Raw genomic sequence first — 272,514 nt, forward strand, 5'->3', positions numbered from 1 at the left:
CTAAATGAATGTCTAAATTAATCTACACGTGTGTATTTCTAAGTAGATATTTTTAGAATATAATACGATTTATTTCCATTCAATTTTTAAATAATAATATTGGAGATTAATTATTAATTATATAAAATATGCTTAGAAATTTCCAATAAGTTGTAAGTGGTTCAATATAATAATAAAAAAGAACTTAAATAAGACAACAATGAAAGTGCAAATAAATAAATAACATAATTTAATGATAAATTAAAATATATTATTATTTTTTGACGCACAAAAAGAAATATAGAACACTAATTAATAAAAGTAGGATTATTGGTTTTAGCCTGTATATCCCCAATCAAATGATTAAAAAATAAATAAATAAATACATATAGCAACAAAAAAAACATGTATTCAATTATGGCTTTCAACTAAAAATTACAGATGTAAACAAAAAAAAAAAATATATATATATATAGCCATAAATTGTAATTATATTTTGCAATTGGAATATTATTTTGCATTTTGCATTTTTTTCTCCCATAAATAGGAACATTTTAGATTAATATTTCCTTGATTTAACATTTAAAAAATATATATATATATATGATGATATATATTTGTTGTCATTTTCTAATGGCTACATACATGTATTGTCGCCATCGTGGTCCTTGATTAGAAGAAAGAAGAAAGAAACAATGAGGATAACAACGTCTTATAAAACAGTGACGCACAGTCGACGGTTTGTTCTTATGAATCCATTTTTTTTTTTTTTTAACAGAGTCAAAGTTTGAGCTGCAGGGGAAAAAAAACAACAGACAACAGACGGAGAGAAATTAAAAACTCGACTGTTTTTACATCAACAGTGATTGACGCCTCTAATCCCAACGCACGTTCCACATTTCCATATTCATACTCAAATCTGCATTTTCTGACTTCTTGTGCAGTTGGGAGATGAAAGCCAAAGATAGAGCTGCAGGAAACACACACACACACACACACATGATCACACACACACACACAATGCATGGCACCGAGACTTTAAACCAAGAGCTCCAACAGTGACACTGAGTCATGAAACATCTTGTTAATGTACTCGGAGAACCATCAGGAACTCGCTGCTGCTTATGTAGCAGGAATGTTGGTCATAACGATTCATGGGAATTAAATAATTGATATTTAATCTATGAGGGAGACTAAGTGAGTCATTGAGTCGGATCAGATGACACAAATGATTCTCATAAATGGATCAATGAAACTCGTCGTCCAGAAATAATAACCACGGTTCTACGACTGCTTACTTAAGTTAACAACGTGGTGTAAAGTGAAGTAAATCACTGAACATAAAAAAAAAAAAGAAACGAGTCACTAAACACCAGCTGATCTGTTATCAAAACAATAAATCATGGAACATGGATTCGACTCACTTAACACAGCAAAGAATCATACATTTTCTTAAACTGAAAATGACTTGAAACTAAAATAAAATATGAAACAAGATTCACTGAACACAGCAGATAATCCCTGACATGAAATCTGAGTTAATTTGATAACAAATTGATGACTCACTAAGATAGATATAGAGTCATTCAAATCAGCAAATGATCCCTGATTTACAATCTAAATAAAGTTAATGAAGAATCAATGATTCACCAAAGATAGATAACGATTCAATTAAAGAATTGGTAAATAACTTGAAACCCCCCCCAAAGAACAACACAACAATGAATCACGAAAAAAAGACTCACTTGTCACAGCAAAGAATTTCTAACATAAAATGATAATATATTGTTGCTAGAGAATCAATGAGTCACTTAGATACATAACGAGTCACTTAAATGAGTAAGTGAAGAGAATTAAGGATCGTAGAAATGTGAGTTCTTCTATCAGTGCAGGTCAGAATGAGCAAATAATCCCAAAATTAATTGTAGAGATTGATAATGAGTCATTTAAGATGAACGAGAATGACTTGAAACAAAAAAATAACATTGAAAAAAGAAAATTAATGACACAACAATGAATCATTAAATATAAGATTGAGTCACGAAACACAAGACTCACTTTACAAAGCAAAGAATCCCGAAGATGACATAAAATGATTTTTAATAAATAATCTATGACTCACTTAGATAGATAATGAGTCACTTAAGGCAACTGCAAATTAGTTGAAACGAAAAAATAACATTGAAGAAAATAATACCACGATTCAATTTAACGATTCATTAAATATGAGATTGAGTCACGAAACACAAGACTCACTTAACCATGCATTAACATTAACATCATTTTTAATAAAGAATCAAAGACTCGCTAAGATAAAAATGAGTCACTTAATCAGCAAAGAATCCCTGAGAAAAAAATCCCAATTAATTTGAATAAAGAATCAATGAGTCACTAAAATATAAATGAGTCAATTAAATCAGCAAATAATCCCTGACAAAAAAATCCAAATTAATTTGAATAAAGTATCAATGAATCACTAAGATAATGAGTCACTTAAGGAAACTACAAATTACATAAATACCTAAAATAAAATGTTCAATATAATATAATAATATAATGTTTTAATCAAGAATCAACGACTATCAAAGTAACCGAATCACTGATCACGAATCGATTCACGACGGTGAACCTTGAGTCACCGACAATGACGATCATGACAGCGCCTCGAAAAGACTCGTTAAGAAGACTCGTTAAGCGCATTTATCTCAGGTGTCACCGTGAGTCACGTTGTCTATTCAAGATCACAACTTTTTTCTTCCTCCGAACATGATCCGGGGTCGAGTCGTTTGTTTCCTCGTAATCGACTCTTTTGTTTGACTCGATTCTTCCTCCTGCCGTCTGCACGTTTTTTTTGTGTTTGTTTGCAGATTCAACACGGGGCGCCTCGAACCACAATGATAGAGAGAAGACGCACACACACACAGGTACACACGTGACCACACACACACACACACACACACACTGTTGTAAGGTCAGTGTTGTTAGTCAGGGCCTTTGAAAGACTTGTAACGCTGTGTTATGACCATCACCTGCTGCAGACACTTAACCTTTCCACACACAATGCTGCAATGCAGTGATAACATAACAATAGTGTGAGTGTGTGTGTGTGTGTGTGTGTGTGTGTGTGTGTGTGTGTGTGTGTGTGTGTGTGTGTGTGTGTGAGTGTGTGTGTCTTCCCCGGCTCCCCGATGTAGTGGCAGCTACATTCCTGTATTTGCCGGGGCTGTTAAATAGAACCTCTTCATGTGTCTTTTATGATCCCTTATGCCAGCATCTCAAAGTCTTCATCTGTTGCCGGGTCGTAAGTCGAACCTCAGGAACTGTGATTTCCTGGAACAGATGCCGTCCCCGCGTGAGGACCCCGCGTGAGGACCCCCGTGAGTCAGAGTCAGACCCCCCGTCCCCCCGTCCCCCCACACTGAGCCGAGTCCCTGATTCACTTGGATGTACGATGATAAGAAACCGAATCCTCGGATTCAGTTGTACGTGACGAAAAAGAGGGGGGTTGTATTAAACTTTCTGGTTCGCTCGAGACCTTTCCAGGGTTTCCCCCCTGGCCCTTATGACTCACTTGAGACCAGAAATGAGTCATATAAAAACGACAATGCAACGAATAAAAAAATTAATCTTGAATCGTCTATATACTTTGACTTACTTTGAATAGAATTGACAAGGAAGGAATCAAAGTCCAATCGCAACAAGTGTAAAAGTCACAATAAACACAGATTGTGCTGTTAACGTGACTTACAAGGACTCGCTCAGATTTGTAGGATTCACCCGAGTAAGATTCACGTTCAGTTGAGTCATCAGTTTTACTGGTTCAATCAGGAAATGACTCAACGACACGGTTTTAAAGCGAAGCGAGTATTTGTTAGTGTTGGCAATAATCCGGCGATACAATTCAACGAATACACTATATTGCGATACTGTAGTAACAACGATATATTTGTAGTATTGTCGAGTACTTGACTCTGGTGTTGCAGAATCTACAGACCACATGACTCTTGACGAAGTCGTAACTGCTTTTAATTTTTTTGCAACCAAAACATCAGCTTTAAAAGAAGCTGGTGACGACTGTATCCTCTCATCCCCAGTCGACTCCGGGATTTCACGGTTCCTTTAGATGCCTGAAAACGTAATGACCGCTGCCATCTAGCGGACTAAGTTTAATTGCAACACAAAAAATGTATATAACGCACGATATTTAAATAAAAAAATGAAAAATAACATTATAATAAATTATCATTTTTTATCAATATTTCTTTTTACAACGTTAGTATTTAGCCACTAGGGGGAGCTCTCAGTTCCAGCTCGTTTTCATCACTTCCTGTTAAGTGCCTAAAAAAAACCTGTGATCCAAGTTAATTCCTTAATTTAAAGGGAATTATCCTCAAACTATCCGAGCGTCTTCGTAACAGTGAGCCCCCTGGTGGAAGCTAGCATCATCACATGTTGGCGTCACCTGAAGTAAAGGGTTGATTTCCACGCCGCCTCGTTGTCATGGTAACTGAAGTGATTTTTTTAAAATTTTTATCAGTATATATAAAGATAAATGGATGGTAGGGATCCTGCTCGACCTTTCACCCACTAAGGGTTTTCGACCACTGAGCTAATGATGACGGATTGAAAACGTGGTTCATGCTCGTCACGTTTACAACCGTTTACTGACGAGTCAGTGTTTACACACAACAGCTCATCCGACGGGTCCGACCGGTTACACAAACATGACACCCCCCGTCATATTTGCTTACAGTTCGCTCTCAGAGATGATTTTGTACACACTAGATTAAATACACACTGGATTAAATACACACTGGATTAAATCCTGCATCACGTAAACAAGGAATGAAAATAGTTGTCGCCGAGGCGTCGGCCGACGTCCCGCGCTCAGAAGTTTGCGCCAACATTGCTTGAGTAGCCGGCGCTCAAGAGTTTGCAATGTTCTCATCTTGTGTTACCAGAGACATCATCGGTCAGCTGACCTATAAACCCCGAGACCCCCGGGTCACGGATCTGTGTCGACTCCAGATCGAACCGAAGAAAACACTTATGACGAGTCGGCGAAGGTCGGGATCGGACATTTTCTCACTTTATGGACTTTTAAAAATATGTCTTTTCTGCTGAAAACTGACGATAAAACATGACAATGTATGAGTCGTCATGACGACCACAATCTTTGTATACGTATCTTCTGTAAGTGATATTTTTGGGGCTAAATGTTTCACTTCATAACAAAAAATGTATAAGTTATGTTCTGTCAGTAATAATTTATGGATTAATGCTTCACTTCATAACAAAAATTGTCTCTTATGTTCTGTCAGTGATATTTTGGGGCTAAATGTTTCACCTCATAACAGAAATTGTATGTGTTATGTTCTGTCAGTGATATTTTGGGGCTAAATGTTTGACTTCATAACAGAAATTGTATGTGTTATGTTCTGTCAGTGATATTTTAGGGCTAAATGTTTCACTTCATAACAGAACATTTTAATGTTATGTTCTGTCAGTGATATTTTGGGGCTAAATGTTTCACTTCATAAGAATAATTGTTAGTGTTTTGTTCTGTTAGTGATATTTTGGGGCTAAATGTTTCACTTCATAAAAAAAAATTGTCTGTGTTATGTCCTGTCAGTGATATTTTGGGGCTAAATTTTTCACTTCATAACAAAAAATAGTCTGTGTTATGTTCTGTCAGTGATATATTGGGGCTAAGTGTTTCACTTCATAATAAAATATGTCTGTGTTATGTTCTGTCAGTGATATTTTGGGGATAAATGTTTCACTTCATAAGAATAATTGTTAGTGTTATGTTCTGTCAGTGATAGTTTGGGGCTAAATGTTTCACTTCATAAGAATAATTGTTAGTGTTATGTTCTGTCAGTGATATTTTGGGGCTAAATGTTTCACTTCATAAGAATAATTGTTAGTGTTATGTCCTGTCAGTGATATTTTGGGGCTAAATGTTTCACTTCATAAGAATAATTGTTAGTGTTATGTTCTGTCAGTGATATTTTGGGGCTAAATGTTTCACTCCATAACAAAAATAGTTAGTGTTGTGTTCCGTCAGTAATGATTTGGGGCTAAATGTTTCACTTCTACCAAAAATTGTCTGTGTTATGTTCTGTTAAGTAATACTTTGGGGCTAAACTTTTCACTTCACAACAAAAATGGTCTGTGTTAAGTTCTATCAGTGATAATTTGGGGCTAAATGTTTCACTCCATAACAAAAATTGTCCGTGTTATGCTCTGTCAGTGATATTTTGGGGCTAAATGTTTCACTTCATACGAATAATTGTTAGTGTTATGTTCTGTCAGTGATATTTTGGGGCTAAATGTTTCACTTCATAACAAAAAATAGTCTGTGTTATGTTCTATCAGTGATAATTTGGGGCTAAATGTTTCACTCCATAACAAAAATTGTCCGTGTTATGCTCTGTCAGTGATATTTTGGGGCTAAATGTTTCACTTCATAAGAATAATTGTTAGTGTTATGTTCTGTCAGTGATATTTTGGGGCTAAATGTTTCACTTCATAAGAATAATTGTTAGTGTTATGTCCTGTCAGTGATATTTTGGGGCTAAATGTTTCACTTCATAAGAATAATTGTTAGTGTTATGTTCTGTCAGTGATATTTTGGGGCTAAATGTTTCACTCCATAACAAAAATAGTTAGTGTTGTGTTCCGTCAGTAATGATTTGGGGCTAAATGTTTCACTTCTAACAAAAATTGTCCGTGTTATGTTCTGTTAAGTAATACTTTGGGGCTAAACTTTTCACTTCACAACAAAAATGGTCTGTGTTAAGTTCTATCAGTGATAATTTGGGGCTAAATGTTTCACTCCATAACAAAAATTGTCCGTGTTATGCTCTGTCAGTGATATTTTGGGGCTAAATGTTTCACTTCAGAACAAAAAATAGTCTGTGTTATGTTCTATCAGTGATAATTTGGGGCTAAATGTTTCACTCCATAACAAAAATTGTCCGTGTTATGCTCTGTCAGTGATATTTTGGGGCTAAATGTTTCACTTCATAAGAATAATTGTTAGTGTTATGTTCTGTCAGTGATATTTTGGGGCTAAATGTTTCACTTCATAAGAATAATTGTTAGTGTTATGTCCTGTCAGTGATATTTTGGGGCTAAATGTTTCACTTCATAAGAATAATTGTTAGTGTTATGTTCTGTCAGTGATATTTTGGGGCTAAATGTTTCACTCCATAACAAAAATAGTTAGTGTTGTGTTCCGTCAGTAATGATTTGGGGCTAAATGTTTCACTTCTAACAAAAATTGTCCGTGTTATGTTCTGTTAAGTAATACTTTGGGGCTAAACTTTTCACTTCACAACAAAAATGGTCTGTGTTAAGTTCTATCAGTGATAATTTGGGGCTAAATGTTTCACTCCATAACAAAAATTGTCCGTGTTATGCTCTGTCAGTGATATTTTGGGGCTAAATGTTTCACTTCATACGAATAATTGTTAGTGTTATGTTCTGTCAGTGATATTTTGGGGCTAAATGTTTCACTTCATAACAAAAAATAGTCTGTGTTATGTTCTATCAGTGATATTTTGGGGCTAAATGTTTCACTCCATAACAAAAATTGTCCGTGTTATGCTCTGTCAGTGATATTTTGGGGCTAAATGTTTCACTTCATAAGAATAATTGTTAGTGTTATGTTCTGTCAGTGATATTTTGGGGCTAAATGTTTCACTTCACAACAAAAATGGTCTGTGTTAAGTTCTATCAGTGATAATTTGGGGCTGAATGTTTCACTCCATAACAAAAATTGTCCGTGTTATGTTCTGTCAGTGATATTTTGGGGCTAAACCTTTCCCTTGACAACCAAATTTTATGTTTTTGGGTCAGAACCGTTGCCGTCATGGTAAATCTATCAATGCACATCCCTACTTTAACTCAAACACACTGAAGCCGACTGATCCAATGACTTACCTGACTCTCTGACTGTTGAGCGGTCGCCATGGAGATTGTAAAGACGACAGTTTCGGCTGAAAGCAGAAACATGTACATTGTCGGCAGTAATGAGTCGTGTTTAGCAACATCAACAGTGTCGTGAAGAAGTGATGGAGCGTCGGACTCTTCTTCCTTGACTTTGTCACGTCCTCTCCGGGATCTGGGAAGGATGTTCCAGATGAGGGGGGCGAGGACAGATATTGGAACATACTAATCTAGATGGCCGGGCAGCGAGCCAGACAGTCAATGAGAGCGTCCGCCAGCAGGTCACGCAGCCCGGACTCACATCTGTGTCTCGGCTTCACTCCGGCTAATGCCCTCGAACACTGGGACGCCGTTTATAGTGTCAGCGAATATTATGTGTGTGATTCATGTGCTATACATCATTGTTACACCCATTTAAAGTCCATTTAAATCCCAAGTTAAAAGATTTAAAACTCTAAGAATACATTTCCTTTTTTTTTCTGGTCTGTAGTGGATTTTAATCAGGATCACTAATTAAGATGATTAGATTCATTAAGATAATTAAGATTTATAGTCGTCATTAGCAACGACTTTACCTTCATTACTGTTCCAAACAAACAAGGAAGGTTTTTTAAATCTAGAAACAATTTGCAATGAAGCCTCATGTTTGAGTTGAAACTATCTGAGGTTTAGTGTTTACTTCGGATTCAATGTTTATTCAAACAATCAATGAAGAATGAATGTCAATAATTCAAATTAAAAATTTGAGGCAATTTAAAAAGGATAAATAAAAAACAAGATATATATATATATTAAAAAAAAGAGACTATTTCACTTAAAAATATATATATATATATATACAATTAAAAAACAAAATTGTAGTGCGTAACTTAAATAAAAATAAAACCCGGACCCTATCAGGCAGGAAAACTACAATTTTAAAAGGATAAAAACAAAAAACAAATAAATTAAACATCTAAAAAATGACTACAAAAAAAATATATATTCTACAAAAAATATCATTAGAAATGTAGTTAAAAAGTAAGTGCGTAACTAAAATAAAATAATAACTTGGACCCTATCATTCAGGAAAACTACAATATAAAAATGATGAATACAAATACAAGATAAATAGTTGAAAAATTAGAAAAAAATTGAATTCTACAAAAACTATCATAAAAAAGCTACATTTTACTAAAAGGTTAGTGTGTAACCTCAATTACATTAAAAAAAAAATGAATAACTAAGACCCTATCAGGCAGGAAAACTAGTATTTAAAATGATGAATACAAAAACAAGATAAATAGTTGAAGAATGACAAAAAAAATTGAATTCTACAAAAACTATCATAAAAAAACTAAATTTTACTAAAAGGTTAGTGCGTAACTTCAATAACACAAACAATAAATGAATAAATTGGACCCTATCAGGCAGGAAAACTACAATTTAAAAAGGATAAATACAAAAACAAAAGAAATTAAAAAATACTACAAAAAAAAATTCTATAAGTTTATCAAAAAAATAAATGTGTAGCTCAAATAAAAAAGAATAAAACAAAAACCCTACCAGGCAGGAAAAAATGTACAATAGTTTTGGCAAAAACATTATTAAAAAATAAATACGTTGGGAGGTAGAAATAAATTAATTTTGAAGGACAAAAAAATGTCCTTCTGGATTCTAAAAATGATTGATTCCTTGAGTCACAAACTCATTTCCATGACTCAAACGCAAACATTCAACGCTCATGCAAATGTGGGGAACGCTGATATACAAACGTGCAGATGGGAATCAGCAGGGCGTCGTCTCGGGGAATATTCGCTGACCTGTATTTTCAGCGAGTAAAGAGAAAAGCCAGTGGACTCGGGGGCCTATATTTAGATGCTGGATCTAATCTCTGGGAGGAATCTTGAATCAACGGAGCTGATTTATGGCGGCGTTTAATTCCGAGTCGGGAAGATCAACGACGTGCACGAGGGGGTTTCATCGCTCAATCTGCTGGAGGGAAGCAGCGGGAGGTTTGGAATGGTGAAGATCTCTGGCGCAAATTGGCTTTCGGTTTCTCTGCACAGTCGATAGCAGGTCTGACTCTGGTAGATGATTCAGCCATGACCTTTGACCCAGTAACCCAGACCCTCGCTGGGTTCAAGTGCAGCGAGAACACAGATGAAGAAAAAACGGTTACCTTTGAAAGAAGGATGATTACATTCAGGGAAAATAATGAAGAAAAAATAGAAGAGAAAATATGTAAATAAATATAAATACAATTTAAATTAAAAAGAAAAAGAAAAAACATAGAATTTGTTTCACTCGACCGTTAAAAATGTGTTATAACGAAATAGAATAAATCTAAAAAAACAGTTAAATTCAATAATTCAAACAGTTGTTTTATCATTAATAATAATTGAAATAAGGAAAATTAAATGAATATATAAAGAAATATTAAAGAAAAAACATCATCAAATAAAGAATCCACAGAGAAATATAATAAAATGTAACCAATGTTCATCCAAAACTTAAGATTTTAAAAACACTTTAAAATAATAACAAAAATCTAAAAAAGAAAAGGAAAAAATACACAAAAAAATTGTCTGATGAAGCTTCATGAAGCAGTGTCATTATCTTCAGAGTCCACTAGATGGCGGTCTCTGCACTATTTTCCTTTGTTTTGAACAACTGTTCTAATGAAACATCATGTTTAAACTGATGGCGCCACCTACTGACCTCTAAACAACATGACACTGTTTCATGATGCTTCATCACTAAAGGATCGTGAATCAAAAAATAGAAGAGAAACGAAAGAGAAAATAAATATAAATAAAATACTCTAACGGTCATAAAACTGATTAAAACAATAATATAGTAGCTTATATTATAAAAAGACAGCAGAAGAAAATGTTTTAAGAAACGAAAACAACCTAAAAAAAGGCAGAGGACGATATATATAGATACAAAAATAAACTAATAAAAAATAATGTTCATCTGCTACACAATAAGGTCAAGTTGAAGGTCAAGCTACAAGCAGAGCAGCAGGTTACTGCACACGCTCAGTTCACGAGGACACAAATATCTGTGCCAAAGTCTCGGCTCGAACCCACAGATACAGGATCTGCTTTCAGAAGAAATTTCTCGAGTATCATCGGACGATTTATGTCCAGCATCTTACGAGACGGAGTTACATCATAAAACACTTGGCGGGTTCTGAAATAGACTTCCTTAGGAGCCGCTTCAAACGCTGACCCGACTCTTCTGCTATGTCGGCGTGAAAGAAGGAGGCTCGGGCTCCTCGGACAGAGGATTCCAGGAGACAATGAGGTTAGAGAGTCGGAGTGTGTCCGCGGGGGAGTGTGTGTGCGCGACTGTAAACTCCTGTAATTGTGTTAGCGCGGCTGCTCTCCGTGTTCCCGACTCTCTGTACCTGACGGTGTTTGTTCTGGGATGGCTGAGATGTGATGACCAGTGTGTGGGAGTGTGTGAGTGTGTGAGTGTGTGAGCGGAGGAACCGGTCGAGAGCGGCTCCAGACCAGACAGAAAAACATCAAGTGATGCAGTTATGATGCTACTTTTATTAGCGTTTACCTGCAGCTGTATCAGCCCTGAACACACCTGAGCAACATCCTGTCGATGACAACATGATTCCATCGATCATATCATATTGTATTTTCTCAAGAAATGTCTTATTTTTACTTTGATTCAGTTGTTATTTGAGCTTGTTGTTGCTTCACAATTTTAATAATGTTTAAATTCATTAAAATAAATTCTATTGGAACTTGAATTGCTTCCTTTGTTTTACATCTTCTTTTTATTTAATTACACAAAAACAAGAAATTAATCAGGGATTCCATTTTAGTTTAAGTTTTATTTTAAACTAACTTAAACTTTTTTTTTATTTGATATTGTTAAATCGTTTTTTTTTAGCTTGAACCTTTTTTTTAAATATATTTTTTATTAAATTAGATTACAACATAATCAGGCTTTCCATTTTACCTTAGATATTGTTTTGTTTTTATATATTATATAACACGTTTTTTTTGTATTTTACCTTTAGACCTTTATTGTCTTTTTATATTTCAATAAAATATAATTAATGAATAAAAAAAAATGTGCCAGGTTTTTCTATTTCAGTATGCCAAAAGTTGTATTCTTTATATATTTTTTATTAAATTATATTAAAACGTTTATTCAGGCTTTCCATCTATGCTTGATATTGTATTGATATTGATCCCGTTTTAACATATTTTTGTGTAAAACATTTAAATCAGGTTTTTAAGTTTAGCGTGAGACATATTTAAGTTTTTTTCTAAATGTTTTTTAGGTTTAAAAATTTAAATTTTAGCATAGGATTTTGTTTTACACAAATATATATATATAAATTATGTTTTTTTCATTTTTTAGCTTAGAACTATTTTTGTTTAACATTTTTAAATATTATTTTAATCAGGTTTAAAACTTTATCTTGAGACAAGTTTTTTATATTAATTTCAAAAATCCGGATTTCCATATTAGTTTAAGATATTTTTTAGTTTTACATATTTCTTTTAACCAGTTTTTTTCATTTTAGTTTGATACATTTTAAATTTTTGGGATATTTGTATTAGATTTTTTTTTAAATCTTTCAATTTTAACCTGAGATATATTTAATATGTTTATTTTTTATAGATCATTTTTTTTATCTTTCTATTTTAAACTGAGATATATTTAATATGTTTATTTTTTATGCTTCATTTTTTTGGTTTTATATGTTTTCATCAAATTTATCTTTCATTTAATTTAGAAAAATTTTGGAAAATGTTTTGCCACATTTTCATGTGACCAAACATTAGTTTTGCCATAGAGTTATTTTATTTTTTTTAACAAAAAATGTCAACTTAAACCTGTTTTTTTTCCTCTGAAAGCTCCAGCAGCGAAACCAGCTCAGAAGCTCCAGTCGTGTGACGACGTCACTTCAACCCTTTATTCTCTCGCTTCCCTCCTCAGGTTCAGCAGGAGTCCAACTTTCAAAACCCTCGCCCACGATTCAAGATATATATAAATAAACCCTGGAGAACTCCACACGGCCCCGCTACGCTGTCCAAGATAAAAACAACATATTCATCTACAGGCTCTGAGAACGTACGTTTACCGTCGACTCAGCACATGAGCAGCACCTGAGGCTGGGAACAGTGAGTCGGTGCGTCACGTACAAATGAACGGAACCTTCAGTAAAGCGAAGCCTCCTCGACCGGCGCTTCACCTCCTCTCAGCCAATCAGGAGAGAGAATGAGAAGGATGAGAACGAGCAAGAGAGATCAATTATCTATTCTTTATTTTCAGAGTCTGTCCCAGCTACACGGGTCAAGAGGCATCGAGAACATCTCAAAGATACAGTTGAATTACTAGATAATTCTTAAGTGCACGTTCAGCTAGAAGCATTCACTCTGCTAATGGCTACAGTTGAAAAAATATTTATTCTGTCATTTTGGTGATCGAGATATCACAGCTATGAAACTTTAAGATTAAAAAATAAGAATTCATCATATGGATTAGATGTGCGGCCATTTTTTTAAATATTTCAATAGCTTTCAGATAAAAGTGTATCCATTTATGAAGTTGCCACACAATAAGCTTATGTAACTGTTAATTAATCTAGCCATGAATACAGTCCAAAATTCAACACAAATTAGGGCTAAAAATTGCAAAAATTTGGGATGCAGTAATAAGAAAATTAAAGTATAGACAAAACCTTTAAGCTTTAAGTGAAGAAAAGCAGGCGGTTCATATTAGCAGGTGGGTTATTTTTGGCATCATGAACATTTGTATCATCAAAAAAATCCTAACATGAAATGCTAAACTCAAAATGCTAGTATAGCGACGTTTGAATCATGCTGTAGCTTTATGCTAATACACATTGGAAATCCCTCTGACATGCTAATAAAGTTAGCATTCACAAATCTTGAACATCCATATTTCCCAATGAAACAACACATATAAGGTCTCTTGAGATGCAGAAAAAAAGATATTAAACTCAGGAATATATTATGATGTTTATGGTGTAAAAAACTGAATGAAGAAGCAAAAAACCTGCGTTAGCTTCTAGCAGCTAACCGTCAGTACGGCAAACAAGCGAGGACAGAAAAAGTACCAAAATAAGATTAAATCACAGAGTTGTTCGACCTTAACAAGTGGCATTTGTTTAAATACAGTATTAAACTGTCCGTGACACGATGACTCTTGTTTAACAACAAGACCAAACTGCTGCTACTTGACAGCTTTATTGATCATCTGCTTCGACACCGCCGGAGCTGAACGTGCCCCCCCCCCGACCCCCCCTCGATGTCGGCCATGATCAATAAAACACACGACCTCTGTATGAAATAGGTCAACGCCCGGATTGATGGCCACAAACAAGACTTCCTATCATGGGCGTCAATCGCGGATGCTGCGCACTACGTTGTTTTGATTCATAATGTTGATTATTCATGTCTGAATGATGGTTGGTTTTTGCAGCTCAACTGGTGTCTGGTTGATTTTTTTAAGGCGGTCCCGACTCTAAACTTGATTATCCAAACATGTGTAGATCTATCGTGCAGGATCAGAGGCAAATATAGAAGATGTTTGAGATTTAAGTCAGGATTCTTGCTAGCTGAGAAAAAAACTCAACTATTTTCTTAAGACACGGATACAGTCAATTAGATTTCACAGCAGGAAATGGACAGAAGCGTCCTGAGAACCCGAACAAAGACGGATCGCAGATGTTCTCGGGCCGTCGTACGCTGGTGGAGTCACAGATGTGAAAGGTAAGTCGAGGGCGATGAGCAGCAAATGATGCGTGAATTACAGATGTGCTGTTTGTGGCTGGAGCCGAGAAAATTGGGGCACTTAACGTGCAGCAAACCAGCATTGTTAACGTTTATTAGAAAAAAAGAAATCTTCTAAAAAAAAAAAAGAAAACTAGTGCGTCTTAAATAGATGTTGGACTCTATTGTATCATCAGTATGTGTCTGTTTGTACAAAACCCTCTTTTCATTGAAATATTTACATTAGAAAAAGCCCCGCCCACCTCAAGCTTAAATCTTGTTTACCAAAACCACACCTACTCTGCTGCTGTGTGTCGAGGTTTGTCACGCAGCATCATGAATTCAGGAAGTCAAGAGACGTTTGAAGAAGCAGGAGTGAAGACAATTATTACGACATAATGTACTCTCGTAACCTCTCGTTCGCTGAGATCTCAGAAGGGGGAGAACTTTATAAAGTGATAAGTTCCAAACATGGTCATGATGAGAGACTAACTGCATCTTGGAGAGAAATACTTCAACATTTGAAACATGCGAGTGAGTCAGTTTTTACATTAGTTTTCCTTTAATAATGTTTTTTATAATTATTCATTTCAAAGGTTCTGATTGCTGTTTGCTTTTCTCCAACAGGGTTTCTCAAACCCAAGATCATTATTCTTTCCAAACGTTAATAATACCATTCCTTCATTAAGTCGCCCGACAAAGGGGCACTTTCGGAAGAGTTATTATAGCAGGTTATTATAACTGGGAAAGGGGGCACCAGAGGTCAATACTTGTAGAGACTGGGTCAGAGGCTTTGGGGCAATTTTGATTTATATTTTGATGAATGCTTTACGGATTTTTCGGTCCTTTTTCTTCCAATTGGATGTGTTATTTTATTTTAGAAATCTGTTGTGATGGTCTTCATTCCTTAACCCTTACGTGGCTCAAGGTGACCCAGAGATCTTTCACCAACACAAGGGATCCTCAAACACATTTGTTTGGTCACCTTGACCCCAAGGATAACACAAGAGTTGACCTTCTGACATCACACAAAAATGGAATCCCTTGCTCCGCCTGCAGTCATGAGACATGTACAATAAATGGAGCGCAGGAAATCATGTTACGGGAGCCACCGAAGATTGACAAAAAACGTTTTACCTTTAAACAAAATCCTCAAAACTGAACTCTTCTTTATCATCAGAGAGACACACATTCCTACATTGAGCAAATTAAAGTTGTTGCAAGCGTTCAAAATAACGATAAATCATACAAACATGACATAAAATAAACATATTAGAAATAAGGGAGGTACGTTTACATGGATATATATCAACTACATTAAACGTTAGTACAGGGAAATAAGAACACTAAATAAATTTTTGTTTATTTTTTTTATTATTCTGACAGCAGTGAGTCTAAAAGCCACTGTTCTTCGGGCAAAGTCTCCTAAAGTTTGACTAGTTTCCCTGAAGTCACCTTATCCTCGACTATTTCTGCCTAGAAATCATGTCAAAACACGTGATTCCATCCTCAAACTTGGCCTAATCGTCACCTTTGAAAACAACATATGAACAGTTACTGGAGTTCAACATGATGGTAGCTGTTATTACGAGTAGTAACAGGAAAATTAAAAAAAAGTGTTGTCAGAATCACCGCAATGACTTTTAATTGAACCTTCTTATCTTTCAAAGTGAACATCTGATTGTCGTTTTGCTATCGTTGAACAAACACGTTGAAAAAAAAAAGCCCTTTTTTTCTAAACTTCTTTCTAATTAAGCTGTGCCACACTTCAGTCGCATATAGATCATTGTGAATAACTATTTGATTTACACAACATACTCAAATCGGCGCAACTTATTGCCTTAAATGTCTATTTATTAATTCCATGCGTTTGTGTCCTCATCGTTTAGACTATTGTAACAGTTTATTTTTGTGTCTTAACAAGAAGGATCTGTCTCGCCTGTAGTTTATACAAAAATCTGCTGCGAGAATTCTGACCTGCTCTAGTAGAAGAACTCACATTTCTCCGATCCTTAAAACTCTTCACTGGCTGCCAGTTTCTTTCAGGATCAACTTTAAAATTCTGGTTCTTACTTTTAAATCTATTCATGGTCAGACTCCTCCTTACATCAGTGATCTGATCCAGCCTTACACCCCAGCTCGGGCTGTGAGGTCTGTGGATAAGAATCTACTTATGGTTCCTTGCACATGGTTCAGGACCAGAGGAGAGAAATCCTTCCAGACTGTTGCTCCTAAGCTTTGGAACGATCTCTGTGTTTGATGATCTACTGACTCCTTCAAGAAACATCTCAAGACCTTTTTATGCTTTTCCCTGATTTTCTGTGACACTGTGTTTGTCTTAAGTGTCTTGATCTTTTAAAGTATATATTTTAACTGTAAATTGTTTTTAATTGTGACCCTGGTCTACAATGGCGCTCATTACTTTACTTACTTACTTAATTGACGTATTGTTAGCATTAGCATCATCACATCAGATTAGCGCTGCCACACAGTCTACTGTTTATACTCAAACTTTTCAAAAATGTATGTTCCGGTAACACACACAAATCACACAATTTACTAGTTTCTGTAGGCGACAAAAAATCCAATAGTCTGTGTCTCAAAGTTACACAACACAAAGATTGAGGATGAACCGACTGTACGCGAGTTGTTGCAGCAGTTGTGCGTCACTTTGTGCGTCACTTAACTCAGTAATTATTAAACAGTCTCTCACAAACCCTGTTGTTTCACCAGTTTATCCGTCATTGATTACATCTTCTCAACCTGTTGAGCCCGATTTGCGGTCGACAAGTTCAAAAACTATCGCCCCGGTTCATCTCTCGCCCCGGCCCTGGTGTCGTTTGTTCTCTCGTTCTGTCGTTCTTCATCTCTCTCTTCATTATTTCTGCCACTGTGTTAAATCTGGACTGATATGTTTCCCCCTGTGTCCATCTGTCTCTCTTCCCAGTGTGTGTGTGTGGTGAAGACTCACTTACAAACACACACACACACACACACACACACACACACACACACACACACACACACATGGAGGTTAAGCACAATACAAGATAAGTCGCTGCCTGTGTGTGCAGCAGATGGAGGGGAAAAGGAGAGAAGCAACGATGCAGGTATTTTTCCAGGACCATCATTTGTTCTGCACCAAAATCTGAGCAAATATTCAAAAGCCCGTTAAGTCAAGTGTGTGTGAGCTCGTATACATTAACGCGTCATGTGTGTGTGTTTCAGCATCATTTAACCAGATCTGGGTTAATCGATACACACCGTGAGTGAGGAGGTGACGCAACTGGACGGTGAATGGATGATAATCTGTGCGTGTGTGTGTGTGTGTGTGTGTGTGTGTGTGTGTGTGTGTGTGTGTGTGTGTGTGTGTGTGTGTGTGTGTGTGTGTGTGTGTGTGTGTGTGTGTGTGACAGATGTGAGCGCCGACTAATCATTATGTTGAACGTAAACATTCCTCGGCGTGGCAGAGGGGAAACGACATAATCTTCCACTGAGATGATGAGCGCTGCAGCGACGCACACAGACACACACACACACACACAGACACACACACACAACACAGTTTGCGTTTGCATCTCGTCGCGATGTTGACAGTCAACAATCCCAAAATCGCTGCGACGTGCAGAAACGTTAATATTCTCATCACAACGTCCCGACGTCGTTCCGTGAGTTGCAACAGCAGCTGTGTCGTCGTGTGTGTGTGTGTGTGTGTGTGTGTGCCGTGTGTGTTGATTACACGGAGGATTAAATTCAATTTGTGTGCGGCTGCTACTTATTCTGCGCATCTTCTTCATTAAGGAGATGAAGAGCGCCCTCTAGAAGATTTGTTTGTTATTCGTTTAACTAACAAAGCCTTCTTTTTTATTGCAGAAATGTTCTAAAAGTTTACACGACGAACTAAGCTAGCTCGCTAACAGGGCGACCAAGTGTATCAGTTTCATTTATTGTCGTCCAAAATAGCGACTGTCGAGTCAAATATGAAGTTTTCTACCCGTCTGTGGCTCTAAGAAGGGTTCTGTTGAGCAGCTAGCTTCGTAGTGCTAGCTCTGTAGCACTAGCTCCTGAAGCACTATAGTGTGTCCCAAATCTAGCACTTCCGCACTAACACTTAATATTTTGGGTACGCAGGTGAGTCTAGATTGAGCAAAAATGTAGTGTGCTATACGCACTCATTGGCTCACTCAACTAGACAGAAAATTGAGTGTGGATCGATGGACACTTTCCACCCTCAACGACGCCATCTTAGAGACGTAGACGACGCTAAACAGAGCTAAGCTACGTTACTGACGACTCGTCTTCGGAGAAGATACTCGCGTAAATATCTCGAGAATACAATTATTTTACCACAAAACAACACAACAACAATACATGTAAATGAAACACAACTTAATAAATTGTTTCGATTGGCGAAAAGTGCTCTCAAGTGGTGTCAAAAGTAGTAGAAGAAGAAGCTGTCGAGTCATTTCCAGTAAGTGTGTAGCAGGAGTTTGATTTTAGACAGTACTACCCTGTCCGAATTTGAGCTCTTTGCAAGTAAGTGTACTGTCTTCCAGTGTACTGTAAAGCAGTGCACTTTGAGAAGTGTGCGAAAACTAGCCTATAGCTAGCATAGTGATCAATATACTGTAGCATAATAACTAGAGTTGTATACTGGCTAGACTCTGGCAATACCGTGCGTATCCCAATACAGGGGCAATGATACAATATATTGCTGAACAAGTATATATTTGTAGTATTGTCGAGTACTTGGTGTTGCAGAATTTACAGACCACATGACTCTCGACGAAGTCGTAACTGCTTTTCCAAAATATATACAAAAATCAGCTTTGAAAGCTGCAGGAGTCAACTGTATCCTCTCGTCCTCAGTCATCACCTGGATCTCGCGGGGATTTTATTGTGTCCTTGTTTAGACGCGGACATATTCATGAGTGCTGCCATCTAGCGGCCGGAAGTTTAATGGCAACGCATTCTACAGTTTGTTAAAATATATAAGATAAAAAACTATGATAAAAATTCTGTACATTATAAATCAAAACAAAAAAACATAGATACAAAGCAATAGCTTTAAAAAATGTTAATTTTAACAAGGTAAAAAAGTAATTTCATTTGAATGGTGTGAAACTTAACTAACGTTGACAGCAACTTCCAGGCCAGTGAATCAATGAGGTATAGTTTGTGTACAGACTAGTACAAAAGACCTTTGGCTGACATTGATGGTTAAAGACAATTAAAATAAAGTCATTTAAGTATTTTCCTTCGCTCTTTTTGCAAGTTGGTTCCGTGAAACTACACTCTGGCAGCTCTTTACCTTCACACATACACAGCAGGGGCCTCGACATGAGCGACGACACCAAAAAAAAGTTGCGACGGAATTCTGACCAGACATGACTAATCAAACTGAGATTATTACTGTTTACAACTCAAGTAAACTCACTTTCAGACTCACTTTCTTACTCGACTAAAACCCTAGAAGTGACGGTCGGAGGTCAGAACACGACCCGAGCGTCACCTCAACTTTTCAACGTGACAAATATTTGTCACAAAAAAACTAATATCATGATCAAAACACACTTGAACAGATACACAGGAGTAAAGGTATCGATAAAGTTCCACATTGATCTGTGGCACCGACTGAAGGAGGTGAGAGGGTTAAAAAACAACAGTGGTATTTTGATTAGTGACATTTGGAAGGAGAGAGATGGAGGAGAGGAGCGAGTGTTGGCAGGTCATGCAGAGAGAGAGAGAGAGAGAGAGGGGGAGAGAGAGAGACGCCGAGCTCTGATTGGCCGAGAGCCGCTCTTGTATCTGAGTGGAAGCAGTGAGTAAGCGAGTGATGGTCGGCGCTGCCAGCCGACACGTGCTGCGTGATCACATGACTCGACACTTTCTCTCTCCCTCCCTCCCTCCTCGCTCGCTCTCTCTGTCACTGCAGATCTTTCTCTCCTCCAGCTCCCTCCTTCTTTATTCATCCCTCCGTCTGTATTTACTTCCTCCTGACCTCTTCGGACGCAGCATCACATGTTCATTCAACCTTCTGTCCTTCTTTTCTACCTCTTTTTTCATTTATTTACCTTTCCTTTGAAAATATAAAATGTTACTGTTTAAGTTGATGGCGAGTTGAATATAAAAGTAAATATTTCTGTTTTTTTTAATGATTTATTAACCTCAAAATTACATTTTTTTATGTATATTATTTTTATAATCATATTAGTGGAGAGGGTTCAACTAATTAGGAGTTTGTTTTGGAACATGAAACATTATAAATAAATAAAAATAAACATAAAAGTACAATAACATTTACATTTTACAAATTGGATATTTACATGGTTCAGGTGTATTTGTTTTTCTTTCATTTGTATTCAATACGTTTTTTTGTTTATTTGTACTTGATTTTTAACACAAATTTATTTAAATTAATTTACTTCTACATTTCTTTTTAAATATATTTTAAGTTTATTTAGTTCCATTTTTGTGAAGTATTTATTATAGTTTTATTCTTTGTTTTTTTGTTAATGCAAATTTGATTTCACTAATTTTGACAAACTATTTTTCATTTTTTATTCTATTTGTCTGATGATTTTTTCTTTTTGTGATGCATACGTTTTGAAATATATTTGTTGACTTATATTTCTGCACTAATATGTATTTTACAGCTTTTTTCTTCACTTGTTTTTTTGTTTTGCTGTCTTTTGGAATATTGGACATGGGGGGGAGGGGTTACTCTTTCTACAGTTTTATTTCGATTTTTAGTTTTTTTAGTTGAGTAATGTTTTTATTAGATATCAAAAGATGTTTTTCGTGCACAAAGAAGTACTTTTGGAATAAATGTATATTAAACTCTAATACATTTTTGATAGAAAACATCAATTAATTAAAGTAAACAACAGTAAAAATCAGATATTATTTCTGGACGAAGAACGAATCTCGTCTCTCCAGCACTTTCAGAACATCTCGCCTCGGCTGCTTCGTCGCTGAATTCTCTTTCTGGTGTGAAGAGAATGAAAGCAGCGACACGAAAAATACTGGACCTCGGCACTAAAGGTCGTACGGGGACCAGGGGGTCCAGGCATGCCGGGGTCTTGGAGAGGCGAGTGAAGAGGTGTGTTTTGGTTCTGTTTTAAGAATGTCGAGGTGATGTCGGTGTCAAACCTGGTCAGCACTTTGAGCGACTCATGTCAAAAGTCAATGCATGAACTCACTCGGACATGTCGGACTCACTGACTCAATGAGTCAAACTCACATCCATCGCATCAGGTGGACTCTATAACTATTGTTAAACTGATGCTGTGTCTCAAATCGCATACTACTCTTAGTATGCTAGAAGTTAGTATGCATCAGTTTAGTGTACATACTAACTAGTACGCAAATTCTCCACAGATAGTATGTCTCAAATCAAACACTGCTGCTACACACTAACAGGAAATGACGCGACAGCTTCTTCTTCCACTACTATTTAACGATGTTGCAACCAGCTGTTTGAACGCTATCGCCGACACCTGCTGGCAGCACGTATTGCAACTTTGGAAAAAGAAATAAAGAAAAAATATGAGAATCTAAATAATCGCGAGATATTTAAGCTGTATATAATAATATATATGCATTTATATATGAGGTAACTTCCGTTTAAAACGTCACTAAGATGGCGGCTGTTTAGAGTGTTTAGTGTCCATCGAACCATACTCAGTTTTGTGGGCGTGTTAGTATGCCAATTTAGTGTGCATGGCGCACTAAATTTCACATACTAAGAATTGAGACGCACTAACGCACTAAAAATACTAACTTTTAGTACGCTAGTATGCGATTTGAGACACAGCATGAGTCATTTTCTTGAAAGGTAAGTAGTGAGTCATTTAGTCACAAGACTGACTCACACGGGTGGGAACGAGTCTTTCCACGACTCAAACAAATCCTCATTGACGCCACTTGGTCTGACTCACTACTAGTTGGAGTCACTTGGACTAACTCGGAGATCCATGATTCCTCACTCGCGCTGTCGAGGGTCCCGGTAGAATGAGTCTTAAATCGAGAGTCACTGTTGAGTCACTTGATAATTCACAGCAACGACTGATAAGAGACCGGGAACGTCAGCTCTAAAGACTCAAAAACAAGTACGTTTCTGTGACTCAATAGAAGATTATAGACTCACGGGTTAACGTACCGATTCATCGACTCTGAAATGAATCGTCTTATGACGCGTCTCGAAGTGAATCGTTCCTGTTGTGACTCATCAATAAAGGTTAGAGTGACTCAACCGAAGTCGCGGCTCACGGGTTGATCGTCGATGCGCGAGGGGCCGCGGCGGCGATCACGCCCGCGGCGGCGGCGGCGGCGCCGGAGCGTGAAACCGCCGGCGTGGCCTCCGCATGAGTTATGGACGCCGGCGCCGTCGCAGGAACGGACGAGGAAATTAGTCGACAGAACAGCAGGTGAAGCGAGCGGCGCTGATCCATATGTTTGCTCTGTCAACGCTGCCAGATTAGAGGACGTGAGTCGCATCCCGGCGCCGGAGCGCGGCCCGCGAGGAATATTGATCGCGACTCAGGCGCGGATAACAGGAGACGAGTCGTTCGGATGGTTGACGCTTGAAAACACGAAGACGGTCACGTAACGCTGCAGCGACGACGGAGTCCGAAAATACTTCGTCAAACGAGATAGACAGTGACAGAGCCCCCTGGTGGTGGACTTTACAAGTGCGTGGCAATGAGTAGAAACAAAACTTTAATTCACTACACTGCAGTGTGTTGTGTAAGTAAGTGTCGTGTTTGTCTTAGAATGTGTGTGCTAGTAAATGTTGTGTAAGTACGGGTTGTGTGAGCATGTGTATGTGTTGTGTAAGTATATTTGTGAAATTGTTGTGTAAGTATGTGTGTGTGTGTAAGGATTTGTATTATTATGCGTCTGTTAGTAAGTGTTATTGAATATGTTGTGTGTTTATGTGTTGTGTTAGTATATTTGAGAAATCGTTGTGTAAGTATGTGTGTGTAAGAGTTGTCTTATTTTGTGTGTGTAACTATGTTTTGTGTAAGTATGTGCGTGTAAGGATTTGTATTATTATGCGTCTGTTAGTGTTATTGAATATGTTGTGTGTTTATGTGTTGTGTTAGTATATTTCTGAAATCGTTGTGTAAGTATGTGTGTGTAGGAGTTGTGTTATTTTGTATGTGTAACTATGTTTTGTGTAAGTATGTGTGTGTAAGGATTTGTATTATTATGAGTCTGTTAGTAAGTGTTATGGAATATGTACTGTGTGTTGTGTTAGTATATTTCTGAAATTGTTGTGTAAGTATGTGTGTGTAAGGATTTGTATTATTATGAGTCTGTTAGTAAGTGTTATGGAATATGTACTGTGTGTTGTGTTAGTATATTTCTGAAATTGTTGTGTAAGTATGTGTGTGTAAGGATTTGTATTATTATGAGTCTGTTAGTAAGTGTTATGGAATATGTACTGTGTGTTGTGTTAGTATATTTCTGAAATTGTTGTGTAAGTATGTGTGTGTAAGAGTTGTGTTATTTTGTGTGTGTAAGTATGTGGGTGTAAGGATTTGTATTATTATGCGTCTGTTAGTAAGTGTTATGGAATATGTACTGTGTGATTATGTGTTGTGTTCGTATATTTCTGAAAATGTTGTGTAAGTATTTGTGTTGTCATAGAATGTGTGTATGTGTTTTTTTTAGTATGGGTTGTGTTAATATGCGTGTGTTTGTATTTGTGTGCAAGTGTTGCGCTTACTTGTGAGTGTTTATGTGTAAGTGTCATGTTAGTATGTGTGTGTGTGTGTAAGTGTTGTGTTTATACGTGTGTGTAACTGTTGCGTTAGTTTGTGTGCACAAGTGTTGTGTTAGTATGTGCGTGTTAGTACTTGTGTGAAAGTGTTGCGCTAACTTGTGAGTGTCACTATGTGTCTAAGTGTTATGTTAGTATGCGTGTGTGTGTAAGTGTTGTGTTTATACGCGTGTGTAACTGTTGCGTTAGTTTGTGTGCACAAGTGTTGCGTTAGTATGTGTTTGTTAGTACTTGTGTGCAAGTGTTGCGCTAACTTGTGAGTGTAACTATGTGTCCAAGTGTTGTGTTAGTATGCATGTGTGTAAGTGTTGTGTTTATACGTGTGTGTAACTGTTGCGTTGTGTGCACTATGTTGTTGCAAGTGTTGTATTATAATGTACTGTGTTTATGTGTAAGTGTATGTTAGTTTTTTACGAGATAATACACTAATAATGTCATCACTCACTTGTGTAAAAACACAAGTTAACATGTGTTCACTCATGTGTTTGTGCTTCAACTTTCTTCAGACATTCTTCGACGGCCGACGTTTCATCTGAAATATTCTTGTCATCCATTTGGAACGACTAGTTTCTTTGCTTATTAAAAGAGAAAAACCTTAATTTGTTTCTCCGTCGTTACAGCTCAGCGACTTTAATAAAAGCTTTCATCAAATGACTCACAAGACGAATCCACACAGACTTATTTGGCTAAAAGGTTCATTTATTTTGCTAAATTACCTTTTTCTTTTATTTCCACATCGTTTTCCCCGCCGTGATTTATTTGAGCAGCTTTTCTTATTTATAAAATATAATCAAACTTTGTTGTCGCTTCATTGAGAAACTTTTTTTTCTCAGGCGTTTGTCAAATATGCATGAATATATTTTTTTATCTCTAAAGAACTTAAAAAGAAGAATAAAATAAATTGCTTTAAATATATCATAATATGATTGATGTGTAAAAAAAATGTTAGTCATTGAACAAAATAGGTTGGTTTATTAAAAAAAAAAAGTTTTTACAATAAATAAAAAACAATAATTATTTTATTTTATTATTTAAAATCTATTTTAAAATAATATAATAATAATATAATAATTATTTAAATTGAATTAAATATTTCCAATTAATCTATTTGTACAATTTCAAAAGTATATTGTAAAGGTTTATAAATTAATAACGGTTAAAATAATAAAATAAAATACAAATAATTTAATAAAATGTATAATATAAATAATAAAATAAAATTTAAATAAAATAAAATGATCAGCAAGAATAAAAATAATATTTTTTAAATAATATTTTGAAAAGTGATCAACAAACTACAGTAGGGCTCAAACAGATAATTTTAAAATTTAAATTTAAAATTGTTGTATGACACAATTTTAGTAAATACACACAAAAAACTTAATTAAAAAAGTCAAAATATTATTGCTATAAAGTCTAACATAAATCAAAAGGAAGGGCAACTGTGATGAAATTATGATAAATAAAATGTTTTTTATTGATTATATATATAGAAATATTTTTTGCTAAATTTTAACCAAAACTCGAGAGTTCTGGCGTCGGGAGTGGGATGTGCACCGTAGCAGCCAGCTGGTCATAATGTTTTTTTCAACGTCATGATGTTGCTTTTAAAGCTAACAACAAAAAAAAGGTGTGATTTTTCGCCTTTGAGCAGCACATTTATTCCCTGATGTGCAGCAGCTGCTGGTTCAATTCCCGTCATGCTCCCTGGATGTTGCGAGCTGACTCATGCTTGCTCCAACTTCTGCGGAGCATCATCTTCTACATGCTATCGCTCTCCTCCTCCCTCCACAGCTTTATTAGGGTTGAGACAGATAATCCCGTCATCACGTGTCCGGTCGGAGGAGTCGAGTGCTTTCATGAAAAAGCATCAGTCGACACAAAAGACGTTGAATCCCAGAAGAAGAACAGTTTGAAGGAGTTCAAGCCACGATGGTGGGCCACACGGCTGCAGAGATTCATCTGCGAGCGGCGCCGTGGGGGAGGATGTGGAGATGCCAGGCGGGATAAAGGGAGATCAGAGTGGGAGTGGAGATGAAGAGAGAGGGGAGATGAGTCACGAGGGAGTCCGACAACACAAACTATCAAACTCGACACACGTCTGCGGGAGAGACTCGTGACGCCCGGAGGCTCGTCGATCAAACCGTCAGGATACCTGACGTCGTGACGACTTCATCGACGGCGACAAAAGCTCGTCGTTGATGTTACGGGGTGGTCATTTGGGTTTGTGTATTGGTAAGAATCTGGCGATACGTGTCACGATACAGGGGCAACGATACGATATATTGCAATACTGTAGTCACAAGGATATATTTGTAGTATTGTCCGAGTACTTGACTCTGGTGTTGCAGAATGTACAGACCACACGACTCTTGACGAAATATGTCCAAACATCTACTTAGCTACTGCGATCGACTGTATCCTCTCGCCCTCAGTCATCGCCGCGACGTCGCAGGATTTCATCGTTCCTTTAGCTGCGCACTCTAGATGATTGCTGCCATCTAGAGTACAGAGGTTTAATCGCAACACAAAAATGAACAAACGCCTTAAATATTTGCTTGTAAATTTTGCAATTGTATACAAACTTTATATAAATATAAACCATAGAAGAATGATGAAACAAATATATATATTATTTGAAAGACAAAATTAAAAAAAAAAGTATATTTTCCTACACCCCTAGTGTCCATCTTACCAAAGCTACTGTTAGCCACAAGCAAAGCTAGCTAGTTTAGCATTTAAAGGTCTTTTATCATTTTTAATCACTTTACATTAAACTTGAAATAAAAAAAATATATACTGTATATATTTTGGGGCCTTTAAGTCATTTAGATGGTCCACTAAAAAGACAATTACCAGAATCATACTTCCTGTTAAAGATGGAAAATATACATTTTGTTCGGCCCGTGACTTTGTCCGCTTGAACGTTCGGCCCTTGTGTGATTGACACTTCTGAGTTAATGGGTGGTAAGTTAAGTAAATTTGTGTCCAATAACAACAAAAAAAACAAAAAGCCAATTCATTTGATCAAATTGCTTGCTTAAGACCTTGGCTCTTGGCTTGAATCATTTCATTACCTCTCTTTGACCTAAAAAAACAATGTCTATGTAATAGTCATATCATGTAAATGTTACGGGGTGGTGTGTAAATATGCTAAGATAAGATAAGATGTTCATTTATTTGTAGCACAGAGGGGACATTTGTGTTGTTACAGCAGCAAAAATGGACATACATTGTATTTTGAAAAACATGTAGTATAGTATTAAGAGGGTAATTTAATGCTTAAATCTATGAAAATATTTCTATTAATATGTTAATGATTCTTATGTAGGACTTTGAAGAAATGTAACTGTTTATGTTCATTAAAATGTCTAAAACATCTTTATTTACAAAGACACTGAAACATTTTGACTCGTTGTCATTTTTTTCCGGAGCTCACGAAAATCGACCTCAAGTCTCTTCAAATCAAACTCGGAAACGTAAAAAGACACAAAGATAAAGACGGTTTCCCGTTTTTTTTTTGTCGTGGTAATGCTGACTAACGGTCGCGAGCTGTGATTGACAGGTGGGATCAAAAATCCGACAAGGTGGAGTCGCAGGAAGAACCGAAATATATGTCGCTTCCAAACGTGTGTGTGTGCGACGTTCAAGAGCCTGTGATCCAATGGTCCGGATGCTGATATAATAAAGGATGAATGTACGGTGGAGGAAAATGGAGGGAGAATGAAAAACAGGAGGAGGGGGCTATTAAAAAAAAGAGGGAGAGAGGGAAGGGAATAAAAAAGAGCAGCAGGGCGGGCGAGCGACGGCTCCTCAGGCACCTGCCCCTCACTCGCTCCAGTGAGGGAGAAATCTGCCTTAATTACCTCTGAGACGCAGTGGAGCGCACTCACACACACACACACACACACACACACACACACACACACACACACACACACACACACACTCACACACTCACACAGACGCACAAACGCCGGGTCATGTTGTCATCACTTCAGCGGATATCAGATTGACTCATCGATTTCTCGCAGAATCCCTCAAACCTTCGCTCCATCAGTTGCTTCACTGGAAAGACGTTTATTTATTTTCTTTTCCCCCCAAAAGATTTTAGCACCGTAAACACACATGGTCGCACACACACATACACACACACACAAACACAGAACACGGGGGCAAATCCTCAAATAACCCGAGTAAACCTTCCCAGAATGTGCTGCGAGCTGACAACTTGGGCTCTTGTTCACTCATACGAACACACACATGTACACACACACACAAGATGCTGAGAGCAGGGAAACTAAAAAGTGGGTTACGTATAAAAAGACAGGAAGTTGATGCGTCATCAAAAAGTCTCATTAGTCTGCGGCGTCCGGTTCGTCCGTTCAGCGGCGAAATAAGTCGTTGTTTAGTCGCTGCGTCACTTTAATTGTGTTACATTGTGTCTTTTATCTTCTGTTAAAAGTGGAGTATTTTCAAATGTTCCCTCGAAAAGTAACCAACGGTTGTGCGGCGAGTCTGTAAAACTCAATTATGAACTGAATGATCAATTAAAAGCCACTAAATTACCAACCGTTAAAATAAAGTATGGTGGCTTAGAAGAGTCAAAATAACATAAATACTACATTAAACACGACAAAGCAATACAAAGACACAACATGACAACATTTAGACACGACAGCACAACATTAAGAATCAACACAACTGAAAATTCCACAATGCAACAACATACAGTGACAACACAACAACATACAAACACAACACAGCCACAAAGGCCACAACACAACAACATTAAGGCACAACACAACTGCAAATGCCACAACGCAACAACACAACAACATTAAGACACAACACGACACACAGAAAAAAACACAACTGCAAAGGCCACAAGACAACAACATTAAGACACAACAAAGCAAAAGACACAACACAACTGCAAGGCCACAACACAACAACATTAAGACATAAGAGAACATAAAGGCACAACAGAAGTGCAAAGCCCACAACACAGCAATATACAGCGATAATACAACAACATTAGGACACAACACAGCAAAAGACACAACACAACTGCAAAGGCCACAATGCAACAACATACAGCGACAACAAATCAACATGAAGACACAACAGAACTGCAAAGCCCACAACACAAAAATATACAGCGACAATACAACACCATTTGGACACAACACAGCAAAAGACACAACACAACTGCAAAGGCCACAACACGACAACATACAGCAACATCACAACAACATTAAGTCACAACACAAAATAAAGATCCGACAACATGGAGCAACAACACAACATTTAGACACAACGTAAGGCAACAATTTGAAGTATCTACATAGTCACAACACAGGGACATTAAGCCATGAAACAATTTGAAAACACAAGAACATAAAGACACAACACAACACCATAAGACGAAACATAAAGAAACAACTTTAACACAATTGCTGAGTCTACAACACAATAATATAAGGCCACCACACAAGAACATTTAGACACCACGAAATTGCAAAAAACTGTGAAAAAGTCAACAGGACTCTGATGGTATCATATGACGGGGTGACCATGGACTACTATTGCAATAAAGACGTTAAGTGAATGAAGCCCTCTAGTGGAAACCATCAACATTGCATCTCTAAAACTGTCAAAAACATAATGTGTTGGTTACAGACGAGTGAGTTGGTTTAGGAACCAACATATGAATGTGGATAAAGTGTTGCTCAAAGGCATTTGAAGGGAGAAAGTTCTACACAGTATCTTCTCTCTACTTGTTTGTATAATTTCAGATTCGATTTCACAGTTTGCGGCGAGAACGGAGGATCGTGTTTGTTTTGGACGCCGTGTTAACCTGAAATGCATCTGTCACAATGACTGCGGCAGCTTTCCTTTAATCCGGATGAATCAGCGTGGCAGGAAAACAAACTTAATCTTTCCTGTCGAGGTCTTTCTCCGTCGCCATCTCTGCTCCTCGGATATAATTCCTCAATGTGATATTTGCACTTTATTTCTGCCTAGTCTCTGGAGGCGGAACCTTGTGTTTGCAGCGTCATGTGACCCGCTGACTGATCCGCTAAATAATGATGACACATCTCGATGTGTGTCTTACGTCATGGACGCATTTTTTTATTAGCAAAAGTTGCATAACAGACAAAATCTGGAGTCCAATTAGTCAGAGTCATTATGACTTAATGTTTTAGATTATGGTTCATTATTTCATCCGTGGAAGTCAAATGAAGGTTAAAGATGTAAAAGAAAGTCATATTACAGTTCTATTACCACAACTTGAAGCCAGAACACAACAACATTTCGACACAACATAAAGCCAGAACACAACAACATAAAGCCAGAACACAACAACATTTCGACACAACATAAAGCCAGAACACAACATACATTAAGACACAACATAAAGCCAGAACACAACAACATAAAGCCAGAACACAACATACATTAAGACACAACATAAAGCCAGAACACAACAACATAAAGCCAGAACACAACAACATTGAGACACAACATAAAGCCAGAACACAACAACATAAAGCCAGAACACAACATACATTAAGACACAACATAAAGCCAGAACACAACAACATAAAGCCAGAACACAACAACATTTCGACACAACATAAAGCCAGAACACAACATACATTAAGACACAACATAAAGCCAGAACACAACAACATAAAGCCAGAACACAACATACATTAAGACACAACATAAAGCCAGAACACAACAACATAAAGCCAGAACACAACAACATTGAGACACAACATAAAGCCAGAACACAACAACATTGAGACACAACATAAAGCAAGAACACAACAACATTGAACCACAACATAAAGCAAGAACACAACAACATTAATACAACAAAAAATAACAACTTTAAGACACAAAACATTAAGGCAACTTAACAACAAAAAGCCACAACACAACTTGATGAAGACACAACAACACAAAATAAAGACACAACAACATTAAGACACAACACAACTGCAAATGCCACAACGCAACAACATACAGCAACAACACAACAACATTAAGCCACAACACAACTTGATGAAGACACAACAACACAAAATAAAGACACAGCAACATTAAGGCTACACAACAACAAAAAGCCATAACACAACCAACTCAACGCAACAACATTAAGACACAACAACCTTTGGACACGTCAATGACAAAGCCAAAACACAACAACATGAAGACACAAAAACCTCAAGACAACACAACATGAAGCCGGAAAACAATAACATTGAGACACAAAAAAATTGCAAAAACACAACATAACCACTTAAAGCAAGAACACAACAACATTAAAACTACACAACATGAAGACACAATATAACAATACAAAAACATTGAGACAACACAGCAACATAAAGCCACAGCACAACAACATGAAGACGAAATAAAGCAACAAAAGTGGGCGGACTCTGATGTTTTCATATGTCGGGGTGATCAAAATACTGACTTAATGTTTAAATCTTAAGTCAGATCACGGTTCATTATTTCATTCATGGACAAACAATGGTTTAATATTTAACCTCAGCTAATAGAGCCACGACAAAAACAAGGAGTCATAATTCAAGTCGTATCTGCCGACAGAAGTGGTGAGCGTTGATCTCGTGGTCGTGGACAGGAACTGATATCTCACTTTACTGCTGCCATGATAAACCCTGCATCAGGGTCATGTGACCAGCTCAGGTCACAGCACAGGTACGCTGCTATCAGAGCGTCGGACTTGAAAGAAGCCGTGGATTTTATCTGGAGAGTCGTTCGCGGTGTTTATCTTGACTCGTCACAAATCAATCAGAACAAACCAAACGATGGACGAAGAGAAGTTAAATATTAAAATTACTGTTTTTCTTAAAGAGTTTAATTTTTTTCAATATTTTAGTTAATTAGGAGAACTGAGTTTAAATATATGCTTATATTTATTAATATACAGTTTATGATTAAAATGGAATTAAAAAAAAAAATCTAAATAACATGACTATATACATATTTATAATTTAGGGGTGTAAGGATATTTAAATATTTTAATACACTATCAATATTTAACAGCTGTTTTGATTTCTTTTTTAAACTTTTTAAAATGTTATTTAATTGCATTTTTGGGTTGTATTTTGGCTTTCAATTTATATTTTACTCTTTAGCATAGTTCTTTTATGGTTTATATTGCAATAAAGTGTGTGTTAATTAAAACAATAAAAAAATACAATTATTAATATATATTATTACAAATATTCACGCCGGTAGTTTATTTTTTTTGCTGCAAATAAATAAGTATTACGTCCACCGCAGATAAGGAACAATGACATCCCACAAGATCCCGGCGGAGACTGAGGACAAGAGGATACAGTCGACTCCAGCAGCTTTTAAAGCTCATGTTTGGACATACTTTTCGTTATTTGTTCTATTAATTCAAGGAAAATGTAATAGAACAGTCGCCAGATGTCACCAATATTTACTGTCCCCTAAAGTTGATTAAACTGTAACGAAATATATTGTATCGAATTATATCGTGAACTAAATATATCGTACCATAAGATTAGTGTATCGCTACAGCCCTAATATATATAGAGAGAGAAAAGTGTATATATTAACAAACAAATCAAACAAATATTATTATTATTAAAATTGATTGAAATTATTTTTTTAAATGAAATACGGAAAATATTGATTTCTTGTTTCTTAATAAATAGTCGAAAAAAATGGCAAAAAACAGTTGAAAGGCCCCAAATCATTTATAAATTTAAATTACATGTGAATTTAGCAGATTTTTACATTAATACTTGGTTATACTGGTTATGTATCTGGCACTCAATTTCACTAACTTAAAGGTTAATTTAACTTGTCTCGATGGTCAAGAGTCAAAGCATAATGTAACTTCAGATTAAACACTTTTTTTCCATAACCAAATATTTCAGACAGTAATAATCAATAGAAGATCATTTTTTTTCTTGACTTTCTTCTCACTGATTTGTTTTTAATCAAAAGGGGATTAAAATTCCAAACATGGGACGAACTTAAACGACTCTCTGAATTAATAAAGTTTAATCTTTCCCTACATAAACATGGCGTGCAAGATGTCGAGCGGCATGTGTTCGAGAACAAGTCTCCTCTCTGGACCTCCTGCAATAATGAAACGTTTCTCCTCAAAACCTCCTTCATGTCCAACTGTCTTCCATCTTGATTATGTTTTGTAGGTTCAATCATGCAGGGCCGAGTCTCCACAAAGACTGCAGATGAAGGTCGAGCTGATAAATGGAGATAAGTTGTAAACTGGGGGCGAACGTTTCAATGGCGCATGTTTGCTAATAATTAGCTCCATTAGCCTCGGACAGAGTCGGTCGTGCTGAAGGCTGCAGGTCAACAAATAACATATTCAAGAGCAAGAAACAAGTATCAGAGGAAAAAAATAAAATTAGGAAATTATTTACAAAAAAAAAAAAAAAAAAGGGTTGTAATAACAGAGATAACATCACGACATGTGCTCGAGTCGTTCCTCCTGGTTAATAATGTAGGTGTTGATACCTGTACTCTGATCCAGGTGAGTGAACAGATCAGATTTCTTCAATCCTCCAGACAGGACGGAAGTGGAGGACAAACCTGGAAAATGGAGGGCAAATGAAAGCCGTTAGCGTAAATATTTCTGTCAGCATTATTATTGAATGTGTTAGCATACATATTTCTGTTAGCATTATTATTTATGTTAGCATACAACCTTTTACGTTAGCATACATATTTCTGTTAGCGTAAATATTTCTGTTAGCATACATATTTCTGTTGGCATACATTTTTCAATTGGCATACATCCTTTTATGATAGCATACATCTTCATATTAGCATACAACTTTTCTGTTAGCATACACCTTTTTGTTAGCATGCACCTTTCATGTTAGCATACATCTTTCAGTTAGAATATATCCTTCAGTTAGCATACTTATTTCTGTTAGCATACATTCCTCAGTTAGCATCTATCCTTCAGTTAGCATATATCCTTCAGTTAGCATACATATTTCTGTTAGCATACATCCATCAGTTAGCATACATCCTTCAGTTAGCATACATATTTCTGTTAGTATTCATCCTTCGGATAGCATATATCTTTATGTCATGACCATGTTGGTCAGCTACAAAGCCACACCGCGAGTTGCGTTGTATTACTCTGAAAGGCGCTGTTGTATTACTTCGTGAGGCTCTTTAGTATTACTGAGGCCCAGTAGTACTACTCTGCAAGGATCCGTCGCAAGTACTCGTACGTGATAATCTGTAGTATTATCTACCCGAGGTGCCATAGTATTACTTGGCGAGGTTGTGTACTTTGCAAAGTGCTATGTGGGGTGACTCTGCTAGGATCAGAAGTATTACTCCGCAAGTTGCTCTAGATTTACTCTACGAGGCAACGAATAATTACTACACGAGGATACTACTTTGCATGCTGTCTAGTATTCCTCCGTGAGGCTCTGTTGTATTACTCTGTAGTGTTACTGCAAGGTAATACTGTGCGAGGCGCTGTAGAATAACTCTGTGAAGATTCATAATATTACTTGGCATGCTGTGTAGCATTACTCTGCGATACTCTGTAGTGTTACTGCCAATTTATACTGAGCGAGGCAGTGTGAAATTACTCTGTGAGGATTCATAACTATTACAATACTTCTCATGCTTTGTAGTATTCCTTCACTGTAGTATAACTCTGCTAGACTGAAGTAATCCTGCGCGAGGAATTACTCCGGATGCATAAAGTTACTTCACGAGGTTGTGTAGTACGATTTTTTCGCGAGGATCAGCTGTATTACTCTGTTAGGATCCAGCGCTACTGCACGAGAAGCTGTAGTATTACCACGGCGAGGCAGCGTAGTATTACACCGTAAGGCGCTGTAGTATCACTCGTTGAAAGGCAGCCATGCATTTCTGTCACGATAGTCTTGAAGAACCAGAGGTCGGTGTAGAGTCAAGGTCACGGAGAGTAGAAGTAGGTAAACCCTGAAACGTAGTCTAATGGACGTCAACTGTGATGAAGGAAGAGAGGAAACCCTCCTCCTCCTCCTCCTCCTCCTCCTCCTCCTCCTCCTCCTCCAGCACTCTCTTTTCCATCCGTCTATCGGGTTTTAATCTCTCGGGCTGAGAGCACCAGAGGTCAAGCGGGGGACTCTAAGTGAACGGTGGGAAAAGGAACTGTCAGCAGACGCACATCTACTGTAACCAACACAGGGAGTCACCTCCTTCCCATTCATGCTAGTTGGGACTGTAATCGAAAACCTTAAATCTTATCTTGAAAACCCTCCCCCTTAGTTCTCACCTGAGAAACTACTCTTATCTTATCTTTTTTTTTTTTTTTTAAATAAAGTGTCGACAACTTCACGATGTGTGTCACCGATATCCAAGTGGAACACAAATTATATTTAGGGGGGCGACTGTAAATGTGCGCACATGTTGGCAGTATTCAAACGCGATGAAGTTATGCATCACACACATGCCATTCCTCACACCCACACACACACACACACACACACTTCAACAACGCACCCCCCCACAGCCACCATCTCATGTGACTCAAGGACAAGTATCAGTGGCGGAAGGTCGGATGGTTCCACATGAGGGAGCGGCATTCCTGAGCTGGCACACTTGTCCAGTGTGTGCGTGTGTGTGTGTGTGTGTGTGTGTGTGTGTTTCAGTTTGGTAACCTCAAGGTTGGATTTACATTTGAGAACATCATGAACCGGAGTGTGACTTTGAACGGGACACGCGTCGTATTCAGTTACACACACACACACACACACACACACACACACACACACACAAAGACACACACATGTGTGTGCGTTTGTCTGTGCATCTCGTCGCAGGTTCTCATCAGCTATTGATCGGCAGCCGGTATCACACGTGACCGCGGTTCTGCGCATCCCCTGGCGGACGGTGTTGCGAGTCCAATGGAACTGATCGAGGGCCTGCTCAGGTTTCATTGTCCGTGTGTGTGTGTGTGTGTGTGTGTGTGAGCGTGTGTGAGTGTGTGCGTGTGTGTGTGTGTGATGATAATAAGCCCGGCATCTAATCCTGTCGGTGCCAATGCCATCTCAAGGCCACATCACCTTCCCTCGGCAGGAGCGTTTTTCTTATGGATCGATGCTCTCGTTCCAGAAGAGGTAGAAGAGCCCCGGAGACTGGGGTTAGCCTAGCTTAGCTTAGCGCCCGTGTACTCCAATTGATGTCCGGCGGTAAAGCCCAGAGGGTCAGAATAAGTCACTGGTAGTCGATGCCTCTGATCTGAAGGTGAATTATAAGGTTGTTTTTCATTTTATAGACGTGAAGACACCGTCAACCTCACTTTAGAAACAACGTTAGCAGCTACAAACGTTAGCATCTACAAACGTAAGCAGCTACAAACGTTAGCAGCTACAAACGTTAGCAGCTACAAACGTTAGCAGCTACAAACGATAGCAGCTACAAACATTAGCAGCTACAAACGTAAGCAGCTACAAACGTTAGCAGCTACAAACGTTAGCATCTACAAACGTAAGCAGCTACAAACGTTAGCAGCTACAAACATTAGCAGCTACAAACGTTAGCAGCTACAAACTTAAGCAGCTACAAACGTTAGCAGCTACAAACGTCATCTGTTACAAACGTCATCTGCTACAAACGTTAGCAGCTACAAACGTTAGCGCAAACCACTTGTTTTGAACTTGTTTTAATAACTGTAGGCATTTTGTTCACGTATCCGATGTCTGGTTGTGTACACGCACAGTTTGGTGGCGCATAAATACATGTCGTGCCTACACTTCTACAAGATGAGCTTTCCAAGCTTGGTGTACCGAACTTCCTGTCAGACAGGAAGTGGCATGTCATGCCTAGGAAACACTGCGACTACTACAAAGACTCCCCCCAACAAGATTCACCTCCTTCACAACACTGATAATCCATCCAGTTTAAAAACAAACACAATGGGGTTATACTTGTACCTCGTTACCAGAACACTAATTGAAGCATAGAAATACCAAATACATAAAGGCATAGTATAAATACAAAAGCAAAACACATCATGAAAGGTCTGGCACATATTCAATTTAGGGAATCAATTATTTATATCAATTAACACAAATACATATGTAGTTTACACGTTGCACAGATTCTGTGATAATTAAAAACAGATAAAACACTTGTATTGAGGTGACTTTGAACCAACTTGCTTAAACATTCACTTAAAACACAGACACAAATACACATATACCTTAAAAACGCTAAAAGCTTATAAATATAAAATCCCAAAGCTAATTAACAATCAACAGAAATACACAAATGTTATTAAAACAAAACACAAATAAATGCATGGTAAACATATTGTACACTATAAACATAAATATATACTTTATAAACACATATATTAACACAAATACATACTTAATAAGCACAAACTTCGTGAAGAAAAATACATAATCTATAAACATATATACAAATACATACATTATATACACAAATACATACTTTATCAACATAAACATATTTGAATACCTTTAAACATACTATATACAAAAGTATGTACTTTTTGAGTATGAACTGAAATCGATACTGTCTAAACACGAGTACATACTTTATAAACATAAACACACCATGTACTTAATAAACATGAATACAAACACACACAAAATAAAATAAACACAATTACATACTTAATAAACATATACACAAACAGATGCTTTATGAAGATAAACACAATTACATACTTTATAAACATATACCCCACCAGATATTTTATGAAAATAAACACAATGCATACTTTATAAACACATACCCCACCACATATTTTATGAAAAGAAACACAATGCATACTTTAAAAACGTATACAAAAAACATATTTTATGAAAATAAACACAATTACTTACTTTATAAACACATACCCCACCACATATTTTATGAAAAGAAACACAATGCATACTTTAAAAACGTATACAAAAAACATATTTTATGAAAATAAACACAATTACTTACTTTATAAACAAACTCAAACACATATTGTATGAACATAAACACAATTACATACTTTGTAAACAAACACAAAAACACATACTTTATGAAAATAAACACAATTACATACTTTGTAAACAAATACAAAAACACATACTTTATGAAAATAAACACAATGACATACTTTATAAACATATACACAAAAAAATGGGGAAAGTTATTGAACCATCAACAACATCTGTGTTGATGTTTATTTTTCGAGTGACTCGACAGACTTGGTTCTAGTTTAAACCCTTAATTCTGTCCTTAAGCTCCTGAGAGTCGACCTGTGAGTTGAAGATTCGAACGTTCCTGTGACTCGTCCTAAAGCCTCGCCGGAGTCTGGCGTCCAAACGTCCTCGTGCTGGATTGAAAAAGAGCTTAAAAAGAACCTCTCCGGACACTTCATGGAGAGAATAATCCCGGCATCCACATCATTATTTCTGTGGTCGGCCGGCGACCTCGGGGCCGCTCGTCATCAGAGGGGGCCGGAGGGTTGGGGTGGGGGGGGGCGACCTCACGCTGACCCTCGATGGGGAACAATGTGCTAAAACCGAGTCTCTTTGCGGCGTCGGATGGAGTAAAGTGGCGAAGCGGCGGCACCGGAGGCAGCGAGCGGGTCATGTAGGTGACTCTGAAGGGGGGGGGGGGGGGTGATGCTGTAGTGATTCTATTCAACTCGAATCTTCTTTGAGTCGCTTTGGGTCCGATTTAAAATGGCTTCATTATTATTGTCTGTTGAGTCACGAGGACTCGCTTAGATCTGAGCTGAACCAGGAAGTCCAACTTTCCGTTGAGTCACTAGTTCAACTCCTGAGGAGTCGTTGATTCTTGATTAGATTTGGTCTCATCCGATTGTGTGACACCAAAAACTAAAGTAAAAAACAAAATAACTAAAAACAGGTTTTTTTGAGTACTGGTGTGAGAAAATATTGACATGTTTTGTTGTTTTTTAACATAACAGCAGTGTATCCATTTTGTTTGTTATCATAGTTATTTTATTGTTTTTCAATGGAGTGTGTGTAAAATAAAATAATTCGAATTTTTTTTTGGTTTTGTTTGTTTTGCGATTAACAAGAAAGTATTCAAGGGGTTTGTTTATTTTTGTGTTAAAATTGCAGTCATCACAAGCTCCGAACAATAAAATCCCAAAAGACTACTGAGGACGAGAGGATACATTTGACTCCAGCAAATTTTTTGGACATTCTGGAAAAAAATCTGGTGCATTAAATATCATAATCTTTCGTACCATACTGTATCGAAATTCAACATAATATTTATTGATTTATTATTGATTTCACAATTCACATGCATTTTTTATTATTATTATTTATGCATGTGAATTGCATGTGAGAAAGGAATGGGAAAATCTTGCGAGATCCTGGCGGTGACTGAGGACCAGAGGATACAGTGGACTCCAAGAGCTTTTAAAGTTGACGTTTGCACATATTTTGGTTTCAAAACAAATGAAAGCAGTCACGACTTCGTCAAGAGTGGTCTGAAAATTCTGCAACACCAGAGTCAAGTACTCGATAATACCTCAAATATATCCTTGTTACTAGCGTATCATAATCGTATCGTTGTCCCTGTATCGTGATACATATCCACGAACCCATCATTTTCTCGTCATGAGAACTATGAAGTCCACTGATGGAGCGTGGACATCGCTCAGACCGGACGCCGTCCTCCGGCGACACTGAGTGACTCCTCTAGTCGCTCATGCTGTCATGGCAACAGACCGCCACGACGCCGTTAGTTCGGCGCGATCGTAAATCATCCTGTAATTTGGCGACAGGAAGTGTTGCTGTCAGTGGTACTTTTCCTCCCCTCGGACTCACATACGACTTTATTTTGACAGTTGGCCTGGAGGAATTCAAAACAAGATTCCCCCATCGGTAACACACACTTGCACACACACACACACACACACATGCTGGGATGCTCACACAGATGTGCAAAAAGGAACCGACACACACACACACACGCACACAAACTTTCTCGGCCCCCACCTCTTGTGTTTTCATAACGTAGTGTAAAGGTTAAGTCTGGCTTGTTTAATGTGAACACACACAGACACACACTCCACTGATGTGCAGAAAAACAAAAAGTTCTATCACTGCTGAACCCCGGCAGGTGTGTGTGTGGGGGGGGGGGGGGCACCCATGGATGTATGGATGGAGCCCTCGAGCAAACATAGAGGGGAGCTGAAGTATGTGAGGTATGAGAGTTGAGGTCTATGATCACACACACACACACACACACACACACACACACACACACACACACACACACACACACACACACACACACACACACACACACACACACACACACACACACACACACACACACACACACACACACACACGTATGCACACACACCCCCACAAAAACACACACTCACACGTACATGCATACTTTGCGTAAAAACACACACTGACTCACACGGGCACAGACACAAATGCACGTTAATGAAAACACACACTGTCCAACATAATGACACACGTGCACATTCACAATAACATACAAATGTACACACATATGCACACTAACGCATAAACACACACAGACGAGCATTGACACATAGACAAGGGGACACGCACACTGATTTACACTACTTACACTCACACACACAACAAAAAACACATGTGCACACTCATACAGAGACACACAAATATGGTTACTTGTGCATGAACACACATATATTGACACATACATGCAGATTCCCACACACTGACACACATACGCAAACACAATGACACTAACAAAATGACACTAAGATTTTGAGACACAGAAAATGGAAAAAACTCACACAGACTGACGCATGTGCGCACAGAAACACACACACACATTGATACAGTCATACACACAATGTTGCATGTATGCACAGACACACACAATGACACAGACACACACACACTGCCACATGTATGTACAGACATACACACATACACAATGATATAGACATACATACACACTGATGCATGTACGATTACACGAAGACAATAAGACACACACTGACGCATGTACGCTTAGACAGATATACACACACAATGACACAGACACACATAATAATGCATGCATGCAGACAGATATACACACACAATAACACAGACACACATAATAATGCATGCATGCAGACACATATACACACACAATGACACAGACACACATAATAATGCATGCATGCAGACACATATACACACACAATGACACAGACACACATAATAATGCATGCATGCAGACACATTTACACACACAATGACTAGGATACACATAATAATGCATGTATGCAGACACATATACACACATAAAGACACAGACACACATAATAATGCATGCATGCAGACACATTTACACACACAATGACTAGGATACACATAATAATGCATGTATGCAGACACATATACATACATAAAGACACAGACACACATAATAATGCATGTATGCAGACACATATACACACAATGACATAGACACACATAATAATGCATGCATGCAGACAGATATACACACACAATGACACAGACACACATAATAATGCATGCATGCAGACACATATACACACACAATGACACAGACACACATAATAATGCATGCATGCAGACACATATACACACACAATGACACAGACACACATAATAATGCATGCATGCAGACACATATACACACACAATGACACAGACACACATAATAATGCATGCATGCAGACACATATACACACACAATGACACAGACACACATAATAATGCATGCATGCAGACACATTTACACACACAATGACTAGGATACACATAATAATGCATGTATGCAGACACATATACACACATAAAGACACAGACACACATAATAATGCATGTATGCAGACACATATACACACACAATGACATAGACACACATAATAATGCATGCATGCAGACACATACACACACACAATGACAGACACACCGTAATGACACAGACTCACAATGACACAGACAAACAATGACACACTGTCTCTAAAACAGAGACACATAATAGCACAGACACACTAACATGGGCATAAAAACACCATTCATGCAGACTAACACAGACAAGTGCAAAAAACAAAAAAACACAATAACATTAAATACAAAGATAAAGCATATAATATACAATAATAATAATAATAATATAAAAGACACAAATAAACACATAAAACCATACTGTTGAACACACAAATGTTGCTAATCAATAACACAAGTACACGCATGTAACTCTTAATCACAGATGTACAACATTTTAAATGAACTACACACAAATACACACACAACACATTGTTTTTTGCGAAAAACAATGCGAATTCACAGACACACACGCACACACTATACTCGCACAAGTTGCACACAAATACATCTTCAATGCTGAGAGGTCTTGAACACACCACCTCTGACTGTTGGCTGGCTCCGACAGTTGTGTAACTGTAGTTTTGAACATGGGCTGAGGTGTGTGTTGAAAGACAACTTGAACACACTGTGTATTTCGGTGTGAAGCAGCTGCACAAAAAACTGCTTTTGTTTTAGGTTCAAACATGGCTGTGTGTGTGTGTGTGTATGTGGTTGACAATTCTTCTGGGATGTGTTGTGTCTTCAGAGTGTGTTGGAGAATGTGCTCCTGCATTTGTGTGAAGGTCACATGTGTGTGTGTGTGTGTGTGTGTGTGTGTGTGTGTCATTGTGCTCATGTGATAGTCTGTAAATAGCAGCGGAGCACAAAAGAGTGCAGACGCCCGCTATAGTGCTCCCTCCGGTATGATACCTACTTACACACACACACACACACACACACACACACACACACACACACACACACACACACACACACACACACACACACACACACACACACACACACACACACACACACACACACACACACACACACACACACACACACACACACACACACACACACACACACACACACAGGTTGACAGTGCAGCCACCGGGCAGAGAAAGAGACTATTTTTCTTCATATAAAAAATCCCGCGGATGAAAACATGAGTGTGTAAAAGTTGTGTGTCCAGAGCTGGTCTCGGACCAGAATAGATTTGCTCTTTGAATCATTTATCAGCGGCTAATGCTCGGCTCTCGCTCGGACCCTCGCAGGGACTTCAGTGTTGGCTTTATGTTCCGATTAATATTCAATGACCAACAAGGCTTTAACTCGGCAGGAGCGTTCATGACTCAGCACTTCTCAACAGACGGACATCAAATAATTGTGATGCGATATTAAATACTTCACAGGTGCTAGTTATCGTGTAGTATGGGGTGTGTATTGGCAAGAATTATCACTATACTATCACGATACAGGGGCAACGATAAGACATGCTGCTATATTTTGAAATACTGGTAACAAGGATATATTTGTAGTATTGACTAGTACTTGACTCAGCAAAAAAGGAGTCAGCTGTATCCCCTTGCCCTCAGTGATCTGGCAGGATTTCTTTAGCGTCGCAGGACATTTTGACTGCTGCTATCTAGTGGACAAAAGTTGAATTGCAACACAAAAATGAACACTGTGAATATTTGAACGTTAATTAGAAAAAAATGTATTTAACACACACTTCATTGAATTATAAACCAAAGAATAATTATGGTAAAAATAAAATATGACTTGAAAGCCAAAAGAGAGAAAAAACTGTAATTCAATTTTTTTTTAAAAGAGTTTATAAAAAATGGATATATAAAAAATATTTATCCACTTTTGTGGGGAAAAGAAATGCAATATTGTGTTTCTTAATGTAATATTTTGTAAGTTCAATTTATAGCATCAGAAATGAACAGCAGACTGATGCTAATAGTGCTAAATAATAAATGGTGAAATAAATAGACAATAAATAAGAACAATCAAGTCACAATTGTGAGTTTTTCCGCACTAAATCTAATAAATAAAAAATACAATTGAAATGGAGTCAAATATACAAATTCTTTCAAAACTAAAAAAAAAGTAAAAATTCATATTCTATGATAAAGATTGAATTAAATAGCAAATGATTAATAAAAAAAATGACTTACTATTTTTAAGTACGTATTTTTTTGGAAAAAAATAAAAAAGGTCATATACACAAATGTGAGAGATTATATTTAGAAAATTTACAATCTATTAAAAAAAGGAAAAACAATTAAAAACTTATATTTTAAGTTTAAGATGAAATGATAATTTCAAATACAATAAAATATGAAGATAAAATATAACATCTAATTTACCCCTATAAATATCCAATTGTTGGATAATGGGTTTTTTCTTAAATATTAAACTAATTTAAGAGAAAAACTTCTCAAAATCAAAAATGAAAAAGGTTGATGAAAGTATAAAAATGGCTTGAATCAGTAAATTCGAATTAAATAGATAACATTGATGAATTATTTTCCAAATAATGTGAGAAAATGAAAGAAATCTGAAAAATTTTAGAAAGACAATTTAAATTGGAATAAAATAAATATTTCGGAAAGTAAAAAGCAAAGTTTAAAGCAAAAAAAGGACATTTTTTTATTATTTAGTAGAAAAAAAACAACAAATGAAAATAGATATATAATATATAATATAATATAATATATAAGCTAGGAATGAAGTAAGGAGTAAAAACTAAATAAATGTAATAAAAGTTGATGCAATATTTAAAAAAAAGAAGTCAAGATGGAAGAGGTTTGGAAGGAAGTGATGAAACTTATATATGGACAGACTGGACCAGCTAATGAAAGAAGAGAAACACATCCCTCTCTTCTATATCGGCGACTAACGGCCATGATGAAGTTGTTTCCTCGTGAATCCTCATCATACGACATTTAGAGACGCCGTAAGTCTCGTGGATCGTCTCCTCAGGAGCCGTAACGACTCGCGCTGCATCGTAATGATACGATTCCCCGGTTCAGCGACGGTTCACGCCGGCGTCGAGCAGTTTACACGCCTGGCATTAGAGTCGCTCGAGACGCCGCATCTGCTCGCCGACGCTCACGGCGAGGTTAGTCGAGCGAGACGTACATCTCGCGTCTTCGCTTGAAAGGTCACGGGGGTCAATCCCAGCCGTCTTTAGTGACATTACACTAGAATTGTAGAGTTTTATTGGGCACGTTATTGTCGGGATGAGGATCAGGAACGCTTCAATCTTCATGCAAACAACATTGTTCAGCTTGTTAATTAGGAGGAGCTTCATCATCCGTTTGTGTCGCTGTATAGAGCATTTAAAAGTCCTGACTCCCTGTTTTTTAACAATTTAAATAAACATAATTGTACATACACAATTTAGAACTTGATACTTTAGTTATAGTGACTATGTGGTATTAAAAACTAAATATTGGGAACATTAAAAAGCGGCGAAAATACTGTGGAAAGTTGTTTTTTTGAAGGTTAAAAAAAAGTTCATCATAATAATATAAATAAGACTCCATTGAATCCATTGAAAAAAGACATTATTTCCAGTCATTCATAAGAGAGAGAGAGAGTGAAAGAGAGAGGGAAGGGGAGAGAGAAAGAGAGAGTCCGCTGTAGGAGGGAATCACATCAGCGAACAAAAGCCTTCGTTTCATTTTCAAAAGTGATATTTCGGGAGCTAACGTTCAAAGCAACAAAAGTAATGATCTCACTGGCACCGAAAATTTGGACCTGTTGCTGTCAGAGGCGATTACACGGTTACGTGGAGTTGCCATGGCGACTCGGCCTTTTCGCCGGACCACATGGGCCCCTCGTTGGCCGCCTGATTCAATTCGCCACATTTCTTTTTTGTCTCGGTGTCCCAGTTTTCCCCTGCACTCGTTTATTTCCAGCCGTCGCTCCGACCCGACAACGCTAAACTGATAATAAATGAATGTGGACTTTCAAATAAGAACCTGAAGGAAAAAAAGACCCTGAAAGTTTCTCTTCCTCCGTCAGAACCACCAGGTTTCTTCCCTGGAGGTTCTCTTTAAAAACACCTGGACCGAACAAACATCCAACAGAGGGTTAAACAAACAACGGGAAAAAAAAGGTCCGAAACCTTCAAACATGAGAGCGATGGAGAAGCGAGGAAGCCAAGGTCCACCGAGCTAGAAAGTTAATCTGTTATTGTCTGACCTTTGGAGAGCAGTCCGCGGACACAAATGCGAAACCAAAAAAACAGTCCAAAAGTCATGCTCGAGGAATAAATAATGAAAAAAAAAAAACGTGGACAAACACAGTGCATGACACCAAAGTTCAGCGGCGGACTGGCGGTGGGAAGTAAACAACAAAGACTTCCTGTCACAGAGGAAGTGAGAGCGTGGCCTTTGATGAGTCTTAGGAGTACTAGGAAAGACTACTATACAATTACCAACACTCTTGAGGTGCCTTAATAATGCATGTTAAGTCAATGTTGAGGTTGTATCGTGTATGACAAACTTTTGCGCCACAATATAATGAGGCGGTTACAACACTATCAGGGTCTATCAATAGTACAATTCTACTTTGATACTCCGATCCACCAATTTCACTTTTCATTAACTATAGAAACAGCAGCAGTCTTAGGGATGTAAAAAAAAGTTCTGGTGCATTAAATATCATAATCTTGCTCGCTATACTGTATCGAAATTCAACAAAATTGTATTGATTTATTATTCATTTCATGAATAAATGTATTCATTTCATCAATTCCCATGCAAAATTCACGGTGTTTGCACTTCTTTTAATTATATCCTCCGTGACAAAGGAATAGGAAAATCTTGTGAGATCCTGGCGGTGACTGAGGACGAGAGGATACAGTGGACTCCAAGAGCTTTTTAAGTGGATGTTTGGACATATTTCGGTTTCAAAACCAAATAAAAGCAGTCACAACTTCGTCAAAAGTCATGTGGTCTGTAAATTGAGCAAAACCATAGTCAAGTACTCAACAATACTACAAATATATCCTTGTTACTACAGTATTGCAGTATGTATCGTACTGCCAGATTCTTTTCAAGACACATTGCTACTACTATAACCTCTTGAATCATTCCTGATCTTGACTGTACCAGGTCCTCCAAAAAAATCAATTTGATTTGCAAGGCTTAGAAATCTTCAACGCTTATGGTAAGCGTGTGTTACACAAAAAATAAATACGAAAGTAGCTTTTCATCTTCATGTTACTTAAGCTCTTGAGGGCCACACAAATGTTTTAGCAGACCAGATTAGGCCCCTGGGCCTTCAGTTTAAAGTTGAAAAAAGCGTTTTACCTCCTTAGAGGGCGGCTTCAGAAGCAAAAACTAACTGGACTAACTTGATTGTACACCTAAAGGTGACTGCAGCTTGTGGCGTCTGCATGTGCCGTGATACCGTCCAGCACCGGCACCAGCACGGTCTCGGGAGAGGCGAGACGAGAAACCGATCGGCCCGGACTGGAGGGTATCACTCGGGCAGCAGGTCCGGTATCAACTCCCTCGGAGGAACCGAGCGCAGCCGGAGCCAAACTAAAATGTCAGAACGGACTCCACGATGGTGGTCTGGCGCTCACTCCCGGGACTTGTACTCGCAGCGCGACGGCTGGCTTGGCAGTGGGTCGGTGGAGGAACGGCAGACCGGCCAGGACGATCACTAGCATGTCGGCTTGAGAGCTGTGACGAGGTTGTGGAATCTTTCGACATCGCCACAAATCTATAAAACCCTGCAGCGAACACGAGGTTTGACTGGAGAGTCTTTCGCTGCCACCTCCAGAATGTGAACCCCTTCTGCAGCTGTGAGTCACAAGCACAACTCCGGCGTTAATCTCTAGATGACTAATACCTCCATCGCAGCTTTACTGTTCCCTTCTTCAACTCCTCTTCACTCCCTCACCTCCACTCCTCATCACCTGCTTCTGCCTCCCCCTCCTACGCCGGCAGCAGCAAACATAGTTCAAGAGCGATCCTTCCTTCAATGGCGCCGGCGTCCAGATTTAAACCAGTTTTTAAAGAACACAGCTTCAACTTTCAGCCGTTTCACAAAGCGAACACAACTTCAAATGGTCGATCGATTTTAGCCACATTTCGTTCCAGAATGTTATAGAACGAGGTCATGTAGTTTAAGTACTTTTTTTGATTGCGATCAGCGCCCCCTAGTGACTTACTAGACTAGTGGCGGTAAATAATGCTCAACATACGGATACGACAGTGTGATTGTGCCATGACATGATAAAAATACATTAAATTAGTTATATATTTAATAATATATGATATCTATATACATTTAAACCATAAGAAATGATAGAGTAAACCTTTAACAATCAAACTTAATTTGAAAATATATATATTTTATGGGGCGAGAAATATTTACACAATCATAAAACAAACCAATGTATATGATTCATCAAATATTTATTAATTTTTTTATTGATTTCACAATTCACATGCAAATATTCACAGTCCTCCGCGACTAAGGAATGGGGAAATCTTGCGAGATCCTGGTGGTAACTGAGGACGAGAGGATACAGTGGACTCCAAGAGCTTTTAAAGCGGATGTTTGGACATATTTTGTTTTAAAACAAATTAAAGTAGTTACGACTTCGTTCAAAGTCATGTGGTCTCTAAATTCTGCAACACCAGAGTCAAGTACTCGACAATACTACAAATATATCCTTGTTCCTACAGTATTGCAATTTTTATCGTACTGCCAGATTCAATCAAATGTATATGATAGTGTTAAAAACATACAACATCATGTAATAACTATTATTATACATGTACAGTGTCCTTGATTGTTAAGAAATGCAATAATGACTTTTTTCATTTTATTATATCAATATTAATTTGAAAAATATATATAGTTGACACAAACAGCATATCTAAATAAAATAAAAAGAAATTAAAGGTGAAGGTTTATTATTTTTAAGTCGACTGAAAAGCTGATGAAAGCCTACATTCTAAAAAAAACATATTTAATAAATCAACATTTCCGATAATAGCTTGTATTTCACCTTCCTAAATCTCTTATTTTTTATTAACAGTCTGCTCAATCTAAAAGAAGTTTGAGAAAACACTCCCAAACAATCCATTTGTTGCATCCTTTCCTTCCGTCACATCATGTTTAGCGCCCCCTTGAGGAGCAACAAAGAGGCCCAACCGTTGCTCCTAACTCACTTGATGATCCGTTATAATAAAATATGCTCAACACTTTCTTTCTCCTGCCTTTTTATTTCCAGTCAGTGTCAGTCCTGAGTATCACCTCTTCCTTCTTCTTGACAGAACCTCTAACTTCCTGGCTCGCCTCGTTCTCCTGAGAATAATGCAGCAGCTGCTCTGAATCCTTGAACCGCCTCGTCTGTCAAGACTGCGGGTTTTTCGGCCGAAACGCACGCGACAGGTACGCTCACGCCGACTCAAAGTCATGTTCACCAACACAAATAGCTATAAATCTGTCATTTTGTCTCTCCCACGCTTCCGTCAACACACACCCACACCAGTAAAAAGCTGATGGAAGCAGCGCACACACACACACAATCACGTATAGTTTCCCCCCCATAAGAGGAGTCCCATCTATTATTGAGCAGACTTCATCATTCTAGGGCCTGAAGGTCACCGGCATCAATAACGGTGCTGGTCGCCAGGAGACGACCCCGCTATCCACTTGCTCACTTGACAGAAACCATCATCGGCAGGAAAAGCCTCATTCCAGGGGTAGAAAAAAAAAACTAGCTCGGATCCGTGTGAGGATTAAGTCGGTGACACCCGCAGATGATGAACGACGAGGCAGCACCGAACACAAAGACACAACCGCGGCAGCACAACCTGTTAGAGGGTTGGCAACAAGTCCGGCAATATGTTGGGATTAGCCGACGGTGAGTCTGCAGAAGGACACACGGATGAAGAAGTGACCAACACAAATGCAGGTGTGAGCAACACAAATGGAGAATTTAGCAACACAAATGAAGAAGTTAACGACACAAATGAAGACGTTAACGACACAAATGAAGAATTGAACAACACAAATGCAGGTATGAGCAACACAAATGCATAATTTAGCAACACAAAGACAAAAGTTAGCAACACAAATGAAGAAGTGACCAACACAAATGCAGGTGTGAGCAACACAAATGGAGAATTTAGCAACACAAATGAAGAAGTTAACGACACAAATGAAGAAGTTAACGACACAAATGAAGAATTGAACAACACAAATGCAGGTATGAGCAACACAAATGCATAATTTAGCAACACAAAGACAAAAGTTAGCAACACAAATGAAGAAGTGACCAACACAAATGCAGGTATGAGCAACACAAATGAAGAATTTAGCAACACAAAGACAAAAGTTAGCAACACAAATGAAGAAGATAACGACACAAATGAAGAATTGAACAACACAAATGAAGAATTGAACAACACAAATGAAGAATTGAACAACACAAATGCAGATATGAACCACATAGATGGATGTTTGAACAACACAAATGCGAACATTGACAACACAAATGCAAACATAAGCAACATAAATGCCAATATGAGCCACATGAACGCAGACACTAGCAACACAAATGCAGATATGAACCACACGGATAGATGTTTAAACACAAACACAAATGCATCTCGTCTCGTCTCTCGTGAGCAAAAGAAATGCAGCTATAGTAAGTAAATAAGTAAGTAAGTCATTTTTATTCAGAGAGCGCTTTTCTAGACCAGGGATTTAACAATCAAAAGAATACTCAATAAAGTATATACTTTAAAGGTCAAGATAATACTGAGAAAAACACAGGAGTTCCAGAAAATCAAGGAAAATCCTGAACGAATAAAAATGTCTTGAGATGTTTCTTGAAGGAGTCAGTAGATCATCAAACAAAGAGAGAGAGGAAGATCTTTTAAAAAAAAGCTTAGGAGCAACAGTCTGGAAGGATTTCACTCCTCTGGTCCTGAACCGTGTGAAACAATAATGCAGCCGCAAGCAAAGGAATTGCACAAATGAAAAACACAAATGCATGTTAAGCAACACAAATGCAAATATGGACTACATCAATGCATATATGGGCAACACAAATGCATGTTAAGGAACATGACTGCAGATATGAACCACACAAATGCATCTTTGAGCAACACAAATGCAGATATGAGAAACACAAATGAAGATATCAACCACACAAATGCAGATATCAACCACAACCACACAAATGAAGATATCAACCACACAAATGAAGATATCAACCACGCAAATGAAGATATCAACCACGCAAATGAAGATATCAACCACACAAATGAAGATAACAACCACACAAATGAAGATATCAACCACACAAATGAAGATATCAACCACACAAATGAAGATATCAACCACACAAATGAAGATAACAACCACACAAATGAAGATATCAACCACACAAATGAAGATATCAACCACACAAATGAAGATAACAACCACACAAATGCAGATATCAACCACACAAATGAAGATATCAACCACACAAATGAAGATATCAACCACACAAATGAAGATATCAACCGCACAAATGAAGATATCAACCACACAAATGAAGATATCAACCACACAAATGAAGATATCACCACACAAATGAAGATATCAACCACACAAATGAAGATATCACCACACAAATGAAGATATCAACCACACAAATGAAGATATCAACCACACAAATGAAGATATCACCACACAAATGAAGATATCAACCACACAAATGAACATATCAACCAAACAAATTAAGATACCAACCACACAAATGAAGATATCAACCAAACAAATTAAGATATCAACCACACAAATGCATGCATGCAGATATGAGAAACACAAATACATATATGAGCAACACAAATTGCAAGTTTGAGCAAAACACAAACACAGATATGAGCAACGCAAAACGAAAACGCAACACCAATGCAGAGGAAGTCAACACAAAGATAGAATGGGAAGACGGCACAAGTGAACATGTATAAACTAGCAACACAACTTTAGGTGAAGAAACCCAACTAAAGATACAACATTGTGTACATTACAAAAGCCACAAATGCAGACACAAACACAATCCAATGGATGTGTAGGAACAGGAAACACAAATGTAGAAGTAAGCAACACAAATGACGATTTGTGCAGATGAGAGCGACACACACACACACACACACACACACACACACACACACACACACACACACACACACCCCCACACACACACACACACACACACACACACACACACACACACACACACACACACACACACACACACACACACACACACACACACACACACACACACACACACACACACACACACACACACACACACACACACACACACACACACACACACACAGGGCTCTTAGTCTGAGAAACTTTTCAGATTAAACTACTTCACTACTTCAGGGACGTTTGGAGGTCCCAGGAAGCCAGGAGAAGACCCAGGGTAGCTCAGGGTAAAACCTAGATGTGGGCGCAGCCGTTCGGGGAGCACGAGAGCCCACTTAAGCAACCACGTGTGGCTAAAAAGAAGATTCTCCTTATGCTGATTCAAATGCCTTCTAGTTGAACAACCTGCTGCACGTAGTTGTGTACGAGCAAACACGTCTACCACGTATGCAGAGTTTGGGGGCGCATGAGTCTGAACCGACCTTTTAACACACACACGTTATCACACAAGTTAAAAAAAAAAGCATTTTTCCTGCTTCCTCATGTTTTATTCCGCAGCAGACTCGCAACAGCAGGTGGATGATAATCCCAGAACAATAATGATAAAGGAGTGTTGCTACAACGACCCCATTGGCTCCTGACACCTTGTAGCGGACTTATCAGGGGCCGGGAGGTGGAGCCGTTAATGCTTCGCCTTTGAGGGAACAATCTGCTGCGGTAAGCAGGTCGGCTGAGTGACACCGGCGGAGGAAGCGTGAAGGGCGAACTGCAGAGGGAGTCACCAAGGTCGTGGAGGTGTGTGTGTGTGTGTGTGTGTGTGTGTGAGTGTGTGTGAGAGATGCTTACTCATTAACTCCACCTTCAGGTTCACACACCGTTTGTTTAACCTCCGTGACTGACGGAGCAGAAAGTCAGCGTCTCACGAGCTCAACGGACTTTTTTGTTGATGATTGTCGAGCGTCTTCGTCGTTTACCTTTGATCTTATCGTTCACCAGCAGCTCGACCGAAACCCTTGACTAGAACCGTGTCCACCCGTCACATGATGCAGGTGAATACTGTAAGAATACAGTTAGAGGGCGGGCAGGTACATATTCGAAGTACTACGATGTTATCTGATAGAATATACGTTGTGATATGAGAAGGTATAGGGATAAGTATTGAAAGGGATCTGGCAATACGATACGTATCAAGATACAGGGGCGACAATTTGATATAGTGCAATACTGCAGGATATATTTGTAGTATTGTCCAAGTACTTGACTCTGGTGTTGCAGAATTCACAGACCACATGACTCTTGACGAAGTAGTTACCGTTTTTTTTTAAATTAAAATGTGTCCAAACATCAGCCTCAAAAGCGGCTGGAGTCGACTGTATCCTCTCGTTCTCAGTCATCGCCTCAATTTCAAAGGATTTTCATTGTTTTATTGAGCTGCCAAGACGTAATGTCTGCTGCCATCTAGCAGCCGGAAGTGTTATTGGAACACAAAAATGAACAACGGCTGTGAATATTTGGCAGTCAATAAAAAAAAAACTTTATTGGAATCCATTCATTCATTCATTTTCAACTGCTTTATCCCTTATGGGGGTCGGGGGGAGACTGGAGCCTGTCCCAGTTTAATTGGGCGAGAGGCAGGGGACACCCTGGACAGGACGCCAGTCTGTTGCAGGGCACACACAAAGACAGACAACCATTCACACACACACTCATATGTATGGACAATTTCCCCAAGTTCTCAATCAACCTCTGTATTTTTTGGACTGTGGGAGGAAACCGGAGTTCCCGGAGTAAACCCACACAGCACGGGGAGAACATACAAACTCAAGCTAGGAAGCAAACCAACAACCGTGTGCCCCTTTATTGGAATATTAAACATAAAATAACCATGATAGAAATATAACGTGACTTGAAAGTAAAATGTAAATAAAGGTATATATCTTTATTTTATTTTAAATTAGAATCGATACAGTACTGTTGATTATCAATACAGTACTGTAAAAAATATATTGCAATAATTAAGTTTATTAATATTTTCTTACACCCCAACCGTTGACAAATATTATGTTAAAGGACAGGTAGGTAAGTAAGTAAGTAATTAGTATTTATAGAGCGCTTTTCAAGACCAAGGCCACAAAGCACTTAACCTATCAAAAAAAAAAAAGAAGAATACCCAATAAAAATGAATACTTAAAAGTTCAAGACAACACAGAGACAAACACAAGAGTCTCAGGTGTTCCTAAATGAAGTCTATATGTTAAATTACTACCATACATTTACAATGTATGTATATACAATTTTGGTAGAACGTCCGCGGCCAGAATATGTTTTAAGATTCCTCGTTCTGCTCTTTGTCTTCCAGTCGGAGAATGTTTGCGATGTGGACTCAACCAGTCTCACTGTGTGCTCATTTAAACTGTCTGATTGAACATTTACCTGAATTAATTGGGAATATATTTGAGCAGTTTTTTTACGTCTATCCATCATCGAGTCGTACAAGGTGGTTTTGATCGAAGGGTGCTTAAAGCTAACATGTAGCCCCATGGGAAGTGTGCGCTAATGGCTACATTGAAAATAAGTACACAAAAGAATCAATAGCTTTAAATAAAGACATCAAAATGTGAAATTAAAAGAAACAAGTTAAAATTATGCTCTTGACATTTTAATGCATTTTATTTTAAGGTTCTATACAAATAGATAAATATGTGAAGTTTTCTATTTAAGTTTTATATAAGCGATCGGGGAAAATAAAGTGTGAGTATTTATATATACATATATATATTCCATTGTTTTGACCAAAACATTTTCATTTCTTCAACATCATATTTAAAGATAAATAATGCAATTGGATAGAAAATAACAGCATATGAAAAAAATGAAACTAATCAGGTAATAATACACAGAAGGACTTTTATTTTTTAAAAAAGAAAAGAAAAGAAAATCTAAAAGATGAGATCACTCTGACTACGCAAATACAGGCAAGGGGGTCTCATTGGGCCCCAGGGATTGTGTGAAGACTTTAATGTCAAACTTTTAATTTCTGAGGTGAAATATTTTACATTTTAATAAGAACTCTTTAATTAAGAATTCTAAATGTGATTTTTCTAATGAAGCCATGAGCAAAATGATGAGCAATGTTGAGAGTCAAGATATTGGCGGTCATGACGGTGATGGACGACGACACCGAGTCCAACCATCACTAGTGTCCACTCATGTACATTTCGCTTGTGTCGGGTACAAATAAATAAAAAAAAATCTGTGAGCTGCTCGTATGTTTCCACAGACCAAAGTTGTAATTGATCGTGTCCCGGTCGATCATCGCCTCCACCCCCGTGACTCCTCCCCCTGACCCGGCGAGTCGGTTGTAAACAGTCGGGTCATGAATCACTAGGCGGGAACGAGGTTGGGGGGGGCGTGGCCTCGCCTTACTACTCTTACTACAGCAGCACACTCACAAATCTATAGCTCGACACGTTCAATGTGACATCACTCATGTCAGGGTGTGAAGCGGCAGGTGTGTGGTGATGTGGGCGTGTGTGTGTGTGTGTGTGAGTGTGTGTGTGTTGGCCCATTAACAAACTCACAGCACAGTCAGTGTGACATGTGTCACTTGCTCAGGCAAATACTACTTTAGATAACTCGTTTTTTTATGGACATCATTTACAAGCATCGAGCTACATCAAGTCACTTCCTCTTTCCACATATTACAGAATAAGAGAAGTTATTGATTATTAGGAATAAAGAAAGTAAATTGTAGTGCTGGTGTGTATGGCCAGGTTGTTACGACTCTCTCCTCCGATCGAAGGACTGTTGTAGTTGTGTAACAATTCCTCAAGATGCGTTAACTTCATGAAAACCTAAAATAATTTGACATTCAGTAATGTTTAATTAAAGAAAAAAAAGAGTAATACTATGAAACCTTGCAGAGTAATACTATGGAGCCTCGCAGAGTAATACTATGAAGCCTTGCAGAGTAATACTAATGAGCCTCGCAGAGTAATACTATGAAGCCTCGCACAGTAATACTATGAAGCCTCGCAGAGTAATACTATGAAGCCTCGCAGAGTAATAGTATGGAGGCTCGCAGAGTAATACTATGGAGCCTCGCAGAGTATTACTATGGAGGCTCGCAGAGTAATACTATGGAGCCTCGCAGAGTAATAGTGTGGAGGCTCTCAGAGTAATACTATGGAGCCTCGCAGAGTAATACTATGGAGGCTCGCAGAGTAATACTATGGAGCCTCGCAGAGTAAGACTATGGAGCCTCGCAGAGTAATACTATGGAGGCTCGCAGAGTAATACTATAGAGCCTCGCAGGGTAATACTATGGAGCCTCGCAGGGTAATACTATGGAGCCTCGCAGGGTAATATTATGGAGCCTCGCAGGGTAATACTATGGAGCCTCGCAGGGTAATACTATGGAGCCTCGCAGGGTAATACTATGGAGCCTCGCAGAGAAATACTTTGGAGCCTCGCAGAGTAATACTATGGAGCCTCGCAGAGTAATACTATCGAGGTCGCAGAATAATAATATGAGAATCACTGAGTAATACTATAGTAACCTATAGTGGTAGTGGATTCGTGGTGTGGATTCGTAGTTTACCAACATTTCGACAGATTTTCGAGCCCGGTGTACAGTGTATTTACTTTCTATTTGAAGTGGGTGCACAAGAAAAAGAAAAAAATCTTTGTCTGATAACGCTTGGAATGGCTTTGCTGTAATAGGATTAGGAGGGGTTTGAATGGGAATAGAATCATCTTGTGGTTGTTAATAGAAACGTTTACAAGCCTTGACTACACATGTAGAAACAAATAGGAAATGTCTTATTAACAATGACACAAAATCAAAAATATACATGCGATTGTCACAAATAACAATTTAGTACATTTTCACAAAATTTGTCATTTTGTCATGCTAATTATTATTAGCATTCAAATCTTTTTTCATGTGGAAGTAAATTCACAATATACAAAATATAAAGTATATTCCTTTTTTGAGTGCAAACAAGTTTCTTTAATAAAAAGAAAATGTGTTCTTAGAAGACGTATGGACAACTTGGAAGTGCAACAAACCTGTTGTCCGGCATGTTGACAGCACGACTGCCAGGCTGATGATGGCTGACACATTGGAGGTCGGAGGTTATGGAGACTGACAGTTGTGGCCGACCGGGCGTGTGCGAGCGAAGCTGCTGGTGTGACGCCCGTGACAGAGTCGCTGGCGTCACACCAGCAGCTGACGGAGGTGTCGGGCTGATGTCCAGTGACGGTGATGGTTGGTGACCAGGTTTCGTGGGAATATTTAAACTAGCAATTAGCAAGATTAGCATCACTAATAGTTTTAAATTAAGATGCGACATCTTTAATGTTGATAGTAAATAGTTTCATATCCAAACTTCAAGTTAAAAGATCCATATCCATATATCAAATCAGTTTAGAAGCACCTTGGAATCTGCGCTCTACTCCTGTTCTGGCTGGTCATGTATTCTATTTCCATTGGTCCACAAGAAAGGTCAGGGGTCATAGGGTTAGGTATACAGTCATGGTTGAGGTCAGAGGTTGGGGTAAAGGCTCCTATTTGTGCGACATTTCATATTGTCAGAATCTTGTCCAGCATGTCCGGTGCTTGACCATTCCAGCTACATCAGGTGAAAGACAAGGGACACCCTGGACAGTAGGAGTGTGAGACAACATCAATACATTGTGATATTATTTTCAATAGGACAATCTATTGGTATTCAACAGCACTGTGTCACTATCTTTGGGGGTTTTTCAGATGTTTCCTTTTATAGTTTTTATTTTCTGGCTTACAAATCATTTTTTATTGTGTATGATAGTTATTTTATGATTTTTTTTTTCAAGAAAGTGTGCATAAAATAAGATAATAGTTTTTTTAAATTGATATTGACATTATTTTTGTGCATTTTGTTGCAATGAAACTTCCAGCTGTTAAATCGCAGCAGTCATTAAGTTCTACAAATGAACAATGAAGTCTTGCAAGATCCCAGCGATGTCTGAGGACGAGAGGATACAGTCGACTCCAGCGGCTTTTTAAGATGATGTTTGGACATAATTTGGTTTCAAAACCAAATAAAAGCAGTTACGACTTCGTCAAGAGTCATGTGGTCTGTAAATTCTGCAACACCAGAGTCAAGTACTTGAGAATACTACAAATACATCCTTTCTACTAGAGTATGCTGAGATGTGCCATTTTACGACACATGGACAGAACTGTGAAAAAAAAAGTGTAGTATCATCAGCACAATGAGTGAACTCTTTGTTTGATATATGCAATATAAACTAGAATAAATTAGACCGATTAGATGAGCACAGCAGGAGAACCCTTTTGTTCCAGCACATGAGTCATAGTTCTCCGAATATATTAATTATTTTCAGTCACAGGTTTAAACATATTTTCATTCTAGACCTTGGGCAGGAAGGTGAACCCTCTTAGCACTGATCCTGAACTTGTTATGCCACATCAGAAGTCTGAACACACACGAACAAACACGGCTGCCATAACTCATTTTATGAGTCCAGATAGCCTTTTGACACGCCATTATATTCACAGCAGAGTTTGCCTACATATCCTCGCACCCAGCTGCCGTTCCTGACTCACATTTAAGAAAATATTCTGAGCTGTGAGGTTGCTCTAAAAAAAGCAGAAAATATAAATGACGGAAAGTACATTTAAAACCAGAAAATCACACGTAACTCCGCCAAGGAGCTAATTCTCTAACTATTTATTAAAAACAGAAAATCAATGAGACAACTCATATGATTCAAATATTGTGATCACTTATGAAAAAATAACCATGCATAACATTCACCAGTACTAGCTGTTTTAACTAGTAACCCTACAACAATGTTGAGTAACAATTGCAATCATTACACTTTTAAGCGCTTTGTGACCCTGGTCTAGAAAAGCGCTATACAAATAAGAATTACTTACTTACTTACTTACTTGATTCATGAAGTGATCGATTTCTTAAAGACAAAAAAAAGGTATTTATTTATTGGTAATGTGTTTGCTCATTTAAAAGATACAACCCAAGAAAAGCTGATGATATGGTCTACGATGAGACAATAATAGTAACTATCACAGATTATATTAGGCAAGGTCCTCCTTTATGATACCCCTTAATACCAGCGTTCAAGAGTGCGGCTCGTGAAATGTTAAGTATTGAATTCAAAAGCTTCTGGAACAAAGTTAATGGGATTGAATTCTTCTAAGGGTTACTGGTCCTCGTAAACGACACCAATGCTACGCAACAAATTCTCACGCAAGATAATATTTTTGGAAAGCGGTTGCGGGTTTGTTGTGCGCAGGGTTTGTTGTGCGCAAATAAACAAATGACATAGAGTGCAAAGATCTTTGGGTAACACAAAACGAGGGATGGGTACTCAGTAGTACCATTATGATGGTGTAATAATGCTTCTTATTGGTTCAATTTTCCATTTTAAAAACAGATGGTAAAAACGACACTGATGCAGCACAACACAGAAGTCTGTCGCAGTAGAAACACGTTTTGTACTTAGTGTAAATCCTAGAAACATCGCCCTTATTTTGCTTCTGTTTTCCTTTCTTCAAGCACTGCCCCAGGCACCGTTAACTCTCTTATCTCTCCGCACAATCTCAACCACCTTCCCGAAGACACTTCAAGGCCACTGAAGGGTTACCAACTTCTGAAATAAAGTTGCAGACACAAGACAATATCGGGTTACGAACGACAATCTTCATGTCGAATCCTGTCTCGACCCTGATCGCGGTAACTTTCCACGGGTCGACGACGCACGTGTTATTACCAGCGCAGCAGCAGCGTTCCCGGTCGGCATCCAGACCCGGATGGTTCGGATGAGCAATTGACAGGTGGGAAGCGATGGCAGGAGGACAAAAGGTGAGGCGTGTTAACTGCCTGCTCGTAACTGTCCGAGACGGAGACGGGAATAGACAGCAGGACAAGTGCTGGCAAACTTCTTAAGGAAGACTTGGACAGCTGAGAGACGAAAGTGTTTCTTGAAAATACTTTTGTGTACTACATAAAACCTCAAACATCTTCGACAAGCAGGACTACAGTGGACATGACTTAAAGTAGATTATGTCCTGACTTTTGAACGAATTGGACCATTTTTTTCAGCCCCGTCAATAAGACCGTTATCACCCCGTCCATCGAGAAAAAGACAATTCTTAGCTCCACAACTCATAATCCATGCCGGTATGAGACTTATGAATTATTCGTCATGTGTTTTTGTCTATTATTTATGAAGCACAACTGCAAATTCCACATGGGAAAGCAGACGATGGAGAGGTCTCAGTGCATTTCTGACTCCATTTTCTTCCATCTCAACAAAGATAAGCTAGCCAGATGTACCAGGTTCTTCTTAGAGCTAAGGGGAGATCATCCTGAAAAGGTGGTTTGACTTTGCTCTGATCCATCCATCTCCATCCTTCCCTTACTCGTAAACAAGACTATAAGATGCTTGAACCTGATGTTGGGCAGAAGTTCCACTTGACCTTTAGAGATCGTCCTGAAGTTTCTCCAACTTGTCTTCAGTCAACAACTCCTGTGTATAACCCCCTCCCTTGCCGAGCTCAGGGTTGTTTGAGTTTTGTTCCAAATCCTTTACGATGGCTGCTGACACTGTCAACATCTCTGTTTAGTGACAGAGTATAAGTCTTCACCGCTGTTGACATTTAAGCTTCATTACAACCGAAACAGCAGCGGCGGATTTTACAGCCGAGTAAATAGAGCCCGTGTTGACTCTGCACTCCAGCAACACTTAGTTCTACTATTTGACTAATCGATGGCCGATGATGCTCAAGAAATGACTTTACTTGTTTTACTCTTCGCTGCTCACTGACCTGACTTCGGATGGTTAGGCAACTAATCACGACTCTAGTGACTGTTGGGAGTCCTACAGAGGCAAGAGATATAACATGGGAGGGTTAAGGATAGACTTTATGGTCGATGGAATTGATAATACTAAATTACATTCTTGAAATAGATGAGTATAACAAATCTGATAGAGTCCTTGTTATTTAAGAAATAGTAACTTCTACACTTCTATCCGTGAGTCAGTTAAATCATTTTGAATGGCAATATTTAAAGAAAAATAAATAGATTGAGTCCAACAAAGATATACGAGTCATTGGGTTGAGGCCGATATTGACACTTTTATTGTGAATTGTTTATGTCAATTTTTCTTATCATCCTAGACCTATGTTGACGTTTCGGAATAACATGTTGAATCCAACAATGCAATCCATACGTCGTTTGATATAGTATTTTTTTCACTTGAGTTAGTGCCTTCATCTGCAAAATGGAATATGAATCCAACACAAGTAACCGCTGAGTCAAACAAATTCAAGTGAGTCTGTGTGTGTCTGCTGAACGGAAAATTAATCCAACAAAAGTAACCACTGAGCAGAAAGAATGTGAGTCCCTGTGTCGGCTAAAATGAAAATGAATCCAACAAAATGTCACTACTGAGTCAAACAAATTTGAGTGAGTCCCTGTTTACGCCAAATGGAAAATAAATCGAACAAAAGCAACTATTGGGTAAAACAAATCCGAGTGAGTCCCTGCTATACTGCTAAATAAATCCAATGAAAGTAGCAAGGCTGTGTATTGGCAAGAATCTGGTGATGCGTATCACGATACAGGTGCAATGATAATAATAATAAAAATAATAATAATAATAATAATAATGTCTATTTGTATAGCGCCTTTATAGACCAGGGTCACAAAGCGCTTTGACAGTCATTCACACATATATGATGTATTGCAATACTGTAGGAACAACTATGTAAGTGTAGTATTGCCCAAGTGAAACAAAATTATGTCAAAATGTCAGCTTTAAAAGCTGCTGGAGTGGACTGTATCCTCTCGTCCTCAGTCATCGCCGGGATCTGGCAGAATTTCAATGATTATGATTCATATCGATGTTTTTAACACCCCTAAACGAAGGTAACTAAGTCAAAACAAATTGCAGTGAGTCCCTGTATCTGCTGAATGAAAAATGAATCCAACAAAAGAAACCGTTGTGTCAAACAAATTTGTTTTTTTCCCAACAAAAGAAACAATTGAGTTAAACGACTGTTTACCAACACTCGTCACAGGGACTCACTTAAATTCAAAAGTCCAATATCTTTTCAACACAAAGCCAAGAACCCGCTTTTCCCTCGGCTGGACTTGAGTCCTACAGAAATAATGAACAATTCTTGCCCGCATTGATTTTAGGTCTCAGTTAGAAAAACATTTAATCTCCTCCGTCTCTGCGGACTTTCATTCACATTTCTTCTTTTCTTTTTTTTTTGTGAGATGAAAGATTCAATTTCAATTTTCGTGTAAAGCGTTCACTCATCTTCCTCCTCTATCTGTGAGGTCAGACAGATCACAGATTGGTGTGTGTGTGTGTGTGTGTGTGTGTGTGTGTGTGTGTGTGTGTGTGTGTGTGTGTGTGTGTGTGTGTGTGTGTGTGTGTGTGTGTGTGTGTGTGTGTGTGTGTGTGTGTGTGTGTGTGTGTGTGTGTGTGTGTGTGTCTGGCCTCCACCCAGCACAAGCATGCAGCAGCAGCCGCTCAAAAACACTGACTCCAAGGAGCCGGGCTTAACTTTAAACACTTAGACATCCAACTCTGGGATTACAATCGTGCTCGTACACGAGTTCACAGCTTCATCTGCATCGTCGCCAATAAACAAATTCCTCCGTCGAAACTAAGACGGCGGCGAGGAGGCGGAGAAGGAGCCCGAGCGTCCTGAAGACTCCTTATTCGGAAGGTTAAAAGATCCTTTGTGCAGAATATGAGCTTTTCTTTCAAATAAAAAAAAAAAAAGAGTGGTGCTGGGAGAGTGTCGCCCGCTGGAAAAAAGTGCTGACACATCGTCTGGGTTCTGGTCTGATAAGATAGCATTGGATTTAAAGGGTTACAAGTGCATTAGCCACCTGGAGGAGGAGGAGGAGGAAGAAGAGCTGGGTCTCTGATGCTTTCTGGGCACTCGAGTTGCAGAGTTGGTTGGATCAGATTAGCCCCCGAGAACAACACAGACCTCATTTAATCTCAGTGAGAAACTGTTGGACCATTGTGCGTCAGTCTCACCTGTGAGTCAGCGTTTGACTGAGCAGCTAAAAGTTGGAGAAAAGTTCTTTGTTAAAGTTAAGATCACCATGGCAACTGGAGGGCTCCACGTTGAGGACAACTGCAAAGATACTGAACTAAAGTCATCTTGAATTACTTGGGCTTCACAACAGTCACGGTATATAATGTGGGCCCCGAAAGAAACGAGTATACAGGATGGTGTTCCACTGATATGTAGATCTGGATGTGCCCCTAGGCTTCCTCCCAGATGACTAGCTCAAAAGGGAAGCGTCCAAAGTACATGCCGTTCTACTCTGAGTCTCTCTCGAATGACTGAGCTCCTCACCAAACTACGAGGGATCTGAAAAATGAGTGCTAGAGTCTCCATCAAGTGGTCAAACTAACGAACTACACGTTTAATTCAAATGAACTTAATGACCCCAAAAAAGATTTGTTCACGTAAAATGAATGTGAGCTTTAAAAAAACGATTCGATTCGTTCATGGATAGTCCGTACAAACTGGAAGACCCAGAGCGACCTCGACATTAGCCTCTGCTCTCGGGTGATCTATGCAATACAAGCCGGTCTCGATGTTCTAGTCCATCGCGGATATAGAATCCACCTCTGCGTTGAGGGTCAGTGTGCCAAGAACACAAAAAAGGAGCTGTTCCAGGGGGCGACGGTGGGCACCCCTCCAAAATAGATCCCTGACACTTCAAGCGGCCGTAAAGTGCAGCCAGGATATTTAAAAACGTGTCAATGTGACTCCTCGTCACCTCCGGCTTCCTCTCATCTGCGGCCACACAAGCATGTGCGCCGACACACCAACCATGTGACCCCCTTTTGCCGTCCTAACACTTGACATCTTTCTCATAGCTGCCGCATTCTTCCGGCGTCCGGGCCTCTTATGGTCTCAACCTTCGCCCGGACAGAATGAGGGGGACGCCTGGTTTCTCTCACGGGAGGGAAAGACATGACGGGGAGTTGGTCGTCGGAAAGGTGGTTGGTTTGATTACGTGCACATGAATGCCACAGTCCGGCCGCTGACATCACTCTGTTGAAGACTTTTAGAATCCTCCTAAAAATCACCCAAAATCAATTCACTACAGTAACTTATAATAAGGGTCCACGGTCTCGCTCAAATCGGGGTTTTTTTCTTTGCACATGGAACTCCACGTTTAAAAATATTGTTACAAGCTGCAGTCAGGAGCGGAAAAGCTCCTATTTTCGTTTCCCGTTTTCAAAAGATGATTTATTTAACCAGAAGTTACACAACAAAACCACAGTACTAAGTTGCAGAGACTAAGAACCGCACCCACCTGACTTATGGTAGCAATGATACGGTCAACTCCCATGATGCATTTCTAACCACTACTCTACTTAAAGACGATAGATTGGTCGCTACGATACTGTATTTCAATTCTACATCAATGTTGCTATGCAAACGTGACCAGCAGCTGTGATTGGTTGACTGGGCGGCAAAGCATTAAAGGGAGCTGAGAGGGTTGGCACCTCATATGCAAAAGTGCAAATCAACGTAAAATGGTTAAAACTAGTCCATCTGCTTGTCGTATTCTTTGATAAAATCATGTTATTGAAGATATAAAGATTAATGATGGTTTAGGAACGGTTTTCTAAAGTTTACAAGAAGGGATTATGAGATCTCAACATGTATTTGTTGAATAGTGTAAATTATTGTAAAAGGATTACTTTATTTATCACTACTTCATGGAGTTCGGTTAATGGAGGCCTATTGGAGCGTAACCCCTGCAAATAAACGAGGGACCACTGTACTGGACTCGAGGTGGGAACACAAAAGTTACCTAGTACAGGGTATCTGATAAAGGTTGTATAGCAAATTTGTCCAAGACCTTCAGACCAGCATCAAGAAACATATGCTTGGACAGGTTTGGAAAGGAACGGCTTCATGGAGCTATAGTACTAAATCATTGTCTGGCCCAGCAGTCTAAGCCATTAAAGTCAACGCAGTACAACTAGCAACACACACTGAGAGAATACAAGCACTTAAAAGGAACAAACACAATGAGACCGCCCACAAGAAGGGACTTTTTCTAATGGCTAAAGTGAGACTTCACTAAAGGACTGAACCAGTTCAAGGTTCTGGTCAAAGTTCAAGTACTTGACAATCATGCCTGAGGGTCCTCTTAAAGTGGTCACCATGTAGCCCCTGGTCTAGACCTAACATGGCTCTCTCCATGTTCCATACCCACTTAGAAAAACGTCTGACTCCTGGTTCGGCAGCGTTTAACCTCATCGTTGATGGGTCTATGGCAACCAAAGCCTTAAACCCAGAACACAAATTATGATGAAACATTTTCATCAACACGCCATCATCATGGGATGAAGACAAGACACAACGTAAGTCACCAGCATTAACAAGACCAAATGTGTTAAACTATTGCATTTATGTTGAATAAAACAAGTCATTGAGAACATTTTTTGTTTTTAAACACGTTTTCTCTGCAATAGAGCGACATGGGCTAGTAAAGTGCGTTTAATACCGTGGGACAAATGCAATTCACGGCATGAAATGTATGATATCTTAATGAAATCACCTAAATAAACAAATTAAGAGCAAAAAAACTGTGCCTTTTGGGCTGGAGTGCAAACACAATTTAAATATTTGTTTATGAAATAATTATATATTTTAACATTTCAAAAACAAAGTTAATTTCGAAATTTAAATATAAATATTTTAAGGTTTAAATACATATATATTTATATATATTTTTTCTTTCAGAATAAAATCACAATAAAAACAAATCTATCAGAAAAAATAAACAGAAGTAAATGTAAAATATTTAACAAAAAATAAGATGGATAGATCAAAAACACAAATCAAAATAAAGAATTAAATGAAAATGTTATTATTAATAACAATAATTTACATAAATACAGTTTGACAAAAAAAAATAAACTATTAAAAATATAATAAATAATATTCCATAGTAAAAAGAGAAAAGAAAATAAGAAATATTGTTATTTGTTTATATTTTAAATGAACATGATGGTTAAACGAATCACTGTAGTGCAAGAACATCTGGACCAATCAGTGGTCAGTTGACTTAAGAGGATCATAGCACATACTTCTTCTTTTCATCCAATGACAGCTCGTAGGGAAATAATAGCAAAGGAGTAAATCTACTGGATTATAATCCTCATATTAATATCCTGTCGGTCGATTCATAGATGTGAACGATAAAGATTCAGATGAGCGGCGAAGCTAATTCGTCTTTGTCGAGTCAAACGTTGGTATGATTCATGTTGTTTGTGTGATAGAGAGAGGGAGGAAATGGATGTCTGTTTCATTTGTGAGATTACCCAGAGTGCACAGTTTATATTCTCAAACTGCTGTGGTGGCACTGATTTAGCAGTCGCGCAAACACACACACACACACACACACACACACACACACACACACACACACACACACACACACACACACACACACACACACACACACACACACACACACACACACACACACACACACACACACACACACACACACAGCTGGTGTCAGCAGAGCAGACAGATGCAGAGCGACAGAGCTGCGCTGCACTGGCTTAATACACTTTAGTGTACCACATGTCAAACTGCATCATTGAATTCATGAGCATGTCTCTCTCTCTCTCTCTTTCTCCTTCCCTTCTCTGACTCCCTCCATCTTTGTGTCTCTCCCTCCCTCTCCCTTCTTCCTCCCACCGACACAACCAGCTGTCCAGTCAGCCAGACTCATTCACCCGGAAGACTGGCAAACATCAGCCCTTCAGCCACTTCCAGACGTGCCTCAACGTCAAAAAATTAAAAAGTAAAAAGTCTGCCGCGGTCATATGACCCACTTTCTGAACCACCAGGATAAAAAATAATAAAACTACCCTCTTGTCAGTCACAGTATTTGAAGTCGACTTTTTTTGTACAGATCTTCTTTTTCTTTTGTTTCAATAGTGTATAAAAAATAACATCACCAATTGTATTTTTTAAATTACAATTAACACGTTAATATTCATGGGCGTTTGTTCGAGTTTGTGTTGCAATTAAACTTCTGGACACTAGATGGCTAAAGAAGCTAAAGGAACAATAAAATCCAGTGAGATCCGTGGCGATGACTGGGGACGAGAGGATACAGTTGAGATTTTAAAGCCAATGTTTGGACAGATTTTGGTTTTTCAAAACAAATGAAAGTAAAGCCCCAGTCAAGTACTCGACAATACTACAAATATATCCTAAGAATATCACAATATATCGTATTGTGATACCAATACACCAATACCAATGTATTAATGACAGCTTGTGCACCTCTAAATCCTCAAACATCTGTCTCTTAACCAGGTTAAACCATTTACCTGTCTCTCTTTCTGAACCACCAGAAATAAAAATAACAAAACCACCCTCTTGTCAGTCACAGTATTCGAAGTCCACTATTTTTGTACTTTTTTTTTTTTTGGTCTGTGTTTCAATAGTGTATAAAAAAAATAACATAATCCAATGTTATTTTTTAAGTTACAATTGACACGTTAATATTCATGGCCGTTTGTTCGAGTTCGTGTTGCAATTAAACTTCTGGACACTAGATGGCTAAAGAAGCTAAAGGAAAAATAAAATCCAGTGAGATCCGTGGCGATGACTGGGGACGAGAGGATACAGTTGAGATTTTAAAGCCGATGTTTGGACAGATTTTGGTTTTTCAAAACAAATGAAAGTAACGCCCCAGTCAAGTACTCGACAATACTACAAATATATCCTAAGAATATCACAATATATCGTATCGTTCCCCCTGTATCATGATACCAATACACCAATACCAATGTATAAATGACAGCTTGTGCACCTCTAAATCCTCAAACATCTGTCTCTTAATCAGGTTAAACCATTTCCCCGTCTCTCTTTCTGAACCACCAGAAATAAAAATAACAAAACTACCCTCTTGTCAGTCACAGTATTTGAAGTCGACTACATTTGTACTTTTTTTTTTTGGTCTGTGTTTCAATAGTGTATAAAAAATAACATAATCCAATTTTATTTTTTAAATTACAATTAACACATTAATATTCATGGGCATTTGTTCGACTTTGTGTTGCAATTAAACTTCCGGACACTAGATGGCAGCAGTTTTTACGACCTCCGCAGCTAAAGGAGCAACAAAATCCAGTGAGATCCTTTGCGATGACTGGGGACGAGAGGATACAGTTGAGATTTTAAAGCCGATGTTTGGACAGATTTTGGTTTTTAAAACAAATGAAACGTAACTGAAAAAGTAATGCCCCGGTCAAGTACTCGACAATACTACAAATATATCCTAAGAGTATCGCAATATATCGTATCGTTCCCCCTGTATCGTGATACGTAAAATATCGCCAGATTTTTGCCAATACACACCTGTATTAATGACAGCTTGTGCGCCTCTAAATCCTCAAACATCTGTCTCTTAACCAGGTTAAACCATTTCCTCGTCTCTCACGCATCATCCTCTGATCCTCACCCGCCTCCCCCCTCCTCCCCCCTCAGCCATCATGGTCTCTCAGCTTCAGTATTTCTGCATGGAGATGCCGCTGCAGGTGAGAGGGGGAGGTCAGAGGAGATATATATATAGAGGGGGAGAAGGGAGGAGATGGGAGGTGCTGACCTCCAGTTATTGCACCGTTGTCTCCAAGCAGAGTGACGGGTGACGGAGGATAAATCATCGGACTCACCCGGCAGGACGGATCCTAGTCCCGGGGACTCGGTCGGCGGCTGCGGAACCTGCAGAGATGAAAGTTGAACTGAAACAGCAGCAGGAATGGAAGGAACACAGGGTTGGGTTCGTCTTTCTGCCGTTTAGAATGTACAGTAAAAGCAATTTATATTTTTTCATGAAGTTTTTTTCCTAAACACCTTTTAGTGGATATTTGTTATAATATATATATATAAATATGAATATAAAAAGCGTATTACAATAATAATAACAATAATAATAAACATGTTTTACTGTTTCTACAGATTATGGTAATAATTATTTTTTATTCAACATAATACTTTCGCACTCACAGCGTAATAGAACGTCACCATGCCGATTAATACTACGTGTACGAGTAGTACTACAGTGCGTAGGCAACTCGAAGAATTAACAATATGGAGCCTAGTGGAGCAATACTATTTTGCTCGCAGAGTAATACTACGGCCCAAAGCAGAGTAAAACTACTGCCATAAGCAGAGTTATACTACATTGCTCGCAGAGTAATACTACTGCCTCTAGCAGAGTTATACTACGTTGCTCGCCGTGTAATACTAAAGCCCCTGGCAGAGTAATATTACGGCCCCTAGCAGAGTTATACTACGTTGCTCGCTGAGTAATACTACAGCCCCTAGCAGAGTAATACTACGGCCCAAAGCAGAGTAATACTACAGCCCCGGCCTAGCAGAGTAATACTACGTTGCTCGTAGAGTAATACTATGGCCCAAAGCTGAGTAATAGTACAGCCCTTAGCAAAGTGATACTATGGTGCTCACAGAGTAATACTAAAGCCCCTGGCAGAGTAATACTACGGCCCCTAGCAGAGTTATACTATGTTGCTTGCAGAGTAATACTACAGCCCCTAGCAGAGTAATACTTCAGCCCCTAGCAGAGTAATACTATGGCCCCGCCATAGCAGAGTAATACTATGTTGCTCGCAGAGTAATACTACGGCCCAAAGCAGAGTAATAATACAGCCCTTAGCAAAGTGATACTACGGTGCTCACAGAGTAATTCTACAGCCCAAAGCAGAGTAATAATACAGCCCCTAGCAGATTAATACTATGGCAGAGAAGTACTCGCAGAGTAATACCCTGGCGCTCGTGGAGTAATACCACAGCACTTGTGGAAGCACTTGTAACACTACAGTGCTAATGTAGTAATACTACAGAACCTTGTGGAGTAATACTACAGAGCCTCACAGAGTTATACTACAGTACTTGGGGAGCAATACTATGGAGCCTCACGGACTGTACCACATAGAATATGTTCCAGGTCAGTAAGTACAGTCTGAAAAATACGGTAATTTTTAACTTTTTTATTTTCAATCTTCTTCTTGTATTTAAATAAACACTGTAAACGATTAAATCAAACAATCGTTGGGTCTGATCTTCAGCTGTGTCATTATTCGCTCGACAAACTGGCAGATCAAACCACCATCATCTCCCGGGGACTGAGATCCCAGCAGTCGTTCTGCTCCTCGGCGCCAAATCTCACCAAATAATTCTCACGTGGAGCTGTGAAGGCGCTGCTGACACCATTGCAACGTGTTAGTGAAGCAGATGAAGCTTCATGAGGCCTCGGTGTCACAACTCAGTAGGTGGTGGGAGAGCGCCACCTACAGGGAGCATCACTAATATATCCGACCACACAAGATGGCGCTATTTAAAAGACATTGGTCATGGCACCTAAAACAGTTATCTGCATTATTGACAGCGCATATAAACATACGATTAATGTATATTTAGCTAATAATAATTACCAAAATATTTAATATTTTAATATTTTTCATATTGGACCTGATTTTTCAGTGTTGGTACAAAGAGCAGCTGGCAGGTGAAAATGTTACAATAATAATGCTATGATAGAGTTGCTATTAAGTTTTTTTAAAACGTTAAACTAGCATTTTTCTAGTACAAATAATATCTGGTTGAGAAGTAGATAGTTTTACGACCGTAGCATCAATGCTAAGCTAACACCTGAAAGCTAACTTTATGTTTTGACTCACCTGACGAACAATGTTGGTAACCTGAGGACAGTTGGTCATAATGTTTGTGACCATTGCTGCCATTTTTCTTATCTCCGTGACATTGAAGAACATCCTTTATGACAGTTTAGAAACGAAGAGCGGAGTTTGTTTGTTTGTTTGTTTGTGCAGGTTGATCCAAACAAGACTCGATCGATTCATCACAGAGGTCGAGATCCAGTCATGGCAGTGTGATCGTACACCGCCAGAGGTCGCTGTTTCTCATCCCTTAACTACAACTACTATTTTTTTATTTAAGTAATTAGAGACAAAATATTCGTCGTCACCGACTAAGTTAAGTATTTAGAATTAAAAAAAAGGACGTACAAATATCCATACAAACTATATGAACAATTAATTGTGTGTGGAATCCTGCTGTAAATAAACGTAATAAATAATCACAAATGAAATATTATTACATTTCTTCTTTTAAAGTAACATTAAAATGAATACCTTTCAAATTCACAATATAATATCAAGTGTCATCTATTAATTAAACTGATTTAAAGGGTTGTATTCCAAATAAATACATTTTTTTTTACTTTATAGTAAGTTTTAAGTTCATAAACACTGTAATCATTTTAAATACATTTATTTTTTGATTGGAAGTTATTTATGTAAGTCAGAAAAGCAGCTATTAAGTGGTCTATAAGAATAAATAAACACATATACATACACAAAAATATACATAATTATTCAAGTGAATCATATGTTTCGTATTAATCATCTTTTGTTGGACTTATATCATTGTCGTTTTGATGATCGTCGAGTCGTAACGTGAGTTTCTCTGTGATTGCTGCGAGCCAGTAGAACAAACAAGACAACAGACGACTTATTTTGGCAACAAATACCATCAGATCGACAACAAACGTCGGCTCCGACTGCCGAGTTTCCTGGTGGGATTCGCGGCAGCTGCAGCACTTAGCTGCCTAATGAAGAGTGACGCCTATGTCTGTGTGTGTGTGTGTGTGTATGTGTGTGTGTGTGTGTGCATGTGTGTGTTTGTGTGTGTGTGTGTGTCTGCAGCCTAAATATAATCATCACCACATCACACAGATTTGGTCTCTGGAGTGTGTGGGTGAGAGTTTTTGGTTTGAGTACTCCATGTATCAGTTTCTTTGTTTATTTACAACCAACTCCTCCGTCTGCACTTGAACGCATCACACGCACATCACACCAGAGGTTTCTATATTTTCATCTTCCAGCAGAGACACACACACACACACACATACACACACATACACACACACACGGTCACAGGGCTGCTGATGCTAAAAATGAGGTGGCGTCTGAGAGTCACATGTCCGAGTGAGGAGATGAAGTCTGGGGGTCTCGGGGGAGTCGGAGTCGACCCGGAGAAGCTACAGAATAAATGTGTGTCAAAGTGTGTGTACGTGAGACACATGATGATAACCTTACGGTTTACACAGCGGGGAACACACAAGTCATGTGTGTTTTCCTGACACTAATATAATAAAATCTTTATTCTCATATATTTGTTTCAAACACAGCTGACGAAGCATATATATACATAATAGTAATGTTAAATAATAATTCAAATAAATGGAGAAAAACACGTTTTCGAAATACATTACACATATATAACACAATCTAAATATTTGTATTTATTAAGCAACAAATTACATTTTAATATACATTTTTTAACATGTTGACTTGTGTCGATGTGGACATTTTAAAACGTAAAAAGAATTGATAATATTTTATTTAAGCTCTGTACACAATATAGACATTAAGTTGTGTAGTAGACGGACAGTAAGTCAATGAAGAACATCACCCTGACGTTCCCGCCCTGACAGAAGAATGAAAATGTGTAAGAGGGAAGAGACCATGTCAGCTCAGCAGTTGCTGTGTTTCCTCAGGGTTGTTTGGTGTGTGTCTGTGTGTGTGTGTGTGTGTGTGTGTGTGTGTGTGTGTGTGTGTGTGTGTGTGTGTGTGTGTGTGTGTGTGTGTGTGTGTCTGTTTGTGTGTTTGCATCAGCTGTCATCCCAAAACCACACTTCACATGTTGTGTTGTGACAGGGTCGACTGCAGCCTTGAAAACATCTCATCCGTGTTTGTCTCGTTTTCGAAAAAACAATCTCCGTGAAGCTCTGGCAACAACACACAGCTGCGCCAGAGTGGAGTCGAACGACTCGTCTAAAGGATCGGTGTCGAGTCAGAGCGGATCGCTGAAAAAATGATGCTGAATTATGATATTAATAATTAATAAGTTCTTAAATCCTTTTTTCCACGACTATATTTCCAGCATCAAGCTAGCGTAGCATAGCAAAGCGACTGTTATGCTACGCTAACAAAGCAAGCATGAATGCTATCATTCATCATTAGCGGGACACAAATGAACCATTTGATTGTTTTTTGACACACGTTTGGTTTAACCCAGATAAATGTTGTAGGGATTTTTTATAAGTTCTTAAATCGTTTGTTTCCCGACTATATTTCTAGCATCAAGCTAGCATAGCATAGCAATGCGACTGTTATACTACGCTAACAAAGCTAGCATGAATGCTATCATTCATCATTAGCGGGACACAAATGAACCATTTGATTGTTTTTTGACACACTTTTGGTTTATCCCAGATAAATGTTGTAGGGATTTTTTATAAGTTCTTAAATCGTTTGTTCCCCAACTATATTTATAGCATCAAGCTAGCGTAGCATAGCAAAGCGACTTTTATGCTATGCTAACAAAGCTAGCATGAATGCTATCATTCATCATTAGCGGGACACAAATGAACCATTTGATTTGTTTTTGACACACTTTTGGTTTATCCCAGATAAATGCTGTAGGGATTTTTAATACGTTTTTAAATCGTTTGTTTCCCAACTACATTTCTAGCATCAAGCTAGGGTAGGATAGCAAAGCGACTATTATGCTACGCTATCAAAGCTAGGATCAATGCTATCATTTATCATTAGCAGGACACAAATCGACAAATGAACCATTTGATTTGTTTTTGAAACTCTTTTGGTTTATCCCAGAAATATTTTGAAAGGATTTTAAAGATGTTTTGACCTTTCAAAGGTCAGACTTAGAAATATTAGTGAAAAATAAATATGGTTTATTTTTATTAAACTTGTTAAACAAACACAATTTCTAATGAGACCCATGAGTTAATGAATCAAACAAAAACTCTTAAAAAAAGAAAACTTATATACGTTTGAAACCTAAAACATAGTAATAATAAGTAAAAAGTAATAATAATAATAATAATAATAATAATAGTAATAATAGTAGTAATAAGAAATATCTAAAAACTCCTCCTGCAGTGGCGCGACCTCGTCGTCTCGCTGACCTTTGGAGCAAAAAACACGCTCTTTTGGATTCAACTGTGATTGGTCGGAGTCAAATGTGCCGAGTCTGCAGTTGTTGGAGGGCAAATCTCAGCGGATGAACTTTTGCTCTTTAAGGCTCATTTCCATTTAGAAAAAAAAAGTCTCACAATCACCTGACCTGAGTGTTTAAAAAAAGACAAAAAAACCCAAAAAAAACCCAGCTGGTTGCAGTACCTCACTCATCCACTAGCGGGGACTATGCTTCTATTTTTAGCTCAGGGTTGGAGCGCAGAGATATTTATAGCTCGGCTGTGGGCGCACACACACACACACACACACACACACACACACACACACGCACACTTAGATTGAGCGCTCGTGCATCGATGCGTCGCTCCATCAAGGCGAGATGACGTCATCAGCAATTAATTCTCACGCCGTGGGACCGGAAGCACAACTTCATCTGCTCGAGCTGATGATGATGATGATGATGATGATGAAGATGATGATGATGATGATGATTATTATGATGATGATGATGATGATTATTATGATGATGAAGATGATGATGAAGATGAAGATGAAGATGAGGATGATGATGATGATGATGCAGATGAAGATGAAGATGATGATGATGCAGATGAAGATGATGATGATGAAGCTGATGATGATGATGAAGATGAAGATGAGGATGATGATGATGATGATGCAGATGAAGATGAAGATGATGGAGATGATGATGATGAAGCTGATGATGATGATGAAGAAGATGATGATGATGAAGGTGATGATGAAGATGATGATGATGATGATGATGATGATGAAGATGATGATGGAGATGATGATGAAGATGATGAAGATGATAATGATGAAGATGATGAAGATGATGATGAAGATGACGATGATGATGATGATGGAGATGATGATGAAGATGATGAAGATGATGATGAAGATGAAGATGATGATGAAGATGATAAAGAAGATGATAATGAAGAGGATGAAGATGAAGATGATGATGATGTTGCTGTGATGTCTTAGCAAGCTAGTGCTACCTGTGCTAGCATGTTTCAGTGTAAAAAAAAAACGATCGACGGCTCGTTGCTCATAAAACGAGTGACGTCATAACGCTTTTAATTACACAGAATATCTCTATTTATTAAATGCAACTTATGAAATTAACTTATATAAAACAGAAATTCTCTTTGTGGTTTTTTATTTTTGCGTTGATTCTAACCCACTTTTTTTTTAGTTTTCACTCACTGAAACCAGCGTTGATCCTCAATTTCCAGGTAAAAACGTAAAAAAAAGCACAGACGGCGCGAGAGGCAACCGAGCGTCAGCACTTTATAGAAATCAAACATCTGCAGAAGCTGAGAGAGCAAAACAAACGTGTTCCAGCCGAAGAGAAACTGCCGTCGACACAGTTTTCCCACTGACTTCTGGGAAAGGTTTGTTAAAGAGCGAAAAAAAAACACGCTTTCTTTTTAATCACGTGATCAATTGACGAAATGGAGAGACCAGACTTTTTTATTCGTTCTTTGTCATGGACATGGTAGAGATGAAGCTTCATGAAGTGTCGTCAACTTCCTAGTGCAGTAGATGGCGCTCTTCGCTTAGAAAAAAAAAGACATTGAAACATTTGCTCATGAAAGACTATACACTGACATCTAGTGGGCTCTCATAATAAGGTCGAAGCTTCATGAAGCTTCGTCGGTCGATCGCGAGACGAAATTGTCCTCGTTCGTCCATCTAGTGTTAATAAAGTTGACGCGAAATCATCGAAAGACAGACAGGAAGTCAAGGATGGATCTATTTACTTCATTGCACTCGGGGAAATCTCTCGAATGTCCAGATCGTCAAATAAGTTACAAGAAAAGTATAAAACAATAAGTTATAAACAAGAAAAAGCTTGCGGCGACATCAGCCCGTTAAAAAAAAAACAATCACAAATATTAACAGAATGTACAAAACAAAAGATGTTCGCTGGCGGCAGGTAATACTGATGGCGCCCTCTAGTGGTTGACTTCATATACTCCTTTGAGAAAACATTATGACCACTGTCACAGTACTTTCATGAATGCATGATAACGTGTTCCTTCGTTTTTGGGCGGACTGCAGGGGGCGCTAGTGCGCAGGCAGCTGACAAATACTCGACGCTGTGGCCCCGAAAAAATGTGCGTTTAAATGTCGTGACTCGCTCCGAGCTCGAACTTTCAGCAGGTCGGTGTCAGGATTCCTTTATTTCGCTTCTGCTCGACAACCTGAAGCACTTTTGGTATTTCGGAGAATATTAAGTAGCAGCTAGCGCACGAACACACACACTCACACACACACACACCCTCTCCCCCCTGCTGCTCTCCTGTGTCCTGACATTCAAACTGATGAGCAACTCATCTCCAGCTGAGCTGCTCTGGATCTTCGCTGATTCAGCACAAACTTCAAAAAATGGTGGAAAGTTTCTCTCGTTTGTTAAACGAAAATATTCTATATCCTGAATAAAACCTTAAAAGAAACTCCTGAGTGAGGCCTTTTTTCATGTATATAAATCCAATAATAAAGATTATTATAATGAATTCATATTTGAAGAGTTGATAAAGTTAATATTAATCAAATAAAGAGCATGTATTTGTTGTAATTAGAGAAATATAGGTCGTGTTGTTGCACCAGTTCATGTTGTTGAGAGACTTCCATGTCGTTCTGTGACTCCGTGACTGAGATGCTGCTAATTCTGGACCTGATTCCTGGCAGGAGATGATTTTGGCAGCAGGAGGAGAGTGAAGCAGGAGAACACCACTGTGGTTCATCCTCGTGTCTCACACACACACACACTCACATACACACACACCTTCTACAACTAGAAGTTCTCTCTCTCTCTCTCTCAGCTGGCAGACATTTTACATTTACATCACATTACACAGTCGGAGATGATGAGAGCACCGTGTTCCTGTCAGTCCTCATTCTGGAGCTGCAGCCTCCAGGTGAGGATGAGGAGACACACATGTGCACAAACACACACACACACACACACACACACACACACACACACACACTCAGAACCAAATACACATGTGCACAAACACACACACACTCAGAACCAAATACACATGTGCAGAAACACACACACGCAGAACCAAACACACATGTGCAGAAACACACACACAATCAGAACAAAACACACATGTGCAGAAACACACACACGCAGATAAACACACACATATGGACACCCATATGCTTGCATGAATACACAATGCACACGCACACAAGCTGAAACACGCACACACGCAGAAACACACATACACATATACACATCCACATATGTATGCATACAAACACACACACACAATTTCACACACGCACACAGAAACACACGCACATACAACCACACACGTTCACCGACAAATAAACACACGCACGCAGAAACACACACAGACATGCAAATTTGACAAAAACATTGAAGCCAACACACACATTCATACGAAACTGACTAACAAAAACTAAAAAAAGAAACACAAATATTGACACACTATAGACGAACAAAAAAACACACACTTTCTTGTTTACAAACACAATAAGGAACACAGGCGCGGAAATACACAACTGCATGATGGCGAGGAGAAGAGAAAGAACTCCTTACACACAAAACGACAGACAATCTTACACACTATGCTCTTACAAACACACACACACAGTCATTCCCCTGCTCTGGCGATTGATTGATCGATTGATTGATTGATTGATTGATTATCCGCTCGTGACGTCGACCTAGTGCAACATTATTGTCGACCATTAGCTCCGAGTTGGTCTCAGAGACACATTAGTTTTGGCGCATGTGCAAATGAAACTATGAACATCCGGCACCTACTGATGATGTCATCAAGCCGAGACTGTGACTCCGGGGTTAGTTAAAAAAGCATGTTCCTACGAAGACGCGTCAGGGTTCGTCGCATCAGCTGAAGGACCGGAAGCCGACTGGCGCCGGGCTGGCGGGGGCGCTGGCGAGGTAGTTGGACGGCACATAGCCTCGCTGACTCCCTCGCGCTTCCACCAGCGACCACTCGGGGTTCCCGCGCTTGTCGTGAGGCTCCAGGACTCGCACGGGTTCGCCGGCGCGAAGAGAGACTTCGTGGTTTCCTCTCGCCGTGAAGTCGTAGGCGGCGATCACCTGAGAGGAGAGAGAACGCCAGGAGGTTAGGATTAATCATTCTTTTTTTTATTTAAACTCAGTAGTATTCTGGTATCACTTTTTTCCTTTTACATGTTATGATTAGATTTTTTTGGTACAAAATACACAAATATTATCACAATAATACTACAATATACATTATTTTATTTATTTATTTAGGTGAGAAAGGTTTCTTTAAAGGCATGTGATTTACTTTGATTTATTTTGACAAAACGCTCCATAAAAACTACAATAACTAGTTTTTAAAAATGTTTTAATGTTGAATAGATTTAAAAAGGATCAGTGCAAATGTATATTAACAATAAAAATGTAAATAATGCCTTTATTGTTGATTTTTACTGAATTATAATTCAAAAATAAATAAAAAAAAAGGGCACAAAAGAAACTAAAATAACTAATTTATGATGAAAATTTTTAAATAAACTGCAAATAAATAAACTGCAAAAAATAATTAATGTAAAAAAATAATATTTTATTTTTCAAATATATATTGACGGTTCCAGGTGAGCTTGGAATTATATTTAAAAATAATAATAATAATAATAATACATATTTATGAATACATACACATAGAAGTTAAATACACAAATATTATTATTAATAATACTTCAAAATATACATTATTCTATTCATTTATTTAGTTGAGAAAAGTTCCTTTAAAAGCCATGTGATTTACTTTAGTTCATTTTGACAAAATGCATCAGAAAAACTACAAAAACTAGTTTTAAAAAATGTTTTAATGTTGAATAGATTTAATAATGAAATTGAATAATTCATATTTTTTTGTCAAAGCAAATATATATTAACAATGAAAATGTAAATAATGCCTTTATTGTGGATTTTTACTAAATTATAATTTAAAAATAAATGAAACAAAGCACAAAAGAAACTAAAATAACTCATTTATGATGAACAATTGTAAATAAAAATACAAATAAATAAACTGCAAACATTAATTAATGTAAAAAATGTATATTTTAAGGTAAGGTAAAACTTTTTGTAAGGTAAAACTTTATTTAAATTGTTTAAATTGTTTATTTCTCAAATAAATATCGCCGGTTCCAGGTGAGCTTGGAATTATATCTAAAAATCATAATAATTATAATAATAATGTATATTTATAAATACATACACAAAGGAGTTAAAAATGTTCTAACAAAGCGTGTGAAATCATTGTGTTCGTGTCATGAGCTCATGTGGAGGGAGATGGTTTATTACGCCCTGTTGTGTGTTGTTTATGTACCCAGACTCAGGGTCAGGAGGGGGGTGTGGGCGGGGGTTAGAGGTCATCACTCACTTTAAGTGTGCGGCATATATACACATTCTGTACCGCACACCTTCTGCCATGTACACAACATCATAAAGCACCTGTGAATTTACAAGTCACCGAGATGTTCTTATGGTTTAGTAAATCAACCCACGCACTCACACACACACATGCACACGCACAAACATGCACACATGCACACGCACAAACATGCACACATGCACACGCACTGCAGCACACACACAAACACACACACCAGTATCCACCAGCAAAATTAACTCAACCTTTAACACAGTAACCCAGTTACAAGGTTAAAGAGCTAATGATGGACATTTCCATTAATAACTCACACACACATGTACACACACTGAAACACACACACACACACACGGGATGTTCCCTGACTGATAAAAAGATGCATTAAAATAATCTATAGATCAGTGTTGAGACACACACACAGCTTTTTAATTTTCTCCACACACAAAATGCAAATACACAAATGAAAGCACGCAAGATGCATAACAAACATGGAGGAGGACCGATATAAGATACACACATGCAAATACACCCTTATTTAAAAGTAACACACACCTAGCATACAAAATGATCACAAACAATTTCACAACAACATTCACACACATTACCGCGCACACACAGGTACTCCTTAAATGAACACAAGACTACAACACGTCTCACATATTAATGCAGATGCTTTCACAAACACACAACTCAAGACCACACACACACAAAAGATCAGACAAACACAACAAAACACACAAGTTGTTCTCCCCAGTTAGACACAAAAAATACACAAAGGTACCAAGAAACCAGACACACGGAGGCACAAACTCACACATTGATGTCAGCTCTTCCTGACACACACACACATGCACACGCACACACACACACACACACACGCACACGCACACGCACACACACGCACACGCACACACACACACAGAGAAAGACAGACAGAAAGATAACTCTTCCTAACATTCAGACACTCGTGCTCTCACTGATGGATTGATGAGTCGTCAGCATGACACACTGTCGCATTGATCAATCAGCTGTTCACACACGCAACAACACTCGTGCATTTCATTTACTTAATTTACACATGCAGCACTCACACACGCACACAAACACAAACACACACACACACACAAGTTGAAGACTAAGCTATTTGGCGCACAAATAAAAAACAACAAACACGTTTATTAAGATACAAACAAAGAACACACCAATAGGTTGTGATACACAATCGTGCAACACACAGGTACACAATGGCATTTCCTCATGCCCAGAGAGAAGCAGTCACACACACACAACACAAAGCGTAGAAAAAGCAGATGAAAAAAAAAACGCACAAGTACTCAACTTCAGACTGACACACTCGTAATGACACACACAACTTCAGACTGACACACACAGCTTGAGGCAGATATACTCAACTTCAGACTGACACACTCATAATGACACACACAACTTCAGACTGACACACTCATAATGACACACACAACTTTAGACTGACACGCACAACTTCAGACTGACACACTCATAATGACACACACAACTTCAGACTGACACACTCATAATGACACACACAACTTTAGACTGACACGCACAACTTTAGACTGACAGACTCATAATGACACACACAACTTTAGACTGACACACACAACTTGAGGCAGATACAACTTGAGGCAGATACACACACAACTTGAGGTAGATACAACTTCATGCAGGTACTCACAACTTTAGGAAGTCATACAAAACTTCAGACTAATACACAATACCTTGGGCTGATACACACAACTTTAGACTGTCACTCACAACTTCAGACTTCCACACACAACTTCAGACTGTCACACACAACTTCAGACTTCCACACACAACTTCAGACTTCCACACACAACTTCAGAATGTAACACAAAACTTCAGAATTCCACACACAACTTCAGATTGGTACACACAACTTTAGACTGTCACACACAACTTCATATTGGTACACAAAACTTTAGACTGTCACACACAACTTCAGACTTCCACACACAACTTCAGATTGGTACACACAACTTCAGACTTCCAAACACAACTTCAGATTGGTACACACAACTTCAGACCTCCACACACAACTTCGGATTTGGTACACACAACTTCAGACTTCCACACACAACTTCAGATTGGTACACACAACTTCAGACTGACACACACAACTTGAGGCAGATACAACTTGAGGCAGATACACACACAACTTGAGGTAGATACAACTTCATGCAGGTACTCACAACTTTAGGAAGTCACAGAAAACTTCAGACCAACACACAATACCTTGGGCTGATACACACAACTTTAGACTGTCACTCACAACTTCAGACTTCCACACACAACTTCAGACTGTCACACACAACTTCAGACTTCCACACACAACTTCAGACTTCCACACACAACTTCAGAATGTAACACAAAACTTCAGAATTCCACACACAACTTCAGATTGGTACACACAACTTCAGACTTCCACACACAACTTCAGATTGGTACACACAACTTCAGACTTCCAAACACAACTTCAGATTGGTACACACAACTTCAGACTTCCAAACACAACTTCAGATTGGTACACACAACTTCAGACTTCCACACACAACTTCAGACTCACAAAACTTTTGGCAGATGCACACAGATTATTCAAAAAGAGAACAACTTTCTAATACGTACACACAAACACACAACGACCCTTCACAAAGCACACAGGGACTTCATGAGCTCACACACAGGAAGTTGTAACGCACAACCGCACACACCTGAAGTGAGTCTCACCTGAAAAAGCGGCAGCGTGGTGATGCTGGAGGGACGGAGCTCGGGCGTGTACGAGTGTCTCCTGAAGCCAGCGCCACCATCAGGCAGGCACAGGAGTGGCGAGGGGGGCGGGTCCTCCGACGGCTGGTGGTAGCGAATCAGCTTCGAGGACGGAGCGTAGCCTCTGCGCCCTGACGACAAGCAGAGGCGTTTGATTGACATCTGAACCCGGGAGGTAAGAAGCTGAAGAATAGCTTGTTTTTATTAATTTATTTAATTTATTTTTATTATTTATATATACATTTTTGTATTTATAATATTTCTGTCAATAATTATTTAATAATTCAGTGCAAATGTATAAGAAATATTTTCCATAAAATACATATTAAAGCAAAGAAATAAATGTATATTATACAAGTATATATTGTTGTATAAAATAATAACAGTGTGTATTGAAACAATTTAAGTAAGTAAGTAGTAATTTTTATTTGTATAGCAATTTAAGTAAACATAAAACATAAACAAAGATAACACTTTCATGAATGATTAAAATATATATTAAAAAATGCTGCTTGTTAAAAATGCCTAAAGCAAGAGTTCTTAATATCATCAAGATAATTATATAAAATAAAATATTACATATTTAAAATATTACGTGTTTAACTGCAATAACTAAAAGCAACCACCAGATAGCGCCATTACCAACCCCACAAGACTGCAACGTTAATACAACTAAACCCAATCAATTAAGAGTTTTAAACTATTCATTTTAACGCAGATGGAAAATTAATTAACAATAATTAACCCTTACAAGATAGTTATTTGTAACTGGAGCCTTTATTAACGTGCAGGGGAATAAATAAATGTCATCATTTCTAATATTATTAGGGAAATATCTGAGCTTCTCTCACCTCCAGCGTCCACCAGCCATCTTCTCTTGTCCCCTCGAGTGTCCGCCTGGCTGATGACCGCCACCAGCTCGCCCTTGTTCAGACTCAGGTCCAGGTCTCGAGTTCCCGCCACCGCCGTGGTCACCTGGTAGATCTTCCCCGAGCCATGCTTGTCCATCAGCTGCTTCAGGCGATGCTGACACGGAGGACTGACAGGCTGAAGATAAGATAAGATGAGGTAAAACTTTATTGATCCCTCAGGATCAAATGAAAACATTAACACTCAAATAAAAGGCAATACAATATGTACATATTTTAAGTTTCTGAACCCACTCGATTGAATAAGAAAGTTTTTTTTTTAATCTCATAATTTAATTTAATTTCATTCATAAATCAATTCAAACATAGACATTATCTCGCTACCTGCAGTACCGTCAGTCACCACAAGGCGTCTCTGCTTCTCCGTATAATGACGGTGAGGAACGTTTCCAGCTATTAATATGAACTAAAAATCCAAAATATACTTTGACAAAGATCACAAAAAAACAAACAAAAGAACAAATTTAAAGAAGATGCAATAAAAATAATTTAAATAAAATATAAAAAGTTAATAAAAAATAGTTTATTTCCCTCAAGAAACTGGATACATGTGGTGTAAAAATAATTATATCGGAAATAATGTCTTAAAATATAAAAGAATTATTAATAAAAACACAGAATAAATGTTGGTGCAGTTAAAAAATGTATATATGAAAAAACAGGCTAAAAAAAGTGATTGAGTTAAAAAATATATAATAATAAAAATAATAACAAAAAGAAGTGGTAAACATTCAATGTCAGATCAATAATAGTATATATTTTGACTAATCAATCAATAAGGAAGACATTTAAAAATGTATTAAGAATTAGGAGGCAATTTTAAATGTATTGAGTATTCTCGCTAAAACATACAGTGCTAAATGCTAATAGCTAGCATAAAGTAATAGTAATTAATTGACACATAAATAATATGAATATGGAAAATCAATCTTGACATTTAAAATTATTAAAATGGCAAAAAGATGATGACAAATTATGACAGAATTATAAAACCTATTAAGATACTTTTAAATGTTCATAAAAAAGTATTTTTAGAAGGAGGAAGTTCAGGGAATCGTCTCAACATTTTCTAATGAAACTTAATCCTTTGTTTAGCCTTCGAAGCAGCAGAACTAGTTTTATTTACTCTTACGTGTTCGTCCGTGACGCTGCAGATTCTTCACACAAGTGTCACTTTGACAAAAGAGGGCGCAGTGAGTGAGTGGCATCTGAGTGTGTGACCTAATTGTGCACTTTTTAAAAAGCTGTCGGGCAAGAAACACTCGGAGAGTTTCACCTCAATATCAATGCCTGCAGGACACAAGCGAAGTGATGGAAGCTTGAAGCTCTCGTCCGACTGTTGGACTCCAAAGCTGAACTTTGACCTCCAATAATTCTACATCAGTTATTATTTCTGATAGTCACTTTCATTCATTGATTGGTTTTAAAAAAAAGTCCAGTTTTGAAGCAATTTTGAATGTACATATGGAAAATAATGCTTAAAGAAATGTTTATATACAACCTAAAATATGATTTAAATAGGAAATATGTATTCAAAATGTTTATTTCTTCTGAAATACGTAAATTATTATTAGTAGTATTAAACATATTAATGTAATCGATACAGAAAATAATAATGACAGAAAAGCCATAGTTCAAATTTCACACTAAAACTAAACTAAGAGACATGTTTTATAATATACATAAAAAAGAGATTAATTAAAATAATTGGAGATAAATATATATATAAGTTTGATCATTTAAATAATACTGACTAAAAAATAAAAACACACCATTAACCCTTGTGTTATCTCAGGGTCAATGTGACCCGGATGCCCGAAAACAAATGTGTTTGTGGTATCCCTTTTGTTGCCTCTTGGTCAAGGTGAACAATAACAGAAACACAGTGGTTTTCAGGCCTAAAGACAAGTACATGAAGGAAAAATAAACTACAATAATGTAAAAAAAAAAAAAATACATTATATAATAAAATACACATTTGGGAGGATGTGTGAATATATTAAACTAAATTAATTAAATATTTAATATTTGGATTGTGCGGAGGGAATTAAATATAGGACAATAAAAGTCTCATCAAAGGACGATTTCTATTCCATGGAGTCTCCGGAGAGTTCTGTCCTGATTTAGAAGCTCCAAATATAGCTTCACTGTTGTGGATAAAAACCGACTTCAATGGGAACCACGGCGCTCACCTGAACAGCAGGAGCGTTGAGTGTTCCCTCCACGCTCTGACACAGCGTCTCCAGTCGCCTCGCTCCGTCCAGAACCGCCGACTCGGCCCACTCCCAGAAGGCATTGGGCTCCACGGCGCTGTGAGGAAGCTGAGAGGGACGCGGAGGACGTTAACTCAGAACAGAACCAAAGACACCGACAACGGGGCGCTAGAGAGGATGGGTTAGAACTGGACCTGTTGGGCGAAGCCCTGGAAGAGCTGCTCCATGTCAGACGCTAGATCTTTGTGGAGGCAGCTGAAGGTTCCCAACATGCTCCAGATCATCTGCAGAGCCAGACCGTTGAACTGAGGGAGCTCGTTCAGCAGCAGAGAGTTCAGGGTCCTGAAGACACATTTTTATATATAAGAATTAACTCTTATTACACGTCTACAATGCTTCCTGGGCCTATAATGTATTTAAGCTTATTTAATAATCTGCCATAATTCAATGTTTTTGCCCCTTTTTCTATAAGAAAATTTACATTTTCTTTAATTTACTCAACATTATTGAGAGTCTGTGACTGTAATAACATTTTAAACAAGTATTCTAAACAGACATGAATAATCAAACTGCAATGATGGATTTCAACTATTAAATATATATATATATATATATATATATATATATATATATATATATATACACAAGATAAAATCTTATTATTGACTCAGTTTGCAGGTGTTTTTGTGGAAGTACAGTATATCAGAATATTCAATGGTTGAATTTCAAATGCATTCTTTGAGTAAAAAATAATATTGAATTCATAAAATGTATTTTTTAATTATTACAAGAATTAATTGATCTAATTTAATGTAAACATTATGGAATTCAACAATAAAAAAGTCATTTATATCTTTAAAAAAAGGAACATTTCATTAGCAAAATTCCGATTCATTGATACCACTGATGAACTTCCATATATTTTAAGCTGCTGTGGTAGAACTAGAAACATTCCTGAACTGAAACTAAACTAATATTTACTTATTATGCTTATCTCAATAAACAAACTCAATAAACACTTTACAACTCCAAACTGGGGCGACATAGCTCAGATGGTAGAGTGGTTGCCTGCAGTCCAAAAGGTTGCAGGTTCAATCCCAGCTCCAGACAAGCTTGTGTCGTTGTGTCCCTGAGCAAGACACTTCACCCTGATTGCTCCTGATGGTGAACTTGGCGCAAGTGTGCATGCCTACTCCCATCAGTATGTGTGAATGGTTGAATTTCCCCTCGCGGGACTAATAAGGGATTCTAAAACTCTCTTCCGGTCTCACTCCCTCTCAGTGAACTCATAGCCGATGCTGTTCTTTACACCACAATGAAAGTCACGTTAAGAAACTGACTTGTAGTTGTTGGCCACGACCTGCTCCTCGTAGCTCAGCGACGACTTGGCCTCGATCAGCTCGTAGTCCAGAACCTTGTCCAGTCTCTTCCTGATCAGGTTCCTCGGGCCCACCAGGAGGTCCCGGAGAGAACACAGAGGCTTGTGGATCAAAGTCCTCAATCTCTTCTCCTGAAGATGAGCGAGAACGTGAGAGAGAGAACACAACATTAACTTGGGTTAAATAGAAAGAACACGCAACTAAAATACAGTTTTCTCTGATTAAAGCTTCACTTAAATGTCTTAGTTTTACCGAAAAAAAAACGAAAAAATGACTCACAAATGAAGGCAGGATCCACTGTCGCAGTGCAGTGGTGATCTCTTTGTAGCAGATGGGTTCCTTCTCTCCATCCATGTCGAAATCGAACTGCTCAGTTTTACAGGCCAAGAAGCTCTGAGGATAAAACCATCATTGAGAGGCTGAAGGACTCTGAAGTGGAAGTACATTTCACAGTGTCTCACTGGTGCAGGTGTGAACCAACTGTACTGCTTTGATCACTGGATCACTGTGTACACACCACCTGGAACGTGACTAAACAAAAACGTAAATAACCTTCTGGAAACTCTGACTCGCGCCAACTAGCCGGCGCTCTGAGCTGCTTTTGAGCAGGAAAAGAGGAAAACTAGTTTCCATGGAGGATAAACTTAGGCTGTACAAGTACACACAGACTCTCGTGGTCAGACAGGAGGAGCATTGACGATATTTCGAGCCGTTGACTCACGATGAACTTGCTCAAGAGCAGAAGTAGAAATTATCAGAGAACTATGAATTCTGAAGAAAGTGTGACGGTTTATTTCTGCAGTAGTCAAATAGTTCTTGGTTAGTTCTAGCATTAAATATTACTAAAATCAATATTTATGACTTTTAATCTCATAAAATCTGCAAAATATACTAACTTGTATGAGTTGGTCATTCAAATAAATTACATTACTTACCCATAATAAGTCCATCTTAATAAATATATCTTATATTTATTTGGTTAGAAAATGAAGACAAATATTTGCTGGAACATTTATATCCGAACTGAGGGTTAAAATAATAACAATAATAATAATAATAATAATAATATATTGTATTGTTTTTTTTTAAGTTTTCAAAATGTAGTTATAATTGGCTATTTACCCATTTATATATTACGTTGAATTTTTCAATATAACATATGTAACCAGAGAATGACATGACAAAAAAAAAACAGGTATAATGTTAAAATGTGTAAAGTAGGGGTGTAAGAAAACACAATATTTTTATCCCCGATACTGTATTGTGATTTAAAAAGAATAAATAAATAAAATAAAAATTAACCTTTGAAAATAACATTTTCATGGTTTCTTTTTTAATAGTGTTTGTATAAAAGAAAATCATTCAATGTTTAATTTTACAATTTACACTTAAAATATTCACGGCGTTTATTCATTTGTCTGGTGCAATTAAACCTCCTGGCCACTAGTTGGCAACATTCGTCATTTCCTTCGTGCCAAAGTAACATTAAAAACCGGAGAAATGTCAGCAATGTGTGAAAAAGTAAGGATACACCAGAGTCCAGCAACTTTTAAGCTGAAATTTGGATGAATTTTGTCTTTAAAATAAAGTTTTGAGTTAAAAAATTAAACACTGACAGATACTGGATATTGCATGTTGCTCCAGGTTGTTTCTACAAACACTTTCACCTTTGATTAGAGAAAGTATTTGCTCATTTCTTTGCTGTAAAAGCCAGAAAAAGTTTTGTTTCTTTAAAAGTTACAAAATATCGTTGTTACTAAAGTATCAAAATATATGGTATCGTCAAACATGTACCGTGATACGTATCACATCGTCAGATTCCCGACAATACACAGCACTAGTTTAGAGCAAGGTCTGTATGAAAAGTACTTTATTTTACCTGCAGATGTTGCAGATAAACTTCCACGTTCTCCAGAAGCTGCAGGATTCCATATTGAAGGACGTAGAAGAATCCCTCCAGGGCGTCAAACTCTTCGTCCACAAGCTGGAGACACACATAAATATATACTTTTAGTTTTTTAAATTAAGCTTCAACTTTGTTCTGTGAGATCAACTCATTTGAAAATATTGAGCTGATGTTCACTTATGGTCCAGGATGTCTTTGAGAGGTCAATAAAATGATCGCCATGGCAACAATCAGAGCTTGTTTTTTGGGGTCAAACAGGTGAGCAAGGCTTTAATATCACCTCCTGGTTACACATTAACTGCAGAAATATGAAGGCGTGTTCTTCAGGTGTTATGTGGATCAAGATACTCGTGTTGTGAAAGATGTTTCTGGGTCAAGGAGTCATGTGTTGTTCTCCAGGAGTTTTTGATCGCATTTAATTACAGCTTTTATCTGAGGAGGAAACTGTGACGTTCAATAACAATGCAACACGACAATGGTGGTGCGTTCAAGGTCCAGACAATGTTGTGAAGCAAGAGAATCAGACGTTTTGCTGCTATTTTTAATAATAATAAACTAGAATAATAGAAATATTAACTTGTTTAAAAAAACATTTTTCTGCATTTCATCCACAATCTTATTCCATTTTTCCACCAAAATTATTTTAGATGTTATATTATTTATATAAAGTATATATATATATTATTTGGGAATAACACTTTTTTATATTAATTTTAAGGTTGCTATGGCAACTCCTGAGAGACTTAAAAAAAAAAAAAAAGATTATGTATTAATCTGTTTCTTAACATGAAAACATACTTTTCTTGATAAGCAATAGTCTATTCATAAACCCATTCATATAAATAATAATAATCTTAACATAAATAAAAAGAAATGACTAGAAAAATATTTGATTTTTTTCCCTTTTGCACTAAATATATTTCAACAAGGAACATTTTTACATTTTATATTTCCAGTTGAATCTTTCCTCATATAATTGATTTTCTATTATTCTTATTGATAATCTATTGTTTTTTTTGTCTTACTTTGTAAGAACTGAAAATCGGTTATAATCTTATATAATCCTCGTTTCTCTATTTAACTATTATTGTTGTTGTTTAATAATTTAAGAAAATCTATTTATTATTATTTATTATTTATGGTTTTTTTTATCATTTTATGTTTATTAAATTCTTTATTGAAAAGCATTTAATGCCTTTCAATACATTTGTGTCACTTTAAATAATAATGTTTAACATTCTGAAAGGTCTAAATATAAATAAATTGGTAATTAAATGCAATTAAAAAGTACTGCTACATGTTTTTGATGCTATTTAAACAGACGCTATTTTAAATCATTTGAAAAGCCATGTATTAAAATAATAATCATCCAAATATTTTTAAAAATAATGAAAGAAAAAAGGTTCTCTTGTTTCCTTCAGACTGCTCCTCTATAGTATCTTGTACGTTACCTTGGGAACGATCCCGGTCTCGTGTTTGAGGTACTGTCCGATCCTGGCCGTCTTCTTGGCGATGCTGTGTGTGTTGATGCGGTTGATCTTATCCTTGATGCTCAGACTCTCGCTCTTCTTGTACTTATCGGCTTAAAGACAGTAGTAGAGACGAGGTCAAGATAATCGTCCTCGCGCCGAAACGAACGCTGAGACGTCTCTCACCAACTTCTCTGACGCGCTTGTACTCGTTGATGCGACAGTTGAGGGCGATGGACGTGTGCGCCGTCTGCTCCAGCAGCGAGTACGCCGGGTGCGTGGGCTCCGTGTGCTTCTGGATGGTCTGCAGCAGGAGAGGGTAGCGGGCGATCCTCTGCACCGGCATCACCAGGAAGAAGCTCAGCGAGGTGGCGTTGATGTCCGGCCTGCGAGGGAGGCGAGCGAAGTGGGTTTTATTCACCCGTGACTTTCGTCACGCGACGTTTTCGTCGGACTCACGCCGAGGACTTGATGACTTTGACGATCTCGTTCCACAGAGGCTCCCTCTGTTTGTAGCTGTTCTCCACCAGCGTCACCTGGGTGTAGTTGGCCAGGAACTCCTTGTACGCCGACTCGATGTCCGAGGACATGCTGAGGAACAAGTCGCCTGCCAGATGGAGTAAAAAAAAAAATGGTGTCAGAAGTAGGATGGTCGGCATCGAAAATGTTCAAAAGCCTGCATTTTCCTTTTTATTTGTTCAAGGTTTTCCTTGATTTTCTGGAACTCCTGTTGTGTTATCAGTTTTATCTTGACCTTTAAAGTATATATTTTATTGAGTATTGTTTTGATTGTTTAAGCACTTTGTGACCCTGGTCTGGAAAAGCGCTATACAAATAAAAATTACTTACTTCCATTAGTCTAGAATTGAACAAAATGCGTTCTGACTCATGGTCAGTTAAAATAACAGGGTCTTTATAGGATGGTTGTGCTAATGGCTACAATTAAAACTAGAGGTGTAAGAAGACATCGAAACGGTGATACATCTTTATATTTATTTTTAACAATAGAGTATCAATATTTGACAGCGCTCTATCGATTTTGTTTTTTCAAAAAGTATAAATAAAATATAAATTAAAAAACTACTTTTTTTGGCTTTCAGATAATACTTATATTTTATACGACAAATATTTTATGGTTTATAATCCAATAAAGATATATAAAGTTATTTACAATTAAAATGCAAATATAAACACTTTTGTTTTATACCACAAATCTTTTATGGTTTATAATCCAATAAAGATATAAAAAGTTATTTACAATTAACGTGCAAATGTAAATACTTTTTTTTTATACCACAAATCTTTTATTATTTATAATTCAATAAAGATATATAAAGTTATTTACAATTAAAATGCAAATATAAACACTTTTATTTTATACCACAAATCTTTTATGGTTTTTAATCGAATAAAGATATATAAAGTTATTTACAATTAAAATGCAAATATAAACACTTTTATTTTATACCACAAATCTTTTATGGTTATTAATCCAATAAAGATATATAAAGTTATTTACAATTAACGTGCAAATATTCACGTGGTTTGTTAATTTTTGGGTTGCAATTTAACTTCTGGCCACTAGATGAAACAATGACATCCGGCGGGACCAGGGCAGCGACTGAGAGTGAGAGGATACAGTCGACTCCAGCAGATTTTAAAGCTGATGTCTGGACATATTTTGTTTTCAAAACAAATGAAAGCAGTTATGACTTTGTCAAGAGTCATGTGGTCTGTAAATTCTGCAACACCAGAGTCAAGTACTCGACAATACCATAAATATATCCTATCAGTATCACAATACATCTCAATCTACGAATCTTATCACCAGATTCCTGCCAAAAAACACCTCTATTTGGAAGTAAGCGACTTGGTTCCATAACCCGGCGAGGAGCTAAGGACAGGAGTTGTCATTAAGAAGAAGACGTCGTAACTCACAGAGGGTCTCCAGGAAGAGAGGGTCGCCGGGTCGAACCTGCTGCTGGTCCAGAAGAGCCAGAAGTCGTCGCGACACGTCCATCACTTCCTCGATGTGGAGAAACATGCGGCTCAGGTTGGCCAGAGGAGGCTGTGAACATGAACATGAATATGATGTCATTATTGAAAACAATTATTTTTATCATTATAACTTTTATCCGTCAAACACGTGAATCTGTAGTTAAACGTTATTAAATCAACTTTTAGTTTATGGCTACTAACACTTTTTCTCTTTTTTTATTTTATGAGACTTTTTATGAGTGTTTTTTTGTTCAATTTTTCCTTTTTAATATTTTAGATTTTTAATGTTTTCTTTTAACATTCATCGATACTTTTTCTACAAGAAACTTTTGTTTCTCATTAGTCAACTTATATCTTTTAAGATTGTTGCAAATTTTTGCCATTTATAATTTATATTCAACTTTTTTTCTTTTTTTTTCAAGACAGACTGTACATTACATATTATTCATACAATATATTCCTTTTTTTCTTATGAGTTTTTATCTTTTTGTGAAATATTCTTTTTTTTTTTTTTATAATCATTAATTATTTATCAACTTTCCTACAATACCCTTTTCCAGCAACGTTTTCATTTCCTTTTTTTTTTCTTATATGATTTCCTTTTTGTCAAAAATCAAAACACATCACTGAAAACAACCAAAGAAAAAAAACATCAGCATTTCAGCATTAATCTAAAGTATTTGTCATAAACATCAATTCTTAAACAAGGTTCAGGCAGACGATGTGAAAACACAGCACTTGTTATTCTCTGGTTCGTTTCAATACAAGAATCGTGGGCTCAGCGGCGAACAATCAGACACAGTGTCCAACAATAGGACCATTATTTCCATGTTTATCAGTCGACGTCCTGTTTGACTCCGGGATCCATCCAGAGCAAGACATCTTCACTTTTCCCTCTTATATTTCAGAATTACTTCTGTCACTTTTACTTCATGCCGCTTTAATTATTACAATATTTTATGATTTAATTGACTTTTTTTTCAATTAAATATGTAATAATGAATATTGTTTTGATTGTTTAAGCGCTTTGTGACCCTGGTCTGGAAAAGCGATATACAAATAAAAATTACTTACTTACTTACTTACTTAATAGTGTAGCAAAATTAAACTTTTAACCAAAAATATAATAGATAAAAATACATGTATTTTTTAAATCAAGCAGACAATGACGGACTGAAGACTGAATCAAATATCTGAGGGACCCTGAAGGCATCATGATCTCTGGTTAACAGTAACCAAAAAAGGAAAAAAGGAAAACTAGTAAGACTCAGTAGATAAATGAGATAAATCTTCTCATCCTCTTACCTGGATCTTCTGCAGGTTGTCCCTGATGCAGCCCGTGCTGAGCTCCAGCATGCGGAGGTAGTTCCTCTCCGACTGGACCAGCTCTTCGATGGCCATGACTTGTCTCTGGGCTTTCATGGCTCGTGCTGCAGCTTCCTCTTCCTTCTTCTTCTTCACGGCCTCCTCCAGCAGCGACTCCTCGGACACGACGCCGTCCTCCGAGAAACTGTCCTGCGATCGAAGCGTGGAGTCGCCCGGACTCTCTTCAGGTTCCTCCTCCTCGGACGCGGCGACGCTGGACCTCCTCTCCGCCGCGTTCAAGTCCAACTCGTGAAGGTTTTCCATCGTCGGTTCTTTCCTGCAGATCCTCTTGATGACTTTGAGAGGGGGAAGAGCGGAGGAGGCTGATTTGGGAAGAGGTAGAGTGAAGGAGGAGGTCTGAGGCATCTGGGGAACCTCCATCTCTGTTGAGAAGAAATCCTTTCAGTTTGGATAAACATCATTTTTGAAGGCTCGTTTTTATTTGGATCCGTGGATCTTTTAGAAAATTAGAAGAACAGGCGTTTGGACATATGTAGAGAAACAACGAGTGAGGTTCATGGATGAATGGGGAAAAAAAATCCTGATCATTAATGCTAAAAGAAAGAAGATAATAATTAAATATTTGTCATGAACTTAGACACTTTGGAATTGTAATGATTGTTTTTTTTTCATTTATCTTTATAAAAATTATATTTTTTTATTTTCAAATAAATGGATTTTGTTCAAGAATATTATTTATCTTTTACTTCCTAATTTACTTCAATAACTTTCCATGTTTTTTACGTAGACATTTGGCTGTATATATATGTATATCCTACAGAATTTGTATTTATTTTATACAATACATTTTTATATACTTTTTTAAATAATGTAATTATACTGTGCATTGCAATGCATTGACATATTAACTCAATAAATAAAATAGAAAGTGAAGGTACAATAGAAAAAAAAAGAAATATATATATATATATTTATAATTCAAAGAGCAATGAGTAATAAGAAAATGTATAGAATGACTTCTTAGTGTCTCTGACAGTCTTGTCGATAAAGCAACATTTAATACAACTTGTCTTAAAGTTTGGCGAGTCCTATGAGTTTGATGAGGTAAAGCAATACATTTTTTAAAATATTTACATTTAATGACTGTTGAAAACATTTTTCAGATTTTTATTATACACTAGATATTCATATGCTTTTTTTTTTTATTCAATCAAGTCTTGTTCTTTTTTTAATCTAAACGTTTGTGGAATTGTGTGTATATTATATATATACATGATTAATGTATACACAATATATTCATATACTACATACACAATCATTTTTTTAAATCATTTATTTTTTATTTAAACATTTGGGGAATTGTATATATATATATATATTTTTTTCTTCCATTTTTCCAATGATTTATTTATAAACTTCATATTTATTATTTAGTCTTTGAAACAACTTTCAATATATAGAATATATAATTTTTCTATAATGAAGAATTCTTTTTTTCTTTTTCTATGCAACCTTATCTTCGTTTGACTGTAAAATGAGAAACAGATTTACAGTTTTATAACTTTTTCTTTAAATAAATGTCCTATATAATAATAAACATTCTAATTTCTCAGAAATCTGTTTTCCCGCCTTTCCACCATCAATCATCAAATGAATATTTAAGTCGGTTGTATAATCAGTCTTGCAACAATCTGTCGGCAGCTTAAGAATTAAGTTGATAAATGCAATTGGAATAAAACCTTTTGTTCACCATATGGTCCTAAAGAGTGGAAGGATTACTTCGGTGAAGATGACACAGTAACGACAAATACTACTGTCGTAATGTAGAGCACTTCTGTTTTTGTAATATATGAACGATTAGTGATTAAGTTTAGCAGTTGAATCATCTCAGTTCCGTCACAACATCTCTTGGTCGCTGGACGACGAGGTTCATAAATTGTGACTCATGAGTTTCCTGAAACCTCAAATGACTCCTGACGCTGCGTCACCAGTCCGACAGCGAGCTGTCACTTCAGCAAGTCCCATAATAATCAGTCAGGGCAGATGATTCCAGTCCTGTCGCAGCTAATTGTCACCGTGCAGCCGCATTATCCGCTCGAAAAGAAGCTCTGGCCTCCCCCTCGGGGGGTCTTTTCAGAGCCCAGAGCGACATCACAATAAACCACCCCTTGTGCTCGTACACGGTAAATCTGTCGTCCGCCGGTCGGATCGGACAAAAGTGGAAACTTCCTGAACAAAACAAAAAAAAAAATCACCACCAACGTTGGAGAGCTTCCATCAGGTCACGGGGGCAGCAGCCAGAGTGAAGAAAGCCAGACTTACCCCTCTCTCTCCTTCACATGCTAACACTATGATACACTTGTTTTAGATTTCTAGTCGCTTCAACTGTGACTCTTCTAACTTCTTGACTCTGTGAAAACACATCTCAGATGTAACGACTGTAATAATAACAGCTGAAAGTCCCATCGGAAAAGTTGTCAAACTGTGTCAAACTCAAGCAAGAGAATCAAGTTTTCTTGGAACTTTACGTTCTGGAATAAGAAACCTGGATAGATAAAATAGTTAAAAATGAACATATAGAATCTATAAAAATGTTTTTATAAGAGTAATTGAATAATGATGTACTTCAGTTTATATAGAGTTTGATTTTAAAATCAATAGATTTTAGAACATTCTATTTAAGTAGTAATATCTTTATCAAAGGTCCATGTGTAAAACATAAAAATAAATATTACGGGTATTTACTTTTTGAGAAAAAACAAAACAAGAAAAAGTCAATTAATACATTGACATATTAAAAAAATATGAGGTAAAACAGATTCATTTATTTATATTCAGAATGGAAAGATAAATGAAAAAAGGTATAAAATAAATTGAGAAAATAAAACTTCCAGCTGTCATTGTTATCTTGTCTTAAAACTTGCAGATTCATCTGTTTTTTAAGGTTTTGTTACATCTTTGTTCTATAAAAGAAAAATATGAGATAAATATTCTTGTTGAAAACATGTAGAATAATAAGTCAAATAACTTTTAAATTTTACATTAAAATATGTGTAATTGTATATCGTTATTCTGGATGAAAAACATAATGAAATAAAAACCTTTATATTTAAAAAAGTTGCGCTTAAAAAACTTTAACCCTTTTTTACAAGTGCAGAACCAAATAAACAATGAAGCAAATTAGTAAAGAATAAAACCGTCAACCATTGTGTAAAAATAAAGATAATAACCAAATATTTAAAAATACAATGTAAAACTAAAACAGTTTGTAAAACACTAAAGACACTAAATAAAAATATCAAGATTAATATTGCTTTGTGCGATGATGTTGAATGAAACCAAAATCTAACAAATCCTCTGTCAATGAAACTACTTAAGTCTTTTAAGTTGATTAACAATTATTAATTTAGCTTTTACTGTTTCTTTACACAATTTACAACTTAGTTAAGTTAAATTATAATCCGGTTTCCATTAACACCCGCTGAAAATAAACAGAACTTTCACATCTGGGACATGAAGCCACAATAAACATCAACGAGAGTCGCACTAAAACTCTGCAGCGCTGACAACAACACAACAACAACAACAACAACATGACACTGACCGTGAGTGTAACTACCTGTGAAGACACTGCGATGTCTGCGTTACTGCGTCGAATCTGCCGCAGCGAAGCCTCCGGTGCAGCTGCAGAGAAAAAACGCACAACTAACTTTATCCGCTGACTCACACTCAGGCTGCTGAGCCACATGTGCCGCAAGAGTGCTGGAGCATTTTCACAAGTGTGTGTTACTGCGGTGCGGGAGTGTGTCAGGAAAAAGGGGGGATGGGAGTGGAAATGGGGTGGGCCTGGTGTTTTTTTGTGTAAAGGTGGGGGGTTCACACACACACACACACAGACATTGAATAAGCTGATTGACTGCAGCAGCTGGTGGAAACAGGAAACTCACCGGGATTGGCTGGTGGACGGATGGACCAATCGGGGCGACGGCGGCGAGAAGGGGGGGCTTTTTTTTAGGGAACCCGGATCAGGCCAATGAGGAGGGGGCGCTGATGTGATTGAAGTTTTCCTCCCGCAGGAAACAAAAGCTCGGCGGGGCGAAGCATCTTCTTCCGATTGTCGGCTCTGCTGCTGAGAGACAAGGACGGGAAGATTTGTGGCTCTTTTGGAGCGTTTTTCAAGAGGAAATAAAAAGAAAGATTTAGAAGGAGGGTTTGTCCCTCCAGAGGCCCCGGCAGAGGAGGAGGAAACAAATATTTAGAGTCCAGACAAGATGGCAGGTTGAGGAGAGGCTTGAGATGTGCAGCAGTAAAACAGTCAGTCGCCCCGGAGAGACTCCTGGGAGGTCTTTACACCTCAGTGTTCCCTTCGGAAGACGCTTCTGAAGAGAGACCAGTTTTCCCACATGGATAAGAAAAGAAGGGATGAAAACGTATAAAAAAAATTAATGAAATAGAGTGTAATATCGCAATACTTAACGATACCGTATCAAAATTTAACAGCACTCTATTAATGTATTTTTGCCTTAATATTACGTTATATTTAATTAAAATGTGTATAAAATGTATTATTATTTGATACATTTTTTTACAATTAACCTGGAAATATAAAGAGTGTTTGTTCATTTTTGTATTGAAATGAAACTTCCGACATAGATGGCAGCAGTCATTACGTCGTCCTCGACTTAAGAAACAAGCGAAATTCCGCAAGATGACTTAGGATGAGAGGATACCACCCACCTTAGCCCCATTTGAAGATGAAAATATTTTGGTTACATCACAAAAAGAAAGCAGTTACGACTGAGTATTGATGGACATTTTTGTTAGCGGTGCTGATACGGATAAGTTCAGTTCGACACTGGTTTCCGAACGATACTTTTTCCCGATACAAATTTTATAAGATCGTTTTTTCGAACAAAAAGAAAATGACAACACACATCGTACAAATCCTGAGTAACATTTTTGCCGGTTTGGTAAATTTCTAAAACAAACAAAAAGATAAAAAAAAAGTAAACTTAGTTTTAGGAACAGAAAGACGAAGCATGTTTTGATATTCATGTTTAGAAAGTATTTTGAAAATAGAACTAACTTTTTATACAATGAGGACGAGAGGATACAGTCGACTTCAATATCTTTTAAAGCTGATGTTTGATCATATTTTGATTTCAAAACAAAAGTAATCAGTTACGACTTCGTCAAGAGTCATGTGGTCTGTAAATTCTGCAACACCAGAGTCAAGTACTCGACAATACTACAAATATATCCTTGTTACTACAGTATCTTAATATATCTTATCGTCTTCCCTCTATCATAATACGTATCTCGGCGATATGAGAAGGCGAAAATGCAAGAAAGAAAACACTATTAAAAGGAAGAAATAAGGAGGGAGAAAGTAAAATTGTGAAGTGACGCAAAAAAGATAAGAAGGAAGACGAGATTAGAATATCACGTGTCGAGATGACGCAACAGAATAGGGAGAATAATGTGGAAACGAGAAAAATATGCAGTAAATCAAGATGGAGTGTGAATCAGATTAGAGAATGAAAATAAAGAAATAATGGGGAAAATAGGAGCAGATGAGGAGAAAAATAAGAGAAAACTTAAGTAAAAATATGAATAATAAACAAGTTTGAACAAGGGAATAAGAGATTAATTGATGAATAAAATACAATGGGAGGATGGAATTCTGGATTGCAGGCTTCACCAGTCAGTAATGAGTCCTGGAGGACAAGGATTTCTTATACGGAGTCATCAGATTTGAGCTCAGACAGGAATGTTGCTCGACAAGATTCCTCCATCAGCTGACTTGTGTTGATCCTCACAGTCACAACCATGTTGTGGAACCGCACATCCAGGTTTACACACTCGTGTGTCCAACCTGATATCAAAACTAGTTTTTTTGTCTCTAACAAATATTCCTAAAAAACACCCTCAGCGCTTTCGAAGTAATACGTGGAGCAGTGACTGTGTTGTGTAGTCGTGAGGAGGGTGTGTACTCCACCCTGTGTCGACCACAGAGGGGAACCCGTTCGCTAACAATGGTGATTAATCCTAATCCACGGCTGTTGAAACGACCGAAACATGACAAACACAACGTGAGGAAAAACAGCAGGAGGCGTCGCACGTCACGTCAGTCATTTTGAAACAATGCTGTAGATCTGGGGGATCCCGAGGTGTTTACTAACCAGAGTGGAATCTCCACCGACGTGCTAGATGTCGCACGCAAAGGTTAAAAGACGAATCTATAGCGATTTAAACCGGCGATGAAGGGTGTGAAAAAAAAGTTTAAAAGGTTGAAGCAGAGAAAAGGGAATTCAATGGAAGAAGGGATGAAATGAGATGCATTTCGAGAGAGAAAAGTTTGTGCGAGACAATTTCAAGGACAATTTATAAGACAAAAACAAAACTGTGAAAGTGAAAAACTGATAAAAACGACATCTTAAAACTTCCTTTATAGAAATGAAACTTAAAAAGGTGCAACTTCCTGTCTTCGCGTGAGGATCGGACCGATAACCGTACATGTCGGATCAAAAACATCAGATCCGTGTGAGGTTTCTACTTCATGTGAAAGCAATAAAGTTATTTTATCGTTTATACTACAATAACGTTTGTTTTAAAATAAAATAATTCTACTTTTTATTTCCGATAAACAAATATTCACACGGTTTGTTTATTTATGTGTTGCGATTAAACTTCCCGGCCGCTAGATGGCAGCGGTCATTAGGTCCTCCGAAGCCAAAAGAACAATGGAGTCCTGCGAGATCTCGTAGATGACTGAGGGCGAGAGGATACAGTCGACCCAAAGTTCAAAAATAACTTTGCAGGACGTCAGAAACGAGCTTTATATAAGAAACAAAAGGGTTAGACAGTCAGTTTTTTGCATAACTTGTCGTTCGATCATTTATTCTCAAGTAGCTACTCAACGAAAATCTACTTCCAGTCTTTATCTGTACAACAACATCAAGGTTCTCACACAAAGCATTATAGTGTTTCTCATCAATTTGAATTGACTGACTTGTCAATTTCATTTTTTTAACACTTTTTTTTCATTAAATTAGCAGCTTTCAATCAACACTATAAATAAACAATGTCGAAAAAATTTAAGCCGTTACGACTTCATCAAGAGTCATGTGGTCTCGTACTCGAACAATACTATCCTCGTTCCTATAGTATCACATTATATCGGACGATACTACAAATATATTCCTGTTTTTGTTGCTTTCGAAATGTAGGTTTATTTGACTTTTCATTTGAAAAAACAAACTGCTTTTAATAATAATGACTAATGTGAACAAATTAAATTAAAGAAAATGCATTTTATATTTATTAAGAATAAGACGCCAAAAAAAAGTGTAATAATTTATACAATAAAAAAATAGGAAACTTGGATCACAACAGCCGGATTACAATAAAACAACAGCTTAACGTTTTAAAACTCTGCAAAAATAACTAACTCAAGTATAAGTGAGGCTTTATTTAGTCCGTCGTTTATATCGGTATCAGGTATCTTCGATATCGTGGTCTTGATATTCTTCTGGTGTTTTCTTACTAATTTCAAGACCAAATCTTTTGTTGAAGGAGAACGCTGAGGTTATGGGGGAGGGGTGTCTATTTTATATTAACACACATTTATTCCATGCCAGGAAGCGAGACTTTGGAGAGATGATCCTCGTATTTGTACATCACACGACACACTTCGGTCGTCCGGTCTTCTCTGAGCCAAGACAACAAACACAGCGACGAGTGAATCCCTTCTCAAGACTTATTTCAGGATTTAGTTTCCAGGAAACAGAAAAAGTCGGGTCGACTTGTTTGACTAGTCAAGCTACAGAGAAAAGAGGAAATCTTATATACCTGAAAGAAATTATATGTTTAACCGAGAGTTTTAAAATCATTTGTTTTGACTGCAATTTAGTAGTTAAATGATGTTAAATGATAGATAATATCTTTGATAAAGAAATGGCTGGTTAACTGTGAGTTTTGTTACAAACACTAATATTACACCATAATGTCAAACTTGACAAAAAATTTTTTTTCGGAGAATTGAGAAGCTTTTACACTAAAATTAAATTATTATTTAAAGTAATTCATTTGTAATGTTCTTCATAACACAAGTGTTGTGCATTTAACAAATGCAATTTAAATTATTGTTTTCTTAAGAGTAGTAAAACCATTATCCATGTTATTTTCTTACAAAACCAATTTGACATAAGAACTTAGGAAAAGGTTTAAGCAATTTACAGAAAAATCTATTTTACAATCTATTTTTAAAATCTACCAATTTTACAAACCTTCGATCAATTGGCATTAATCGCAAAAACGAAAGAAACGAAGTTCAACAGACGATTACGATAAAATAAAATTTAAATTTAAAATTAAATTAAATTAAAATATATCTTCAGTTTACGCATTAATCTTCAGTTGTGTGTCCTTTATTTGAAAAAATATCCCAACAGCGGTAAATAAATGCTGTAATAAAATAATGTTTATGTTATGATTTTGATTTATGACGATTTAATTGTGTTATTCTATAATATTAAACCAGCATATCCTGTAAAACAAATGACTATTACTTTCTTACTTGTTCAATAGGTTTTCTTAGAAAACTGAAGCAGACTTGGTGGTTAACCACAATTTTTTCTTAAACTAAAATTAGCCTCAAAGAAAAGGGAAGATGTTATCAGTGTGATTTCCTGTTTAAGACTCAAGATCTCTGACGTAGACACACACATGATAAAAAGTGAAAATGCTTCTTTTATATTTAACAAGTCACGTGATTCACCTGCTATTATTAATGATAAAGACAGAGTCATTTACATTTTTTTTTGTTTACAAAAATGACAATATATATCCAATATACAAAATAACAAATTAACAAAACAGGTAGAATTTAATAAATACTGTAAATGAATGTTAAATTCGCGCCACATATACTGGTGACATCATCATTCCTTGCAATTAAAACACAATAAGGTAAAAAAAACACACATTTTAAACCACGTATTAATAATAAAAAAAAGCCATGTTTCGATTCAACGTGTTTAAAGAGGCTTTTCCAACGTAAAATATTCCACAATATCTACAACGAGACGCCATACATGAGACATTTACAGTCGGTTTCTTCGTTTTTCCTGTTCGGTTTTTCTAACATTATTCTTGAATAATAAACGTTACCATCGTGTGTGTGTGTTTTAAATCGCTAACCTGGTGTTTGTTGTCCTTCCCAGTCGTGTTTCTCAGCCAGAGGTGACGCTCGCACCTCACCTGTTGTCAGGCACAGGTGCGTAAAGCTTCCAGTGTAACTACCCACATCCGCTATCCTTCAAAATAAAAGGATCCTTTGATATAAAACATCCGTCGTTTAAAAAGTACAATTCCTAGGATGGCGAGGACGAGAGTATGTTGAATTATTTTAATTTAGACCAGGGAGCAAATTATTTTCTTCAGGGGCCACATTATACACTGTGACTGTGACTGACCTTAAAGTTGAAAGAAATAACGGACAAACCCCTTTTTTTTACGATTTTATATTATATCATATTCCTAATTTATTTAATTTTAATTATAGAAGATCATAAAGGAACACATTTGATTTCATGTTTATTTTAAAATTAAAATAAAATGCGGAAAAGTGTAATTTAGCAATGTAAAATGTGATATAAAAGCAATTTCGTTTCAAAAAATGTAAACAACGTTACCCATAATGTATTCAGAGTGAAAGTAAAGAAAATTCACTGTGGTGTTAAAAAAAGAAGAAGGTGCGCCTCCACTCCACTCCACTAGGAGGCGACAACGCCGCCTCTTATGTTGTCAACAGTGAACAGTCTGACAGCGCCACATGTATTTTGTTTTTACTCCTTCACAATCACCATAGCAACTCCAATTTGTCACCTAGTAAATTGTGCGATGTGTATTTTACTAAATAAAAAACGTGCTGACGTTTAAATACGATTATCGTGTAGATAATGGAGAGTCTCTGCTCAACATTAGGCAGGACTTGAGTTCAATTCCCTGCTGGAACATTTTAACGTTCAGAGCAGAATTGTTCATTTTAGTTGGATAAATATAAGAATCAAATGATCACTCATCTGGCTGAATAGCTAATGGGGATGAACTCCTGCATCACAGAGTGAAGATGAACTCCCACATTTTTATTGGTGCAGGCTTTTCCCTGATTTTCTGAGACTCCTGTGTTGTTTTCGGTGTTATTTTGACCTTTTAGGTATATGTTTGATTGAGTATTGTTTTGATTTTTTAAGCACTTTGTGACCCTGGTTTGGAAAAGCGTTCTATAAATATAAATTACTTACTTACATAAATTAGCCTCACTTTTTCATTCATAATTGTGATAAGTAAGATAAATGCAGACATCTTTGTGTTGAATTAGTTTACTGGCATAGACTCCAGCAGTCCATGCGATAGGTTGCAGGTTCGACTACTGCTCTTGTCGTACCTGCTTTTATTACTTCCATCTTAATGTTCAACATAAATGTGTAAAAACCAAATGTTTGAGGGGGAACAACTCAAAGACCAAAAAGTCCAGGCTCAAGTTTAAAGTCCCCTGGGTTGTGAGTTCAAATCCCGCTCCTCCACCAAAGGGAGGGCAAAATGTTCACACAAACAACTGAAGTCTCAGCCAGAAGCTGAGAGAAGGATGGGCTGATAGATCAACAGAGTTGGTGAAGGATGAGTCGAGACAATGACAGATGCTAAATCTATTTAAGATTCTGCAATCATTGTTGTTATGCACCAGTTTTTAAAATCATTCATAAAATTAAAAAAACATGTTTACATCACAACGGTGAACATTTTCTCTGCTAACACAAGATGAATTCTTAAACTGTGTATATGTAATCGCAAGTATATTTGGAATAATGAAGTCATCTTCAACCAGCTGGTTAAAAAGTAACTTGTCAGTCAATAACATAGAAAAAAACGATCATAACATTGGCGTTATGCTCATTATTAGCATTATACTAGCTCATCATTCACATTAGTCAAATAACAAAAATACAAGCAGTTTTTGAATAAATACTTACAGGCCTTACATAAAAACAAATGTGGCTTTGTTTTCAGTTCTTTTTTTATTTATTTTATCACAAAAATATATACACACTTTCAGAATGTTAGTATCAAAATGGTGACGAACACTGTAGCATCCCTCGCTTCACTCGTCTACCGGTCCATGAATCTGTAAGAATACGTGATAAATAAGTATTTTTCCTACAGTCGACAAAGAAGACACTTACGGCCTCTGCGAGCTCCGGCCAGTCCATGGCCATGACGATGGTGTCGTCGGAGTTCGGTGGCGTCTCCATGTTCCAGTAGGTCAGCTTGTTGAACACGGTCGAGACCTTCAGCGTCCTGTCCTGAGACACGTGCAAATCTTATAAGAACAAATCTAATACTATACACTGTATTAAAGTCTGTAATGCCATAAGTGTATTAAATTCATGCTATTATTTTTGTTTAATTGTGCTTGGATTCAAATTTAAAGCTATATGCTTCACTAAAAAGTGGATAATATAAACCATAACCATGTTTTTTCGACATGATTCACCTCTTGGTCAGATTTGGGCTTGTTGATCTCCTTCAGCACCAGACCACTGTAGCCCTGTGGACAGTTGAGCTCCTGACCTTTGAGCCCACGACCTCTCAAGGACACAGACTTCTCTGCAAAACAGGATTACATTTGGTGATATTGGAACATCCAATGACCGTGGACCTTAACACAAAGTGTACCATGCTTGCGCTCCTTGATGGCGGCGGTGAAGAACTGCGAGACTTGGGCGGGTCCGTCGTGTTCCATCTCACACGGGATGAGGTGGACCGGCTCCCGGACCACTTGTCCCAGCGACGATGCGAGGACATGCGTGACATTGCCGTTGCAAGACATCCTGTAAGAGAGACGTTAAAAAATAAATGATAATCAACATGTCTTTACTTTAGAAAAATTAAATAAAATGTTTTAATTCTCACCAACATCTTTATTCATTTTTCTTATCAACACACGTGTAATTTTCTACATATATATTTTATATTGTTAAATCAGACCATGCCACTCTAGCTAAATAACAATAGTTATGTTTGAAAATCAAAAAGTGAAAATAAACGCGTTTCAACATTCCGTTATTATTATTATTATACAGGTATTAAGCGTTAAAATGTCGTCTCAAGGTATGACGCAATAACGCCCTTTTTCTATAAAATAAAAACCTACATTTGATGCTTAAACATGTTGTAATTTTAAGTTACAACTGAGCATCATTTACCTCGCGTTTGTTGTCAAATGCACAGTAAAAGCTTCCGATCGGACGAATTCTTCTTCTACACGTCAAAACAGTTTGGCGCGTAAAATCCGCGCACTTCCTGTATGTGCTGCCTCTATCGGCGAACATTTTCACTTTAACTCTTATTCATATTTAGTCATTGATGCATTGTTTCGTAATAAAATATTTTCCTGTGACTTTAATCTCGTACTAATTTTTTTTTTTTGAGTGGCCATAATACTCCGTAGTAGTAATGAATTTTACATTATTTTCATTTGATTTTTTACTTAAAAACTATTGTTTTAATTGTTTAAGCGTTTTGTGACCCTGGTCTGGATAAGTTCCCTATAAATATAAATAACGTACTTACTTACATTTTATTAGTATTGAATTAAAAACAGAAGACTATTGCAAGACGTACATAAACAATTTTAAATGCTTCAATATTAACCTGCCTTTTCAGCACGTGTACATTGAAATTATTTAAACAAACTGTAACTACAACCGTTTTTTATGTTGTTGTTTTTTTTAACATGTTATCTAATGATCTTATTACTTTTACTCAGGGGCCATATTTACAACTGTGACCGCCAAAGACAAATGGAAAAAAAGGTTTAAAATTATGGGAAATATTAACCAAAATAATATTTAGTAAAAGGGAGAAAATGGAGATTTTTTTGACATTTAAAAAAGAAGCTGTGGGTTTATTCAAGTGATTATTATTTAATTTAATAAACATGTTATCTGGATAGAACAACTTCGGATATACATTTCTTTAAAAAAGATTTTTCCCCAAATAATTTAAATAATAAAGGCATAGAACGATTTAAAAAGTGATAAATGGAATTGAAGTAATAATGAATCGTCAAAGGGGTAAATTTCGACAAATGTTTACGTATAATAATTATGCGATCCCTAGCCACGTAAAAAGAAATAACTGTTAGACAGACAACAGTGACCTCTGGTGGTGAATTTATTTCAGTCAAATGCCTATTACACTTTTAAACTATAAACTATAGACACGTTGTTAGCAATATATGAAAGATTGGATCAGCCAATAAATACAGCATATTTAATCGTACATTTAAATACCGTGAAATGTTATGTAATAAAAAATATTGCGACTTGAGATAATAAAATAGTATTTTTCTAAGTACATGTTAACTGTCTTGGTTCAAAATACTACGCCCCAAATATAAAGTTGTATCTCACAAACCCTGATACTGAGGTACATATCGGAGTTTACTTGATGTACTTGAACGCATCGCTCAGTCATGCCGTTCAAGCAAGGGGGCGTGGCCTGACTGGGAACGGAGCCAACTCTACTTGTTGATTTTCATTCATCATTTATTTTTAAATAAAAAAAGTATCTCATTTAACTCTTTAACTTTATTTTACGGTTTTCGGTCAATTCTACTGCGTTTCGAAGATGCTGCTTGTGTTGTTGCTGTTGTTCGCTGCCTTTGGTGTCGGTGAGTGTTCGAGCATTGCTAGCATGTCAAGCTAACAGCTACAATAAATATAGTTAGTTAGTAAAGGTTATTTCTAGCGTGTCTTTCTAGTGATAGTATATCTCGTAAAGTGTTGCTAGAATGTCGTCAACTAAGCTTCAATTTAAATTCTGATAACAGCTGCACAATATGTTAAGTTAACATGGTTGTAAGAGTTCCTACGGAAGAGGATTAGGGCCAGTGGGGAAAAATGCGATCTCAAAATCCTCATTTTATCACATAATTCTTTAATTTGAAATTAAAATTCTCACTTTACAGTTACATTATCATCAGAATTCTCAACTTAAAAAAAAAAAGCTGAATGAAAAGAATTGTGAATTTAAATACACTTTGTTATGTTGTCACTGCGTGTCATCAAACCTGGAAGTCTCCACCTCCAATGGACTCGTTGTATAAACAAAGAGGGGCGTGGTTACAGCTGGCTGGAGGAGGAGTGAAGCCATGTCATAACGGACTCTGCTCTTGTAGCCTCTTGTTCGCCCAGATTTTTCTTTTCTGTCTTTCCAGACTCGATGTATGGATTTACAAAAAAAGGCTATGGAGAAGATTTAAAGATACATCTTCTAAGCTCAGCCCACAAAATCACTTTCACGAACGACCATCATGATAAAAGCACCCTGTGGACGCTGGCGGGCGGATCAGTCAGCAGAGTTCCAAGATACCATTTGACGGAGAGTTTCTTTCTAATAAGGCGACTGACGCAGCAGGACTCTGGTCAATATCACACGTGGAATAGACATGACGTCCTGTTGTCTTCAGCGGACATCAGGATTGAACGTGAGTCATTTTTTCAATATGTAGTTTCTTTATATAGAAGTTCATCAGTGACATCAGAATATTGAATGGTTTAATTTAAAATAATTAATAATACAAGTGTTTTATTCCGATGTTGCAACTTTTTTATTGAAATATTTTGGGGATTTGTTTTCTTTATTTTGATTTTAATAATTTCTATATTGAAAGTAGTGGTGTTTGGGAATATTGATACAGCGATACATTGAAATGGGTTTTATTCATAATTCTGCATCAATATTTTACAGCAATATATATATATATTTTTGTGATTCCAATCATATATATATATATATATTTTTTTTTTTACTATAGTTCTTCAATGGTTTCCTGTTCAATAACGCATGTTAAAACATGAGGATTTCTTTTTTTAAATTTATTTTAGACATATTTTGGTTCGAAACAAATGAAAGCAGTTATTCAACAATACCACAAATATGTCCTTGTCCCGACAGTATCGCAATATATGGCAATATATGTATCATTACACACTCCTAAATGAAAGGTTTTTTTTTGTTTTGTTTAATAATTTTAAATTTAATATTTTGTTTTAGTCTGTAGTCCTTTTAATTCAATATATTACAGTTTGACAATAACGTTTTACCTTATATGCTAAAGTAATGCTAACATTTTTTAAATGTTAAAAAAGACTAAATATAGAATTTAGAAAAACAAGTTAGAATCAGAATATTTAACACTATATGTCAAACGGCCCCTTAACTGTATTTGTTTGGCCCTCACAAGGTCAAAAGAAAACTCATCAAACAAATCGTCTTTAAACTATCAGTTTTATTTTTATGTTTATTTGAATCATTTATAACTATTTCAACCTGTGACTAAAGGGTTTGTTGCTCTTGTGAGTATATATTGCCCTTTATGGAGATTTAAATGAATACTTAAAATCTCTGATGGAAAATCATTCAATATCAATTTAAGTAAAAATTTGTTTAAATTAAATTAAAATAAATGCAATAAAATAAAAAAGTTTTATCTTGATTAATTAGATTTGTTTTTCTGTCATTTATGTTTTTTTATTTTATTTAGTTCCTCCATTGTATGTAGACTTTTCCTGATGGCCCCTCACATTAGCCCCTGTATAGAACGTGGCCCCTGAGGAAATTCAATTCCTCTCCTATGCTATATGTTAAAAAGATGAATGCATTTTAAAAACATTGATTTTAAAATATCGAATTATTAAATAAACACTAACTGAACCTTTCAACAAAGAAAGGATTCAATTAAAATATCAAATAATACTACACTTGAGAGAAACAACAATGAAAAAAGTCAACATTTAAAATGTTTAAATCCAGTCACTTGATATTCAGATGACACTGATATACGTCCAGTTATTTTAATGTTCATTTAATGTCTTCATGTTCATGAGATCCTTTTATTTCAGCAAACGAACGGAGTCACCATTTGAGCGAAGGCGACTCGGTGAGCTTCGACTTTGATCTTCAACGCGACCATTGTAACGTCTTCTTCACGTCCCACTCCACAAATGAAAGGGTGCGAGTGGTTTATCGAGGCCGACTCGAAAGCTTTACAACCTGCGGAGCGATTCGTTTGAACACTTGCAAGATAATATTACACGCTGTTGAAACCTCGTGCCTCGGAACCTTTGATTTTACAGACGACAACGATGACGTCGCCTCAAAGGTCGCGGTGACTGTTGGTGAGGATTTTTTTTCTTTTCAATTTCAGCCTGTGATCCAACTGTGACCAGCAAACGAACAACAAATAGAAGCATTCTTAACCCGTGTTTTATCTCAGGGTCAAGGTGACCCGAAAGCCCAAAAAAATGTGCTTCTGGTATCCCTTGTGTTGTCTCTGGGTCAAGGTGAGCGACCTCCACCACCGCATATGTGTTTACAGAAGCCAGGGAGGTCGATCGGGTCACCTTGACCCTGAGATAACACGGGGGATACCACAAACACGTTTGTTTTCTGGCTTTTGGGTCACCTTGACCCTGAGATAACAGAGGTGATACCACAAACGCATTTCCTTTCTGGCTTGTGGGTCATCTTGACCCTGAGATAACAGAGGTGATACCACAAACGCATTTCCTTTCTGGCTTTTGGGTCATTTTCACCCTGAGATAACACAGGGGATACGTCAAACACGTTTGTTTTCTGGCTTTTGGGTCACCTTGACCCTGAGATAACAGAGGTGATACCACAAACGCATTTCCTTTCTGGCTTGTGGGTCATCTTGACCCTGAGATAACAGAGGGGATACCACAAACACATTTGTTTTCTGGCTTTTGGGTCACCTTGACCCTGAGATAACAGAGGGGATACCACAAACACATTTGTTTTCTGGCTTTTGGGTCACCTTGACCCTGAGATAACACAGGGGTTATCATCATAAATGAGCTTTGGATCGACACGTGTAAATACCAATCAAAATAAAGTGAATTTCCCCCATTTTTCTTAAGAGGGAAAAAGATTTTAAAAGTTACAAATAAAATTGTATGAATGACCCGTATCAATAAAGTTGATCTAATCTAAAAAAAAAGGTAGTAATTAAACTTGTTTGTTAACTATCAACTGTTGACTAGTTGTATGGCCTTGAGGGTCTGAATATAGTTAGAATGATTATTGTGTTGAGACTTTACTTTAATGAACAGTTTCAAAAATGGGATTTTTTTTCCGCTTAAAAAAAAAAAATGATTAGGGTTATTTAGAGATTTTTCTGCGCTTGAAAACAAAAACCAGAACGATGATTTTAAAAACAAGAATTCAGTCTGTTCTGACCTTCCACTTCCAGAGCCTGGACCTCTTATACCAGTTTACAGTTTGGTCGGCATCGGCGCCGCCGTCGCCGCCGCTCTGTGCTGCTGCGTGAAGTGCGTTTGCTGCGGGAAGACCAAGAAAAAAAAGGAGAATTTAAAAACCGAGGACGCCGTTGATGACGCTGAACTGACCCACGTGCACGTAAGCGCCTTAATCCGTGTCTGAATGTATACAAATGGTCGTTAAAATTAACTTTTTTTAACCAAAGGGTCCATGTTTGTTTGTCCATAACACGGTCCAACTGGGTCCAAGAGAGCTTGGGGAGTTTCCCGACTCTAGACCGCCCCCTGTAGCCCCGACCGCCCCATTGGTGACTTCCTTTTTTTTAACAAGTGCTTGTCTTTCATTAATACTCTGAATTAAATATCATTTCTTCTCAGATACACGACGCTCCGGTCGTTGATGCACCGTGTTTCGAGAAGGTACGACCGGCTGAATATTTGATTCTCAATGATTCTCCTTAATGACAGTTGATGTTTGTTGAGGTCATAGCAAGAGCCTCCAGGACCTCCAGGATCTGGGTTGAGCCATTATCTACACTGTCAATCAAAAGAAAGTGGAGATAAAAAGCTATTTTTTACAGTGGATTCAGTTATGATAAAAAAAAAAGTTTAAGTAGAAACTAATATTGTGAGTTACTTTTTTACATTGTTTTTTGGAGCTCTTGGTTCTGTTTCCTCACCTGACACGGAGATACCTTTTGAGACGTAACATTTAAAAAGTCGTCTCCAGCTTGTTTGCTCTGAGCTCATGTATTGATGACACAACACTCTGACAGTATCATGAGCTACATGAGGATAATACGCTTGTTGCCACAACTTTAACCTCTTCCCACCCTTTCCGGACCCGCAGGCCGTAACCGTGCCGACACCAGAAGGATCTCTTCCACCGCTCTCCTCCTCCTTCGAGTTCAGCGGCGTGAGGTTCTCGGCCGATCCTGGGCTCGGTTCGGAGGGGACCAGCTGTGAGGTCTACACCTCGGACAAACTCAATTTCCTCTGAGAAACATGGTCTTCGCCCGTGGTCATCTTCACTCTAGAACCCTTTGTAGAGGTCAAGAGGTGAACTATCCTCAACTTGGAAGCCCTTTTTTACTGATGGTGCCGCGACAACACTGTGATGCAAAGATCCAACCCCTTTAACCTAAAAGCCTGATACTAAGTTAATGGAAGCAACTGTTACATAAACCATAGTGACCTCAGTAAAACATTTCAAACTATCAAAGCCAGATGACACTAAAATCACTCTCTACGCCTTAAAGGTCGACTCATGTGAAACTCTCTTGACTCTCTTGTTTCAAATATTGAAGTCTTCCTCTCCAAGATACAGTAAGTCTCTCATCATGACCACGTTTTGAACTTAGTACTTTATAAAGTTGCTGAAAATCTGGGCGAACGAGAGGTTACGAGAGCGGAGTCCATTATGACGTAATAATGGCTTCACTCCTCCTCCAGCCAGCTGTGATCACGCCCCGCTTTGTTTATACAACAAGTCCCCTGGTGGTGTATTGATGACGCGAGGTGACAAACCTCGATGTTTGACCAATCACGGCGGAGTGGGCGTGGTTATGGTAAACAAAATGTAATCTCCAGAGAACCAGTGTTTTCAGTGGGCAGGGCTTTAGATCATTTTCGTAATATCAATATTTCAATGAAAAGAGAGTTTTGTACAAACAAACACACACTGATGATACAATACAGTCCAACATCTATTTAAGTCACACTTAAATCAACACACCAGTTGACCTTTAAAGAGTCTGATACCTCATGTTTGTAACACAATTGTTGTTATTGTTGTCGTAGGCGACATGAAGCTCGACTTCATATAAAAAAAATATGTTTATACAGCTTTTATATCACTTTATGAAGTCGTGTAAAAAGTCTTTAAATCACTACAGAGCACGACAACAAATGTCACGTAACGTCAAACTAATTTCATTAGTAATTATGTCGACTCTTTCATCTTCTTTATCGTAGCACAACTCATGCCAGCTCACCCCAAACATTATTGTCATGTATTTTTATCTTTTAAAGAACTAGAAAAAACGTAGCATTTCTGTTGGACCGGGGGTCGGTTTAATTTCCCTTCATATAAAGGAAATAGACGTTTGGTCAAGTTAACTAGACTATTAAGTAAAGTAGAGAAAATTAGTTAAAAACAAACTACCATAAGGAACCATCGCCGGGAAACCAAACGTATTTTTTTAAGAACTTTTTAACGCTCATATCAAAGGATAAATACTAGACTTAAAAACCAGTCAAAAGCACCTCAGTCATGAGGACAAACGTGGCTGAGATTCACCTGTCAGTCACTCATGTTTGCTCATGTTTGTTCCGTTTACGTCTCCAACTTTTCAACCACTTTGCTGCCTCTAGAACTCTTGATTGTATTTGTGTGAGATTGTATCTCGCTCAGGTCGTAACAGTGTCATGTACTGCAAGTATCTTCACTCAAACAGTGTTACAGTGATAGTGTTCCCAACAACTGCTGAAGATGCAGTTTGTACACAGAAGGAAGAATCGCACGTTTGCTTCGTTCTATTGTTCTTCTTAAAACGGTTGATAAGATCATCCGCCAAATTTTTTTTTTTTTTTTAAAGAAGGCATTAACTCAATGGTTAATATTATAAATAATTAAAGGTTATACAAAATGAGTGCAAGTGTGTAGCTAGTTTTTTTTCATTCTACAATTCTCAGGCATGTTTGTGTCATTTTTTTTTTTAACAGCTCATCTTTTTGTTTGTCTTTTGTGACGTTTGAGGTGTTTTTATTTTCATTAAAAACAACAATAAATCTGTGAATGAGCTGATTTTTCTCATGTTGTTGTCAAAAAATGCTGATATTATGAGGGGTGTTTATTGGAAATAATCTGTGGTGATACTAATACATATAATGATACTGGGGCAACGATACAATATTTTTTGATACCGCAAGGATATATGTGTAGTATTGTCGAGTACTTGACTCTGGTGTTGAAGTATATACAGACCACATGACTCTTGACGAAAGTCGTAACTGCTTTCATTTGTTTTGAAACCAAAATATGTCCAAACATCAGCTTTATTAAAAGGAGTCTACTGTATCCTCTTGTCCTCAGTCATGGAAGGGATCTTGCAGAATTTCATTGTCGCTTTAAAGCTGCTATAGATGTAATGACTGCAGTTTAATTACTACCCGAAATTATTATTGTATTATTATGGCAGCAATTAAAATGTAATTTGGAAGCCAAAAACGCAATAGAACTTAATAGTTGCCGAAAAAGGACAGTTTAATGTTAATTTTAAATACCATTTATTTTAAATAAAATGTTACATCTGTCCATGGCTATGCAGCTGTTGATGTCCACTTTAAAAACAAAACAAAAAAACATGTTTACGTTTAAACTTTATGAGTTGTCAAGTACATAATCGTGACATGTTTACTGCCTCAAACTAATATCCACAAAATTAAACGTCACAAACCAAAACACAGACGTGTGGAATTTACGTGATGTCCTTGAACGCACCCAAGCGCGAGGGCGTTTCCTGACAGGAAACAGAGCTAACGCTGCAGAGATCCTGGTTTTGTTTACGAAATAAATGCTCCCTTAACTCTCTAAAGTGGATTTTAAACACCGTTTGGATTCAGAAGAAAAATTGTGTTTCGACTTCGAAGATGCTTTCGGTGATGTTACTGTTCGCTGCCTTTGATCTGGGTGAGTGTTGAAGCAGCGCTAGCATGTCAAGCTAACAGCTACAATAGAGTTCTATGGTCGTGATGCTAGAATGTCTTCAACAGGTATTGAATTGGAATCGTTTTTGATAAAAATCTAAACGTAATGTGATTTAAAGTACATTGAAGTAGCTTCATAAAGCCGCCTTGGTATGTGAACCTGGAGCAGCGGTCTCTGACGTAACTGGGGTCACCAGAGGTCAATTCTCTCCGTTTTTTTTAACCTTCTCAAATTCCTTTTTTATGTCTTTGGTGTTTATACTGTGAATATGGGACATTTTTTTAATTTGCGATTCTGAGATAATTTATTCCAATCCAATGGATAATGCATTATAAAATAACAATAACCGTTTTTTAAAAACAATAGTATTTCAGTTTACTTTGAAACACATTTGGCGTAAGTAAAATTAGATTCTTTTTTTTTTTAAAGTTGTTGTTTGTTTCTATTTAATCAGGAAAGAAGATTATCTTGTTGAGTTCGCCACATGAAAATGTCCTGGCAAGGAAAAATAAAACATATTTTTATGCCAAACTGAAACTTAGTGGATCATTTAATCTACTTCAATAAACGCAACAAGAAAACAATGTTTATTTTTTTGTGGAAGCTTTTTCAACTTAGTAAATGAGGATGTATGCTAAAGTATATTCATTATCATTGTATGTATTTTCTGTGAGTATTTGGGTAAAAAAAAAAGGGACTAGCATCAGGTTTGAAAATGTTGAGACTCGCAACTTTTATGAAGAACTTTCCGCTTGTTTCTCAGAGTCATTTGCTCCATTTAATTATTGTTAATATTTTTTCAAGTATATTTATTTCCTCTTTTTAGTACATATTAGCAATCTATTTTAATAATATAACATTATTCAATTAATTCAAATTATTATTGAGTATTAACGTTCTCGCTTTGTGCAAAATACAAGTCAAATATTGCCTTGTCTAGACCAGCTAAAGGCAATTGTGAATTTACCAAAATATACAGTGCCTTGCGAAAGTATTCGGCCCCCTTGAACCTTTCAACATTTCGCCACATTTCAGGCTTCAAACATAAAGATATAAAATTTTAATTTTTTGTCATGAATCAACAACAAGTGGGACACAATCGTGAAGTGGAACGAAATTTATTGGATAATATAAACTTTTTTAACAAATAAAAAACTGAAAAGTGGGGCGTGCAATATTATTCGGCCCCCTTGCGCTAATACTTTGTAGCGCCACCTTTTGCAATTACAGCTGCAAGTCTCTTGGGGTATGTCTCTATCAGTTTTGCACATCGAGAGACTGGAATTCTTGCCCATTCTTCCTTGCAAAACAGCTGGAGCTCAGTGAGGTTGGATGGAGAGCGTTTGTGAACAGCAGTCTCCAGCTCTTTCCACAGATTCTCGATTGGATTCAGGTCTGGACTTTGACTTGGCCATTCTAACACCTGGATACGTCTATTTGTGAACCATTCATTGTAGATTTGGCTTTATGTTTTGGATCATTGTCCTGTTGGAAGATAAATCGCCGTCCCAGTCTCAGGTCTTTTGCAGACTCCAACAGGTTTTCTTCCAGAATGGTCCTTTATTTGGCTCCATCCATCTTCCCATCAATTTTAGCCATCTTCCCTGTCCCTGCTGAAGAAAAGCAGGCCCAAACCATGATGCTGCCACCACCATGTTTGACAGTGGGGATGGTGTGTTCAGGGTGATGAGCTGTGTTGCTTTTACGCCAAACATATCGTTTTGCATTGTGGCCAAAATGTTTGATTTTGGTTTCATCTGACCAGAGCACCTTCTTCCACATGTTTGGTGTGTCTCCCAGGTGGCTTGTGGCAAACTTTAAACGAGACTTTTTATGGATATCTTTGAGAAATGGCTTTCTTCTTGCCACTCTTCCATAAAGGCCAGATTTGTGCAGTGCACGACTGATTGTTGTCCTATGGACAGACTCTCCCACCTCAGCTGTAGTTATCTGCAGTTCATCCAGAGTGATCATGGGCCTCTTGGCTGCATCTCTGATCAGTCTTCTCCTTGTTTGAGATGAAAGTTTGGAGGGACGGCCGGGTCTTGGTAGATTTGCAGTGGTCTGATACTCCTTCCATTTCAATATAATTGCTTGCACAGTGCTCCTTGAGATGTTTAAAGCTTGGGAAATCTTTTTGTATCCAAATCCGACTTTAAACTTCTCTACAACAGTATCTCGGACCTGCCTGGTGTGTTCCTTTGTCTTCATGGTTCTCTCTGCGCTTTAAACAGAACCCTGAGACTATCAAAGAGCAGGTGCATTTATACGGAGACTTGATTACACACAGGTGCATTCTATTTATCATCATCAGTCATTTAGGACAACATTGGATCATTCAAAGATCCTCACTGAACTTCTGGAGTGAGTTTGCTGCACTGAAAGTAAAGGGGCCGAATAATATTGCACGCCCCACTTTTCAGATTTTTATTTGTTAAAAAAGTTTAAATTATCCAATAAATTTCGTTCCACTTCACGATTGTGTCCCACTTGTTGTTGATTCATGACAAAAAAATTAAAAAATGTATATCTTTATGTTTGAAGCCTGAAATGTGGCGAAATGTTGAAAGGTTCAAGGGGGCCGAATACTTTCGCAAGGCACTGTATGTATTCTTGTGTATTTATTATCTTTTTTGAAATCGATAAATTTAACTGAAGTATATTTTTAATGAATTATTATGTAAACTGGTGGGTAAAAAAGTGCACAATTATATTGCGGAATTAAACTAGATTTAATCATTTAAAAAAAAGGTATTTAAAATAACATGGATCGCTTTATCAGTGACTGTGATCTAATATATTATCTTTTACAGTTACGGTGATTTCGGGAGTGAGATTACATTATGGAGAGTCTCACATGATAAGGCTTCAGAGTAGAGGCGTAAAATTCACTCACCGGAACGTGGTTGACGCGCCGGATACCCTGTGGACGTCCAAGAATCGCACGACCATCAAAGACCCCAGACACTCGTTCGATGGGATGTACTATACATTACATCAACTGACACAGAGGGACTCGGGTCAGTATGTTCTGTTGGACCGAAATAACAGGTTGTTGTCCGAAACGTCAATTATTGTTGAAGGTGAGTCTTTTCTTTCCCATATCTTTCATTCTAAACTCCCATGATACTGATGCGTCTTTCATTTCAGAAAATGAGGAGAACTATGATTTGATGGTGGGCGACCACTTGGACTTCCAGTATGGTTTTAAACCCATGAATTGCAACGTCAACTTCATCTCAGGTTACTCGTCAGAAAGCAAGGATATCGTTTATCAGGGCAGGCTAAAGGATCTTTGGTTCTGCAAAGGAATCGAATTTTACCAGCCCTGCAGGATCTCAATAGGATATGCTGATTTCTCGTGTGGCGGAGTCTACGAGTTCACAGACAGCAACGGAGACGTTGCATTACGAGTCGAACTGGACATCAGTAGTGAGGGTTTCTTTCTTTTTAAACGATTATAAATGATCAATCTTGTGGTTTAATAATTTTGTGAGCAGATTTTCCTTCAATTAACGGAGTTAAGTTCTTTTTTTTATAGATGGATGGATGAAAATTCTCTTGTCGAGCAGCAATAACACATCCATCTAAACAAACATCCATAAATACATGTAAAAACAATCAAATAAATACATACAAAACATATAAAAGACATGAACTAATAATTCAAAAGTTGCCAACAAAAAGTAATAAGTGCTCGTCATGCATGAGAGAGAGATCCTTATTGCAGAAGGAACAAAGGATTTCTTAAGATGTTCCGTTTTGCAGTGCATGGAGAGGAGCCTGTTGCTATGGTTACCCTAATGAGCTGCCATAGTGTCATGCATAGTGTGGCGAGGGTTAGAGTCAGTTGTAAGCTGGAAAATAATGATTAAAATATGAAAACATTTCTGTTAATGTGCTTGAAGAAGAAAATCTAGTGTTTAATGTTCGATGAAACACAAGATTATTTCATTTGAAATTTCATTTTGGACCATCTTGCCTTCATCAGTTTAAAAAAAAATACTAAAACAAAACAAGAATCCTAAGGAATTAAAATCAAGTATTCAAACTATTATGTTATAATCTTGGACTTTCAGAGCCGCCTGAAGAACCTGGAATGCCCAATTATGGTTGGGTCGGCATCGCCTCTGCCTGCTGCGCCGCTCTGTGTTCCTGCCTGAAGTGCTGCTGCTGCAAGAAGAGCAAAAAGAAGGACAGTTCTGACTCTGAGGAAGCTGCGGATCCTGCGGAGGAAGCTGAACTGACTGGCGTGCAGGTGAACACCTGTTAGTTCTTCATCAAAGTATATAACATGGTGGTTAAAATCAACCTTTCAATACAAGGGTGGCGTCCAGTTTGTAAGTGAGCCTGCTCGACTGGTACCAAGAGAAACCAGGGAGTTACCCTACCCTGCTGCGGCCCCTCAGCCCCCCACTGTCGCACCAAGCGCCACATTGGTGAGTTCTTCTTCAACAAGTGCAGGTTCTTCATCAATACTCTGATTTAAATCTCACTTCATTCTTCATTTCTTCACAGATACACGACGCTCCAACCTTCGATCTACCGTCCTACGAGGAGGTACGACCAGTTGAATATTTGATTCTTTATCTTCAAAAAAATAATTATTTAAGTTTCAATTCCACCTGATGAGTCACATAAGTACACAAACATGTTTGCTATACTTTGTCCAGCACATGTTGAAATAAAACTTAATTTAATATATTTTTATTTTTGTACCTGCAGGCTCTGGACATGCCGTCGACCGCCGACCCACGCTTCAACTTCACCGGCATGAGTTTCTCAGCCGATCCTCCGCTCAGTTCGGAGGCGACCGGCAGTGACGTCTACACCTCGGACAAACTCAACTTCCTCTGAGAAACATGGTCTTCGACTCTAGAACCATTTGTGGACGACAAGAGGTGAACTATCCTCAACATGGAGGCCTTTTTTACTGGTGGACAACTGTGATGCTCAAATCTAACCACCGACAGAACTCTCATATCTTTTTCTAAATCTGGTTAAAATCCCTAAAAGCCATATACAAACATGATGCAAAAAACTGTTACATAAACCACAGTGCCCTCTGGTGGCGGGTTCACAGATTACAGTCAAATGCCTTTACGACTCTCGTATCGCTCTCCACACTTTCAAGACTGTGCTACCTCAGACTTGTATACATTTGTATCATAATTGTTGTTGTACCAATGTTTTATTCGTCAGTTGTTGTACCAATGTTTAATGTCAGGGAATCTGAATCACTACAAAACATTTGTAGCCTTAAGTTTCTGTGAGGATCACGGATGATTTAAAGAGTTTCATCTCTGCATCAGTCCCAGACTCGGACTGTGTGATCATTGAACATTGAAAAAAACATGGACTTGTTTATATTTGTATGATAATTGTTGTTGTAGCAATGCTTTATTCAACACTAACGTAGAGATTCACATTCATTTAAAGGGCCAGGTTATGTTTTTATTTAGGGACAAGAATGAATGAAGGAACCATGGCTTGGTCAGCACTTAAGAACATGCAATGTGGTCCTGGTACCACTCTGATCGCCAATCTGACTCAATGTCAGGGAATCTGAATCACTACAAAACATTTGTAGCCTTAAGTTTCTGTGAGGATCACAGATGATTTAAAGAGTCCTTTCATCTCGGCATCAGTCACATACTAGGACTGTTTGATCATTGAAAAAAAAGTTTTTATTACTTTATAAAGGACTTGTAGAAAGTCTAAACCCATCGTAGATCATGACAGCAAATGTAGTTTAATGTGAAACTAATTTCATTAATACTAACTGACTAAAATGCCAATATTGGTTTTTACTCATCAATTATTCTCATTTATTTTTTATTTTAACAACATACATGGTTTAACACTACAAATATATATATATATATTTTTTTGTCATTAGGACCATTTATGAACACATCGTTGACAGAGTTATAAATCTCCACGATCACTCTTATTAGAAGTTTCTGTGTGATTGTTGACATTTTTAACACTGACATCTTTATAGATCGACATAATAATGGAGGAATTTAAAATATGTATTAAAAAAAAAAAACCAAGTCAAAGACACCCCTGGATTTGACAAGATAAACATTTCACACTCCAGGCAGGAGGGGATTAAGAGAAGCTAACATCACTTTAAAAAATGACCCCACATTTGTGTTTCTCAGTGTGTTTATGTTTTCTGCTCAAACACTTGCCTCTGGAACTCTTGATTGTATTTGTGTACTTGAAGATATCTCGACTCAAAATGCTTCTCTGTTACAAAACTCAGGTCATGAAGGTGTTCTCTGCTGCTTAGTTAGTCGTGTATCCTCTCATTCTCGGAAGCTGCTGTCGTAGCACTTTATGTTTTAATAACGACAACGGGACAAAGAAAATGTGCGTTTCTGCCTTTTGTGTACAAAAACATGATTTGATATTTTAAAAGTCACTCATTAAGTGTGCAGACGTTTGTCGGTGCCACGCTTTCATTCTCTCAGGTTCTTCATGCATGTTCATGTTTTTTCTACACTGATGTATCACAATTTTTGTGTATTCGCTGAAACGCAACAGTTGGGGACCTTTGATGCAACAGAACCATCTCATCATCCCTGATGTTTGAGGTGATGTTTAGACAAAAAAAAGGACTGTGTAATGTACATTTGAAATACCATTTATTTTAAATAAAATGTTACATCTGTAATTCTGCAGCTGTTGATGTCCACTTTTATTACATATTAAGTTTACGTTTAAACGTTATGAGTTGTCAAGTACATAATTGTGACATGTTTACTGCCTCAAACTAATATCAACAAAATGAAACGTCACAAACCAAAACACAGACGTGTGGAATTTACGTGATGTCCTTGAACGCCACCGAAGCGCGAGGGCGTGTCCTGACAGGAAACAGAACTAACGCTGCAGAGATCCTGGTTTTGTTTACGAAATAAATGCTCCCTTAACTCTCTAAAGTGGACTTTAAACACCGTTTGGAATCGGAGGGAAATTGTGTTTCGACTTCGAAGATGCTTTCGGTGATGTTACTGTTCGCTGCCTTTGATCTGGGTGAGTGTTGAAGCAGCGCTAGCATGTCAAGCTAACAGCTACAATAGAGTTCTATGGTCGTGATGCTAGAATGTCTTCAACAGGTATTGAATTGGAATCGTTTTTGATTAAAAAAAAAATTAAACGTAATGTGATTTAAAGTACAGTAAGTAAGTCATTTCCAGATCAGGGTCACAAAGCGCTTAAACTTTCAAACAATACCTAATAAAATATATACTTAAAAGGTCAAGACACATAAGACAAACACAAGAGTCTCAGAAAATCATGGAAAAACCTGCACGAATAAAAGTGTCTTGAGATGTTTCTTAAAGGAGTCAATAGATCATCAAACACAGAGTGAGAGGAAGATCTTTCAAAAGCTTAGGAGCAACAGTCTGGAAGGATTTCTCTCCTCTGGTCCTGAACCGTGTTCAGGAACCATCAGTAGATTCTGATCCACGGACCTCAGAGCCCGAGCTTGGGTGTAAGGCTGGATCAGATCAGTGATGTAAGGAGGAGTCTGACCATGAATAGATCTGAAAGTAAGAACCAGAATTTTAAAGTTGATCCTGAAAGAAAATGGAAGCCAGTGAAGAGATTTAAGGATCAGAGAAATGTGAGTTCTTCTACTAGAGCGGGTCAGAATTCTTGCTGCAATATTCTGTATCAACTGCAGGCGAGACAGATCCTTCTTGTTTAGACATGAAAACAAACTGTTACAATAGTCCAGACGAGAAGAAACAAACGCATGGATTACAAGCTCCAGATCATGTTGTGACAACATTTTCCTCAGTTTAGAGATTTTTCTCAGTTGAAGGAAAGTTTCTGGTCAGTTTTATGCAGTGTTGAACAAGAGACAAGTCTTTGTCGAATACAACACCCAGGTTTCTCAGGCTCAGTTTGACAGACTGACCTAAGTCAAGCTGAAGCAGGGGTCTCAAACTCATGAGGGGTCAGCAGAGGTCAATTCTGGTGGAGACTGGTCCTTGATTTGTTTTTTTGATTTGTTTTTTACTTTTCAAATTCCTTTAGTATGTCGTTGTGTTTACACTGTGAATACTGGACACTTTGGTTTAATTATTTATAATATTATTTTAAAAATTGTTTCCATCTTCACTATATAATCAAAGCTATGAAAATAATAACCTTTCCCGTTAAATTATATTTGTTCCTTAACCACCTGTTGTTGTACAAGAATGGAGCCCCGTGCACTGCATGTGTCCTATTTCGGTCCGGGTTATTCTGGTGGGGTTACGTCACTCGCTGGAAATGTGATCGTCTATTTATGAGGTTTTTGTTTTTTTTTTATAAGTGAAGGAAGCTTCAACAGCACGTTTGGAAGACACTTTGTACCACGTACAAAACGTAAAAAAAAAAAAATCTAAAAAGAAACGTAAGGTGTGATGTCAAACACTGCTAGCTAGCAACGGATAACAGATTTAATTTTAAAAAAAGGTATTTAAAATAACATGAATCGCTTTATCAGTGCCTGTGATCTCATATCTTATCTATTGTTTACAGTTACGGTGATTTCGGGATTCACGGATTTTGGGACTCTGAGATTACATTATGGAGAGTCTCACGAGATAAGGCTTCCGAGAAAAGGCCAAAAACTCACTTACCAGAACGGGGTTGACGCGCCGAAGACCCTGTGGACGTCCGAGAGTCGTGCGACCGTCAAAGACCCCAGACACTCGTTCAATGGGATGTACTATACATTACGTCAACTGACACAAAAGGACTCGGGTGAGTATGTCCTGTTGGACAAAAATCAACTCTTGTTGTCCACAACGTCAATCATTGTTGGAGGTGAGTCTTTTCTTTGCCGTATGTTTCATTCTAAACTCCCATGATACTGATGCGTCTTTCATTTCAGCAAATGAGAAGAACTATGATTTGATGGTGGGCGACCACTTGGACTTCCAGTATGGTTTTAAACCCATGAATTGTAACGTCAACTTCATCTCAAAATACTCGCCTGGAAGCGTGGATATCGTTTATGAAGGCAGGCTAAAAGATCCTCGGTTCTGCAAAGAAATCCAATTGTACCAGCCCTGCAGGATCTCAATAGAAGGAGCTGATCCCTCGTGCAGCGGAACCTACGAGTTCACAGACAGCAACGGAGACGTAGCATTACAAGTCGAACTGGACGTCACTGGTGAGGGTTTCTTTCTTTTTAACCGCTATAAGAAACGATTATAAATGATCTTGTGGTTTACTCCTCTCATATTGCGTTAACCAAGGTGTTGACATAGTAAGAATCATTTTGTGTGCAGACTTTCCTTCATTTAACGGAGTAAACTTCTTTTTTTTTTTATAGATGGATGGATGGAAATTCTCTTGTCGAGCAGCAATAACACATCCATCTAAACAAACATCCATAAATACATGTTAAAACAATCAAATAAATACATACAAAACATATAAAAGACATGAACTAATAATTCAAAAGTTGCCAACAAAAAGTAATAAGTGCTCGTCATGCATGAGAGAGAGATTCTTATTGCAGAAGGAACAAAGGATTTCTTAAGATGTTCCGTTTTGCAGTGCGTGGAGAGGAGCCTGTTGCTGTGGTTACCCTTATGAGCTGCCGTAGTGTCATGCAAAGTGTGGCGAGGGTTAGAGTCAGTTGTAAGCTGGAAAATAATGATTAAAATACGAGATGTGCTTGAAGAAGAAAATCTAGTGTCTAATGTTCAGTTAAACACAAGATGCTTTCATTTAAAATTTAATTTTGTTTTGGACCATCTTGCCTTCATCAGTTTAAAAAAAAAAAAAACTAAAACAAAACAAGAATCCTAAGGATCTAAAATCAAGTATTCAAGCTATTATGTTACGACCTTGGACTTTCAGAGCCGCCTGAACCTGAAGATGAAGATGAACCTGGAATGCCCACTTATGGTTGGGTCGGCATCGCCTCTGCCTGCTGCTCCACTCTGTGTTACTGCCTGAAGTGCTGCTGCTGCAAGAAGAGCAAAAAGAAGGACAGTTCTGACTCTGAGGAAGCTGCGGATCCTGCGGAGGAAGCTGAACTGACTGGCATGCAGGTGAACACCTGTTAGTTCTTCATCAAAGTATATAACATGGTGGTTAAAATCAACCTTTCAATACAAGGGTGGCGTCCAGTATGAAAGTGAGCCTGCTCGACTGATATCAAGAGAAACCGAGGAGTTACCCTACCCTGCTGCGGCCCCTCAGCCCCCCACTGTCGCACCAAGCGCCCCATTGGTGAGTTCTTCTTCAACAAGTGCAGGTTCTTCATCAATACTCCGATTTAAATCTCACTTCATTCTTCATTTCTTCACAGATACACGACGCTCCAACCTTCGATCTACCGTCCTACGAGGAGGTACGACCAGTTGAATATTTGATTCTTTATCTTCCTTAAAAAATAATAATTTAAGTTTCAATTCCACCTGATGAGTCACATAAGTACACAAACATGTTTGCTATACTTTGTCCAGCACATGTTGAAATAAACCTTCATCTAATATATTTTATTTTTGTACCTGCAGGCTCTGGACATGCCGTCGACCGCCGACCCACGCTTCAACTTCACCGGCATGAGTTTCTCAGCCGATCCTCCGCTCAGTTCGGAGGCGACCGGCAGTGACGTCTACACCTCGGACAAACTCAACTTCCTCTGAGAAACATGGCCTTCGACTCTAGAACCATTTGTAGACGACAAGAGGTGAACTATCCTCAACATGGAGGCCTTTTTTACTGGTGGACAACTGTGATGCTCAAATCCAACCACCGACAGAACTCTCATATCTTTTTCTAAATCTGGTTAAAATCCCTAAAAGCCATATACAAACATGATGCAAAAAACTGTTACATAAACCACAGTGCCCTCTGGTGGCGGGTTCAAAGATTGCAGTCAAATGCCTTTATGACGCTCGTATCGCTCTCCACGCCTTCAAGACTGTGCTACCTCAGACTTGTATACATTTGTATCATAATTGTTGTTGTACCAATGTTTTATTCGTCAGTTGTTGTAGCAATGTTTAATGTCAGGGAATCTGAATCACTACAAAACATTTGTTGCCTTAAGTTTCTGTGAGGATCAGGGATGATTTAAAGAGTTTCATCTCTGCATCAGTCCCAGACTCGGACTGTGTGATCATTGAACATTGAAAAAAAATGTTTTTATTACTTTATAAGGACTTGTAGAAAGTCTAAACCCATCGTAGAGCATGACAGCATCTGTAGTTTAATGTGAAACTAACTTCATTAATACTAACTGACTAAAATTCCAATATTATTTTTTAACTTGTCAATTATTCTCATTTTTATTTTAACAACATACAAGGTTTAACACGACAAATATATATATATATATTTTTTGTCGTTAGAACCATTTATGACCACATCGTAGACAGTTATAAATCTCCACGGTCACTCTTATGAGAAGTTTCTGTGTGATTGTTGACATTTTAAACACTGACATCTTTATAGATCTACAAAATAATGGATGAATTTAAAATATGTATAAAAAACAAAACAAGTCAAAGACATCTCTGGACTTGGCAAGATAAACGTTTCACACTCCAGGCAGGAGGGGAATAAGAAAAGCTAACATCGCTTAAAAAATGACTCCACGTTTGTTTTTCTCTACGTGTTTGTTTTCTGCTCAAACACTTGCCTCTGGAATTCTTGATTGTATTTGTGTACTTGAAGATATCTCGACTCAAAAGTGCTTCTCGGTTACAAAACTCAGGTCATGAAGGTGTTCTCTGCTGCTTAGTTAGTCGCATCTAAACAGTATGACAGCGATCGCCTAAGTCCTGTATCCTCTCATTCTCAGTAGCTGCCGTCGTCGCACTTTATGTTTTAATAACGACAACGGGACAAAGAAAAGGTGCGTTTCTGCCTTTTGTGTACAAAACGTGATTTGATATTTTAAAAGTCAGTCATTAAGTGTGCAGCCGCTTGTCGGTGCCAAGCTTTCATTCTCAGGTTCTTCATGTATGTTCATTTTTTTCAACACTGATGTATCAACATTTTTGTGTATTCGCTGAAACGCAACAGTTGTGGACCTTTGATGCAGTGATTCTACTTTCATTCTCTCGTGTCAATCTTTCAACAGAACCATCTCATCATCCCTGATGTTTGAGGTGATGTTTAGACAAAAAAAAGGACCGTGTAATGTACATTTCAAATACCATTTATTTTAAATAAAATGTTACATCTGTAATTCTGCAGCGGTTTTACTTTTATTACATATTATGATCACATTTAAACGTTATGAGTTGTCAAGTACATAATCGTGACATGTTTACTGCCTCAAACTAATATCCACAAAATGAAACGTCACAAACCAAAATACAGACGTGTGGAATTTACGTGATGTCCTTGAACGCACCCAAGCGTGAGGGCGTGTCCTGACAGGAAACAGAGCTAACGCTGCAGAGATCCTGGTTTTGTTCACGAAATAAATGCTCCCTTAACTCTCTAAAGTGGACTTTAAACACCGTTTGGATTAGTAAGAAAATTTGCGTTTCGACTTCGAAGATGCTTTCGGTGATGTTACTGTTCGCTGCCTTTGATCTGGGTGAGTGTTGAAGCAGCGCTAGCATGTCAAGCTAACAGCTACAATAGAGTTCTATGGTCGTGATGCTAGAATGTCTTCAACAGGTAGTGAATTGGAATCGTTTTTGATAAAAATGTAAACGTAATGTGATTTAAAGTACAGTAAGTAAGTAAGTAAATTCAAGACCAAGGTCACAAAGCGTTCAAACTATAAAACAATACCTAATAAAATAAATACTTAAAAGGCCAAAACAAGACAGAACCAAACACAAGAGTCTCAGAAAATCAAGGAAAAACCTGCACGAATAAAAGTGTCTTAAGATGTTTCTTAAAGGAGTCAGTAGATCATCAAACACAGAGTGAGAGGAAGATCTTTTCAAAGTTTAGGAGCAACAGTCTGGAAGGATTTCTCTCCTCTGGTCCTGAACCGTGTGTGAGGAACCATCAGTAGATTCTGATCCACAGACCTCAGAGCCCGAGCTGGGGTGTAAGGCTGCATCAGATCACTGATGTAAGGAGGAGTCTGACCATGAATAGATCTGAAAGTAAGAACCAGAATTTTAAAGTTGATCCTGAAAGAAAATGGAAGCCAGTGAAGAGTTTTAAGGATCGGAGAAATGTAAGTTCCACTACTAGAGCGGGTCAGAATTCTTGCTGCAATGTTCTGTATCAACTGCAGGCGAGACAGATCCTTCTTGTTAAGACATGAAAATAAACTGTTACAATAGTCCAGGCGAGAAGAAACAAACGCATGGATTACAAGCTCCAGATCATGTTGTGACAACATTTTCCTCAGTTTAGAGATTTTTCTCAGTTGAAGGAAAGTTTCTGGTCAGTTTTCTGCAGTGTTGAACAAAAGACAAGTCTTTGTCGAATACAACACCCATGTTTCTCAGGCTCAGTTTGACAGACTGACCTAAGTCAAGCTGAAGCAGGGGTCTCAAACTCATGAGGGGTCAGCAGAGGTCAATTCTGGTGGAGACTGGTCCTTGATTTGTTTTTTTGATTTTTTTTTTTACTTTTCAAATTCCTTTAGTATGTCGTTGTGTTTACACTGTGAATACTGGACATTTTTGTCTTTGGTTTAATTATTTATAATATTATTTTAAAAATCGTTTCCATCTTCACTATATAATCAAAGCTATGAAAATAATAACCTTTCCCGTTAAATTATATTTGTTCCTTAACCACCTGTTGTTGTACAAGAATGGAGCCCCGTGCACTGCATGTGTACTATTTCGGTCCGGGTTATTCTGGTGGGGTTACGTCACTCGCTGGAAATGTGATCGTCTATTTATAAGGTTTTTGTTTTTTTTATAAGTGAAGGAAGCTTCAACAGCACGTTTGGAAGACACTTTGTACCACGTACAAAACGTAAAAAAAAAAAAATCTAAAAAGAAACGTAACGTTTGATGTCAAACACTGCTAGCTAGCAACGGATAACAGATTTAATTAAAAAAAAAAGGTATTTAAAATAACATGAATCGCTTTATCAGTGACTGTGATCTCATATCTTATCTATTGTTTACAGTTACGGTGATTTCGGGACTCACGGATTTTGGGACTCTGAGATTACATTATGGAGAGTCTCACAAGATAAGGCTTCCGAGAAAAGGCCTAAAACTCACTTACCAGAACGTGGTTGACGCGCCGAAGACCCTGTGGACGTCCGAGAGTCGCACGACCGTCAAAGACCCCAGACACTTGTCCGATGGGATGTACTATACATTACGTCAACTGAGACAGAGGGACTCGGGTCAGTATGTCCTGTGGGACAAAAATAACATCTCGTTGTCCACAACGTCAATCGTTGTTGAAGGTGAGTCTTTTTTTTCTTCCTCCCATTAAACTCCCATGATACTGATGCGTCTTTCATTTCAGCAAATGAGAAGAACTATGATTTGATGGTGGGCGACCACTTGGTCTTCGAGTATGGTTTTGAACCCAAGAATTGCATCGTCGACTTCATCTCAAAACACTCGCCTGGAAGAGTGTATATCGTTTATGGGGGCAGACTAAACGAACCTCAGTTCTGCAAAGAAATCCAATTGTACCAGCCCTGCAGGATCTCAATAGAAGGTGCTGATCCCTCGTGCAGCGGAACCTACGAGTTCAAAGAAAGCAACGGAGACGTAGCATTACGAGTCGAACTGGACGTCTCTGGTGAGGGTTTCTTTCTTTTTAACCGCTATAAGAAACGATTAAAAATGATCTTGTGGTTTACTCCTCTCATATTGCCTTAACTAAGGTTTTGATATTCTAAGAATAATTTTGTGTGCAGACTTACCTTCAATAAATGGACTAAACTGTTTTTTTATAGATGGATGGATGGAAATTGTCTTGTCAAGCAGCAATAACACATCCATCTAAACAAACATCCATAAATACATGTAAAAACAATCAAATAAATACATATAAAACATATAAAATACATGAACTAATAATTCAAAAGTTGCCAACAAAAATTAAAAAGTGCTCGTCAAGCATGAGAGAGAGATCCTTATTGCAGAAGGAACAAAGGATTTCTTAAGACGTTCCGTTCTGCAGTGCGTGGAGAGGAGCCTGTTGCTCTTCTGAGCTGCCATAGTGTCATGCAAAGGGTGGCGAGGGTTACTATACGAGTCAGTTTTAAGCTGGAAAATGATGATTAAAGTACGAGAATTTTCTCTTTGTATGTGCTTGAAGAAGAAAAGCTGGTGTCTAATGTTCGATGAAACACAAGATGCTTTCATGCTACATTTAAAAATTTCATTTTTGACCATCTTTCCTTCATCAGTTAAAAAAAAATGCTAAAACAAAATGAGAATCCTAAGGATTTAAAATCAAGTATTCAAGCTATTATGTTATAATCTTGGACTTTCAGAGTCTTCTGAACCTGAATATGAAGATGAAGATGAAGATGAAGATGAACCTGGAATGCCCACTTATGGTTGGGTCGGCATCGCCTCTGCCTGCTGCTCCACTCTGTGTTACTGCCTGAAGTGCTGCTGCTGCAAGAAGAGCAAAAAGAAGGACAGTTCTGACTCTGAGGAAGCTGCGGATCCTGCGGAGGAAGCTGAACTGACTGGCGTGCAGGTGAACACCCGTTAGTTCTTCATCAAAGTATATAACATGGTGGTTAAAATCAACCTTTCAATACAAGGGTGGCGTCCAGTTTGTAAGTGAGCCTGCTCGACTGGTACCAAGAGAAACCGAGGAGTTACCCTACCCTGCTGCGGCCCCTCAGCCCCCCACTGTCGCACCAAGCACCCCATTGGTGAGTTCTTCTTCAACAAGTGCAGGTTCTTCATCAATACTCTGATTAAAATCTCACTTTATTCTTCATTTCTTCACAGATACACGACGCTCCAACCTTCGATCTACCGTCCTACGAGAAGGTACGACCAGTTGAATATTTGATTCTTTATCTTAATTAAAAAAAAAAAAATTAAGTTTCAATTTGCCTTGATAAGAGACACATAAATACACAAACATGTTTGCCATACATTGTCCAGCACTTGTTGAAATAAACCTTCATCTATTATCGCTGATTTTATTTTTGTACCTGCAGGCTCTGGACATGCCGTCGACCGCCGACCCACGCTTCAACTTCACCGGCATGAGTTTCTCAGCCGATCCTCCGCTCAGTTCGGAGGCGACCGGCAGTGACGTCTACACCTCGGACAAACTCAACTTCCTCTGAGAAACATGGCCTTCGACTCTAGAACCATTTGTAGACGACAAGAGGTGAACTATCCTCAACATGGAGGCCCTTTTTCTGTTGGACAACTGTGATGCTCAAATCCAACCACCGACAGAACTTTCATATCTTTTTCTATATCGGGTTAAAATCCCTAAAAGCCATAAACAAACATAATGCAAAAAACTTTACATAAACAACAGTGGCCTCTGGTGGCGGGTTCACAGATTACAGTCAAATGCCTTTATGACGCTCAAGATTGTGCTACCTCAGACTTGTTTATATTTGTATGATAATTGTTGTTGTAGCAATGCTTTATTCAACACTAACGTAGAGATTCACATTCATTTAAAGGGCCAGGTTATGTTGTTATTTAGGGACAAGAATGAATGAAGGAACCATGGCTTGGTCAGCACTTAATAACATGCAATGTGGTCCTGGTACCACTCTGATCGCCAATCTGACTCAATGTCAGGGAATCTGAATCACTACCAAACATTTGTAGCCTTAAGTTTCTGTGAGGATCACAGATGATTTAAAGAGTCCTTTCATCTCGGCATCAGTCACAGACTAGGACTGTTTGATCATTGAAAAAAATGTTTTTATTACTTTATAAAGGACTTGTAGAAAGTCTAAACCCATCGTAGATCATGACAGCAAATGTAGTTTAATGTGAAACTAATTTCATTAATACTAACTGACTAAAATGCCAATATTGGTTTTTACTCATCAATTATTCTCATTTTTATTTTTTATTTTAACAACATACATGGTTTAACACTACAAATATATATATATATATATATATTTTTTTGTCATTAGGACCATTTATGACCACATCGTAGACAGTTATAAATCTCCACGATCACTCTTATTAGAAGTTTCTGTGTGATTGTTGACATTTTTAACACTGACATCTTTATAGATCGACATAATAATGGAGGAATTTAAAATATGTATTAAAAAAAAAAAACAAGTCAAAGACACCCCTGGATTTGACAAGATAAACATTTCACACTCCAGGCAGGAGGGGAATAAGAGAAGCTAACATCACTTTAAAAAATGACCCCACATTTGTGTTTCTCAGTGTGTTTATGTTTTCTGCTCAAACACTTGCCTCTGGAACTCTTGATTGTATTTGTGTACTTGAAGATATCTCGACTCAAAATGCTTCTCGGTTACAAATCTCAGGTCATGAAGGTGTTCTCTGCTGCTTAGTTAGTCGTGTATCCTCTCATTCTCGGTAGCTGCTGTCGTCGCACTTTATGTTTTAATAACGACAACGGGACAAAGAAAATGTGCGTTTCTGCCTTTTGTGTACAAAAACATGATTTGATATTTTAAAAGTCACTCATTAAGTGTGCAGACGTTTGTCGTTGCCACGCCTTCCTTCTCAGGTTCTTCATGCATGTTCATGTTTTTCTACACTGATGTATCACAATTTTTGTGTATTCGCTGAAACGCAACAGTTGGGGACCTTTGATGCAACAGAACCATCTCATCATCCCTGATGTTTGACAAAAAAAAGGACTGTGTAATGTACATTTGAAATACCATTTATTTTAAATAAAATGTTACATCTGTAATTCTGCAGCTGTTGATGTCCACTTTTATTACATATTAAGTTTACGTTTAAACGTTATGAGTTGTCAAGTACATAATCGTGACATGTTTACTGCCTCAAACTAATATCCACAAAATGAAACGTCACAAACCAAAACACAGACGTGTGGAATTTACGTGATGTCCTTGAACGCCACCGAAGCGCGAGGGCGTGTCCTGACAGGAAACAGAACTAACGCTGCAGAGATCCTGGTTTTGTTCACGAAATAAATGCTCCCTTAACTCTCTAAAGTGGACTTTAAACACCGTTTGGAATCGGAGGAAAATTGTGTTTCGACTTCGAAGATGCTTTCGGTGATGTTACTGTTCGCTGCCTTTGATCTGGGTGAGTGTTGAAGCAGCGCTAGCATGTCAAGCTAACAGCTACAATAGAGTTCTATGGTCGTGATGCTAGAATGTCTTCAACAGGTAGTGAATTGGAATCGTTTTTGATAAAAATGTAAACGTAATGTGATTTAAAGTACAGTAAGTAAGTAAGTAATTTCAAGACCAAGGTCACAAAGCGTTCAAACTATAAAACAATACCTAATAAAATAAATACTTAAAAGGCCAAAACAAGACAGAACCAAACACAAGAGTCTCAGAAAATCAAGGAAAAACCTGCACGAATAAAAGTGTCTTAAGATCTTTCTTAAAGGAGTCAGTAGATCATCAAACACAGAGTGAGAGGAAGATCTTTTCAAAGTTTAGGAGCAACAGTCTGGAAGGATTTCTCTCCTCTGGTCCTGAACCGTGTGTGAGGAACCATCAGTAGATTCTGATCCACAGACCTCAGAGCCCGAGCTGGGGTGTAAGGCTGCATCAGATCACTGATGTAAGGAGGAGTCTGACCATGAATAGATCTGAAAGTAAGAACCAGAATTTTAAAGTTGATCCTGAAAGAAAATGGAAGCCAGTGAAGAGTTTTAAGGATCGGAGAAATGTAAGTTCCACTACTAGAGCGGGTCAGAATTCTTGCTGCAATGTTCTGTATCAACTGCAGGCGAGACAGATCCTTCTTGTTAAGACATGAAAATAAACTGTTACAATAGTCCAGGCGAGAAGAAACAAACGCATGGATTACAAGCTCCAGATCATGTTGTGACAACATTTTCCTCAGTTTAGAGATTTTTCTCAGTTGAAGGAAAGTTTCTGGTCAGTTTTCTGCAGTGTTGAACAAAAGACAAGTCTTTGTCGAATACAACACCCATGTTTCTCAGGCTCAGTTTGACAGACTGACCTAAGTCAAGCTGAAGCAGGGGTCTCAAACTCATGAGGGGTCAGCAGAGGTCAATTCTGGTGGAGACTGGTCCTTGATTTGTTTTTTTGATTTTTTTTTTTACTTTTCAAATTCCTTTAGTATGTCGTTGTGTTTACACTGTGAATACTGGACATTTTTGTCTTTGGTTTAATTATTTATAATATTATTTTAAAAATCGTTTCCATCTTCACTATATAATCAAAGCTATGAAAATAATAACCTTTCCCGTTAAATTATATTTGTTCCTTAACCACCTGTTGTTGTACAAGAATGGAGCCCCGTGCACTGCATGTGTACTATTTCGGTCCGGGTTATTCTGGTGGGGTTACGTCACTCGCTGGAAATGTGATCGTCTATTTATAAGGTTTTTGTTTTTTTTATAAGTGAAGGAAGCTTCAACAGCACGTTTGGAAGACACTTTGTACCACGTACAAAACGTAAAAAAAAAAAAATCTAAAAAGAAACGTAACGTGTGATGTCAAACACTGCTAGCTAGCAACGGATAACAGATTTAATTTTAAAAAAAGGTATTTAAAATAACATGGATCGCTTTATCAGTGACTGTGATCTCATATCTTATCTATTGTTTACAGTTACGGTGATTTCGGGATTCACGGATTTTGGGACTCTGGGACTACATTATGGAGAGTCTCACGAGATAAGGCTTCCGAGAAAAGGCCAAAAACTCACTTACCAGAACGGGGTTGACGCGCCGAAGACCCTGTGGACGTCCGAGAGTCGTGCGACCGTCAAAGACCCCAGACACTCGTTCAATGGGATGTACTATACATTACGTCAACTGACACAGAGGGACTCGGGTCAGTATGTCCTGTTGGACAAAAATCAACTCTTGTTGTCCACAACGTCAATCATTGTTGGAGGTGAGTCTTTTCTTTGCCGTATGTTTCATTCTAAACTCCCATGATACTGATGCGTCTTTCATTTCAGAAAATGTGAAGCACTATTATTTGATGGTGGGCGACCACTTGGACTTCCAGTATGGTTTTAAAGCCATGAATTGCAACGTCAACTTCATCCCAGATTACTCGCCAGAAATTGTGGATATCGTTTATCAGGGCAGGCTACAGGATCTTTGGTTCTGCAAAGAAATTGAATTGTACCAGCCCTGCAGGATCTCAATAGAAGGTGCTGAGCTCTCGTGCAGCGGAACCTACGAGTTCACAGACATCAACGGAGACGTAGCATTACGAGTCGAACTGGTCGTCACTGGTGAGGGTTTCTTTCTTTTTAACCGATTATAAATGATCAATCTTGTGGTTTACATATTGCGTTAACCAAGGTGTTGACATAGTAAGAATCATTTTGTGTGCAGATTTTCCTTGAATAAATGGACTAAACTTTTTTTTTTATGGATGTAAATTCTCTTGTCGAGCAGCAATAACACATCCATCTAAACAAACATCCATAAATACATGTAAAACAATCAAATAAATACATACAAAACATATAAAAGACATGAACTAATAATTCAAAAGTTGCCAACAAAAAGTAATAAGTGCTCGTCATGCATGAGAGAGAGATCCTTATTGCAGAAGGAACAAAGGATTTCTTAAGATGTTCCGTTTTGCAGTGCATAGAGAGGAGCCTGTTGCTATGGTTACCCTTATGAGCTGCCATAGTGTCATGCAAAGGGTTAGAGTTAGTTGTAAGTTGGAAAATAATGATTAAAATACGAGATGTGCTTGAAGAAGAAAATCTAGTGTCTAATGTTCGATGAAACACAAGATGCTTTCATTTAAAATTTCATTTTGTTTTGGACCATCTTGCCTTCATCAGTTTAAAAAAAAAAAAACTAAAACAAAACAAGAATCCTAAGGAATAAAAGTCAAGTATTCAAACTATTATGTTATAATCTTGGACTTTCAGATTCGCCTGAACCTGAAGATGAAGATGAACCTGGAATGCCCACTTATGGTTGGGTCGGCATCGCCTCTGCCTGCTGCTCCACTCTGTGTTACTGCCTGAAGTGCTGCTGCTGCAAGAAGAGCAAAAAGAAGGACAGTTCTGACTCTGAGGAAGCTGCGGATCCTGCGGAGGAAGCTGGACTGACTGGCATGCAGGTGAACACCTGTTAGTTCTTCATCAAAGTATATAACATGGTGGTTAAAATCAACCTTTCAATACAAGGGTGGCGTCCAGTATGAAAGTGAGCCTGTTCGACTGGTACCAAGAGAAACCGAGGAGTTACCCTACCCTGCTGCGGCCCCTCAGCCCCCCACTGTCGCACCAAGCGCCACATTGGTGAGTTCTTCTTCAACAAGTGCAGGTTCTTCATCAATACTCTGATTTAAATCTCACTTCATTCTTCATTTCTTCACAGATACACGACGCTCCAACCTTCGATCTACCGTCCTACGAGGAGGTACGACCAGTTGAATATTTGATTCTTTATCTTCCTTCAAAAAATAATAGTTTAAGTTTCAATTCCACCTGATGAGTCACATAAGTACACAAACATGTTTGCTATACTTTGTCCAGCACATGTTGAAATAAACCTTCATCTAATATATTTTATTTTTGTACCTGCAGGCTCTGGCCATGCCGTCAACCGCCAACCCACAGTTCAACTTCACCGGCATGAGTTTCTCAGCCGATCCTCAGCTCAGTTCGGAGGCGACCGGCAGTGACGTCTACACCTCGGACAAACTCAACTTCCTCTGAGAAACATGGCCTTCGACTCTAGAACCATTTGTAGACGACAAGAGGTGAACTATCCTCAACATGGAGGCCTTTTTTACTGGTGGACAACTGTGATGCTCAAATCCAACCACCGACAGAACTCTCATATCTTTTTCTAAATCTGGTTAAAATCCCTAAAAGCCATATACAAACATGATGCAAAAAACTGTTACATAAACCACAGTGCCCTCTGGTGGCGGGTTCAAAGATTGCAGTCAAATGCCTTTATGACGCTCGTATCGCTCTCCACGCCTTCGAGACTGTGCTACCTCAGACTTGTATACATTTGTATCATAATTGTTGTTGTACCAATGTTTTATTCGTCAGTTGTTGTAGCAATGTTTAATGTCAGGGAATCTGAATCACTACAAAACATTTGTTGCCTTAAGTTTCTGTGAGGATCACGGATGATTTAAAGAGTTTCATCTCTGCATCAGTCCCAGACTCGGACTGTGTGATCATTGAACATTGAAAAAAAATGTTTTTATTACTTTATAAGGACTTGTAGAAAGTCTAAACCCATCGTAGAGCATGACAGCATCTGTAGTTTAATGTGAAACTAACTTCATTAATACTAACTGACTAAAATTCCAATATTCTCATTTTTATTTTAACAACATACAAGGTTTAACACGACAAATATATATATATTTTTTTTTTGTCGTTAGAACCATTTATGACCACATCGTAGACAGTTATAAATCTCCACGGTCACTCTTATGAGAAGTTTCTGTGTGATTGTTGACATTTTAAACACTGACATCTTTATAGATCTACAAAATAATGGATGAATTTAAAATATGTATAAAAAACAAAACAAGTCAAAGACACCTCTGGACTTGGCAAGATAAACGTTTCACACTCCAGGCAGGAGGGGAATAAGAAAAGCTAACATCGCTTAAAAAATGACTCCACGTTTGTTTTTCTCTCTGTGTTTGTTTTCTGCTCAAACACTTGCCTCTGGAACTCTTGATTGTATTTGTGTACTTGAAGATATCTCGACTCAAAAGTGCTTCTCGGTTACAAAACTCAGGTCATGAAGGTGTTCTCTGCTGCTTAGTTAGTCGCATCTAAACAGTATGACAGCGATCGCCTAAGTCCTGTATCCTCTCATTCTCAGTAGCTGCCGTCGTCGCACTTTATGTTTTAATAACGACAACGGGACAAAGAAAAGGTGCGTTTCTGCCTTTTGTGTACAAAACGTGATTTGATATTTTAAAAGTCAGTCATTAAGTGTGCAGCCGCTTGTCGGTGCCACGCTTTCATTCTCAGGTTCTTCATGTATGTTCATTTTTTTCAACACTGATGTATCAACATTTTTGTGTATTCGCTGAAACGCAACAGTTGTGGACCTTTGATGCAGTGATTCTACTTTCATTCTCTCGTATCAATCTTTCAACAGAACCATCTCATCATCCCTGATGTTTGAGGTGATGTTTAGACAAAAAAAAGGACCGTGTAATGTACATTTCAAATACCATTTATTTTAAATAAAATGTTACATCTGTAATTCTGCAGCGGTTTTACTTTTATTACATATTATGATCACATTTAAACGTTATGAGTTGTCAAGTACATAATCGTGACATGTTTACTGCCTCAAACTAATATCCACAAAATGAAACGTCACAAACCAAAATACAGACGTGTGGAATTTACGTGATGTCCTTGAACGCACCCAAGCATGATGCAAAAAACTGTTACATAAACCACAGTGCTCTCTGGTGGCGGGTTCAAAGATTACAGTCAAATGCCTTTATGACGCTCAAGATTGTGCTACCTCAGACTTGTTTATATTTGTATCATAATTGTTGTTGTAGCAATGTTTTATTCGACACTCCCGTAGAGATTCACATTCATTTAAAGGGCCAGGTTATGTTGTTTGACCGTGGCCTGGGAGGATGATGCAGAAATACAGATGAAACCATTTTCATTTTGAGGGACAAGAATGAATGAAGGAACCATGGCTTGGTCAGCATTTAAGAAAAAGGAATGTGGTCCTGGTACCACTCTTTGTCTTCCGATCGCCATATAAGTTCATGTCAGGGAATCTGAATCACTACAAAATATGTGTAGCCTTAAGTTTCTGTGAGGATCAAAGATGATTTAAAGAGTTCCATCTCTGCATCAGTCCCAGACGGACTGTGTGATCATTGAATGATGATCTTTAAATAATAAAAAAAAATTGTAGACAGCAAATGTAGTTTAATGTGAAACTAATGTCATTAATAATAACTGACTAAAATGCCATTATGGATTTTTACTCATCAATTATTCACATTTTTATTTTAACAACGTTTCACACTCCAGGCAGGAGGGGAATAAAAGAAGCTAACATCCCAGACATCCGCGACACACTAAAAGTTACTCCACGTTTGTTTTTCTCTCTGGAACTCTTGATTGTATTTGTGTACTTGGAAAATATCTCGACTCAAAGTGCTTCTCTGTTACAAAACTCAGGTCATGAAGGCGTTCTCTACTGCTTAGTTAGTCGCGTTCAATGTTAGTCGTTTATGTCTCGTTTCCTCTCGTTCTTAGTAGCTGCTGTAGTCGCACTTTATGTTTTAATAACGACAACGGGACAAAGAAAAGGTGCGTTTCTGCCTATTCGCTGAAAGGAAACAGTTGGGGACCTTTGATGCAGTGATTCTACTTTCATTCTCTCGTGTCAACCTTTCAACAGAACCATCTCATCATCCCCGATGTTTGAGGTGATGTTTAGAACAAGCTACAGTTTTTAAATGAGTTTCTTTTTTACTTTGTGCTGGAAAATCTTCAGATTCGTCTCCTGAAACGTTCCTGTTTTTGTCGTCTATACAAGGGTAGATCAGATGCAATAAGTGGCAAACCTTTCATGTTGAGTTTTTTTTTTTAAATTAAATCACATGACATATCTTCAAACTCTGCAACTGTCCACTTGTTTAACACCAGTTTGTTTTGTAATAAAACATTTTAACATCAACAGTGTCTGTGATTATTTCCTTTGTTACAATGTGTAAAATTGTGCTTGGATTCAATTTTTTTAAGTAAATATTCGTGAGATAATTACCGTCTTGGTTCAACATACAAAAATAAACAAACCAAAATACAGACATGTGGATTTTACGTACTGTCCCTGAACTCACCGCCCAGTCATAGCGTCAGAATTAGAGGGCGTGTCTTGACAGGAACCTGAGCTCAGTAATGATAGTCTTTATCCATGTTTATAAAAGGCTCACTTAAGTGTCACTAAGTGAACTTTAAATATATTTTTTAATTGTTTCCACTAGTAAAAAATACGTTTCGCCTTCTAAGATGCTGTTTGCGTTGTTGCTGTTTGCCCTTGATCTGGGTGAGTGTTCGAGCATCGCTAGCATGTCAAGCTAACAGCTACAATATATATCTATGATCGTGAAGCTAAAAACTTCGTCAACAGGTCTTGAAATGTGGCTTTAAATGTCTCCTTCAGTAATTCTACGGAAGAGGATAAGGGCCATATCACAAAATTATCAGTCTGTGCAAAGAACTCTGGGAAATATTCTGCCGTTATCAACGTTATTTATGTTCTTAATGAACCAACAAAAACATTGTATTACAACAATAGATATTCTAAGATCGAATCTCCTTCTGCAGAAATCTATTTTGAAGGGTAAAATATATTCTTGTGCTCCATAGTATTGTAATAATAATAATAATAATTGTATTTATATAACACTTTTTAAACCATTGTTACAAAGTGTTTAAAAGTACATAAAAGCTACGTTCAAGGAAGATATTATTAAATAAAATAATAAAACACAGAAAACAGGAGAGTAAAAGCCAATTGATGAACCTTGAAGGGTTAAAAGGCGACTTCACACAAAAGCCAGTCTGAGAAAGTGTGTGTTTTTTAAAGAAGGCACAGACTCGGCTAGTCTTATCTCCTCGGGCAAGCTGTTCCAAAGTTGAGGTGCCCTGATGGACAATTAAAACATCCAAATACCCACACACTGACGAAGAAAAGCCAGATCGCGACTGTTGTATTGACATTAACTTCTTTCCCATACTCCCAAAAAATCATGGATTATTCTGAAAATATTCTCTCTACCCTTAGTCAAGATGAGGGGGAGCAGAAAACGGGTGACATATGGTTGAACGATCACTTAAATTTAATCTGACTTTCTCCATTTTTGCCTGCATTTCCAGGCGGGTCTTATGGGTACGAGAGATTACATTATGGAGAATCTTACAAAATAATTCTTCCAAGAAGATCCCACATTATCACCTACATGAACCGGCCGGATGACCAGAAGATCCTGTGGACATCAGTGAACTCCTCAGTCATCAAAGATCCGAGACACTCTTTTGACGGGAGTTATTATGCGATGAATCAGTTGACGCAGAAAGACTCTGGTCAATATGACGTGTGGGACAGATATGAAGTTAAGCTGTCCTCGGTAGACATCATTGTAGAAGGTTAGTATTTTCTTAATCTGCTGTTTCAGACTGAGACCTGTGCATCTTTCATTTCAGCGAAGGAGGAGGACTACCAATTGAAACTGGGCGACGACGTGGATTTCCGCGTTGATCTTCAATCCAAAAATTGTAACATCTTCTTCACCTCACAACACTCACAAGAAAGGGTGGAAATCGTTCATCGAGGCAGACCCAACTATCATCAGACCTGCAGACTGACTAGATTCAGTGGGCCTTGTCATTTATTAATAGAAGATGTGGATCAGTCGTGCAACGGGGTCTACGCTTTGACGGACAACGACGGAGAGATCGGCTTACAAGTCACATTGGACGTCACTGGTGAGGGTTTTTTTTCTTTTCAATTTAAAATGTTTACCATATTTTCCGCACTATTAGGCGCACCAGATTATAAGGCGCACCTTCAATGAATGGCCTATTCAAGAACCGTTTTCATAAATAGGGCGCACCAGATTATAAAGGCACATAGAATAAAAGATACAGTCAAATGTTTGACTGGGGTTGTGTTATGCATCCACTAGATGAATCTGCACTAAAGGGAATGTCAACAAAACAGTCAGATAAAGTCAAACTTTATTAAGCGTTCTGACTGCGCAGCAGAGAAGTTAAGCGTGTATATGACAGCTAGAGCGCCCGTGTGTATGACATGTTGAATGCACGTGTATGACTGGTTTAGCGTGCAGCGGAATGATTTTGCGCAAAAAAAAATGTTTTGAAGTATACAACAACCAAGAAACACTCGGTGGCAGTAATCTTACTCCATAGACGTCCGCCATGATGTGACGTGCGTCAATTCCACCCACGGCGTGTCGGTTTAGTCGGCACAGAGTCATGAAAGTGTTTGTAAACAAGTCACCCACCAAGTAATGTTCATATATAAGGCGCGCCGGATTATAAGGCGCAATGTCGTTTTTTGAGAAATTTAAAGGCTCTTAAGTGCGCCTTATAGTGCGGAAAATACGGTACATAAACGCAGAACTTTGTGGTAGAGATGACAAAATCCAAGTATAAAGCACACAGAACAAAGAAAAAAAATTACAAAATAAAAAGGATACAAAGATTAACATGTAATAGAATCATCTTTTCGCTCCACTCCTGCCCCCAAGCTCAGAATTAAACCAATAGCACGAGGAACGAATGAGTCCCTGAGTCTATTAACAACAGAAGATGCTTTATGCTAAATGTAGTCTGCAGCAGTTAAAGTATTCATGGTAGTATCTTGTGACCTTCGACTTTCAGAGCCGTCTGAACCCATTATATCGACTCTTCGATGGGTCGGCCTCGCCCTTTCCGTCTCCTCCGCTCTGTGTTACAGCCTGAGGTGCTGCTGCAGCGGGAAGAGCAGCAGTAAAGACGGTTCCGACTCCGAGGATCCTGTGGAACCAACTGTCGTGCAGGTAAACATCTATTTTTATTATAATACAGAGAAAATGCGTTGAACCCTCCTTGTGCTCTTTATAAACCTTTCCCAAACTTCCATTAACCTTTTCCACATTGTCACACAGTTTATACTTTTAAAAAAACGACATAGTTTAAACAAAATTAAATAATTAGTATTTTAGAGTAAATGGACACAACATGAATTTGAAGTTGCAAACTCAACGTTGCATTACGAGGTGCCATCCCTCTCAACAACCCTCTCCGTAACTGTGACCTGAACAGTTCCCACTATGCTTTGCCGCCCAGCCGACCCATGACCGCTGTCGATGACTTACACATTATGACAAATTGTCGAGCAACGTAGAATTAAAATACAATATTGTAGCGACCAATCAGGCTTTACTAAATAGAGAAGTTTATAGAAAGGCATCATGGGAGTTTGTTATGAAGTTTATCTGCTGGAAGACTAAACTCAAAATGCTGGTTATAATCAACTTTTTCACTACAAGGGCGACGTCCAGTATGAAAGTGAGCCTGTTCGACTGGGACCAACACAAACTGAGGAGTCGCCCTATTCTGCTGCGCCCCCTACTGTAGCCCCAAGTGTCCCATTGGTTAGTTCTTCTTCAAAAAGTACAGGTTCTTCATTCATACTCTGAATTAAATATAATTTCTTCACAGATACACGACGCTCCAGTCTTCGATCTACCGTCTTACGAGGAGGTACGACCAGATCATTATTTGATTCTACAGCTTAATCACATGATATTTGTTTAGACAATATCAGGAGAATCTAGGACAGGGTCAGTCAATTATTTACATCATAAGTCAAAAGAAAGAAAAAAATAGCCTTAATACGATAAACTAAGACTGGGGAAAGATTAAAATAAAATTAATCGCCTGATTTCCCAGATTCATCACGATTAATTACACAAAATCTAATTCCAATGTTCTTCTACCATATTAACTCAAGGTCGAGGGCATTTATTTTGCCAACACTCTTAACTATACTTGACAGCATCACAGATTCAGTGTAAATCCTAAAGGTTGTAAAAAATAAAGGCTCATTGACTCTGTCAGGGAATTTATGTTATAATTGTAACTCAATCCTCTCAGTTTTAGAGATACAGTGCCATCGCTGTAGACGAGATTATTCGGGCAGGAAACGAGTTACAAAAGTAAAGCGCTTTTCCAAAATAAAACACTATTTTCTATTAGAAATTCACCCGGTAAGGCACGTTAAGGGGCAAAGAGAAGAGGACTTTATATTAATCTGTCTTCTTTGGTATTTTATGAACTGAACGCGCTCCGCAATCGCACAGAATGAGCAGAAGCGATCAACCCTAAAGAAGAAATCCGGCAATAAATTGGGCCCTAGACCACATCCATTATTCAAACATAATCCTGCAATAAGGCTCAGCAGACTTGAGGCACACTGTTGATTTTTGAGAAATAGAATGTGCGCGAAAATACGGTAATCCACACTTTATGAACACTTTCGTCAACTCCTACTTTTACACACGTTACAAAACTATTCGTCAACGCCACAAAACAAACTTTCATCATTATTAGAGATCCAAAAATGAATTGGAAATCTTTCTCTTTAAATAAGTCAACAAGCTCGTATATGAGCAACATTTCACACGATAGAAGAAACAACGCATTAACTTGTCCAAGATAAAACATAAAATGTGTCCTTTTATAAGACTTTTCTTCACATACAAGTCAAAGGTGCAAAAGTAAATATACAGTAGATGCATAATAGGGTGTTAACTATTTTATTTTAAGGGACTGTTATTAGTAAAAGAAAGACATAAACAAAGGTAATTTTACACTTGATCTAGTAAGGATAATGTTTTTTTCCAAGTAGAAAATAATATTGTGAGTTATTGTCATATACATTTCTACATTTTATATATATATTTTTATTTGTAGTTCGACCATCACGAGGGCCACATAAATAGACAAGCGGTGGGCAGAGGTTTTCATCTAAACCGATTTTGATCTTTCTACCTGCAGGCTTTAACCATGCCGAAGCCAGAAGGATCTGGTCACCTGCTCTCCTCCGCCTCCGAGACACGGTTCGACTTCACCGGCACAAAGTTCTCAGCCAGTCCTCCGCTCAGTTCGGAGGTGACCGGCGGGGACGTCTACACCTCGGACAAACTCAACTTCCTCTGAGAAACATGGTCTTCAACTCTAGAACCATTTGTAGACGTCAAGAGGTGGATAGTTCACCTCAACATGGAGGCCTTTTTACTGGTGGAGCCACGACACCGCTTATATAAAGATAATAGAAACAACTGTTACATAAACCACAGTGCCCTCTAGTGGTGTGTTTAAAGATTACAGTCAAATGCCTTTACAACTATCAAAGCCAAACGACACTGATATCGCTCCATCAACCTGTATGAGTCTGCTACCTCAGAGTTGTATTAAAGAAATGTAATATAATGGGTGTAAAATAGAGATAAAACAAGGATAAAAAATATTCATTTGATTTTGAGAACTCAAAAATAATCTTTTAATTATTAAACTAAAAACGTAAGCAGACTGCGAGTTAAAATAAAAAAATAAAAAAATACTTTTTATTAATATGACTCATTCAAGTTGTAATTTAATGTCAAAGGAATTCTATATGATCAGTTTAACGTTGCATGTTTTATAAGTACTTTGATGTTCATGTCAAAACATTAACACTAGACATGACCAACTTTACTAAAGGGAGAATTTAAATATTTATCTTTGTACAGTGTGTATATATATATATATATAAAGACGCAACTTTAACACATAGTTGCTACATAGTAATTGAATAAGAGAAGCTAGCCTGACATCAGCAACACAATCACTGAAATTCACTGTTTTTTCTCTCTGTGTTTGCTGCTCATCTTCTTGACTGCCTACTACTGATTGTATTTGTGTACTTGAAAATATCTCAACTCAAAGTGCTTCTCAGTCACGATCTCTCGCTCAGGTCATGAAGGTGTTCTCTACAGTTTATCAAGCCACTAAGTTATTATCTAACCTAAATTATTTTCTCAGTAGTGGCTAAACCTGCACTTTTGCCTTTTAGTAATGACAACAGAACAAAGAAAATGTGTGTTTCTTCCTAATGTGTACAAAGAAATGATTGATATTTATTAGTCACGCACCAAGTGTGCGAATGTGTAGCCGTTCGTCATGTTTTGTGTCATTTTTTTTTTTAACACGTACTGTTGTATCACAGTTGTGTACATCCTGTCAGCCTTTAAAAAAAACAAAACATCATCATTCCTGACGTTTGAGGTGATGTTTAGAAAAAAAATAGTCCGTAAATGAGCTTTTTGTCGCTCTGTGTCAGCTACAGATGTATCTCCTGACACTGTCCTGTTATTGTCACTATATAAGAGTAGTTCAGGAGCCATATATAAGACTGTTTAATGTCATTTTTAATTATTTATTATTTTATTTTCATAACTCAACAGTGTAGGTAATTACTTCCTGGTCTAGCATTAGCTAATTGCTAAAATTGTGTTTAAATTAATTTAGTAGTCGAGGCTTAGAATAATGAAATATATAAAGCTAAAAACTACAATTACTCAGGCCAGTCTCTTTGTGCCTTATTGTTTAAGCATGACAATGAAATCCAAATTATTATTTATTTTCAGTACATAATCGTGACATATGTATTGTCTTGCTTCGAAATAATGTCCCTAAAATGCAAAAAAATAAACATCCCAAACCAAAATAAAGAAATTGAAGTATTGTCCTTGAACTCACCACTCGATTCATGCCGTCAAAGCACGAGGGCGTGTCCTGACCGGAAACGCATCTCTGCAATGATCGTCTTTTTCCATCATTCGTTCATAGAAATGCTCCCTCGGCTGTCACATTATTAAACTTTAAATGATTTTCGAATTATTTGCATTCAGTAAAAAAATACGTCTCGCCTTCTAAGATGCTGTTTGTGTTTGTGCTGTTTGCTGCCCTTGATCTGGGTGAGTGTTCGAGCATCGCTAGCATGTCAAGCTAACAGCTACAATATATTTATACCATTATAATATGCTAAAAACTTCGTCAACAGGTCTTTGAATTTTGGTTTAAAATCTCCTGCATGAATTCTACGGAAGAGGATAAGGGCCATATATACACATTATCACTTTGTGCAAAGAACTCTGGGAAATATTCTGCCGTTAATATCGTATATATAAAAAAAAAGTTATTAATGTTTTTAATAAATCCTTAAACGAAGGGTTTTCAATATGCACCAAAACATTGTATACAAATAATATTTATTCTGAGATCGAATCCTATTCTGAAGAAATATACTCCGAGGTTAAAATATTGTTCTCCATAATAAAATATCAATAACTGCCCTTCAGTTCAACCAAAATTCAAACTTCACTCATTTTCTGCTCACTCTCATGTCGACTAAGGGTTGGGATAATTTTCAGAGTAATCTGTTCTTTCTCAGAGTTTTATTCAAAATGTTTGTTCATATGATGGTTGCGTCAAATTAAGGAAACATTTGGTTGAAGTACTCAGTACTTCCACACTTTTGTCCCCTTTCCGAAAACAATTGTGCTTAATATTTGTATAACGTTGAGAAAATTGCTCCGAAATTTATTTTTGTTTTGTTTTTTGGCTCTAATTTCCAGGCTGGTCATCTGACTATAAGATAATATTTTATGGAGAATCTTTTGACATAAGGCTTCCAAGAAACTCCCACTCCATCACTCTCATGGACCTGTCTGGTTACCGGAAGACCCTGTGGAGATCAGGGAACCCCTCAAACGACAATGATCCCAGACACCAGTTGGACGGCAGTTACTTCAGAATGACTCAATTGACGCAGAGGGACTCGGGTTACTACAACATTTGGGACAAAGACAACTTTGGGTTGCAGTCGTTGTACCTGGTGGTTGACCGTGAGTGTCTTCATGTGATGTTTCACTTTTTAACAGGCGTGTTCATGACACCGGTGCATCTTTCATTTCAGCGAAAGTGGAGGAATACTATGCGAGTGTGGGCGACTACGTGGATTTCCACGTTGATCTTGAACCCAAAAATTGTAACGTCTTCTTCACCTCACAACACTCGCAAGAAAGGGTGGAAATTGTTCATCGAGGCAGACTCAACTATCCTGAGACCTGCAGAGTGACTCGATTCAGTCGCCCGTGCATGGTATTCATAGAAGGCGTGGATCAGTCGTGCAGAGGAGTCTACACGTTTACGGACAACAATGGAGACGTGGCTTCACAAGTCACCGTGGAAGTAGTTGGTGAGAGCTTTCTTTCTTTTCCATTTGTAACTTGGTGGGAGGAACTCATTTCCGCACCCACCTTGCTTATGTTTCCAACAACACAACAGTGAACTCCCATGATGCCTTTCTACATGCTTCTCTATGAAGTGGCGGCTGATTGCTCGCTACAATGCTCCATTTATATTCTATGTTGGCAGGGCAAATGTGATCGAAAGGTGTGGTTGGTTGGCTGGGCGGCAAAGCTTTATGGGCGCTTATCTTGCATCATACAACATCATGTATTGTTATTTTTCTGTAATCTATGTTCTTTATCTTTAGATTTAGATTGTATCATCTTGTTCCTTCTCTTAATTTCTCTTTGTTCTTGTTCTTATTTTATTTTTATGAATAATTGCTGTATGGCTGTGGCTAATTGGAAAAAAACATTTTCCCGAAGAAGACCTCCTGAGCGATCAATAAAGTTCTACCTAACCTAACCTAATCTACGAGTCAGAGTTACAATAATAATAATAATAATTTCATGTTTTAAGAGACAATGTGGAAATCGTTTATAATGGTAAAGGTTTATGACGAGTGAAAAGAGGGATTATAAAGAGGTTATTTTACTGGGATTAGAAAACATTTATTATTATATAAAGAGGCCTTAACATGCATTATAATATGTAGAAATTAATTGGTCTCTACTTCACGCATTTAAAAAAAAGTAACCCTCACAATAAAAGTGTGAAAACTTTACTGATTAAAATGACTAAAAACTGAAGGGAATGTTTTGTAATAATAGGAGAATAGTGGTACAACACACGATGATTGATGCTAAATTTAGTCTGCAGTAGTTGAAAGGAAAACGGATATTGCATACGGTTTTGAAACAAAGCAAGAATCTTAATGACGTGATACCAAGTATTCATGGCACTATCTTCTGACCTTCAACTTTCAGATCTGTCCAGTATTCCGTCTTATGGTTGGGTCGTCATCGCTTTTGGCGTCTCGATCGCTCTGTGTTACTGCCTGAAGTGCTGCTGCTGCAGGAAGAGCAGCACGAAAGACAGTCCCGACTCCGAGGACGCTGCGGATGATGCCGAAGATGCTCGACCGACTGCCGTGCAGGTGAACACCTTTTACTTAAAGTAAAGTGTTCCCTCGTTCATTCTGATACTCCTCGTATTATCTCAGGGTCAAGGTGACCCGAACAAATGTGTTTGTGGTATCCCTTGTGTTATCTCTGGGTCAAGGTAAACAACCTCCCTGGCTTCCATAAACACATATGCAGTGTTGGAGGTCGCTCAACATAACCCGAAACAACACAAGGGATACCAAAAAAAACATACGTTTTCGGGCATTTTGGGTCACTTTGACCCGGAGAAAACACAAAGGTTAATCAAAATCTGTGAAGTAAAGTCTGTTCTCATACATGTTTAGGCCTCATAATACCTCACGCTCTTTATAAACCTTTTTCCAAACTTTCATTATCCATTTCCAAATTCTCACACAGTTTATACTTACAAAAAAAATGACATCATTTACACATTACATGAAATAATTAATAATTTGGACAAGAAGATGGACGAGAAGATACATTTGTGTGCAAAATATCATCAGTGAAACACGAACCACAGCATGGCGACGGAAACTCAAAATGGTTGTTTGATTCTACCTTTGTAAAAAAACAAGGGGGCCCCGCAGCCTGCAAGTCAGTTTGTCCGAGTGAGACCTAGACAGACCGAGGAGTTACCCTACCCTGCTGCGCCCCGCCCTCCTCCTCCTGCGCCCGCTGCAGCACCAACAACCCCATTGGTGAGTTTTTCAAATGCAATTTAAGTGTTTTTTCATCATCAATAATCGGAATTAAATGTAATTTCTTCACAGATACACGACAATCCAGCCTTGAAGCCACTGTCGTACGGGGAGGTAGGACCAGATGAATATAGGATTATAAGAGAAAGGAAAATAGCCTTTGTATGATAAACTACGATTGGCCGACGATTAAACATTTTAATCGTGATTAATCGCATAATTTCCCCACAATTAATTGCATTGTATACACAAAATCCAATGATGGATTTAAAGGTGTAAAAGTGCAGTTGTTTTTCTGCCAAAATAACTCAAGGGCCAAGACTTTTGCCAACACAAACTTCAGCACTTTATGGTAACATCAATTTAACTCTTGGATTATCTCAGGGTCAAGATGACCCCAAGGCCCGAAAACAAATGTAATCTTTTTATTCCAAGGGATAAAACAATTACGTTTGTTTTTGGGTCCTTAGATAACGCAAGGCTAAAAAAGTAAACCAAATAAATCAAATGAATAAAGGCTCTGTCGGGACATTCATGTTTTAATTTTCTATTCCAGTAACACATCATTTTTAAGAAGTTCACAATTATATATACACTTTTATTTTATGGGGGACTTTAACTCCATAAAGATGGTGATTAAGAAACACGCCTCAATCCTTTCAGCTTTAGTGTACACTTCTAGCGACATCGCTGTAGACGAGATCATTCGGGCAGGAAACAAGTTAAAAAAGTGTTACCGGTCATTTTCCAAAATAAAACACCATTTTCTATGAGAAATTCACCCTGTAAGGCACGTTTAGAGGAAAAGAAAAGAGGTATTTATATTAAGGGTCTTCTGTGGTATTTTATGAACTGAACGTGCTCCGCAATCGCACACAATGATCAGAAGCGATCGACCTTAAAGAAGAAATCCTGCAATAAAAGGTTCTTATTTCTGTGTACAATTAAAACCCGATCTTCAATGTAAGTAAGTCATTTTTATTTATATAGCACTTTTCCAGACCAGGGCCACGAAGCGCTTAAACAATCAAAACAATATTCAATAAAGTATATATTTTAATATATAATGTGAGCAACATGTGTTAATGCAGGACAAATTGATAGTTTCATAAAATTAATACACGTAGTAAAAAAGACTTAATATTGTTTAGATTTTGTTTATTTAATAACGCTTCTTCAAATGTAAGTTGAACAAGGACAATGGTGCAAAACATGTCAATATAAACAAACGATAGAGATAACTATTTGTTTATTTATTTTAAAGAACTGTGAAAATTAGGGAAATGCTTTAAAAGATTCTCATAAATTATTATTATAGTTATTTTTACACATATTTTATTATGTACAAAACAATTGAGTTATTGTGAGACACATTTGTACAGGTTTCAGTCTCAGTCGGACCTCATGACTTTCTATCTTAACTCACTGGTTTTTCTTTTTGCACCTGCAGGCTGTCACCACGCCGATGCCGGAAGGATGTCTCCACCTGGTCTCCTCCACCTCCGAGCCACGGTTCAACATCACCGGCATGACTTTGTCGACCGGCTCGGAGATGACCGACGTTTACACCTCGGACAAACTCAACTTCCTCTGAGAAACATGATCTTCCACCGTCCTCATCTTCACTCGAGAACCCATTTGTAGACGTCAAGAGGTGAACTTTCCTCAACACAGAGGCCTTTTTTTTTTTACTGATGGTGCCACGACAACACTGTGATGCATTAATCTTATCTGACAGACTATGGTTCTCAGTTAAAATCTCAACCTAAAAAGCCATATTCTAAGATAACCGTTACTTGAACAGTGACCTCTAGTGAAGTGTTTATAAATGACAGGCGAATGTCTTTAAAACTCAGAGCCGAATGACACTGAACTGGCCTTCTACGCCTTCAAGAGTTTAATACCTCAGAGTTAAAGCATGTATTTGAGGAAAGCTAGAGCAGGGAAGTGAGTTTACACTCATCATAGCAGCTGTATAACACAGATGACAGAACGCGACACATCATCTTCCGTGACCATCAGCGGAGTCAACGAGGAGAAATACAGATGGAAGAAAGAGAAAAACATCGATTTGAGTTTAAGAAATTAAAAGAATTGTTTCATTATTGAACTTAAAAACAAGCAGGATTTAAATTGGAAGTTGATGGCAAGGTAATACTGTATTAACAGTCTGAGGGGTCACATAAGGACATGTAAAGGGTCCCGTGTGGCCCCTGTGTTGCCTCTTCTGATCGCCAATCTGACTCCATGTCAGGGAATCTGAATCAGTGCAAAATATTTGTAACTAGGGCTGGGCGATATGGCCTTAAAAAAAAAAATCCAATTCATGATTTTAAAAGATCCCCTCCCTCCACTTAAAATCAATTTGCAGATGACAGAGAAGTTGTTGAAAACAAGTTTTTATTTTATTTTGATTTTCCCTTTTTGGAATAAAGGGAAATAATGAACAAGCCAAAAAAACAAAAAGAGATTTACACTGTCTTGCTTTGCACGGCTTTATCTGTTTCAATATTACTTCGATAAATAAGCAACACATAAAATGACAAGACCTTTTTTTTAGGTTGATAAAGTGCAAACAAAACATTTACCTGAACATGTTTTCCATAGTAAAACGGTGCCTGATGTATACAAAAGTATTTGGTCACCATTTTGATTCCCTGAATCATGTAAATATCAAATTAAATTAAACATAAAAGTACATTAGATAGGTGCCTGTGAAAACTGTACTGTGAACTTTAAACAGTTCATTTTTTTTAACTAAAAATTATACAAACATAGCATGGAATAAAATGTATATGACCCTTTTTTTCATGAAACATTTCCAAAAGTTTAACATCTTGCTATTCAGTAGTAGTTGCCCAACACACCTTACAATATTTTACACAGTAGATAAGTGCCTGTAAACTAAATTAAGACAGCATCAGAAACATATATTTCTGTAGCACATACCTGGGGGTCCAACACTTTCAGCAGGTGAATAAACCCCAGCTTTTCCACGGTGTATATGGACAGTCTTGTTCCTTTCGTGGGGAGCGACACCTCTCCCACTCGGCACCGCTGTTTGCTCCGTGTCCGACGCCACAAACCCGAACGAATTCCAAATAACTAAGAGATAACGTTCCTTTCCTGGGAATGAGAGCTTCACTGCTCGCCGCCATGTTGTTTGTTTATCAAGCGTGTGGCGCGCCGTGGATGCGCGCGCACTTAACTATGGGAGCCCAGGATTTTCACTAAAAACAAATCCAGGTTAAGTAAAAATTCGAATTAATCGATAAAATGGATTTATCGCCCAGCCCTTAAGACAGTTTGAGTGAAGATCAGAATTAATTTAAAGATGATCTGTAAATCAAAACTAGATTAGAAGTCGAGACTAAAACCATGGTAAAGCATGACATCAAATGTAGTTGCATGTGAAACTAATTTCATTACTAACAGACTAAAATGGCAACATTTCAATGCTGGATTTTTATTTTTTTAATTTAAAAAAAAAGCATGGACTAACACTCGAAACCTTATTATTATTATTATTATTATTATTATTGAAAAGGACCGTGTATGATCTCATCACAGACAAAGATTTAAAAGGGACATTTTTCAGTTTGAATTTGCAAAGTTTTGGAGTGTTTGTATAGTTAGAACAAACTTTAATACACTTTAAATATAATTGATACAATATTTGAACTCGATTTTTACAGTTTACATAACCTTTTTTGGCATTTTTTTAAAGGTACCAAAAATGGAAAAGCATGATCTGCTAAAAGAAAAGTGCATGAAAATCAGATTCACAGGCTCGTATGAGTTTTATAAAAATAAATAACACCCTTTTTTGACGATATTAATCAAACCAGAATAAATTAAATGAATTAATTTTCTTTTCTGAGCTCATAAAAAATGCCTCAAAGACCTGTGTTTGGAAACACTGACTTATTAAATCACCAACGATCTAGGGATTTTTACTAAGTTATGTTTGAAACTTTAAATAATTTGGTCAAGTTTTGAGAGTTTTGAGAGTTCATGAATTGTATCCTGTTAAAGGAAGGAGCATTTTTGAAAGGATCAAATTAAGTGAAGTAATATTTACCGGGACAAATGTGCCTTTTTAATCAAACAAATACTTATTTTCTTCAGTTTTGATGTTATGTTTCTGTCAAACTCCCAAAAAACTTGACAAAAACTGATGCGTTGAGCAAACGTATTCGAGACATGTTTTTAATGGTATGGTTGCATTTAGCAGCTGCTAATGTGTCGGGAAAATACATTAGTAAAACTCACTGCCGAAGTTTAGCATGTTTTCCTAGACGGGGCCTTCGGGTCATCTTGACCCCGAGATAACACAACAAGAGTTAAGTTGAGATTTTGATTAAATACGTGTTACTGTCAAGTGCTGAAGTTAAGTCTTCGAAAATACCCACATTTTTGCGATTAACCTTGCATGGAAGTTGATGTGGACTTGACTAAAACACACTTTAAGGACTGAAACCAACACCAGAACTACTGAGACCAAAGATTACGAGTTTATCTGAATGCATCGCGCTTTTCTAGCGTCAATGCACTTGATTTCAGTGTGAATGCTAACATGCTACTAGCATAAACATGCATGTTTTTTTTAAGTACTTTAACACTCGTGTAACACTTCGTACGACTGCTTTACTAATGGAGGATTCAAATATGCATCGAGTCCAGAAGAGAAACTGTTTTGCACTCCAGCAGTGGAATGAGAGAAGCGAGTGTCTCTGTTTATCTGCTGTTGAACCACTTTGCTGCCGATTGTATCTGTGTGTTCTTGACAATATCAAGTCGTCATGGCGACGGGATCCAATGTGTAGCTCAAGTATCTAATCTATTTAAAACAATGGCTTATGTGTTTGTTCTCAATAACTGCTGCAGTTTTTTACACTTAATGAAACACACATCAGTTTTTTTCTATTGTCATTCTTATAAAATAATGAGCTGATTATCCACCATTTAATTTTTTTATTAATGTGAAAGACACTTTCATTTTCTCAGGTAGTTCCTGCGACGTCATGTTTTATGTCATTTTTGCTGTTTTCGTTGAAAAACAACAGTTGTGGACCTTTGATTGTATTTTGCACTCGTTCATGTCGATCATCTCATTAATCCTGTGTGACGTCAGTTGTGCGCGTCGGGTGTGTGTAACAGTAGCTGTAGGATTGTGTATCGTCTGTGTTCAATTAAAGCCAAATTAACCCACTAAAGAAAGACTTTGACCTGTTAATCGAGAACTGACATGAAAACTGGGAAAGTTAAATTGCAACACAAAATAAATTAAATAAATATGACTATTTGCATGTTGTTGTTAATAAGATAATATTGTATCTTCACTTAATTAAAATATAAACTGTAAAAGAATGATTGATAAAACTAAAATATGACTTAAAAAAAGAATATATATAACACAACGTGTGTTTGTGTTCCTGTGTACATCACAATTAGACGTAAAATCAAAAGTCTAAAAATATTCTCGTGATCTGTAGTTTGAAGAAAAGGTTTAATCTAATTATGATTCTACTTCGTCGACAAATCCAAACCGACACCCGAATCCACTAAGACAATTAAAGTGTGCAACTGTGCGGGTGTGGGTTTGGACCGCGGCCCACTTGGAAGTCGACCAGGACGGAGATAAATCTGTGACTGAGATCAGGGAAGGATCTTCTTCCTCCGACCTGAAGGGATCAAATGAACGACGCTGTTTGAAGTGACAACTGTTTCACTTTGAGAATCGAGAAGGACAATGGTGATATTTGTCTTTTATATCTTAAGATTTTTTCTCTTATTTTATTCCCATCTCTAGTATTTGTATTTAATTTTATCTTGTAATATTTGTATTTCATTTGGATCTTGTGATATTCGTATTTTATTTTCATCCTGTGATTTGTATTTAATTTTATCTTGTAATATTTGTATTTCATTCGGATCTTGTGATATTCGTATTTTATTTTCATCCTGTGATATTTGTATTTTATTCGCATGTTGTGATATTTGTATTTTTAATCTCATTTTGTGATATTCATGTTATTTCATCTTGTGAAATTCGTATTTTATTTAATTTCAGTATTCATATTTCATTTTATCTTGTGATATTTTTATTTTAATCGTATCTTGTGATATTAGTATTTAATTTCACCTTGTGATATTCGTATATATTTTGGATCTCATCGTATTTACATCGAGATATTTGTATCTTGTGATTTTAACATCTCGTTGTGATATTTGTATCCCTAAATTTAATCTTATCTCAATATGAAAAACCAAAAAATTACATCCATGTCACATCTGGACCCGTTTTTGAATCCAAAATATGTCTTTGTCCACTTTTGGTTACATCCTCGCAAAATTATATTTATTTATTATAAAATCAAACGCTTAGTTCACCATCTCTGGATCAGTTTGCAGAGACAGACGCGTTGCACGAAAAGGGTTAAAAGTTTGATAAAATTGAATTTATTGTCGACAAACCAAGGAGAGACGATACAACATTTGAGCATCAAATATCTCAATAAAAAAATCTTCCCGTTATGAAAGCAAACACGTAAAAGTGATTAAAAATCCCAGAGATAATTTTGACTCCTGTAACATTTGACACATGTAGAAGAACCACCAGTTTCGGGCTCAGCTCCGGACTACTACTCTACTACTTTCCTCTTCTCCACGGCCTTCACGCGGCCCTCCAGGGTGTGGATCCGGCTCTCCACCGCGCACGGCGTGTCGGAGGCGGCGGTGATGAGGTTCAGCGTCACCCAGCCGAGCACCAGGCCGGACAGTCGGACCGCGGTGGTGTCGGCGCTGGCGCTCTGGTCGGCCACGATCAGTCCGAACAGCCACAGGGCGAGCACCGTCTTGATCACCCAGAAGACCTTGCGCACGACGCCGATCAGCAGCCGCAGGACCATGGTCAGCAGCCAGTAGCCGATGAGGGTCAGCAGACCCCACTGGGCCACCGCGGTCACGCCTTCGGGGGTGAAGTGAGGCAGAGACATGGCAACTGTGGAGGAACGTTTCTCGCGTTAGCACATTTGCTTGAATGAAGCTAGTCATACACAACTAAAGAGTCTCTTGTTTTTCACGGTTTATCTGTTAATACATTTAAACATTCAACACAAAAACGATGCTGGAACCAAAAGATAAAGAATAGAGCAATGCTACGATAGCTGCTATGTTGTGCTAATTAGCTCTTACTAATGTAGCTAACTAAAGAAGCTAATGAAGCTAAAAACAGGCCTATTCGCACGGGATGCGAGTAGTATTACCTGAGGACCGCTGGTAATTCGTAATAATTACGGAGAATGCGCACATGTCTGTGATTTGTAATGTAATAATTCCGCCGCAAATTACCAACTGTAATTTTGGTGATAATACTAGTCCCGTGCGAATCTGCATGTCTATGTTTGTAATTCTCAATGCCGCATATACGCCTTCTATACTTCTAGGCTCTCGCCATTGTGTTAATATTTACTTCCGCCGTTTTATTTTGAAGGGGTTGAAAGGGAAGTTGATCGAGTACGTTGTTGTTGGGGGGGTATCTCACATGACCAAAGTAAAGTAGACGTACAGCTACAAACTTAAGTTTCAGCCTTGTTGTTTCTCAGACGAATACACTCGGTTACACCACTGTAACAGACTGTGTCTCTTCTGTAAGAATAATGTTGGGGCAAATTAATGTGCAGGGCAGCGCTCTCGCGCGTTGAGAAACGAAAGAAAATAAACGGTTGTCAACTTTATCTTCTCTAAACGAAGAGCGCTTGGTTACACTAACTTTCTCTTTCAGTAATTGCAATCCTTTTTACATCAGTATCTCTAGGTAATGTCAGTGAAAATTATTATTTTAAAGATATTGCAAATTTACAAAATGCCGAGGTCCTCAGGTAATACTTATCCCGTGCGAATAGGGCTTTAGTGTGCATGTTAAAATAAGGAAATGCTAATAGAAATGAGCTAAAATAAAATAATTAATTATAAATTATATTGTTTAAATAGATTAAAAAGTGAAAGCTTAGCATAGACATGAAGCTAAAGATGCTACTAGTGTAGTAGTTAATGCTACACTCAAGGCTATCATAAGATCAGTTAGTATTTATTAAATATTAAGCTTGTTCTTAAACAATCATTCTTTTGGTATAAGTTACTATTTTAAGAGAGTCACAGGGTTTTAGTTGAGCCTGTAGAAGTGTTAAATTTACTCCCGACTTAACATTTGAAGTTGTTTATCAGGCAATTGTAAAATACCTTAAAAAATTATTTTCTTTCAGAAAAATTGTACATTTCTTTTTATAATCTACTGAAATATTTTTACCACTTCTTAAACAAATGTACATTAAAAAAAAAAAAAATTAACAAACTGTTTATTTGTTTTAAGAGTTTGTACATTTAAGGAAATTGTAAATTAGATGCAGAGTTTTAGACAAAGTTTTTTTAGGCGTTTCAGGCAACATTTCCTGTACATTCATTTCTGAATTTTTTATGAATATATTTATTATTTCATTCGTTTATAAGGTTCTTAAATGATTTTTTGGAAATGTTGGGATTTGTTTTGGGAGTTTAAACTCACTCTACAGTTCTTTGAATAAATTGTAACCTTCAGTTTGTTGTGCACTTCGTGGCCACAATAACAAACAGATAAAAGTCAAAATAATGTCTGACTGTTCAGTTCACTTTGCCTCAAAAATAATACATATATAAATAAGATGGTTTGGTCAATTACTGCCCACAGATGTCTAAAGGTCGTCCTTGGTTAGTTCAATGAGCCCTCGATATAATATAGGTCATGCGGGTCATATTCACAAGTTCAAAAAAAGGCCATATATAGAAATTTCTAACAGTTACATTCTCTGGTTGACACTAAACTGAAAAGCTTTAAATGACATGTGTTCAATCTCTTCATTTCCACTGGTACTTCCTCTCAGTTCTACTTTTTATGACCCGTCATTCAGGTTCTGTTGCAAGCCTGAAGTCGCCCGGAGGGGTGTAACAGTTGGTCATACTTCATTTGCTTTCACTGCCACCGAGAAACAAAGCAGTTCTTTCTGCCTCCGACTGCGGCCCGAGAGAATAAGTGGAGCGTGAACGCAGGAGAACCCACCATCAAAGCCCGTCACCCTCAGGATCTCCGTCACGTAGACGGCGATGACGTTCAGGCCGCTGGCGGCTCCTTCAGCCAGGCATCTTATAACCGTCTCGAAAAACTGGAAAAAAAGGGAACATTTTTACATCACATTTTATTAAAAATTCATTTTTATTTTGTAGAAACTGTGATATTTGCTAAAAACCATCTACAGTAGCTAGATAGTGCATTTATATATACATGTAGCGATTAACATGCACAGTATTCTACAGCTTCTTTAATTCATGTTTCTTTATTTAAAACAATATTATTACTTTACTATAAAATGGAAGTATATTAGGGCCGTCACAATATTTATTGGTTAAATTTAACATATTTAAATGGTGAATTCTTTGTGTTTAATTCAATTATTGCTTTATTGAAAGGTCGAAGTTGTTTTTACTTACTTAAAAATTTCGATCAAGTAGTGTCTGTCAGTGTCGGCTTTTTCTGGTGACACCATTATACCAAAATTTCTACAATGAATTGAAGAAGCTGCGATATTGAATTTGGTAACCTTTCCTTTTTTTAAGTCAGGTTAGGTAGAACTTTATTGAACTTTAAAAAGAAAAAGAAATTGTTTTTTTTTTCCCCCAATTAGCAACAGCAAATACAGCAATTTTTCATAAAAATAAGAACAATAACAAAGAGAAATAAAGAGAAAGAACAAGATGATACAATCCAAGTCGAAAGATAAAGAACATAGAAAAATAACAAAGACAAATAATGGAATTAGAATATCGAACTCTATGTGCAAGTTTTTATCATTTATTTTGAAACTCTTAGAAATTTTGGATCGCGATTTTAAAAAAACAACCAATTTAACCTTTCAATACAGAAATGATTGAAGTCATTATTCAATAAAACAAATTCCACCTTTCAATTTTTAATAGTAAAATTATAATTGAATCATTCAATAAAAACAAATTGACCCTTTCAATACAGAAATATTTTAAATATAAGATTCAACTATGCATTACTCTGATACGCCACACTGTTAGTCTTTATGTTGCTAATGTAGCTGCTACATGCTAAATTAGCTTTACAGCTGAGAAAAGAGTTAAAAATAAGGCTAACTTGTCGATTAAGCTAAAATAGCTTGTATCCTAACAAGGGCTTCAGAGCCATCATCGCTAACCTGAATAAAGTTGCTAATTTAACTCATGAATTCCTATTTTAGATTAGCAATGATGCGCTAACGTTGCTAATAATAGCACCCGGTGTTGTGTTCAGGGTCCCACAGACTCATTGCAGGTACTAGAAGAGTAATAATAACCGTAACGACAGATTTTAGAAGATTCTCAGCAGCAGCTCGAACTCTTGTCGACGCACAAACGCGACTTCTGTCAACAGCTGTGACCTCCACACGACTGCACCCCCCACACAAACACACAAGAACCCAGACACGTCTATATAAAGTCAAGGTCAAGGATAGGTCACTAAATGTCTTATCTAAACACCTGTTGCTGTACACACCAGGGTAGAACACACACTGAACACATTTGTACATTCAAGGTTTTACGAAGTTAAAAACATATTTTGTGTTACCATGACGTAGTCTCTAATGGGTTTCGGGGTTTCGGGTCGGAACAGGTTTCCGGCCCATCCAACTGGGTCACTTTCCCAGAGAGACATGGAAGAGTCGCACGATAAACTTTGGATTTCCTGACTTATTACCAACGAACAAAGTCGTCCGAGCTTAGAAACAAAGAGCCCGATCGATGACATCGTCGTGATGTTTGTATCGACTCACTTTGATGTCTGAGTTTCTAATAAATGACTTGTTTAACTCAGAATTTAAATGTTCCAATACTGTAAATTAAGGATTGAGAAAACAAAAAACTAAATTGAAATTATCCATTTAACGCCTGTAGCATATTAGCATGCTAAAGCTAAATTCCTATAAGGCTACAACAAGTAAGTTAAAATGTGTTGAAAACTTATTTTAAAATATGATTCCTTTTTTTATGAATTTCACTTTGCATTAATACTTACATATAAAGTTATATTTATTATTATCAAATGTTTCTTTATTAAAAATCCATTTTAAAAACAGCATTTTACATGTTAATCAGTAGAGTAATAAAGAACGAGTATTTTGTTCAGTTTGTTGTTGTGCGTTTACCATTTAAAACAAACAGAACTCAAATTATATTATATATATATATATATATATATATACACATAGATACATACATACATACACATCTATATAGATTTGTTGGCGTAACAAAAACTGACAGTTATTTGTTGTTTGCTTCTCATTTATAGTTAAACAAAATGCATGTTTATTTGAATAAAACATGTGTAAATATTACCTTAAAACTTGTTTTAATTAAATACAAATTACTTACATCAACATGTTGATTTTGGCTTGGAAAAACTCAGTGTGTTTATGTTTAAAAAAAAAGCTACTTTTCAGAAATTCTGAAAGTACACAACATTGATGGGTTTTGTGAAAGTATCTTTCACTTGGTTAAAATACAAGTTTAGTAAAATACTACTGGGAGTCATACTTTGATCTGCCAAAGAAAACCTAATCCAAAGTATTGATACTAAAAATGTTGTATCCGGACACTAATTTTCAAAAGTATCGATTCAATCCAAAGAGTAATCCTTTATTTTATTTATTTATTTTTCACACTACCTCGGACCTAATATTTTCACCACAGTTGCAGTCTTTATGTATAAATATTTAAAGTATTCTTCTGTTAAAGGGTATTATTTGCATTTTTTCTTGTTAATGAAAGAATTTCCTTTACATTTGGGGGTCTTTCATTTTACCAGTATCAAAGATGATGTTGAGTATCGGATATTTTCCTGAGTATCGATGTTGAAAATTTAGTATCATAACAGAAGGTCAAAGGTCATGATCAGTAGTAAACTAACATAGTCCTCACTGGCGTTTACGCTTTAAATCTGATATTATGAAAAAGTGCAATATTAATGGTATGATTAATACTAATTTCCAACTCGTTTTTGTGGCGCATAAGAATTTGAAAATAAAATTAACAGCAAATATTTCACCAAACTATAAACGAAGAATTGAAAGATTCCTTATCTTCTTACTTTTAGCCAGTAAGTTACCTTTAATTTGTCCGAAAAACTTGACTTTTCTCCAGCACTAATGAGGCTATTGAAGCTCCATCTTTTTTCAAGTTGCTTTTGTACAAATTGATTCTGTAGTTTCAGGTTTGAAGTTGCCTTCTTATAGTCAACCTTCTTCTGGCTTTGATCTGATGCTAACACAGTTAAAAAATACGTGATTCATGACCATCAACAAAGGATCTCAACCTGAAGAAACATGCAGACACACAACACATGACCATCATGCTCGCTCTCACAGGAGGAGGAACATGGTTCTTACCATGGCCACGGAGTAGACGTTCTCCTGACCAAGCATTGAGTCTAGAAACAACACTGCACGCTGGGAGAGGGAAAGAGTGGAGTGTGATGGAAGGAAGAGGGTATAAGACGAGATGAAGATGAGGAGGAGGAGGAGGAGGAGGAGGAGGAGGAGGAGGAGGAGGAGGAGGAGGAGGAGGAGGAGGAGGGGGATCAGGAGGAAGATTAACAAGTCCAGAGGAATGTGTGTGAAGGGTGAGGAGGAACGTTGAAGGTGAAGAGAGTTAAAGTTAGTTCATCAGATTCAGTTCAGGAATCGATCAAGAAGTTAGAAAAGAGGTGAAGAAAGACGGTGATGTCAGTCGTTTAATATAGACCTTGAAAATTAGCTTGAATCATTTTCACAAGTTAATCCACAAATGTTATTATTACAAATGTTTTTAGATATTAATGTATTTACTTGTTGAACTTACAATTTAAACATATTATTTATAAACCCGTGTGTCAATCCAGCCTTAATCTTATATGTGCTTACACAACACATTTGTGTGAGTGCACTGAAAATAACTATTGTTTTTTGTTTCATGTATTTATCTTGAAACATACATTTTAAATTGTTTCTATTTATAAAAAAAGAAACATTTGTATTCACGTGGCAACTTATTTGCACATTTGTTAACACATATTCCCATTTCTTGCATTGATATTTACTTAACAAATGTATCTAATAAAATGTATTTACAATTCTAATATTTGTTCAGTCGTTTTCGATATTTTCCATTCAAAACCCCATTTATTGGGAAGAAAAGTATTTTTGACATATTTTATTTATTTTCCAATTGATCTGACATAAATGCAACGTTTTATTACTTTTATAATAATAAAACTGTTTCTAATTCATGAATGCATTTATCCATCGTATTGTCTTCATTTATTTTGAATAATCCGTAAATGTATCCACCGACGTCCATTTTAAATATTTGGGTGTATCTTGGTTTCATTTGACAAATATGTATTAATAAAATAAAATGTTTTTATTCATGTATTATGTACACGAAACGTGTTTTTTCCCCCAAACAAGGGTTTACATATAATATTTTTTTATTTTTTTTAATTTATCGATTTATCGATTAATCGTCGTCCATTACTTAATATATCAATAAAATCTTTCATTGTTACGTTTATCGGTTAAATTGAATAAATGGCTGGATCTTCACAGTCTTTTAAAAAACCTTCCTGGTCTCGGTACCTCAGCGGTGGATCGGATCACTCCGGTCCCCAGCAGCGACTCGGCGAACCGCTGGACCTCCTGGCAGGTCCCGACCACCACCGTGCGGAGGGTGACCGGCGCCGAGCTCTTCTCCGCCGGCGGAGCATTCTTGTCGGCGGAGGTCAGTGCGAGCGACAGCACGACGGAGGCGGCGAGGAGAAGAAGCCGAGCCATGATGCTACATCCACCGCGCCCAGAGCCACAAGAAGAAGCTCCTCGAGATCCCGCGAGAACTCAAGAGGAATCACAGCCGGTCGAGCGAGATGCGTTCAATGACCTGCTTGGATTCTATTGGTAGAGCAAAAAATAAAATAAAAATAGAATTATATCTATTATTTCCCAATCTTGTGTTTGAAAAGCTTCTCATTCCAGCTGAGCTCCTTCATCGAGCGTGAAAAGACGTCAAGTTAGAGCAAAAAGGATTAAGTTGCATAATCTTGGTACAAAAATAAATTAAAAAAATGGTGCATTCAAGCTACTGGTTGACACTCCCCTCCCAGGATTGGACCGAGTTTAGCGTCGCTGACAGAACCGGTTCTGGTTCCGAGGTGAGGTGAGGGGAAGAGGAGGAGGAGGAGGAGGAGGAGAAGGAGGAGGAGGATGGAGACAGATTTACACGCTGGGACTCGCGGTTTCATTTCCAGACCAAAGTCCTTGCCACGACTATGAAGTCATCGCAGTGTTTATACGCCATTTCAAAAAAAAAATTGACACCTAAAAAAATATTATTTTATTAACTCTAAATTTAACTTTAAGTTCCTACAGGCTTTTTTTGGGTGAATATGTTTTGCTCCCTTGAAAAAAATAGAGTAAATACTTTGATTTATATTTTCAAGAAACATCTTAAGACGTTTTTATTGGTTCACGCTTTTCCTTGATTTTCTGGAACTCCTGTTGTGTTATCAGTTTTATCTTGATCTTTAAAGTATATACTTTATTGAATATTGTTTTGATTGTTTGAGCGCTTTGTGACCCTGGTCTGGAAAAGCGCTATATAAATACAAATTACTTACTTCTTACTGACTTACTTTAGTATTTAGGGGAAACAAGTTTTCATAGTTTATAAATGGCTGATACATACATTACTGGCGAATTCAGTTGTTTTTTTTAAATTTCAAATTTGACTTTTCGTTTTTTGGCTTGACAGCTCATCACAACAGTGACAGTATATGGAAAAAAGCAAGTCTATAAGAATGTTTGTAGCAGAAGCTAAAATGCTAACATGCTACCCAATGATTCAGTGATGGTAGACCGAGTGAAATTTGAATGACAGCTGAACTATCCCTTTAAGCCCCAGCTACCTAGGGTAAGAGGGGGGAATAGCAGGTAAGTAAGTAAGTAATTTTTATTTATATAGCGCTTTTCCAGACCAGGGTCACAAAGCGCTTAAACAATCAAAACAATATTCAATAAAGTATATACTTTAAAGGCCAATAGTAGCTTTTCATTCATAGTTACTACTCGTGTTCACGTTATACAGAATAGCGGTTTGCTCACATCGTTTTTATTTACTGTAATTTGGCAAAAAAGTATCAAACAAAACAACAATGACTCAGTGCAGATTTGAACCTTTTTTTTTTTTTTTTTTTAAGTTGTAATTTAGAAAAAAATTGAAACGACGACCAACATGTACACACGACAGTTCTGGAGGAATGTTTATGGTGATTTTCAGTTTACCCAAGATGCAACCGTCTGCTTCCCAAACACACTTCACACACACACATGTACACACACACACACACAGGTTACAATCAGAATCTCCTGCCCCACCATGGGGGGCGTCTGAGTGGGAGCAGCTGATTCAGTCACTGTTAAAAACCTAAATATTAAAGCGTTTAAGTTCAAAAGCCACCGATTGGACAAGGGAGGACGTTTCTTCTATCCGATGTAGATCCGGTGGAAGTCGTTGGCTCCGAAGGCGGCGTTGCACTTGGGGCACTTCCTCTGGCGCGTGTCGTAGCGCGTCTTCACGCACTCGAAGCAGAAGACGTGGAAGCACTTGGTCAGCACGGCGTCCTTCACGCGGGAGTTGCAGCACGGACACGTCAGACGAGCCTGGGGAGGGAAACGAGTATTCAGGATTCAGAGGCTGAGTTTGTCCTCAGATGAATGCTTCTTTAATGGTGGACTGTAGTATCTGGGGCAGCGGGGGGAGGCGGGACCACGACCCGGGTTACATCACCGGGACCGCCGAGAGGGTCCTGTGATTACAAGTACGCTAACACACGAGCGTTTAGACCAGATTTAAGCTAAAAGACACTTAAAAACCCGTCGTTCTCCTACCGTTTGTGACCGTACTCTTAATATTTTCCTTCTGTTTCATTACAGTGGAATATAGGAAAGAATGCTGTATCCTGTGTCGACTAACTATTTGGTTTTGTGCATATTTGTATCTTTCAATACTAGGTCAACTTTAATAGTACCTCGTTACATATCTTTGTTTTACCTCCTCTTATTTGTACTTTTAAATATTTCTTCTCCCTCAAAATAAGTGGGGAAATAATTTGTTCCAAAATATTTTGTAAAAAAGTTTTCTTAATATACTTATGTAAATGATATAAAAAAGTGATGCATTTTTTTTCATATTTATGTTAATCTTATTTGCCTTTTTTTAAGCTAAAATGTGGCCCCAGCTCCATATCAGTGGTGTTTCAATTATCTTTTTAACATTTTCTAAAACATTTTAAAGAAGGTGTTTTTTGGCAAAATAGGTAAAGCCATTCCATAACTAAATCTAATAGCATTGACATATATTAGATAGATGAATACATAGACTTTATTATTCCCTCTGGAGATCTCCTTCCTAGTTAGGAGTTTGGAAAGATCGGTTAACAAGTTAACAATTTTATCACTTTAAAATGTTATCTCTGGGTCAAGGTGACCCGAAGGCCCCGAAAACAAATGTTTGTGGTATCCCTTTTGTCGTCTCTAAGTCAAGGTGAATCACCTCCCCCACTGCATATGTATTAATGGAAGCAAGGAGACAACACAATGGATACCACAAATGCATTTGTTATCCGGCCTCCGGGTCACCTTGACCCAGTGATAACACCACAGTTAAAGGGACATTTTTTACAGGACTGTCGCCAACAGGAAGTGTGATTATGATTCAATTAACTGTGTTTGTTCCATCATTTAATTACCAAACCTTTGATATGAGTTTTACTCGTGTTGAAAGTCGTATTATTGTTGACATAGTAACCGTTAGTTCGCTCTAGAAAACAGGGAAACAAAACGGATGCAGGTCGTACCTTGTACTCGCTAATTTCCTCGTTGAGGATGTCGTCGCCGTTGCTGATCTTCTCCGCTGGTTTCTTGGCCTTCTCAATCTTCCTCCTCAACTTGGAAATGTCCTCCTGGAATATCCACAGAAACATCATTGTTTTTGCAGCTCGAACGAATGACAAAATGCGTGTTTAATATACATGTTAAAGGACTTGTGTGCGTTTGTGAGGAAACCGTGTTTGGTTCTGTACCTGGGCTCGTCGGCCATTAAAAGACTCCTTCTCCCTGGACAGGCTGTTCTCCACCACCTCCTCCCTGACCAGGCTGAGCCGCTGTTGGACCTGCTCCAGCTGAGACCGCACCTCCTCGGACAGCAGCGCCGATTCCTGAGCCTTCGCACAAAAGTTAAAGTTGAATCCGATTAACACATATTTCTATGGGATCTCCACACTTGAAGATTAACATCTATAGGAATGTGTCGTAGTAGCTTTCGCAAGACAAATGACCCAAATATGGACCAAACATGCATGTTTAGAGTGATAATCTCTCGTTGATTTTGGCTTCACATTGACAAATTAGTGGGAATTTAAAACACACAACAGAAGCTGGTGAAGAATGCAGTCGGTCAGGTCAGCTTCAGGAGTGAACTGGAGGTGAACTCACGAGTGTTCCTCAAACAATGCATCCTCTCTTACTGTCTGGGGTTGATAACACAAGTGGAGCATGTGCCACTTACTGGTGAATACTTTTTTATATAAAGAATAAATAGAGTATTTGGGTTTTCTTACACACACAACTAAAGCTAACAGTGACTCTGATATTTTAACATAATTTAAAAAGTATAATAAAAATAAATAATTTCAGTTAAACGTTGAATAAAAATGTTTAATTCAAATATTAAATAATCAACCCGATTACTGAATCCTGAATTACTTGATTAGATTATGGATGTTTGTTTTAATTCTTAACAAACAGCAACAAGACATGAATCTTCACAAACGGCTTCTGTGTCATGAATAGAAAAGTTTAGAGCTTCCATCAACTCATATTAATGTCTTTTCTGCAAAACTCCCTCACATTGATCATCGTTCACAGTCAAAGACATGCGAGCGATTAGATTAGTTTAATAACCCATGATTTTGCCTTTAAAATTTAAATTTTCTCTACTAAAATTTACATAAATAGTAGTAAAATTAAGTATTTGTTGCTTATCATTCACAGATTAAGATGAAAACGGAAATAATTTATAATCAGAATAACAATTGATTTGTTGCCAGTGATGTAACAGGATTATTTTGTGCTGAGATTGCAGAATAAAATAATGATGTAATGAAATAAAATAATAAAATAAAACTATATACAATATAAGGTAAGGTAAGGTAAAACTATATCCCTCAGGAGGTATATCATATGAATATTCTATTAATAATGATTAACTGGCATCTTTTTTGAAGTTATCGTTTCATGTTTAATTTAAAAATGTATTCGTAGCAATGTAGAATAAAACTCTTGTTACCTTTCGTTTATTCATGTCCAGCGCTTGCGTCCTCAGCGCTAGTTCCCTTTCGGCAGTGCTTATTGTGCCCTGCAGGAGGCGCTCCTTCTCCTCCAGCTTCCTGACCACTTGCAGCTGTGCATCGACCTGGAGTCGGACACAGGAAGTGATTAGAAACGGAGACTCATCGTCCAAACCGACGCCAGATAAATGATTGTAGCTTCAGTTAACGATTAGAAAATGTATCTCAAGTGCTTATAGCGTCAGCGTCACTCATAAGAACTTCATGTTCACTTCATAATTTGTAAGTTTATGTGAGAGTAATAGACTTTTTGTTATGCGTTTCATCTTCACGTGCACTCGGATGGCGGCCCGACCTGAGTTTTGAGCGTGTGCAGCTGGTCGGCGAGCTCCTCCTTCTCCTCTTTGAGCAGCTTGTGGATCTGGTTGGACTTGATCCGCTCGCTCATCAGCTTGAAGTTGGCGTCGTCCTTCTCGCGCAGCTGCTGCATCAGACGAATGTTCTGTTCCTGCATGTCCTCGAAGGCCTGCCCCGTCACGTCCATCTCGCTCAGCAGGGCGTCCTCCTCCTGTAGGGGGCGTCAGAGGTTAGCAGGGGGTGGGGGGTCAGGATGGAAAGGAAGGCCGCGAACGCACCTGTTTGGCTATCGACAACTTCTTGTTGAGGATGTCGATCTGCTCCTCCACAGAGCGGATCTTTCTGAGCGCTTCTTCGTCCGCCATCTTCTTTCCTTCCCTCCTTTCCCGCTCCTCCAGCTCCCGCAACCTCTGTCGCAACTCTTCTCCCTGAGAAAGCAGACTCTGTTAACCAAATCATTCACGACTGTGCTGTGGCTGTAGAAAAGACTCAATACCAGGGTTATAATCAAATTTCCTAAGGCACCCCATTAAATTAAGGATATATTGATACACCTAAATATCGGGTTTTTTTTGTTTTGCCTTTGATTTTTATGATAGTTCTTTGATGGTTTATAATTCAATAAGTGCGTATAAAATGGATTTTTTTTTTATTTTGCCTTTGATTTTTATCATAGTTCTTTGATGGTTTATAATTCAATAAGTGCGTATAAAATGGATTTTTTTTTAATTTGCAATCAACATGCAAATATATACTGCGTTTGTTAATTTTGGCGTTGCAATTAAACCTTCGTCCGCTAGCTGGCAGGAACAATAAAACCCTGCAAGATCTCGGAGATGACTGAGGACGAGAGGATACTGTCGATACCAGATATTTTGATTTTAAATCAAATGAAAGCAGTTACGACTTCGTCAAGAGTCATGTGGTCTGTAAATTCTGCAACACCAGAGTCAAGTACTCGACAATACTACACATATATCCTTGTCCCTACAGTATCCCAGTATATTGCAATATAATGTATCGTTTCCCCCTGTATCATGATACATATCGTATCACGAGATTCTTATCAAAAAACACATCCAATATTATATGCAATGACTCTCAAGTGGGGCAGTGTAGCCAAAAGAAAAGAGGGAATATTAAAAGAAATGGACATATTATGAAGTGAAAATAATGTTTTTTAGCTCGTCTAAATAATGAACAAAACACTGACACATTCCTACATGATCAGATAATTAATATAATTTCATTCTGACTCATTGACTGAATAAACTGTCCTTGTCCTGGTCTGAGATACATGTAATCGACAGCAGGGGGCAGCATACCGTAAAGAGAAGATTCAAAATGATTTTAAAACTGGTCTGAACATCTCAACTTGTGCATAACAGTTATTGGGCTTAAATAGTAGAAATAATTTCATACCATTGCAACAGAATTATAGCTGGTCCAGGTATTTGCTCTCAACTAGAGCCCATGTTTCAAACTCAAGGCCCAAAAAGTACTTCTACCAGCCAACAAGATGGTTTAATCAAAGTAGATTAATGTTAGTTTTGTGACCTATAAAGATGTGTTTAATATCATATAATGAACAAAGAATATTTATGACTTTATAAACAGAGTTAGAAAGAAAAAAAGACCGATGTTAAAGGATATTAATGTGTTTGAAAAAGGATAAAGAAGATCATTTAGATAAACTGAGCCTCCAAGAATGAAAACACAAGATCATCAGACTTACTTCTCGTTAAAGAAAGTTCTGTAAATAAACATTGATGACACCCCTGAACTACAGTCACAACATTGATGTAGGCGTGTCAACTTTGTTTACCTCAGACTTGGCCTTCTTCTCAGCAGCCATCAGCTGGACTTTGTCTCTCTGCTCCTTCGGTGCGGAGCGGTACATGTCCAGGAGCAGCTTCATCTCCCTCTGAGACTCCTGAGCCTTCCTGTAGAGTCGCACCGACAGGTCACGTGACTGACACATGGTGACTAAGGAAGCGATCCAAGCTTCAACAACCGTGACTTACTTGAGTTCAGCTCTGGTGATCTTCAGCTGCTCAATCTCCTTCCTCTTGGACCCTCCGACCACAGTCGGTCGCTCGTTGCTGGACTCGTCCGGAAGGTTGCTGCTCCCCGACTTCTCCTCCTTCAACATGCTGCTGCTGCCGCGAGTCGGCCTCTCCTTTTCCTTCTCCCGCTCCTTCTCTTCTTTCTTGACCACCTCCTTCTTCTCTTCCTTCTTCTCCTCTTTCTCCTCCTCCTTGACTGTGGCGTCGGCTTCAGGCGTGGGCTCGACTTTAACTGCGACTGCAGGGGTGAACCAGACGATCAGATGTGACTCACTCAATGATCGGTGTGACCACGTGGTACCTGTGCTGTTCTGAGCAGAAGAGTCGTTCTCCTGCTCCGTCTTGAGCGCGGCTTCTCCAGTTGTGGCTGGAGTTGCGGGAGACGTCGTCTCCTCCTTCACCTCCATCTCTGTGCTTGACTGGGATTGGAGGATGGCGCTGCCTTTGGCTGTCCGGACCTGCGGGAGAGAAGATGATTTGAAGGATGGGATGGGAGTAGAGATTCCATCTTTTACTTGAGTGAGAGAATTCATGTCAACTGTGTGAATTCATTCTTTAGTCCAACCTGACAAACCAGTAACGGGCCACATAATTCTTATTTACTTAACAGTAAGTACGAGTCTGATAGTGATATAATTATCATTGTTGGACTTTAGATCCATTTTATTTATCTCTGTGTTTGTACCGTTTCCCCAGATGAATCCCATCAAATCCCTTTCCCTCGACATGAATCTTACTGTTATCAGAAGCCATTGTATGATTGAAAACATCTATATCAATTGAAAATATAATTACACCGACATATCGCGATATTGTTTAACAATACTGTATCAATATATTAATCAGCACTGTGTGATTATTTTTCTTCTTCTTTTAATCAGATTTATTTTTTAAGGTTTGTACTTCAAATGTGTGTGTATATAACGTAATCATTTGATTTTTTGATTTTTATTTACAATTAAAATCATTTTGGTGTTGCAATTAAACTTCTGGTCACTAGATGTCAGTACGTCCTCTGCAGCTAAAGAAACAATGTAATCCAGCGGGATACCCGCGATGACTGAGGACGAGAGGATACAGTGGACTCCAGCATCTTTTAAAGCTTCGTCAAGAGTCATGTGGTCTGTAAATTCAGCAACACCAGAGTCAAGTGCTACAATACTACACATATATCCTTGTTACTACAGTATCACAATATATCTTGTCATTGCCTTGTATTGTAATATTTATCGTATCACCCGATTCTTGCCAATACACACCTATATTTTAAGATCTATTAACTCTATTAAAAGCTGGAATTTTTACAGGTCACCATATCAACATGAACAATAATTATCTCTTAATAAAAAATCAGGCCAGATTTTGTAATTATAATTAATTTAGGGTCACCAATTCCCTTATGTTCTTCTTTTTTCTTCTCTAAACAAAAATCCAGATTCACTACTAAACAAGATCGAGCTTCAAACTCGAGACCTTCTTGTTACTAGGAGAACTAACTACAACATTAAGATCTTTTATGCCCGACTGACCTGGTTCAGTTCCGCTTGCGTCTCTCTGAGCTTGATCTTGTATTTGACCACCTCTCCCTTCATCTGCTGGTTGTGTGTCTGCAGCGTGCTGATCAGATGTCGCATCTCTCGATTGATGGGACCTGAGAAGTTGAGAAACATTTAGTTCAAAGATCCACTGACTGAGGGATTTGAACCACTCACCCGCTTGTTCATTAGCAGCCAGCGTCTGCTCAAATTCAATACGCAACATCTCGTATTCTTTCCTGACCTGAGCCAAAGTGTCTTCCAGCTGAAACACCTCGGTGCGAACTTTACCCTGCAGCGCCTCCTCATCGTTCTACACAGAATTAAACACCGTCAGAACTAACAGGCCTGCGTTGGCGCCATCGTCTCACACTTGCCTCCATGTGCTCGAGCTGCCGGAGCCGCGCCGTCCTCGTCGTGTTCAGACGGGCGCGCGTTTCGTCGAGTTGACCCTTTAGGGTGAGCGACTCGTTGTACAGGACGGAAAACTGGGACTGCAGACATCGATACTCCGAGGTGTCTCTCACCACACCCTCGGCTCGACTCAGCAGCTCCGCCTGAATGACACCAAAACACGATTAAAAGAGTTCGCTGAGGAAAAGGGATGGTTTTGAGGAGCGCACCTTCATGTTGTTGTTCTCTTGGACAACGCTCTGCAGGTCCTGCTGCAGCTTTTGAAGCTCAGTCAGACGATTATCTGCCAGCTCCTGGTTCTCCTCGAGCTCGCTGTCCATCTCCTCAAACTGTGAGGAGATCAAAACCATTTAATTGAAAATACTAATAATATAATTGACACAATGTTTTCTCTTAATTCAGATCAAAATGAATGACCCTGAGTAATATTTCCCCCAAAAATAAACATAAAATGAATATCTTTATATATTGTGTGCCTTCTTTATTAGCCAAGATTGTGTCATGCCGAGTGGAAAGAATGAACAATTCATCATTTGCAGGAAATGATCTTGAACCAACAGAAACATTTTGGGCCACACAAAAGTGCATACGTGAGAAAACAAGTTTCACAAGAGCACAGCCTGAAGCATGAAAACAAAGGTATCTGTTGTTCTCATTAAACAAGTTTGACAAAGCAGCACACATTTCAACAACCATATTTTGGTGAGAACAAGAGACTAAAAGTAGGTACTCATCCATTTTGTAATCTTATTCATCTTTAAATGGTGATTTCCTTTTTGAACGCCTAGTCTCGTCAAGATTGGATCAGCAAATAATATTTATTTTTTCTCACGCACTTCATATCTTTCCTACGTCTGTTGAGCTCAGCGAGTTAATGTTATGTCTCGTGTTTTGGAGTTTTATTTTTGATAGAGCAGTGATATCGTCACCTGATTGTTTATGCATGCAAGTATGATTAAGTAACCAATACTAGTTTGGTTTTGTCTGGAGGCACTGTTATGCTGAATTTTAAAGGCCTCATATTTTTTTTTTATATTGAATTTTAAATGCTTCGAATTAAAAAATATTGAATAATTGAAATTGAAATATAACAAATATTGAATAATTGAAATCAAAAGGTTAAAAATATTGTTTAATTGAAATTAAAATATAACAAATATTGGATAATTGAAATAAATTCAATATTCTGATAGAATTAATCCATACTTTTGCCCCAGAAACCAAAACATGTATCCGACAACTCAAACTTCTACTTAACTACTACGAAACAAATGAATCTGTTTGGTTTATAAAGAAGGAGGAAAACGACGTTACAGACGAGGTTGGGGACATAGCTTGATCAGACCTACTGTTGTATATTTTAAGAGGGAGTATAATCTGTGTAACAATGTAGCAAATGTCAATGATAGTTTGTGAAAGTTTTATAAAGACTGCAAGGAGGGATTATGAGAGCCTAACATGTATTTGAATAATGAAAAATCAAACTATTGTGCGGACTTCCATTGTACAAAAAAAGATTATCTTCCACACTAGATGGGAAAGAGTGTGTTAATGTTTTTAACTTTTTTTAGACCTGCCTGAGCAAATTAATAAAAGCTTAAGAAGAGAAGATTTTTGCACATTTTTTTGCATCTTTTATACAAAACAAGCTTTGTTCTGTTTGTACCTTTCTTTTGTTGATGGTAATGGTCCCACACACACTACTGGCTTCACCACACACTTTGTAGCCTTTGCTATTCACCTGGACACAAGACGAGAAGATCGGACAGGTTGAAAAAACAAAATAAGAATTAAAAGAAGATTAACTGCACTTACTCTCTCTAGTATTTCACTCAGATGAGCATTGAGTCGGTTTTCTCTGCGTCTGATTTTCTCCATGTCCCACTGGAGCTCCTCAATCTTCACCTGTAGCTCGCTGACGCGCTGGTCGGCTTTTTTGGCGGCACGGCCAAGAGTTCGGGACTGACGGAGAACAATAACATAACTTAAACAACATCAATAAGGATGCATGTGTCATAGTCTTGTGTCTTATGAATCATAAAAAAAAAATTGGAATTGAAAAGAAAATCTCAAGATATAAGTTCTACCTCGCTGGTCATCTGACCGTGCTTCTGCTTCAGGTCCTCTGTCAGCTGCTGGAGTCGTTCATTTTCCAAGCTCAAGAGGTTGTTCAGTTTTGAGGCCGTCGGCCACATACTGCCCCCTGAAAATGAAAAACTGATCTCATTATCCTAGAGACATATAATAAACCTTCCTGCTCCGATCTTACCGACTCCAGAGTTGATCTCTGTTCTCAGTTGGTCCACGGTGCCCTTCAAACACTCGTAGATCTCCACGACACAAGTAGCTTGTTTCTGGCTGGATTCCACTCGCTCCTGCAACTCAGCCTCCATCTCTTCACTGGTGCTGCTCGCCAAGGTGGCCAGAAAGGAATTGGAGGTCTCTCCCTGGTGCCCTTGGTGACAAGAAAAAGTTGCAAAGCTTGTTTATTTTTTCCCCCAAGATTGTGAAGGAAACAACACAACCAAGTCGGTTATTTCTGTATCAATAGTGCGGTAAAAGGCAAATAAAAGTAGTTCTAATATAAATAACATAAATATAATGGGAGACAAAAGCCACCATGGGATGTGCCATGCCCTCTCCCAACCTAGAGATTAATGCTAAACTCCCAAAAAAGAGCAACAATTTAAAGTCTAAAGGAAATAATAACTACAGTATGGCACTCATTTGCAACAAATACTAATGAGTGTAGCTCATGCAAACTACATAAATTGCAATGAGACTATAACCACTGTCCATTTAAAGCCTTTCGGTTGTTTTATTTAGGTATACAATGTTTTAGACATCACCAAATTTATTTTACCAACGCTACACAAATGTGTTTTTCATTCCTCACAATGACAATTCCATGAATCCACTGAACTAAAGAGAATGCTAGTAGAGGAGACGATGAGGCGAGCAAGTTGTATTAAACTTTAACATAAACTAATACAGCTTGTAGGCAAAATAGGTTATAAAAATACAAGGTGTCTCAGATTAGCGTGAGGGAATATGATGGAGAAGAATATTTAGCAGATATTTATGATGATATGAAACAATCATCATTAATCAACTCTTGGTACCTCTGTCCTTGGCCCTCTCCTGGTTTGAGTCTCCATCAGGCTCCGGAGTGTCTGGCTTGAGGCTGCGTCCATCAACAGGTGGAGATTTCTCTGGTTCACTGTAAGATTGGTCGTGACGTCGGACGGTGAGTTTGATGTTTTCATCAAGCTAAAAAAAAAATGAACATGGTATTTTATTGACAGGGAGGCATTTGCGTGCATCGAAGCTTGTAAGGTACCGACTCACCTGGTTCCAGTATCTGTTGAGGATGAGCAGACTGGCATCATCAGTAGCCTGTCGGGTCTCCAGTCTCTCAATCCGCTCTCGCAGTTCATCCTCAATCACCTGTATGTTACGACATATAAAGAAATCACTAAATAATCAGGATTCCTGGGGGTATTTGCAAATTTAATTTCATGATTTTTTCTGCCAATTTAGACGTATATCATGCCCATGTTCAAATGCAGATACATAAATACAAACATTTGACACACAGGATGTAAGTAAGTAAGTAAGTCATTTTTATTTGTATAGCGCTTTTCCAGACCAGGGTCACAAAGCGCTTAAACAATCAAAACAATATTCAATAAAGTATACATTTTAAAGATCAAGATAAAACTGATAACACAACAGGAGTTCCAGAAAATCAAGGAAAAGCCTGAATAAATAGAAACGTCTTAAGATGTTCCTTAAAGGAGTCAGTAGATCCATCAAGCGCAAAGAGAGAGGAAGATTGTTCCAAAGCTTAGGAGCAACAGCCTGAAAAGATTTCTCTCCTCTGGTCCTGAACCTTGTGCGTGGAACCATAAGTAGATTCTGATCCACAGACCTCAGAGCCCGAGCTGGGGTGTAAGGCTGGATCAGATCAGTGATGTAAGGAGGAGCCTGACCATGAATAATGTAGCCTAAGTTCCTTTTCTTTTTGCTCAAACTCTGTCTCAACTTTTGTTCCATTAAGTTAACATAATTTCTTACACCTCTGAACATCGGAGTTCATTCTTTTTCCACGTCATTTCATGCCTGAATGTTTACAGAATCGATTCAATAAGGGGGTACAATTGACATACCTGTCTTTGGTCCAGTGCTTCTCCCAGCTTACGGTTTTTCGCCTGCAATGCCTTTATGTCTTGTTCTTCCTGGATCAGACACATTCAATTCAGTTAGAAGTTTTTCTTCCACTTTATCGTATTATGAAGTTGCTTACCGAGTTGGACACGCCTCCGAGTTTGATCACCGTTTCCACAGCGGTGCTCCCTCCAGCAGCTACACCTGGACCTCCGTCTTCACCATCCCGCTCCCTGCGCTTCTCAGCCGGCGCCCCGGAGGATGAGGGGCCGCTGGGGTCTCCAGGACGCTTCAGACCCGACATCCTCGGATACCTGGAACGCCAAAAATGACTTCTTGGTTAAATAATGACTGGTGTTATAATGTTTGAAACACAAATAAAGAGCGATGATCTCGAACAACTGTTCAGTTTTACTTTTAAACGCTGGGGAAACTAAAGCTATTGCTGCTACTACCGCAGGGCTAACTGTAGCTTCTTGCTAACAGAGCCTAATAACTGATGAAACTGTCCCAAGGACACATCTGATCGTACAACCAAATCTACTTTAACGGTAGCATCGCTAGAGTTTAATATTGACGTTGGATCCTTGCCTGTTTGACCAAAAACGTTGTTTTTCAACGTTGATGTGTCTGCGGATGTTGATGTTGCGGCTTCTGTCTGACGGAAGCGATAAAACAAGTGACACGTCGGTTCACTGTGACGTCGCCCCCTTAAGGCGTGGAGGAGTTACTACAGTCACTGTTTTGAATCTGAGTTTGAAACAATAGAATAAAAATGTTTATTTTGTTGATGATGATATGGGAAATAAATGAAACATTATCTTTCTTCTTTTTTTTTTAAATATCATACCTTTATTATTGCAAAGCAATTCACATTAATACCCAAAGCAATCCCTGAAGTAGTAAGGTAAGGTAAAACTTTATTGATCCCTCACAAGGTCTCCTTCGGGAAATTGTTTTTTCCAATAGCCACAGAAAATACAGCAATTTTTCATAAAAAATAAGTCAAAATAAAATAAGAACAAGAACAGAGAGAAATAGGTTAGGTTAGGTTAGGTAGAACTTTATTGATCCCTCAGAAGGTCTCCATCTGGAAATTGCTTTTTCCAATTAGACACAGCAATACAGCAATTATCCTTAAAAAAAAAAAAGTAATTATAAATCTAAATAGAGGCAGTCTATCATATTCCAAACAAAATAATCTAAGAAATGTTTAGTAAAATCACGCACCATATCAAGTAATTCCTTAACTCCATAGGTCAATATTCTTCAGGGACCGAATACAATCCTAAAGAATCAAACATTTACAGTATCTCACCTCTCCAAAAGATAAATGATTTATATATTTATAAATGTATTTCTTGTGGAAATGGTGAAAATGCAGCTCATTTGTTTTTTCAATGTAATTTCTCTGCAGCACTAAGGTTGTATGTACATGACTGGATACACACTTATGTAAGACTGGAACACTTTTTTATGGGTTGGTTTCAGATAACAAATAATATGAATTCATATAATTCAATTAAATAATCTTTGACATCCTTTGTACATATTTTACTGACAGGTGTAAATATAGAGGAGTGAATGTTGAATTTCATGCATTATATAAAAGTTTTTTTATTTTCTAAAGAAGTTACACAAAATGAGGAGAAAACAGGCAGTGAAACTGTTCACTTATAGTATGTATTATATTATTATTGTATTATAAGTATATTTTAATGCTTTTATTTATTTATTTTTTGCCATTAATGTCATTTTCTGCATTTATTTATTTTTAAAGAGAGATAATAACAATACTTCTGGATGCTGGGACAAAAGAACCATTGTGGCCCAAGTGGGTGTTGAAAGATGGAGTTCCGACAGAACCGAAGACAGCCAGACTAGGGAAAGTCTCCGAACTTCATTGTCCAGCCAGACAGCTGGGGAAATCATGTATAAGGGAAATGGATGCATGGGAGTGGCTGATAACCTCGGGCAATAAAAAGAGTCACTCTGAAGCTTATGTTTTGAAAACATAATTGCTAATATATATTTAGAAAAAATGAAAAAAGAACAGAATGAATAATATGTATAAAAAGCGAGACTCCATATATTATGACACGTGAAAACTGTATATATTCTAAATTAAATTATGAAGTTCATAAAAATGGTCCAACTGGAAACTCATTTCAGGGTGAAAATGTTAAATTAAACATTTCCTCTTTTTAAGTCAATTAACTTTATTTTCTTGTGCAACTTGTATTTTTATCACTTCTTCATTTGAATCAATAGCCTGAGCTGAAGGGATCCGTTTGTTTTAGTTTAGCCTGATTAAATCCCATACAAGTCTCCCACCCTTATGTAAACCTTTACTGAACTTTGACCACCTATATTAGCCCTGAGGGGACATTGGACGAGCCATAGTCCAGATTGAGCAAAAAGAAAATCATGTCTTTTCAAATATGCTGATATAATCAGGTAGACTGGTAAGAGAAACACGTGATTGAGGATGTTTCAAATTCAAGTAAAGAAAGAAGTGGAGATTATTTTGCAATATTTTATATTTTCAGATTTACCTACGAGGCTTTTATTCTCTTTTTTTTTTAATGAATTACTATTTTTAACTATTTGGAAGCCACTTGTTGAACAAGTTAATGGTACAATAAATACATTTGTTGTGAAAATATACATTTTCCAAGAGAAAAATCAAGCAAAACAGACTCAGTGACAGAGATAAATAAAGAGGTGATAACCTATTATTTGAAGGTTACGTTTTCTATGACAAAAAGATTCATAAACACGGATAAATAAAGAAGTTCAAACGCAATTTTAAAAATATAACTTTTTTACCTACTGTTCGTTCCTTTTTTTAAATTAATTACTATTTTAAACTATTTTAAAGCGACTCTCTCATCAGTTTAATGGTAAATTAAATAAGAAATAAATGTGTGGTTGAAAGTTATACGTTTTCCAATTCCATTAACTTGCTCAACAATTGAATGGTAAAACAAAAATAAAAAATAACAATGAAGTTGTTATTAAAAACAGTACGTTTTCCAAGATAAAAATATAGATAATAAATACTTTATACACAGATAAATAATGCGGTGGAAACATGTTTTAAAAATATATATTTTCAGATTTACTTATTGTTTGCTTATCTTATGTTATATTTATATTTACTATTTTAGACAAGCGACTTGCTAAACAAGTAAATGCTAAAATAAATAAAATGAACTTGTGAAGGAAGAGAATACGTTTTCCTAGAGCAACAAATAATGGCGTATATTTGTTTAAATTATCTTAAATTACGTTTTTACTGCTCACACTTTTAAAATCGATCAAAACCTTACTTCTCATTGCAACAGCAAAAAGTTATGAAGAGTCCGCGATGACGTATGCACCGCTTGGGGGGGCGTGGCCTGACGTCACGCACGTCACTGAACACTCGGGGCGATTGATTTTGAAAACTTTGTTCAGACAATAATGTTCTCTGTCCTCAATGTTTTTTAACGTCAGCCTGTGTTAAAGGTTCAGGTGCGAACACCGCCCAGTTTGTACGCCAGGTTCGTCCAATTGCATCATCGTGGACGTGCACGCCCCCCCTCACACACACACACACACACCCCCACACACACACACACACACAGACACACACCGCCACATCACGAGCGCCTCCTCCGAACTTCCGAGGCGCATAAATACAGCCTTGTGTTCCAGGATCTGTCTTCTCTCTCAGTCCAGCTGCTGCCGGAATCCTCTTTTTTTTTTGCTGACGACGCTGTTCGACTAAATCTCTCAGGTGAGTTCGACTTTCGCTTGGTTCTGCACATGCTGACGTCACACGTGGCTTCTTTTGAAAACCACAAACCGTCAAGTGGCTCCGTTTAAATGAGGTTTTGCCAAAAAAAAACGTTAAGTTTAAACAAGATGAAAAGTCATGCTTCTGAAATTACACACTTTTTTAAAGTGGCTTTTTAAAGTTTTTTTCTGCACATTACGTTACCGTTTATCTATTGGAGGTTAAAGTTCCCCCTGATAATTATTGACAAACGTGACGCAAGAAGCTGCTGGTGTTGGATAAGAAAGTTTCTTTGTCATACTTCTTATTATTTATTTCACAACCTGTTTTTGTGGGTGTGTATTGACAAGAATCTGACGCTACGATACACAAGATATACGAAATGATTGTTTTTCTTTATGTATGTCATAAAAGTTTTCTAATTCTGATATTGCGACATAATAGCGATATTGCGATAGAATAGAATAGAAAATCTTTATTCATCCCCAGAGGGGAAACACACTTTTACAACAGCACAGTTGAAAAACTGTAGGTACAAGGACATATTTGTAGTATTGTCGAGTACTTGACTCTGGTGTTGCAGAATTTACAGACCACATGACTCTTGACGAAGTCGTAACTGCTTTCATTTCATTTTGAAACCAAAATATGTCCAAACATCAGCTTTAAAAGAGGCAGGAGTGACCGTATCCTCTCGTCCTCAGTCATCGCAGGATTTTATTGTTCTTTTCGCTGCAGAGGACGTAATGACTGCTGCCATCCCACGGCCTGAAGTTTAATTTAATTACTAAAATGCACTTTTCTTTATGTTAATTGTACATTTTAAAATGAAGATTTTGTTGAATTATAAAGCATAAGAACTGTGATTAAAAATAAAATTGCTTTGAAAGACAATAACAAATAAAGTTGACTCATTGCTGTTGCATATCGATGCAGTGTAATGAAGGAATACTACGAGATATATATATATTGATGTATGAATATTCTCTCACACCTCTTCTCCAGGATGACCCACCAGTTCCCATCTCTGTCTGCGGCGCAGAAGAAGGAGCTCTCCGACATCGCTCAGAGGATCGTCGCTCCGGGAAAGGGAGTCCTGGCTGCAGATGAGTCGACAGGTGAGCGTCCGCAGGCGACAAGTTCACGAACACGACCTTGACTCTTGTTCTCCATCCCCTCCACCCCCAACAAAAAAAAGGCACCATGGCCAAGCGTCTCCAGAACATCAAAGTGGAGAACAGCGAGGAGAACCGCCGCTACTTCCGCAACCTCCTCTTCACCTCCTCCGAGTCCATGTCCGACTGCGTGGGCGGAGTCATCTTCTTCCACGAGACGCTCTACCAGAAGGCGGACAACGGCAAACTCTTCCCTCAGGTCATCAAGGACCAGGGGATCGTGGTCGGCATCAAGGTGAGCTCGAAGAAACCGCTTCAAGGTTTTTAAATAATAATTTAAAAAAATCTTCATGGTCGTCGTTCTTCTGCTCTCAGGTGGACAAAGGCACGGCTGGTCTGAACGGAACTGACGGAGAAACGACCACACAAGGTGAACTTAACATTTATGAATCAAACATTATATTTTAACAATAAAATGAATAAAAAAAACACTGTTTTATGACTATCAGGAGTGAAATGGAAAAATACACAAAGCTAAGACTCAACATTCCTTCACTTCAGTCGCAGACTCGTGATCAAAATGTCATAATCGTGGATGATGTTCCATGGAAGAGTATTTCCTGACTAGTATTCCGGTCCTTAAGCTGTAGATTTACCGACAGGAAGTAGAATGCACGACTTTGAATTGAATTTTGCAAAACTCCTCATGAGTACTTGACTGTAAAACCAGATGCAAGATGTTGGATTGTTGAACATTGTTGACCTACATTTGTAAAAATACTGCTAGTTTTAAAATTAAATCTGCTTCTCTACCGTTAAATTGGTCTGTCTGACCTTGACCTCCGTCTCTCCGACACTCTCCAGGTCTCGACGGCCTCTCCGAGCGTTGTGCCCAGTACAAGAAGGACGGCGCCGACTTCGCCAAGTGGAGGTGCGTCCTGAAGATCTCGGACGGCTGCCCGTCATCTCTGGCTATCGCCGAGAACGCCAACGTCCTGGCCAGATACGCCAGCATCTGCCAACAGGTGTGTTTTATATAGGGGGCCTCAATTAAGTTTTTCTTTTTTCTAAAACGCCTTCGACTCGTCCACCAGAACGGCCTGGTACCGATTGTGGAGCCAGAGATCCTGCCCGACGGCGACCACGACCTGCTGCGCTGCCAGTACGTCACGGAGAAGGTGCGTTCTGAGTCGATCGAAACCGATCGGATGTGATGTTGACCGGTGGGTTTTTTTGTTGGGGTTGAAGGTTCTGGCTGCTGTGTACAAATCCCTGTCCGACCACCATGTGTACCTGGAGGGCACCCTGCTGAAGCCCAACATGGTCATGGCTGGACACTCCTGCACTAAGAAATTCACCCCACAGGAGGTTGCCATGGCAACGGTGACCGCACTCAGACGCACCGTCCCCGCCGCCGTCCCCGGTGAGATTTGCTTGTTTATAATATATTAATTTCATACATATATTATCACATATACATTTATATATTATATTGATTTTCATTCATACAATAACGGATGGAAAATGAATACAAAGCTGATTAAACCCCAGTGTAAATAAACAAATTAATACTAATCCATAAAAAAAATACAGCATTAATTCTATTCAATTTGTTTTACCCTAAATAATCATAAAAAGTGTCAAAATATTATATTATCCATTTTTCCAAGAAAGTCAACGTTTGAATGGGAAGACGATAGAAAAGGTAACCAGTTGTTGGACTTTGAACATTTTTTCCAGTTCAATGAAATGGCATGTTTGGCCTTTAAGAAATGAGAAATTATTAAAAAAAACTCTTGTAATAATGTTTCTTGCAGCAATCATAATGTGTTGATCTTTCTTTTTTTTGTGTTTATTGCTTAATTTTTTTAATTTTATTATTTCTTTACTATTTTTATATTATTATATATATTATTTTTTTAAATTTGTGTACAGTTTTTATAATTTTATCTAACATTGTTTATTTTGTTCCATTTTATTTTGTAATTTTCTTTTATTTGTTTACACATTATCTTATTGTTTTATTTGTATTGTTTGTTTTAATTTTATTTGTACCGTTTGTTTATTCAAATGTGTCTTATTTTTTCCCCGCAGGCATCTGCTTCCTGTCCGGAGGTCAGAGCGAGGAGGAAGCCTCCCTGAACCTCAACGCCATCAACAGAGTTCCCCTCCATCGCCCCTGGAAGCTCACCTTCTCGTACGGGCGTGCACTCCAGGCCTCCGCCCTCGCCGCCTGGCAGGGAAAGACCGCCAACAAGGCCGCCGCCCAGCAGGCTTTCTGCAAACGCGCCACGGTAATAAACTAATAAGAATGAACCCATTTTTAAAAAAAATCTTTATCGATCACACATCTTCTATCTACTCAAGTTTACAGCGTTGCGCGTCAATGATTGTCGTCGTCGTGACGCACTTACATGGAGCGCCGGCTGATCATTAACCTGCAGACTTTGTCCTCACTTGTTGTTTTTTCCCCTCTCCCTGCAGACCAACGGCCTGGCGTCCAAAGGAGAGTACAATCCCTCGGGCTCGGCCGACGTCGCCGCCACGCAGTCCCTGCACACGGCCAGCTACATCTACTGAACGCTGCTGCACACGGACCAAACAAGAAGAGAGAAACTTCTGTTTAAAAATACTATGAATAAATGTGACCAAACAATTTCTGTGTCCAGGAAAATAATCATTTCTAATGCACAAAAAAAGAAAGGGGTGGAAAGTAACCGATGAATTGACTAAAATTATTGTAGGATTTTTTTCTTGTTTACTTAGTTTGTTTTTTAAATTAAAAACTTAACTTATTTTGCTTGAGTACAGCATGTTTTGTTGCAGTTCATTTAAATCGTATTACATTAAAAATGATTCAAAATAGTTGTATAAAATAATAGATGCTGGTGGAAACATGCCTCAGGAAATATTTAAATGTAGTTTTTATATTGATATTCAGTTGTTTTTTTTACCTTGACTGATGAAAGACAGTAGCTACTTTTTACATTAATACGTTTTATTTTTGGAATTTAAATTTGAGTAATGATTTTATAAAGACTATTTTAGTTTAACCAGTAAATTGAGCAAATCTGGTTTAAAAGAAAAAAAGGTTTGGGCAATACATGTATATCATTTTAAAGAGAGGGCCTTAATATCTGGATATGCTCATAATGGTCTTAAAGATTTTCTTGATCGATACTTGTAATTAATGCTATGCTGCCATCCGCCCAACAGGGGGCTCCCGAGTGCCTTGGAGTCTTAACAAAAACAACCTCCCTCTCTTGATCTACTTGTTAAAAAAACAAAATCAACTTAATTAAATGCGCAGGAGATCAAAGTACATATCGTTGCATTCAAGAAAAAGTAAATGGACTTTTAAAATGTGTTTAAAAACAGTATAGACTCGAGTTGAGACTTCAAACCACGTGAATATTGGGAATAAACCCCAAGGAAACTTACGAAAATGCAGGTGTCGGGTATGAAAGCAGAAAAGAGATATAGTGTGAGGTAAACAAAGTCTGTCGTGTTCGGAACTGAGAAAAAAGCAATATTATCGTCTATAAACCAGTCAAGATTGAGACAAATGAAAAGTATCTTCAGTATTTTTGTTTAATTATCATTAGAACAAACCAGCAAAAGTGCATTAGTAACATGTTTTTTTTCAACTGTTATTTAACCGCAGTGAAAATAGTTTGAATACAGATGACACGAATGTTTAAAGATGTAAATATTTATGGCTTAAATTCTTAATGTTTTATATAGATGATAATGTAAGGCAACTAGGGAAAAGATGAGATTGAATTTATTTAATTTGGAAATATTATTTCCTCAGGGGCCACGTTATAGACTGCGGATGTTGAGCGGCCATCAAACATAAAGGAACGTCAAGTGTAAAATTAGAAATAGAATCAAGCTAAAGTTATTTATTTAATGGAGGAGAATATTTACAAAAGAAATTAAGACATTAATTAATACAAATAATAAAAACGAAATACAGTTGATTGGGTCAGAGTCTGATCCAAACAAGTTTGGTGTGAAAACGGCTGAGTTTATTTACAGAATGGCTAAATTCAGCTATTTCTGTCTTTAAATAATAAAGTCAAAACAGTACAAACGAAAAGACTAAATTATGACTTTACGTGCTGTTAGGGGTTTTTGTGTTCCGATGAGCCGACCCCTCCCCAGCCTCGTACGTGGTGGTGGAATGAAGGACAGACACATTGATGAGTTTAAGAAAAATGCTCGTTTAGTGAATTATGCAAAAGTCAGAGACAAACTTACGTGAACACGGGCGCTAGCAAGCAGAGAGATCTATCGCAGACGTCTTCGAATGCCAGAACGCAAAGATCAGTCAAAATGGTGGATCTTTATAGTAGAATATTCAGGTTAACACCTCTAGTCAAATGTGAATGTAGGATTGGTCAGTGACTGTAAACATTGATTCTAAGATGGCCGTCGCACGTGATCGTAGTGGAAACTTACTGAAAGTTGTTGTCCTCTCCAGAGAATCGGTTCCCAGCGACTTACTGGACTGTTGTGTCTTTCAGTGTGAGTTCTCAAACAGGTTCACACAGACTTCTTGGAATCTGGGATTGTTTAATCTTTCTGTGTGTGTGAGGCTTTGTGACCTCGGCCTTGTGTTGCAGTCAGTGAATGCAATGCAAGAATAGGATTATTTAGTATGAATTAAATATGTAAGATTATCAGTTAATCAAGTGACTATTTGAAATGTGTGTTAAATCTAGATGATTGATTACAGTAAAGTTGTCATTTCCTTACAGTGCATTTAAAGATTGTGGTTAAGTTTTAAAAAGGAAAAACAAAATAATGCCGATCATCAACCTGAATGACAGTGTTTGATGGTTCAATTATCTTTCATAAATTATATATTCAGAGAAGCAAAGCAAAAGTTGATGTTTCAAAAAGTTAGTTCTACAGCACTTCAAGCAAATGGATACAACTTTGAAGCTTAATATTGAGTATATTAATTTTAGAATATATATAATGTTTTTCGGTCCAGTGGTCAGGTCGATGGTTGAGTTGGAGGTGCTTGGACCTGCTGGAAAATAACCTGTCAAAAGAAAGAAGGAAACAAAAGTTAAAATTATTGGATTTTTACCTTGTTTTTGAAAAACATGTTCGACCTGCGTGTGAGTAGATTTCAGAGCTAGACGAGCCACGTTGGACAGGAAGATCAGCAGCACCAACACGCACAACGAGTACAGGAACAAAACGCTCTCCAGGCAAGATAATTGACGCTACAACGAATGACAAAGTGGCGTAAAAATGAATCATCAGGCACTTTCTGCCGTTGTCTACCCTGTGTTTAAGGGTCCAGTACTCGTTTTTGTACAGCCCGTCGAGGAAACCCATGTGGGTACTCCCTGCGATGGTTTCGATCCTGTAGAAGGCAGAGACGATGATCCCAAGGATAGAAATGATATAAACAGCCAGACACACTGTTACCTGAAGCAAAGGAAAACAACCCTCAACTTCACACAACTTCAAAGGCACACTTGTCCTACCATCTTCTTCGACTGGGTTTGCTCCAGTGAAGATAGACAAGGCTCCACAGAGAATAAACTGAAAAAGGAAGAAAGTTAATTTAGACGAGGGGAAGAAGAGAGTGGAGTCAGGGTGGCATTAAAAGTAACAAAAGGTGCCTGACAACTGGGTTGGACCAGAGCGATTCAATAACAACACTAGGATTGTTTTTAGTGGCGGAAAAGCCAAAAGATCAAAGGAACAAAGATGATGCTTTTTCTTGCTAAAAGAAGATCATTTAAAAGAGAAGATGGAAAGGAAATAGTAAAGAGACAAAAAGAAAAAAGGCTATGTTTTTTTTATCAATTTAATAATTGTTTAAAAAATTTAATTTTATTCGTACCGAATATAGAACAATAAGGAAGAAATATAATTTAATTTTACTAACATAATTTAATGTCAGGTATTTAAAACTGTAATGGCGTTACTCACAAGGGCCAAATAAATACATTTAAAGTGAAGAAGGGAAGAAAATAGAAGAGAAAGAATTTGAACTGAATACAACAAAATAAGAAACAAATATAATTGGATTTTAGTAAGATAACTCACGAGGGCCACATAAATACAGGTCGAGGGCCACATGTTGGCCCCAGGCACAAGAAGGTGAAACAAGACTAATAAGTTGAGGAAGAGTAGATCAGAAAAGCTGAGGTTGAAAACTGACCTCAGATCCGAGCCAGAAGGGAACGTAAAGACGGTTCGGTCTGTCCCGGTTTTCGCCAAAGAAGCTGAAGCCCATCATCAGCTCTCCACAACCCAGCAGCAAAATAACAATCTGTAGAGAAAATACAGAAATTTAAGTTACATTTTGTTAGGGCCCACATGACAAACTGTGAGGCCGGACGCAATATTAACAAATCAGAACCAACAAAAGGCGGGTCCTTCCTTCATTACAGCACCAATTGTCTAACACTGTCGCTCGGGATTCTTCTCCGCTTGAGCCAAACTTAAATCTGGAGAGTTCTCGATTAACTTTACGGTAAATTCCCCAAGAAATTATTAATTAAATCTATATGACATATATATAAAATATAACATATGTGTGTGAAGAATGCTTTTGAGATATGAAATAACCAATAGCCAATTGAATGAGTTTCCCTTTTGGGTTTAAACCTCACACTGAAGGAGTCAGTGCCTCAACAACCATGAACCACATACGTCAGTGGTTGTTTTGTTGAGTGTTTCTTAGTATCTCGTTCCATATGAATTTTATCTTCTTTTTTATGGTCTACAATAAGCATCTTTCATACCTTGAAAAGAGCTTTAGAAAACGTATGTATTATGTTTTTTCAAAGTATTTCTTTAAATAAATAAAAGTCAGTGACAAATCAGAGACATTCCTACATGATCATACCTCATGAGGGCCACGTAAATAGAGTCAAATGGCCTCATGTGGCCGTGAACTTGGAGTAGAATTATATTGATTTAAAAGTTTCTTAAAAGGAAAAATAAAACTTGAATAACTTTTTTATCAGCAAAAGTAAAAATGAATAGTACAACCTTTTGTTAGCGGTCGCAAACATCACTCAGTGGGCCACATGCGGCCCTGGGGTCCCACAAACATATATGTATATATATATATATACACAGTTGAAACCAGAGGGTTACATACACTGTATAAAAAGACACATACATTATCTCCTACTGCAATGTTCCTCTGTATGGTCTGCCACTTATTCCTCACAAAAAGTTTGGGACCGGCAAATTTGTAATCCTGGCGCTGCATTTCCTGAAGTCTAAAGGGGATAGTTTTTAAGTAACTATGTTTTCCAGGCACCACTTGATGATGCTCGTCCCAGTAGGAGTGTATTGGGTGTGATGTACATGCGCAGTATCTTCATGGCTCTGCACCCTGGCATTAATGGGGCGTTCAATTGAGACATTAGCTGCGAGCTGAAGGGTCGCCTGAAGTTCGTTGTAACTGAGCCTCGATTAGACTGCCGGTCTATTGTGGTGGTTGGAACGGTAACACCCTCTTGTGCAGCAAGGAAAAGCTCTCTTAGAGCATCTTGGCGCCGGCAGAAGAAACTGCCTCACACTTTGGGGGTTCCCAGGATCCTGCTTTCAGCTGCAAAGTACCTTGCTGCCCTCCAGACCTGGGGGATTGTCTTAAACAGGCGAGTCAGGCTGCTGAACCGTCCTTCATCCACTAGGTTCCGGACAGCAGCACCGGCAGGTGGCCTCCGACACTCTTGATCTGGGGGCTCTTTCTTCACCTGGGCTCTTGAGAGTGAAGCAGTGAATGATTTCTTCTGCATCTTTCCAACACTCTCTCTGGCAGTTGCTGATACATCCTTTGCTCAGGAATTTTGGTCCTGGCTGCCATGATGAATCCAAAAATCTCTTGGACCAGCCCCACGAGTGATAATATCAGCGATGTTCCGTGGTCCAGGAATCCACCACAAATCCTGAACTTGCGTGCTGCTTTGGATTTCTCCAATCCTGTTGGCGAAAAAGGCCTGGAAGCCGTAGCTCTCATTTTGAATTGCACCAAGGACTGGTTGTCAACAAAGGGGTAACACTGTTTGACTTGAACTTGTCCATGTTGCTCAAAGTACCTTTTTTAAACGGGCCGCGAACATTGCTCCATGAAGCTCTGTCTTGACTGCTTCCCCTTTTTGGTCCAAGGGAGTCAGCTTAGCTTTGGACTCCACCAGCCTTACTGTAGAACCTTTGGTCACAGGCCGACCGCAGATACAGGACAGCACCATAAGCATTCTGGCTGCCATCAGAGAAGGTGATCGCATCAGGTTCAGCCTACCTGCCTGCTGGTGTCAGGGCTCGATGAAACTTGACCTCGCTCAGCTGAGCGTCTTCTTCAAAGAGGATAATGGCATCTTCTCTGAGCTTCCCGGTTAGCGCAAGGTCCCATGTGTCTTTGATGTTGCTACACTTGGGTTTGGCCTTCTGAAATGCTCTACGAACCGAAAATGGCTAAAAAGGTTTTTGGCCAAAATGGTGTCGTCAGACCAATCGGGTCGTACAGCCCAGAAACTTGGCCGAGTAACTCTTGTTACAGATCTTGGAGTAGCTGTCTGTTCCTGCTTTCCAGAAGACATCCCTGTTTTGACCAGAGAAGACCCACGGTTTCAACTCAAACCCTCTTCAGGATCTGCTCCACATTTTCTGTGATGACTTTAAGCGGTTCCAAGTTGTTATTAGAGGTCAAGGTCAGCTTCACAGTATTATTGTCTGCACAGATGAACATGGATAAATCAGACTTATGCAAGTCCACGATCCTCTTACTGAGGTCTTAGGCTGATTTCTTTTGACTTTCCCATGATATTTTCACAAAGAAGCAGTGAGGTTCAGGTGCGCCTTAAAATGCATCCACAGGTGTGACTCAAATCAACTCAAATGTTGTCAATAAACCTTTTAGAAGCTTCCAATGACATGACATCATCATCTGGTCTTTCCCAAATTCTTTAAAGCAGGGGTGCTCACACTTTTTTGGTTCGCGAGCTACTTTTATAATTGTAAGTTAAAAAGATCTACCTTCATCAAATTTGCTCAACGTAAGTAAGAACATACTTCACTCAGATGACTTGCACTGAATGAAGTGAATGGTGATCAGTCATGATGGAAGGATGTGGGGATTTAATCATCTTCATAGAAATGCTGACTTACAAAAATAACTAGATTCAAATAGTTCAGTCCGTGAGGAGCATATTTCCTCATAAGAAGATACTTTTCCTCTGAGAGTAACTTCCAAAGATGTCCATGAGACCTGGTCTTAAGTGTCAGCCTGTGTTAAATCTCATCCTCCACTGCAGACAAGTTCAGACTCGTATGTTCTAAGAATTGCATTGATTTCCTACTAAAAATGGTCATTCATTCGAACCCAAATAGTGCACAAAAATGTTCATGTATAAGAGTCTGTGCTTGACACGAATTCAAACCCTTTTCCTTTGTTTATCAAAATCAACAAAGAATTCAGACGGGTTCATCCCTTTCCATGCCTCCATTTCAATATGTCGATCATATTCAAATGACTTAAATTTCTCCATTTCTGTGATCATGAAAAAACAAAAACAAATGAAAACATGAATTCAAACTAACAGTTTATATTTGTTAATTTTAAACATGTCTGATATAAATCACACAAGTGGATTATTTAAAATTTAAAACATCTTCAGATGAAGTTTAACGAGAATAAAACTGTTAAACAGTAACTTCACATCATCATCGCTTTGTCTGATCGTCTCTGACGTCATTAGTATTTGTGTCTCAGCTGCACCTGTTTAACGTGTTTGTGTTTGAGCGTATTCTTATTATATTCAGGAGATAAAGGTTATTTACAAATAGTCATCATGTGAAGGTGTATTAATGCAAGTGTGTTTTAAGGACGCGATCACAAAAGGAAAACCAGCATTTGTTGCTTTCATTGGAACCTGCAGTTTGACTTTGATGGACCTGACGTCATGTTTCTGTGACTCTCGTAGAGAAGACCTGAAGCGATCAAACGCGCATTATTTTGTTCGATATATTATTTAAAAAAAACAAGCTTATAATTCTATATAGTTTTTCTGAATTGCGTAAAATGACTGTCGCACGTTTTGCTCTTTTTATTCTCGATTCATATGAACATTGCCGTGCGTTCAGTGGAAGAGGCGGGAGCTCTGATTGGCTGCTGTGCATGTCAATCAAATTGTCAACCAATCGGCGCAATAACCATTTGATTGACATGCACAGCAGCCAATCAGAGCTCTCTTTACTATTTTCTTATATCATATTTTATTAAATCACGCAATCTACTCGCAACAGCTTCATCGACGTATTGCCCACCATAAACTTATGACTTTCAAGAAAATAAAAAATAAAAATTGTCTAACGAATTATCTTTGTCATTATTCCGGCATTTAGCAAATACATATAATATATAAGAGACGTTACCCCGAGACTTCTGGGCTCATTCTGGACGAAGCGGTAAAGAGGTTTGCTGGACATGAGGACCGTGTGGTCGAGCTCCGGGGTCGGAATCTGCTCGTCTCTCTCCGTGGAGTCTTTCTCTTCCATCGTGGAGGAACAAACGCTGAGCTGTCCTGCAGGAGAACAACAACACACCAGATGTTCAGCAGCTTCAACCTTCCAGAACAGATCAGCTCAGACGCAGCAGAGAGAACGTAGTAGATCCATGATGACATTTAAAGCAAGAAAGTTGTGGGTGGGAAAAAAGGAAGTGGGGGAATTTGAGACACAAAATGTTACCCTCATGAAGGGGAGGGGCTCCTGGCAAACACAAACTTCTTTTCATTACAACTGAACTGGACCGACCCAGATCTGATGACATCAGGGTTCAAACATTCCAGTTACGAAACACTTTTGTTCTGCTATTGGATGATGAAGAAAATATATCTTATCATTGAACATCTTGTGTGGAAGACTCTTCTCCATCACTTCTGAAGCACAATGTACAAAACTAAAACATGGATTATTGGGCTCATGAAGCGTCACTTCAATGGCAATATTTTTAAAGCCCACTAGTTAGCAGTATTTCTATATTAATATGCCTTTGAAGGTATTTTTCAACAGAGCGATTAAAAAAATGTTGTATGTTTTATGAAGCACTATCACTTTGGCTAATTTACCCCAAATATTTCTGATTTAAATTCTTCCAAATCACCATACCATCAGCAAACATCATCGTCCATGGTGTCTTTCAAACCTCAGCCTTCAATATGAGCCGATGTAATTTAAATCAGTCAGTCCTAGAGGAACATGTCACCACTGCCTCACACGTGTTCTGCACTACCCTCACACACCTCTCATTTGATCCCAAAATCGTCATACTTACTACAATTTTAATTCAATTTTTTTTAAATCTCCTTCCATTTAATTTTTAATTTTATAGTCATTAGTCATTTATAGTCATTGGTTGAAGTGAAAGGCGATAAAAGATTGTTACCAGAGTAGTTTTTTCCGTCTGCAGGGATCGGTTTGGTTGTTTTTTTGAGAAGTTTACCTGAGCCCAGGTGTAACACACCTACTCCATCTCACACCCAAGCGGAAGTAGTCGTCAAGTGTAAAATTAGAATTAAGCAAAAATTATTTATTTAACTTTCATTTAATAAGAATCTGATACAAAGCACCTTTTTGTTTAAAAGTTGTTTATAGATTTTCCATTTTCAAGGGCTATAAATACATATAAAAATGACTTTTTCCAAAACAAATTAAGACATTATTAATTAATAACAATAATAAAACGAAATCAAATGGTTAGTTTCTACATGATGTTTGACCTCATGAGAGCCACATAAATACAGTCAATAGGCCAGAGTCTGATCTAGCAGGTGTAAAAACAACAATTGAATTTTTTTTTTTTCACGTTTGGTGTGAAAACACCTCAGTTTATTTACAGATGGACTAAACTCAGCTATTTTTGTGTTGAAATAATAAGTCAAATCAACTTTGACTTTACGAGAATTTAAAGATAGTGGTCAAGTTTTAAAATGAAAAATAACAATAATGCCGATAATAAACCTGAATGACAAAATATATCATTTATGACAGAGAATTAAACCATCACACACTAACAGAGAAGCAAAGTAAACGTTGATATTTCAAGAAGTTAGTTCTACAGCAGTTCAAGCAAATGGATAAAACTTTGAAGCTTAATATTGAGTATATTCATTTTATAATATATATAATGTTTTTCTGTCCAGTGGTCAGGTCGATGGTTGAGTTGGAGGTGCTTGGACCTGCCGGAAAATAACCTGTCAAAAGAAAGAAGGAAACAAAAGTTAAAATTATTGGATTTTTACCTGGTTTTGAAAAACATGTTCGACCTGCGTGTGAGTAGATTTCAGAGCTAGACGAGCCACGTTGGACAGGAAGATCAGCAGCACCAACACGCACAGCGAGAACAGGAACAAAACGCTCTCCAGGCAAGATAATTGACGCTACAACGAATGACAAAGTGGCGTAAAAACGAATCATCAGGCACTTTCTGCCGTTGTCTACCGCGTGTTTAAGGGTCCAGGTCCAGTACTCGTCTTCGTACGGCCCGTCGAGGAAACCCATGTGGGAATTCCCTGCGATGATTTCGATCCTGTAGAAGGCAGAGACGATGATCCCAAGGATAGAAATGATATAAACAGCCAGACACACTGTTACCTGAAGCAAAGGAAAACAACCCTCAACTTCACACAACTTCAAAGGCACACTTGTCCTACCATCTTCTTGGACGGGTTTGCTCCAGTGAAGATAGACAAGGCTCCGCAGAGAATAAACTGAAAAAGGAAGAAAGTTAATTTAGACGAGGGGAAGAAGAGAGTGGAGTCAGGGTGGCATTAAAAGTAACAAAAGGTGCCTGACAACTGGGTTGGACCAGAGCGATTCAATAACAACACTAGGATTGTTTTTAGTGGCGGAAAAGCCAAAAGATCAAAGGAACAAAGAAAAAAAGAAATCATAATAGGATGAGAAGATTCCAAGAAAATGAAAAGGTAAAGTAATCAAAGATATTTCAAAGAATGTGTATTTGATTATATAATATTTCAGTTCATACACATTTTTATTTAAAGATCAAAGGTGTGAACACTTAGCTTAAAATGTTAAAAAATGATGCTTTTTCTTGCTAAAAGAAGATCATTTAAAATAGAAGATGGAAAGGAAATAGTAAAGAGACAAAAAGAAAAAAGGCTATGTTTTTTATCAATTAAATAATTGTTTAAAAAATGTAATTTTATTCGTACCGAATAAAGAAAAATAAGGAAGATTTATAATTTAATTTTACTAACATAATTTAATGTCAGGTATTTAAAACTTTAATGGTGTTACTCACGAGGGCCAAATAAATACATTTAAAGTGAAGAAGGGAAGAAAATAGAAGAGAAATTAAAAGAGAAGATATAAGGTTATGACCTCTATCAAAGAAAGTGTAAAATTGTATTTTAATTTGAACTGAATACAACAAAATAAGAAACAAATATAATTGGATTTTAGTAAGATAACTCACGAGGGCCACATAAATACAGGTCGAGGGCCACATGTTGGCCCCAGGCACAAGAAGGTGAAACAAGACTAATAAGTTGAGAAAGAGTAGATCAGAAAAGCTGAGGTTGAAAACTGACCTCAGATCCGAGCCAGAAGGGAACGTAAAGACGGTTCGGTCTGTCCAGGTTTCCGCCAAAGAAGCTGAAGCCCATCATCAGCTCTCCACAACCCAGCAGCAAAATAACAATCTGTAGAGAAAATACAGAAATTTAAGTTACATTTTGTTAGGGCCCACATGACAAACTGTGAGGCCGGACGCAATATTAACAAATCAGAACCAACAAAAGGCGGGTCCTTCCTTCATTACAGCACCAATTGTCTAACACTGTCGCTCGGGATTCTTCTCCGCTTGAGCCAAACTTAAATCTGGAGAGTTCTCGATTAACTTTACGGTAAATTCCCCAAGAAATTATTAATTAAATCTATATGACATATATATAAAATATAACATATGTGTGTGAAGAATGCTTTTGAGATATGAAATAACCAATAGCCAATTGAATGAGTTTCCCTTTTGGGTTTAAACCTCACACTGAAGGAGTCAGTGCCTCAACAACCATGAACCACATACGTCAGTGGTTGTTTTGTTGAGTGTTTCTTAGTATCTCGTTCCATATGAATTTTATCTTCTTTTTTATGGTCTACAATAAGCATCTTTCATACCTTGAAAAGAGCTTTAGAAAACGTATGTATTATGTTTTTTCAAAGTATTTCTTTAAATAAATAAAAGTCAGTGACAAATCAGAGACATTCCTACATGATCATACCTCATGAGGGCCACGTAAATAGAGTCAAATGGCCTCATGTGGCCGCGAACTTGGAGTAGAATTATATTGATTTAAAAGTTTCTTAAAAGGAAAAATAAAACTTGAATAACTTTTTTATCAGCAAAAGTAAAAATGAATAGTACAACCTTTTGTTAGCGGTCGCAAACATCACTCAGTGGGCCACATGCGGCCCTGGGGTCCCACAAACATATATGTATATATATATATATATACACAGTTGAAACCAGAGGGTTACATACACTGTATAAAAAGACACATACATTATCTCCTACTGCAATGTTCCTCTGTATGGTCTGCCACTTATTCCTCACAAAAAGTTTGGGACCGGCAAATTTGTAATCCTGGCGCTGCATTTCCTGAAGTCTAAAGGTGATAGTTTTTAAGGTACTATGTTTTCCAGGTACCACTTGATGATGCTCGTCCCAGTAGGAGTGTATTGGGTGTGATGTACATGCGCAGTATCTTCATGGCTCTGCACCCTGGCATTAATGGGGCGTTCAATTGAGAGATTAGCTGCGAGCTGAAGGGTCGCCTGAAGTTCGTTGTAACTGAGCCTCGATTAGACTGCCGGTCTATTGTGGTGGTTGGAACGGTAACACCCTCTTGTGCAGCAAGGAAAAGGTCTCTTAGAGCATCTTGGCGCCGGCAGAAGAAACTGCCTCACACTTTGGGGGTTCCCAGGATCCTGCTTTCAGCTGCAAAGTACCTTGCTGCCCTCCAGACCTGGGGGATTGTCTTAAACAGGCGAGTCAGGCTGCTGAACCGTCCTTCATCCACTAGGTTCCGGACAGCAGCACCGGCAGGTGGCCTCCGACACTCTTGATCTGGGGGCTCTTTCTTCACCTGGGCTCTTGAGAGTGAAGCAGTGAATGATTTCTTCTGCATCTTTCCAACACTCTCTCTGGCAGTTGCTGATACATCCTTTGCTCAGGAATTTTGGTCCTGGCTGCCATGATGAATCCAAAAATCTCTTGGACCAGCCCCACGAGTGATAATATCAGCGATGTTCCGTGGTCCAGGAATCCACCACAAATCCTGAACTTGCGTGCTGCTTTGGATTTCTCCAATCCTGTTGGCGAAAAAGGTCTGGAAGCCGTAGCTCTCACGTTGATTTGCACCAAGGACTGGTTGTCAACAAAGTGGTACCACTGTTTGACTTGAACTCGTCCATGTTGCTCAAAGTACCTTTTTTAAACGGGCCGCGAACATTGCTCCATGAAGCTCTGTCTTGACTGCTTCCCCTTTTTGGTCGAAGGGAGTCAGCTGAGCTTTGGACTCCACCAGCCTTACTGTAGAACCTTTGGTCACAGGCCGACCGCAGATACAGGACAGCACCATAAGCATTCTGGCTGCCATCAGAGAAGGTGATCGCATCAGGTTCAGCCTGCCTGCCTGCTGGTGTCAGGGCTCGATGAAACTTGACCTCGCTCAGCTGAGCGTCTTCTTCAAAGAGGATAATGGCATCTTCTCTGAGCTTCCCGGTTAGCGCAAGGTCCCATGTGTCTTTGATGTTGCTACACTTGGGTTTGGCCTTCTGAAATGCTCTACGAACCGAAAATGGCTAAAAAGGTTTTTGGCCAAAATGGTGTCGTCAGACCAATCGGGTCGTACAGCCCAGAAACTTGGCCGAGTAACTCTTGTTACAGTCCTTGGAGTAGCCGTCTGTTCCTGCTTTCCAGAAGACATCCCTGTTTTGACCAGAGAAGACCCACGGTTTCAACTCAAACCCTCTTCAGGATCTGCTCCACATTTTCTGTGATGACTTTAAGCGGTTCCAAGTTGTTATTAGAGGTCAAGGTCAGCTTCACAGTATTATTGTCTGCACAGATGAACGTGGATAAACCAGACTTATGCAAGTCCACGATCCTCTTCCTGAGGTCTTAGGCTGATTTCTTTTGACTTTCCCATGATATTTTCACAAAGAAGCAGTGAGGTTCAGGTGCGCCTTAAAATGCATCCACAGGTGTGACTGAAATCAACTCAAATGTTGTCAATAAACCTTTTAGAAGCTTCCAATGACATGACATCATCATCTGGTCTTTCCCAAATTCTTTAAAGCAGGGGTGCTCACACTTTTTTGGTTCACGAGCTACTTTTATAATTGTAAGTTAAAAAGAACTACCTTCATCAAATTTGCTCAACGTAAGTAAGAACATACTTCACTCAGATGACTTGCACTGAATGAAGTGAATGGTGATCAGTCATGATGGAAGGATGTGGGGATTTAATCATCTTCATAGAAATGCTGACTTACAAAAATAACTAGATTCAAATAGTTCAGTCCGTGAGGAGCATATTTCCTCATAAGAAGATACTTTTCCTCTGAGAGTAACTTCCAAAGATGTCCATGAGACCTGGTCTTAAGTGTCAGCCTGTGTTAAATCTCATCCTCCACTGCAGACAAGTTCAGACTCGTATGTTCTAAGAATTGCATTGATTTCCTACTAAAAATGGTCATTCATTCGAACCCAAATAGTGCACAAAAAATGTTCATGTATAAGAGTCTGTGCTTGACACGAATTCAAACCCTTTTCCTTTGTTTATCAAAATCAACAAAGAATTCAGACGGGTTCATCCCTTTCCATGCCTCCATTTCAATATGTCGATCATATTCAAATGACTTAAATTTCTCCATTTCTGTGATCATGAAAAAACAAAAACAAATGAAAACATGAATTCAAACTAACAGTTTATATTTGTTAATTTTAAACATGTCTGACATAAATCACACAAGTGGATTATTTAAAATTTAAAACATCTTCAGATGAAGTTTAACGAGAATAAAACTGTTAAACAGTAACTTCACATCATCATCGCTTTGTCTGATCGTCTCTGACGTCATTAGTATTTGTGTCTCAGCTGCACCTGTTTAACGTGTTTGTGTTTGAGCGTATTCTTATTATATTCAGGAGATAAAGGTTATTTACAAATAGTCATCATGTGAAGGTGTATTAATGCAAGTGTGTTTTAAGGACGCGATCACAAAAGGAAAACCAGCATTTGTTGCTTTCATTGGAACCTGCAGTTTGACTTTGATGGACCTGACGTCATGTTTCTGTGACTCTCGTAGAGAAGACCTGAAGCGATCAAACGCGCATTATTTTGTTCGATATATTATTTAAAAAAAACAAGCTTATAATTCTATATAGTTTTTCTGAATTGCGTAAAATGACTGTCGCACGTTTTGCTCTTTTTATTCTCGATTCATATGAACATTGCCGTGCGTTCAGTGGAAGAGGCGGGACCTCTGATTGGCTGCTGTGCATGTCAATCAAATTGTCAACCAATCGGCGCAATAACCATTTGATTGACATGCACAGCAGCCAATCAGAGCTCTCTTTACTATTTTCTTATATCATATTTTATTAAATCACGCAATCTACTCGCAACAGCTTCATCGACGTATTGCCCACCATAAATTTATGACTTTCAAGAAAATAAAAAATAAAAATTGTCTAACGAATTATCTTTGTCATTATTCCGGCATTTAGCAAATACATATAATATATAAGAGACGTTACCCCGAGACTTCTGGGCTCATTCTGGACGAAGCGGTAAAGAGGTTTGCTGGACATTAGGACCGTGTGGTCGAGCTCCGGGGTCGGAATCTGCTCGTCTCTCTCCGTGGAGTCTTTCTCTTCCATCGTGGAGGAACAAACGCTGAGCTGTCCTGCAGGAGAACAACAACACACCAGATGTTCAGCAGCTTCAACCTTCCAGAACAGATCAGCTCAGACGCAGCAGAGAGAACGTAGTAGATCCATGATGACATTTAAACCAAGAAAGTTGTGGGTGGGAAAAAAGGAAGTGAGGGAATTTGAGACACAAAATGTTACCCTCATGAAGGGGAGGGGCTCCTGGCAAACACAAACTTCTTTTCATTACAACTGAACTGGACTGACCCAGATCTGATGACATCAGGGTTCAAACATTCCAGTTACGAAACACTTTTGTTCTGCTATTGGATGATGAAGAAAATATATGTTATCATTGAACATCTTGTGTGGAAGACTCTTCTCCATCACTTCTGAAGCACAATGTACAAAACTAAAACATGGATTATTGGGCTCATGAAGCGTCACTTCAATGGCAATATTTTTAAAGCCCACTAGTTAGCAGTATTTCTATATTAATATGCCTTTGAAGGTATTTTTCAACAGAGCGATTAAAAAAATGTTGTATGTTTTATGAAGCACTATCACTTTGGCTAATTTACCCCAAATATTTCTGATTTAAATTCTTCCAAATCACCATACCATCAGCAAACATCATCGTCCATGGTGTCTTTCAAACCTCAGCCTTCAATATGAGCCGATGTAATTTAAATCGGTCAGTCCTAGAGGAACATGTCACCACTGCCTCACACGTGTTCTGCACTAACCTCACACACCTCTCATTTGATCCCAAAATCGTCATACTTACTACAATTTTATTCAATTTTTTTTAAATCTCCTTCCATTTAATTTTTAATTTTATAGTCATTAGTCATTTATAGTCATTGGTTGAAGTGAAAGGCGATAAAAGATTGTTACCAGAGTAGTTTTTTCCGTCTGCAGGGATCGGTTTGGTTGTTTTTTTGAGAAGTTTACCTGAGCCCAGGTGTAACACACCTACTCCATCTCACACCCAAGCGGAAGTAGTCGTCAAGTGTAAAATTAGAATTAAGCAAAAATTATTTATTTAACTTTCATTTAATAAGAATCTGATACAAAGCACCTTTTTGTTTAAAAGTTGTTTATAGATTTTCCATTTTCAAGGGCTATAAATACATATAAAAATGACTTTTTCCAAAACAAATTAAGACATTATTAATTAATAACAATAATAAAACGAAATCAAATGGTTAGTTTCTACATGATGTTTGACCTCATGAGAGCCACATAAATACAGTCAATAGGCCAGAGTCTGATCTAGCAGGTGTAAAAACAACAATTGAATTTTTTTTTTTTCACGTTTGGTGTGAAAACACCTCAGTTTATTTACAGATGGACTAAACTCAGCTATTTTTGTGTTGAAATAATAAGTCAAATCAACTTTGACTTTACGAGAATTTAAAGATAGTGGTCAAGTTTTAAAATGAAAACTAACAATAATGCCGATAATAAACCTGAATGACAAAATATATCATTTATGACAGAGAATTGAACCATCACACACTAACAGAGAAGCAAAGTAAACGTTGATATTTCAAGAAGTTAGTTCTACAGCAGTTCAAGCAAATGGATAAAACTTTGAAGCTTAATATTGAGTATATTCATTTTATAATATATATAATGTTTTTCTGTCCAGTGGTCAGGTCGATGGTTGAGTTGGAGGTGCTTGGACCTTCCGGAAAATAACCTGTCAAAAGAAAGAAGGAAACAAAAGTTAAAATTATTGGATTTTTACCTGGTTTTGAAAAACATGTTCGACCTGCGTGTGAGTAGATTTCAGAGCTAGACGAGCCACGTTGGACAGGAAGATCAGCAGCACCGACACGCACAGCGAGAACAGGAACAAAACGCTCTCCAGGCAAGATAATTGACGCTACAACGAATGACAAAGTGGCGTAAAAACGAATCATCAGGCACTTTCTGCCGTTGTCTACCGCGTGTTTAAGGGTCCAGGTCCAGTACTCGTCTTCGTACGGCCCGTCGAGGAAACCCATGTGGGAATTCCCTGCGATGATTTCGATCCTGTAGAAGGCAGAGACGATGATCCCAAGGATAGAAATGATATAAACAGCCAGACACACTGTTACCTGAAGCAAAGGAAAACAACCCTCAACTTCACACAACTTCAAAGGCACACTTGTCCTACCATCTTCTTGGACGGGTTTGCTCCAGTGAAGATAGACAAGGCTCCGCAGAGAATAAACTGAAAAAGGAAGAAAGTTAATTTAGACGAGGGGAAGAAGAGAGTGGAGTCAGGGTGGCATTAAAAGTAACAAAAGGTGCCTGACAACTGGGTTGGACCAGAGCGATTCAATAACAACACTAGGATTGTTTTTAGTGGCGGAAAAGCCAAAAGATCAAAGGAACAAAGAAAAAAAGAAATCATAATAGGATGAGAAGATTCCAAGAAAATGAAAAGGTAAAGTAATCAAAGATATTTCAAAGAATGTGTATTTGATTATATAATATTTCAGTTCATACACATTTTTATTTAAAGATCAAAGGTGTGAACACTTAGCTTAAAATGTTAAAAAATGATGCTTTTTCTTGCTAAAAGAAGATCATTTAAAATAGAAGATGGAAAGGAAATAGTAAAGAGACAAAAAGAAAAAAGGCTATGTTTTTTATCAATTAAATAATTGTTTAAAAAATGTAATTTTATTCGTACCGAATAAAGAAAAATAAGGAAGATTTATAATTTAATTTTACTAACATAATTTAATGTCAGGTATTTAAAACTTTAATGGTGTTACTCACGAGGGCCAAATAAATACATTTAAAGTGAAGAAGGGAAGAAAATAGAAGAGAAATTAAAAGAGAAGATATAAGGTTATGACCTCTATCAAAGAAAGTGTAAAATTGTATTTTAATTTGAACTGAATACAACAAAATAAGAAACAAATATAATTGGATTTTAGTAAGATAACTCACGAGGGCCACATAAATACAGGTCGAGGGCCACATGTTGGCCCCAGGCACAAGAAGGTGAAACAAGACTAATAAGTTGAGAAAGAGTAGATCAGAAAAGCTGAGGTTGAAAACTGACCTCAGATCCGAGCCAGAAGGGAACGTAAAGACGGTTCGGTCTGTCCAGGTTTCCGCCAAAGAAGCTGAAGCCCATCATCAGCTCTCCACAACCCAGCAGCAAAATAACAATCTGTAGAGAAAATACAGAAATTTAAGTTACATTTTGTCAGGGCCCACATGACACACTGTGAGGCCGGACGCAATATTAACCAATCAGAACCAAACAAAAGGCGGGTCCTTCCTTCATTACAGCACCAATTGTCTAACGCTGTCGCTCGGGATTCTTCTCCGCTTGAGCCAAACTTAAATCTGGAGAGTTCTCAATAAACTTTACGGTAAATTCCCCAAGAAATTATTAATTCAATCTATATGACATATATATAACATATAACACATGTGTGTGAAGAATGCTTTTGAGATATGAAATAACCAATAGCCAATTGAATAAGTTTCCCTTTTGGGTTTAAACCTCACACTGAAGGAGTCAGTGCCTCAACAACCATGAACCACATACGTCAGTGGTTGTTGTTTTGTTGAGTGTTTCTTAGTATCTTGTTCCATATGAATTTTATCTTCTTTTTTATGGTCAATTATCTTTGTCATTATTCTGGCATTTAGCAAATACATATAATATATAAGAGACGTTACCCCGAGACTTCTGGGCTCATTCTGGACGAAGCGGTAAAGAGGTTTGCTGGACATTAGGACCGTGTGGTCGAGCTCCGGGGTCGGAATCTGCTCGTCTCTCTCCGTGGAGTCTTTCTCTTCCATCGTGGATGAACAAACGCTGAGCTGTCCTGCAGGAGAACAACAACACACCAGATGTTCAGCAGCTTCAACCTTCCAGAACAGATCAGCTCAGACGCAGCAGAGAGAACGTAGTAGATCCATGAAGACATTTAAAGTATCTCACCTCGCGTGGAGAAGCTTATCAGTCAACAGGGAAAGTTGTGGGTGGGAAAAAAGGAAGTGGGGGAATTTGAGACACAAAATGTTACCCTCATGAAGGGGAGGGGCTCCTGGCAAACACAAACGTCTTTTCATTACAACTGAACTGGACCGACCCAGATCTGATGACATCAGGGTTCAAACATTCCAGTTACGAAACACTTTTGTTCTGCTATTGGATGATAAAGAAAATATATCTTATCATTGAACAGAATCATGTGTGGAAGACTCTTCTCCATCACTTCTGAAGCACAATGTACAAAACTAAAACATGGATTATTGGACGGATGAAGCTTCACTTCAATGGCAATATTTTTTAAAGCCCACTAGTTGGCAGTATTTCTATATTAATATGCCTTTGAAGGACTTTTTCAACAGAGTGATTAAAAAATGTAGATTTTTTATGAAGCACCTTCACTTCTGTGGGTGGTTTACCCCAAATATTTCTGATTTCAAGTCTTCCAAATCACCATACCATCAGCAAACATCATCGTCCAAGGAGTCTTTCAAACCTCATCCGTCAATATGGGCCGATGTCATTTAAATCAGTCAGTACTAGAGGAACATGTCACCACTGCCTCACACGTGTTCTGCACTACCCTCACACATCCCTCAGATTATCCCGACGTCGTCACACTTACATTTTTATTCAACTTTTTTTTTCATCTACTTCCGTTTTAATTTTAAATTGTATAGTCATTAGCTAGCGCAGCACGATGCTCCTCCAGCAGAGCTGTGATAGCTTCCCTGCTCACACTATCATCATCTGTCTTGGATTTAGACACTTAAGAGCTCATTTTCGAAGGTCGTGGTGTTGGTTGAAGTGAAAGGCGATAAAAGTTTGTTACCAGAACAGTTTTTTCCATCTGCAGGGATTGGTTGGTTTGGTTTTTTGAGAAGTTTACCTGAGCCCAGGTGTAACACACCTACTCCATCTTACACCCAAGCGGTAGTAATCGTCAAGTGTAAAATTAGAATTAAGCAAAAATTATTTATTTAACTTTCATTTAATGAGAATATGATATAAAGCACCTTTTTGTTTTAAAATTGTTTACAGATTTTCCATTCTCAAGGGCTATTAATAAATATAAAAATGACTTTTTCCAATTTAGAAGGTGTAAAAACAACAATTGAATTTAGTTTTTTTTCACATTTGGTGTGAAAACACCTCCGTTTATTTACAGATGGGCTGAATTCAGCTATTTTTGTGTTGAAATAATAATAAAGTAAAATCAACTTCGACTTTACGAGCATTTAAAGATAGTGGTAAAGTTTTAAAATGAAAAATAACAATAATGCCGATAATGAACCTGAATGACAAAATATATCATTTATGACAGAGAATTGAACCATCAAACACTAACAGAGAAGCAAAGCAAACGTTGATATTTCAAGAAGTTAGTTCTACAGCACTTCAAGCAAATGGATAAAACTTTGAAGCTTAATATTGAGTATATTCATTTTAGAATATATATAATGTTTTTCTGTCCAGTGGTCAGGTCGATGGTTGAGTTGGAGGTGCTTGGACCTTCCGGAAAATAACCTGTCAAAAGAAAGAAGGAAACAAAAGTTAAAATTATTGGATTTTTACCTGTTTTTTTAAAAACATGTTCGACCTGCGTGTGAGTAGATTTCAGAGCTAGACGAGCCACGTTGGACAGGAAGATCAGCAGCACCGACACGCACAACGAGAACAGGAACAAAACGCTCTCCAGGCAAAAGAATTGACGCTACAACGAATGACAAAGTGGCGTAAAAACGAATCATCAGGCACTTTCTAGCGTTGTCTACCACGAGTTTAGGGGCCCAGTACACGTCTCCGTACGGATTGAAGATGAAAGCCAAGTGGGTCGTCTCGTTGATGCTTACGATCCTGAAGAAGGCAGAGTAAATGATCCCAAGGATAGAAATGATATAAACAGCCAGACACACTGTTACCTGAAGCAAAGGAAAACAACCCTCAACTTCACACAACTTCAAAGGCACACTTGTCCTACCATCTTCTTGGACGGGTTTGCTCCAGTGAAGATAGACAAGGCTCCGCAGAGAATAAACTGAAAAAGGAAGAAAGTTAATTTAGACGAGGGGAAGAAGAGAGTGTAGTCAGGGTGGCATTAAAAGTAATTGAATTTTACTAACATAATTTAATGTCAGGTATTTAAAACTTTAATAGTGTTACTCACGAGGGCCAAATAAATAAATAAAAAATAAATCAGTTTATGTACATTTTATTTAAAGATTAAAGGTGTGAAGATTTCATTTTCTATGTTGGCAATTAATGTTCAGAACATTAGGGTTTGAGGGACAAAAAGTTTTTTTTTAAGACATTTAAAGTTTTGTTTTTCTAACAACTTGCTAAAAGAAGATCATTTAAAGTGAAGAAGGGAAGAAAATAGAAGATTATGACCTTTATCAAAGAAATACAAGTGTAAAATTGTATTTTAATTTGAACTGAATACAACAAAATAAGAAAAAAATATAATTGGATTTTAGTAAGATAACTCACGAGGGCCACATAAATACAGGTCGAGGGCCACATGTTGGCCCCGGGCCGCACCATAAAGTGAAACAAGACTAATAAGTTGAGGAAGAGTAGATCAGAAAAGCTGAGGTCGAAAACTGACCTCAGATCCGAGCCAGAGAGGAACGTAATGATGGTTCGATCTCTCCAGGTTTTCTCCTAAGAAGCTTAAGCCCATCATCAGCTCTCCACAACCCAGCAGCAAAATAACAATCTGTAGAGAAAATACAGAAATTTAAGTTACATTTTGTCAGGGCCCACATGACACACTGTGAGGCCGGACGCAATATTAACCAATCAGAACCAACAAAAGGCGGGTCCTTCCGTCATTACAGCATCACTTGTCTAAAGCCATCGCTCGGGATTCTTCTCTGCTTGAGCCAAACTTAAATCTGGAGAGTTCTTGATAAACTTTACGGTAAATTCCCCAAGAAATTATTAATTAAATCTATATGACATATATATAACATATAACATATGTGTGTGAAGAATGCTTTTGAGATATGAAATAACCAGTAGCCAATTGAATAAGTTTCCCTTTTGGGAAGTGCCTCAACAACCATGAACCACATACGTCAGTGGTTGTTGTTTTGTTGAGTGTTTCTTAGTATCTTGTTCCGTATGAATGTTATCTTCTTTTTTTATGGTCTACGATAAGCGTCTTTGCATACCTTGAAAAGCGCTTTAGAAAACGTATGTATTATGTTTTTTCAAAGTATTTCTTTAAATAACTTGATTTTCTTTCAAGTAAAAACAATGTACTCGCAGAGAAGACAAATAAACAGAAAACAAAAAAAGTTTTCTCCTAATACAAAAATACATCTTACGGTGCTGTTGTATTTAAGAATAATACATTTTATTTAGGAATAAATAAAAAGTCAGTGACCAATCAGAGAAATTCCTACATGATCAGACCTCATGAGGGCCACGTAAATAGAGTCAAATGACCTAATTTGGCCCCCGGGCCGTGCACTTGGAATATAATTATATTGATTTAAAGGTTTCTTAAAAGGAAAAATAAAACTTGAATAACTTTTTTATCAGCAAAAGTAATAATGAATGGAACAACCTTTTGTTAGCGGTCGCAAACATCGCTCAGTGGGCCACATGCGGCCCTGGGGCCCCACAAACACACATATATATACAGTTGACACCAGAGGTTTACATGCACTGTATAAAAAGACAAATACATTTTTTTTTATCATTGTTTGACAATCAAAATAAACGTTTCCCATTTTAGGTCAATCAGGATAACCTAAATAATTTGCAGTGATTCTGTGGTTACATGACTTCATACCCAGTTGACTAGCAAATCAGCCTCACCTGGCGCCTTCAGCCTGGTGTATTACGGCTGGGAGAGGCACTCAACCTGGTGTAACCAGGCTGGAGGGGGGTGGCCTAAAGTTCAGCTTCACACCTCCTACTCGATCCACGGAAGCCGCTGGAAAGATCGCACACAGCAACTTATGTTCAGCGACTCCCTCCTGGGCTTCCTGCCTGCTCCTTGACTGGCAGCAGAACCACCAATCGTCGAAATGTGGACTGAAGGTCCCTCCGGATGTTGGAGGCAGGATCCTTAGCTGCTGATGTTGCAGGCCTCACCTCAGGGTTTCAGGAACTTGAAACAACTCTGACATTCACAGCCCGTACAATGCCTCTGGAGTCTGGGTTGACACTGATGACTCTCCCAAGCTTAAACTGGCCCCTCAATGCATTCTTGTCGCACAACCAAACAATATCTCCTACTGCAACGTTCCTCTGTATGGTGTGCCACTTACTCCTCACAAGAAGATTGGAACCAGTTGACTCCAGGATCTCCAGAATTTGTAAACCTGGCGCTGCATGATCCTCATCCATACAGGATTGTATTTGGTCTGATGTACTGCACTACTACTACTGAGGTTCGCTATAACTGAGCCCTGATTCTCTCCCCAGACTCTGGAACGCTTTCCTCACAATTCGAAAAGCTGCTTCAGCAGAGACATTTCGACGGGGCGAATCAGCTGGATTTGCCAACGCCAGTCGGTTCCATTTTGAGCTGACGTCTCCTCCACAGCAAACCTGTGCAGGCCATCCAGTAACTGATACAGCTCCTCCGAAAGACGTTTGGCACCGAGAAAATTTGTCCCTGGATCAGACCAAATCTTCTTAGGATGCCCTCGAACTGCCTCGAACCTCTGATAAGCCATCAGAAAGCTTTCAGTCGATATAGTTTTGGCCAGCTCTGTGTGGATTGCTCTACTGGCCATACAGCAGAATACGAATCCCCAAACCTTCATCGTGACTCTCTTCCTTACATCATCGGATATGGTCCAAACAGGTCAACTGCTGTGAACTCAAATGGGGCTGCAGGCCTAGTTCTCTCTTGGGGAAGATCACCCATCACTTGCTGACACCATCTCTTGCAGATCACACACTTTTCAATTACTTTTTGAGCAATTATTCGTCCCTTGATGACCCATGCTCTCACTTTCAGTAGTGTTGCAGCAACTCCCTTGTGACCCTAACTGTGAGCTTCACGAACCAACAATGTTGAGACCCAGGCGCTTTAAGCTAAGAGGGGAACACCAACTCTGTCTTCTTCAAAAGCCTGGACTCTCCCACCACAACCAATAGCCCGGATCCTTCCTCTTTGCAGATTACCGACCGGTCTATTGTGGTGGTTGGAAAGGTGACACCCTCTTGTGCAGCAAGGAAACGGTCTCTTAGAGCATCTTGGCCTTCTGTTACAGTGATGACCCCTGTGGATGAAACTGCCTCCTACTTTGGGGGTTCCCAGGATCCTGCTTACAACTGCAAAGTACCTTGCTGCCCTCCAGACCTGGGTGAGTGCCTTAAACAGGCGAGTCAGGCTGCTGAACCGTCCTTCATCCACTAGGTTCCGGACAGCAGCACCAGCAGGTGGCCTCTGACACTCTTGATCTGGGGGCTCTTTCTTCGCCTGAGCTCTTGAGAGTGAAGCAGTGAATGATTTCTTCTGCATCTTTCCAACACTCTCTCTGGCAGTTGCTGATACATCCATTGCAGACTTAATTGGCCACTTATCAAATGGAAGGCTCAGGAATTTTGGTCCTCTCTGCCATGATGAATTTTCATCCAAATCTCTTGTACCAGCCCCACAAGTGATAATATCAGCGATGTTCAGTGGTCCAGGAATCCACCACAAATCCTGAACTTGCGTGCTGCTTTAGATTTCTCCAATCCTGTTGGCGAAAAAGGTCTGGAAGCCGTAGCTCTCATTTTGAATTGCACCAAGGACTGTTTGGCTGTCAACAAGTATCAAGTGGTACCACTGTTTGACTTGAACTTGTCCATGTTGCTCAAAGTACCTTTTTTAAACGGGCCGCGAACATTGCTCCATGAAGCTCTGCCTTGACTGCTTCCGACCTTTTTGGTCCAAGGGAGTCAGCTTAGCTTTGGACTCCACCAGCCTTACTGTAGAACCTTTGGTCACAGGCCGACCGCAGATACAGGACAGCACCATAAGCATTCTCGCTGCCATCAGAGAAGGTGATCGCATCAGGTTCAGCCTGCCCGCCTGCTGGTGTCAGGGCTCGATGAAACTTGACCTCGCTCAACTGAGCGTCTTCTTCAAAGAGGATAATGGCATCTTCTCTGAGCTTCCCGGTTAGCGCAAGGTCCAATGTGTCTTTGATGGTGCTACACTTGGGTTTGGCCTCCTAAAACGCTCTCCGAACCGAAAATGGCCCCTTTTTGGCCAAAATGGCGTCATCAGACCAATCGGGTCGTAAAGCCCAGACACTTGGCCGAGTAACTCTTGTTACAGATCTTGGAGTAGCTGTCTGTTCCTGCTTTCCAGAAGAAATCCCTTTTTTGGCCAGAGAAGACCCACGGTTTCAACTCAAACCCTCCCGCTTTCAGGATCTGCTCCACATTTTCTGTGATGACTTTAAGCGGGTCAAAGTTGTTATTAGAGGTCAAGGTCATCTTCACAGTATTATTGTCTGCACAGATGAACGTGGATAAACCAGACTTATGCAAGTCCACAATCCTCTTCCTGAGGTCTTAGACTGATTTCTTTTGACTTTCCCATGATATTTTCACAAAGAAGCAGTGAGGTTCAGGTGCGCCTTAAAATGCATCCACAGGTGTGACTCAAATCAACTCAAATCAGAAGCTTCCAACGACATGACATCATTATCTGGTCTTTCCCAAATTCTTTAAAGGCACAGTAACTTTAGTTTATGTAAACTTAGGACTTTCAAGAAAATAATAAAAAAAATTGTCTAAAGAACTATCTTTGTCATTATTCCGGTATTTAGTAAATATATATAATATATAAGAGACGTTACCCCGAGACTTCTGGGCTCATTCTGGACAAAGCGGTAAAGAGGTTTGCTGGACATTAGGACCGTGTGGTCGAGCTCCGGGGTCGGAATCTGCTCGTCTCTCTCCGTGGAGTCTTTCTCTTCCATCGTGGAGGAACAAACGCTGAGCTGTCCTGCAGGAGAACAACAACACACCAGATGTTCAGCAGCTTCAACCTTCCAGAACAGATCAGCTCAGACGCAGCAGAAAGAACGTAGTAGATCCATGATGACATTTAAAGTATCTCACCTCGCGTGGAGAAGCTTGTAAGTCAACAGGGAAAGTTGTGGGTGGGAAAAAAGGAAGTGGGGGAATTTGAGACACCAAATGTTACCCTCATGATAGGGAGGGGCTCCTGAGGAAATAAGCTGCTTTTCATTACAACCGAACTGGACCGACCCAGATCTGATGACACCGGGGTTCAAACATTCTACTTTTGTTCTGCTATTGAAAGATGAAGAAAATATATCATATCATTGAACATAATCTTGCGTGGAAGACTCTTCTCCATCACTTATCAAGCAAAATGTACAAAATTTAAACATGGATTATTCAACGGCAACATTTTTAAAGCCCACTAGGTGGCAGTATTTCTATATTGATATGCCTTTGAAGGTCTTTTTCAACAGAGTGATTAAAGAAATGAAGATGTTCTATGAAGTACTATCACTTCTGTGGGTGATTTACCCCAAATATTTCTGATTTCAATTCTTCCAAATCACCATCTCATCAGCAAACATCATCGTCCATGGAGTCTTTCAAACCTCCTCCGTCAATTTAAGCTGATGTAATTTCTGTCAGTCCTACATAACATGTCACCACTGCCTCACACGTCTTCTGCACTAACCTCACACACCTCTCAGATGATCCCGACATCGTCATACTTACTACATTTTTATTCAACTTTTTTTTTCATCTCCTTCCGTTTCGATTTTAATTTTAAAGTCTTAGCTGCCGCCGCACGACAGTCCTTCAGCAGCGCCGTGATAGCGTCCCTGCTCACGCTAGCAATCCTTCTTGAATTTAGACGCTTTAGGCGATAAAAGTTTGATACCAGAGTATTTCTTTCCATCTGCAGAGATTGGTTGGGTTGTTTTTTTGAGAAGTTTACCGGAGCCCAGGTGTAACACACCTACTCCATCTCACACCCAAGCGGAAGTAGTCGTCAAGTGTAAAATTAGAATTAAGCAAAAATTATTTATTTAACTTTCATTTAATAAGAATCTGATATAAAGCTTATATATAAACTTTTTTGTTTAAAAGTTGTTTATAGCTTTTCCATTTTCAAGGGCTATAATTACATATAAAAATGATTATTTCCAAAACAAATTATTATTAAGCCATTATTAATTAATAACAATAATAAAACTAAATCAAATGGTTAGTTTCTACATGATGTTTGACTTCATGAGAGCCTCATAAATACAGTCAATAGGCCAGAGTCTGATCTAGAAGGTGTAAAAACTACAATTGAATTTAGTTTTTGTTTTACGTTTGGTGTGAAAACACCTCAGTTTATTTACAGATGGACTAAATTCAGCTATTTTTTTGTTGAAATAATAAGTCAAATCAACTTCGACTTTACGATCATTTAAAGATAGTGGTCAAGTTTTAAAATGAAAAATAACAATAATGCCGATAATGAACCTGAATGACAAAATATATCATTTATGACAGAGAATTAAACCATCACACACTAACAGAGAAGCAAAGTAAACGTTGATATTTCACCAAGTTAGTTCTACAGCAGTTCAAGCAAATGGATAAAACTTTGAAGCTTAACATTGAGTATATTCATTTTAGAATATATATAATGTTTTTCTGTCCAGTGGTCAGGTCGATGGTTGAGTTGGAGGTGCTTGGACCTGCCGGAAAATAACCTGTCAAAAGAAAGAAGGAAATGAAAGTTAAAATTATTGAATTTTTACCTGGTTTTGAAAAACATGTTCGACCTGCGTGTGAGTAGATTTCAGAGCTAGACGAGCCACGTTGGACAGGAAGATCAGCAGCACCGACACGCACAGCGAGAACAGCAACAGAACGCTCTCCAGGCAGAAGACTTGACGCTACAACGAATGACAAAGTGGCATAAAAACGAATCATCAGGCACTTTCTAGCGTTGTCTACCACGTGTTTAAAGGTCCAGTACTCGTCTTCGTACGGCCCATAGATGAAAGCCAAGTGGGTCGTCTCTACGATGCAGTCGATCCTGTAGCCGGCAGAGACGATGATCCCAAGGATAGAAATGATATAAACAGCCAGACACACTGTTACCTGAAGCAAAGGAAAACAACCCTCAATTTCACACACTTTCAAAGGCACACTTGTCCTACCATCTTCTTGGACGGGTTTGCTCCAGTGAAGATAGACAAGGCTCCGCAGAGAATAAACTGAAAAAGGAAGAAAGTTAAATTAGACGAGGGGAAGAAGAGAGTGGAGCATTAAAAGTAACAAAAGCTGCCTGACAACTGGGTTGGACCAGAGCGATTCAATAACAACACTAGGATTGTTTTTAGTAGCGGAAAAGCCAAAAGATCAAAGGAACAAAAAAAAAAAAGAATCTATAAAACGAAGAGAGACTCCAAGAAAATACTTGAGAAAAAAAATTGATGCTATGAAAAGGTAAAGTAATCAAAGATATTTCATTGAAATGCGTATTTGATTATATAATATTTCAGTTCATACACATTTTCATTTAGAGATAAAAGGCGTTAAGACTTATTGAGTTGGTAAATAATTATTAAAAGGTTAAAAATTATGTTTTTTCTTGCTAAAAGACGATAATTTAAAAGTAAAGATGGAAAGGAAATAGAAAAGAAAGAAAAAGGTTATATTTTTTATCAATTAAATAATTGTTTAAAAAATAACATTTTATTCCTACTGAATATAGAAAAATAAGGAAGAAATATAATTGAATTTTAGCAACATAATTTACTGTAAGGTATTTAAAACTTTAATGGTGTTACTCAGGGCCAAATTAATAAATCAGTTTATGTACAATTTATTTAAAGTTGGCAATTAATTTTCGGAACATAAGGGTTTGACGGAGAAAAACATTTACAGTTTTGTTTTGAGAAGACGGAGTAGATCAGAAAAGCTGAGGTCGAAAACTGACCTCAGATCCGAGCCAGAAGGGAACGTAAAGACCATTCGAGTTCACTATATTCCCTCCAATGAAGGTGAGTCCCATCATCAGCTCTGCACAACCCAGCAGCAAAATAACAATCTGTAGAGAAATAGAGAAATTTAAGTTACGTTTTGTTAGGGCCCAAGTTACACTCTGTGACTTAGGGGTCATCAAGCCTATAACAATGGATAAAAACACACACTACTATGATATAAAAACTTGGGGAAAAAAAGAAAGGAAATATTCATAAAGAAATGTAAAAAAATGTAGTACATTTGCAGATCAACATGAATAGGCTGTAAAGTTAATTTGATTTTGTTTAATTGTATAAACCTTTTATTCATAAAACAATAACTTTCAGTTTTTTTATTAATAATTTTTATTATAATTTTTTCGATGGATACTTTTGAACATGGAGGGCATTGTCTTGTTTACTCAAGAGAGGGTCTCCTGTCACTGAAGTCAATGGCACGGGCTGGAGATCGTCATGATATACCGACTTCAACGCCCGTATCGTGGGTGTAGAGCCGTCAAGAGGCTAAAGGCTAAGCTAACAGACAATCGGAGACGTCACAGACCATCGATCCCCACCATCACGATGGGGAACGTCAATTTACTGACAAACAAGATCGACTGGCTGTCTGTACTCAACAACTAGCGGATCTACCAAGAGCAGCTTGTTGATCTATACAGAGACGTGGCTCACTCAGCTGACTCCGGACGCCAATGTGGACCTGCCGGGCTTCACCACCGTAAGAGCGGACAGAGACGCAGACTCTTGCGGGAAGCGCCTAGGAGGAGGTCTCATCATGTACGCGAATAAGCGCTGGTGTAGGCAGGGACATGTTACTGTGAAGAAAGTCTTGTGTTGTCAGGATTTAGAACTGTTGGCTGTCAGCCTGCGGCCATACTATCTACCATGTGAGTTCAGTCACGTGATTGGCTGTGTGTTTACATTCCTCCGAGTGCTGCGGCTCCATCTGACTGTGAGACGATCCACACAGTGACAGCCTAACTTCAGAATCAACATCCTGACGCGTTTATCATCATCTCTGGAGATTTTGATCATGCCTACCCGGACTCCTCACTGCCTACTTTCAGTATTGTCCCACCAGGAATAACAGGACAATTAACCTCTTCCTCCACTTCGAAGGTCCGATCATAACCTGGTCCACCTTCAGTCTGGTGCAAAGACAGACTGTGATCATTAGGACAATCGGAAAGTGGAGGAAGCCACCGGGGACTGCTTTGACACCACAGACTGGGATGTGCTGCTGAAGTCTCATGGTGAGGACACAGAGGGTCAGACATACTGTCAAACGCTCCTGCTAAGACTTCACCTTCACTGCTGCCCGCTTCAGAACCTGCCCCACCTTCCTGTGCCCCCCTCAGCTCACCTCACTCCAGGTGTACTCTTGAGGATTCGTCCAGGAAAGGCTGCTGGTCCTGCCAAGTTGTCTGCTCGACTAGTAAAGACCTGCGCTGCTGAACTAGCTGAGCTGCTCCAGCATGTCTTCAACCTCAGGCCACAAGTCCAGCACGCACCAGACCCCCTGTAGTCAGTGCTGCACATCGGTCTTTTGAATGCTCTCTCCATTACAAATAAATACTTTTCTCTGAATGATCTCTTCACAATTGAAAAGCTTTATTGATTTATTGATTTATTGAGTCGGTCTGAGACTTTGCATAGAGAGAAAGAGTTTATTCATCTGAACAAATTCTGTCCAGTAGGGTGCGCTTGGTGGAGCCTTGCCTCTCTGGTTGTGGGGGTGGTCTTGCTACACTTTATAGAGAAAGTTGTTCTTTCAAAGTGAATCTGACACAGGAATTCACTTCTTTTGAGTTTTAGATGATCTTGGTTGGTTCTACAAGACCTTTCTATTGTGTTTCAATCTACCGTCCACATGGTCTTGTGGTGGTGTTCTTGAAAGACTTTAGTGACTTCTTATCTTATCTTTATTGTCCGACACTGTGGTTTGCAGTACAGGAGCACCTCAGGGGACAGTACTGGCCCCTCTCCTCTTCACCATACAGACTTTTGCTACAACTCCGAGCCGAGTCTCCTCCAGAAGTATGCTGAGGACACTGCCATTGTTGGATGCATCAGGGACAACAGCAAAGACGAGTACAGGATTCTGATACGTGACTTTGGGGACTGGAGTGAGAGGAACCACTTGCAGCTGAACACCTCAAAGCAACCAATGAGCTGGTCTTGGACTTTGGGAGTCCAGGACAAAGCCAGAGAGACCAATGAGACTCTGATCATTTAACATCTGCAGGAAACTCCTCTGTCAGTGGTGGCCAGTGTCCTGTTCTATGCTGTGGTGTGTTGGGGTGGGAATGTGTCCAAGAGGAGTGTCAACAGGTTGATCAGGTTGATCAGAAAGGCTGGCTCTGTGGTTGGCATGAAGCTGGACTCACTGGTGACAGTTGCTGAGAGGAGATCACTGGACAAACTACTGTCCATCATGGATGATGACAGTCATCCTTTGAACACTGTCATCAGTGAGCAGAGAAGCAGATGGAGCACAAATGCTCCTCCCATGATGCAACACTAATAGACTCAAGGACTTATTCAGTCCTCGTGCTATTAGATTGTTTAATTCAGAGTTTGGGGGCAGGAGTGGAGTGAAAAGATGAGACTATTCCATGTTAATCTTTGTATCTTCTGTCTTTGTTATTTTTCTTTGATCTATGTTCTTAATCTTTAGACTTAGATTGTATCATCTTGCACTTTCTTTTTATAGAAACTTTGTTCTTGTTCTTGTTTTTAATGAATCTATCGTCTGTCTTGCTGTGTGCTGGCTGGAAAAACAATTTCCCAAAGGGAATCAACAAAGTTTTATCCATCTATCCATCTTCCATTATTCAAATGGGATCTGTTCTTATTCTTGGGGACTTTAATCTTCACGTTGATGACGTCACATCTTGCTCTGCTTAAGAACTTTTAACTTTAACTGAAGCCTTTTATTTTGAGCAACATGTTTCTGAACCCACTCATCAAAAAGGCCACATTTTAGTCCTAGTTTTTACTCTTGGCCTGGACATTTCTAATGTATCTGTACATGATGTCCATCAGAGTGATCATTCCCTCATCTTGTTAAACCTGGATTTCATAGCTGAACCTAAGCCCTTGAAAGTTAGGTCTCAAAGGCGTGTCAACTCAGCCGATACTGCAGACAGTTTTGATGACTTCCTTAACGTGGACAATTTGATTCACTTCATCAGCAAAAGTAACAATGAATAGCACAACCTTTTGTTTTATTTACCGGTCGCTAACATCGCTCAGTAGGCCACATACATAAAGTTAGAGGGCCACATATAAACCAAACATTATATATATATATATATATATATATATGCACACACACATACATATATATATAATTAACATTACCCCAAGACTTCTGGGCTCATTCTGGACGAAGCGGTAAAGAGGTTTGCTGGACATGAGGACCTTGTGGTCGAGCCCCGGGGTCGGAATCTGCTCGTCTCTCTCCGTGGAGTCTTTCTCTTCCATCGTGGAGGAACAAACGCTGAGTTGTCCTGCAGGAGAACAACAACACACCAGATGTTCAGCAGCTCCAACCTTCCAGAACAGATCAGCTCAGACGCAGCAGAAAGAACGTAGTAGATCCATGAAGACATTTAAAGTATCTCACCTCGCGTGAAGAAGCTTGTAAGTCAACAGGGAATGTTGTGGGTGGGGAAAAAAGGAAGTGGGGGAACTTGAGACACCAAATGTTACCCCCCTCATGATGGGGAGGGGCTCCTGAGGAAAAAAGCTGCTTTTCATTACAACCAAACTGGACCGACCCAGATCTGATGACATCAGGGTTCAAACATTCTACTTTTGTTCTGCTATTGGATGATGAAGAAAATATATCATATCATTGAACTGGATCTTTTGTGGAAGACTCTTCTCCATCACTTCAGGCACATCAAGCAAAATGTACAAAACTTAAACATGGATTATTCAACAGCAACATTTTTAAAGCCCACTAGGTAGCAGTATTTCTATATTAATATGCCTTTGAAAGTCTTTTTTTTTAACTGAGTGATTTAAAAAATGAAGATGTTCTATGAAACACCATCACTTCTGTGGGTGAATTACCCCAAATATTTCTGGTTTCAATTCTTCCAAATCACCATCTCATCAGCAAACATCATTGTCCATGGAGTCTTTCAAACCTCATCCGTCAATATGAGCTGATGTAATTTAAATTTTTCAGTCCTACAGAACATCTCACCACTGCCTAACACATGCTCTGCACTACCCTCACATACCTCTCAGATGATCCCGACATATTTAATTTCCTTCCGTTTAAATTTGACACAAGAAAAAAACGCATTACTCTTGATGAAGTCGTAACTCCTTTAATTTGTTTTGAAACTAAAATATGTCCAAACATCAGCTTTAAAAGCTGCTGGAGTCCTCTGTATCCTCTCGTCCTCAGTCATCTCCAAGATTTAATTGTTCCTTTTGCCGTGGACGCAATGTCTGCTGCTGGAAGTTTAATTGCAACACAAATATACACAAGCACTGTGAATAATTGCATGTTAATTGTTAATACAAGATACAGTGCTGTCCAAAAAAGAAATAGGAAAAATATGTAAGTAAGTAAGTAATTTGTATTTATATAGCTCTTTTCCAGACCAGGGTCACAAAGCGCTTAAACGATCAAAACAATATTCAATAAAGTATATACTTTAAAGGTCAAGATAATACTTAGAATATCACAGGAGTTCCAGAAAAATCAAGGAAAAGCCTGAACAAAAAAAACGTCTTAAGATGTTTCTTGAAGGAGACAGTAGACTCCATCAAGCGCAAAGAGAGAGGAAGATCGTTCCAAAGCTTAGGAGCAACAGCCTGGAAGGATTTCTCTCCTCTGGTCCTGAACCGTGTCCGTGGAACCATCAGTAGATTCTGGTCCACAGACCTCAGAGCCTGAGCTGGGGTGTAAGGCTTGATCAGATCAGTGATGTAAGTAGAAGCTTGATCATGAATAGATCTGAAAGTAAGAACCAGAATTTTAAAGTTGATCCTGAAAGAAACTGGAAGCCAGTGAAGAGTTTTAAGGATCAGAGAAATGTGAGTTCTTCTAGTGGAGCAGGTCACAATTCTCACTTCAGAGTTCTGAATCAACTGCAGGCGAGCCAGCTCCTTCTTGTTAAAACATGAAAACAAACTGTTGCAGTAGTCCAGACGAGAAGACACAAACGCATGGATTACAAGCTCCAGATCATTTTGTGACAACATTTTCCTAAGTTTAGAGATTTTTCTCAGTTGAAGGAAACAGTTTCTGGTCAGTTTTCTACAGTGTTTAACAAGAGACATGTCTTTATCAAATACAACACCCAGGTTTCTCAGGCTCAGTTTGACAGACTGACCTAAGTCACCCAAGTACTGACTCAACCCTGGAACCTTATCATCAGGAGCAATCACCAGAGTTTCAGTTTTGTCCACATTTAGCTGCAGAGTGTTTTCACTCAGCCATTGTTTGATTTCTAGCAAACAATTGACTTAGCTGTTCAGCCTCTGGGGCTGCAGTAGAGCTGGATGTCATCAGCAAAAATGTGATAAGAAACATCAGGAAATCTCTGAATGATTGTACCCAGGGGAATCAAGTACAGCAAAAACAATAAAGGACCCAGAACAGAACCTTGAGGGGCTCCACACAATAGATCTGCTGATACAGACCTCATTTGATTGGCAGATACACTAAAACTGCGCCCAGAAAGGTATGATGAAAACCATTGTAACACAGACACAGACAGTCCCACTTCATCCCTCAGTCTTCTCAGCAGGATCTGGTGATGAACTGTGTCAAAGGCTGAGGACAGATCCAAGGGAACCAGAGCAGTGAATTAACCCGAGTCAGCCGACATCATGATGTCACTGGATATTTTCAGTAAGGCTGTCTCCGTAGAGAGATGTTTACGGAAGCCAGACTGAAACTTCTCATGAATGTCGCTCTGATCCAGAAACAAAGACAGCTGCTCAGACACCACCTTCTCCAAGATCTTGGACAAGAAAGGGTGCTTAGAAAGCCTTAAATTACTGAGGTCAGTCAGGTCTAAGACTGGCTTTTTGAGCAAAGGCTCCACAATGGCATGTTTAAATGCATTGGGAAATTTTAAATGTTTTAATTAATTAATTTTTAAATTAATTTAATTTTTTTTGATTTTAAACAATTTCCCGAAGGAGACCTACTGAGGGATCAATAAAGTTTTACCTTACCTTAAATACCCCTGTGGACGGTAGAACTTTATTGATCCCTCTTGAAAGGGAGAGGTTCACTATATTGGTAACCCAGGGCCAAATTACATCAAATACTTTGATAAAAAGCCTACAAGGAAAGACGTCATCTGAACAAGAGGAGGGTTTCATCTTGTTCACTAGTGCCGAAATATCACCCAGAGATACAGCACTGAAGGAAGACCAAGAGGAGGAGAAGGGCTCAGAGACATTAGAGGTTCCAAACAAAGAGGGAGAGATTTTCTCTTTGATCAATTTAATTTTGTCAATGAAAAATCTCAACAATGCATTACTGTCAGCTTCACAGAAGACAGGCGTGATTTGAGGAGGAGCAGGAGACACCAGAGAATTAATCGTGTCAAACAACACTTTGGGGTTTTTCTTATTGGCTGCTACCAGTTTTCTGATGTAATCAGATCTAGCCGTTTCCACCATCTCATTGTATGAAGACATCAGATCCCTGAGGTGAAGTCTGTGCACCTCAAGTTAAAAGATTGGACTTCCAGAGACGCTCAGTCTTTCGACAAAGTCTCTTCCGAGATCTTCATTTGTCAAAGGGCACCGTTTTCTCTGAATTTTCAAGTTTGATTTAACAGGTGCCACTTGATCCAGTATTTCAACACAATGAGTAGTGAAACAGTGAATCAAACTGCCCACGTCCTGGCAGTCAACAAAGGAAAGAGAGTCAAACATAGCAGAAAAACTGTCTGCAGTATCAGCTGAGATGACACACCTCTGTGACCTAACTTTCAAAGGCTTAAGTTCAGGGATGAAGTCCAGGTTAAACAAGACAAGAGAATGATCACTCAGATGGAAATCATGTACAGACACATTAGAAATGTCCAGGCCAAGAGTAAAAACCAAGTCTAAAATGTGGCCTTTTTGATGAGTGGGTTCAGAAACATGTTGCTCAAAATTAAAGGCTTCTGTTAAAGTTAAACGTTTTTTAGCAGAGCAAGATGTGACGTCATCAACGTGAAGATTAAAGTCTCCAAAAGAGAGTAAATCTTAATGAGAGTAAATTAAAAAATCTTACCACCTTTAGTTGTGGTCTGGACAGACGGCAGCGCTGTTGTGTTGTGTTGTCACACTCTTCAGTGAGAGGAACGTTGATCAAACATTGATGACGTCCGATGACGTCAGAGTTCTTGCGAGCGATCGCGACTGCGCATCTCATCCTGACCTCTACTTCAGACCTACTCGATCGCTTGAGGAAATCGCCCGAGACGTTGGTAACTGTCGCGAGTGAAGTCCTCCATCGACTCTCTAATGTTGAAAAGAGCATCACGATCAAAGATCCGTGATGCTTGAGACATATCTTTAGTGATATGAACATAATATCTGGACAAGTAGTCGTTAAAACGACTGTTTTTGGCAATTATTGCAGGAGCTTATGTTCGTAGCAGCCGATCAAAGGCTCACCAGAAGCGGAAGGAAGGATAAATGTATAATTTATCGAACACCCCTAGTCTTAAATATTACAAAAAATATTTTTTTAAATAAAGGAAATAGTAAAGTTGTTTTTTCATCATTTATTAGTTTAAGTGAGTATAAAAATACAATAATTTGTAAATGGCTGTACAGAAATACAACATTTGAGGTTAAAAATGTAAATTCATAATTTAAATTGTTCACTACTGATGTTTTAGTTATTTTTTCTTTTTTTAAACAATGATTTGTTGGTGCAGTTCAGTTTAAAAAAACAATTTGTTCTGACACAATGCACGTATTTTGTTCTCAAGTGATTTTCAACAATGCAGTACAATGCAGTAAGGTTACGACAGCAGGTGGTGCTCCAGCAGGTAAGTTGCTCTCCGCCTCATCTCTCCATCGCTGTTGTACTGAAGAGCTTCCAGGATCGACTGTCCGCTGAGCTTAAGAAACTCTAGCGCCACCTGGTGGACAAAAGTGACGAGGCACTAGAATGAGAAATAACACATCGGTCATTTTAAAAGTTACCTGAGGAGCAGAGAGCAGCAGGAAGAGCACGTCCAGACTGAGAGCGACCACTTCCCGGTCGCTCATCTTCAGAGTCGTGGTCAGCGCAGCTAATATTCCAAACTGCGTCAACGAGACGCTGAAGTCTTTCCCTCTGAAGGCGATGTTGGCGAACACCCTGAGGATCTGAGCAGCAAAATGAATCATCCGATCGGATGTTGTTCAAACCATAGTGACGGACCATCGTGTTGACGCCCCGAGAGAAGCTGAGCAGTCGGATCAATCCGGGGACCAGGTCGTGAGTCAACAGAGCGGAGCAGTGATCGGAGGAGGACGCTGGAGTCACACAACATGTACGACGTGTTATTTCAATTATATAAACTAAAGTATTTCAAGTCAGATCCTTCACTGATCAAACCTGTGAGGTTGTTCAGGACCCAGACGCACTCCCTTGCCAAAGCTGGCCGGGTCTGGATGTTGGACTGAAGCGTCGAACACAGAGCGACCACCAGACGAGGGTCCATCGACTGACCGTCGAGTTCCTCTGACGCACTCGAGGACAGCAGGTTTCCCAGCACTCGAAGCAAGGGACAGATGAGCTAGCAGGAGGAGAGGTTTGTGAAAATATCCGTAAGGTTTTGAGCGAATAAAATGCGTATTTTTTGGTGGAAACGTTTCCTCACCAACTCAAGACCTTCCTCTTTGTTTCCGTTGGCAACAGCGTCCCCAAGCGTCACCAGTAGGGAACTACAACGCGCCAGAGTTCCATGAGCCAGAAGCGCTCGGTTATCTTCAGAGCTGCGTTTAAAGTATGGAAAACATACTTTAAGATATTTAAAAACAAAACACATCTCAACTGTTATAAATATATATAATGAATGTTTGAATTTATCATTTCAAATGGTCAAACTTTCAGAACATGAACATGTTGTTTTATTGAAATGTTTTTTTGTACATTGAATTATTTTCTTTAATAATTTATTTCAATAATAAGTATTGTAAAATGTGTTTTCGTTGGGTTTTTCTGTCATTATTTTAACACATTTTCTCAATTCAATTTTGTTTTAGTTTTGTAGTCTTTTAAATTCTATATAAATTATAGGTATACTAGTGGCAACATTTTAAAACTCCAATTAAAAGTTTTTTTGTTTTTTTTATTTAATTTAAGGGTTATTCGAATAACAAAATCCACCCACTGTAAATGTGAAAATGTATATCTTTAATGCTGAAAATCGGAAATATATTTTATTTAATTAAATGAAAAAATTCCACTTGTCAATCAACAAATTATTGTGTGATTGACACCTGGCATAAAAATAATTTTACATTTTTTTTCAAACACCAGGAGGATAATTATATCTGAAATGTTTTGAAGTGGTTACAGACTAATAAGAACATTATTATGGTCAATTTAAAATGTTACCTATCTTTAACTGCAGAACTTTAACGCTTTAAATACTGTAATGATTTAATATTAAGCATCACCTGCATGTGATGTAGTGCAGACACCAGGCACACTCGATGGCTGGGCCCAAATTGAAGTCAGCGTCAGGATCCAGGACTGATAATAAGAGTGAAGGGAGACGAGAGGCCAGAATCATCCTTGAGGCAGAGAATAAGACAACGGTGACGATCAAAGAAAGAACCCGAGGATTAACATTTAAGAGCCATTATAGTTCTCACTGCGTCACTTTCCCTGCTGCGTCTTTGGTCTGTAGGAGCTGCGAGAGAGTGAATGCAACAGCTTCCACCAGCGCACTGCTGTGTCTTTGGTTCTGGACGAAGATACAAACGCAACAAAATGATTCAATGGCAGATTTAAATGTAGTCTTAGACTACATATGTGGAAGTACATCAGTGATATCAGAATTTTGAAGGGTTTAAGGGACATTTTAAATTGTTGAAACTTGTATTTTCTTTTATTAAAATGTTTTCTTTTTTAAGCATTGAATTGTTTTGTTTTTTCACAATCAAATTTAATAATGTACATACTAAAAGTTGAATTTGTTTTAACTAATTGATTTGAATAATGTTTATAATTAAATTTTTCAATTAATTCTTTTGAATACATAAAAATAAATAAAACTCTAATATTTTTTTAATTAATCGTTTGAGTTTAAAATTCCAAAAAATGAAGAAAAAAAACAAAAAAAAAAACACTTCATTTTTAATTTTTACTTTAATTAATATTTTAATGAATAGTCTTTAAAATTCAATATAAAATATTGGTACAATAGTGCCACTATGATTGGCTGAGAAGTTGATCTAGTAGCTCGGTAATCTTCTGGTTTTGTCTGGTGACACCAATATATGAACATTTTTATATTGAATTTAAAGGATACGAACGAAACAATATTGAATTTGGAAACTTCATTTTTGAATCATTGGAATAAGAATCTCAAACTATAAGCATTTTTTCTTTTAACTCATTTTGAAAATAAACTATTTTTTAAATTAAACTACGAAATAAACCAATTCAACCTTTAATAATAGAATTTATTGACCAATCAATGCTCAAAGAAAACATTATCTTAATAAAACAATATTTATAATTTATAATATATATATATACATATATAAAGTACATATATACTTATATATTCTTACCTCTAGACAGGTGGAAAGTGCAGGAACTATCCCTTGAGCCAAAAGTTTATGTCTGACAGCGTCACTGTCGGGACACATGTTTCCGAGTGTGTAGAGACAAAGCTCCTGTGTAAACAGTTGACTTTAGTGTGGATCAAACACAAGAGTCACGACACAAAAAAACCCCTCACAGTAAACTTGGCGCTCTGTCCGGACAGGTATGTGAGGAGATAGGGAGTGGCGGGGAGACAAGCAGGAGCCACGTTAGGATGGGGAGAGTGCGACAGCTCGTGGAGACATCGGACCGACTGAAGGCGACACCGAGCGTCGTTGCCGGTGAGGAATCCGACCAGCAGCTGCACACTGTTCTCCTGCCTGATGGGGAAACGAGACGCCATGAACGCATAGATCGACGACGAAAAAGAAACTCTCGTGAGTTACTTGACGAAGCAGAGTTGTGACGATGGATCCCTCAGAGCTTGACTCAGACCTCTCAGGTGGATTTCTCTCTCTGGTCCACCGTGTTGGACTTGATGCAGTAAACTGACAACATCCTGCAGAAGAAAGAGACGCTGAATATGGAGAGGAAATAACTTTAAGTTTAAATAAATCCTACCAATGGTGCTGAGTTGATGTCCATGTTGTCGTCGTGTTGCTCTTCATCTTCAGTTAAAACTAGTCTCTTGCTGACCAGTTGTTTCTCTCTTCGAGCCTGTCTTAGAGCTTTAGATTTAAAATGAAGAAACAAGTCAGTTTTTGACTCTTATTCAAACCTTTACATCAATTATGTTTTCTACATATAAACATTCCTCTGTTATAATGCAATACGAATTGTCTAGTTTAACCCAAATGTCATTAAAAAAAATTATTATTAATCTGGTCTATTTTCAAAATTATGTTAAAAAAAATCTAGTTTCAAACCTTTTTCTTGCTCGCGTCGCTTCAACTTCATCTCCTCCAAACTTCCGCCTTGACGCCCAGACTTGTGTCGAACTTTATTCAACCTCCACATGATGTTCAACTAAAAAACAAAAGTCTAAAATAAATCCTAGAAACTGTTATTGCGCTTGAGTTCAACTGTGAATTCACGCCACCATGTTGTAAACAGTGGCGTCTTCTTTTGCTGGTTCAACTTGGCGCCTACAGCGCCACCAAGAGGGCGCCTGGCAATACTACGCATTCATGCGTGATGTGAAACGTGTGAATAAAAACAAACTTAAAGAACTAAAAAGCATAAAAACATGCAGAAAAATGTACAACTGTCATTTATGCAGGGTTTCTATAGCCGAACGCAAGTTAAATTAAAGACGTTTAATGGCAATTGATGTTGAATCAAAGACAAACTTGACGATCAACGAAATTGACTAAGAAAAAAACAAAGATTATTGATGCATGATTTTTAGACAATGAGCTCGTTGAATTGACATATTCTCATGTTGCCAAATGGACAAAATCTCTTTTAGAGGTTTCTTAAATCAACGAGGAAATTAATTTTTTTTTAGATTTTCAGATTTGTAACCAACACAAAAAAACAATCTTACCGATTATGTGTTCACCATTTTTAAGACTTTTGAAGAAGTGATTTTGAAACAATTCCAAAAGCCTTGTTCTTAGATTCAAGTATTTAATGCCTTATAAGACATTATAAGGATCCACAGGAACACTGCAATAGCAAACATACGTTTTTGATTGAATCAATAATGACAAAAAAAATCCATTACAACAAGTAGTTTCCCTTTTATACAAACATTTGGCAACATCATAATCAACGTAACAATGTCATACTGTAACTGGATTTCATTCAGTTGTTAAAAATATTCTTAAGAAAAGATACATTTCTGTCATAAAAGCCTCCATCTTTTATTCCAAAAACAATATTTAGAAAAAAAAGGCATCAAAAAACACCAAGGATCCAAACATACACAGTTAAAATTGTTTTTTTTAACAAAACATACCAGTTTAAAAAAATGTCCTATTGTTTACCAACGTATATCTTAAGTGTATTTTAAAAGTAGAAAAATACATAAAGATTTCCAAATACACTTTTTTCTGTGTAATGCAGGCACCAGTTTGTTAGAGTGTTGCTTCAGTCACTGAGGCTCCTCTGAAGCTTTTACTTTGCTCTTCTCTGTGGAAATACAACAAAAAAAGGGATAAATTAATGAAAAGAACAAGTATTTTCGGTTTAAGTCTGAGGCAAAGAAGAGAGTGCTGCCGGGGTGGAAGATCTATGAGAGAGGTTTGTCTACTCACTTTTCTTCTTCTCTGTTGGAGGACTTGGTGTCTCACAAACGGGCGGAGGTTCTGGTTCCTCTTCCTCTTTTGACATCTTCTTTTTTTTCTTCTTCCCCGGCGTTTGTTCTGACACTTCCACACTCACTTCATCTTTCTTCTCCATCGCCGATTCTTCCAAAATTGACTCAGAATGACTTGAAAATAAATGCTTTTTCTTCACTTTTTTAGTTTCCACCAGTTTCTCATCACTGTCCTTTTCTTCTACGTTATCTCCCGTAACAATCTCATCTTGGGGAACTTGAGGTTCATTCTCTTTTAAATTCTCTTCCACAACTGGATCAGAAAGATTTTCCTTCTCGGTTTTGTCTTTCTTTTTCTTCTTAGATTTCCTCTTACTCTCTGCAGACTCCAGTGCTTCACTTTCGTTATCGTTCAACTGTCCTAGTGCGAGACCATCAATTTCCTCCATCGTTACTGTGTCATCCTTTGTTTCTTCTACATCTTTTGTCTTTCTTTTTGATGCTTTCCTCTCCTTTTTCTTAACAATTTCCTCTTGGGGAACTTCAGACTCTTTTTCTTCCACAACAGGATCAGAAAGATTTTCCTTCTCGATTTTGTCTTTCTTTTTTTTCTTAGATTTCCCTTTACTCTCTGCAGACTCCAGTGCTTCACTTTCGTTATCGTTCAACTGTCCTTGTGCGAGACCGTCAATTTCCTCCATCGTTACTGTGTCATCCTTCTTTTCTTCTACGTTATCTTCCGTAACAATCTCTTCTTGGGGAACTTCAGGGTCATTTTCTTTTAAATTCTCTTCCACAACTGGATCACAAAGATTTTCCTTCTCGATTTTGTCTTTCTTTTTTTTCTTAGATTTCCTTTTACTCTCTGCAGACTCCAGTGCTTCACTTTCTTTATTTTCTGCGGGACTATTCACTTCCTTCATCGTTACAACGTCATCCTTTTTTTCCTCTACATCCTTTGACACACTCTCTAAAGCTTCAATCTCCTTTTTCTTTTTCCTCTTCTTCGACGACGTCACCTCAGTTACGGGCTCAGTGTTTACGTTTGTCTTTTTCTTTTTGACCGATGCTCGTCTCGTAGGCCCGGGTTTGATTGACAGCTCTGACTCGTCTTTATTTTCAGGAGGGAGTGAAGTCAACGCATCGATGACATCCATCCTGGCCATGTCGGAATCTGAGGGTCAAAGAACAAGAAGAAATGAAATGTGTTTCTAATAATGAGAACATTAAACCATTGATTACTTCTGTCTGATTCATTAAAAAATCTTAATTTCTGTCTGATAATAAAAATTACTGTTTTTTACATACCAGTCATTTTCTGTAACAAGTTTTTCCACTTTTCCTCGTCCAGACTGCTGTCCGAGTCTGAATCACCTTCACCTGCTGCTGCAGATTCTTTTTGGCTTTTGGCTTGTTTGGCCTTTGAGACTTTCTCTGTGGACTTGCTTTCATTTCTCTTCCTCTTCACTGCAGCAGGCTAAAATTAAAAAACAAAAACAGAGGTAATAAATATGTCACCAGGTTTGCTTCACTGTCAGTCTGACACTCACTTTCTTTTTCGTCGACTGAGCTTTTTTAGCAGGCGTTTTCTCTTTCTTCGGTTTGGTCGAGTTCACTGAGCATCAAAGAAGAGTTTTTGCATTTTACATTTCAACAAAAGTAACACGCCAGATGCTGTTCCCTTTCTTACCGACAGGTGGTGCTGTTGCTACCGCAGCTGGACTATTAACTCGAGCATCATCTTGGGGAAACTTTACCTGAGATCAGATTAACAGAGAAGTTGACGTCATTAGAGATGTTTTGTAAGACTAAAACATTCACTGCCACAAGTTTATATGAGTCACATCGGTTTACTTTCTTTTTAATCCTGAAGAATTGATTCAAACTGGCATTAAATATTTAAGATAATTATATTTTAATGTGGCCGCAAAATAATAATCTGTTCCTCTCTACAATATATCACAACTTTTATTATCGAGTATCTTCGTCCAGGTGTCGATATGAATGTCAAATCCGGACTGCAATGAAGGCAATAAAAGGTTTAAAAAAATCCTTCCTGCATTCATTTAACTCTTAAAAAACATGTAATTTTCTCACAAAGGCTGGTTTCACAGGTTTTTTTCAATAAATGTCGACCATTTCAACGTCAGGTGAGTTGAATGTTCTCGTTACCTGAGGAAGAAGAGACTGACTCAAGTCATCCTCTGGATCATGCAGGGACGGTAGAGTAGCAGAGGCTGCGACACAGAGGACATTCAGGTCAGTGACATCACGATGACATCACAATGACATCACAATGAAATCATTAACACACAGCAGCTCAGGAGGCTTCAACCGTTGATGCTGTCCTGGATGAAAACTATCAGGGATCTTACAAATTAAAACATCAATCGACATCAGTAAAGTATAATTTTACGTAAATGTTTATCTGGTGACACAATATGCATCCGCTACAGGTACCATTTAATATATTGCGAAATACAGTAACAAGGTTTATTTGTAGTATTGTCAAGTACTTGACTCTGGTGTTGCAGACCACATGACTCGTGACGAAGTTGTAACTGTTAAATTAATTGTTTTGAAACCAAAACATGTTCATACATCAGCTTTAAAAGCTGCCGCAGTCGACTGAATCCTCTCGTCCTCAGTCATCGCCTGGATCTTCTATCTAGCAGATTATTAACAACACAAAAATGAACATGTTGTGAATATGTGTCAATTGTAAATAAAATATATACTCATTGTATTGTATACACACTTCATTGAACTATAAACCATAATAAAAGATGGTTACACACAAAATATGATTCACAAGGCAAAAACTAACAAATAATAAATACAGTGCTGTCGAATATCGATACTGTATCAGGGAAATAATATCACGATATATTGCCAAGTCAATATTTTAAAAAGTCAAAAAATAATCAACATATTTTAAACAAAACGATAACATGTTATTCCTCAGACCAACCTTTGGATGATGATCCTCCATCTTTAGACTTGGACCGTTTTGTCGTGCGGGACTTCTTTTTGGAGTCCCTGTCATTGTTATTAAAGTTATAAGTATTGCAGATGATAAAAAAAAACTATAATACAACTTATTTCTTTTGTCAACAAAAACACACTTACTTCAGCCAGGAGTGATAAATATCTATCAATTGAGGTTTGTTCGTGTTGTTCACACCCGTCTGCAGAATAAAAGTTTAAAACTCGAATTAAAACATGAATTGTAATTTATCGAAGGATACTTTTCATGTGTGTGTGCGTGTGTGTGTGTGCTGACCTGCGGGGTGTGTTTCTGCAGCTCACTCGCAGCAGACTCGTAACCATTCTCCATCAGGTGACTGTAGATCAACTGGATCAAACCCGCTTGTGTGGCGTTCATGGACATGTTGTTTTCACAACATGTATGTACGGTAAAATGTTTTGAATTAATTAAACTCTCGGCGATATTCCCATCGTGCAACCGGACTACTCAAGAAAGCATGTTTTCGATTTGCACTTTCAACACCGGAAGTGATTCCCCGCTTCCTGCATTGATGCATCTTGGGAAATGTAGTGCCGCGAAAGAAACATCACTGCCAATAATAAGACGAACGGTATGGTTGTAGCCATGTTTCATTGTTGGAAAAGTTTTGATCTTTTTCTTAATAACATAGAAGGACATTAAATACGTATTTACTTAATAAATACATAAAATAGTTTGAGCCAATGCAAGGTAAGCACTCGGCTGATAAATATAATCAATATACTCTATTATTTATCTAAGTAAGTAAGTAAGTAATTTTTATTTATATAGCGCTTTTCCAGACCAGGGTCACAAAGCGCTTAAACAATCAAAACAATATTCAATAAAGTATATACTTTAAAGGTCAAGATAAAACTGATAACACAACGGGAGTTACAGATAATCAAGGAAAAGTCTGAACAAATAAAAATGTCTTAAGATGTGTGTGTGTGTGAGTCCCTGTCTTTTTCTCTCGTTTCATTTTACTGTGTTTTATAAGTGGTGTGTATTGGCAAGAACCTGGCAATAGGGTTAGTGTCACGATACAGGGACATCAATAATATATATTGTGATACTGCAGGAACAAGGACATATTTGTAATATTGAAGTTGTAACTGCTTTCAATCGTTTTGAAAAAAAAAGTATGTCCAAACACCGGCTTTAAAAGCTTCTGGCGTTGACTGTTTCCTCTCGTCCTCAGTCATCGATGGGATCTTAATTGTCCCTTTAGCTGCGGAGAAAGTAATGACTGCTCCCATCTAGTGGCCGGAAGTCTTATTGCAACACAAAAATGAAAAAAAATAGTTTTATATTTGTTATTGTAAATAAAAAAAATCAAATGTTTTATGTACACACACTTTATTGAACTGTGAACGGTTGTAGAACTATGATACAAGATACAAGATGGAGGTTACGTATTTGAATGTTTTTAAGTGCGTCTTTTTGGACGAAGACAACTGAGAGCCAGTAAAATGCACGTCTTTGCGTACAACTCTAAAAAGAACGGATAATCCCAACCATGAGGGTGAGTAGAAAATTATTTAGATTTAAATTTTGGGTGAACTATCACTTTAAGCAAACTTAATGACTGTAAAATCACCAATAACAAGACGTTTTTTAAAGTTTCTTAATCAAATTTTAAAACCGTGATTTAACACTGGAGATTTAAGTAACCACGGCTGCTGATATTTTACCGCTAAATCAAGTCAGTTTTGATTTCCTTAGAACTTCCTGAAGTACAGTGTTGACCTTTTATAACCTCTACCTTAATCTAGTGACATTTATGTGCCATAAAACACTATTTAAAATAAATTCTAGTAACTCTCAGTTCTGGGACTCTAGCCCGATTCCTAGAAATGACCCGACAATAGTTCCAAACATTCAACTCTTTGCCTCAAATAACCAAAAGTTGCATCAATAAGGTAAACAAGATTCATACGCGCGTCGGGGCGGTCGAGATGAAGGCGTAGATTATTTATCCAGATGGCATCAGAGGCAAAGTGGCTTCCAGGTACAAGAGAGGATTGGGTTAAGGAGGTCAGTGGAGGCCAAACTCTGAAAGAGTTCCTTTCATTGGGGCCAAACGGGGGCAAAGCCGAGCGTATTCCTGACACACTCCCTCGATTCCCACCATCGTGCACGGAAGCGCCGCCGCAAACGTGCACGTGACGCGGTCGATGCCACCGACATTTGTCACCACGATAACCAACTGTTGCTACTAATACCGAGCCACACGACTGACGTTTGACGGATCCAGCGAAATGTCTTTTTCAGCCGCGATGACAAGCTGCGAGAGAGAAGTGGCCGAGTGTTTGCACAGCTTCTCCTGTCAATGGCTCTCTGTTTCAAACAGTCGCCTACATTCCACCGACATGTCCACAGTGCGGCCTTCACATGCTTCAAGACGTGTGGAGCTCCACGCGGAGGTTTTCACCTCACGCTGCTCCATCACGACTCCCATTAGGTGGTTTTGCTTGTCCCGGGTGTTGGTTCTGATCTTCGTGCTCAGGTGCTGCGGCAGCGGCACGGACAAGACAAACAAGTCCAGAATGACTGGCTGTAGGTGAGTCATGGTTTTGATGGTTCACGCTCATGTAGAAGCTCAAAACCTCTAACACGCGCTGTGTGACCATCGACTTAACTTCACACAGGGGCCAGTAATTTTAAAACAGTCCAAGACACAGGCCCAAAAAAAATGTATACTTAGCAAACTATAAAGTACTGATGTGTCTTAATGTTGAGGATGGTCGAAATTGAAAATATAGGGGATTTTTGTGCAAGACTTAGCTAGCACCCTTTGGTACTAAAACGGACAAACCAGGAGTCCGTTCCGGTCGCTCCAACACGTTGTCATTTCCGGGTCTTAATACTTCGATTTGTGGAAATAAATGGTCAATGCAGAGTGTCATGGGTCGTTTATTCGCCGCTTCAAGTCAAACAAAATACAAGCTTTACGATCGATCGGTTGCGCTTTCTGCCGGCAACTTTAGAATTCAATAGCCCCGGGAGAAACGGTCTCGAACTGTATAAACATCGCTATATTTAAGGCAAATTTCCGGGCCGAGCGATCCTCCCCCTATCGCCCTATTGGTTCCTTCAAGCTTCCTGTGCCACGATCCCCTGTGGAGATTCCTTCCTAATTTGTTTCCTTTTCTGATCATTCAAATGTTCTTGGGTGGGTCTCCTAGTCCCCCCCTCACGGATGTGTCCCGCTTCGTTCTTTTGATCCACGACCCAAGGTGTGAAAAGGCAGACAAACAGACGTTTAAATAACCGGTGTCATGTCTCTAATTCTGTTCCAAGCTTGTCTTGAGACAGTGTGTCAGTCTGAGTGAAATGTTGATTGTGAATGTGTATCCAAACGTTTAAGCTCTTAGATGAAGCTAGTAATTTATACTTTATATTTTGATTATCTTTTAGCATTAATTTAAGTATTGCGTATACGTATGGTGTATAATATTTTTTTATCTAACAGTACGTATGGACTATTTAAGCAAAAATCATTTCAGAGTTTCACACTTATTGTCCACTTGATGGCTTCAGTGGTTGATGAGGCTTCATTACTTCTTGTTCTAGTCGGTAATTAACAGGAAGTATGAGTAATATTTTGAAACGGTGTTTCCTCACCACATTGTAGTTCACCTTACGCAGGTGTTGTTTGTATCGGAAATCCTTTACTTTGTTTACTCTGTTAAAAACAGTTGATTTATTTCAACAGCAGATAAACTTTTACACAACCACAGAACTGAGTGGGAAGCTCTCATTACTCCACCCACCTTTTATATGGTGCCAACAAAACAGCAACTCCCATGATGCCTTTCTGGCTGCGGTTCATCTCTAGTCGTGTAGAAAGATATGAAGAACGTCTCCTTCGTGGAATGATTTATGTCTCAACTGTACGTTACTATAAATCCTATTTATTCCTATTAAAACCGCGGCTCAGGGACGTAGATAAAGTTAGAAATCTCCTACAAGATAATAAAAACATTCTATGGTATTCTATAGTATATCAGAGCCATCAGATTATTCAGTGGATTTTGTTTTTGTTTTCTAAGCATTCAATTATTATTTTTAATAATTAAATTCAATTGTTTGTAAATTGAAAGGTTGAATTTGTTCTTTTCTTATAATAATTTCATTTAAAAATAAAATTAATCTTTCTACACATTATTCAGGAGTAAATGTCTAAATTCAATTAATTTTATTTTCTAGCCTTTTAAATTGAATATAAAAATGTTGGTAAAATAGGGCAGAAAAAAAGAGTATCAGCTATATAACTATCAGCCAATTGATGACATTAATCAAGTAAATTGACACTCTTTTGTCATTGTCTGCAATAAAAAGAAAGTTTAAACATTCAATATACTCATGGCAGTGATATCCTTCCATATAATTTCTTTCTCCTCTATGTGACCTCGTCTTAAAATATTTCTTTGAATGAGACGACATTTTTTAGCTAAGAAAATATGCATTTTAACATAACGTTAGAACAAAAAATTAAGTAAAGTAAACGTTATTTGTAAAGCGCCTTTCTAGACCAGGGTCACAAAGCGCTTTAACATAAAAAAAACAATACACAGTTAATATATATACTTTAAAAGACCAAGACACATACGACAAACACAGGAGTCCCAGAAAATCAGGGAAAAGCAAAAATAAGAATGTCTTAAGATGTTTCTTGAAGGACTCAGTAGATCATCAAACACAGAGAGAGAGGAAGATCGTTCCAAAGCTTATGAGCAACAGCCTGGAAGGATTTCTCTCCTCTGGTCCTGAACCGTGTGCGTGGAACCATCAGTAGATTCTGATCCACAGACCTCAGAGCCCGAGCTCGAGTGTAAGGCTGGATCAGATCAGTGATGTAAGGAGGAGTCTGACCATGAATAGATCTGAAAGTAAGAACCAGATTTTTTTAATTCCTGAAAGAAACTGGCAGCCAGTGAAGAGTTATAAGGATCGGGGAAATGTGAGTTCTTCTACTAGAGCGGGACAGAATTCTTGCTGCAGAGTGTAAGAGAGCCTAAATGACCAGAATAACTACATTCTTATTTCAGAAAACAGAGGTCATAACAAACTAAGTTCTTAGAAGTTGTGTTGAAAGTTAGAGAGGACACATTAAGAGAAAAATGCTAAGCAACATAAAACATAATTCCACATCCGCAAAATCAAGTAAATATAGAAGGTACATTTGTAATAATTGTTAGCAGGATGAAAGCGGTGGTATCGACCAGGTTTTCGGTCTGTGCCATGTGACCACAGAGAAAATTTTGAAGGAAGGAAGTGATGGTGAAAGTGTAGTTATCAAAGAAATGAGAAGAAAGACTTTCAAAGGCCGCAGACAAAGAAACTTCTGTGCGGAATGAAGAAGTGAGCGGCTGACTGGTTTTACTAAAGCTGGACTTGGCTCAGAGCGATAAAGAAAACCTCCGTTCAGGCGTACTCGGATTAGAAAATTGGGGGTAAGAGGTGGGGTAACGCGGCGGTTTACTGGAAAACCCGCGTGAGAGATAAAGGAGTCTGTGTTCGAGGAGGAGGGAAGTCGACGGATTCGGTAACAGCGACTCTTCCTTTGGCCAAACATCTGGAGCAGAGGTCAGTTCAACCTGGTCCTGCTTCCCCTTTAGTCCAGAACTGAACCTGAGAGAATCAGAGTATCAATGGTGGAAGTATTAATAGAAGTATCGAGACGTAACAGAAACATCTCAGGCACGTTTAGAGGAAGATAATGAATACACACTAATTCACTTATTTTGATGTCTATGCTTGACTGCAAGTGTTTCTTGTTGACTTTGTTTCTTCCCAAAGAAACTCAGCATTAAAATGACTTGGGTTTTAATCCCCAATTCATCGTAATCACGAGACAAGTTCAAATGACAGTGATATTAATATCATTTTTGATTTACAGTATTTAGACATAACAAAACTTACAAGTACAGAATCATGGAGCCAGTTAGCCCACTAGTTAGCAACAAATGCTACTCAGTAGAAAGTCTCAGTGAGGAAACAAGGCCAGTGTGGAGTCCTGGGAAAGATCCTTGACACAACATGCTGATGAGATCTATGAAGCATGAGATAAAACTGTCAAACATCAAATCAGAATTTTGATATTTTCTGGAACATTCTGTTGGGGCTCGGATAGTGTCCTTTACGAAAGCACCTTTTAAATCTAAAACTTCACATTTGTGGCAGGAAATAACAAAGAGATTGTATCTTTTTTAGTCATTATTCACACTTTCTTTCTTTCTTTAAAAAAAAACAAAAAAACATTTGCATCAGGACGACAAACTGCTTAAAACAGCGACACTTCAAGCACAAATATAGTGTATGTTTGATGGTCTATCTGTATTTACTTTATGGGGTTTTTCCTGAAGTTACTTCCATAAATACTCTCATCACAGACGCGCCTGGTTCGTTGCAAATGAAAACATAAAAGTGCAAAGTCCGGATTCTTGTTCTTGATGAATTGGATCAATAAGAAATTCAAGAAAGAAAGGCATGACATTTATTATCTTCGCTTGTTAATTACTTAACTTTATAGTTTTGGGAAAACTCTTGGGTGGAATTAAAACAGTAATTTCTCTGCTCTGTATAAATGAAAAAGGTACCAAAGTAAACACCGGTTTGTAAAATTCTTTCTTTTTCGGCCAACGAAATGATGTGAGTCACGGAGATGACGGGAGATGACTCCTGGCTACCTGGCAAACATCTCACCACAAACTTCCCTCGGCTGCACAGCGACCTCCGCGCCGACAAGTTCCAAAGTCAACACGGCTACGTGCGATGTTTGATGTTTGTCATGTGCCTGGAATTTAATGCTCGTCCCTTTTGGCACGAAAGGTTTGAGACAAAATCGCTGAAGCGAATAATTAACTACATTCAGTGACCTTCGACCTTGACAGTAATTCAAGTACATCTATCGCCAAACACATTTTGTTTGGATAAAAAGTTTGTTTAATCTGATGGGAAATATCAAACATCCTTTCGATTTTGAATAAAGCAGGTATGAGTCGCTCCGACTGTTGACCATGTTTAACCTCCTACACAGAACCACACACAGAAGCATTAGAATTGTATCACTAGGTCACCAAAACAGGGATTTTTTTGGTGTGGTCTTAAAGATGAGGAGGAAACCTGCTATGTTTTCTGAGGTGGACTATCCTCCCGTTCAAGTGATCTGCACCTTCACCCGCCATAGACGTGTCTTGTTCAAGCCCCTTTTTGACCCTGACTTGTTTCCATAGCCCTACTTTAAGAAACCATTCTAACACCTTGACCTGGCCCTCAGAAGAGAAGTTGTACTTTGAGTCTCTCTTAAGCCACTAGAGGCGTGTTTTGGCAAGAATCTGGTGATATGTACAACAATACACTAGCATCTATTTAATCTATTGCGATATATTGCTATAGTATATAAACAACAATACATTGGGTTCCTTTTACACAATCTGGGGAAGGAACGATGCTTAATGATGGAGTCTACTGACTCCTTTAAGAAACATCTTAAGACGTTTCTATTTGTTCAGGCTTTTCCTTGATTTTCTGGAACTCCTGTTGTGTTATCAGTTTTATCTTGACCTTTAAAGTATATACTTTATTGAATATTGTTTTGATTGTTTAAGCGCTTTGTGATCCTGGTCTAGAAAAGCGCTACACAAATAAAATTTACTTACTTACTTACTTACTTACGTAAAGTTAAACAGTTAACTAAATTCAAACAGAACTTCTCAAGAATGGAAATACAAGTAAAAAGATTTTTAACGATATTTAAGTGTTTCGATATTTTCTTTACACCCTAACAAGCCACCATACAGGGATGCAATCTTAACCAAGATTTTTAAAAAATGAGCTAATCTGTCCTTCCTAAAGTTATTCAGACGTTCTTAAGTCAGAGGAGGAGACAACGGTTTCAGTCATCCGGAATATGATCAGAATCTGGGAAGCCTGCTCTGTGTCTGTCTGCAGGTCTCTATTAGTCATTAAAACAGAAGGACAGTGTTGCAGTGAGGTGGGGAACAGTGGGCAGTATTGTGCCCGACGGGCCCCTCAGTCGCCAGAAACCCCAGCCTCCCCTACATACAGTTTTTAAAAGTCAAGATTTTATATATATATATTGTGAGTCCAAGCATGGTCTTATTGAAAAAACGTCATGTTTAGAGAAAAACTAAATGTCTGTAGAAACATAGTCATATAACTCTTAATATGATTAATGATATATATATTAATATATATATTTCTTAGTACGCTGACGACATCTTATCATATTGCTGACTTGTCTTGTCCAATTCAAACAAACATGACGATAAAATGATGATAAAAACAGATATTCTGAGATGTTCTCAAGCCAGAGCATGTATTTTATCTTTTATCTTTCCGTTCTTGGCTCAAAAAACGTCCAAATCCAAAAGCAACGGATCAGTTTGTACGCAGATAATATAGATAATCAGCGGTTTCGAACTCCGAGTTCTGCCGAATGGCGCCACATTATCAACACAATTTGTTGGACACGGATACAAACTTACAGTCACCACCTGAAAGGCGCTGATACTGTGGATGTGTGCGTTGTTATGGTTGTGTCGCTGGTGGGGGGCGATGTTATTCCAGCGAGGCGAGCCGGCCAAATGGGTGGAGTCCACTCCAGCTACCAGGGAAAGAAAACTCAGATCAGATCAGGTTGGAGTTGTGGAGCACATGTGGGACCAGTCGAGGGTCTTCAATCAGCTGAGTGGACAGGGGGGGTGTCTTAGCTCACAATGGGTTCAGAGCGGAGGGTCTGAATGGAGAGTTGAACTGAGGAAAGAGCAAGAATGGCGACCACAGCTCTCACCGGGTTCTCCATGATGAGTCTGCTGAGCCTCGGGTATCTGACCTGGGACCTGATGGGACCCAATCAGGTGGAGAACGAGCCGCCCGTGGAGACCTTCCGGGAGCCATCATCGCGGCCGCCGCACATCATCTTCATCATGACGGACGACCAGGGGTTCAACGACATCGGTTATCACAGCTCGGACATCCGGACGCCGACGCTGGACAAACTGGCGGCGGACGGAGTGAAGCTGGAGAATTACTACATCCAGCCCATCTGCACGCCGTCGCGCAGCCAGCTCATCACAGGCCGGTGAGAACAGCTTGTTACCGAGTTTAGACAGAAGAATGTCAGAGGCAAAATAAATATAAAGTATATTTCTTAAATAAATTAAAGTTAACATTCCGTCGCCTATGGATGTATATCAGTGCAATCAAAATATTTAATTTCAAATTGTTTTTTTAAGCATAGAATAATTTTTTTAATGATTAAATTCAATAATTTTTGTATTGAAACGTTGATTCAGTTTTTAAAAAAAAAAGTAATTTAATTTAAAGGAATTTATATTCATTTTTCACACAGTTTGACATTTGAATTCTAATAATGCAAACGTTCATTTTCTAAATGTAACATAAATTTCAGTCGTAGCTTTTTAAATTCAACACATTACAAAAAGGTTAAAGTAAGTAGGTAAGTAAGTAAGTCATTTGTATTTATAGAGCGCTTTTCCAGACCAGGGTCAGAAAGTGCTAAAACAATCAAAACAATACTCAATAAAATATATACTTTAAAGGTCTTAAAGAGCTACTTGATCAGACTTTTAGCCAATCATATAATAGCTTAGTAATGGCTACAAATTATAATATATTACATTTAGAAAATGTACTTTTAAATTAGAATATCAAACTCTATGCTTAAAATACTTAACATGTGTTGGCTGGGCGGCAAAGCAGCAGGGGCTGTTAATTTCATATGTAATTTTCAGTTTTCAAGACAATTACATTTTGCTGTCATCAAATGACTCCGTCTCTTCACCACTCTTTCCAGGTACCAGATCCACACCGGTCTGCAACACTCCATCATCCGACACCGCCAACCTAACTGCCTCCCCTTCAACCAGGTCACCCTCCCGCAGAGGCTGCAGGAGCTCGGATACTCCACCCACATGGTGGGCAAGTGGCACCTGGGCTTCTACAAGAAAGAGTGCCTACCCACGCGCCGGGGCTTCGACACCTATTTGGGTTCCCTCACCGGCAGCGTGAACTACTACACCTACCACGCCTGCGACGGCCCCGGCCTGTGCGGCTTCGACCTCCACGAGGGGGAAGCGGTGGCCTGGGGTCAGGACGGGAAATACTCCACCCACATGTACACGCAGAGGGTCCGAAAGATCCTGGCGACGCACGACCCTCGGGCTCAGCCTTTGTTCATCTACCTTTCCTTTCAAGCCGTTCACACGCCGCTGCAGTCGCCGCAGGAGTACATCTACCCCTACAGAGGACTGGAGAACGTGGCGCGCAGGAAGTACGCGGCCATGGTCTCCGCCGTGGATGAGGCCGTCCACAACATAACCTACGCTCTACGCAAGTACGGTTACTACCAGAACAGCGTGATCGTTTTCTCCACCGACAACGGGGGTCAGCCCTTAGCCGGTGGAAACAACTGGCCGCTAAGAGGCCGCAAAGGAACCTACTGGGAAGGTGGGATTCGAGGTATTGGCTTCGTCCACAGTCCTCTTCTAAGGAGAAAGAGGAGAGTCAGTAAGGCTCTGGTGCACATCACAGACTGGTACCCAACTCTAGTGGGCTTGGCCGGAGGAAACGAGTCCCTGACCAAAGGGGTCGACGGCTTCGACGTCTGGGAGGCCATCAGTGAGGGCAAAGAATCACCCCGGCTGGAGATCCTCCACAACATCGACCCCCTCTATAACCACGCCCGCACCGGCTCGCTGCAGAAGGGGTTCGGGATCTGGGACACGGCCGTCCAGGCCTCCATCCGAGCCGGAGACTGGAAGCTCCTGACTGGGGATCCAGGCTACGGAGACTGGACGCCTCCGCCGATCCTTCCTAGTTTCCCCGCGGGTTGGTGGACCCTAGAAAGACACACCAAACCCCGCCAGACCGTCTGGCTTTTTAACATCACCAGAGACCCCAATGAGCGGTTCGACCTGTCCGAGCAGAGACCGGATGTGGTCAAACAACTGATGGCCAGGCTGGTGTACTACAACCGCACTGCAGTGCCAGTCCGCTATCCTCCCGAGGACGCTCGGGCTCGCCCCGATTTAAACGGGGGTGCATGGGTACCGTGGGTGGGAGATGAGGAGGAGGACAGCTGGGATAACATGTATCTAAAGAAGGACAAGGACTCAAAGAAGAAGCTCAAACTGTCCAAGAGCAGGTCATTTTTTAGGAGACTCAACACCAGAATCATGTCCAACAGGATATGAAGAGAAAACTTTGGGGGACAAACCTTCAGACACTGCTCCATCTTTCATGTACACGACTCAATAAAACGACGTTTGTGATGGAAAGATCAACTGATTCTACTTCAATACAAGTACAAAAAAAACTATTAAGATCTATCTTAGCTGGAACAACAATATGTACTTGAATGTATAAGAGTGTGTATTAAAAGCCTGCAGCACGCTGAGCCCTCTACAGCGCCCTCTATAGTCTCACACTCCAGTTCATCCAAATTCGATCAGATTTTTCCAAACACAGAGAAACACATTTGTAAATATATACGTACAATATTATAAACTAATGAGTCCCTCAAATGAATGTATAAAAAACTTTATTGTTATTAAATTATATAACATAAGATTTTAAACGAGAAAAGGTACAGAATCATCATCATGAATATGATATTAAATGTTATCACAAAACTGATTAAAATTTAGGATCATTTCAGTTGATAAATATTTTATTATTAAAAAAATAAAAAGTAATATATGGTAAAATAATAAAAGAAAATAGACAAAAACAACCTGCATAATTGATAAATCTTTTTCTTTCCTGTATAAATATATGCATATGAAGAACACAATATTTTTATGCAACATTACATATTAATAAAATAATTAAAAAAGCGAATGAGAAATATTTCACACACAGAAGTAACCACTAATATCACTTCAAAATAATCTATAAATAAAGAAAAATAAACGTTAAATACTATGTTATTAAATAGGATTTGTTTTAAAATTGAGAATGCTTTTATTTGATAAAAATAGAAAAAATAATATTATATAAGGAAAAAGGACACAAACTATGTGGATACTTTTTTATTTCTTTAACAAATCAATGAATATGAGAAACATATTTCATGAAAATTACATATAAAACAAACTACTCCAACTAAATATCAGTGAAATTAAATCTAATAAATAGAAAATATTCTAAAGGAGAACAAAATACTTGTTCAAAAATATGTTATTAAATGTAATTATGCATCAAAATGTTGGATTCTATACTTTTACAAATATTTTTAAATAAATATAAATTAAATATGTTACAACAATTTTAAATACATATTAAAAAAGACACTATATGCAGGTGTTTAAAAATCTATATACTGTAAATGCATGTGAGGAACATAATACGTTTTGATGAATAAATAAAAGGTTTAACGTGAAATAAAAAAGTAAATGGGTTTGAAAAAAATGTCACTAGTAACAATAAAAGAAAACGTGACCCTGTATTTGCAAACTCCTCATTTATTTAATGAAGATTTTATAGTCAGAATAAATCAATTAAGAAGAAAATCAAATACTGCATCTACGAGTAACTCATCCTGCAAAATGGTTAACTTGAGTAAATATTTACTCGCATTGAAATAAACTGATAAAAGGTTCATTTCACGTTGGACCTCCTCTGTTCTTTGACTTCGTGATTTGAAGTTCAAGACTATCGTTCTCACCTCTGCCACTTGTGTTGGGGCGCAGTGATTATAACCGTGAAGCGTTTGTGGTCGCCTGCTTCAACACATGCAGCGAGGGAAGTGAAAGAACGATTTCTACACCCTCGAAAAAACAGTTTCCTGTTTACGTCCTATTCATATTACTGAGCCTCAGTGCAGCTTGAGATCACGGTGAGGATGGAGGTGACCGTCGTTCTTCTTCTTCTCTTCTTCTCTGGACACACGCTTGGTAACCATTAAGTTCATGAAACTGTTTCATCGCTTGTTGTTTACACGTCTTTTTTTTTTTTGCTCCTTGAAGCGTTTTTCCTGGCGGACGACAGTCACTGTGACGCCACCGACGTCTCACCTGAATGCTCCGCGACCTTAGGGGCGTCCGTCTACATCCGGGTGCTGACCACTGCCGAGGATCGACGGCTGCGCTGCGTGAAGCTGCGTCCCGACGGATCCGTCGGCGTGTTCACTGTGAAGAGAGACACGGTGACGGTTCAGGAGGGTTTCAGGAACAGGACCGAGTTCTTCGTCAGGAACGGGACGCTAAGAATCAGCGGCGTGGAGCGAGAGGACGCCGGCGACTTCAGCTTGGAGGTGTTCACCTCGGACGGGATGCCCGTCAGAACCATCAACTGGAAACTTCACGTTAAAGGTCAGTTCATCTCTGACCTTTTGACCTGTGAGGTTCCTCCACCCATCACCCTAGTTAGCTGGGATGGACTTTCTCTATTGTAAGACTGTTAACAACATAAGAAAAGTGAGTTTTAAAAAAATAAATCTTAAGATATGTTTGAATTGTTTAGAAAGTCACCAAGTGAGCAGATAAAGAAATGTCAAGAATACATTTGACTTTGTTCAGTGAAAAAGAAGAACTCGTACATGTGTGTGCTCAACGTCAAGGAAGTTGCGTAAAGACCAGACATTAAAAAAAAAAAAGGATTTCGAAATACCAAAACTCTTTGTGCTCATTAGTTCTGGAAAAATGTCATCAACAAGGTATATTCACGTTGACGTTGCCATAGAACCTTGTTGTATTTCTATTGGCTTCCTGTTCTGGGAAAAAATCTGGAAAAAATGAAAATAAAATATATATATACATATTTAATGCAGATATGTCAAAGCGTTTTTTTTTTTTATCCCATCCTCGTGAGCAAACCAAGTGTTTGTTCTTACAGAACAGTCTGTTATACATATGCTCAATAAAACTATTGTATTTTCCCAATCAATAAAGTTCTAACTATCATCTTTTCATCTATTATGATTCTGATCCACACATTATGACCATTATTTGTTTTTTCTTTCTTTCCAGAAAACATCGTATCCATCCTGATACTATCCTGCTCTGCTCTGGTTCTTCTCCTCATACTGGGGGCTGCGTCTTGTTGCGTCTACAAAAAAGTCAAACACCACAAGAGGGCGCCAAAGACCACGATGGATAACAAACTCTGGGCTTCCGGCTTATAGCGCCTCATCTCATAAAACAACCTTTCAAACGACACTGCTTTGTGCCAAGAATTCTACAGACGATTATTATATGTGGATACTTGTATGTCACTGTCAAGACGCCCATAATTAAAAAGAATATATTTTTTTGTTAGTACAAGTCACAATTATTGCTTGTTTGTCTTATGTTGTCTTGGCCTTTTACAGTTTTTCATATATTTTAACTGTGTATTGTTTTTTATTGTTAAAGCGCTGTGACCCTGGTCTAGAAAGGCACTTTACAAATGACTATTACTTACTTTCTTACTTATGTACTCAAAACCTGAGTTACACAATTGTATGGACTTGTGTATTTACTATAAATTAAGAAGACTGTTGAGAAAAAACAACTAAAATATAAATAAAAGATGTAGATTGGACCATACATTTTCATCCTGCTTTAAAGCACCTCTCGCCTCTGGGGAGCTGGGATAGACTTCTTTTGAGTCTGTAAACAAATCAAAAATGTAAAGTATTTTTATACAATATAATATACAATCATTTTTAAGGTTACCAATGTAAATGTAGATGGTGAGACAGTTTCACACTAGATCTCTTGGAGATAAATTAAAGCAATAATACGTAACACATTTTGACATTAATAAAATATGTATTTTTTATTCTCTGTAATGTTTAATTATAAACAGTCATGAATCATGTTGTACAACTCACTAGCTATTCATTGGTTTTCATGTGAATTTTATGTTCATTTAAAACAGTAAACTGACAAAAAAAAACAACCTTCATCTTGTTTTGTCAACTCATGTACACGCAGTAAAATGGAAACCACAAAGGGAAGACTTTATGATACTGCAGTTGCGCAACTCCAACCGTGCGAGGCGCCAGAAGCATTATGTTTAAAAACTCTGTATAGGGCCTTTAAGGGACGGGTGCGGGCTCCGGGCCCCACTAGTTTAGGCAAGCTGACTGAAAACTCTCAAACTGGGTAACTTCTTGGTCTTCTTAGTCGCGTCAGCATCAGAAGGAGGGATTTAGCATTTAGGCTATCGTTCAATAATCTTGTGATCTTCGTAAAGAGGAAGGAAAGCAGAGAACGGCTTCCTTTTTTTCTTTCTTTTCTAGCAGCTGCTTGCGACGCTCGCTGGTCAACTCACAGGGAGACATGAGGACTTTTTCTGCTCCGTTGTTCGGGATCTTGGGGATCATTTGCGGCTCTTATGGTGAGTTTAAAATTGTGACTAAAAAGAAGATCTGTCAGCCAATAATTCCTTATCTGGAGAGTTAAGGCTATTTATCTTACAGTGGGTTAGTCATGAAGTCTCTTGAGCTGTTCTAGACAAGTAGATGACGGTGGTTGACATTTTGTTTGTTGTTGTTGTTTTTTAAGGTCTGGAAAGACGATGTGACATCACACGAGAAGATCGATGTTACGGACCACTCGGAGGATCTTTAGTCATCAAGCTAATGGAGGAAAATTTGGACTTTTTAAAATTTAATCTTAAAAAAAATGGGAACAGAACATATACCTGGGGGCCAAAAGGTACAGAGACGTTTAATGAAAGCAAAAACAAATACTTTTATGTTAAAGGAAATAGAAGTTTGACAATAACTTCTCTAAACAAAAATGATGAAAACAAATACCAGTTGGGAATCTTCGATAAAGATGGAAAACAAACACACAACAAGACATTCTCCATCCATCTTGAAGGTAATTTTTCTTTTATATGTGACCGTACAAATAATTATAATCTAATATTACTTCACAGTTCTAAAGTGTTCGTAGCCTGTAAAGATTCTGTCGGATTAATAATTCAACATTAAATGTAAAAGAAGTATGAAGTATTTGTTACATGTGTGACTCCCACACCGACTACTAGTGATGGTCTGATGAAGCTTCATGAAGCAGTGTCATGTTGTTTAGAGGTCAGTAGGTGGCGCCATCAATCTAAAAACGACGTGATGTTTCATTAGAACAGTTCTTCAAAACAAAGCAAAATAGTGCAGAGACCGCCATCTAGTGGACAGAATGATCTCACTGCTTCATGAAGCTTCATCAGACCATCACTACCGAACAGCTTTTGCTAGCTCGGCCCCTGAGATGAGAGAGTGTTTCTTTCTACATGACCCTCAAAGTTTCAAAGAAGACACACCACCAAGTAGAAAAAAAACAAAAACACTCAAAACTCTAGAAATTCAGGTTAAATTAAGATAAATTATCATCATTATCTCGGACAAGCGTTAAGAATAACAAAAAAACATAAATAATAAATGTTTTATTATATTATTATATTTTATAAACTCTAGACTTTTTTTCTTTCTAGTTAGCACATAAAACATCCATCCACCATCTACAGGCTGTTGCGATGAGTTTCCTCGGGAGGTAACCCATAGCCACAGCCTGTAGAGGACAGAGCATGCATGAAGTAGAACTGTTACGTTACTGATATTGTAGTACTTTAACCTGTTAAACGTATCAAGAATTTCTGCAACATCGAGCTCTCAAGTGAATCCGCTTCTCAGATTAGCTATGTTTACTCAGCCCCAGTGTCGTCCTTCAACCTGACATGGGAGTGTCTTCCGGACGGATCGAAGAACGTCTCCTGCAATGTCAAAGAAGAAAACGTGTCCTACAAGTGGACGCTAGACGGAAAGAACGTGACAGGCGTTCAGCTTCAGTCGGGGAGTTCTGGAGCGAAAAGTATTGTTCTAAATGTAGGCGTACTCGGACCACTGGCATGCTTGGTCAGGAATAACGTCAGCAGTATGACAGCGGAGGTGGACATTCCTGTGTGCGGTGAGGGAACAGCAGCTTCATATCGACCGATCTAACCGTAAACTAATCTTCTCTCTGCTACACTGACGATTTGTCTCTTCGTAGGAGTCACTCCTGATAACAGCAGCCAGTCCAATGACACTTGCACCGGCGTAACTCCCGGGCAGAAGAACAATCGATCAGAGGGTCTTAATTCGGAAAACCAAGTCACGCCCAGCAGTAAGAGCATCGGTTTCCTTATGAAACTGGAATCTATTCAAACCTTTGAATTAAACATTTTGGAACATGACACCGTCCACTTAGCCAACTTGACCCGGTGCCGCTTCTTTTTAGTGCTCGAGCATCCCTTAGACATAGCTGGCAAAAGTGGTGTGGCAAAGAGAAGTGTGGGAGTCCATGTAACAAATCCGGAGCGGCTGGATAAATGTCAACTCATTTTGTGATTTGTTTTATAGAAGGTATAAAGGAATACTGGCCTGTGCTGCTGGGAGTCCTCCTGGTGCTTGTGCTCCTGCTCTCGGGGCTCGGAGTTGTTTATGTTTGCAGGAAAAGACGCAAAGGTGAGAAGCAAAGGTTTCCTACAGCTTGTTAGCCAGTGGTTTTATTAGCAACAATCCATTGATGTTCATTTTTGAATACACAGCGTTTCAGTTAATAGTTCACCCAAAACTTAAATGTCACTCATTTTCTATTCCCCCTCATCTCGACTAAGAGTTGGGATTATTTTTAGTCATCCGTTCCTTTGTAGAGTTATATACAAAAAAGTTTGTTCATTTTAATGTAGCGACTTCAGCTCAGTTGTTGTCATCTTCATCTTCGTCCAAAAATAAACTTAAAAACAACCAAATACCTCCATACTGCTCATTTTTAAGCCTATTTTTTTTTAGTGTGTCTTTTTGGACCAAGAGACAACTGAGTATCAGTCGCTTCACTATAATTTAAATTTAACTGGAATAAAAGGAACAAAGTAGTCTGAAAATAATCCCATTCCTTCGTCAACATAAGGGAGAGTAGAACATGAGTGGATTTCTGGGTAAACTGTCACTTTAAGGAGTGGAGTATTCTACTGAAAATGTCAAAATGCATCAAGTAATTGTATCACAACTGTTGATATAATTATGTATAATACAAAGCCATACCAAATACAAGAAAGAAAACATGACTTTTTTATTTTATAATCAATGGCCAACTAGTTTATTTATATATTTTATCAGGTTTAATGAACAATACAAGCAGAGAAAACTCAAATAAGAAGAAATAATGTAATGAGTTTGAGGTATCCTCTGTGTTATATCTGGGTCAAGGTGACCCGGAAACCAGGTAACAAATGTGTTTGAGGTATCCCATGTGTTGTCTCTAGGTCGAAGTGACCCGGAGGTCTCGGATCAAATGTGTTTGAGGTATGCCTTGTTTTAGGGACCACTGGGTCGCCTTGACTCTGAGAAAACACAGGGTTAAAGATCACAATATTACTTAAAAGGTCAAATATAAACACAAACGGTGATTGTAAAGACAAAAAAACTATTATCCATTTCCGTTTGTATTATATAAACATCAATAATGACTATAGATTTAAATGTAACTATTAGCATGACAACGCTATCCAACTAAACAACTTTTTTTCGCTAACTGTGAAAAGGGAAACAAGTCTGTACGTGGAACTCTATTTTAAGATCACAGAACACGATACAGAGAAAAGGACCAGCACAGCACTTTTAAATAGTCAGAGGTTCAAATATTGTGGAAGTAAATGACTCAACGCCACCGAGTCGGTAAATAAAGCTATTATTAATCTCATGAGAAGGCTTGTTAGCTCATGGTGTTCACGACGACTTGACTTTCATCTGCAGAAGACACGCAAGAACTGACCTACGCCGACGTCAACATCGTGGATCGCGGCGGGAAGAGGCGACCAAGAGAGGAAGAAGAAATGGTGGCATACAGCGAGGTCAGGATTCAACGCACAGCGAGGCCGGTACAGGAGTTCCCCGTCTACGCTACGGTGCAGAGAGTCCAGTAGAACGTTTGACGGAGGGTTAGAAAAGAGTCCAGTCTTTCATTCTTTTTTTTATATTCTGTTTTTGTAAATATTCTGTCAAGTGTCAAGGCAATAAAAGACGAGAAGGTTGATGTTGTCTTTTTCTTCAAGAAACAAATCAAGGAATTATCTGGAAACAAGTCAAATAAGCTAAATAAAGTTGAAATAAAAAATCTTGTTAATATTACAACAAAAACGTTAAGTTAATAAAAACACAATTCACTCCTCCTCCCTGTGCATCACATCATCTAAGGTTGATGACTCATTTTAAACTTTCCGTTGAGGAAACCACAACCCCAAATGAACCATTAAAGGTTCTACACACAACTTCTATCAAGCGATCACTGACAGATACGTCTATTACGCAGATGCTCATTAAAACTATTGTTTTTTCCCAAAGGAATTTTCCCAGTGAATGAAGTTCTATCATCTTTTTATTTATCCATCTATTATGATTCTGATCCACACATCATGACAGTTTTTAAAATACATATCGAATAATATTCAAATGATCTGAAAACTCTCAAACTGGACATCTTCTTGGTCTTCTTGGTCGCGTCAGCATCAGAAGGAGGGATTGAGCATTTAAGATATTATTCAATAATTCAATGATCTAAGAGGAAGGAAAGCAGAGAACGGCTTCCTTTTTTTCTTTCTTTTCTAGCAGCCGCTTGCGACGCCAACCATCAGCACGCTCGCTGGTCAACTCACAGGGAGACATGAGGACTTTTTCTGCTCCGTTGTTCGGGATCTTGGGGATCATTTGCTGCTCTTATGGTGAGTTTAAAATTGTGACTAAAAAGAAGATCTGTGAGCAAATAATTCATTATCTGGAGAGTTAAGGCTATTTATCTTACAGTGGGTTAGTCATGAAGTCTCTTGAGCTGTTCTAGACAAGTAGATGACGGTGGTTGACAGTTTGTTTGTTGTTGTTGTTTTTTAAGGTCTGGAAAGACAATGTGACATCACACGAGAAGATCGATGTTACGGACCACTCGGAGGATCTTTAGTCATCAAGCTAATAGAGGACAATTTGGACTTTTTTAAATGGGATCTTAAAAAAAATGGGATCAGAATATATATCTGGGGGCCAAATGGTGCAGAGACGTTTAATGAAAGCAAAACCAAATACTTTCATCGTAAAGGAAATAGAAGTTTGACAATAACTTCTCTAAACAAAGGTGATGAAAACAAATACCAGTTGAGAATCTTCAATAAAGATGGAAAACAAACACACAACAAGACATTCCACATCCATCTTGAAGGTAATTTTTCTTTTATATGTGACCATACAAATAATTATAATCTAATATTACTTCACAGTTCTAAAGTGTTCGTTGACTGTAAAGATTCTGTCGGATTAATAATCCAACATTAAACGTAGAAGAAGAATGAAGTATTTGTAACATGTGTGACTCCCACACCGACTACTAGTGATGGTCTGATGAAGCTTCATGAAGCAGTGTCATGTTGTTTAGAGGTCAGTAGGTGACGTGATATTTCATTAGAACAGTAGTTCAAAATGAGGTAAACTAGTGCCTCCATCTAGTGGACTCTGAGAATAATGACACTGCTTCATGAAACTTCATCAGACCATCACTAGCCCACACCTTTTGCTAGCTCTGAATGAGGGACCCTGAGATGAAAACGTGTTTCTTTCTACATGACCGTCAAAGTTTCAAAGAAGACAAATCATTGAGAAGAAAGAAAATCATTCAAAACTCTAGAAATTTAGGTTAAATTAAGATCAATTATCATCTTTATCTTGGATAAGCACTTAGAATAAGAAAAATACATGAATAATAAATTGATGGCAGATAGGGCTGGGTAAAAAAAAATTAATAATAATCGGTTTAATTAACTATGAATAGATTTTCATTAAAGGGCAACTAATGTGTAAACCCAACTCTCCTGACTCACTCACATGTTTCAAATATCGAAGTCTTCCTCTCCAACTTGAAGTAAGTCCCTACTCATTAAACAATTTCCCGAAGGAGACCTCCTGAGAGATCAATAAAGTTTTACCTTACCTTACCTTATTACCATGTTTTGAACTTATTACTTTATAAAGTTCCCTCCGTCTGAAATCTGGGCGAACGAGAGGTTACGAGAGCGGAGTCTATTATGACATAACATTGGTCTTCACTCCTCCTCCAGCCAGCTGGAGCAACTTCATCAGACCATCAACCAACAGCTTTTGCTAGCTCTGAATGAGGGACCCTGAGATGAGAACGTGTTTCTTTCTACATGACCGTCAAAGTTTCAAAGAAGATAAATCATTGAGAAGAAGAAAAATCATTAAAAACTCTAGAAATTTAGGTTAAATTAAGATCAATTATCATCTTTATCTTGGACAAGCATTTAGAAAAACAAAAACACATAAATAATAAATCGATGGCAGATAGGGCTGGGTAAAAAAAACAAATTAACTATGAATTGATTTTCATTAAAGGGCAACTAATGTGTAAACCCAACTCTCCTGACTCACTCACATGTTTCAAATATCGAAATCTTCCTCTCTAACAAGCATTAAGTCTCTCATCATGACCATGTTTTGAACTTATTACTTTATAAAGTTCTTCCCCGTCTGAAATCTGGGCGAACGAGAGGTTACGAGAGCAGAGTCCATTATGACATAATAATGGTCTTCACTCGTCCTCCAGCCAGCTGTAATCAAGCCCTGCTTTGTTTATACAACGAGTCCCTTTGAGGTAGAGACTTCGTGTATAGATGACGTGCAGTGACCCTTGATGTTTGAACAATCACAGCAGAGTCGGTGGGGTTATGGTAAAAAAAAAGATCTCATCTTGTGAAACACCTGTGGCCTCATGCACTAAGAAGTTCTTAGATCTTCTTCTAAAATGAAACTACTGGATACTTTTATTCTCTACATATTTTCATTCAAACACACTTGTTGCAAAAAATTAATCTAAAGTTTTAACTTTAAACGCCATCAGACCTAAAGACCTTGAGGGAAATACAAACTTTTTACCGCTCTTTTCAGTATTGATACATATGGACTTTGACGTGAAAGGTGGCTCAGCACGATTTGTTTGCGTAAAACCCATTAGTACACGAGGCCCCACGTTTTTTCAGTGGGTGGAGCTAAAGATCATTTTCTAATGTAAATATTTCAATGAAAAGATTGGTTTTGTCCAAACACTTACCGATGAGTACAATAGAGTCCGACATCTATTTAAGACACACTTTTATGAACACATTAGTTGTCCTTTAAAATGACGTCCGTACTCAATAGTGGAAAAGTATTTAAACGGCTAGTACGGGTCCACAAACTACACTCCTTAATGATTCAATGTTAACATCTGACTGAAACAGTTATTCCAAGGATGTGGTATTTTAACGAAAATGTGGTCAGTAAAGAGTCGCTAGACTCAAGACTTTTTCTTTCTAGTTAGCACATAAAACATCCCATACACAGTCATGACCCTGGTTCTACGAATGTGTGCTCTGCCATCTACAGGCTGTTGAGAAGAGTTTCCTTGGGAGGTAACCCATAGCCACAGCCTGTAGAGGACAGAGCATGCATGAAGTAGAACTGTTATGTTACTGATATTGTAGTACTTTAACCTGTTAAACGTATCAAGAATTTCTGCAACATCGAGCTCTCAAGTGAATCTGCTTCTCAGTTTGCTATGTTTACTCAGCCCCAGTGTCGTCCTTCAACCTGACATGGGAGTGTCTTCCGGACGGATCGAAGAACGTCTCCTGCAATGTCAAAGAAGAAAACGTGTCCTACAAGTGGACGCTAGACGGAAAAACGCTGAGAGGCGTTCAGCTTCAGTCGGGGAGTTCTGGAGCGAAAACTATTGTTCTAAATGCAGGCGTACTCGGACCACTGGCATGCTTGGTCAGGAATAACGTCAGCAGTATGACAGCGGAGGTGGACATTCCTGTGTGCGGTGAGGGAATTTAATTAACTTAATTCAGAAAACCAAGTCACGCCCAACAGTAAGAACTCAGTTTCCTTATGAATCTATTCAAACCTTTGAATTGCCGATTATCGGGCGATTGGTGACGTCGTGCAGTCCTGTGTGGTCGGCGCCCCGAGTCAGCGTCCTAGTCGGACGAAAGAAAGAGGCGGGTGCACACGTTCAGTCTGGAGTCCCAGTCGGGCTCAATGGTCAATCTGATTGGTCGAGTGCTAGGTTTAGCTAGCGAATCAGCGTTGGACAATGAAACGGAAGGGACTATTGTAAACACTAGATAAGCAGCGATGGCGTGGATGAAACCACACTTTTATCCAAAACTTCACACCAAAATTATCATGTGAATGAAGCAGATCAATGCGGCGCAGTCTAGACGTGGTAATCTGGTCCTTTTACATGCATCCAGCAAACGTTATCATAACATAGGAACACATCTCATCACCTCCTGCTCCATCTACTTATTCATTTAAGTCAATGTCTTGAATTGTTGTTCACACGCAACCTTTCATGCGAGTCACCTTCCCCCTCATCTCAACATTTATACATTATCACCGGGTCTGATTCATCTGATTTGATCTGATTCATGATCATTTTGTGGTAATAATGATACAGAAGAACAATATTGTTGACATGACTTTAATGATCAATCTAGATTTGTTTGTTGTTGTTGTTTTTTAAGGTCTGGAAAGACAATGTGACATCACACGAGAAGATCGATGTTACGGACCACTCGGAGGATCTTTAGTCATCAAACTAATGGAGGACAATTTGGACTTTTTAAAATTTAATCTTAAAAAAAATGGGAACAGAACATATACCTGGGGGCCAAATGGTGCAGAGACGATTAATGAAAGCAAAACCAAATACTTTTATCGTAAAGGAGATAGAAGTTTGACAATAACTTCTCTAAACAAAGGTGATGAAAACAAATACCAGTTGGGAATCTTCAATAAAGATGGAAAACAAACACACAACAAGACATTCTACATCCATCTTGAAGGTAATTTTTCTTTTATATGTGACCGTACAAATAATTATAATCTAATATTACTTCACAGTTCTAAAGTGTTCGTTGACTGTAAAGATTCTGTCGGATTAATAATTCAACATTAAATGTAGAAGAAGAATGAAGTATTTGTAACATGTGTGACTCCCACACCGACTACTAGTGATGGTCTGATGAAGCTTCATGAAGCAGTGTCATGTTGTTTAGAGGTCAGTAGGTGACGTGATATTTCATTAAAACAGTAGTTCAAAATGAGGTAAACTAGTGCAGAGACCTCCATCTAGTGGACTCTGAGAATAATGACATTGCTTCATGAAACTTCATCAGACCATCACTAGCCAACACCTTTTGCTAGCTCTGAATGAGGGACCCTGAGATGAAAACGTGTTTCTTTCTACATGACCGTCAAAGTTTCAAAGAAGACAAATCATTGAGAAGAAAGAAAATCATTCAAAACTCTAGAAATTTAGGTTAAATTAAGATCAATTATCATCTTTATCTTGGACAAGCACTTAGAATAAGAAAAACACATGAATAATAAATTGATGGCAGATAGGGCTGGGTAAAAAAAAATTAATAATAATCGGTTTAATTAACTATGAATAGATTTTCATTAAAGGGCAACTAATGTGTAAACCCAACTCTCCTGACTCACTCACATGTTTCAAATATCGAAGTCTTCCTCTCCAACTTGAAGAAAGTCCCTACTCATTAAACAATTTCCCGAAGGAGACCTCCTGAGAGATCAATAAAGTTTTACCTTACCTTACCTTATTACCATGTTTTGAACTTATTACTTTATAAAGTTCCCTCCGTCTGAAATCTGGGCGAACGAGAGGTTACGAGAGCGGAGTCTATTATGACATAACATTGGTCTTCACTCCTCCTCCAGCCAGCTGGAGCAACTTCATCAGACCATCAACCAACAGCTTTTGCTAGCTCTGAATGAGGGACCCTGAGATGAGAACGTGTTTCTTTCTACATGACCGTCAAAGTTTCAAAGAAGATAAATCATTGAGAAGAAGAAAAATCATTAAAAACTCTAGAAATTTAGGTTAAATTAAGATCAATTATCATCATTATCTTGGACAAGCATTTAGAAAAACAAAAACACATAAATAATAAATCGATGGCAGATAGGGCTGGGTAAAAAAAACAAATTAACTATGAATTGATTTTCATTAAAGGGCAACTAATGTGTAAACCCAACTCTCCTGACTCACTCACATGTTTCAAATATCGAAATCTTCCTCTCTAACAAGCATTAAGTCTCTCATCATGACCATGTTTTGAACTTATTACTTTATAAAGTTCTTCCCCTCTGAAATTTCTGAAATCTGGGCGAACGAGAGGTTACGAGAGCAGAGTCCATTATGACATAATAATGGTCTTCACTCGTCCTCCAGCCAGCTGTAATCAAGCCCTGCTTTGTTTATACAACGAGTCCCTTGGAGGTAGAGACTTCGTGTATAGATGACGTGCAGTGACCCTTGATGTTTGAACAATCACAGCAGAGTCGGTGGGGTTATGGTAAAAAAAAAGATCTCATCTTGTGAAACACCTGTGGCCTCATGCACTAAGAAGTTCTTAGATCTTCTTCTAAAATGAAACTACTGGATACTTTTATTCTCTACATATTTTCATTCAAACACACTTGTTGCAAAAAATTAATCTAAAGTTTTAACTTTAAACGCCATCAGACCTAAAGACCTTGAGGGAAATACAAACTTTTTACCGCTCTTTTCAGTATTGATACATATGGACTTTGACGTGAAAGGTGGCTCAGCACGATTTGTTTGCGTAAAACCCATTAGTACACGAGGCCCCACGTTTTTTCAGTGGGTGGAGCTAAAGATCATTTTCTAATGTAAATATTTCAATGAAAAGATTGGTTTTGTCCAAACACTTACCGATGAGTACAATAGAGTCCGACATCTATTTAAGACACACTTTTATGAACACATTAGTTGTCCTTTAAAATGACGTCCGTACTCAATAGTGGAAAAGTATTTAAACGGCTAGTACGGGTCCACAAACTACACTCCTTAATGATTCAATGTTAACATCTGACTGAAACAGTTATTCCAAGGATGTGGTATTTTAACGAAAATGTGGTCAGTAAAGAGTCGCTAGACTCAAGACTTTTTCTTTCTAGTTAGCACATAAAACATCCCATACACAGTCATGACCCTGGTTCTACGAATGTGTGCTCTGCCATCTACAGGCTGTTGAGAAGAGTTTCCTTGGGAGGTAACCCATAGCCACAGCCTGTAGAGGACAGAGCATGCATGAAGTAGAACTGTTATGTTACTGATATTGTAGTACTTTAACCTGTTAAACGTATCAAGAATTTCTGCAACATCGAGCTCTCAAGTGAATCTGCTTCTCAGTTTGCTATGTTTACTCAGCCCCAGTGTCGTCCTTCAACCTGACATGGGAGTGTCTTCCGGACGGATCGAAGAACGTCTCCTGCAATGTCAAAGAAGAAAACGTGTCCTACAAGTGGACGCTAGACGGAAAAACGCTGAGAGGCGTTCAGCTTCAGTCGGGGAGTTCTGGAGCGAAAACTATTGTTCTAAATGCAGGCGTACTCGGACCACTGGCATGCTTGGTCAGGAATAACATCAGCAGTATGACAGCGGAGGTGGACATTCCTGTGTGCGGTGAGGGAATTTAATTAACTTAATTCAGAAAACCAAGTCACGCCCAACAGTAAGAACTCAGTTTCCTTATGAATCTATTCAAACCTTTGAATTGCCGATTATCGGGCGATTGGTGACGTCGTGCAGTCCTGTGTGGTCGGCGCCCCGAGTCACACCGACTACTAGTGATGGTCTGATGAAGCTTCATGAAGCAGTGTCATGTTGTTTAGAGGTCAGTAGGTGACGTGATATTTCATTAGAACAGTAGTTCAAAATGAGGTAAACTAGTGCAGAGACCTCCATCTAGTGGACTCTGAGAATAATGACACTGCTTCATGAAACTTCATCAGACCATCACTAGCCAACACCTTTTGCTAGCTCTGAATGAGGGACCCTGAGATGAAAACGTGTTTCTTTCTACATGACCGTCAAAGTTTCAAAGAAGACAAATCATTGAGAAGAAAGAAAATCATTCAAAACTCTAGAAATTTAGGTTAAATTAAGATCAATTATCATCTTTATCTTGGACAAGCACTTAGAATAAGAAAAACACATGAATAATAAATTGATGGCAGATAGGGCTGGGTAAAAAAAATTAATAATAATCGGTTTAATTAACTATGAATAGATTTTCATTAAAGGGCAACTAATGTGTAAACCCAACTCTCCTGACTCACTCACATGTTTCAAATATCGAAATCTTCCTCTCTAACAAGCATTAAGTCTCTCATCATGACCATGTTTTGAACTTATTACTTTATAAAGTTCTTCCCCGTCTGAAATCTGGGCGAACGAGAGGTTACGAGAGCAGAGTCCATTATGACATAATAATGGTCTTCACTCGTCCTCCAGCCAGCTGTAATCAAGCCCTGCTTTGTTTATACAACGAGTCCCTTGGAGGTAGAGACTTCGTGTATAGATGACGTGCAGTGACCCTTGATGTTTGAACAATCACAGCAGAGTCGGTGGGGTTATGGTAAAAAAAAAGATCTCATCTTGTGAAACACCTGTGGCCTCATGCACTAAGAAGTTCTTAGATCTTCTTCTAAAATGAAACTACTGGATACTTTTATTCTCTACATATTTTCATTCAAACACACTTGTTGCAAAAAATTAATCTAAAGTTTTAACTTTAAACGCCATCAGACCTAAAGACCTTGAGGGAAATACAAACTTTTTACCGCTCTTTTCAGTATTGATACATATGGACTTTGACGTGAAAGGTGGCTCAGCACGATTTGTTTGCGTAAAACCCATTAGTACACGAGGCCCCACGTTTTTTCAGTGGGTGGAGCTAAAGATCATTTTCTAATGTAAATATTTCAATGAAAAGATTGGTTTTGTCCAAACACTTACCGATGAGTACAATAGAGTCCGACATCTATTTAAGACACACTTTTATGAACACATTAGTTGTCCTTTAAAATGACGTCCGTACTCAATAGTGGAAAAGTATTTAAACGGCTAGTACGGGTCCACAAACTACACTCCTTAATGATTCAATGTTAACATCTGACTGAAACAGTTATTCCAAGGATGTGGTATTTTAACGAAAATGTGGTCAGTAAAGAGTCGCTAGACTCAAGACTTTTTCTTTCTAGTTAGCACATAAAACATCCCATACACAGTCATGACCCTGGTTCTACGAATGTGTGCTCTGCCATCTACAGGCTGTTGAGAAGAGTTTCCTTGGGAGGTAACCCATAGCCACAGCCTGTAGAGGACAGAGCATGCATGAAGTAGAACTGTTATGTTACTGATATTGTAGTACTTTAACCTGTTAAACGTAGACGTGGTAATCTGGTCCTTTTACATGCATCCAGCAAACGTTATCATAACATAGGAACACATCTCATCACCTCCTGCTCCATCTACTTATTCATTTAAGTCAATGTCTTGAATTGTTGTTCACACGCAACCTTTCATGCGAGTCACCTTCCACCTCATCTCAACATTTATACATTAACATAGGGTCTGATTCATCTGATTTGATCTGATTCATGATCATTTTGTGGTTATAATGATACAGAAGAACAATATTGTTGACATGACTTTAATGATCAATCTAGATAATCCAAATTATTTCCCTGTATCTTGCTCGACGCGTACGGAAAAATACCTTCCGAGCTGCCGCTGTGAGATCCAGGACTTCACCCACTTAATGGGTATTTTCTGCGACGTCTTTCTTCCACAACGAGAAGACCAAGGGCGTCAGACGCCCGACAGCCTCTTCTCTTTAGTGCTCGAGCATCCCTTAGACATAGCTGGCAAAAGTGGTGTGGCAAAGAGAAGTGTGGGAGTCCATGTAACAAATCCAGAGCGGCTGGATAAATCTTTACTAATTTTGTGATTTGTTTTATAGAAGGTGTAAAGGAATACTGGCCTGTGCTGGTGCGATGCCTCCTGGTGCTTGTGCTCCTGCTCACGGGACTCGGAGTTGTTTATGTTTGCAGGAAAAGACACAAAGGTGAGAAGCCAAGGATTCCTAAAGCTTGTTAGCGAGTGGTTTTATTAGCAACAATCCATTGATGTTCATTTTTTGAATACACATGAGTAGGTGCTGCCATGACGCGTTTAAAGTGATAGTTCACCCAGCATTTAAATGTCGCCTTTACCCTGAGAAAACACAGTGTTAAAGATTCATAAAATGACTTAAAAGGTCAAATATAAACACAAATGGTGATTTTAAAAACAAAAAAACTTAATTATTCATTGCTGTTTGTATTATATCAACATCAATAATGACTATAGATTTGAATGTAACTATTAGCATGACAACGCTATCCAGCTAAACGACTTGTCTCAACTGTAAAAAGGGAAACAAGTCTGTACGTGAAGCTCTATTTTAAGATCACAGAACACGATACAGACAAAAGGACCAGCACAGCACTTTTAAATGGTTCAGATGTTTTGGAAGTAAATGACTCAACGCCACCGAGTCGGTAAATAAAGCTATTATAAATCTCATGAGAAGGCTTGTTAGCTCATGGTGTTCACGACGACTTGTCTTTCAGCTGCAGACGACACGCAAGAAATGACCTGCGTCAACGTCAACACCGTGGACAGTGGCGGGAATTAACGGACAGCGCAGCAGACAGCGAGGCCGGTACAGGAGTTTCCCCGTCTACGCTACGGTGCAGAGAGTCCAGTCTTTCATTATTTTTTTATATTCTTTTTTTGTAAATATTCTGTGAAGTGTCGAGGCAATAAAAGACGAGAAGGTTGATGTTGTCTTTTTCTTTAAGCCAAGCCTAATTTTCTCTTCATCAGTTAATTCTACAACACTCCAAAGCTGCTGAATACTAGAGGAACGATCTGCCTATTCAGAACTATTGAACAATACATTTCAAAGCATGTTCCAGTCTAGAAGTAAGTAGGAGTAAAAAAGCTCTCATAGGCATTAAAGGGTTTGAAATAGTACAATACTAAACACTTAAATGACCAGAAACCAATCCCATAAGAACACAAATACATTTAAGATTAGGAAACAAAGACTTGATGTTACTTTGCCAAGAATGACTGTTACTTACGTCTAACAGAATAGAGTTTATTAGTTGAGTTAGTAACTCAACCTAACTACAGGTGGCACACAGAATGTTCTCAAATCAGCTGTAAAAAAATGTATTTTAAACTTTCCGTTGAGGAAACCACAACCCTGAGCTCGTGGCATTAAAATGCAGACAAGTTCTATCAAGCGATCACCGACTGACACGATTGATACTGAAAAAAACAGAACAAAACTGCACCTCTATTAAAAGATATCTCACGCCATCTTTATCTGTCGTGAGGATGCACTTCAGCAGAATCTCACACATTGGCCTTTTATGGTGTGGCAGTGGTTTCAAACATCTACTGCAACACAGGAACCAGACAAATTGGTGTCAACCTTAAAAAAACATTTCTAAAATCCCTTCTTTAACACCCAAGTTTATACCTGTTGATAATACACGGAAATAGTTGATACTTGTTTGATCATAATTAAAAAATGTTTTGTTTCAGTTTACAAAGTTTAATACAATTTGGAGAAAGTTTAATTAAAGTTCAAAAATGATTGATTTTAGTTGAGAATTGTTTGATTTTAGTTGAGAATTGTTTGGTTATAGTTGAGAATTGTTTGGTTACAGTTGAAATTGATTGATTAAAGTTGAGAATTGTTTGATTACAATTGAAAATTGTTTTGATTACAATTGGAAATTCTTAGATAACAGTTTAAAATGTCAACACTTTTGATTAACATCGAGTCCCTCACAGTATCATTGGACTTGTAATTTGAGAACTTTAACTGATACTTTCTAGAAATAGTTTTTTTAAGAACTTTTAATTCTTGGTTTTGTAATTCTTTATTTTTTGCAACAGTCCACTTCCTCCTCCTCAGAACGTCTCTTACCCAACACCCGACATGCTTCACACCAAGACACACATTCACTCACGCACTTTTGTTCAACTTTTACAATTACAGTAGTTATGATGTGGTAAAAGTATATTAATTTTGTATTTGTACCGTTTGCCATTTATACTTTTAGAACCTTCATAATTGGAACAGGAAAATAACGTTCAACGGAAACTGATTCACAGAGCAATAAAGTGTTTATCATCGACTCTACTGTTGATAAACTTGACATCCACGTGAACTTTCTTTTTCAGGCGAACCTTTGACTGAGGCCATAAAAGAGCATGTGGTCTGATATAACCAAATAAACACTTGAAGGAAACCAGGCCACTTCGAACCGTCTAGACTCTGGACCATCAGCAGAAATATTCCTAAAGAGGGACAGATTTGAGTAAAAGACAAATTGTTTTTTTTTTATTTAATGCATAAAAAAACATTCAAGATAAACTTGGGTTAAGATTAAAAATGTGATTCAATTTAACATTTCAGTTTTCAAGAAAGGAGGGGTTTTTTTTGCGAAAGGTTTATGAGGAAATGTCGTGAATGTTACATGGACTTACACCCGATGAAGAGCAAAACGGATGTAGCAGGAAGGGTGGTAGCAAAGCTAACATAGTGCGATAAACAATCAGGTGTAAAAATTGCCGTGGGAATCTTACCGAAAACCCCCTGTGACTCACGCAAGATAAAACCCAAATGAAATCTGATTGACAGCATTTAAAGTAGCTATTTTTGTAAGTAATTTGTATTTATATAGCACTTTTCCAGACCAGGGTCACAAAGCACTTAAACTAACATAAAACTAACTTAACAAAAAACTCAATTAAAGTAGGACTGATTAAATAATGCATTTTATTTTTTAGATGATGAGTGAATAAGCACTCTTTCAAAAAGAGGAACAATAGAAGAGAGGAAGTGGTAGCAATGATAACAGTAAAAATAGTTTAACTAGTCACCCGTTTAGAAAATGACGTTTCTTTGGTTTCAATATTTTATCTTATAGACAAGACTGAACATTCTGTCAAAATTATTTTTTATTCATTTCTTATTTTTTTCATTTTTTAATTTCGTGTTTACGCAGTGTTTCAACCCTTGTATTATCTCGGGGTCAAGGTGACCCGAAGTTGAACGGCCTTCCACCGCTGCATGTGTATTTATGGAAGCCAGGGAGGTTGTTCACCTTGATCCAGAGACAACACAAGGGATACCACAAACACATTTTATTTACGGGCTTTCGGGTCATTTTGACCCAGAGATAATACAAGGGTTGGTAAAAAAAAACTTTAATTAAACATTCCAACATTTTCAAGTCCAGAAAATATATTTAAAGGGAAGAAAAATGACACCTGAATTACATGTAAATGGGAAAATGTTATTATAAAGACATTATTCTTGGCTTTAGAAAGAATAGTTAGTGGGGTTTTTCTTTAAAAAATAAAAGTAATTCCAGCATCATTACACCCTTATGTTAAAATGACAGGTCTTTATGGAACTTTAAAGCTCATACCCAAGTCAAATTATATTCTAATTTTATTATTTTTCCCCCCCAAAAAAATTACATGCTTGACCTAGATATCAGTTTTTGCAGTATAAAAACTGAAATCTAACTGGTTAAAACATTAAAATAATTGAACATAGTCATTTTTTGCATTTGACTTTTGGCCAAAGTGACCCAATAAAGGCCAAAGAGGGATTTTTCAGCACCAATGAAACGCTTCCAATGCAACATTTTAACAATTCAAGAGAGATAATACTTTATTTAAAAAAGAAAAAGAAACAGATTCAACATGTAAACTATTCAATACAAACCTTATGTGTTACAAATCAAGAAAAAAACGAAGGTGCACAAACTATATGTACAAATTTACAGACGCTCACTGGAAATCTAGTTTGTATTCGTCCGACATGTTGTCGGTGAGAATGTTGTCCGAGCTGTTGTGAGCGTCGCTGAGTCTGCGCTCCACCGTGGGCGTTGTGGTGGACGCCTGCTGGGAAAGTTGCTGCTTCTTTTTGTTCATCTTCCTCTCTTTGGCTCGTCTGTTCTGGAACCAGATCTTCACCTGAATGGAAATAAAAATAAAAAAAGTTTGAAGATGTCCATCTTCTTCTGTATGTAGTAAAAATTAACGCTTTATTGATGTTTCAGCGGTTCAGTAACATTTTCATAGGGCTCTCCAATTTGCAGGCTGTGACCTGTGAGATGGTATTCTGTGGCCCTTCATTTGATGTTTTAGTTTTAAGGAGTGCAGGTCGAGCAAGGACCTCCATATTTCTACATTTATAGCATAAACTTCAATAAAAATGGCCCAAATTAAAAAAAAAAATTGTTTTAAATCAACCACAATTTTACAACATAGACATTTTTTTCTCTACAGCTAAGAATGTTGTGTTATTTTTATTATTTAATTAACTCCATATAAAACTTTTTTTGTTCCAGATTGTTTTCACTTTGTTTGGTAACGTTTGTGAAAAAAGAATGGAAAAAATATTGACAGCGTATTTAGAGGAAAATGTTATTTTTATTTTATCAGTTTCTTTTACAGAACAGGTTTATAAATATGTTTTTCCATAGTAAGGTTCATTTTATGTTGACATTTCTTTCTTTACTATTCTTACTTACTTAGTTTTTTTTTTAAGTTCTACTATCATATTTGTATATATATTCTCATATATATAACTGTTAAGAAATATTATCAAATGTATATATATATATATATATATATATATATATATGTAAGAAATAAATATCAGAGGTCCCCTAGCTAGAGTGTAAGCCAGAAATTTTATTTTTATTTTATTTTATTTGTTTAATTGTTGACATCCATAATCTCTGTCCCTTATCTTATCTTAAACATCCCTAAAGATCACTGTATCAACATGAACTATTTGATGTACTATTTGACATGAAGTAATTTATTTACTTTGAGAGACCCCGTCTGTCGGGCCCCGTGAAATGACTTGGCCGGTGTCAATACCTTTTGGTTGACGCTCTCCCATAATGCACTCTGTCCCTCACCTGTCTCTCAGAGAGGCTCAAGGCTCCGGACAGCTCCGCTTTCCGTCTCATGGTGATGTAGCTGTTGGTGCGAAACTCTCTCTCCAGCTCCAGCCTCTGGTGGTCGGTGTACACCACTCTGTACTTGCCCTCGGTGCGAGTCTTCCCGCCTGAGGAAGAATGTGGATTAATGAACCACTCAATGGCCGACTGTGTTTTCCCAAGGTCCTCCTGGGGATTCCAGCAGGCCGTGTGACGTGCAGGGTGTGTCCAGTCTCTACCTGGAGACGTCTGGAGCCACGTTCAAGTTCAGGCGCCACTTAAAGCCACATTATGTCTATTAATCACGGTGATGTTAACTAGTGTAAAGACCACGCGGTGGTTCCTTATCGCCGAGAGTTACCGTGTGTACACAGGCAGCTATTCATTGACGCAGTCACTGTTATTGATCTGAAGTGTGTCGAACACACACACCGACGCGGAGCCCACCTCGAGATTCCCTTCTCTCCGGCTCCACTGTTGGCTCACGGAAGGGAGAGGTTTGATGGATGTGTGTGTGTAAGCTGAAGTCATGTGGACTTCCTCCCGTCTACGCTTCGCCAGGTTGGTTAATTATACGCCTAACTGCTGGGGTTGGTCATGTGACGGCACCTGAGGTACACAAATCCTGACGTGTTTCAAAATAAAAGCTTTATTAATGAACTTCTCGTCCAGTGTAATGTGTTCCTCTATTAAACTATTTATTCACCCCTAAAATTAGATTCAAAGAACAAAAAAAAATACTTATTTAAAGAGAATAAATGCAACATAATGTATAAAAAGATGAGAGAAAATATTAATTTTAACATTAAGAAGCAGGGTTTCAATATGAAGTCTGACTTTAGGGTTTCAATATGAAGTCTGACTTTATTGTATGTTATGTTGTTTATGTATATATGTTTTCCATAAAAACATGATTGATTTATGCTGATTTGCTTTTTATTTTATTTTCATTCGCACTTTTTAAAGAAAAAAACATTAATATTTAGCAATAAAAGTGGCGTTTGTTAGGTTTCTAGATCCTCATTTTGTAGTGTTAACCAAGGAGGAAGTTTTAAAATAATTGATCAACATTTCTTCTAGTCATTTAGAGAAGTGGTCTTGGTATGGTATGATCAAGCTTTTTTTCAAATAAATGTGACATATGCAAAACACTAAAAGATGCATCAACATCCGCTTTTCGGAGTGAATAAACAAGCTTCAAGAAATTAATATGATATAAAAACTACTATACTCTTAAAAGAAAAATAGTGTGATGATAAAGAGAACTCCCTGATAATTCTGAATCCTCCAGGAAATCCATTATAAAATATTAAATTAATCATAAAAAAATAAGCACTAAAAATAAAGTATGGATACAAAAATAATAACACTTTTCTGAATAGCTAGCTGCTGATGCTAACCGGACCGAATAGATTCATGAAGTCCTACCTGGCGCAGGTGAACTGACGTTTTCAGGGAGCCTCTTCTTCGTGGCGGGGGGTTCTTGTCCAGGTGAGTGTTGGTAGGGGATGAAGGACCCCCCTCCGTCTGTGTTGCAGTGCTCCGTAGATAAGAAGCTGCTCTGAACCGGGCTCGAGTTTGTCGGCAGAAAGCTGCTCGGATAGTCCTCCCTGGAGCCGTAAAAATGGCCCCACGAGCTGGCGGCGGGGTCAACGATCCCGGGGACATGATGGTAGCTGTTGAAGTCGTACGACGGCGCCGCGTACGGTCCGTTGAAAGCCAGGGTCTGCGCGTGAGGGTACATGTTTCCGGGAACAGAGTGAGCGGATCTAAAGGTCCAGAAGCATGTTGGTGTTTTCGCAGCTCCACTACCTAAGGAGCCGCTACACACCTTTATAGATTTACTGGCAAGGAGGTCGAAAGTACCAGAGTGATGTCATTTACCTGGGACTTATCTGAACGCTTCTTCCGGGGCACTCTGACCTGGATTCACCTCTACGTGACTACATGTTGACTTCAAGTGGAACTTTCTACTTGAGTTTTTTTGGTTTTTGTCGTTCATTAGTAGGTCATGTCAACAAACTAAATATTCCATTTTGAACACTTTAAATCTGAGGAGACTCAGTTTTAAGTTGTCTCGGGACAAGTGTACCCTCTATATGAGAAGATCCGTTTACTTTTAAGAACTATTTCAATAAGCCAGGTCCAAGGAAGGTGAGCTTTCTTTACGGACACCATGTGATCCAAAGATCCATTGAACAGCGGGGGCAGCAGTTGAAAACACTTCACTGTCCTTCCCTAGAATCCAAGTTCTTAGGCAAAGATAACGACGCGTTCTCAAGGTCATCTGAGAGACATTATCTCTCCAGCATGTCCTCCCCTTCGCCCAGAACATGTCACAAAGGAGGTATTCAGGAGAAAAACATGACATAAAATATTCCGATATACATCATAACCACTGATATTAGAGAGGCGTGATATTAGGTGTCTTTTATTGGTCAGAGAAGAAAAATTAGTCAACATCTTGGTTCTGTTTGGTTGAAAATAAAATCAGTACTTTCATATTTAATAGCCTATAATATCAGCGGAAGACAGAAGGTTCTATTTGTGTATTAGCAAGAATCTGGCAAAACGATAAGTATCACAATACAGTATTAACGACAGGATATAATGCAATATATCGTGATACTGTAGTAACAAGTATATATTTGTAGTATTGTCAAGTACTTGACTCTACTACTTTCATTTGTTGTGAAACCATAATATGCCCAAAAATCAGCTTTAAAAGCAAATGGAGTCAACTGTATCCTCTCGTCCTCAGTCATCACCGGGATATCTCAGGATCTGGAAGATTGTTCCATTTTAAAGTTGCAACATATAAATTAATGAACAGCGTGAATATTTTAAGGTCAAATTATTTTATTTTAAACACGCTTAATTGAAATATAAACCACAAAAGAAACATGTTAAAAATAAAATATGCTTTAAAGGCTAGAAAAATAATATATTAAATTACATATATATTTTGTCAAATGTATTTATTAATTTATTTTGAATTAAAAAAGTGCTGTCAAATATCGATACAGTATGGTAAAAGTTTTCTGAGATATATCGCTGTATCGATGTTTTCTAACACCCCTACTTAGCTGCACTGCACATAAGGTGAGGGAATAATTTCATACATATTCCTAATTGTACGTCAATTAATTTACAAAGAAATTAGTCATTGGAGACTAAAATGATACAGACTTGCATCAAAAATATTTAGCCTTTGTGTGTATGTATGACACAAAGGCTTGAAAAGAAATGCGTCTGTGTTATCCCTTGTGTTGTCTCTGGGTCAAGGTGAACGAACTCCCATGGATTCCTCTGTATAGTCTCTGTATTATTGCTGAAATTGATCATCTCTGTTGCTTATCTTATGTTTAACACTGAAATCATAAAAAGGTCTTGATGTCAACGTGAAAATCTCTTGCTCTGATAGAAGTAGGAATGTGGGAGAAGAAAGCTATAGTCAACTAAACTTTAGACAGTCAACTTTAAAAGCATGCAGAGAAACCAAATAAAACCCTCAAACAAAAAAATAATTCAGTTCTGCCTCATATGAGGAAAATATCACGAAAAGTAAGAAAAGAAAAGTAGACTGGACAAACATTTCTGTTTGCATTGTCCGTCGACAACTACGTTATTTATTCCTCTTTTACACATGTGCGAGTGACGGTGATGCCATTGGAACTCTCTCCAATGAGGCGTCACATCTAATGTTAAAACCTACCGGTAAAAAAAAAGAAAGCCCTTTCACCTTTAATCATAAAGGGTCTCAGTTGCTTGGCCAAGAATGACCCACTTCTGTAAAAACACCGCCTTATTTTGCCACATCATGCCATCTATCCAAGACCTCGATAAGAACACCTGAGACGTTTAAGAGAGATAATAAAGCTTCTGCTGGGAAACTAAGAAGATTGGTAAATGAGTAATGACCACATGAGGATCTCAGCATGTCACTGTCGATTCTCCGAGAGAACGTTCAATCTTAGGACCAGCAGTGACTGACTTTGACCAGAAGAGAGCAGCATGACAGAAGCCCAGCCGTTGTCAGGTTAATGCATCTGCAGCTATTTTTCCACTTCTAAGAACTTGAGCCTGCATCAGTATGCACAAAGAACCGCTGAGTAATCATTAAAAATTCATGTCGGCACCTCGAGCAGAACACTTAAGGTCTTTAAGAGGGAGCGTAAAGTTAATGGATGTGAAAGTAGCTTCGAGGCTTGAATGGAATATAGAAGTACATTATGAAGTGACCAGTAAATGTTTTGTCCTGATCAATCAGACCATGATGCTTTAAGACAAATCTCTATCCTCCAAGCCTCTATTAGGTCTCGGTCTATTTTCAATGATAAGAACTTGTCGTAGAGTTTATGATTGTTTGGTGACGAACGGAAACTTCAGGCAAGCATGTGACCTGAGGCAAGTCATTCATTTGTTTATGATTGATTTTACATGGTCAAGGTTTTTCCACAGAGAGCCAGATTGAATGAGCTAAACTGTACTTCCAACCAGATGCAGTTTTAGGACCATCATACCAAAAGGAAGAAGCCTAAAAAAAAGTTTTTCTTGGGAACCATTGGGTTATTATAATTAGTAACACAACGTTGTTGAATTTTTTGTTTTGAATTCCACAAATACAACTGTTAAAGGAAAGGTCAAGGATCAGATGACAAAACTCAACAAAAGCATAACACGGGAACTTGAAACAGATCCTCTTTTATCAGATCCAGAAACAAGTCATTGTCTCCATCCATCTTCATCACTCAATCTTAAGTTGGGTTCAGGATGAGGGCCACTGTTTTTGCAGGGGTCACCCGGGGTAACTCGCAGATACAGAAGGAGTAGCCCACCATGAGCCTTAAAAAAAAGAAGAAGATATTTTTCATACAATAATAATCTTATTATGTTTGTCTTTCCTTTCTTGCTTATCCATTGGCAATTATCGAAGAACCAATAATGGGATAACTGTCATAGAGGAATATCATTTATCATCCATAATAATATGTAATTAAGTTATATGTCATAAGCGTGTACCAAACTGATGCGTCAAACAGTTGCAAAAAGGTTGGCGACCCCTGGTTTACTCCATCCTGCTCCTCAACTTCAACGGGCCTGTAACTAAACGTAAATAAAAATAATCTTAATATTTTAAGTTTGGAAGCTGACATTATTTTTCTGTCGATTATACTAAATGTTTTTTTCAAGGTTCCTGACTAGAGGAAAAAGTATTTTAACATCTGATTCTGATGACCACAAAGAAAGATATTTGAAAATCAGCTTGCTTAAACTTTTTTTTAAGCCAGAAGTATTATTTCATTATCTTGTCTTTTAAATGCTCTATACAACTAGTTTTTTAAAAAATATTTTCTTAACCTTTAAATCTAATGTACTTTGAATTTATAACATTATGAGAAACATTTGAATCAGTTTGATATTTCGTTTTCTATAAGCCATTTTACTTTAATGGAAGTTCCTTCTTTTTTATGATTTTCCAAGTATTTTCGTTACTTTAATAATATTTTCCCTCCCAGATTGTCCCAATCCAAGCACACATCGGAAAACAGTCGACAACAGAATTCCTATCTCATCATGAAAACTAAACCTCAGTACTAATAGTACTAATCCCATGTATTAGAGCACGTGTCAAAGCTATTTAACGTGGACCACTGGATAGTTTGCTCAAAGTAGATTTGTGTATTTCTACAAATATAAATGACTTACTTACTTGTGAGAATACCAGTGACGTGGAAAGAATGAAATGTGAATGGAGAAAGAATAACACATTAAGATAAATCAAGTCTCCTAAAATGAAAAGACACTAAAGGTTTTGGTAATTACCACATTATTTTCATCTTACATGTTACAATATTGAAATAGTTTGATGGATTTTGTCGCCTCTACGTTCGAGAAAAAAATCTCTATCTGCTAAAGCGCTAACAGCAGCCATTAAGCTATGAGGTTGTACAGTTCATGTCTGGGCTATCAAATGCTAAATCCACATGGGCTCTAAATAGTCTTGATTAATGGCATGAAATTGGTAGATTCAGTACATTTACTGCAAAAAAAAGTGTTAATTACAGCCAAAAATAGCTGCAGAGTTAGGTGTCGCTGCAGTTTTCTGTGGCGTTGCATCCCTCATATAAAAGAAAAAGGTCTTTCGCCGAGTCTGTAATTATTGCTAACAGGTTCAGTCGATTAGAAGTCGAGAGGTTTACAGCCCAATTTGGCCCCTCTTGTCCCCCCTCCAGAGAAACCGTGAGGGGTGGCAGATACTGGTTTTGTGTCCTACAAAGCAGAACAACCGTGATGGAGGATTTGCATCGTAGATTTGCATGTTTGAAAGGCGGAGGAAGGGTACACTACACAGGGAAGGTAGAGTTGAGCTGATGCAACAGGGTCTGGCTAAAGCTTCTTCTTCTTCTGTCTATCAGGGGTTATCACAGCGAGTCAGCTGAACCCGTAAGTGATGGCCGTTCACGAACCGGCCGGTTCTTTGAAGCGAGCTACCAATGAGGAGTTCACATGCTGGAAAGACAGAGTGTAGTCTAAACACCTTTAATAGACGGTTCAAAGAAAGATTTAATGGTGAAAATCAAGATGTCATTTCAGCATCTTTGTTATGTGAAAATAACTTTTATTTCAAGGAGTAGCGACAGTTTACTTAATATTTAAGAATCCCCATTAAATCTTTATCCTGAAGTTTTATCTATCTATCTATCTATCTAAATATTAAAAAGGCAACTAATGTGTTGATTTAGGTGTGTCTTAAGTTTATCTTGGATCTCGATTGTACTATGTGTCAATTTTTACTAAATCTCCTTTCATTGAAATATTTACATTAGAAAATGATCTACTGAAAACACATTTTATTTTTCTGGAAATTTAATTTACCATAACCACATCCTCTTTGTTGTGATTGAACAAGCATCAAGGTTTGTCACCGCGCGTCATCAATTAGGGACTTGTTGTATGAACAAAGCAGGATAAGATAACAGCTGGCTGGAGGAGTGAAGCCATTATTACGTCATAATTGACTCCACTCTCGTAACCTCTCGTTCGCTCAGATTTCAGGGCAACTTTATAAAGTAATAAGTTCAAAACATGGTCATGATGAGAGACTTACTGCATCTTGGAGAGGAAGACTTCAACATTTGAAACATGTGAGCGAGTCAGGAGAGTTGGGTTTTCACACTAGTTGTTGCCTTTTAAGTTAAGTCAAAAGATTGTGTCTCTCCCTCGCTCCAGTGTCAGAGCAGTGTAACTGAAATGTTGTGGAACCTCAGTTGCGCCATTGCAATAAATCTACTTGCCAGCACAAACGTTTGTTTACAAATTGATCGGATTTTGAGGGTCTTCTTTTGGATTTCATTTCCCTGGTCACCTCAAAATGTCTCTCCGTTCTTCATTTGAAAACACTCTGACGCACTGCTGTAAAGCAGTTTGGTCACGTGGACACACTCACAGATTCTCCGGGCAGGTCGCCCAGGCAAAGAATGGAAGAGCATCGTAAAAATAAAGATAGCTAAAGAGTTCTACTGCATGTAAAATTAGACCAATCATTAGACGTTTGTCTGCCCGCCTGTAAGGGTTGAGGTATAAACTAAAAGTTCATGCAGGTTTACATGTATCCAATTGCGTGATGGCCAGAACAGTTCATTTTACGACTACTTCATGGGGTTTCCTTCACCGAAAAGAATAATGATTTACGTTTCACCAGTAGTTTGGCCAATTTGGCCACTAGGTCGCCAGTAAACATTGCAAACAATGCATTTTGCAGCTCAGCTATTATATGTATGTTAAAAACGTGTGTTTCTATGAGACTTTCATATTTTTAGAGCCAATTGTTAAAATAGATTTTTATTTAATTAACTTTTTTTGCAATTTTGCTTTAATTATATCTTTAGATGTCAAGCAGACATGTTTTTCTCCAGAAAAAAGGAATAATGGCAGTTAACATTCAATTGATTTTTTTACTTTTTAGTTAACTTTTATTTTATTTTTGTAAGAAAACCGCTTGGGAATTTGTTTGGAAATGTAACAAAACTGACAACAACTCAAGATGTGTAATCTAATTGTCTTTTGTGTTAGAATAGATATTATACAATTGGTATCAACAAAGTAAGTAAACTATCAGTCATCAGTATAGGTACTGGTAACAAAAAAATAAAAATAATGTACAGACCACATGACTACTTAATACGTTTCTGCTTTCATTAGTTTTGAAAGCCAAAATATGTCCAAACAACAGCTTCAAAAGCTGCTGGAGTCCACTGTATCCTCTCATCCTCAGTTAGCGCATTAAAAAAAAAAATGGAACTTTTTATACACATACCTACTTTTAAAAAATATATAAAACCAAAAAAAAGTATGATTTGAAAGTAAAGGAAGGAGATTTAAAAATCAATACTTTCCTTGAATATCAATAATGTATTATGAACAAAAGTACAGCTGTTTTTTTATATTGACTTTATATTTTCTTACACTCCTACAGCCAGAAGTTTAGCTGCATGCACAATAGCCTCGAATATTTGCATGTTAATCGTAAAGAACCATGGCTTCAAGTCATCTGGGCCAACCCCACATCTGCGGAGAGAACATGTTTATGGTGATAATCTGCGAAAAAAAACAAACGTCTGGGTTGAGTTAGTTTGTGTTTTGCTCTTCTACACCTCCGAGATCGTTTGGAGTGAAGTTGTTTTCCTGTGAAACCGAG

The 272,514-nt window shown here is 38.1% G+C and overlaps 22 protein-coding genes and 1 long non-coding RNA gene across 34 annotated transcripts; 11 read left to right on the top strand and 12 right to left on the bottom strand.

The window, feature by feature from the left end:
• Nucleotides 1–22,951: 22,951 nt before the first annotated feature.
• Nucleotides 22,952–71,448, bottom strand: LOC148071995 (uncharacterized). The gene is made up of 5 exons (XM_087798635.1): nucleotides 71,367–71,448; nucleotides 69,339–69,387; nucleotides 34,030–34,104; nucleotides 33,658–33,752; nucleotides 22,952–23,146 (listed from the first exon to the last, which is right to left on the bottom strand). The coding sequence occupies exons 1-5, from the start codon at nucleotides 71,427–71,429 to the stop codon at nucleotides 22,952–22,954; spliced, it is 477 nt and encodes a 158-aa protein (XP_087654761.1). The 5' UTR covers nucleotides 71,430–71,448.
• A 4,739-nt stretch (nucleotides 71,449–76,187) lies between these two features.
• On the bottom strand, nucleotides 76,188–103,502 carry arhgef37 (Rho guanine nucleotide exchange factor 37). 2 transcript variants are annotated; one of them, XM_087798911.1, is made up of 16 exons: nucleotides 103,412–103,502; nucleotides 98,158–98,339; nucleotides 97,830–97,894; nucleotides 94,190–94,632; nucleotides 92,825–92,954; nucleotides 91,346–91,493; nucleotides 91,073–91,272; nucleotides 90,869–90,999; nucleotides 89,391–89,495; nucleotides 87,791–87,904; nucleotides 87,473–87,642; nucleotides 86,327–86,474; nucleotides 86,112–86,240; nucleotides 83,842–84,037; nucleotides 82,952–83,121; nucleotides 76,188–78,840 (listed from the first exon to the last, which is right to left on the bottom strand). In XM_087798911.1, the coding sequence occupies exons 4-16, from the start codon at nucleotides 94,628–94,630 to the stop codon at nucleotides 78,625–78,627; spliced, it is 2,298 nt and encodes a 765-aa protein (XP_087655037.1). In that variant the 5' UTR covers nucleotides 94,631–94,632; nucleotides 97,830–97,894; nucleotides 98,158–98,339; nucleotides 103,412–103,502; the 3' UTR covers nucleotides 76,188–78,624. The 2 variants fall into 2 exon arrangements, with proteins under 2 accessions (XP_087655037.1, XP_087655038.1); XM_087798912.1 differs by having other exon boundaries at nucleotides 97,815–97,894.
• Nucleotides 103,503–105,272: 1,770 nt separating this feature from the next.
• rnaseh2c (ribonuclease H2, subunit C) lies at nucleotides 105,273–106,548 on the bottom strand. The gene is made up of 5 exons (XM_087799127.1): nucleotides 106,480–106,548; nucleotides 105,950–106,104; nucleotides 105,768–105,880; nucleotides 105,457–105,576; nucleotides 105,273–105,398 (listed from the first exon to the last, which is right to left on the bottom strand). Exons 2-5 carry the CDS (start codon nucleotides 106,101–106,103, stop codon nucleotides 105,375–105,377), a joined length of 411 nt encoding a protein of 136 aa, XP_087655253.1. The 5' UTR covers nucleotide 106,104; nucleotides 106,480–106,548; the 3' UTR covers nucleotides 105,273–105,374.
• A 5,108-nt stretch (nucleotides 106,549–111,656) lies between these two features.
• Nucleotides 111,657–114,416, top strand: LOC148071998 (uncharacterized). Its single transcript, XR_015712798.1, has 4 exons — nucleotides 111,657–111,718; nucleotides 111,786–111,887; nucleotides 111,958–111,999; nucleotides 112,430–114,416. It is a non-coding gene; the product is annotated as an uncharacterized LOC148071998 (long non-coding RNA).
• Nucleotides 114,417–115,098: 682 nt separating this feature from the next.
• LOC148071999 (uncharacterized) lies at nucleotides 115,099–121,889 on the top strand. Its single transcript, XM_087798563.1, has 7 exons — nucleotides 115,099–115,270; nucleotides 118,102–118,371; nucleotides 118,439–118,720; nucleotides 119,368–119,546; nucleotides 119,614–119,727; nucleotides 119,807–119,848; nucleotides 120,014–121,889. The coding sequence occupies exons 1-7, from the start codon at nucleotides 115,231–115,233 to the stop codon at nucleotides 120,143–120,145; spliced, it is 1,059 nt and encodes a 352-aa protein (XP_087654689.1). The 5' UTR covers nucleotides 115,099–115,230; the 3' UTR covers nucleotides 120,146–121,889.
• Nucleotides 121,890–122,161: 272 nt separating this feature from the next.
• Nucleotides 122,162–127,502, top strand: LOC148072000 (uncharacterized). Its single transcript, XM_087798561.1, has 7 exons — nucleotides 122,162–122,332; nucleotides 123,833–124,120; nucleotides 124,188–124,469; nucleotides 125,165–125,358; nucleotides 125,426–125,539; nucleotides 125,619–125,660; nucleotides 125,827–127,502. The coding sequence occupies exons 1-7, from the start codon at nucleotides 122,293–122,295 to the stop codon at nucleotides 125,956–125,958; spliced, it is 1,092 nt and encodes a 363-aa protein (XP_087654687.1). The 5' UTR covers nucleotides 122,162–122,292; the 3' UTR covers nucleotides 125,959–127,502.
• Nucleotides 127,503–127,702: 200 nt separating this feature from the next.
• Nucleotides 127,703–133,115, top strand: LOC148072001 (uncharacterized). Its single transcript, XM_087799593.1, has 7 exons — nucleotides 127,703–127,865; nucleotides 129,375–129,662; nucleotides 129,725–130,006; nucleotides 130,707–130,918; nucleotides 130,986–131,099; nucleotides 131,179–131,220; nucleotides 131,394–133,115. Exons 1-7 carry the CDS (start codon nucleotides 127,826–127,828, stop codon nucleotides 131,523–131,525), a joined length of 1,110 nt encoding a protein of 369 aa, XP_087655719.1. The 5' UTR covers nucleotides 127,703–127,825; the 3' UTR covers nucleotides 131,526–133,115.
• Nucleotides 133,116–133,299: 184 nt separating this feature from the next.
• LOC148072002 (uncharacterized) lies at nucleotides 133,300–138,589 on the top strand. The gene is made up of 7 exons (XM_087798562.1): nucleotides 133,300–133,470; nucleotides 134,979–135,266; nucleotides 135,334–135,615; nucleotides 136,273–136,466; nucleotides 136,534–136,647; nucleotides 136,727–136,768; nucleotides 136,936–138,589. The coding sequence occupies exons 1-7, from the start codon at nucleotides 133,431–133,433 to the stop codon at nucleotides 137,065–137,067; spliced, it is 1,092 nt and encodes a 363-aa protein (XP_087654688.1). The 5' UTR covers nucleotides 133,300–133,430; the 3' UTR covers nucleotides 137,068–138,589.
• A 1,661-nt stretch (nucleotides 138,590–140,250) lies between these two features.
• LOC148072003 (uncharacterized) lies at nucleotides 140,251–148,154 on the top strand. The gene is made up of 9 exons (XM_087799328.1): nucleotides 140,251–140,416; nucleotides 141,250–141,519; nucleotides 141,577–141,858; nucleotides 142,777–142,934; nucleotides 143,427–143,531; nucleotides 143,599–143,640; nucleotides 144,937–146,897; nucleotides 147,558–147,827; nucleotides 147,899–148,154. The coding sequence occupies exons 1-7, from the start codon at nucleotides 140,380–140,382 to the stop codon at nucleotides 145,096–145,098; spliced, it is 1,056 nt and encodes a 351-aa protein (XP_087655454.1). The 5' UTR covers nucleotides 140,251–140,379; the 3' UTR covers nucleotides 145,099–146,897; nucleotides 147,558–147,827; nucleotides 147,899–148,154.
• Nucleotides 148,155–156,395: 8,241 nt separating this feature from the next.
• LOC148072004 (uncharacterized) lies at nucleotides 156,396–164,173 on the bottom strand. Of its 2 annotated transcripts, XM_087799425.1 has the most exons (4): nucleotides 163,669–164,173; nucleotides 162,442–162,501; nucleotides 159,054–159,156; nucleotides 156,396–156,959 (listed from the first exon to the last, which is right to left on the bottom strand). In XM_087799425.1, exons 1-4 carry the CDS (start codon nucleotides 163,861–163,863, stop codon nucleotides 156,601–156,603), a joined length of 717 nt encoding a protein of 238 aa, XP_087655551.1. In that variant the 5' UTR covers nucleotides 163,864–164,173; the 3' UTR covers nucleotides 156,396–156,600. The 2 variants fall into 2 exon arrangements, with proteins under 2 accessions (XP_087655551.1, XP_087655553.1); XM_087799427.1 differs by lacking the exon at nucleotides 162,442–162,501 and having other exon boundaries at nucleotides 163,669–164,165.
• Nucleotides 164,174–165,178: 1,005 nt separating this feature from the next.
• rnf20 (ring finger protein 20, E3 ubiquitin protein ligase) lies at nucleotides 165,179–177,643 on the bottom strand. 2 transcript variants are annotated; one of them, XM_087798899.1, is made up of 22 exons: nucleotides 177,562–177,643; nucleotides 177,110–177,284; nucleotides 176,973–177,041; nucleotides 176,152–176,250; nucleotides 175,926–176,073; nucleotides 175,073–175,258; nucleotides 174,891–175,006; nucleotides 174,619–174,765; nucleotides 174,470–174,544; nucleotides 173,013–173,132; nucleotides 172,767–172,946; nucleotides 172,567–172,702; nucleotides 172,384–172,505; nucleotides 171,156–171,312; nucleotides 170,813–171,092; nucleotides 170,614–170,731; nucleotides 169,067–169,216; nucleotides 168,787–168,999; nucleotides 168,431–168,556; nucleotides 167,166–167,306; nucleotides 166,941–167,045; nucleotides 165,179–165,744 (listed from the first exon to the last, which is right to left on the bottom strand). In XM_087798899.1, exons 2-22 carry the CDS (start codon nucleotides 177,272–177,274, stop codon nucleotides 165,568–165,570), a joined length of 3,030 nt encoding a protein of 1,009 aa, XP_087655025.1. In that variant the 5' UTR covers nucleotides 177,275–177,284; nucleotides 177,562–177,643; the 3' UTR covers nucleotides 165,179–165,567. The 2 variants fall into 2 exon arrangements, with proteins under 2 accessions (XP_087655025.1, XP_087655024.1); XM_087798898.1 differs by having other exon boundaries at nucleotides 170,813–171,312.
• Nucleotides 177,644–180,607: 2,964 nt separating this feature from the next.
• aldob (aldolase, fructose-bisphosphate B) lies at nucleotides 180,608–184,522 on the top strand. Its single transcript, XM_087799434.1, has 9 exons — nucleotides 180,608–180,751; nucleotides 181,757–181,869; nucleotides 181,950–182,161; nucleotides 182,242–182,296; nucleotides 182,731–182,891; nucleotides 182,961–183,044; nucleotides 183,115–183,289; nucleotides 183,961–184,160; nucleotides 184,351–184,522. The coding sequence occupies exons 2-9, from the start codon at nucleotides 181,758–181,760 to the stop codon at nucleotides 184,444–184,446; spliced, it is 1,095 nt and encodes a 364-aa protein (XP_087655560.1). The 5' UTR covers nucleotides 180,608–180,751; nucleotide 181,757; the 3' UTR covers nucleotides 184,447–184,522.
• A 1,550-nt stretch (nucleotides 184,523–186,072) lies between these two features.
• Nucleotides 186,073–200,000, bottom strand: LOC148072007 (uncharacterized). 6 transcript variants are annotated; one of them, XM_087799437.1, is made up of 11 exons: nucleotides 199,697–200,000; nucleotides 195,465–195,575; nucleotides 194,565–194,621; nucleotides 194,353–194,505; nucleotides 194,178–194,291; nucleotides 192,286–194,105; nucleotides 188,057–188,120; nucleotides 187,374–187,431; nucleotides 187,168–187,314; nucleotides 186,993–187,106; nucleotides 186,073–186,919 (listed from the first exon to the last, which is right to left on the bottom strand). In XM_087799437.1, the coding sequence occupies exons 1-6, from the start codon at nucleotides 199,817–199,819 to the stop codon at nucleotides 194,058–194,060; spliced, it is 606 nt and encodes a 201-aa protein (XP_087655563.1). In that variant the 5' UTR covers nucleotides 199,820–200,000; the 3' UTR covers nucleotides 186,073–186,919; nucleotides 186,993–187,106; nucleotides 187,168–187,314; nucleotides 187,374–187,431; nucleotides 188,057–188,120; nucleotides 192,286–194,057. The 6 variants fall into 6 exon arrangements, with proteins under 6 accessions (XP_087655563.1, XP_087655564.1, XP_087655562.1 ...); XM_087799438.1 differs by having other exon boundaries at nucleotides 187,168–187,249; nucleotides 188,057–188,167; XM_087799436.1 differs by having other exon boundaries at nucleotides 188,057–188,167.
• Nucleotides 200,001–200,872: 872 nt separating this feature from the next.
• LOC148072008 (uncharacterized) lies at nucleotides 200,873–203,844 on the bottom strand. Its single transcript, XM_087799442.1, has 7 exons — nucleotides 203,769–203,844; nucleotides 203,504–203,652; nucleotides 202,875–202,985; nucleotides 201,975–202,031; nucleotides 201,763–201,915; nucleotides 201,588–201,701; nucleotides 200,873–201,515 (listed from the first exon to the last, which is right to left on the bottom strand). Exons 2-7 carry the CDS (start codon nucleotides 203,624–203,626, stop codon nucleotides 201,468–201,470), a joined length of 606 nt encoding a protein of 201 aa, XP_087655568.1. The 5' UTR covers nucleotides 203,627–203,652; nucleotides 203,769–203,844; the 3' UTR covers nucleotides 200,873–201,467.
• Nucleotides 203,845–204,961: 1,117 nt separating this feature from the next.
• On the bottom strand, nucleotides 204,962–211,180 carry LOC148072009 (uncharacterized). The gene is made up of 7 exons (XM_087799443.1): nucleotides 210,903–211,180; nucleotides 210,638–210,786; nucleotides 206,428–206,538; nucleotides 205,801–205,857; nucleotides 205,595–205,741; nucleotides 205,420–205,533; nucleotides 204,962–205,346 (listed from the first exon to the last, which is right to left on the bottom strand). Exons 2-7 carry the CDS (start codon nucleotides 210,758–210,760, stop codon nucleotides 205,299–205,301), a joined length of 600 nt encoding a protein of 199 aa, XP_087655569.1. The 5' UTR covers nucleotides 210,761–210,786; nucleotides 210,903–211,180; the 3' UTR covers nucleotides 204,962–205,298.
• Nucleotides 211,181–211,950: 770 nt separating this feature from the next.
• LOC148072010 (uncharacterized) lies at nucleotides 211,951–217,487 on the bottom strand. The gene is made up of 7 exons (XM_087799444.1): nucleotides 217,443–217,487; nucleotides 217,178–217,326; nucleotides 213,769–213,879; nucleotides 212,987–213,043; nucleotides 212,781–212,927; nucleotides 212,606–212,719; nucleotides 211,951–212,533 (listed from the first exon to the last, which is right to left on the bottom strand). The coding sequence occupies exons 2-7, from the start codon at nucleotides 217,298–217,300 to the stop codon at nucleotides 212,486–212,488; spliced, it is 600 nt and encodes a 199-aa protein (XP_087655570.1). The 5' UTR covers nucleotides 217,301–217,326; nucleotides 217,443–217,487; the 3' UTR covers nucleotides 211,951–212,485.
• A 4,103-nt stretch (nucleotides 217,488–221,590) lies between these two features.
• Nucleotides 221,591–225,652, bottom strand: tmco6 (transmembrane and coiled-coil domains 6). Its single transcript, XM_087798984.1, has 12 exons — nucleotides 225,485–225,652; nucleotides 225,180–225,286; nucleotides 225,005–225,117; nucleotides 224,755–224,938; nucleotides 224,585–224,689; nucleotides 223,661–223,752; nucleotides 223,463–223,579; nucleotides 222,661–222,775; nucleotides 222,396–222,576; nucleotides 222,219–222,313; nucleotides 221,999–222,163; nucleotides 221,591–221,934 (listed from the first exon to the last, which is right to left on the bottom strand). The coding sequence occupies exons 1-12, from the start codon at nucleotides 225,573–225,575 to the stop codon at nucleotides 221,815–221,817; spliced, it is 1,485 nt and encodes a 494-aa protein (XP_087655110.1). The 5' UTR covers nucleotides 225,576–225,652; the 3' UTR covers nucleotides 221,591–221,814.
• A 628-nt stretch (nucleotides 225,653–226,280) lies between these two features.
• Nucleotides 226,281–230,312, bottom strand: LOC148072012 (uncharacterized). The gene is made up of 9 exons (XM_087798957.1): nucleotides 230,102–230,312; nucleotides 229,948–230,006; nucleotides 229,790–229,857; nucleotides 228,991–229,055; nucleotides 228,509–228,575; nucleotides 228,369–228,433; nucleotides 228,127–228,295; nucleotides 226,817–227,992; nucleotides 226,281–226,691 (listed from the first exon to the last, which is right to left on the bottom strand). Exons 1-9 carry the CDS (start codon nucleotides 230,207–230,209, stop codon nucleotides 226,654–226,656), a joined length of 1,815 nt encoding a protein of 604 aa, XP_087655083.1. The 5' UTR covers nucleotides 230,210–230,312; the 3' UTR covers nucleotides 226,281–226,653.
• Nucleotides 230,313–238,612: 8,300 nt separating this feature from the next.
• Nucleotides 238,613–241,071, top strand: LOC148072013 (arylsulfatase I-like). Its single transcript, XM_087798993.1, has 2 exons — nucleotides 238,613–238,937; nucleotides 239,673–241,071. Exons 1-2 carry the CDS (start codon nucleotides 238,627–238,629, stop codon nucleotides 241,069–241,071), a joined length of 1,710 nt encoding a protein of 569 aa, XP_087655119.1. The 5' UTR covers nucleotides 238,613–238,626.
• A 1,593-nt stretch (nucleotides 241,072–242,664) lies between these two features.
• On the top strand, nucleotides 242,665–244,399 carry LOC148072014 (uncharacterized). Its single transcript, XM_087799122.1, has 3 exons — nucleotides 242,665–242,772; nucleotides 242,845–243,189; nucleotides 243,847–244,399. The coding sequence occupies exons 1-3, from the start codon at nucleotides 242,721–242,723 to the stop codon at nucleotides 243,999–244,001; spliced, it is 552 nt and encodes a 183-aa protein (XP_087655248.1). The 5' UTR covers nucleotides 242,665–242,720; the 3' UTR covers nucleotides 244,002–244,399.
• Nucleotides 244,400–245,062: 663 nt separating this feature from the next.
• LOC148072015 (uncharacterized) lies at nucleotides 245,063–248,881 on the top strand. Of its 2 annotated transcripts, XM_087799316.1 has the most exons (6): nucleotides 245,063–245,200; nucleotides 245,368–245,688; nucleotides 246,520–246,774; nucleotides 246,859–246,972; nucleotides 247,209–247,313; nucleotides 248,604–248,881. In XM_087799316.1, exons 1-6 carry the CDS (start codon nucleotides 245,143–245,145, stop codon nucleotides 248,771–248,773), a joined length of 1,023 nt encoding a protein of 340 aa, XP_087655442.1. In that variant the 5' UTR covers nucleotides 245,063–245,142; the 3' UTR covers nucleotides 248,774–248,881. The 2 variants fall into 2 exon arrangements, with proteins under 2 accessions (XP_087655442.1, XP_087655443.1); XM_087799317.1 differs by lacking the exon at nucleotides 246,859–246,972.
• A 594-nt stretch (nucleotides 248,882–249,475) lies between these two features.
• On the top strand, nucleotides 249,476–259,610 carry LOC148072016 (T-cell surface antigen CD2-like). Of its 3 annotated transcripts, XM_087799318.1 has the most exons (7): nucleotides 249,476–249,568; nucleotides 249,736–250,056; nucleotides 252,457–252,711; nucleotides 253,418–253,738; nucleotides 256,153–256,407; nucleotides 258,749–258,853; nucleotides 259,401–259,610. In XM_087799318.1, exons 1-7 carry the CDS (start codon nucleotides 249,511–249,513, stop codon nucleotides 259,463–259,465), a joined length of 1,380 nt encoding a protein of 459 aa, XP_087655444.1. In that variant the 5' UTR covers nucleotides 249,476–249,510; the 3' UTR covers nucleotides 259,466–259,610. The 3 variants fall into 3 exon arrangements, with proteins under 3 accessions (XP_087655444.1, XP_087655445.1, XP_087655446.1); XM_087799319.1 differs by lacking the exon at nucleotides 256,153–256,407; XM_087799320.1 differs by lacking the exons at nucleotides 249,736–250,056; nucleotides 252,457–252,711 and having other exon boundaries at nucleotides 249,498–249,568.
• Nucleotides 259,611–262,650: 3,040 nt separating this feature from the next.
• On the bottom strand, nucleotides 262,651–265,588 carry LOC148072017 (homeobox protein CHOX-CAD-like). The gene is made up of 3 exons (XM_087798636.1): nucleotides 265,242–265,588; nucleotides 263,793–263,941; nucleotides 262,651–262,836 (listed from the first exon to the last, which is right to left on the bottom strand). The coding sequence occupies exons 1-3, from the start codon at nucleotides 265,555–265,557 to the stop codon at nucleotides 262,651–262,653; spliced, it is 651 nt and encodes a 216-aa protein (XP_087654762.1). The 5' UTR covers nucleotides 265,558–265,588.
• Between the last annotated feature and the right edge of the window lie 6,926 nt (nucleotides 265,589–272,514).

Source organism: Callionymus lyra, chromosome 9 (assembly GCF_982586985.1).
Source record: "Callionymus lyra chromosome 9, fCalLyr1.hap1.1, whole genome shotgun sequence".
In the NCBI taxonomy this organism is placed as follows: domain Eukaryota; kingdom Metazoa; phylum Chordata; class Actinopteri; order Syngnathiformes; family Callionymidae; genus Callionymus; species Callionymus lyra.

What these genes read in the sequence shown, in the direction of transcription:
- LOC148072000 (XM_087798561.1), top strand. Translation starts at nt 122,293, where the DNA reads ATGCTTTCGGTGATGTTACTGTTCGCTGCCTTTGATCTGG. An exon ending in AACGTCAATCATTGTTGGAG is followed by an intron (nt 124,121 to 124,187) that starts GTGAGTCTTTTC and finishes CTTTCATTTCAG; the next exon opens with CAAATGAGAAGAACTATGAT. An exon ending in ATCTACCGTCCTACGAGGAG is followed by an intron (nt 125,661 to 125,826) that starts GTACGACCAGTT and finishes TTGTACCTGCAG; the next exon opens with GCTCTGGACATGCCGTCGAC.
- LOC148071999 (XM_087798563.1), top strand. Translation starts at nt 115,231, where the DNA reads ATGCTTTCGGTGATGTTACTGTTCGCTGCCTTTGATCTGG. An exon ending in GTTCGCTGCCTTTGATCTGG is followed by an intron (nt 115,271 to 118,101) that starts GTGAGTGTTGAA and finishes TATCTTTTACAG; the next exon opens with TTACGGTGATTTCGGGAGTG. An exon ending in ATCTACCGTCCTACGAGGAG is followed by an intron (nt 119,849 to 120,013) that starts GTACGACCAGTT and finishes TTGTACCTGCAG; the next exon opens with GCTCTGGACATGCCGTCGAC.
- LOC148072007 (XM_087799435.1), bottom strand. Translation starts at nt 192,536, where the DNA reads ATGTCATCATGGATCTACTACGTTCTCTCTGCTGCGTCTGAGCTGATC. An exon ending in ATGAGCCCAGAAGTCTCGGG is followed by an intron (nt 187,432 to 192,285) that starts GTAACGTCTCTT and finishes TTCCTTTTTCAG; the next exon opens with TTTATTCTCTGTGGAGCCTT. An exon ending in AAACCCAGTCGAAGAAGATG is followed by an intron (nt 187,315 to 187,373) that starts GTAGGACAAGTG and finishes CCTTTGCTTCAG; the next exon opens with GTAACAGTGTGTCTGGCTGT.
- LOC148072015 (XM_087799316.1), top strand. Translation starts at nt 245,143, where the DNA reads ATGAGGACTTTTTCTGCTCCGTTGTTCGGGATCTTGGGGATCATTTGC. An exon ending in AAACCAAGTCACGCCCAGCA is followed by an intron (nt 246,973 to 247,208) that starts GTAAGAGCATCG and finishes TTTGTTTTATAG; the next exon opens with AAGGTATAAAGGAATACTGG. An exon ending in TTGCAGGAAAAGACGCAAAG is followed by an intron (nt 247,314 to 248,603) that starts GTGAGAAGCAAA and finishes TTTCATCTGCAG; the next exon opens with AAGACACGCAAGAACTGACC.
- arhgef37 (XM_087798911.1), bottom strand. Translation starts at nt 94,630, where the DNA reads ATGGAGGTTCCCCAGATGCCTCAGACCTCCTCCTTCACTCTACCTCTT. An exon ending in AAAGTCATCAAGTCCTCGGC is followed by an intron (nt 91,273 to 91,345) that starts GTGAGTCCGACG and finishes CCTCCCTCGCAG; the next exon opens with GCCGGACATCAACGCCACCT. An exon ending in AGTGGATCCTGCCTTCATTT is followed by an intron (nt 87,643 to 87,790) that starts GTGAGTCATTTT and finishes GCTCATCTTCAG; the next exon opens with GAGAAGAGATTGAGGACTTT.
- tmco6 (XM_087798984.1), bottom strand. Translation starts at nt 225,575, where the DNA reads ATGTGGAGGTTGAATAAAGTTCGACACAAGTCTGGGCGTCAAGGCGGA. An exon ending in GCAGCAGGGAAAGTGACGCA is followed by an intron (nt 223,580 to 223,660) that starts GTGAGAACTATA and finishes CTCTGCCTCAAG; the next exon opens with GATGATTCTGGCCTCTCGTC. An exon ending in GGTCCTGAACAACCTCACAG is followed by an intron (nt 222,314 to 222,395) that starts GTTTGATCAGTG and finishes GTGTGACTCCAG; the next exon opens with CGTCCTCCTCCGATCACTGC.
- LOC148072014 (XM_087799122.1), top strand. Translation starts at nt 242,721, where the DNA reads ATGGAGGTGACCGTCGTTCTTCTTCTTCTCTTCTTCTCTGGACACACG. An exon ending in CTTCTCTGGACACACGCTTG is followed by an intron (nt 242,773 to 242,844) that starts GTAACCATTAAG and finishes TGCTCCTTGAAG; the next exon opens with CGTTTTTCCTGGCGGACGAC. An exon ending in CTGGAAACTTCACGTTAAAG is followed by an intron (nt 243,190 to 243,846) that starts GTCAGTTCATCT and finishes CTTTCTTTCCAG; the next exon opens with AAAACATCGTATCCATCCTG.
- LOC148072017 (XM_087798636.1), bottom strand. Translation starts at nt 265,557, where the DNA reads ATGTACCCTCACGCGCAGACCCTGGCTTTCAACGGACCGTACGCGGCG. An exon ending in CGTCAGTTCACCTGCGCCAG is followed by an intron (nt 263,942 to 265,241) that starts GTAGGACTTCAT and finishes ATTCTTCCTCAG; the next exon opens with GCGGGAAGACTCGCACCGAG. An exon ending in TGAGCCTCTCTGAGAGACAG is followed by an intron (nt 262,837 to 263,792) that starts GTGAGGGACAGA and finishes ATTTCCATTCAG; the next exon opens with GTGAAGATCTGGTTCCAGAA.
- LOC148072004 (XM_087799425.1), bottom strand. Translation starts at nt 163,863, where the DNA reads ATGGCTCGGCTTCTTCTCCTCGCCGCCTCCGTCGTGCTGTCGCTCGCA. An exon ending in ACGTCTACTCCGTGGCCATG is followed by an intron (nt 159,157 to 162,441) that starts GTAAGAACCATG and finishes CTTTTTTTCCAG; the next exon opens with TTTTTCGAGACGGTTATAAG. An exon ending in GAGGGTGACGGGCTTTGATG is followed by an intron (nt 156,960 to 159,053) that starts GTGGGTTCTCCT and finishes GTTCCTCCACAG; the next exon opens with TTGCCATGTCTCTGCCTCAC.
- aldob (XM_087799434.1), top strand. Translation starts at nt 181,758, where the DNA reads ATGACCCACCAGTTCCCATCTCTGTCTGCGGCGCAGAAGAAGGAGCTC. An exon ending in ACGCCAGCATCTGCCAACAG is followed by an intron (nt 182,892 to 182,960) that starts GTGTGTTTTATA and finishes CTCGTCCACCAG; the next exon opens with AACGGCCTGGTACCGATTGT. An exon ending in CGTCCCCGCCGCCGTCCCCG is followed by an intron (nt 183,290 to 183,960) that starts GTGAGATTTGCT and finishes TTTTCCCCGCAG; the next exon opens with GCATCTGCTTCCTGTCCGGA.
- rnf20 (XM_087798898.1), bottom strand. Translation starts at nt 177,274, where the DNA reads ATGTCGGGTCTGAAGCGTCCTGGAGACCCCAGCGGCCCCTCATCCTCC. An exon ending in GGCTGCTAATGAACAAGCGG is followed by an intron (nt 172,506 to 172,566) that starts GTGAGTGGTTCA and finishes TCAACTTCTCAG; the next exon opens with GTCCCATCAATCGAGAGATG. An exon ending in TGGACATGAATAAACGAAAG is followed by an intron (nt 167,307 to 168,430) that starts GTAACAAGAGTT and finishes TTTTGTGCGAAG; the next exon opens with GCTCAGGAATCGGCGCTGCT.
- LOC148072002 (XM_087798562.1), top strand. Translation starts at nt 133,431, where the DNA reads ATGCTTTCGGTGATGTTACTGTTCGCTGCCTTTGATCTGG. An exon ending in CTGGACTGACTGGCATGCAG is followed by an intron (nt 136,467 to 136,533) that starts GTGAACACCTGT and finishes TTTCAATACAAG; the next exon opens with GGTGGCGTCCAGTATGAAAG. An exon ending in ATCTACCGTCCTACGAGGAG is followed by an intron (nt 136,769 to 136,935) that starts GTACGACCAGTT and finishes TTGTACCTGCAG; the next exon opens with GCTCTGGCCATGCCGTCAAC.
- LOC148072009 (XM_087799443.1), bottom strand. Translation starts at nt 210,760, where the DNA reads ATGGAAGAGAAAGACTCCACGGAGAGAGACGAGCAGATTCCGACCCCG. An exon ending in ATGAGCCCAGAAGTCTCGGG is followed by an intron (nt 206,539 to 210,637) that starts GTAACGTCTCTT and finishes TTTTCTCTACAG; the next exon opens with ATTGTTATTTTGCTGCTGGG. An exon ending in TGAAATCTACTCACACGCAG is followed by an intron (nt 205,347 to 205,419) that starts GTCGAACATGTT and finishes TTCTTTTGACAG; the next exon opens with GTTATTTTCCGGAAGGTCCA.
- LOC148072003 (XM_087799328.1), top strand. Translation starts at nt 140,380, where the DNA reads ATGCTGTTTGCGTTGTTGCTGTTTGCCCTTGATCTGG. An exon ending in GCTGTTTGCCCTTGATCTGG is followed by an intron (nt 140,417 to 141,249) that starts GTGAGTGTTCGA and finishes CTGCATTTCCAG; the next exon opens with GCGGGTCTTATGGGTACGAG. An exon ending in GGTAGACATCATTGTAGAAG is followed by an intron (nt 141,520 to 141,576) that starts GTTAGTATTTTC and finishes CTTTCATTTCAG; the next exon opens with CGAAGGAGGAGGACTACCAA.
- LOC148071995 (XM_087798635.1), bottom strand. Translation starts at nt 71,429, where the DNA reads ATGGCAGCAATGGTCACAAACATTATGACCAACTGTCCTCAGGTTACC. An exon ending in TTACCAACATTGTTCGTCAG is followed by an intron (nt 69,388 to 71,366) that starts GTGAGTCAAAAC and finishes TCATCTCTGCAG; the next exon opens with GTTCCGCAGCCGCCGACCGA. An exon ending in GACAGTTGGACATGAAGGAG is followed by an intron (nt 23,147 to 33,657) that starts GTTTTGAGGAGA and finishes CAGCGTTGACAG; the next exon opens with AGCAAACATATGGATCAGCG.
- LOC148072008 (XM_087799442.1), bottom strand. Translation starts at nt 203,626, where the DNA reads ATGGAAGAGAAAGACTCCACGGAGAGAGACGAGCAGATTCCGACCCCG. An exon ending in CAAACCCGTCCAAGAAGATG is followed by an intron (nt 201,916 to 201,974) that starts GTAGGACAAGTG and finishes CCTTTGCTTCAG; the next exon opens with GTAACAGTGTGTCTGGCTGT. An exon ending in CCTGGACCCTTAAACACGCG is followed by an intron (nt 201,702 to 201,762) that starts GTAGACAACGGC and finishes CATTCGTTGTAG; the next exon opens with CGTCAATTATCTTGCCTGGA.
- LOC148072013 (XM_087798993.1), top strand. Translation starts at nt 238,627, where the DNA reads ATGGCGACCACAGCTCTCACCGGGTTCTCCATGATGAGTCTGCTGAGC. An exon ending in AGCCAGCTCATCACAGGCCG is followed by an intron (nt 238,938 to 239,672) that starts GTGAGAACAGCT and finishes CACTCTTTCCAG; the next exon opens with GTACCAGATCCACACCGGTC.
- rnaseh2c (XM_087799127.1), bottom strand. Translation starts at nt 106,103, where the DNA reads ATGTCTTGCAACGGCAATGTCACGCATGTCCTCGCATCGTCGCTGGGA. An exon ending in AGCCCAAATCTGACCAAGAG is followed by an intron (nt 105,577 to 105,767) that starts GTGAATCATGTC and finishes CACGTGTCTCAG; the next exon opens with GACAGGACGCTGAAGGTCTC. An exon ending in GGCCGGAGCTCGCAGAGGCC is followed by an intron (nt 105,399 to 105,456) that starts GTAAGTGTCTTC and finishes GTATTCTTACAG; the next exon opens with ATTCATGGACCGGTAGACGA.
- LOC148072016 (XM_087799318.1), top strand. Translation starts at nt 249,511, where the DNA reads ATGAGGACTTTTTCTGCTCCGTTGTTCGGGATCTTGGGGATCATTTGC. An exon ending in GGTGGACATTCCTGTGTGCG is followed by an intron (nt 256,408 to 258,748) that starts GTGAGGGAATTT and finishes TTTGTTTTATAG; the next exon opens with AAGGTGTAAAGGAATACTGG. An exon ending in TTGCAGGAAAAGACACAAAG is followed by an intron (nt 258,854 to 259,400) that starts GTGAGAAGCCAA and finishes CTTGTCTTTCAG; the next exon opens with CTGCAGACGACACGCAAGAA.
- LOC148072012 (XM_087798957.1), bottom strand. Translation starts at nt 230,209, where the DNA reads ATGTCCATGAACGCCACACAAGCGGGTTTGATCCAGTTGATCTACAGT. An exon ending in GTCAGTCTCTTCTTCCTCAG is followed by an intron (nt 228,576 to 228,990) that starts GTAACGAGAACA and finishes ATCTGATCTCAG; the next exon opens with GTAAAGTTTCCCCAAGATGA. An exon ending in AGCAACAGCACCACCTGTCG is followed by an intron (nt 228,434 to 228,508) that starts GTAAGAAAGGGA and finishes TTTGATGCTCAG; the next exon opens with TGAACTCGACCAAACCGAAG.
- LOC148072010 (XM_087799444.1), bottom strand. Translation starts at nt 217,300, where the DNA reads ATGGAAGAGAAAGACTCCACGGAGAGAGACGAGCAGATTCCGACCCCG. An exon ending in CCTTCTGGCTCGGATCTGAG is followed by an intron (nt 213,044 to 213,768) that starts GTCAGTTTTCGA and finishes TTCCTTTTTCAG; the next exon opens with TTTATTCTCTGCGGAGCCTT. An exon ending in TGAAATCTACTCACACGCAG is followed by an intron (nt 212,534 to 212,605) that starts GTCGAACATGTT and finishes TTCTTTTGACAG; the next exon opens with GTTATTTTCCGGCAGGTCCA.
- LOC148072001 (XM_087799593.1), top strand. Translation starts at nt 127,826, where the DNA reads ATGCTTTCGGTGATGTTACTGTTCGCTGCCTTTGATCTGG. An exon ending in AACGTCAATCGTTGTTGAAG is followed by an intron (nt 129,663 to 129,724) that starts GTGAGTCTTTTT and finishes CTTTCATTTCAG; the next exon opens with CAAATGAGAAGAACTATGAT. An exon ending in AGTCGAACTGGACGTCTCTG is followed by an intron (nt 130,007 to 130,706) that starts GTGAGGGTTTCT and finishes TTGGACTTTCAG; the next exon opens with AGTCTTCTGAACCTGAATAT.